The 254,584-nt window shown below is 40.4% G+C and overlaps 7 protein-coding genes across 9 annotated transcripts in view; 3 read left to right on the top strand and 4 right to left on the bottom strand.

Moving 5' to 3' along the window:
* Positions 1-3,077, top strand: part of LBR (lamin B receptor) — an 18,567-nt gene extending 15,490 nt beyond the window's left edge. Inside the window, exon 14 of the mRNA XM_066546216.1 lies at positions 642-3,077. Coding sequence (XP_066402313.1) covers positions 642-802 — 161 coding nt within the window. The 3' untranslated portion in view covers positions 803-3,077. The remainder of the gene's footprint in view (positions 1-641) is intronic.
* A 50,533-nt stretch (positions 3,078-53,610) lies between these two features.
* On the bottom strand, positions 53,611-99,094 carry CNIH3 (cornichon family AMPA receptor auxiliary protein 3). The gene is made up of 6 exons (XM_066546217.1): positions 98,918-99,094; positions 77,436-77,504; positions 74,731-74,778; positions 59,035-59,147; positions 56,469-56,612; positions 53,611-54,785 (listed from the first exon to the last, which is right to left on the bottom strand). The coding sequence occupies exons 1-6, from the start codon at positions 98,996-98,998 to the stop codon at positions 54,758-54,760; spliced, it is 483 nt and encodes a 160-aa protein (XP_066402314.1). The 5' UTR covers positions 98,999-99,094; the 3' UTR covers positions 53,611-54,757.
* Positions 99,095-133,779: 34,685 nt separating this feature from the next.
* Positions 133,780-165,615, top strand: WDR26 (WD repeat domain 26). The gene is made up of 14 exons (XM_066546218.1): positions 133,780-134,196; positions 135,704-135,803; positions 135,920-135,976; positions 142,440-142,576; positions 143,157-143,254; positions 144,079-144,235; positions 148,776-148,914; positions 152,382-152,522; positions 153,800-153,919; positions 154,753-154,898; positions 155,387-155,465; positions 156,034-156,163; positions 159,124-159,309; positions 160,717-165,615. Exons 1-14 carry the CDS (start codon positions 133,838-133,840, stop codon positions 160,740-160,742), a joined length of 1,875 nt encoding a protein of 624 aa, XP_066402315.1. The 5' UTR covers positions 133,780-133,837; the 3' UTR covers positions 160,743-165,615.
* Positions 165,616-168,666: 3,051 nt separating this feature from the next.
* CNIH4 (cornichon family member 4) lies at positions 168,667-175,249 on the bottom strand. The gene is made up of 5 exons (XM_066546219.1): positions 175,144-175,249; positions 173,514-173,582; positions 172,643-172,755; positions 170,336-170,476; positions 168,667-169,749 (listed from the first exon to the last, which is right to left on the bottom strand). The coding sequence occupies exons 1-5, from the start codon at positions 175,210-175,212 to the stop codon at positions 169,722-169,724; spliced, it is 420 nt and encodes a 139-aa protein (XP_066402316.1). The 5' UTR covers positions 175,213-175,249; the 3' UTR covers positions 168,667-169,721.
* A 77-nt stretch (positions 175,250-175,326) lies between these two features.
* Positions 175,327-215,250, top strand: NVL (nuclear VCP like). 3 transcript variants are annotated; one of them, XM_066546221.1, is made up of 23 exons: positions 175,327-175,394; positions 177,339-177,412; positions 177,952-178,004; positions 178,096-178,192; positions 179,037-179,091; positions 179,624-179,890; positions 180,671-180,794; positions 181,083-181,159; positions 181,442-181,576; positions 183,034-183,135; positions 185,708-185,825; positions 186,291-186,435; positions 188,692-188,962; positions 191,672-191,890; positions 192,876-192,980; positions 193,750-193,812; positions 194,958-195,077; positions 196,210-196,309; positions 204,158-204,264; positions 207,913-207,989; positions 209,434-209,522; positions 213,161-213,231; positions 214,987-215,250. In XM_066546221.1, the coding sequence occupies exons 1-23, from the start codon at positions 175,338-175,340 to the stop codon at positions 215,029-215,031; spliced, it is 2,571 nt and encodes an 856-aa protein (XP_066402318.1). In that variant the 5' UTR covers positions 175,327-175,337; the 3' UTR covers positions 215,032-215,250. The 3 variants fall into 3 exon arrangements, with proteins under 3 accessions (XP_066402318.1, XP_066402319.1, XP_066402320.1); XM_066546222.1 differs by having other exon boundaries at positions 213,164-213,231; XM_066546223.1 differs by lacking the exon at positions 175,327-175,394 and having other exon boundaries at positions 177,348-177,412; positions 177,957-178,004.
* A 4,924-nt stretch (positions 215,251-220,174) lies between these two features.
* DEGS1 (delta 4-desaturase, sphingolipid 1) lies at positions 220,175-225,764 on the bottom strand. Its single transcript, XM_066546224.1, has 3 exons — positions 225,609-225,764; positions 224,111-224,853; positions 220,175-221,949 (listed from the first exon to the last, which is right to left on the bottom strand). Exons 1-3 carry the CDS (start codon positions 225,688-225,690, stop codon positions 221,803-221,805), a joined length of 972 nt encoding a protein of 323 aa, XP_066402321.1. The 5' UTR covers positions 225,691-225,764; the 3' UTR covers positions 220,175-221,802.
* Positions 225,765-228,786: 3,022 nt separating this feature from the next.
* Positions 228,787-243,548, bottom strand: FBXO28 (F-box protein 28). The gene is made up of 5 exons (XM_066546226.1): positions 243,324-243,548; positions 237,460-237,569; positions 236,346-236,484; positions 233,743-233,938; positions 228,787-231,837 (listed from the first exon to the last, which is right to left on the bottom strand). The coding sequence occupies exons 1-5, from the start codon at positions 243,534-243,536 to the stop codon at positions 231,443-231,445; spliced, it is 1,053 nt and encodes a 350-aa protein (XP_066402323.1). The 5' UTR covers positions 243,537-243,548; the 3' UTR covers positions 228,787-231,442.
* Between the last annotated feature and the right edge of the window lie 11,036 nt (positions 243,549-254,584).

Consider the following 254,584-nt stretch of genomic DNA (forward strand, 5'->3'; position numbering starts at 1 on the left):
CTCTAAATGTCACCATGATATTTTCTGAAAAATCCCTTTGCCAGGATTTCTTCTCCTGGGAAGCTGAGAAGCCTCAGAAAAGAATGAAAACAATAATTATCTGATTACTTGGGAATGTGGCTTGGACATTGTTTACCAACAGGGGCATCCTTGATTGGTTCCATGTGAATTGTTTTAACTTCATGACCAATCCCAGCCAGCTGTGTTGGACTCTCTGAGTCAGTCACCAGCTTTCCTTATCATTCTTTCCTAGGCTTCTGATGAATCCTTTCTCTATAGTTTAGTATAGTTTTAGTATATAATTTCTTATGGTATGGTATAACTATGGTATGGTATAGCTATGGTATGGTATATTATAGTTATACCATATTCTCAGCCTTCTGAGAACATGGAGTTAAATTCTCATCTCACCCTGTCCTGGGAACCCTCACAAACACCGCATCTAAATGTTCAGAATTGCTTTCTGTGGGTTTGTGGCTCTTTTTCTGTCTGCATGTGTTGCGCTGTCCTGTTGATATTCAGTGTTTCAGTGTAAAATGCTTTGGCCTTGCACAAGCGCGTCACCGGCTTTGAACGCGTTATCAGCTACCACCTCCAGATTTTGCCCTGTGTCTATCTAAGTTAACTTTGTCCCTTTGCAGGTTTTAATCACATTCTGCCCTATTTCTACGTGATCTATTTCATCTGCTTGCTGGTGCACCGGGAGGCTCGTGACGAGCACCACTGCAAGCAGAAGTACGGGCTGGCCTGGGAGCGGTACTGCCAGCGCGTCCCCTACCGCATCTTCCCCTACATCTACTAGAGCACTCCAGGGCCTGCTGGGCACGTCACTGCTACTCTTAGATTCCTTGCAGAGAGAGATACCTCCTACCTTTGCACTTGGGCAGTTGGTATTTAGGCTTTTAAAGAAAACAAAACAAACTAAACCCGACCAAACGTTGGAGTGCGTCGAAGGCGTCGCTTACAAGTAGACTTCGAGATGTGAGTGATGTGAACTGACTGTCTGTGACTTCAATTTTTAAAAAAAATTGTGAATTTTCAAAACTCTTTGAGCCCTAATTTTTCAAGCTAAATTTTATCTAGAATTCTGAGTTTACATTTTTTTATTGCATTTAATTAAGCACTGTGATGTAAAGTATATTATTTTCTTAATACAATAAATGCTGAAATTCCATCCAGTTCATTTTTTGGTGTTACTCGTACCATCTAACTTCAGATGTCCAATTTAGTTGCCTGAATTGGAGGAGCAGCAGGGTCTTTTTGGTCAGTGGAGCTGGAAGCAGAGGATGTGAGGGGCCTGCAGCCCCACGACCAGAACTGGCACAGCTCAGCTTACATGGTTGCTCCTCTCCTGGCTTTTCATTGATGGCATTTTTTTGGTCAGAGAGGCTCAGCTGGCCCCTCCTGCCCTGCACCTGCAGGAGGATAAAAAGATGGAACTGGGAGAAGGGGCAGAGCTGTTCCCTTCTCCCTCCCCATGCTTTTGAGGCAGTTCAGGAACGCCCAGGGGCAGCTCTGAGCCCTGCCTGGCAGTGCCCCTGGCTCTGGAGGTGGAGCCTGCTTGTGGCTCACACTCCTGGAGGGAATGAACCTCTTCAAAGCCTTTCTGTGGCTGTGGAAGGGAGTAGTGAACCCTCAGCTTGCCTCTGGCATTGAACATGGGGGAAAAAGTGTGCAGTGTCTGCCTGCTAGGCACAAAAGGATAAAATGACCACAGTTGGCTCCTTCTGATCTTTGTAAATTAAGTCTTAATGTACCATAGTGTTTACCAAGTGTGTATAATAAAAGCCTCCACGTTTTTGCTGTACAGTGTTTGGGTTTGAAAAATGCAACAGCTTTTTTAGAAACAGGAGAAATCAGTAACTAAACCAATTTCCAGTAATTTTAAAAAAGGTAATTGAATAAAGGGTTTTTGTAAATTAATGTAGTTAATTCTTGAAACAATTGAAGTGTTCATTTAAATATTTGTATTGACAGATATGCTATGAAAATATAGGAAATGCTCCTCAATCCAAAGTTGTTTTTTTGGTTTCTTTTTGTTTTTAATTTGGCATTGCTACCTCATATGTAGGTGTTGCCTTTTGTACTGTTGCAGATAGAGAAATAGCTATTTTTTTGCTATTGCTATTTAAAACAACATTTTTTTACATGAGCCTGTGGTTAAACTCAACCACTTTCTAATATATTTTTGTATATATTTGACTTTTTAACTAATGTATGTGTTCTGGTTACTAGCTGTGTTCTTTGTCTAACTGGCTGTAAATTATATGCCCTTGTGGTATTTACTTCATAAGTAGAATAATTTTACTGAAATACTCTTGCTTAATTAATTAGCTTTTATTCTGTTGTCACAAGTAAGAGCTTTTCACACACTTTGTACATGAGGTTTATAGCACAAATTGCCCTAAAAAGCTTACTAGGATATTAAATGAAGTGCAGATACTTCTGCACTTGCTTGCAGGAGTGTTCCTAATAAATTGGAATGTTATTTATCAATTTTTTCAGTTATTTTAAAATGTCGATGTAATTGAAATCTAGCATGTGATTTTTAAAAAAATAAAATAAAATAACCTATTTTGTACACGGGCATTTTTTAAAGATAATTGTACAATTGAAGTGTATATAATGTAGCTTGATTGTTGGTGGTGTAAGGAATTGTTTTAAGACAAGTGCTTTGATTGCTGGCAGAAAATAGCAGTGCCTCTAACAAGACTCGAGGGAATTCACTGGGGTGCAGCAGCAGATGAAACTGGGCTATTGCTGTTGCCAGTCCTTGCTGGGGGAATTGATGGCAAATGGGGAGATCATTGAACAGCCCTGGCGTGCAGCTGGGCTTTAGAATCTGCTTTGATTCCTCAGCCTGTAGGGCAGGAGCTGCTCCTGCTGCTGTTCCCAGTTTCATCTGCTGCCACCCAAGGTTGTGCAAATGTCACTCGGAGCCCTTGTCTTTCAGAATCTGAACCTGACCAATGACAACTTCATTTACATGCTGAATTTTATGTAAATTTGATTTTGAAGTAACTGTTTTTAATACAAACAAGCCCATGAGCTAAAATAAAGGTTTTGCTTAAAACTAAGTAGTGCATTTTTTTTTCCCAATTCATGGGAATACCTGATAAAAATGACATTGCTTTTCCTCATTTAGTACAGGTGTGAGTTTGCTGGAGTTCCTGTTGTACCTGTGTTTGTGGGCTGGGTGTTACAAGCTCAGGTGTGGTGCTTCTCTTAGTCTGCCTGGGCATTTTTTCTTCTTCCCTCTGCTACTCCAAAAACAAACTTAATTTCAGCTGTAAAAATTCAGAATTAACACTCAATTTGCCTGTAGAATATCGCATTTTCCCCCACAGCCTCTATTAGGAGTCAAAAGCAAACCCAATTAGGCTGTATCTACATAAAGTGTTACTGCACAGGAAATAAATGCAAGTTTGACCTACAAGGCTGTAGTTGAAATATGGTACAGGAGCAGGAATGATAGTTTTGCATACAGAAGGATATCTACCCATAGGTAATAAAAATGTTTGCTTAAATTACATTTACCAGAGCTCATGAAAAACTTACCAGAAGCACAGTTCTTGCCTCGTGGGGAGTGAGAGCTGTCTGGGGGAGTGGGTGGAAAACCTTTCCTGTGTGTGGATGGAGAACATATTGCACTGTCTGTACAGAGCTGCTTTCTGCTGGGGCAGTTCCCTTAAATTAGAAGGAAATGCTTTGATAGAGCTTTCACTCTTTTAATATTTAAAAAAGAAATCTTAACCGGTAAACTTTTTAATAAGTATTTTTCAAGCATCTTCTCTACCTTTTTGTAAGTATAAATGTCTGCAATAGCATTACTGAATGTCACCAGAAGCACTTTGTGTCCCACCAACACTTTGTGGGAATGGGGAAAGTTTTTGAAGGAAGAACTGGAAGTTGGCCAAACTGGACTGGTGCTTTTTGGGTGGTTTTTTTGGTGACAGAGAGAGAGGGGGGGTGTGTGTATGTGTGTGTGGTTGTCATATTCCCATCATGTCAAATTCCCATCCATCTTCCTCCTCGAACACGATCCGGTGCTGCAGCCAAGTGGTTCCAGTAATTTCCCTTCTGTACCTCGAGGTTGTTCTCTGAGTAGGGATAGGGAATGCCAGGGCCAGGGATTCCAGAAGATCCTTTTCCTGCCTCCCCCTGTGCTGCATCTCACGCTGCAGACGCTGGGTGGAGCAGGTTCTTTACTCGTTGCTGCACGCTGTGATCCCAGGAGCAGCATCCTCCTTGCTGGGGGAGGAGCATTTCTCCACTGCAACCATCGGTTTTCCTGGACTGGGAGAGGGCAGCAGTTCCCTGTGTCCTTGTGCTCTTCAATTCCCTCCTAAACGCTTGGCTGAAGGAGGGGAACATGCTCATGTAGCCACATTTCTCTTCCCAGAGAAAAGCAAGGCACGATTCTTCCCAAGAATATTTCTGGGATTCACATTCTCTCAACCTCGGAGGAAGGGAAAACCATTCTTATCTCCTTTGCTGTGTTTGTGCCAAAGTTGAATGCAACATGGAGATTGTTTACCCACAGTGGTGGTGTTTTGTGTCCTTGGCCTGTCAGGGCCAGGGGTGTGTGTTGGGACTGGAGTCACACACAGCCACAAGTTCTGTGCAGTTGAGTGCTTGGTAGATTCAGTTGAGATGTAATAAATAGTATAGAATAATATAGTAAAATAAAATAATTAATTAGCCTTCTAATGAGGTAAGGTCAGATGCATCATTCTCTCCCCCTGGTCGGGGGTGACAATATCCACTATGTGCTCCTCATCAACTGGGGGCCAGTGCCCTCCTGGGGGCCTGTGAAATGCCAGTGGAAGTGCCTTGGACTGTGCACTCCACACAGCTTTTCTGTGTGGAGCTTTTCTGCCCTTCCTCTTGGAGCTTCTGAGCTTCCTTATGCTGCCTTCATTCCCTGTTGGAGCTGGGTATCCCCAGGTTTAGTCAGCCTGACTTGGGCCCTTCTTGTTCCTGTGTTTCAAACCGCAGAAACTTTCATGTTAATGAACTGACCAGGCAGAGGATCCACCTAAAGCTTAAAATCAGATGAATTCCTGTGAAAAGAGATCTAATAAATGGTGAATCCTGAGGGACATAAGCAGAAATTAACACCCAGAGGAGGGGAAAAATGTTGAACTCAAAGCCACATTCAAATTCAAACCATTTGCTTTTGGTAACACAGCTTCAAAAAACCCCTCATATTGTAACTGTTAATGGAAAAGCCGTTCTGCTGGCAAGGCAGATGATGTAAAAAACTAAAGCAGAACTATTTCATGCTCTTTTCTATGTGTAATTTTATAATCCTGTCAAGACTCTGAAAGCAAATTGATCCTGCAAACAGAAGGTGAGCACTGGAGCCATACAGCAACTTCTGCATGTGTTTATATCTGCTTATCACAGCCTGCAGGGAATGGAACCTTGCCAGCCTGGGAATTCTCCATTCCCACCAAAATAAACATTTGAGAAGTTTCCTGTGAGCAGCTGAGAGCTTCTGGAAGTGTACAGTAAAAAAAATTAAAAGCCTGTTTGCCAGCACTTGTGGAAGTCTATGGTACAAGTGTAGGGGCTCCTTAGCAACACCTTTTGAGTCTGAAAAGTGGGCAGTTGAATTTGCACAGTAAAAAATCAGAGTTCCTGAGCCATGGCCTGGTGGTTTTGTTCAGCCTGGTGAGAATTTATAACAAATAATCACACCCAGCTGGTTGGTTCTGACACATCCCCCACCCCTTCTTAAATTAAACAAAATCAAAATGAAACAAGGAACAATTTGTTGTGCAGTTCCTACAGAGCATTCCTGAAACTTGCAATTTTCAGGGTTGGCTTGCTTCAAGTTAAGGCGGTAAAAAGAACAATTTTAACGTCTCCTAAGCTTTGGACAAAAATGCTGATCTTCTACCTCTGAACCTCAGGTAAAAACATTGTTAGAATGAGATAAAGACATTGTTATAATCAGGCAAAAACATTGTTATAAAGGTATGTTCCCACACTGACCTGAAGAAATACAGATATTTTTCTTAAACATTAAGACAAAAATTATTATTCTCATTTTTATTTTAATAGCAAACCCACACATTTCCAATGTCACTCCTTACCTCCCTGCTTAACCATGTGTTTTTATGTGCTCAGTTCCTTTGATGTTGGTATTTTACAGAGCACTAGAAAACAAAAATTGCTCAGCATCCTCTTAATTTTTGTCAGCAATTAAAGCTGTAGTTTATTGCAAACCTCATTAACTTAGGAAGAAAGGGCCTGGTTTTATCATTTGAGCCACATTAGCTGTACCTTATGCAGTCCTGCACTTTTGGCTGCAGTTCTCCAATTGATATTTCATGGTCCAGACAATTTACAGCACATTTTTGCCTGTAATGAGCCATTATCTGAGCTGTAAAAATCTGCTAACCAAGCATCCTCAGTCTGAAATTGTCACCTATAAACAACTGTAGTGCAGAGTCCCTGGTTTTCTAGAAGGCTCCAGTAGCTTATACATGTGTAAAGTACATATTCTGCTGCATTCATTAATGTTTCTGATCACACATATCTGTATGCAGAGATGCAATTAGGAAAAAAAAAGAGAAGTAATACAAAAATCCCATCTATTCCAGTATAATAATTATATTGAATTAATTGTATTAAATGTGGTGTTGCTTTATGCCATTTAACAAATGGAACCAGATGAAATGAAATTAAGTATTTCCTTGTGACATTATGAAAACTCCTCATTAATACTGAAATGCTAATTATGCTATAGATAACATCACTTGCTGAATTACAGCAGTGTGGCATTTTCTATACTGAGTTTAAGACTGCATCAGGTCTCTCCATGATACATTTCTGTTTTGAGAAACCACAGAATATTCAATGAGGGATTAATTCCATGAATATGCTTGCCCAAAATTTCTTCCATCAAATTAGTTGTGTGTTGTGCCTGTGTGTGCTGTTACAGAAATACACCATTTTCACAGCTTCTTCTCAGTGAAATAAGTGAGAAAATAAGAAAACACCATTTAAAAAAATCCCACCAACAAAACCAGCTTCTAAGTAGTAATGGATTAAAATAGCAACAGGCAGAGAACCTGTGAAATAGATGCTGAAATCTGAAATCTGCCTGCTTCTCCCAGCCTGCCTCTTCTCATAAAGAATAAATAAAAAAAAAAAAGGTGACAAAAAAAAAGTTCATATTTTACAGAAAATGGACATAAGGATGAGAACAATTGCTGCCAGTACCTGGATGATGAAGATGTGTTGTTCATGTAGACATATACATCCAAATATCTCTTCTGTGGCAAAAGAGCAGCAATGGTTCCTGCTGAAAGATTTTTACTTCCTAAGCAGAATTATTTGGTGTCCATGGAATTGGGGAAATTCAATTAAGCTGGAGTTGTCCAGGAAAAACCAACAGCAAATTTGTTCCTGACTAAGACAAAATTCAGAGTCAACCATAGGGAGAAACTGAGGATGCATCCTGAGAATTATCCCATCCCAGATGAGCAGAGCAGCACCAGGAGAATGGATTTTTGTTGCTGCTTTGAAAGAGGCAGCACCAAGCAAGGCACTGGCAAGTGAAGTAAGGATGAAGGGCATCCCCTTGCTGGCCAGGAGAGGTGAATTTGAATTTCCTGAGACCCTAAACCAGTTTGCCTTGGCTGAGGATGCCCCCAGGGGATCTCCTGTGGCCAGGTCAGAAATTTCTCCTTCCATCTTCGGGCAGGTTCTGGGCAATGTGACTGGAGAGGAACCTTAGCACAACTGGTCAATAATTTACAATAGTTTTAAGCAGCTCAAAGAGAACTCAAGAAGTGAAAGGACCTTCCTGAACATCCCCAAACCCCTGTGTGGTCATTGAGCTGCACTTCTAAAACACCTCTGGGCTTCTTTCCAGGTGTTCTGTGGCATTTGAAATCCCAAAAGGGAGCCAGAGTGGTTTGACTCTGAGCACAAGGCAGCATCCTGGCAGGACCAAAGCTCTGGGTAAAACCAGTCCTGATTGCTGGGAATTCAGGTTTGGCTTGTTAGAGCTCAGCAGGAGCACATTGCAAATTAACAAATTTAATTAAATAAGTGGAGTTCGAAATGGCTTCTTTGCAGTTTCCATCTGCAGTCACACTCCACTAAAAAAAAGTATCAGTGCCATTTTTGCCTGTGCTCTTCTGAATGAGCCTTCACTGGAGCACAGGGCTCCTTTTCATGATCTTGTAACGTGTTTGCACAAGCCACTTATAGCAGGGAGAAATTCTCTTTAATGAAATATGTAAATCTTAGCACTTCCCAGCATCTGACACTTAAAGATAAGGAATGCCTTTCAAGGATTTTGCCCTGTTGCTATAAAAAGATAAAGCAAGGCTGGTACTCAGGTTATGACAGCAAGCTCCTGCAGTGGATTCACAAGGGTTTGGGAGAAATCACAGAGAAATTAATTTTGGGATTCACTTGGAATACAGACACATGCAAGGTGCTTGGAAGAGTCCTGAGTTATTTTCCAGAAGCCTGGAAAAATAAAAAACAACCCAGTGTAAACAAAATCAATTATTGGAGATTTGATCTTTTCCTTCTCTAGGAAATATAATTGCTCTCAAAAAGTCTGATGAAGATTGGTCAGGAGGTCCAAAGTTAAAGTCAACTAATGATGTCATGCAACAACTTCACTTGTCACAACACCCATTTAGGCAGCTTCATGCTGCTTCTGTGCCACATGCAAAGTCACAATTAAAATAGAGCTGCTAAACCACCTCTCTTACTTTCTTTATTATTTTATTATATCTACAACATTCCACCACCAACACTGACCTAACTGGCAAAAAATTCTGGATGTCAAAGTTTGTTTTCTCAACTCTGTTATGATTCTTTTATGGTTTCCCAAATGGCAAGGACTTTTTATCACTGCTTTTAACAGAAAACATTTTCATGTATTCCTTATCAGAATTCCAGCTAAGTAGGAAAAGTGAGATTTTAAACAACCACCTGCACTACCATTTGCATTGTCACTGACAGTAATTTATCCCAGCAGACCATAATAAAGATTTCTGGCTGATACACCATTCTGTGATGAAACATAAGGCACTGTAGAATCAGCTGGCTGCAGAGTGAAACTTTAGTGATTCCAAGTCTCACTTTAAACAATTGTGGTTTTCTGTATGTAGGTAAGAATTGGTCCATGTCAGCCTGTCATATTTATTTACTTTCTTATTTATTTAAGCTCTGCTGAAAATTAGAAGAAACAGAGCTCACAAACCCCAAAAAGCCATTGTTTCTGCTGTTTTGCCTCTAGTGTGGCACAGAGGCAGAAGGTCTGGCAGAGTCTTTCAGGAGCCTTTGGAACTCAAGGTCAGAACTCTGTGGGTCTGTCTGTCTGTCTGTCTGTCTGTCTGTCAGAGAAAGAGCCTTGATGCCTTTGCTGTGTTTCATGTCTCAGAGAGGGGCAGGGGAAGGAGCTGAGTGGACCATTGCAGTGACCCCTTGACACTGATCATTTTTGGGTTTAAGACCCAAAGAAGTGAAGTCATTTATGACCCCAAGTCTAGATGTAAAGGTGAAAGCAAAAGCTGTAATTCTCATTAAAAATCTGATTTAGAATCCAAGTGTTTCTCACAGCTTCTAGCACCAGTATTTTTTTATTTGGACATATTGGACCACATGAATTGTTGAGCACAAAGTTATTAGAATTTAATAATCTACTGCTTGGTGAAGGATGCTCATCAAGCATAAAACAATTTCCATCAAAGTAGAAACCATGGCTGATGTAACCCAATTCTCTACCAATTCTCAATCATGCTATTAACTGGAATATCATTGTGTCTCATCCTTGTAATGACAGATGTGGTTTGTGGAAGATGATTTGACCCTGGATTTGAAAAGAAAGAAAGAGAATTACTTATTGGATTTTCTTCTGAAATGTACAAAATCATTAAGCAGATAGAAGGCTTTAAGAAGCAATCGTGCATATTAATTGAAGGCTTTGGTCTTGGAAAAATTGAATATCTTAGCAGAAACACAGTAATTCTGATGAGTGACATCTAGTATGCTTGATGTACAAAAATATGAAGGGATAGTTTTTCAAACATGCACAAGATTATTAAAACTAAACTTTTGGGGTTTTTTTTGGCCAGAGTTTCTTACAGAGTGTTTATTCAAAGCAGAAAATCATCTTCATACTCATCCTCTGACCCAAAACACCTGTAGTTGCCAAAGTAAATGAAAATAGATATGAAGCTTTCCAGATAATGACTGCAACTCATCAGGACACTTTTCCAGATTTTTTTCCCCCACTGAATTAATAAAACAGGAAAAAGGGAGACAAAAATCTTCAAATATTTCACTGCAATAAACTGACATACATTACAACTTTTCAATGCATTTCACACATGGTTTTATAAAAATATACAGTAACTGGCTGGTATTTTTGGAATATTAGAAGCCAAATGAAGTATGAAGCATTAAATCACTGTTAAGAGCAAGGGGGTAAATAATTTTGCAGTAGTGCCACTGAAATTCGAAATTCATGGAACCCACGGGCCATGGCATTAATTAGCTTTCAGGTCAAACAGGATCAGTTTCCTGGATGCCAAATCCAATTTTGAAACTTCTGTAAAGTTGGCATTCATTGGAAAATCTGAGCAGAGATCCAGGAGCCCCAGAGATGTTTTTGAGCCTCCATGTGTGGCTGAGGGTCTTAAAGAAAATCCTTCAGCTCCATCTGGGCTCCCCCTGGGTTATCTCCCAGCACACTTTGCCATCTTTAAATTGCAAGGATGCCCAGAAGGTGAATCTTGAATGAAAATGAGATTGACTCAACTGCAATTACCAGGTGCCATTTAAATGTTTACTGCTTGCTTAGTCTGTCCAACACCACCCTCAGAGACTTCACAATCTCCTCCTGAGACACTGAAATGTCTGCAATTTTTTTTTTTTGTGGTTATATAAAACAGTTCAGTCACTTTTTAAACTCTTTTGAAGCAAACTGTTAAGTCTGTGTCACAAGTCTGTGGAGCTTTTAACATTGAAGGGCTCCCATCCTTCACTTTGTGAAAAAAACCTGAGTCTTTTTCATTGTATCTTTAAATATATTTCCAATCTGTGTAAAAATATACACATGGCTAAGCTTTTAAGTAAATGCTTTTTGTTAAAGATTCCAAAAAGACCATGAGCAAATACAAGTAAACAGTTAGACACCAGTTACTCAAAGCCACTGCATTCACATTTACTCTGTAGTTTCAACCAGTAAATAGAAGAAAAAACTGGAACAGGACTAGATTTAATCATGCTACCCCTTTGCTGCATCATTTAATTGTCCCTCAGGGCAGATTGATTGTTTTTATAGTTTATATATTATAAACAATAAAATTGCTGCATGCAAAGAAAGTAAAGAAAAAGCAGGACAAGAGCTGCAACACTGAAATACGTCCTTGTTATTCAGTGCTATTTCTGGGATGACAGTTTTGTCTTTTTTCTTCATGGATTTGGCAATAGTTTTGCTCAACCCAGCAATGTAATCACAGAAATCTGCAAGTGTAAAATTGTGGTGGATGAAGAGATTATTAAATTTAAAAAAAAAAAAACCCCTGCATGTATTTGTCAGAGCAAAATGGGAAAGCACAAAAACCTGAAAATCCCATCAAGTCAGAAATGTACTTGACAGTAACATTTTGGTGACTTTCACAGTTTCAGTCCTTTCTCTGCCCTTTACCTTTAAAATAATAACCTATTGTTAAAAATGCACCTACAAATATCACAAATATCACAAATATATGTGACAGACACACAGAGCTCAAAGCAGCAGCATCTGTCTATAACTTAACAGCCTTAATGGTATTGCAATTAAATTATAAATCATTCTTTTTTCACAAAAAATGACTGTTCTGCCAATCACCTATTTGATGGCTTGGGAAATGTACAGCAAACCACACTTTTTCAGAGCAGAGAATGCCTTTACTATGCTTCTTTTACAGAAAACCACTTTTTTTCTGATGCTGCTTTTAATTGAATGCCATGACCTGAGAGAGATGAGACACATCATAAAACGAAGATGTCATATTTGCCTCTGTCAAAAGAGAATTTTAACAGTTTCAGGATTTTCACTTAAAAATGCACTTGTCAGAAAAGGCTTTTTAAAAGCAAATGAAATCCTTCTCCTGGGTTTCCTGCTTGACAAGGGAATTCAAGTTTTAAATTTAGTGCATGTGATATTTCAGTCACACACAGACTTTTTCAGCTTTGCTTCATTGTTGGCTATAAGAGTTTGCTGTTGGAGCCAGACAAAGTCCATTAACATATTTGCTGAAATAATATTTGTTTCCTTCTCATTTTGTTAGTTTTACTAGAAGTAAGTTTTATAACACACTTTATAATAATGTTCTCAATTTTGGACACGGTATTTGAATAAAGCTGAAAAAATAAATGAGAAAAATGGAGTTATTGAACTACTAAATCAAGTCTGTCCCAAGACTTTGAAATGAGTAATTTTAATAAGTAATTGAGTAATTCTAATAAGGACAAACCATTCTCAAAAACTGTAATAGGTGGAAGGGGCCTTAGAAGATTGTATGAGCTGTTCTTCAGGTAGAAGAACATTGACCTATAATTAAAAAAAGATATTATTTTCTCAAAAGTATCCTCTCTAAGTAGGGATGCAGTGTATCTTGAGGAACTCCAGCTATTGCTAATAAGTTTCTCTACTCAAAACACCACTCTTCATAATATAATTTCTCATATTTCATATGTTCATTCTATATTTAGGTGATACCAAATGCCATAAAGGCAAAATAAATTAGAGGGAGGTCTTGGAACTCTGTACAAACACAAACCTTGACACCCTTTTGCCCAACAGAGCACTGACATCTCGAGGGGAGCTGAAATCCAGATGGTTTCCCTGGATATAATTAGGAAAGAATGAACCCCCAAGACACAAGAGACTGCAATCAGCATTTATCACAGCCTGAGAGGGAGGCTGAGCAGGAAGCTGGGGGAGCTGTCTCTGGAGCTCAATGATATAACCTTAAAATGTCATGACATTAAATGCAGATCTGGCAAAAAGCTTTTGATAAAGTGTGAGTCTGAGTTTAAGAAATCAAAGGAATAAACCCAGTGTGTTTGGTTGCCTGAGTTGTTCTCGTGTGACTGTGACCTTTCCCTCACTGCAATTATTAATCACAGTGAGGGCAAAGCACAGAAAACAGGAAAATATCAGTTATCTTCACCTAGATCCACTATCTGCCATCCAGGTACTTGGCACAGAGCTCAGTGGGTAACCTGTCAAATTTGGGGCACAGTTTATGAGCCACTCAGCTTTAGGCTTCCCAGAAGTGCTGAAATCACCCTCTTCTGGAGGAGGGATGCTATTCCCAAAGCCAGAGCACAGCAGCCTCCTGCCAGAGGGTTGGGAGCACAAAAGGAGGGACCAAGGCATGGATGCCTTGGCATCAGGAGCTCTGGTGTCCTTTTTTGCTGCCCCACACTGCACAGAGTTGGGAAAACTCCCTTTTCTGCCATTCTCAAACACCACTGAGCCACTTGCAGGCACAAAGGACCCCACAACCTGAAGACAGAAAGGTTTTGCTCTGTCCCACTTAGCCACATTGTTATTGAGTGTACCCCATGTACAATTCAGAATATGCAAATGTTATTTAGAAGAACCATTTGCAAAGTCTAATTATTCTGAATGCCTAATTTCAGCACTCTTTCCAGAAGCATTTCCCATCATCTTGTGGGCTACAGCTGTCAAATGGCAGAAAAAACCCCAACTGTTGGAGGTAGAAAAGGTTATAGCGTATAATTAGGGCTGCTAATTCTGGCCTGTGCATAGAATCTATAGGAAAAAAACCCCAAACAAATCAAAGCATAGCAAAGTCAGTGCTATTAATCTTTGCATTTGAATTGCTAATTATAGTTTGACAATATTTCCTGTTCACATCATCCTGAGTGAGCTGCAGCACATTCCTGTCTTGCCATCACACATGCAAAACTGCATGGCCAAAGCATCGTTCTGCAAATGGGCAGGATTCAAATAAAGGTTTATCTGCATTCTTTAGTAATAGCTGGGATAGCCTTTTCTCCATATGCATCACTTCAACAGCTTGATTATCAAAAGATAAGCCCAAGAATTGGTAATTCTGAACCAAGTTTCTCACGTCCGTGTTTGAGTTGCCGTGATGAGCATCTCAACAAAAAGATCATCACCAGGAATGAGAGTAAAAAGCTCCTCTTGTATTTTCACTTGAAAACTTCAGCACCAGGCAGAGATTTCCAGCTTACTGCTGTGTTCAAGGAAACCTCTAGAAAGGGTGCAAGATTCTGAGCCAGAAGCTTACATAGTAGAAAGAAAGCCTTGAAATGTGTGGCCATGAGAAATGTGCACATCTCATTCCAGTCCTCTACAGCATGGAGGTAGCAAGCAATGGATACAAGTTCCCGACCTCATCCCAGGCTGGGAAATTCCCCCTGTGGTTGAAATAGTACATTCAGAAACCTTTCATTTGAATTTTGTTTCTGCAAGTTTTGACAAAGGCGATCTGCTGGGGCAGAACAGGATTATCTGGGTCATGACTACAGATCCTGGAATTCTGGAGTGCCAAAAGATACAGCCAGCTTTGGGGAGGCTAATAATTAAATTATTAGGGACCATAATAAAAAAAAAAAGCTCTGAGGTCTGACCAAGTAACACTGAGATCCAGTAAGAAAACAAAATAAAACTTTACAGGCAGTCTTAGCATTCCTCATAGAAAGTAGAAATATTTCTACATCCATTTTGTGTAAGAAAGAAACTGTCAAGGTTCTTTCACTGCCTACATCTAGGCCTAAAAATGTACAACATGACAAATACCTGCAGCTTTCTGAAGATGAAATATTGATTTCACTTTAATAAATAACAGAAATGCAATAGATCTTTGATGGCACAACAGGCTAATTTATTAGATTAACTTTTAATTTGGAAAAGCAACCTCCAGAATCGTCTCATGTGGTAGCTGAAAATAGATTTGAATTGATCAATCTGTGAAATTTCTGCAGCTAATCTGGTTAACAAGTCAACATTAAGTTATGCAGGACTCAGACACTGAACAGCTCACTTGGGAAATGGGGCTCATTCCATTATTCCATTGTTCCAGGAGTGTCTCAAGCAGAATCTCTACATTGCAGCAAATTGTGATTTATACATTTATATATGCATACACACAAGCACAAACAGCCCTCCTTACTCAGTTTTGGCAAGGGCTTGCAGATTTTCCACAAGGTCACTTCCAGGATGTCCTCAGGATGTCACACACTGCTCATTCTCCTTCCATTCACTCCATTCCCTTTCCTAATCCCAGCCACCACAGGGTGGGGGATTGATGCTTATTTAAATGGCAATGCATGCATGGGCAAGCTAGCCAAAACAAAATGTTGATGTGGTGTTTCTAGCATTGTTCAAATTCAAATAAATACATATTACTTTAAAAACACTTTAAAAACTCTGTTTCATAATTCTGCATAAACCTGGAATTTGCTTTTGTTTCTGCAAAGTTACCCTATTAAAACCATAAGCAGCAAATAGCCCAAAACTTTATGGGCAAAGCAAGCTCAGCATCTGATTTTTTACAAAAAACTCTGTAAAAGTACCAAAGATTTATCTTAAAATCATTCAATTTTCAGTCTTCCCTCCACCTGTAAGACCAAAGCAATATTATACCAACAGAAGCCTGAAAACAGATTGCCAGTACTAATTAAAGTGGTATTGAAAGAACATCCCACACAAGATTTTCCTTTTATTTTTTTGAAATCAGTGTCTTGAAACAATTCTGAAATTAACCAGACAAGAGTATCTGCAACTCCCTTCCAGTTCTGTTTTGGAAAAAACCCAAACTCCAACCAACAGGAAAAAAAAATTAAAAAAAAAAATCAAATGTTTTGCATCTTACTAACTCAAATCATGTGTATGACAACCTCATATCTGCAGCCAAAAACCAGGCAGATTTAGCAAAAAATATTGTTAATTATAAACAGAAACGACTTCGGTTTAAAATGCAATAGATCAAGCAAAACAATGATTTCAACCCACAGGTCTCAAATAACATATAAATACTTTAGGCTTTCAGACTTACACAGTAGTGTCAAGTCTTCCCTATACCTACATTGTCAGGAAAAACTACCCTGATACACATTTTTCTGCAAAAAAATCCCCAGCAATCCCAAAAGAATCACTTAAACTTTTCTCCTCTTTTAAGCAAAAAGATTGATAAAAAGGCATCACAGAAAAACTATTAGTTTTTAATCATTGTTTTTCTGAGCTCATGCCTCTAATGCAGGGCATTTCCTTTGTTAAAAAGTGTTAATGTACTTTAATGGCAGAAATTTAAGTACAAATATATTGATGCTGGCAGTAAGCTGTGTCTGTGTTAACTGATAAAGCAGAGATAAGCCAAGATGATGTTAACATGCATTGGATTCTAGTGAGAAGATACTAAAATCTGAAATTGTGAATTGTTATTTGCTAACCCAGTGTGTGCTTTCAAAAGAGCACAGCTAAGAATATAATGACTTATTGATTTCATATGGAGACAGGCTCCAAAATTGGATTGCAAAACTCCATTAACTTCTCCACCTGGGCTGGCCAACTACAAACAATCAGTAATTGCTCCCCTTGCAGTCCTGCATGTACCAATTTCTAAGATTAAAGAAAATGTACACAGTGAATTATACAGTGGTATTTCAAAACCCACCTCCAACTGCAAAGCAACATGTTATGTTTTACTCAGATTTCATTAAAAACTCTTTATAGAGAACTAAAAATTTCAAAGTGTAGGTCACCTTTGAAAAGGTGTACTGAAGATATTCTTGAAGAACACATTCCTTCTACAATGTAGTAAGCTATTACATTATAAAGTTACAATATGCCCTTGAATAAGTTATTTTTGGGTAAATTTGAAGTTTGCAATGATCTAATTTCACAGAATAGGCTGAGTTGGAAGGGACCCACAAGAATCATCCAGTTCCAACTCCTGGCCCTGCACAGGACACCCCAAAAATCACACCATGTGCCTGAGAGCATTGTCCATGCAACTCTCATCCTACAGAGTATCACCCAGTCCAGAAAGGAAGTTTCTACAGTCTTTAAATTTTTATGTACATTTGCTATGAAATGAGCAAAAAAAAAATGCAATGTAAAACCCAAACATTGTAAAACCCAATTATTTGCAATTCCTCTCTCTCCCTGGGATTTCTCCTTGAAGTGTCATAGAAAAGGGGTCCACATGCCATCCTCTCTTGTGGAATGCACAGGGTTACAAATAGGGCACATGCAGTGTCATTTTAGTCTTAACACATGCAGAACCACAAATATATCAGACTAAAATGACACTAAAATAAGACTAAAATTCTGAGATTACATGAGGTGGAGAAGAGCAGGAAATGTAGGTGTAACCAGCTTCACAAAATGAATTTACTGGCCATAATTGCCATGAGCAATGTGCTTTTGCATGGTGGATGAATTCCAAGAGGAGGCCTTTAGACAGTGGTGCTAGGCAGCTGGTTCTGGATTCCTTCACAGAAATAATGGTGGGACCACTGTGGAGTTCTGTACCTGTGCCAGAGGGCTCAGAAAGGATGCAGAATTTAAAGAAGGTTTTTAGTCACGTGTGCTGAAAAACCTAGAAATGAAATGATAAATCAGGACTCTGTAACAGAAAGGATCTGGAATGGCTCTGTCTTATTTCTCATGTACAAAAGAGAAAAGAAAGTGAAGCAGCAGTGTGCCCATCACAGACGATCCCAATAAAAAGTCTTGACAGATTAGACACTTTGCATGTTCATTTTCTGAATTTATCATACAAAGCTCTTTGAGACAGAACTTTTCACAGCACACAATTCAGAGTGCCAAGCACACATTAAAAATGTCTAATGACAGAGTGCCAAGCACACATTAAAAATGTCTAATGCCATTGCTGTCAAGAAACAGCATTTGATTTCAAAGTTATCACTGAATTTTAAATATGAAATGCAACCACATAACATATTCTCATTTATCTCCATCAGTGTTTATATCTTACCAGATATAAATCCACTCAGCTGAAGGAGATGTGAAATAATTTCTTCTACTTTATTATTCACAGACAAATGGAAGACTGTCAAGACACAGAAGGCAGCCTTCTGATAGTTAAAGCTTTTGACTTTGATCCTGTGGATGTGCTCTTCAGTAGCCATTCCTACAACTTACAGCAGAGCATTTAAATACTTACCTGAAGCCTTCTGAAGTCACTTCCTTTTGTAGTGCTGGTTTTGATGCTTGCAATTATTCCCCATGCTGAGATGATAATATTGACTCCCTGCTGAAGGATTCTGCTTGTGCCATTCAACTCATAGAGACAGAGGAGTTGCCATCTGCAGATTTAACACTGCAAGTAGAAAAAGCTGTAAGTTTTATTCTGTACATTAAAAATGTCTAACTCTTAACTGCAACCAACCATCTACTAAGAATTTTTAGGACTTTTTCTGGGTAAGGACCACATTAATATATTCTAAGTGCAATTGCAGTGTTCTTGAGGTTGCGTGGTCATGTGTAAGATGAGATACAATAAGCAACTCAATTTCCAGTAATTACTTAAACACCCTCTAAACTACTTCAGCTCTGAGAAGCAGAGTTGTCAGAGAGGCAAAATCCTATAAAGAGCACACAAATGTGTTTTCTTACATTTTTTCCCACTTGTTATTCTGTGCAATCATTTTAAACTATTTCAAAGCCTGCCTGAAAATTCTTGGTTTATGATATCAACATTTCCAGTATTGCTTCCCTCTTGGGCTCTCCCTTGATGTTTTGTTGTTATAATGTTAACTTTTCAGGACTGATATTGCTTCACTTTCTGCAGCAGCACACAGACTTCTGGGACTTAAATGTAAAATTTCTGAAATTATCTTCTGCAGTTCAAGCACCATCACCACCTGAGATGCATTTCCTAATCTTGTGACACATGCAATGTTTTGGTAGAATAAGTCTGTTCCTACAAGTGCCTCCCAATCTGGTTCCCAAATGGGTTCAGACACTGTTTTCACCCTTTTTCATTTCAGCCTCCATAGTAAAGAACCATGACATGGGTTCCTGTAGAGCTCCCCAAACCAGATGGAGAAGGTTCATACAGCAAAAATTCCATCCTGGCCTCTTGGGGAATTTTGTCAAGGAATTGCAGTTACTCTGCAGTAAGTATCTTTTCCCTTACATAATCTCCTATTCTCTTTTTGCTCATCTTCTCCATATAAAATTAATATTTTGGTCTGGAGCAACCTTGAGGATACTGAACCTTCAGCAAACCATGTGAAAATCAGGTTTTCTTCCTTCTCTGATCAGTTCCTTCACCATGAAATAAAGGTGGATGACATGGGCTGCACATAGGTCTGTTGCTGAAGCTGTATCACAAGACCACTGTGTTTACACAAGGGATTCAAAATAATTTCATTATTTCACTGTGGGTCGAATGAATTTTAAATAAAACCAGTCTAGAAAGTCATAGTAAGCAGGGGTAGCACATACCTAATTCACACACCTTAAAAAAACCACCCCTAGGAGCAAATCACAACTTCAAAATTCAAAATAACTGAGACTGTTACATTGGAGACAGAGGATGTTCTAAACAGGAACAAAGAATGACAATGGCAGTGCAGGAGGCAGAGCAGCTGAATGACTGCTCCCAAAATGTTATACCCAAAAAAAAAAAGTGACACAGGAAAATCCATGCCATTCATCAGCCTCAATGACCAAATTAACTGCACTGAAGTTGTTACAAGAATGTTGATATAATGGAGCAGTAAACAGAGAAGGAGAAAACTTGTAACAACCTTGTATGGCTTTCCTGATCCGATTCTTGTTAGAGGGGTAAAAGAATTGCCTCTAGTAAGGCTGCAGATGGTGTTATTTTTATTTTAGACTAAGTAGAAATATTCAGAGGCCTTAAACTCTATTTAAAAGTACACAACATTCCTATGAATTTGAAAATGGAGGAACTTTGGCTATTTCATGTTTGCCAGCTTTTCAGAAAAACGGTGTCAGAAAAATCTGAACAACAGAAATGACAGAAGATCCTAGTTCTCACATGCAGGGCTTCCTCCAGTGCTATTTCTGACAGCACTTTCTCTGTTATAACAAATTTTAATTTTGCTTTCAATATTATGGGAATTTTTAAAGAGAAAACTTAGGAGAATCCCAATTGATAAAATCATATCTTGTTTGGAAGAAAATAATTTTATATTTCTATTTGTACTGATTACTTCCTTATAAGCAGGTGGGTTTTTTTTCCTAAAGCACTCCTTTGACTCTCTAAGTTTTTATTTTTCCTTGTAGGATCTTGTTCCATTTGTCAAGCTCTTTCTGAAATCTGGAAGCAGCTGCCTTCTATTTCTGAAAAAGGAGCTTTTTCATAGTAATGTGAGTTTTTCTGGTTCAGTTCCCATTAACAGACAGCCTGGTCAGCCAGGTCAGAAGTGACAATAATATCCACTGGTTAAAGATTTTATTCATCAGATGTTCTGACAGCAGCTTTGCAAGCAGGCAGACTGCTATGAAACCCTGCTTAAACAGAAACACAGTTTTCTTGTGTTTATTCATCTGAATTATGTTCCTTCTAGATCAATCCCTCATGGCAGGGAAAAACATGGCCAGCAGAACAGAGCTTAGCACAGATTTCAGAAAGGAGAACAAATGCTGATGGTCCCAAGTAAGTCCTGGGATGGAGCAGAATGTGGCTGATTGTGGCACCACAGGGGCACAGTGACCAATTTTGGGCTGGATATGGCCAATTATGAACTGGAGCAGTCTCTGTAAATAACAGCACTCTGGTTCATCAGCAGTGGAATTATCAAGGCTGGAACCACTCTGCCCACATTTTCCAAGAAGAGCAGTCAGGGAAAAGAGTGCTCTGAGGTACCAAAGGATGTCCTGGTGGTTTTTATCATCAGCTGCCAAGGGGCTCTTGGGGAGCTGCCCTTCACATCAGTCAGGCCAGACAAGATTTACACACCTTGACTAGAAAAGGCAGCAAGGGAGATGGCTGGAACACCAGTGCTGCTTTGCTTTTGACATCCCTGATTTACTTTGTTGTCTAAAGGTTTTAATTTTTTTTTTTTATGTGAAGGATGGTTTTTTAATGCTCATGAAAATTAATATAGATCTTTTTTCCAAGAGGCACAGTCTTATGTTCCACCCTAGCAAGTCCAGTTAGCTGTTAAGTGCTTGGTCTTTCCTGCAATATTTGTTTTCCTTTTAATTTACATAAGATTCCATTAAACTCTCTCTACTCTTTGAAAATAATTTATGTAAATCTCAGACAATTTTTTCTGTATTAATATAACCACTCCTCCAATGGCATAAATAACTGTAGCCATGAGTAATCCAAAAGCTGAGAATTTAGGACAACTGAAACAATACCAGAAATTCCTGTGTTTTACAGATAATTCCTTTAAAATAACACCATTAAAAGATGTCACTTTAAGTAGCAAGAGGGACTAAGATGACAGGGAGCAGCACTGGGTTTATTTCTTTGGCAGTAGCACTGGGTATCCACAGGGAGGTTTTCTCCTTGGGCGATGCTCTGGTCACAAAATCTTCGGCTCAGATTCTGTGGGGGAACACGCACCATAAAAATCTAAGTGGGCTAAGAGCACAGCCTCTTGTTTTTATAACAAAGCCATTACATGGCTTCCAAATCAAAACACTCTTTTTGGGGTTGTGATTTGTGTGTGCACCTTGGTGTAGGAGAGAGAAGAGAGTGAAGAGCCAACATCCAACTCAAATGAATTTGCCTTTCATTACCTGTGTTTGAATATTCATGTTAATTACTTTTAAATGAGAATTGGCATAAGCAAATATTATTTATGGCATGAATTAACTTCAAAGAGCTCACCTCAACATGACATTCAAGAAATATAAAGAATTTGAACGAGTCCAACAAAAAAAAATCTTTAAAATTTCCTTCCTTAAAGCATAGAGATAGTTTATAGAAGGGTTAACATATAAGGCCACATGATTTTAGGACATTAAAACATTTCAAAAGACAAGTCTGATTTTGACTGAACATACTAAAAATATTCTGCAGTCAGATCATTTAAAGTGCCCCAACTAAATTTTGATGAACTTGTCACCTACAAAAAATCTGTTATTAGGGAAAACACTCTGTACCTGCTAAGCATTAATGCATGAATTAATAAAAATGGCTCTGACTAATGCCAAGCAAAGACAAAAATATATATTTTTCAGAAGCTGACGCATCATCTATTACTTTTAATGATACAGTCCGTAAGTGTCAGATTAAAGACTTGCAATTAAAACCTCTGTTTACTCAAATACTTTTCCTATTTCAGTAACTTTGATATCAGGCAGACAGAGTCTGGCAGTTTGTGCCTTTCCCTCTTGTCAGTTCAAGTGGAAGAAGCCCAGCAGCCTTTCGCTGTCCTTTATCCCTAGATACAAGTGAAGGATCTAACCCCCATGCTGTCAGCACAACCCAAACCCACAGAAAGGAATCTCTTCCTAACACAAGGACTAATTAAAAATCAATCAGAATGATCTCAACTATAGGATGCATTTCCACTAAAGTGGAAAGCAATCTCTTGTGAAAAGTTAACAAGGTCTTTTTTATCACCAAACCTACACAATCCAAATGTTACTTATGTGCTGATAAAGGATGGTCCTAAGGAGAATGAATAGCTGAAGTGTGATGGGATATTGTTAACTCATCTCAACATAAAGATTTCATTCCATCCTCTCATTCAGCCTACATTCATCCTGGATTTAGTGCAACCACTGTCATTTTACAATGGAACACTGTATTAATTATTATTTTCATCTTATTTACAGAAAAACTCCCTAGTCATAAAGCAGAATCTGCGTGTTTGGCACCAGACAAACATCAGAATAAAGTTCAGGTTTCCCCACATTAAAATTCAAGGCTCCTACACAGCAAGATGACAGAACCTTAAAAATTTATCAGAGTAAGTCTTCCATGCTGTTATCAACAGGTACTCTGGCATTTGTATGATGGTCTTTTTTGATTTATAAAGGGAAATTAGACAAAAATTGGTGAAGTGTACAGCAGAAGAAGATCAAGCAATCTTTAATTCTTTTCCCAGGAAAAAGCTACATTCAAACTGTCTCGATCTTGTTCATCTTGCTTCCTCTGACTTTGGTTTTCCAGACCAGAAATTATTTTTTCATCCCAGGACTAGCAGAAACAATTCTTTAGGCATGTGGATGTTGCAGGCTGTCCCACCTGCTGTCCCATCAGCTCAACAGCAGCACTTGGGCTGCTGGGAGACAGCTGCAGGTCTACTTGGCCAGCTCCTGCTTTATAGACCTCCTCCCAAACATTCCCTCCACTGCACAGATTCATGGAAAATGAAGCTTAGGCAGAGATGTATTGTAGCCACAGACATCCCTGTGCTGGCCACATCAGTGGACAAGGGAAGGACTCTGAATGTCATCTTAGCACTTCTGTAAGGCCTTTGGCTCAGTCTCCCACAGCATCCCTTTCTTTAAGTTGCAGAGAGATGGATTTGATGGGTGGGCTCAGAGGTGCATGAGGTATTTCTTGGACTGCCACATCCAGAGGGCAGTGACTTGGCTGAGGTGAATGAACTAAGCATTAGCATAAAGTGTGTAGCTAAAGAATGAGAGTCAAATAAAATTTTGTTCAAAAGTTTAAAATTGGCTTATCTATTGTATTTGCAGGGAATACCCCAACAAAGGTGGGAATGATGCCTCTGACTCCATATTCTCAGAAGATTAATTTATCACTTTATAATACTATATTATATTAAAGAATACTAAACTAAACTATACTAAAGAATACAGAAAAGATACTTACAGAATGCTAATAAGATAATAATGAAAACTCGTGACTCTTTCCAGAGTCCCAGCACAGCTTGGCCCCAGTTGGCCAAAGAGTCAAAACAACTCACAGCAGAATCCAATGAAACAATCACCTGTGGGTAAACAATCTCCAAACACATTCCACATGTGAGCACAACACAGGAGAAGCAAATGAGATAAGAATTGTTTTCCTTTTTTTTCTGAGGCTTCTCAGCTTCCCAGGAGAAAAATCCTGGGCAAAGGGATTTTTCAGAGAATGTGAATGCTACCCTTAATCTGTCTCCCAAACATTCCCATCCCAGGAATCATTAATTCTCAATTGACACATATACACACATATTCAGTAACAGCAAATGTTCCCAGATCTTTGTGGAGCAATGTAATGGAACAAGATCATGATTCTTTGTTTTTCGGTTTTTTTTAATAATGTGAAGTGTGGAACTGGAAACATAAAGTACAATTTCAAATATGTGTGAAATTCAAACCAGCTTCAGCCAGAAAGAAGTATCTCTCTCTAAAAAGTAATGAAAAAACATGGAAATGAATGTGTAGGAGAATAATGTTGAATGTTTATCTAAGCAAGAGGTTAAACTTCAGCTACCAAGTTGTTACTGATGTTTTCAAAATAGCCAAGAGAATGTGATAAATTCACCACTAAATATTTCCTTCTGTTTATCACTACATAATTTTCTGGAATGCATTCTATATAATTTGAGCAGTACTAGCTATTTCATGCAGTCTTTATAGCAAGAAAGAGAAAAAAATGGAAGAATCAACTTGCCTTCTACAATTCAGTGCATAGGAAGATAGTAGGAAGATATTACCAGAGACAGTCTTACTTTTTCTAAGGTTAAAAAAACAAGAAGAAATTTAAAAAAATCAAAATAAAAATTTAAGATATTTAGTTCCTTTAGTAATTTAGACATAAGAACAAAAAACTTTTAAGTAATCTTTAGATTCTCTAATTCTTTAAATTCTTGAATATCTGTGTAGGAGTCAGCACAGTATTAAGATGGCATTTTATCACATAGAGGTAGTGAAAAATTATGACTGTAATTGGTTAATTTTAATTTATTTCTCATTTCCTTACATGAAACTGGAAAATAAATAGAAATTGAGTCACTTATAAGGCAGCTGTCTTTCATGTGGCCATTTTGGCACCAGTGTTAATTCCATTTCTCCTAAATTATGGCCTGCAGAAAACCAGCAAAAGAATCAAGAAAAAAAATAGCAATCACTTTCAAAAAGAATTTGTCAAGCATTTCCAAACCTTCATAATCAAAGACTAGAAGTATGAATACAGATGGCCTCAGTGGAGGCAAAAAATCACTGTTTTATTTTGCCTACCAATGCAGTTTTTGTTTAATTTTGAACAAGCTTACAGCTGCTACACCCACAGGGTGGTCACCTTAACACCTTCTGGCAGCAAACTCCAAAAAACCTTTTCTTGAACCTCTGCCAGATCTTGCAAACAGCATCTGAGAACAAAACCAACAACAGGGTAAGCAAATAGAGCTCAGTTATCCAAAGAGAATGTTCACACCTGTGTGAAAGGAGATTAAAATGACAAATTAAAGCAGGATAATTTTGAAATTACGGACTGGAACCTGACTGGAAAGAATACAGTAAAGTGGCAGTGGGTAGATGTACTTTTGTAGAAATCTTTCTTATCTTTCATGGCAGAATCAGAGAAGACTGGATACTGAGCACTAATTAATTATTTTGAATGAACTATTCTGTTGTTTGGCCAAAACAAACAGTAGATACTTTATTGCAGACATTTTGGAACACATCCCTTTGTACTTAAATCAAGGCTGTACCTAAAATTCCTGTGCTACAGTAAGCATTCTCAAGGCAAAGGAGCAAGGCTGGAGCCTTTTTTCCCCCATTATATTCCCAACATTTTTTTCTTTTCTACCCATCTAGTTTTATAAAAGCTTAGTGTCTCCGCTGGTAGAAAATACATTTTCCCCATTCTAACAACAGTAATTGCAGCAATTTCTGAGCTATACCTGGGATTTTCTGACTTTCAAATCAAGGATCTGGTATATAGAAGAAGTTTAGCATTCAGCAGCAATACAGTTGTGTAAATGATGCAATTATTGCTTAATCCATGCAAGTTTAGTGTCATACTAATTCCAAAATTGATGCTAAAGACAAAAGGGACTTCAAAGTTGAGTTGTCTTCAAAGACGAGTAAGATATGATGAAACATCATGGAATGATGTTCTTAACAGGTATTATTTTTAGTGCTTTTTTTAGGATTATCACTACTCTGAGCTTCTAGTGAGATGCCTTAGCTCTCTAATCTGACTGAAAATTAAACTGGCGAGGAGATAAACACACACATAAAGTATTTTAATTAATTTTCAGCTGAATTAGTGAGATGGTTGCCATGAAATCACGAGGACCAATGTGATGGAGAGGGTGTTGTACAGCCTGTTGTGTTCAGGGTATAGAAATGTGTGAGACCATAAACCCCCCCTGTGCTTCAGCTGGTTTTCAGAGGCCAGTGAGTGTCATCACAGTCATATTTTCTGAAAAATTCCTTTGCCAGGATTTCTTCTCCTGGGAAGCTGAGAAGCCTCAGAGAAGAATGAAAACAATAATTATCTGATTGCTTCTCCTGTGTTTTGCTGCTTTGGAACGTGGTTTGGAGATTGTTTATCCAACAGGTGCATGTTTGATTGGTTTCATGTGAATTGTTTTGACTTAATGACCAATCACCATCCAGCTGTGTCGGGACTCTGGAAAGAGTCACGAGTTTTTCATTATTATCTTTTAGCATTCTGTCTGTATCTTCTCTATTCTTCAATATAGTTTTAGTATAGCATAATTACAATATAATATAATATGATATAATATGATTTAATATTATTTAATATGATATAATGTGATATAATATAATATAATATAATGTAATATAATATAATATAATAGCCTTCTAAGAACATGGAGCAGCCAAGTTAGTGCAGCCTGAGCAGTGTCACTGTCATTCATGTGACAGCAATCCTGGCAGGAAAAGAGCCACCTGGAAAAAAGCAAAGGCAGAGAACATGACACTCAGATGGCACAGCTTTGGCACTCAGATGGCACAGCTTTGGCATGTGAAGGTTCAGCAAGGTTTGAAGAGGAGCAGCCATGCAGCAAACCCAAGGGGTGTTTGGGCTGGCTGGGCTGGGAGAGCCTCAGAGGCTGCAGGAAATTCCTGTTGTCCATCACTTTTTTCCTGAAAAATTTTCTTCTTGCCAATACCTCTGCAAAAAGCACTGACAAAGGCTTCCTCAAGAAATCTCTTCACTGGACAAGAGAGGCACTGGAGCATGAGTTTCAGAATGTTTTGGCCTCAGAAGCCAGGCCTGTGCTTGCACAGCCTTTGTTGTTCAGGGTCACACTTTGGTACTTCATCACCACTTTAATAAGGCAAAACAGTTTTTCTTTGGAGGGGTACTGGTTTTGATGTGAAGATACACAGGATTTTAGAAATTACTTCATTTTGTAATGGTGAGGAAAATTTTGCTCCATCAGTTTCTATAGTAGCTGGCTCATAACTCATGAAATTCATGGACATTTATCTGTGTTATTCTTGGGATTGCCAACACAGTGGGATGTTCATTACTTACAGATATTCCTTCACATGAGCACAAGACAAACAATTCAGTGAAAATCTGTAGGATTCAGGTGGATCAAACAGTTTTGCTGCTAAGTGTTCTCTAAGGTTTTTTCTTGTTATATACACTGAATGCACTATTTAAAGTTTTAAAGATTTTTATTTAAATCTATTTGAATTTATGTGTCATACTGGAAAGCTGTCATTCCTCTTGACATTCCCCAGCCAGTCCAGAGTGCTCTCAGATTAAATTTGCAATGTTCTAGGGTCAAAATTCTTTTAGAGACATTACTTCATATCCCCTAATGCAATACATTACTTTAGGAAGCTGTGCATGTGTTCATTTGGAGTTTGTTTGCTTTACTTGGATGGGAGCATGTGATCCTTCAATCAGTTTTGCAGAAATGTGATTTACCTCAGCACAAATTTCCCACACAGAGGGAAATTACCCTGCATAAATCTACAAAACATTGTGTCTATACAGTCACATGTAACAAAAAGAGGTGAAACACTGGAAGGTCATTTCAAAGCCACATGGAATGTTCCTGGTTACAGGTATTAACCAGATTCATTTAACTATTTAAGCCAATAAACTTTATAAGAACTGCTCCTTAAATTAATTGCATCTTACCATAGAATTTTTATTCTTAGATTAAAGTGGGACTTTTTCAGTTGAACCTGTCCTAGAATAATAGGGTAATCCCAAAAGTCTCAGTTCTCAGGACCCATCCTTTGTACATGTTTCATAAACCCAAAACTTTTATAAGCATAAAAATCTGCAGATCTAAATTAAGACATAGATCTTAATGGCTGGAAAATACTGCTTTTTTCCCCCCCTAGCATTCCAACTTTCTGTGTTCTTTTAAGTGCTTAATGTTAATTACAAGTAGTGTCAATGCAAGCTTTGCATGTAAATCTCCTGTGGGTAAGTGGGAAAACAGATGAGTTTCCTGCAAGGACTTAATTATTTGTTGTCTCTTGAGATTCCATTTTCTTAGTATGGCACTTGCAACTGATTCACCAAGCCAGATTTATTCACATTAATGTGTTTGAAGAAATCATATTTTATTTGAGTGTAAGAATTTCAGATTAACAAATAAAGGCTCAGTCACATTTGCATCTTCAGGGAAAGCCATGTATGGTCAAATCTAGGATGGATGAGTTAGTCCTGAGCAAAGTTTTATTTCCCTCTTCAGATTTCTGACAGTCTGGCAGTTCTGATAAAACAGCCCTTCATTTCTTAAAGAATATTGTGTTCTTTTAATTATTAAAAAAATATGAGAATTAATAAGAAACAAGTTGAAGGCTATAAACTGTATGCACTAAGGGCTCAAGAAAACTGATCAACAGATTGACTTCAAGATACTGAAGGACCAAACAGTTTTACCTTTAAAAAATTCACTTTGCTGGGTAATCACTTAGGAGAGGGGGAAGTAACATCTGATTATTTCAATGCAGTTTTTGCTTTATTAATGGCATCTTGAACTTCCTGTGGCTGGAAGTGTCTCCCCACAAGGGAGAGACATACTACAGACATTTTTGAAAGAAGTTCATGAACTCATGTGCTGCTGGCTTTACCCAGCATTGCTGTGGAACAGTTTTCACCAAAAATTAATGTTCACCTCTCAGCTGCAAGGTTTCAATGCTGCAGTGAGTGCCCTCCAGTCAGATTTTGATGCCTCATGAACCCAGGAGATAACAAGAATTTGATGGCTTTGATGTCACGTCCCGCTTTGTTACAGCACCAAATGTGCATGTGCTGATTATGCTTATTTTTAAATTTTGACCTGCACATACCAAGGTATTTACAATGCAGATAGAGACTAAAAAATCATGCAGTTTTCAAGCAGATATGCATTTTATTTCTTCATATAGTTTCTCCATTTAGTTTCTCCATTTTTTTTTTTTGCTGGCAATTAAAAAAATTAAGCATTTTGATTGACCATTGGTTGGATTTCTTATAGTGATTCCTTATAGTATTTGGTCAGTTCAGTCCTTAATAAAGTATTGATTATTTTTTTGACTTTGAATAGTCAGTTTTGGTCCTTGTGCCTGAACAATAGGCAGTTTTTAACCATATTTCTAGTCAAGAAAAATTAATGGTGTCTTCAGTCTTCCCAGTTTTCCTTCCTATTTTAGCTCTGCCATCTTGCTATGCTGTACAAGTTAATGAAATGAGCGAGGCAGAGTCATGCCCTCTGTATTTCCCAATGATGTTACACCTCAGGCTTTAGCAGAATGAGCCTGGGGTGTAGCTGGAAGAAGTCTGTCCCTGTAACAGCTGATTCTTGGCAGAGATATGAGATATCACTGTTAGAGGTATTAATAACTTCTGCATGGCTGCCGCCACTAGAGCTGCTTCTGTATCAGGAAAATGTTTTACCTATATAGAATTATTGGTGTACATGCCCCCTCAAGACATGATTGAAGTATTTTTGGATCTGGCTGGTGTGGGAAAAGAGTTCATTACTTCTCATTTGGAGCTTGACACTTCCACAGATGAGCTAACTCTGCCCTGATCAATTCTGGGGCACAGTTGGTTGTTGGATTGCTTTGAACCATCTGTTCAGTACTAAAGAGAGTGAAGAACATGTAGGTGATGTCAAGGGTGTTGATTGTGGGAGTATGAGCTCCTGTTTGAGTGGCAAGAAGTGGTGAGGAAAGAGCAGCACTTTGGTCTCTCAGGAAGTGAGGGGATCAAGGAGGAGAGGTTTGAAGGGTCAGCACAGCTTTCAGCTGTCTCAGCAGCCAATTCTCAAAGCACTTCCCTGCAGAAACTGCTTCAGACTGTTACAAACCCAGTTTATGAAGTAATACCACAGGAAGGGAATGGGCCGCTTCTCAAAACGGGATTGTTATCAACCCTTCCAAAACAGGCTAAAATTCCATATTAATTCTGCATCAGGATCCAGCAAAACTACAATTCCACATTAATGTTACATCAGGATCCAGCAAATCTAAAATTCCACATTAATGCTACTTCAGGATCCAGCAAAACTAAACTTCCACATTAATGCTACATCAGGATCCAGCAAACCTCTTCAGGACAGGGTGAAATTTAAGGTATGGTCATGCTTGCATATCTTGCACTTTATCTTTAATCCAGGGACCTGCTGCCACTGTGGATATACCCAGAACTAAAGAAGACTTTGTGGGTTTGGAAGATATCCCAGAAGACAAGCCCTCTCTCCTTCCATTTCCTAATTTCAAGTGCCCTAAATTGTGGATCCTAGAGAAATAGGATAAGGAAACTGAGCTCAGGGGATCAGCTAAGTTTGCAGCCTCATAAAATTATATTCAGCTGTTGTTTCCTTAACTCCCACAGGAATGAACAAACCTGGCAAGACTTAGTACACTGAATTTTAAATCCCAGACAAAAGACACTGTAGCCAATGATTAAGCCTCTTGCAATTTGAATGTGAAGCAAGGCAAGACCTTCACCTCTATTTTCTCTACTTCACATGCTTTCTTTTTACATAATATACAACAGCAACTGACACTTCATGCAGATTTATTCTTCTATGAACTGTGTTAACATCACTGAAAATGTAATATGCAACAATATTTCAGTGGACCATTCTGAATTTAAGTTTTTGCCTTCAATAGCTCCTAAGATTTAGAATAGAATGCATTTTTTTTCCCCCTAGAGAGAAGCTATTGGGACATCAGTCCTTTTTTTAGTGGGAAGTGGGAGTATTTACTTTTGTGAGACATGGGTAGGAAGCTGGTAACATGTGAAATGAAGATGATGGAGATGGAAATCCTGGAAAATCCTGAAAAATCAAACCACTTTCTCCTATTGCACATCTGTCTCTTGTCCACCACAAGACCAAATCAGAGGAAGGAGGGAGCAGCTCCTCCTTGACACTTTTAACCAGGTGTCAGCAGAGAGCAGCATTTGCAAGAGGTGGATACAGAACAGGCTGGGGTTTGCACACACTGAGCCAGATCCTACCCCCACTTTTACAGATGCTGATTTGCAGCAATCTATTTTGATCTATTTTTTTAATCTCATATATAGTTGCAGTTCATAATGAAGTTTATAACACTTGACAGGTTTACCAGGTTATCTGTTATCATGGCTGGGTGGGCTTTGATGATGCTGTGATTTTGAAGCATGTTAAGGAAATGGAAAAGGGAGACCTAAACTGGGAAACTGAGACCTAAACTAAGAAAATCTGAAATCTCAGTGATACTTGCAAATCAGGATTGAAAACCTCTATTATTTCTTGGTTTTCAATGCTTTTTTTCCCTCTGTATTAATATTTTGGTGGTTAAAAAATACAATGGTATTTTTACAGTTCATACAGTTCAGGTCTTGCTGAACTGTATTTTTTAGATTACTATTTTTGTCTGGATTTAGGATTTTTAAAAAATCCTCAAAATATCTTTTCATGCTCCTTTATACTTTCCATAGATAGTGTATATAAAATATAAGGATTAAAATGCTCAGAAATTCTTGCTTTTTCTCGTTGACCTCCTTACAAAAATGTGTGGTTTTTTTATCTAAATTGTGCTTATTGCAGTAAGTGCACTTGCCTTTATAGTTTCCCATGATTAATTTTTTCAAAGCAGATAAATGCTTAATTTGCCACTTAGTGCACAATTAACTGTTTTTAATTTGTCAACTACTTTTAATTTGCAACGCTGCAGAAGCAAATACCCAAACACCACCTGATTTCTAATGAGGCATGCTGATCTCAAGGATGCAGCTCACACTGAGGGCATGGTGGCAAGACATTGCTGCAGATTTAATTCAATAATTGGGTTTCTTTTACTGTCAGGATGAAGGATATCCTCCTAGCTGTAGTTCCATTATCCTAAAAGTCTGACTGAGAGTTTACTGTTACAAATATATAGTGTGCAAGTAAAGTTAAACACAAAAGTGTGTTCTTGAATCCTTGCTAAATCCAGGAGCCCAGAAGTCCAAAATCAGACCATTAAAACTTGTGGCCAGATTTCTGCTAATTCTGGAGGAGCAGGTTAGCTCCTGGACTCACAAATTAAAGAAATAAATTTAAAATAAATGAAAGAAAGTGCTGCTGCATGTGCAGTTCTGGGCAATCTCTGGGCCTGGGCAATGCAGCACCTCAGAGAGGTTAGAGGTGATGCAGGAGTGGTCCAAACCCAAAATATTGTAGTAGAGTATGGGAGCCTGTGGAGACTCTCTTCAAGTGTAAAAGTTGTTTTTGCATAATTTCTTTTTTGCCCTTTGGTTGGATGACTCTGGTATCCACAGGAGAACCCTAGATTTGCAGTATTTTTATGTAGGGCATTTTAATTTTTTTTTTTAGGCTGACTTCTGCCTGGAAAGGTGTTATATGAGTACATTTTGATTACATATTTAATACCTGTACAGCAGTGGGAGTGAAAGTCATCCTCCTAGGAATCTTGTAAGGAAAACTTGAAAGGCTGCTGCCTTTTATTGTGAGGCCTTTTCCTGCAGGAACAAGAATACTCAGTAACAAAAGATGGGAATTTAGAAGAAAAGTGGTTTTGCTTAAAAGCCAACTACAGACCTGCTATTGTTGGTGCTTTCTTACAGAACACCTGAATTTTTTTAGATTGGGTTAAAACCATATATAGGGTATTTTAGTGCAAATTCTCTATTTTAAGATTTGAAGTTTCTATGTAATGAATTTTGAACTATTTGATCCCTTGCATCTAAACTTACATGAAAGTTGTAGATATGAACTTCTCAGCTTGTGAAAAATGAGGTTTTGTGGAATGGAACCTCAATTTTTTATCTGTTCTGAGCCATGAGAATGGACTACATCCCATACATCATAAAGTATTTGATCAGTAAGGACCTGAATTCTGCCTTGCATCACAATACTTGCTGCTAATAGTCTGGTCTAATTAATAGGTGACTTGAGAGGAAGCTGAGAGGAGGAATCCAAGCATGGAAATTGAAGATGGAAGTATTTCTGGGGAATGATTAGGCTGTATTAAAGCACAGTTTAGGAAACTGACAGTCTTCATTAGTTTCAGTAGAACTTATTTAGTATTTGTGTATTTTGCTCTCTCACCTCTTTTTGGAAAGCAAAGCTCTTTTTAGCACAGAACTGTGCCATCCACTTCTACAGTCTCCTTCTCCACTCCTTTTTTTAGGTTTTTCTGACAAGTTTCTGTAAGAGCTCCACTCTCAGTGTGAGACTGTGAAGAAAGGGTTTATGGAACAGTTAGCTCCTACTCCCAAAAGCAACCTGTGTCTTTGGAGATAAAGTCTCCATTCATAGACTCAAATACAAGAGAATTGTTAAGTAACACAGTCCTTCTTTCCAGACAGGTTTGCAGGGGTCTTATAATTTGGAATAATTTTTCATATTGGATGGCATGTTATCACATGCCATCCAATATGAAAATAGAATTAATAATGTATAATAATTCAATATTCAAAATATAATTCATAATTCATAATGAGGGCTGATACTGAGGAAGATTCTACTGACCTACTGGGCTAAGTAAGATGACAGCAGACCAGTGGTGCAGTGCTAGGTCTGAGATCAAGAATAAATTAGCTTTTAAAAAAAGCAAAAAAAGCTGTGCAGTTTTGACCCAGGGAAGGGTAAACATGCAAACATCAAGCTTTATTCTAGTGCAAAAAATGTAATTTGTAGGACCACGTTAACATTTGGCCAGTTTATCCTTCCTCCAAGGATTCCAGATCTGAGTTTCTCAGTGTGACAGTCTCATGATGGAGATGAGGACTTGCTTGTCTGTTCTGGGCTGTGTTGTTTCTGCATCTATGAACTGCTGTGGGACAAATTTGTCCCAGATATGTGCAAGGAAGTGACTGTGGTCTCTGCCAGATAATCAGTAAATTTATTGATATCTAGATAGTAATTGCACACTGTTATCTAGGCAGTAGGTAATCACTGCTCTGTTATCAGCTCCTCCCTCACTTTCTCCCATCTTCCTGAAAAGTGGCTGCTGGTCCTGTTCTTTCTGATTAGTCCCTGAATAAAAACATTGAAAGTTCCTGGACAGCTTTGAGGCTGAATGTGTCTGAAAGAGCCACGCTGAGAATGCTGAGGTAGCTGTGACATCTGGCTCAGACTGCTGGCATGCCAGGAAATCTGCTTTTTTTTGGTCAAAGACCTGAAATCACCCTGCAAAAGAACAGGCTGCTAAATGTGCATGTACCAGGAGAAAGAAATTATGGCAAATAATTACCAGGAGAAGAAGGAAGATGAGGAATAGAGTGACCTTTTTTGCTATGTATTTTTTATATGGCCAGTGCTCCCCCTGTCCTTCCTTTTGAGCAATGGAATTCTGGCCTGGAAGAGAAACTTCCTGAATTGTGTATTGATCTTTCCTGCCCCTGTAGGAAGTGCATTTATAGCCTGAGTTTGCTGCTAGAGCAACAAGAAGGTGGCAGAGATGCAGAGACTTGTGAACAAAACTCTAAGCATGCTGCATCAGAACTCACAAGACAGCAGCTCCAACCGTTCCCTGATCAAAATATTTGTCCTTATGGAAGTTTGGCACTACTGTTCTGCTCTCTTTTTCATTTTAACTAAATGGCATTATCATTCCTTTATTCAAGCTTTAGTCAAACTTCAGAGTGTCAGTGTGAAATTCATAGCAATTAATTTCTTTCTCAGTTTGCAGGTACCAGCAGCACAGAAAATGCCCTCAGAATTGGACAACCTTGTCAACCTTGTGGTCAGCTCAGCTGAAAAACCATTTCCTGCTGGCAACTGGAAGGCTGCCTAAACATTATACAGAGATTAGCAACAATTAGCACATAATATGGTAACTCTTAATAAAAAAAAAAAAAATTAAAAATAAGAAAAGGGGGAGGGGGGAAGGCATGTATACTGTGATTTTCAGATAAGCACCACCTAGTGATCTTGAAAACCTATATGAACATTTTCTATTTTATGAGAGCTGAGCTTTTGCCCTAAAAGGCAGAAAATTCCAATTCTTTTAAAATAAACTCTTATGGCTTTTGATGGCCTTGCCTTGTGCAGGATTCATTTTGTCTTCTGAGTTTCATTTAAGATGTACCCACAAATGCTGATGTGCATCAGCTCTGCAGACCTGAAACCCAGTTTCTAGTGATCTGCAGGGCAAGTCTAAGGATATACTTCAAGCAGTATTAACAAAAGGAGAAAGATGAGTTTGATTTTCTTTAAAAGCATGGATTTCACATTCTTTGCTAGACAAACTGCTAATGTTGGACTCCACTAAAATGTTCTGTGTTGCAATTTTTGAAAAAGCCAGAAGAAAGAAGCACATATTGGCAACAAAGCTGCAGTCAGGTCTCTGGACCAGCTGTAGGGATTTTTTGTTTCAGAAAATGAATGTGTTCCATGTAACACACTGAAATTCTTCACAGGAAAGTATTTTGCCAACATATTGGGAAAATGTTGTTGGTCCACAGCTGACTATGGCTTTCTTTATTACTGAAACATGTTTAAAACAGCAAATAAAAGCAGACAGCTTTCATTCCACAGAAGTTCAAGAGGCTCTGAAAGAGCAAAAGTAGGAAAAATATTCAGGAGAAGAGGAAAATTTAGTAAGTTGCTATGCCAGGATTTTATTTTGAGCAGACAGTATTGTAATCCTCCCATGGATGGTTATGGAGCTATTTGCCTCTATCTCTCAGCAACTCCAGGGAAATCAATAGCTGTCAGAAAATGCCCTTTGCCATCTGTCATTACAGGTTATTCATAAACCTGATGCAATGCTGAGGAAGAGACTGGGCAATCAGATGACTAAATGCCTGGTGCCTTGAATAGAAATATTAAATAATAATTAAAACTGTCAGCCATTAATGCATCAATACAAACACGCTCATAGAATTTTTTTTCTCATTTTCATTTCCAGATCTCTGGAAGAATATTGAGCTGACAAAGACATATACCACTGATTGATTATTCATGCCCATCAATGTCCTCATTTCTCTGGGCTGGAAGACTCAAGCTGAAAGCAGCATAATGAATAATTTTTATATTCATAGAGCAAACTGTGTATTAGTAATCCAGTAAAAGGTTGCTGCTGTTGGAATAGATCATCCACAGGGAAAGGGAAGGATCTAAGGGTACCTTGCTTTTATTGCCCACACATTTGCCTCAGCTCTGCTCCCTTTCCCCCATAGTATTCAGTGGAGCTGATGGACAGGAAAGTTCCCCTTAAGAGTATCCAGGAGACACCAGCAACGTTCCTCATGCAAGGTGATGATGAATAAACACCCCCACACGTTCCCTCAGGCAGAAATACTTGTGCATGCACAGGGCAGCACCAACAGCCTCATCCTGCTCCCCTCCCTTCCTCCCATCAGGAGGAAGCTCCATTAATGGAAAATATAAACATGCACGTCCATCATGGCCCCAGCAGCTGGCCCTTGGCTTCTTCCAGCCCCATTTCCCCCCACAGAGAGAAACAGACAACAAACTGGTGCCAGTCAGCCCCAGACCCTGGGCTCTCACTGGAAGCTGGCTTGGACCTCCTGGTGGCTGCAGTAGCCACCTTGCGATGCTGATCTCTGCAGTACATGACCCAGACTCACAGCCACCTCATTGCTATGGTAAAATCAGGGAGCCCCTGATGTCTGGGAGTGATTGGCATCTGACTCTAAGACTTTGGAATGCTGAACTCTCACTTCATTAAAACTGTATTATATTACATTATACTATATATTACATTATACTATACTATATCATACTACAAAGAATACTAAAGAATACTAAAGAAAACTTGTGACTGGCTCCAGACAGCCAGGACACAGCTTTGAGTGATTGGCCAAGGAAACAAAACAATCCTCAGCAGAATCCAATTGACAAATCACTTCAGGTAAACAATCTTCCTAACACATTCCACGTGTGCAAAAACAACAGGAGCAGCAAATGAGAAAAGAATTGTTTTGATCATTCTTTTCTCTGCTTCTCTCTGTTCAGAGGGCATGTGAATACCTCACATTGCCAGGCTCCCAAGCCCTTGGTCCTGCTTGAGAGCTGCTGGTGACCACACCCGGCACGTGCACCCAGGCAGCAGCTGTGGGCCCCCATCCCTTCCACTGGACACAAAGATCCCTGTTGTGACCCATGGTCCCCACCTGAGCTGCTGGCACTGAAACGCACACACACAAACACAGAACACAGTGCCCTCCCTCAGGACAATAGGCAGAGATGGAGTTTAGTGTCTGTAACGTGTCACAACCCTCCCAGGAAATAACCTCTGAGTTATTTGGGTGTCACTGTCACATTTTCTGAAAAATCTCTTTGCCAGGATTTCTTCTCCTGGGAAGCTGAGAGGCCTCAAAGAAAAATGAAAACAAGAATTATCTGATTGCTTCTTCTAGTTTTGCTGCTTTGGAATGTGGTTTGGAGATTGTTTATCCAACGTGTGAATTGTTTTGACTTAATGATCAATCACAGTCCAGCTGTGTCAGGACTCTGGAAGCAGTCACGAGTTTTCATGATTGCTCTTTGTAACCTTTTGTCTGTATCCTTTCTCTATTCTTTAGTATAGTTTTAGCGCAGCATTCTTTAATATAAGTACATAAAATAATAAATTAGCCTTCTAAGAACATGAGTCAGATTCATCAATTCCTCCTTTGTCTTGGGGACCCTGAAAATACCACATCTGGGCTTCCCCCATCTGCCATGGTGCTTCTGTGCTTTGTTGTGCCATAGACATGAGCCTTGGATCACAAACCCCAAGACAACCTGCTTAAAGAACCCCAAAAGTTCATTATGTTCATTATGTTCAATACATTATGATTAATGTATTGAGTAAATTCTTACTAGAATGTTAATGATTTATAGCTGCTTCCTCTATAAGATGTATATAAAGGTCACTTTTTGAGATAGAGTTATTTTCATGTAGAAATCTGACAGGTTCTCCCTGATATTACAGGAGTATTCTTAAAGGATTTCACCATTTGAAATCATATAAAGGACAAGGAAAGGGGGGTTTTAATATCAGGAAGTAATCCCTGAATTAGCAAAACAGACCAGTTCTGCATAAAATCACCCAGCAAGCAAGTGATCAGGGACTTACTTTTCTCATCTCCCAGGAACACAGTTTATTTAATTTCTTTTGCTGACAATTTTTTAGTTAAATCCTGTCTGGGTCGCCTCTTTTCCAGTCTTGATAATTACTGTGGGCATTTCTAATATAAATTACATCCTAAATTGTTGAATGCAATTTCAAACTGTTGGTGTAATTAAGGAGCTTCAGACTCACAAAACATTAATTAATCATGGAGTATCTGGGCAATGTGTGTGTGTGTGTATGTTCATGCTCAAAATAAAGCAGCTAGAAAATCTTTCCTTGGTAGCTGTGGTTTCTAGACAATTCATTACAATGATCACCAGTTCCTGAGTGCAAAAGGCATTGTTATCCTGGCAAGTTTGCCCAGACCAAAAAAAAAAAAAAAAAAAGAAAGAAAGAAAAAAAAAAACCACCAAAGTGCTTTGCAGCATCACATTCCCATTCCCAAGAGCCAGCAGGAGAGCAGCTTTGTGAGGTGGGAATGCTTTGTTCCTCACCCAGTGCACAGCTTCACACACACAGACACACACACACACACGATATCAAACACAGCAGGACCTGCCCTCTTCCCCTCCTTCAGCAGAATAACAACTCTCATCTCCCTGCAATCCTGGGAATAAGGGAATTCTTTGCTCTGGCTGCATCACAGCACCCTGCAAGTACAAATTTCTCCAATGACTAAGGGCTATCTCATCAGCCTCCAGTAACGTACAGCAGAAAAAGCAAAATGTACGAGAAAATTTATGAACTGTAAGGCTGGAGGAAAAAAGAAAAAAAAAAGATTTGGTATGAAAAACTGCCTCCAGGCTAAGTTAAGCAGAAAAGCATGAGGGTCTTTCTGGCAGTAGAAATAGAAAAGTAAATTTTCTAGGCTGGCCTGGACATATTTAACAAAGCCACGATGCTTATTGGAGAAGAGTACAGGAGATGTGGTCAAGCTGAAAGTGATGAAACTGAAGTTATACCTAATTTTGTCATTTACTGTTGTTATTAATTGAAAATGATAGGTTTCTCATCCAAAATATCACCCTTATTTTATTGTGATATTGTTCACAAAGAGGACAATATAATACTGCAAATATGCAATTAATCTTCATTCAAGATGATTAAAGTGGTTCAATAGCATGTTTTTCTTTGAAAAACAAGAAAGTTGAGTGCAAGCTATAACAAATGATTTGTTTTACAAACACTAGTTAGACAGAGACCACATTAATTAAAACAATGCAGAGGCCTGTACTCACATCTCATATATAAATTGGTTTAAGCCAACTGAAATTGATATCTCAGTGCAGTCCAGTGCCAATTAAAATATGAACATGAACATGCAGAGCAGTAGCGGGGGTGTGACAGCCTCTGTGTTAATGAATTCTAAGAGCAAAGGCTATTTTTTACTTGAAGGACCCTTTGTAGTTAAGAGAGAATGTATCATATGAAACCCATAAAATATACCAGACCACGGTGAAACCACTGTATTTCTCACAGACCCTCACAAATTCTTATCAGCCCTTTTCCCATCAAACAGCTTTTGATAACAAAACAGCACCAAGTGCAGAGTAAGGAACTGCAGACCTGGACTGAGGAACAGGACAAGGGGAATTGTTTTTAAACTGAAGGAAGGTAGGTTCAGGTGAGATATTAGGATGAAATTATTTGCTGGGAGGGAGGTGAGGCACTGGCACAGGTTTCCCAGAGAAGCTGTGGATGCCCCATCCCTGGAAGTGCTCAAGGCCAGGTTGGGTGGGGCTCTGAGCAACCTGGTCTAGGAAAAAGTGCTCCTGCCCATGGCAGGGGAGTTGGAAATGGATGATCTTAAAGGTCCATTCCAATACAAACCATCCTGTGATTAATATTAAGAAATATGACAAATGACCATTTTATGTAAAGCTAATTTCAATTAGTTTATGTGTCAGGATATATTTTGCTGGTAAAAGAAAAAAGGGAGTTTTAACAAGCCACATAAGCATCATCAGTTGATAGTTTGCATTTTGTGGTGGGGAAAAAAGATATCAAAACTGCAAGAAGAATAAAACAATTCTAAGTCAGTCTGGGCAAAAAGAACAATAATATGCAAAAGGTAAATTAGTTGGCTCAACACTGCCTCTAGGAAAATAATTCTGCATTTTTAACAAAAGGGAAATCTAGAATGTTAAGGCTTCTCCTCAAGAAGGTAAGAAATGGTAGCACCTAGTAGTCACTGATGCACAGAAGCACAAACCCCTCAAAGAAGTGACCACTTTCACTGCTGAGTCCCCTTAATTCTTTATGTAAAATTCAGGCTATGTGGAAATTAATGAACACAAAAACAAAGGAAGAAAAAAGAATAGTAAAAAAAACAAAACAAAACAAAACAAAAACCACAAAAAACCCAAAAAAAACCCAGAGGCCCAAGTCTGAGCAGTGGCAGAGCTGAGCCTCATTTGGTTCTCTGAATTGTTCTTCTGCCCCAAACTTCCATCTACAGATCCTTCTCAAGCAGGGAAAGAACTTGTGAGGAGCTTGTGCCTGCATGATTTCTGTACAGGCTCTGAGCTGTTAAACCTGAAATCAGAAACACAATCCCCTAAGGCAGGAAATCCTGATAATTTTGGTCCTGTTGCAGGTATTCAGATGCTCTGCACCAGTGGCTGTATGATTGCCTCCATAAATAGCTAATCAGACCCATTACACTTAATAAAAACAAGTCAAAGTTTAAGTCACTGTGGAATACCCAGCCCTTGGCTTCAATGCATGAATGAGTTTGAAAGGAGCAGGCTGTTACAATAAAAATAACAGATTTAGCTACTAGCTGGTTTTTCCTGGGAAGAAAGCATGACAGATCAGTTTGGGCCTAGAATTTTTGATGGATTAAAAGAACAACTTTGGGTCTTATCTTCGATGTCATGTAATGTGGGATTTATAAGCAAATTTAATTAAATAACAGATACAGAATGATCAGACTTCAGTCATGACAGCAACAAGCTCCTGCAGTGCTCATAATTATCATTTATTCTGTGCCATGCACAGGTCTGATTAGAAATTGAAATGAGCAAGCTCCAGCTCAGCACTCGGCACGATTATTTCGCTCCTGTGCTCTGAATAATTGCAATCTTCCCAGTCTCCACACTTGGAATTGTGTTTTCTTGGAACTCAGATGAGCAGTGAGAAACATATAATGGACAGACAGAACAGATTTATTTATGATTTCAAATTCCCTTTGCTACCTGTCTGCCCTTCTCCATTGTCAAGTGGATTTTTGCCCTTCTTCCATCAATTAATTTTGCCTGATTACCTGCCTGCTTTTCTCCCCACCTTTACTCTTTCCTCCTGATTCCAGAGCACAGATGCTGAGTAAATGCCTTTTTCACCAGGTCCTTCCAGTTCAGTGAGACAATATGAAGACCCACCAAATATTTATGAGTTCTACTCAGCTGTTGTGGTAATACATAAGTGAGACAGCAGCTCTTGGAAGCAGCAACTGCTGACCCTTGCCAGGCAACTCTGAATTCCACTTAGGCAGCTTTACATGCCAAGAAATAAGTCACAGTCTGTTGCACACGTTGGTTTGTGTACAGATTTTGCCATTCACACAAGTGTTCTATCTAACAGTGAACTCCCTGTATACAGCCGCATTTAGGTATCCACTTAATACAGATCACAAACTTAATTCCATTTCATATGTGTTATTTCCTAAATAATAAAAAAAACCCCCAGCAAACTCTGATGTTTTGTTAAACATGTTTCCTCTTATTTGATTTACATTATAATAAAGCTGTCAATGTTAGTGCAGCACTTGAAAGGTCTCCTGATCCCTCCTCCTCCTGGAAGCCTCAGTCTGGAATATGAAGCACAGCATCTGATTTAGTATTCACTGTGTGCATGGTAACATTGACCTTGTGCCTCAAGTGGTTTTAATATTTCAGAGACATGAGGATTAAACTCCATGGGAACATAGAATGGAAATAGTGGCAGGGCAAGAAGTGATGAATTAAAAAAGGTAAAAAAAAATAATGTCCTATGTGATCAGACATCTAAATTAAAGTAATTTTACTGTCAAAACAATCAGTTAACTATGCAAGTAATTAGGCAAATGGTGTCATTATTCTTTAAATCTCTCTGAGAATGTTTGATGTGCTTAGTGGATAGCTGATAGTGATAGAATGATAGTGATAGCTCAGGGCAAGGCTGATGGCTTTGTTCAGCTCCTCCACAACCTGCTGCTCAATGCCCAGTGTGCCAAATGTCAGCACTTCTCCTGATGACCTGGATCATCACAGTCCTCAAGCAGGCAGCAAATGCCTCAGCAGTGAGGTGGAATTTTTAAAGAAGTTGGAGGGACGTATTTTGAAGTTCAGAGTTTGCCTTCTTGAATCTCCATCATGAAGCAGGGATGAGACCCAGTGTGTGGTGTGGCAGAGACCAGCCCTGCTCCTGTGTGTCCCATCTCTGGTACAACACCAACACAGGCTGGAAGGCCCTGAGATTCTATGAAGCCTTGTACAGCACATGGTGGGTTCTGGTGTTTCAAGCCATTTTTGATGTTTTAGTGGGTTTTAGCATGTTTTATCAGGTTTATCGGAGCATTTATAGCTTTTGTGTTTGGGGGTTCTTTTGTGCGTGTGTGTTTTTTACCTTTTTTCCCATTTTTCAGTGGTTTTAGCAGTACAGCTTCTTCCTTTTGCCTTTCCCAAGCTTCTTAGAGGCAATAAAAACAGCAGGGAAGTGAAAGTGTCCTCTGGCTACATCAGGCTAATCATCAATTAACTCCTATGTGAAGATGAGCCAGCATATTTTCCCCAAGATACTACCAAAGCAACAGAGAAAAGTAGAGAAAAACATTTTCAAAAGCAGCATATCTTTTAAATTTATAAACAGAAATTAACATTTGTTTCTTATTTTTTACCTCTTGTCTCTAGCAAGTGTTCATAAACTTTTCCCTCTTCAAATGACTGGAAGCAACTTGGAAACAAGAAAGCCAAGTTAGGACCTAGGCAGAATATTCTCAAATTACAAATAACCCAATGAAGAGTTCAATCTCATTGTGAAACTAAAATTGTTTTGTCTGAGAACAGAGATACAAAATTGAGCTGTTTGGGATCCATCACATCTTGGGCTCAGACAGTAAATTTAATGTAGAAAATGAAGAGTAATTCTACTCTTACAACTCTTTCAGAGAACAAGATAAGATAGTGAAAGTTTATAGATATTGCCTTGAAATAATTGCTGCTATGGAGATAGGAAGGGACTTGCAATTCCTACAATAAAAGAAATCCAAACCAAATCAAATTTAACTCAATTATGTTCTTTACCCTAGGATTTTAAAGAGCTCTGGAAATTCATGCTTTAGCACAGCACTGGTGGGAATCACCCAGTCCCACCCTGGGAGCTGCAGTTCAAAATTCAGAGAACAGAACTAGAACATCTCCTTATGGACTTGTCAAGAGTTAAGCCAAACTTTCTGATAGCATAAAAAATAGCCAGTATGTCATGGGTTTTTTGTTTTTAACTGCAATTTTTTTTTAGCTAGAAATATAATGGAATTGCTATACCACTGTGCAAGCCTAACTTGTCTAATAAATTAAATACTCCAAATGAAAATTAATGGATTTTTGATTCACTACAAGAAATTGTTTCTGTAAGTCAGAACTCAACCTGCTGTGCTGCTGAGAGCAAAAAGTGCACTTTGGTAATTGAGATGACTGATCACTTGTCAGGCATCAATATTGGTTGTGTGAGTTTTCGTTCTCAGATCCTCCAGGGAATTGATTTCCCCAACCTGAATTACAGGATTACAGGAGCACTGTTTTACAGAGGGTCTTTGTCTCCCCCTTCACTTGATGAACATGAATAAACCGAGGTAACTCCAAGAGCCAGCCAAGCATTATAACCCTGGGAGCCATCCTGTGCTCAGACTTGGAAAACTTCCTTGCCCTGTGGCACAGCCCATGTGGCTGTGGACTGCTCAGAGCACCAACAAAATGCACTGGTTTTCTTGCAAGCAGGATTTGAGCAGATGAACTTGCTGGGCTATTATGCAAATAAGGACTTACAATTTCTTAAAAACAATGCCATCATTTTCACAGTGCCATTTTTAAGACTTCTGCTGCCAAGGCAGTTTTCATAAGAAGGCATGCAATTTGTTAACCATTCAAAATCCTCTGAAGGGTACACAGCACTTGTGAGCTGTGATAATGTGCTTTCCTCTCTGGTATTCTCCATCTGGAAATTTCCTTATGCATTACAAAGCAGGATGTTTCAACACTCAACCAAATTTGGAGAGAGGGGAAAATCAGTGCTCTTTAAAATGAAGTGATGCCTCCATGGCAATAAGTCACTAGGGTAATCAGAAATAAATTGAGACTCCCCTGTCAAGTATTTGAAATATTAAAATATGCTGCCTCTCTTCATTAGAAAAGGATTTCTTTTATTAGTGAAATGTGCCACACTTGATGCATTCAAATTCTTTTACAAGCTATAGATAAACCTGACAATGTGGTGTCGAGACACTGCATTTTAATCTCCACAGCAGGGATGAAATAGCAGCAGCATAAAAATTTTAGGCCACCTGGCCATCATCACACACTGAGCCTGTGTCAGAGTACAATAGCTCATCTGCTCCTCACATTTGCAGAAATGACACAAAAAATCTACCCCAAAAAAGGTGTGGTGGACCTGTTCAGATGACCACCTACCCATAACATTGATTATTAAAACAAAGCAGCCTCCTCAGATTGGAGGAACAGAACTGGCTGTTTGGGAAGAACAGATGTTTTGCTTTTGTCATACTGTCCTGCTTCCCTCCAAGGTTAATTTTCTTCATCCACTTCTGTGTTCCCTCTGTCCTCTCCCTCTTACAAATCTGCCTCTCCTGGCTTGAGAAATTGGGATGAGCAATATTTCCATTTGGGGGTGTACTTGTCTGCTTCTGCAGAATCAGAGGCCAGAGCAGAGATTGCAAAGTATTTCAGTTTTAAAAGTAGCTGTTTTGGATTCCAAATCCAAGTAAGGAATTGGTCCAGCTGGACCAATCTCAGTTCAATCTGCCCAGCTGGGTATCTGCCCAACTGGCTATCAGAGTTGGAGAGCTCAGGGAAGACTCCTGGATGACAGCTGCAATTTAAATATAAAAAAAAAAGAAAACCACGCACAGTTGCATGTGAAGTAGAACAATGAATAACACAGAGAATTCAAAAATGTTGTTCATATCACCCCAGCTAAAAATATACTCAGCTGTGGCATCACAGAAAGAGAGATGAGGCATAAAAAAATAGGTGTAGAAGCACACAGAATTCTGGTATTGCTCACTAACAAAAGATGTTGTTATTCATCACAGAATTGATAATGAATATTGTAAAGGTGATACACCAGCGTCTTCAATCTTGCCAGTCTCACAGCCAGATTACAAAGACTGACCTGTGAGAGCTTTCTGAACATTCTGGAGAAACTGCAGACTCAAAGTCAGGCTTAGAAGAGGACTTAACACTCCCAGAATCATTTGGTCATCTCTTTCACCCACCACTGATGAAGAAGTTTCCCTGATATATTCACCTCTGCACATAAAATCTTAAGTCATCAGTGACTGAAACTGAAATATTCATATTTGGGTAGAACTGATAAATACCTGCCTGCCCTGAGAGGATTTAAGGAGTCTGTAGCCTCACCACCAACCAGCAGAAACCCACTAAGCAACGTGTATGTTTTTGCTGCACCTCTCCAGTGTCGCTCTATCCCTTTGACACATTGCTGAACCGAACCACTGGAGAAACACAGAACTGGCAGAGTAGCCCATCATTTAACAGGGTAAAGAGAGCTGATCTCAGCCTGGCCAGCAGCTCCCCCTTGGGAACCATTCCAGCAGCCAGAATCAGCAAGGCAGGATGGAGTCCAACCAAAAGCACACGACCCTCAGTCATTGGCAAGGACGTGGCAAAGCAGCTCTGCTCCATTTGGGCTTCGCAGAGCGCCGGGAATCTTTTGTAGATTGGTTGCTCTGTCTTTTTGAAAGGCTTGAAACAGCCATGCTGATGTGCCTTAATTCTGGAGAGAAACTACATCCAGAGTTTCTGCAAGTCATGAAGTCTCAGGGCAAACTCCTTTTAAAAGGACAAGTTATTTTTGTAGCCAACAATGCTGGTGACTGCAAAGGTTGTCTCAACAGTAAACAAATTTCCAGGTCTTTGAGTGCTCAGTAGTTCTGACTCTACCCTCTAGCACAGCAAGGCACAAAAACAGGATGACAAAACAAGAAATGACAAAAGTAACGTCCTCATTTGAGAACACACTCTTTATCTCTGATAAAATCTGCACTCTTATCTGCAGTGTGATAATCACTCTTATCTACATGGAAGTGTGTTTCATGGGTGTCAAAATATGCTGCAGAGAGAAAACAGAGCCCTACAATCCAATGGAAAGAAGCATCATCAATTCATAATTTCTCCCAGTGCTCCTGGATAAGAGATTGTCTCTAGATACTATCAACAGATTTATTTTATATATATATATATATTTAAAGGGATCTCTGTGGTCTGGCAGCTTTTATTGGGATTTCTCTGGAAAATATGCTTGTAATATATGGTACATAGGTTTTCATTTACACCAGAAACACAGGGGCAAGACTTTCTAATCTGGTGATTTATCAGTGCTGGGCCGAGTGCTCATAGATTAAAAAAAAAGTAGATACAGTCACAGCAAATTACTTCTGAACTTCTTTAAAGCTTATAAAACTGCTATTACAATCCAAAGGAAGCGTGACAAGGTTCATCAAAGATTCATTGCTTGTTGTTGTAGACCTCAAATGATGAATGAGAGAGGGTACATTAAAATTCTGCTGCTGCCACTAGCACTTCAGGAAGCTTTTGGAGGATAAATACTGCTTCTACTTAAAGGCAACAGGTTTTGAAAGAATGAGTCATATTTTCCAATACAACTTAATAATCTTGTTTAATAATTAACATAAAGGGGCACTGGCTGCTCTCATCAGGCAAACACATGCTAGAAAATACAACAGATTCCTCCAGAGATATTCAAAGCCAAAGCGTTGCATGCTGCTGGGATTATGGCAGTGCTCTGGGTGACAGGCAGGACTGATCAGCTTTTGTTTTCTCCTGCAGACCTTGCTAACTGCATCTAGGTTTTCAAGGCCAAAAAGTCAGAGAAAGAGCACATTCAGGGAATATCTTTGACATCCCTTGAAAAAAGGCTCTCAAATGACCTGAGGTGGCATGGCTTACAACGACCCCACAGCAGCAACTCTGAACCTGCCAGCAGCACTTGTCAAAAATGTACTCTAAATTAACATGTTAGAAATACAGCTTCCTTTTCTTGTTTAGTATAACCCCATAAGTGATGTTACTGTTTGGACCTGCTTTATGTGGCAGATAAAACACAAAGATAACAGAAGAGCACTTCCTTTTTTCATTATATTAACAGACAAGAATTTATTCAGCTTTTAGATGGCCTGTGTGGGTATGTGCATATCAAGGAGCACATAATTAAATACTGAAGTATTTAAAAGCCTATAAACAGACAATAAAGGGGATACAAAACCCACTTTATATTCCTTTAGAGTTCATCTCATGCAATGTCTCAGACAATATAAACATGTATCAATATGTATTTAAAAAAGCCTGCTTCAGGGCTGAATTTGAGGACCTAGAACCAAAATGTTAGGCAGCAAAATTCAAGGGTGATATAATCTGTAGTGGATGAAACAAGGGGTTAAAACAGGCCAAATGCCCCCCAGAAATCTGCACAACTCCCCACCATGGAAGGTGACACCAGTGCCTGTAAATGGGACATGTTCCCCCAGTGAACACAGTTCTGCTGCTCTGCAGCCTACAAAAATTTATCATCCTTTGCCAGATTGAGGCAACTTCTATGCTGCTGATCTAGGCTAATAACAAATGTGTGCTATTGCACATTTAAACATCAAACTCCTGTAGGAATGAGGCTTTATTCATTTTCCAGGATGAAAGGGTGTCTATCAAAATAGCTAATTTCCATTTGTACCTAGTTACAACCAAACTAGAATAATTTTATTCTCAAATAAATGTCCACAAGCAGATGAAGGAATTGCATAAGTGCCACTGTTTTTTAGTCTGAGCTTGCACTGGGTTTGCTTTAAATGCAGCACTGAAAGATGCATGAAACAGGATCCAATGGGTGATAAAGAAAGAGGATAAATAGGTAAAGCCAAAACGAATTAGAAGGGTGCAAAATACTGAAATGGGGAGCAGTTTTGATCACTATTCTTTACATTTTAGTGCTTTCTGGCAGCATCACATTACAGCACACATGCATTCAGAGGCTGGAGCACACTTCAGTTTGTCAGTAGGCCCCTGAGGCACAGCACCAGCCCAGGTCAAGTACCCATCTTGGTGGCAGTGGAACAAATGCATTTTGACTAATTCCACTGAATTCCATTGTTTCCTCCTACGAGAAAAAGTACTCATTATTTAGGATTATAATACCATCTAGATGTGTAATTCCTGATTTCAGCTCTGCAGTACCAGGCACTACTCAGAGAGAGAAATGCCTCCATCTCCCAAGAGCTCATAAAACACAGAACAAATCCCTGCTTTGCTTGTTCTACAAGACTTGTACTATGCTTTACTTGTACTATTAAGTGCTTGGTACTTGACATTACTGTGCACAGGTGAGAGCCATTCCACAAGACTGGATGACTTCTGTGCTATTTAAAATATTTCCATAAACCTTGGGGTGCTCTGTAAATGTTGTTTTTTTCCAGTCAGCATTTCACACTGATGTTCAGTGGCTGCAAATCTGTTTAAAAAGACTGAAACTGTCAGAACAGTGGGACAGACAAATTTCTTCAGGTCTGTCAGGAGACTGGTGATATTAGGGAAAATTTGTAGGAAAAAAGGAGCAACATCTCTTTGAGATTTAGACTAAAAAAGGTATTTTGGCTTTTAATGCTTTATTCTGTTGCCATAACATAGTATTCAAATATGGAGTTTCATTATTAGGAAAAAAAAAATTAAAAAGCACTTTACATTCCTCAGAGTTTTACTGAGAGTTTGACTTCACTAAAATTCATGGAGCTGGGCCACAGGAGCATATTTTCTCTTACATGGGAAGTTGGCCAGCAATTAGAGGTAATAAAATAACTACTTCAAGTGTGCAAGCACTAAAAAATATTTCTAGACCTGTGGTTTATTAAATTGCATCAGAATATTGTCTGCAGCAAAGAACCTCATTCTTTGGTTGAGGTGTATCACTGCAACACATCATTAGAATTTTGTTACAGCATGTTCACATGTTTTCTGGGAGAAAAGAAGGGGAATATTGTATTTCATGGGAGAATTTTCCCTCCTTGCCACCTGCAACTGCGTTACTGAGCAGAACAAAAATAAATCAGAACAATGTGTTCATGAGCAATGGATGATGGAAAAACTCACCAGAGCAGGAATCTGGACTGAGATCACCAATGTAAAGTTCAGTGGAGCATGGATGGCAGCCTGGTACCTGCTGCTTCCCAAAGAATGAAGAACTCAACTCTTGGTTTCTTTTGACCTTTTCATCTCCTGCTCTATTTGTAGCAACTCAAGCTTTATCTAACATCCAATAACATTTTTGATGAACTAAACTTACTGTCTTTGTTTGGGTTTTCTTCTATTTTTAATTTCCACCAACCTCTTGGTAGAAATTGTGCAGTGTTAAGTGGGGCTCACATGAAACAGAAGGCACGATTTCCATCAACTTCCATGTAGCCAGATTTTTACCAAGCTGGTATAGCTTCCTGTGGTAGCTTAACGTGAGCACTGAAATTTTACCCTTATCCCTCAAAAATGCAGGTTCCCTTTCCATTAACACAATTCAGTTTAATGGATGTGGTATCAAGATCTAAAGAATCCTACCAACAAAAGCCTAGAGAGTTTCCAGTGTGAACCCATTCCCCACGTAGAGGGAATGGGCATTAAATGGAAACAACAAATCATAATTTACCACCATTAAATTCAAGGATTTTGGATCATGCGCTGTGATTTTTCTTTTTTTTGGCAAAAATACCTGTGTGGAGATGGAATGGAGAAAGGGAAAGCAACAGATTGCTAATGCCCTTGCTAACAATGTCGGATTACTCATGACCCCAACAGCATTGCCAGATCATAACAACCTCAGAGCAGTTTCTGCAAGGTGTAGGTTGAAGAACTTTTTCTTTCTCTTCGAGGGGCTTAGTGCAAAAGGAAGAATATGGCTCAAGGAAGCAGATGGAAAAACATTTCTGACAGCTTAAGTACAGTTAATTATTTGTAGGCGAAGCATTCTGCTATCAGCACTGATTTGCTGTACTTGAAACTGAAACAGTCAGAGCAGCAACAATTTTATTCAGCATCACTGCAATTACCTGACTATAAATAGGAGACCTTGCCTTTCATCCCTTCCAGGAACAGGCAGCTAAAGGCCAGCACACTGTGTAGATGCCTCTTTGGTAAGCAGCTCATCCAAGTCTCATCCTCTCCCATTTTTTTCCACCTCTTACCTTTTTCTTTTAAGCAGATTCAACAGTTACTGGAAAAAGAAAAAAAAAAAAGAGTACAACATGTATGGGAAGAGTTCACAAGGTAAGTATCACCTCTTTCACTTCACAGATAGTGGAGCTGAGGAAAATGAATACTCATTTAAGAACATGTTCATTTCACATCTGCTCCTGAAGGAGCAAAGGGTGATGATGTGTTTTCTTGTGTCTTCTGGGATTTATCATCAAATAAATCCCAGAAGATTCTTCTCTCTGTGAGAGAAGAGAACTCTGCTCCTAAATAATAACATTCAGCCTTCTGGGAAAAGAGACAGGAAGAAAGTTGGCTTGCAGAGGAAATCTCCAGCCTCCACTAACCAACAAGGAGGAACTGGAGACAAAAAGCATAACACAGATGATTTCTCCCTCAAAAGTGTGACATGGGGAAGACACTTCCTTGTGACCAAAGATCTCAGTATTCTTTTCTATTCTTCCCTGGCTTTGGTAAAAGCAGAATCACAGAATCTCCTGAGCTGGAAGGGACCCACAAGGATCATCAAGTCCAACTCCTGGCTCTGCAGACTGAATTCAATGAAAGGGAACATAATCAGTTTTTCCATCAGCTTTAAGATTTATATAAAAGAGAAACAAAATGCTATTGAGAGCTGTGTGATTACTTTTTTGAATAAGTATTATTGGAAAGAACGGAGACTGTTAGCTTTCATTGTCCACTCACAGCAAGGACTAATTAGAGTAAGACACTCTCCAGAATACTCTGAACAGCTGTGATTATTCACTCTTAAGAAAGATTAATTTGACTTGAAAGACAACAGAGAAACCCTTTAAAGAAGACATGGAGAATAGAGTTTTCTATGGGAGGACAGGAGACAGCTCACTTTTAACAGAATGGAGGGTGAAAAGGACTTCTTTCTCTATATATTGAAATCTTAAGCAGCATGAGAGAAAGTGTACTTAGGTTAATGTTGGCTCAAAAGCAAGTGGAATAAATTATCTAAGAATAAATTTATTCTGGAAACGCAAAAAAAAAAAAAAAAAAAAAAAAAAAAATTTCAAGTACCAGAGCAGTGAAATCCTGGAAACACACACTCAAAGCAGTAGTAGGACCAAATGAAGTGTTCTGCTTTCCAGTGGAGCTTGGTAAGTGTATTGATGAAGTTGCCTGCAATAGAGGACCTCTTTCAAAGACCAAGCATATCCACTGCAGTCCTTGTGAAGTCCCCTGAGGTTACATTCAGAAGACCCACATAAACAACTGCTTTTTGTGCAAAGTCAAGAATTCCAGCTCAAGGCCAGCTACAAAAACTCACAGAGCTTTTACTCAGCCCTGCAGGCAAATAATTGACCTCCTACCAGTCCAGCTCATCCCTGAACCTCAGGATCTGAAAACTGTGTGTTTTCAGGCAAGAAGCCATCATACTTTCACCCATCCAACCTCACAAAATTCCAAGCCTTTCAATGAAACTGACTTGAAAGCATGTATTTGGAATATAGGGAACCTGAAGTAATTTCTTTTCATCTCCTATGAAATCCTAGGAGATGCATGGAACGATTCAGTCACCTGCTCAGAGCTCAGAGATGAAAGTTTTATGAGGTAGCAAGACATCTACAAGTTATTCACTGTGACTTGTTCCTGTGAATCTGGTTCCTATACTGCTGTAGAACTAGATGATTTAGTCAGGATGCAGAGATGAAATCCAGTTACAGACAACCATCAGTTTGTCATGGGTTGTGCATTAATTATTCCTCTGCAGCAGAGCTCCATCAGTTGGCTCTGTAATGGTGCAGTGAAGTTCCTTAGCACAGGCTCACTCCAAGAGAACATATCTGTATTGCCAGCAGGGTCAGTGTGATTTCAAGAACAGTTCAGCCACCTCTGTGGTGGGTGCAATCCAAACCTGTGAACCATCAGAGTCCTAAATCAGCTTCCCAACATCTGATTTGGCAGCCTTATGCTTCTAAAACTGGGTATACTACATTGTATGAAGATAAAATGCACCCAATAAAAACAAACTACTGTAAATTAAAGAATGTCAGCCCTTGGGACAACTTCATATAAATATTGTTAGAATGATCCCAGTATAATACTTGCACAGGCCAGCTTGCCCCATTCCAAGCAATGCCCAGGCAGGATCTGGGAGCTGGCATGGTCCAGGAGCAGAGTTATCATGCAGCCACTGTGCTTTGCTGGTCAACAGGATTTAATTTTGTTACTGCACAGACCAAACCAGAGTGAGTCCTGGCACTGCAGGCACACAGTAACTCCAGCTCCACAGGGAACATGCCAGACATGGGATGACTCAGCAGCCATGGTGAGACTGCATCTCTCCAGCTGAACTGCTGTGCCCAGCCTAAAAACACCTCAGAGCTGGGTACAGGATCAGTCTGCTGGCCCTCAATAGCCAGACCAAGGGTGGTGATCAGTGAGCTCCTGCTAACAGGACCAGCTGTGAACAAGCCAGGGGACAGACAGGCCTCTCCACACTGTTCTCTGCCAATCTCTGGTAGAAACCCACCTTATGCAAGAGCTAAGCAGTGTCTGTGAAGGCTCTGGTGTTAGTCTCGAGTTTACAGCCTTGCTACTACCCACAGCACCAGTGACTTTGAGGGAATGAGTCTGGGTTCACCTGGATCAGCATTGAAATATATTTAGCAGCAGTTCTGGAGACTTGATGCCTTTGACCTGTCAAACAGATGGACCTAAAATGTAAATAGATTGTATTTATGTAGATACGTATTTGTGTATACATACATATGTATAAAGATATGCAGCCCATATAAATGAATTCAAATGAGAATTCTATGACAAAATTTTAAAAGCTTTAAATTATAAAAAACTGAACATCTTTCAATAGGAACCTCATACAAGACAAAGACACTTTGTGTATTTGTTCCAGCTTAAATTTTACAGCAGAAGTAAAACTGCAAAACAGAAATACAGACCACAATTAGCTGGTCCAGTATTTGCCATCCAGCATTGTGATGAATATAATAGCTATGTTACAATCCTCTTTAAATATATGCAGCTTTTACCTGGTTTGGGTTTTTTTTTTTCAGTCAGAGGAACACTATTCTGGTAAGTGCTTGGCCTCATTAGGTTAAACCCAATGTATTGGTTAATTGGTTTACCCAATTAACATCTCACTGAATGGTGTTGGTGCATCACAAATGAAGTACAGAAATATACTGGATGTTCACCTGCAGGAATAGCATATAGTTAGAATACAGAACACTGAAACTGCAAATTCTTTTGGTATTGTTGTTTTGGTGGGGAAAAAAAATAACCAACAGACCAAAACCACTGAAGCAGTTCCATGAGACTTGACATCCCTGTTTGACCAGTGTCATGAGAATAGCCCTGCAGTTCAGTCACATATCCATCCAAAGTCCACTCACTGCTTGTTTTCAGAATGTTGTACAGCTCTTCTTTCTGTATAAGATCATCTTGTCCTGTGCTTCCTCAGTCCAGAACAGTCCTTAAGAAAAGGAATGTTGCTTCCTGGAAGACAGCAGGGACTACAGGCATTAAAATTTTAATGAATCCACTAAACCAAGCAGCATTATCCCTGGAAAGGTGAATAGTTGTATAATTTGGCCCACATAGTTGCAATTTTTTTTTGTTTGCTTGGGTTTTGAAAATCATTTGCTGCAATACATTGAGAAACAGGAGACAGAATTAACTCAGCCATTCTCCCATGGTATTCTGCTTGATCTCTCTCTCATGTACCGTATTTACTGCTTGGGTTCAAAGTTTTCCTCTTTGCTGTTTTTAATCATGCATCCCTTGGTTCACTCGTCCTTGCACCTCCAGCCTTTGTTGTTTTCAGTCCTTAGTGATGATCTTTCAGTTAAGAGCTCACCAGAGTGTAGATCATGCTGAATGTAAAAGAAAGACACAATATGAAAGTATCCCTTTGAAGCATGCAGAGCACTTTGATTTTTATAACCCTTTGCTGTCTGTTCCTCAGGTCTGGCTGTAATGGCCTGTGCTTTCCTTTGCATTCCTTCTATCTCTCTAAAGCATCTTAATTATGGTGCATTCAAGATGGGTATCAAAAGGCACTCAAGAAATAACAAATTCATTATCCACATCCTACTGCACCACAAGCTGTGTTTGAGCTTTTTAAAGCTCAGTCTGATGTCTGGATTTGAACAGCAAAGAAACAAAACCATTTTGCTTTAGTGTGTTTGATCTTTCAAACTTCAACCAGCAGCAACTCTCGGCAGGACAGGCAAGGTTTTCTATGAAATTGCATTGTTTTGTTTCCTTTGGAAAAAAACCTCTGTGCACTAGAAGAAACATAAAATGCAGCCACCAGCTGGACTGAATCCATACATATTAAATGCAACTCGGAAAAGCAGAGAAAACAGTATATATTGCCACAGCTCCATTTTGCTGCAATTCTAATTCTGCCAATACCCAGGAAAGCATTGGAAAAATGTCTGTAATTTATACTATTTTATCTAGCACCAGGCAGTGGATTTTGGAGGGTGGCCATGTTTTAGATTGAAGGGCTCAGAGGAAGCTGCACAGCAGTGAAGTCTCAGGAGAAATGCTACACCACACGGCTGAGCTGACTTTGATCCCAACACAAAAACGTGGAGTTAAAAAATGCTTTTTTCCCCCAAATCTCAATAGCATTTAAAAGGAATACTGAGAAACAACAACGTGCAGCAGTGACTCCTCAAGATGTGGTGAACAGCAGAACAGGTCAGACACCAATAATCAGAGGAGAAAAAACACACTTTTCTTCCACCAGCACACCTCTTCCTTGCAGAGGGATGACATGCAAGACTGGCTTGAAGAGGCAACTCTATGCAAATACATTGTGGAGGAAGGAGTAGAAGAAACACAGCTAAAGCATCGCCTCCATTTAAAGTGTGCTAGAGCTTGTTGTCCAGTAGTTTTTATGGTGTGATTAAAAGCACTGGGATCCTGGCAAGGCCTTACCTTAAATGATCCTGACCTATTTTTGCACTGGGCGTTTGTGCCTGTGCGCTGAGGACATGTGACAGCTGAAGGGGGCAGGGGGACAATGCCCAATTGGTGGGCATATCTCCCTGAATATACCTTATTTAGGGGTTTGGATCATGCTCAGGCTTTGCCCTGTCATGAAAGGGAGCCTGTAGGAATGACTAGGGGCACGGTGCATCCCATGCTCCCAGCCAAAATCTACCTACCCATTTATTTACCATCTTGAATATTACTATACCAAAGGTATAGTATTTTTCTTATGATCCTCTTGAATCATAAGGAATTATAGCTTTTTTATTTGTTTCATGCCATTAGCACAACATTCACTATTTTACCATCCCAAAAGATCATGCAGAGAAGCAAAATTTATTTCCTTTGGTTGGTGTTGCATCCTGGCTCAGGCCTTAGGTCAACACTAAATATTCTGTACTGAAGTGCCAGCAGTCAGCAGGAGTGCTTCCCTGAATCAACAGCAGAAGCAACCTTTTATGAGACTAAGAAAATTGTCCAATTGATTCCAGTCATTCCTGAATGCAATTCCACAAATGACATGAAAAGCAGCTTAGTGAAATGGCCAGACTTACCAGTAGAGATAATAGAAGAAGGAAAGGAGGTAGAAGGCCAGCTTACACCAGGCCTCTTTCTGGCAGTAACTCAAGGTGTCTGCGTTCATGACTGCAGGTGGGTCATAGGCCAGCTCTGAGCTGTCTGCTGGGCAACGAAAATACCTGAAAGAGCAGGAGAAGACACCTGGAATGACTCTGTAGTAATCTGTATTAAGTATGTGCAGATACACACCTGACTGCCATCTTCCATGATAAAGCAGGAATTCCCCTTTCTTTCCCAAGTCTCTACTTCCAGACACTGTAAAAATGAGGATGCTAGATCATCTCCTTTCTTACAGAACCAAGCAATTAATGAATGTGGATTTACTGTGGTCTATTAATTCTTCAGATCAAAACATTTCCCCTTCCTACAGAGTTATTTCTGGCTTATCCACTCACAACTCACACATTGTGAGTGACAATATATGGTGGTTTGTGATCACAGAGAAGGATTACGGGGCTTTTACTGCACCTACACAACTGATTTCAGACATGATGAAAGGTGACAGTCCCAACCAACTGGTAGCTAAGTTCCTCCAACTCTGAAAAGGAAAAAAGCCAATATGGAGTAATGTAAGAAGTGGCTGACCAATATTTTCTACATGTGGCACTGCTCAAAAATTTATCATCCAAATAATTTTCTTCAAAAAATATTTTTCTCCTTGCACAGGACAAATTTCTAATTATTCTCAGCAATGACTGAGTGAGAAAATCATGACAGAAGAACTTTTTTGGCAAAGGAGCTTTTGTCTCAGGTAGTTTGCAGTAAAAAGCAAAAGCAAAACAAAACAAAAAAAAAAGTCTTCAACAAAGTTAAGGAACTGCTCTAAGATCAGCACAAATCAGAGGAAATATTGTTATTTCTGCTGCTTTGACAAAGTAAGCAGAAGATTGCTGATTGCTTACAGATGGATAGACAGAGAGGAAGATATAAAAACACCAAGCAAGCGACCAGCAGCAAACTTTCAAAGGAGATGTTCTCAAAATAACTTTGCCTTTCTCCCTTCCAGTGTTAGTCACATCCACTTACAACCTCTAATAAGATTGCAAGTTCTATTATGGAGAACCACAGGTGGAATCTTGCTTAATTCTCTTCATTTGGATGAAGACATTACACAGTGTCTTCCCATGGTTCTGTGCAGAACTTTACAGAATGAACCCAAACCTGCCTGTGCTTAAAGCAGAAGTAATTATGGAGTATCTATAGCAAAGCATATGAAGAATCATAGGGGAAAAAAAAGAATTAAAAATTTTCTCCAAAGGTTGATATCATTACTTAGATAATTTTCCCCTTGGAAAGAAAAAAATTGCTTTTAGAAATTTTTTTAATGGGTCTCATTGTCACACTAAGGGTTGTTAACCCTTAGCAAAAGAGCAGCATAAAACATTATCATTTTTATTGCAGCACAACAATAGAGAGAAAAGCATTTCTTTTTAAATAAAGCTCATTTAATTTAGCTTTCTCAGAACTATACTGGCACTCTAATTTCTGAATAATACACTTTATCATGTGACTCTGCATTACCACTGAGCTTTTGCAGAAAAAAAATGTAAAAAGTTCCTGGTTGAGATGATGATTTTGACTTCTTTACAGAATTATTCTTCTGTTACCATATGTACCTTTGTAACACAAAGAGACCCTGACAGACAAAAATCATCTGTGCTTTTACAAACACTGTGAAAATGAGAAACTAAGGAAGTCTCCAGACTGACAACTACAAAGACTGATGTCTCTTGGTTATTTTCAGAAGCAACAGAAGGCTGATCCTCCACTAGAATGCAGAGGGAGATGCAGCAGCAGCAGCTGCACTGCCTGCCTGGAAAACAACAGCAGTCTTGTGTGATCAGGTCTGGAAGCCCCTTGGTCAATATAAACACAATTCAGAGGTCCAGAGTGGGAACACCCCCCACTTCTTCATATGGGCAGTGTGAAGAAACAGCTCTTCATCTGCTCCAATCCCTACTCCACGAGTCTCTAAAAGAGGATTCCCTTGCAGAACAGAAATTCCCTACTGTACAGAAAGAAAAAACTTACTTTACACTGAAAAAAAAAATCCAAAAGCTGCCAAAGAAGATGAGACACAAAAATCTGTCAGCTTTCCCAGTCTGTTTCACAACTACAATGGAAAGGTTTCCTTGCTAGGGCTGAATGAAGAGGTCCAAGCTCTTTCAGATATGAACAGTCTTGCAACTCCCCATCTGTGAAGTTTTTAGAGCCTCACTAAGCTCCACATTCAGATTCCAGCCTATTTCACTTCCATGTTTTCACTTGTGATGAGTGCATCCTGACACCCTTCAGAATATCCATCCAAGTAACTGAAAGCCACATTGTATTATCATATGTTCTCCTTAGCCATTCTAAATCATGAAAAAATTTCCTTTTTCTCTGGAAATGTAAGTTTCAGTGGCTTATAGGCAAGAGCATCTAGGCAAGAGGTGCTCATCCCCACTCCTATCACTGTCCTTCATTGTTCACAAAACCTGCATGTATGCTGAGCTGACAACCAAGGCTAACAAGCAGTCAGCATATAAAAGAAGGGCTTACCTCCAGAAGTGATAAAAAAGCAAAGGAACATTTAACCCCAGTGTGAGCCACTCCTGAGCACATAAAAACATTATGCAGAAAAGGCTGTGGATGGAGTACTCTGGCAGCACCAGCTAAAAGGAAAGGAACAGAAAGAACAGAAGTCAGTAAAACAAACACCTCTTTGATTTTAGCCACCTAGGTAGTTTTTCAGAGAACAAATCAGCTCTGCAAGTCTTGCAAGTCTCCTGTGTGTCTGTCCCTCTGTCCCTAGACATACCTCAGCTGGTAGAGAGCATGGCTTTGAGCAAGGAGCACAGGACCCAGGGCCAGGTTTGTTAAGGCTCTACCCAAGTTTGTACTCCAAGACCTGGGACAAATCACTTAATGCCTCATCTGGTGTTCCAGATCTATGTCTACAAAACATACATTATATTAATGCCTCCCCCACAAAAGCATTTTGAGACTAAATGAATGCCAGTAAAAGAGTTTTCAAAGAATGAAGTTTTATTACTGAAGTATTCAGAAAGGAAACAAAGCTACTCCTGAAGTTTTGCTCCTACATTGGAGGAGTGTCTCTGGAAAAACAAAGTGCTGCTTCTACCATTCTGATATGTTATATACACCATAAAGAGATCAAATCCATTACCAAGTCAGTCTTGCAAGCACAAACCCACTAAGACAGGAAACTCACTTCCTAAGAAAATCCAAGGCTCCCTACATTTGTTGTTTCAGAACCATGACGATTCTTTCTATTAAAAGAGAAAATGAGTGGGCAGCTGGCAGAAGCAGAAATGTATGTGATGTTGATTCAGAGTAGTTATTTCAAAAGGCACTTTGCTTTCTTCACTGCTTTCCCATTTCTTAGCTGTCTTTCTTCTCTTGTTTTCTTCCCATGTCTTTTCTCAGAAATCCCTGATTATTTTCTTCGAGTCACAGAAAAGACTAGTTTCCAGCAGTGCATATTTCTCAAAGCTAGACAAACTCACACACAACTCATCTGCATCCACTGCTTCATCTTGGAGATATATCAACCAAAATGAAATCACAAAAGGCATTTGGGGGCTTTTTTTTGATGACAATTCATTATCATCTGTCAAATAATTAAAGTGAGCCCTATTTTTTTTAAAAACAAGGTAAAATTTACTACACAGTTTTTCCAAATAACTACTCCCATAGAGCTGTGCTGCAAGGAATACCATCATCTTGGCTCTAGGAGTCTTTCCACCTCACATGGAACATACTGTTTAAATGCATTTCACTTCAGCACTTGAAGAACTTAACAGATTTGGGCATCTCCGTGACTGTGCCTTCAACTTATTTTATGTGGATGAGAAATCATAAAACAATTATATACTTCAGATTCCAGATGGTACTTATTTATCACTGCTGGATTTTTTTTTTTCCTTCAGTTTGAGAATGTGATTTACAACATGACTATAACCTTTCCCCAAAGAATGATTCATCTTCATAACAAATTGTAGACAAGAAAGGTCTTCATGATGTACATCTGCCCACTGAACATCACAACACTCAAAAGCATATTACATTCATTTTCTCATATTTGATTGCTGGTTCCAACACAATACACAAACTTAGCTAGACTGCAACCCTGGTGCCTGGCCAGTGGGCTGGCTGGTAATAACAGGGAAGGAAACCCACGGTGAATATTTATGCAGACAGAGCTTGAAAAACAAACCAAAAATCTGCAGTGAAATTAGAAAGGAAACAAAGGAAGCTGAGGATTCTCAGAAGTAGGCTCACTTTCCAGTCACAATTTCTGGTGTAAATTGAATCTGTCTATACTTGTGGTAGAACAGCAAAAGGATCACTGATGTCTCTTCAACCTTTTCTTGGAGTGGTATTTTCCTGTAGACATAAATAAGAAAGGATTGTTGCTAATCACTGTTTCTGGAGAGAATTTGTGCAAAGAAGCAAACAAAGCCCAGCCTGCAAAGCCAGTTACATTCAGCTGATGTACTTCAGAGACCAAATCTAAAAGGAGGTGAGAGACTTGGAAGCATAAAGTATAGAAAGGCACTAACTAACAGCAAGGCTTATGAGGTCAAGTAAATAACTAAAATAAAACACTGCCTCAGTTCTTGGCTGTAAGAATCATCCTGCAATTTGACACTATATCCTCTGAAAACAATGAAAACTGGAAATCAACTTTAGCAAACGTGGGATTCAGCTCCTGGAGAGAAGAAAGCTGGCTGAGAAACAAGCAGCAGTCAATCCTTGTAGTTCCTGCTGAGGTACTCAACTGAAAAGCAACTTCAGGGATACAGATAACTGCAACAGGAACTAAGCCAATGTCTTTAATTCATTCCTGTGAGAGCATAGGAAGCTGTCAGATGGTAAACATGTTAGGATATAAATAGTACACTTCTATTTTGAACCAGGAACATCCTGATTCAGATAACGACCTCTGCTTTCTGACACAGCTCAAGATAAAGCTTGTGATGGTTATGAAACATGGAGGAGAAAGAGAAACTGGCATAGCAGCACAACTCTCAAGGGAGGCAACTTGGTCACTTTGAGTCCCAAGCTCAAATGGCACCACAAATTTACCACCAGAAACTCTGATGGCTGATACTTCACTGTGGAAAACCACAGGAAAACCTGAAAAGGAAGTCAGTTTCTAGACAAAAAAAAATGCTGCTAATCAGAAATGCCACAACATAAGCAAGGGAAAATGAAACCACTCTAACTTTGTTAGTGTTGTTCTGATATAACTGTATAGTTAAGCAAATGTCCACATCAGTAAACCCTTATTCACAATTTATCACTCACATTTAAAATGTAAAACCTTAGGTGGGTATCATGCTCATTACCATTTCACCACAAGAAATTCACTCTCGTACAAAGTAGTACACACACACTGCACATGGAGATTGATCCTTCTCTAATTCCATAGAAAATAAAGCAGGCTTTGCTCTGGACAGACACCTAGGCTTGGCTGAACTAAAGAGCAGGAAAACAAGCACTGAATTTAAGCACCTATCAGCAGCTTCTTTCTGTTTATAGGAATACAAAGACCCCTTTAGAGAAGCTCAGTTCTAAATAACATTCTTCTGTTTCCCATTTCCTAAATCTGTTCTGTTGTTCTTATACCAAAGATAAACTTGTCTGTCTGTATCTTTCCTCCTTGTTCTGTTTATGACAGATGGATACCTCCTTCTCAAATGTAATTTTGATTTTACAGGACACTGTATAATTTTTACATGGACTGACTCTTACAGTTTTGTCTCACCAGTGAACAGGGCCCATAAAATACCTCATAGAAAACAGAACTGGAAAGATATTATGGCAGGAATAATAATATCCCTTCATCAGTGCTATTAAATTCTCACAAATCTCAAAAGGTTTTCCCACTCTTAAGCCACTGAAATGTCAAGATTCTTCTTTCCAGCACTTTGCTTAGACCAATGCTCCTGAGTGCTCCACACTAATAATAATAATAATCCTCACAGAATTGCTGTTCCTTCCCCAAAACACCCAAGAGTCTCCATCAGTCTCCATCTGTGCCTGTCAACCTCCACACTGCAACCACAGATTTTACACTGTACCCAGAAATTGCCAGCCATCACACACTCTACCCTACCAGAGCTTCTGAGAGTCCTCATTACACTGTTGGAGGCTGAAACAACTTCCCTTCTTAATGCCTGCCCTCTCCTCCTACAGATGGCAGGAAAACCCTGCAGAGAAGTGGGGGTTGAATCTCCTTCTGGTGATTACCCCAGTGCAAACATGTTGTTCACCTTAAAATCACACCAGCCCCTTTCCATCCACCTGAAAGCAACAGAAAACTTCAAGCATCGTGCATGTGTGGAATCACAGGGCCAGATGAGGTCTGATCTAAGTGCACTCTGCTTTATTGCAGTGGTTATTGCTACTGCATCTGCCTGCACTAGAGGATGGCTGCAGCTTGTCACTATGGGGCTCATTTGCTGCTTTTTCCACCACATCCCTCAAAAAAGCTGACAGAATCAGTCCTCATCAATAGCAGGGGAAAGAGGGGGTGGAGGTGTACCCAAGGTTTTCAGGACACAGGAGTTATTTCAATAGCACTTTAAAGCGCATCCCTACAGAGCCTGCCAGAGCTAACCTGGGTTACTGGGGAGAGTGTCAGCTGAGTTAAAGACACTGTGAGATCAAAGGGAGATTATTTAATGACTCCAAAATTCCCCCAACTGAACAGCACAGACTGGCAAAATCAGAAGTGTAGTGCAAGAAAGGGAAAAAAAGAAAGCAAAACCATACAGAAAAATAGTAGCAGCATGTGCCTTAGCCCAGACTGTGTGCGTATGTGGAATGTACATACTCTGAAACAAATCATCTGTTTCCTCCTGCTGCTGCACAAACCAAAGAAGAAGGGTCAACTATGTGTAATTTAAATACACAGACCATACATCTTAATAATTCCAACAGTTTTAAACATACTGTCTGCTCTGATCAAACAGACGAAACACTAAATTTTGCTCTTGAAATATAAGAAGTCTTCCCACTTTTCTAATCTACTTTAAATGATTTGGGTTACTTGACTTCCAAAACCTCTTCTGAAAGGCTGCCCTAGAGCCCAGTACAATGCTGTCACAGTAAATATAGTAAGGTTTTCTGTCCAAATATTCAGGTCCAATTTATTTCAATTCTCCTGTTAAAATCCACACTTGCTTGTGTCTCTACAGACTGTTTGCTAGTTCCTAATTCAGTAGCATCAAATTGTTAGAACACAAACATGTAACAAAACCATTTTAAGTAATTCAAAACCATGTTTTACAAACCTCTAGAAGTATTTAGCAGTTTGGCAGGTAGATTTGTGCATGTAGTTCAGAAGAAAATGCTTGGGAAATGGATTCCAGATCATCAAAAGGACAATGTGCAGCTGAACCTACTAAATTAATATATGCAGCTTTACATTTTATCTGGGGGAGAGGAGCAGCACACACATGCAAGACTTAATGGTACCAACAAAATGCAGAGCACAAATTAAAAAAAAAAAAATAGGATAACACATCTGTGTTTTCACCCCTTCACTCACTGCTTGGGATCACAATGAAACAAAGCAGCAAAAAGCCAGTGCTTTGTGAAGGTAATTTAATTATTCTAAAGAGCTATTGGAATTTCTTTAGACATTTCTCTTAAGTGGAATGTGAACATAAGTCACTCCACAGCACAAATACCAGACAATGAAATGAGTAACACAAAGAACCTAATTACTATTCTCACTCCATATCCATCTGAGACACAGTACAAGATCTAATATTAAAAGACAGGATTTCTGGATGCTCTTTCCATCTCAGCTACTAAACACATTTATATTTAGGCCTATCATTTCACTTCTCATTGTCTCTCTCTCTCTCTTCTGCTACATGGGGATAATTATATTCAATTCTATATATTCCACTGGAGCTAGTTTATGACTAGAATATTTAAGCTTTTTCTTAAGACCAGTAATAACTTCAACAGGAGTGAGAGATGAGAATCAGGTCTTCACAGGACACTCATCAGGAATATCCATAAATATTCTGGTATTGCAGAGCCAGTGGAAGGTCACAGCAGACAACAGGTAAAAAGGTTATGAAACGGATTTAAAAAAAGACTGAAAGGTCTGCAGGGCACCAGCACAATCCAAGAAGTGCCCCATCCTTGGCAGGCACGTCATTAGGGCAGATGTGCTGTGATCTTACAAGTGCATCTCCTCTGCAAACTGTTCTTTTCCACTCAGCAGGGATCAGGAGACATCTTTATGACCTTCCTTTTTCTAACGCTAATTCCGAACCAGCAACAGAAGCTGGGTTGGCAACCCCGGAGCGCCAACTCCTCTAATTCCCACAGTGCTGGCAGAAAACAGGGTAATAAACCTCTCCTTGCCCTACCTCACTTTGGTATTTCAGGCACAAGCAGCCAGGACACCCTGCAGCTGGGCTGCTCCAAGAGCTCCTGCCGCCTTTGTCTGCTCCCCCAAAAGTGGGGAGAGCGGCAATTAGCGCAGCAGCTGCTCGTTAGGAGCTACGAAACCAACCCCGGCTCACAGGCAGGGCTGTGAATGCACAAACCTCAGGGATGATCAAAATGAACTTCAGCCATCTGCAGGGCTCAGGAAGGGCCCTCAGGCCTTCTCCTGGGGGTCTGCCCAAGATTGACACTTCCATAAATGCTGAAAACGAAGTGTTTGCTAGAGGGCTGCTTCCACGTCGGTGTGTGAAGAGTGGCAGTCTGAGGAAGCAGATTTGGTGCAGTGCAGGCGTGGCAAAGACATTTCCCTCCCTGGCACTACAACAGCTTTATAGAAAACATCAGCAACGAGATGCAAGGCAGGACATTTAACTCTCAGCAGAAAAAAAACCTGCATCCATAAACAGGTATGGGGTGAAATCATCGTGGTAAAGACATTACCCTCCCTGGCACTACAACAGCTTTATAGAAAACATCAGCAACAAGATGCAAGGCAGGACATTTAACTCTCAGCAGAAAAGAAACCTGCATCCATAAACAGGTATGGGGTGGAATCACTGTGCTCTATATTCAGGAATTATACTGCTTTTTGTAATTGCACAGTAGCTTTATAAGGTGTGATCCCAACTTAAAGCCACCCTGAACATTCTGCCAAACATAACAGTGACCTCTGGTTTAACTTCCTTCGTTTTATTAAAATGCAAATACTTACTTTATTGCATACTGAATTAGAGCAAATATAGGCCATTAGCAAGTCAAATTCTGCCAATATTTCAACACAGCTCTGAGGAACAGATGCATAAATTGCATCACCCCAAGTGGCTGAGAAGTACACTGCTCTCAGGAGCACAGCACAGACAACATTACTCATCTACATTTTTGCTGCATCTTCAGCTTATTCCACTGTTACTTGTGGTGTTCTCCCACTGCGAGGACTTATGTTTACAAGCCCTCCAGAAGAGGACTGGGAGAAGCTGAATTGTAGAGCAAGAGGTCATCAGTTACAGAGTGACACTTTGTTTGGCACTTTGATTATTGACTAAACACTTAGAGATGAGATTAGCAGCAAAATGTAGTAGTTAAACTGAAATAGTTTCATACAGAAATATTTTCATGAGTAATAACACTGTGAATATCTCCCTTTAAAGGATATTCCAGTTTTCATCAGGCATCACTCTGGCAAATCCTACTTACCCCCTGGAACAGAAGATGAATAAGGACCAAACTGTGACTGAGTCAAAAGTTTGAACTCTTCACTCTTGCAACAGTTTTCCTAACTTTTCCCATTACAAGCTCCCCCTGCTATGAGCACCTGGCAGACACAGCAGGATCTATCTTCTCATTATCCCTAGGTAAGCACACAGACATCCTTAGGCAATTATTGCTAAAAATAACAATTGTTATGTTCTAACTTTTCAAAAGTGCTGAATTCAGGAACTTGTAAAATTGACTAAAAATAGTGTTGGCACAATTCACTTAATCAATGAGTGTCAGTAGTGAATGAATTGCCTGCCAGAAGTACTACACTTCCTCTCAGTCCTTTAGTCCTATTTTAAGGGCTTTCTTTCCAGATATGATACAGTATTGAAAGAAAGGACAAGAGGGATTATGTTCAGTATTTTTACTGCAATAATAATACTTTGCTTAGTATATATGAATACAACCTCTTTAAAATAAAACAGCAAGTATGAAGAAGAGATGCACTATCTCTAGTCAAACAACATTTATGGGATAATTTGTGTACAAAGTATAAATACTGCCAGCTCTTTGATCCCAATTCTACTATCAGTTCTGCAAAATAGCTTCTGGGCCAAGTTCCATTCTTTCTGATGAAATTCAAACTATGTGGGTGCCCAAAAGACTAACTGAATAGGGAATATCCCTTTCCACACTTCATAGATAACAAATAAGTAGGCAGAAAAGAGTGAAGAGAGGGAAAGAGGGAAGCTTTTAGATTATCTGTGCTGAATTTTCTGTCAGAGTGCAGCATTGAAAAAGGCAGCTTGGTAACAAAGGTACTGAAGGCCTGGAAATCTATTACAAGATTCAGGGAAAATCATTATGTCCTTCATCCTTCTGGTGCAAACAAAACCTCTACCAAGTGTGAATCACTGTGAATATATTAACTCCCTCCTCATTTAGGCAAGCTGCAGAAAACAATTAAACCAACACAGAGCTAGTGAAAGTGTGTCATACTTCAGCTACAAATATTTTACTTGCTTTTCTTGTATCTCCACTTCTCCTGTCATAATTCTTCTTTCTTTCTTTCCCTTGTACAAACTAAGGACAGCCTCACTGTTTACATGAACAGAAGATTTAGAATTTATCTCCTGCCTCTTTTGACTAGTGAGAGATGCTGTGTGAAAGTTGTCTAAAAAGAACTCCACCGTAAGTCATGATTTTCATAAACTCAAAATTGTGTACTAATGCATTTTTAGCTAACTCCACATTTTACCCTTGAAGTGCAAAAAATACTCTCTCCTAATGTAAAAATATCTTGTCAGAGCCACTCTGAAGGCCAGAATAAAGTTGGCTTTATCATGCAATAGAAGTTTAGCAGCACCTTTCAAGAATGGAGTACTGAAATACAGACCAGTTTCGGGTTTCTCACGCATGTTTAGAATCTAATGCATTTTAAAAAGTTTTGGGGCACTTCAAACAATGGAGAACTTCAATGAATTTAGTTTTATGAAGCATGCTGCAATCACAGTCCAAATCCTAATGGAAAGAATATGCAGAGCATGGCAAGCTGACACCCTACAAAATCTGCAGGTATAATTAATGCCTCTGAAACAGCAATATCCTTTATTCCAGTGGCTACATGCAAACCCTGGAATTTCTTCTGAGGCAGTTTGGAAGCAGTTTGGAATTTTGTGTGTGCATGTATAGCAGGGGGGTGTAGCTCCCACTCAGTGTGATATTGACAGAGATCTAGCTCATCTTATTGCCCCTGTTCATTAGTATTTCTGTAGGGCAAACATCCCAAGCCTGCAAGCATACAACACCAGATAATTTCATTCCCAGAAATCTGAAATGTGACCACAGCAGTTTGGGTCTGACTCCAAACTGGGCTGGATTTGAACAGCTTCTGTAGAGATCCAAGATCTCATGCAATTATTGAACCAACAAAACATCAGACCCCTCAAAAACAGCGAGGAAATTTTTACTTTTGGTCAAAAATAAAAGATTCAAGCTCTGCCTGCAAACAAGAAAACCAAGCAGATCTCCAAAAACAAGATTTCTATCTTGTTTCTATCTATCTATCTTGTTTCTATCTTGTTTCTATCTATTTCTATCTATCATCAGAACAACTGTGCAACCTTTCCTTTCCTGTTGTGTACATGTCTGGTGTAAACAAATGTTCTTCATATTTATTACCATGTGGTTTTTGTAGCATCTGGCACAACCAGGCTTTACTCTTTACCTGAGACCAAAAGCACTGCTGTAACACAAACACCAACACAAACATTATAGAAAAGGAGAGCCAAGTCTTGCTGAAAGTCATCTCTCAACACAACCTTTAAAAGATCAAAGTATCCAACTAAGAGAACAGAATGCAAAATTCAAAAAGTGGCAAAATGTAAGACAACAGAACATCCACCTAAAGACAACAAAAGTAGACTTGTATTACATTTTCTTCCAAAAAGGAGAATGTATACTAAAACTACCCTTTTGACTTAAGACAGTTTTAAAACATGAAGTTTTCATCTGATAATGTTAATTCAGAATATCACTGTAGTCCCAATAACAGATCATATGTTTAAACCTGTAAAGAAAGGATTAATGAACATCCGTTTCAGATTCACATTGCTTATCAGGCCAGTTAATAGCAAGTTCAGATCATGACAAAACTATCTCATGCAATCCAGTCAAAAGCATTCAACTCTGTTCTGAACCACTGAAATTGCAGCGCAAAGATTGAGGAGGAAAAAAGTAAAGGCTTTTGAGATTATAAAAACAATCTTTAAAATACATAGTAATTACTTAAATAGTTTTATACACTGCCTGGGTATAACCTTCTGTGTTGCCCTGAGTCACGGGGAGACATTGAATGACAACCTGGGTATCTGCAGTATTTTTTCTACCCACAGAATTTTATATTCACTCTTCTGAAGATATCCACATTGTCTCTTGATTGGGGATTATGCTCCCAGTCACTCTGTGGGAAGGGTCTCCTGACAGTTTTCCTGCTGCCCAGAAGATTACTCAAAACTCAGCAGTTTCATCACATTGATGAGGTGTGAAAAGAGAGAGCATTAGATACATCAAGAAACATGACATGGACTGAGAAGCCAGCAGCAATGATGAACTCTTTGGTCTCTAATGAGAGTGGACAAAGTTCATGTGCTCCATCATTGTAACAATCGCTGCTAACAGCAAAAATGTCACACGCTGCCATTTTTTGTTCCCTTTTGTGATCTTTGTTTGAGCAGCAGTTTATCAGAACTCTGGAAACATCATCCTCTTTCTCCTGTAAGGCAGAATACCACTGCCATTTCCACAGCCCAAAAATGCCTAATGATTAGACTGAAAATTCTGTTTTCCTCTTAGATAACACAAGCACCTAAGCTTCAAAGACTAGTCCACTACAAGGTAAGAGGAAACCTGGGATATATTAACCCTGCAGACTTATCCCTCTAAGTGTGGCTATGCTGCAACATTTTCTTTTTCTGTTAAGTCCAACTTAATGAGGAATTAAAACATTTATTGAGGTTGTAAAAAAATGTAGAGTGCTACCAAAATAAAACCATTGCTGCTATTCCCAGTTTCACAACAAACTAATTGTCTTGAGTTTCCACTTAGAGATTTCTCAGCCCCAGGGAGAAAGTGTGATTCCTTCTTACAATATGGATGGTTATACACCACTTTCAAAATTCCTTGTGATTATGCATCACATTTGCTAAATTTGCTTATATAAACTCACATTAAGCATTTTAATGAGCCATGCTATAGGCCTACAGAAGGGCTCTGCTAATGACCATCAGCCTGCAGACTGGGTAAAAGAATGCTACACATCCATAAATCCCTAAATGCATGATGAAGCAATCAACACACAGACCCAAACCCACACTCTTAAAATCCATCACATTATCTCAGGCTTGCCAGTGACCATGAGGCAGAACAACATAGAGAGTGATCCTGGCAATAACTAGCAAATTTATCAAGAAGAAAAGAATGTGATCAGTCGTTGAAATGAGCTACTGGGACACCTGACACTCCTCAAAGGAGAGTGGCCACTGGACCTGCTGCAAGCAGGGAATGCTAGGAGCCACAGGAAGGTGAAGGTCTGGAGCCTATCAAGGTCCAAGTAAAAAAAAATATTTTATATGGCAATTACTCCAGTGCATATTGGTCAGTCTCCTCCAGCCAAAATATGGGAGAAAAAAAAAGTCAACTGGATAAGGGTAAAAAAGGAACGATAGAGCTTTTTAACAAGGTTGATTTCACATAATATTTAGAGACCTTTAAAGGAAAAGAAGCTCTGTACTCAAATAATCCTCATCTGCTATTAAGGAAAAGCCTACAAGCTAACTTTCCCTGTTAGCTGATCCAAGGAGCTCAGTAATGTTTCACTGAACATATTGTGGGGTTTTGTCCAAACTTTGGGAGTCTGCTTTCACTGCTGACAAACAGGCATGACACAGACACAGGACCAAGCCTTATCTCCATCCTCAGAATGCTCTGTCCACAGCTGAACCTGTGGTGTTAACCCAAAACCCTTCAAGCTCCTGCTTGCTCTGGAATGTCTCTGGATTACTGTTACTTGCACACATGGGAGTAATTTTAACTTTTTTTACAGAATATGTAAATGTTGAAATGTACTGAAACAAAACTGTACAGACAGTGTGTGTCTGGAATTCTGTACTACACTCACTAGGTTTTACATTTTATTTACACTGTCTCAATGTGAACAGAATGGCAATTATACAATCACTCTTTGAGGTCCTGTGGGTTTTGGTTATTTACCAAAACCTGTAAATACAGTAAAACATAACTATCACAAGTATTAGGACATATAAAATGAAATATAAATTTAAAATAGACATTTATTTTACTTTTGCAAAGTGGTAAAAACCAGAATTGAACCTTGTAAACACCAGAACTACTGAATACAGAATAAATTTCCACCATTACCACAGCAGATCCAGCTCCACTGGATACCACAGTGACAGAGGCACAAGACCAGACCAAGCACTAGCACTGCCCAACCACCTGACTAAAACATTAAAATTTGCTTCAAATATGTTAGGTGAATTGGTTTTTAACTTTGTTTTGTTTAAAACACCCCAGCTCCTGATTCACTATCTACTATACTACTGCTGGTACTGGAGTGCTGAACTGGCTGAGCTGGGTTATTCAAACCCAGTCCCTGCAGGGGTTTTTGTCTGTGTGCTTGTACTCTTCAAGACAGTTCAAGTTCATCTGGAACATCTTTGAGATTAATGTCACCTTGCCTGTGGTTAGAATTCTTGCTGAATTTACTCTCTTCCCATCATCCCTTAAGGATTCATAAAAGCCAAAAAACCCCAAATAAAATCAAGAAAAAGGATTGAGCTCTGGTACAGTATTTTCTTACACTTGCAGTTTTAGGAATTTTAGGCATAACTTAACTAAAATGCCACACTACATCAGAAAAATGAGTAAAAGTCTGATCAACCTCAACTCCCTCCACACTAAGTTCCAGTTCTGATGTTCAGAAATCATTCTTACTTTAGCTTAATGGGCTTTAAAAACAAATATTTGCTGATAATTGGAGGAGAGTTACTTAAATTGTTGAGCAGTGTCTGGCATGAGCAAACTGAAACCTGAAATGTGTTCACTGAGCAAGAAGTTCAATCAACTCTCCTCCTTAGTGAGGATTTATTGAATTAATTCCAAAATTATGATGCATAACCTAATCAAAATTTAATTTAAATTTCCTCCAAGGTAAAGTAATAATATTGCAGTGCTTGATTAATGAATTTGACTGTATTTTGATCTAGGAAATTCCTAATTGTCCTTAGTGTTAACATAAGCATCAATTAGGAATTTAAAAAATAAGGAATCAAGCTGTTAGGTGGATTTCTTGAAATACAACTGCAATTGCAATTAAATAATATCGCTGTCATCAGTAACTGAACATATTTTAACAGCCCCCCCCAAAATATTTGACTGTAAAAGTCATGGTAGACCTCACAGGCACATCTTGGCCCATCACAGGCACTCCTCAGCAGGGCTGATAAGCCCAAGAAGTCTGAGCTGCTCTGTACTGCTCTGCTCCCACCCACCACCACCTTGTGTCCTCTGGACAGCACTGCAGGGAACCATGGAATCACATCCTTAGGGAAACAAAGGCACTTGAGAGGGAAAAAAGCCTCCACAGCATTTGCTCACCCCAGTGTGTCCTGTGCAAATCACCTGGCACTTGTATGGAACCAATGTCTGCATGATGGGATATTCCACAGGAACACAGACCCATCCCAGAAAACCCCACAGCACTGAATAAAATCAGGCACCTGCAGCCTGAGAGGACCTCACATGGTGCTGGGTTCAGAAAAGAAGCCTTCTTCTCATTTACTTCAGGGCAGGAGAGACCTGACTGTGGCTGTAAAATGTTCATATCTTCTTTATGCTGAATCAATCATTCTTCAGTAACCAGAAAATTTAGGTTTATTCAATCCTACAGCACTGTAGAAACAAGGAGCCATGTGTTCCTGCACGTCTACATGCCAGCACCATACAGACCTGCTTCACACAAACCCTGCTTGTTTTAATGATACAGAAACATTTTCCCCCAACCAAACATCAGAAAATGCCTGGTTGCAGAACAGTTGCATCCTCCATTCTATTTTGGAAAATGTAAATAAGTTACATAAGTATATATAATAGCTGGTGAAATATCACACACCTGGTCACAGTTTCTCAATAAACTTCTCCAAGTGTTTTGGATATAAACCCAAAAACACATCGTTAAAAAGGTCTTTGCTCACTGGAATCAGATTTCTATGACATATTTAACAATTTAACAATTCCCAAGGACCCCTTCTAAAACCAGTGAATAATGAAATTGAACATACTTTTATAGCCCACCTCTAACCTCTTTAAAACAGCAAATTTACATCAGCTCTTAAACATTAAGTTCTAATGTCAAAAATAGCAAGATACCACAGTTTTCAATGCCCTATAAAAGAACTTCCTGACTTCAAAACAGGTATGCTGTTGTTTCATAAAAATAGAAACAGACCCTAAAGCCACACAATATTGAAGGATATATTTAGTACTTGCTGGAAGAATCCTAACAGCTATTTTCCTGTATCAATATAGCTGGCACTCAATTCTTTACTGTTTTTCCTCAATTTTCCTCTATGCTACATAAAACACAGCTGCTTTTAGCGGTTGTCAGATTTGAAGGCTACAAATCTCTGTAGTTATTGCACCCTCCTCTTCTTGCATATAATCTCTCAATTAAAACAAATGTCTCCCCAAAGAACTTTGAAGAAGAGGCTGAATTAACAAACCATTTAAGTGAAACAGAAGCAAGCCAATCCCTCATGAATACAGAGTCTGCAATTAGCCAAAACGCTCCATTTTGCCGTTCACAACAAGGCCAATGTGCAATAAAAATTAAACATTGATGCCGGCAAGGCATTCCCATGGGGCTCACATATATTAAACCACTACCACTCAACAGTTGCTTTATGACCAAGAAACTGGGACACAGCTTGAGACTGGCTGGCTGCCTGTTTGATAAAGAGGAAAGCTATTGGTAATAAGTATTTTCCTTTCTTTTTGTGTCCGACGTGGCATAACCAGGCTCAGGAAGTACTCAGATGTGGCTCTGAGCAGCCACATGCTCACAGGGGTGCCAAACAGACAGGACTCAGGTTCTGACTGAGCAGAGGATGGCAGCCCAGAGGTTCTGCATGGAGGCACAGCTATGCCTTTGGGTCAGCTCACAGTGATAATCCCCAGCACTGGCTTTCCCAAAACCTCTGAGGATGATGTTTGTTAAAACCCTATCTGAATTTAGGTCTTAGCTTGATTAGGTTGTGTTCAGCAGTCCCCACTGCAGTGATGACCTTTTTAAGGAAAAATGCAGGATTTAGGTGGCTTTGTTATCAGTCTGCAGAACAAAATGTATAGAACCTTGAAAAAGAATAAAATTGTTTGGAACCATGATTATTTTTACTTCAATGGGACACAGGAAAAACAAAGATTGCTTATGAAAATCCTATTTGAAGCCACAAATAGGTAACCCACAATCTATCAGCTCCTTCAAATGTCTCAGAAGCTGAGGCACTCAGCATCTCACCTGTGTCAAGCTGAAATACATACTGTTACCAACTTTTCTATTCCATCAACCAGAAACCTTGAACATTAGATAGGTAACTAATAAAAATGTTCAGCATGTCAAATACTAAGCCAGTGTTCAAAAAGCAAGGGTATTTTTAAAGCCTGTACTACAACTGTAACAGCAGTTTAATAGGACTATAAAAGAAGCTCCAGCTGTAAAAAGACTTGCTACCTTGGAAAAGCTCGTTCCAAAATAAATGGCCTGATGTTCTGAAGTTCAGTTTTTATCCAGACAACCTCTATTATGTCAACGTTTTACAATTTGTCTTGCTCTGTCCTTACAAGGTCATCCTGACATTCACTTCTCAGCTGAATCCAGCTTTCCATCAACAGAGTATGAGGATCAAAGAGAAAATAAATGCACATTGCCACAGGAGGGCTTTAATTCTCATAAACTTCACAAATCCTTGGCTGGTTCACACTCACCTTTCGCAGGAGGAAGCAAATCCGCTCAATATTCCTCAGCCTCTCCCTCTGTCAAGAGAAAGTGGGGGAAAGGCAGGAGATTAGCTGGTGTCACAAATGAAGACAATATATCACAATTACAAGGGGTCAATGTTTTAATTAATGGCTGCAGTGAAGCAGCACATGTTATTAATCTGGATTGACAGCACTCACTTCTTATCCACTGCTTGCACACACAATGATTTTCCCATTTCTAAGTCCCAGTGAGTTATTTCTCATTTGTTACTGGGTGTAACAATATCAGCTGGGGATTCAAGCATGTGTTAGCCTTCAGCCAGAGGCTGCAACTCATTTTAAGTCATCATTTGTGGCTCTATCCAATTGTGCCAGTTGATACCACAGAGACCTGGTCTTGCATTTTCAGGCACCCAACCTCTGGCTTCAAGATAAATCTGAGTGGGAAAAACAATGAAGTTTGCATGGCAGCGCTTCCTCTATCATTAAGATGGTGCCTGAACATGTGATACTAGAATTTAACACATTTGTTACTGTCATATTTTCTGAAAAATCCCTTCACCCAGGATTTTGCTCCTGGGAAGCTGAGAAGCCTCAGAGAAAAAGGAAAACAATTCTTATCTCATTTGCTTCTCCTGTGTTGTGCTCATGTGGAATGTGTTTGGAGATTGTTTACCCACAGGTGATTGTTTCATTAATTTCTGCTGTGGGTTGTTTTGACTCATTGGCCAATCAGGGCCAAGCTGTATCAGGACTCTGGAAAGAGTCACGAGTTTTCATTATTATCTTTTTAGCCTTCTACAAGTATCCTTTCTGTATACTTTAGTATAGTTTAGTATTCTTTAATATAAAATAGTATCATAAAATAACAAATTAGCCTTCTGAGAACATGGAGTCAGATTCATCATTCCTTCCTTCATTGGGGCACCCTGCAAATACAATACACATTAGTGAAAAATATCTGAAATGGCCTAGAAATGCCACTTGAAACAACAGATGCATTCAAAAATACTGAGAATCACTGTAATTAAGCATTGTGACTCAAAAGATGTTCTAAAAACTCAACTCAGAGAAAGAAGACAAATCAAAGCCAGGCTTTCTTTTCAATGGCTCATAATGAGAAGCTAACCAGCAAAACCAAATTTCACTGCATAGCCCCTTGGCTGGAGTTACTGTGAAAGATTCTACTTAGTGTTAGTTACACTGCAAAAGGCAGAGTGGGCTTGCTGTCCTCAGAAGATTACCTGATATTTTCATTTAGATATGGCAAAATATTCCAAACAATTAATGTTTTTAAACAGGTAATGTACTATAACAATGTGAGAAGCCAACTCTCCCTAAGCCTTTTGCTTTTCAAATGTTTTAAAACTCAAGGTTGTGGCAAATTTGATTCTAATCTCCAAATAAATAGATTTTTTCCTTTTCTGTCCCCAAGTTTAAGCCATTGAGAGCCACAGAGGCAGTGGCAACTTGATAGGCCCCAGAAAAATACTGTGCCTCTTTTTGGAGTCTTGTTAATTTTTTTTTTTTATCGTGGAGACCAATTTCATTACCATTTTAAAATACAATGAGATTATCTCCATAGAGCATCCCAACTTTCTGGAAGTGAACAATTTACTAGAATTTGGTACATATAAATTCAGTGTGTAGTTCTCAGATAGGAAGTAAAAACAGATAAAGTGGATTGAAAATCAGATTACTTCCAGTAAATTCAAAACCAGATGACATCCATTGATGTCCTCTATAGGATTTCTTCATACAGTTTCCTTCTTTTCTTCTCATTCTTTGATTATGTGTTAGTGAACAGTAAAAAAAAATATATATATTCTAGGTTTATAAATTTATATATTTATTTATAAATATTCATGCTTAAAATCATCAGTGGTCTAAGCAGTACATGTCCTCAGCTGAGTTATGGAACAAGGTTAAATGGCAAAGTACTAGCTACTGCATCTGGTTATCAGTTGTAGGCAATTCAACAACCTGATACTCTACTGTAGAGATCAAATTTAGCACCTGCCACAATCATTGTCATTCCCAGCGAGGTGATGGGGAGCCAAGTTCTGCTCTCAGTTCTGGTGGTACAAACTGGCACGTGCAGCTGTAGTCAGCTAAATCACCCTAGATTACAGCTTTAATTAACAGAGGAATTTGGATATGCTTAAATCTAGGCTGCCTTTCTGGTTCATTAGTTACAACTGAGTTTACAATCCAAGGCTCTTAATGCTCTCCTATAGCAGATGCAGCAGAAAATGATATTTACTCCTAAAGCATAGGAGAGTCCAGAGGCCTGCCATGGGACAGAGGGGTCCAGGCACGCAGCTCTTAACAAATTCTTTCAAGTTTTTGGCTCATTGACACAGATAGTATGGGAGAAAGTAGTCATCCCATGCACAAACACAGAGAAAGCAAAGTGTTTCAAAAAGGAAAACTTGTGTCACAGAATGAAAAGGTGAAAAAGAAAGCATTAGCATCATATGACATTCTTCAGCTTTTGAATGTCCAAATTACCTTCCTGCCTCCTTCAGCAAAGAGGAAAGCCATTAACATAAAAATTGCCATCTGGCTTCCTCAGACTGGCCCAATAAATCAATTTTCCAAACCACAGCTGACTTCACAAGAGACTCCCAGTTCATTTCCACACTCATCCTTCACCAAGAGCTCTGTGCTCCCTGTTTCTGGAGCAGCCCCAGCCCCCAGGCTGTACTCACTGCATGGGCTGGGTTGCACTGGTCGATGGGGCTCTTGAAGTCTGTCCGAAGCTCATCGAAGGCAATTATCTGAAAAACAATTTTTTCAAGTCCTGTAATGAATGCTCCTTCAAACTTATTTTCTGAAAAACAATTTTTTCAAGTTCTGTAATGAATGCTCCTTCAAACACTTATTTTCCTTAAGGGACTAATCAGATGCATTGCCTGCCTTCCTCACTTTCCAGGGAAAATACAGGAAAACAGCTTCCCTGACACACTCCCTTTAGAAGTAAGTAGTTAAAACAAAACATGGGATACTCCTACGTATGACACCTAGAACTCATTAATCTGTCACTCTGCAAAATCATATCTATAGCCTTTTCAGTGCTGCTACTTTCCATATTTCTTCCTTCAAATCAGCAAGATTTCTTTTTTCAGATTTCCACATGACACAAAACTGCTTCACAAACGAATACATCTCCATATTTGATGGAAAAAGTCATTAGCTGCCTAAAACACAGAGATGCATCTGATATGATGTCCCATGTTTAGTACATAAACAGCTGATTTTTATCCCTTGTTAAACCTACCTCAGATATTAATTCTGAATTAGTATCAGCTTCACCATTAAGCTGCTATTCATTAACAAGCACACTTCTCAAAAGGCAAAGCACTCTAGAGCAAACATGTCCTTCCTAAATTCTGGTGGGTTTTAGAACTTTACTTCACACCTCATTAATGGAGAGATGTCTTTTGCTCAGGTCCTTTGGTTTCCTCCATTGACAGATGGACTGAGACAATCTAGTAATCACTGGTGCTTTTAAAGTACAGCAGACAATTTGTCTATAAAAACAATAGTGTTTTATAACATTTTCTTGGAAGATCTTGAGTTAGATCTATTGAAGAGCTAGCATTTTCTTGGAAGACTCTTTTCTTGGAAAGAAAATAGCTGTAATAATCCTCAGCACACTTCATTCAAAAATCTCAAAGCACATTCTTAACTTGGTGTTTGCATTCCAGTAATACCTTTTCTGCTGCTTTTGTCTTGCTTCACCCAAGGAAGGAAAGCTCCCTGACAGGCACCACATAAACAGATGTTAAAACACTGATTCCTTTTTAGACACTTTACAGCCTAAAGTGTCTGTTCTTAATAAAAGATGATGGAAGTACAAGGCAGCAGGTCTGGTAATTAGCAGATGAGTGCAACAGCCATTCCTTGATGTGTAGCAGCGTGCCTGCAGGCTGCCTTTTCAGAAAAGAGCCAACTGGGTGTCAGCGCAGACCTGCTGCATAGCCAAAACACATTCATTTAACAGAGATGGAAGGCAGGAGCAGAAAACCTGAAAATGGCCTGTTCTTGAATCACAATAATATGGTGAGAGGCTCGAGAATAAAACCCAGAGCTACAATCCATGAATTTCAGCACCTCTCCACATCCTGCTCTAATGCTGCACTCATCCTACTGAAACACATCTCATTTAAAAATCAAAAGTGTGGCATTTTACAAGAGCACTCCACAGAATTCAATTTATTCAACTATGACAAGTCAAAGTGGCAGAATAAACCACAAAGGGTACTATAAAATGTGATTACAAGTGAAGCATTTCTCCCTACGGATGCAGTATCTTTCCAAGTTAGGAATTAGATCTACAATGGTAAAAGAACAACTGAGAGAAGCTGTGAGGGGCTTGCAGTACATTTGTGAAGAATAAGGCTCATGACACCTCTGTATTTAATATTTCTTGGACAGGTCTTCATATCCTCCAGCTGGAGCAACTGCTAAGAGGGTTACCTGTGAACAGGTGAGTCAGACACACCTAGAACTGGGTGTCTCTGCAACTGGATATCAGCATCAGCACTGACAGAAAGGGGGAAGGATGGAAAAGAGGTTAGCCTCAAATATACTGCACATTTATGTTTACTTACATTTTTCTTTTTTTTTCCTGCTTTTTTTTTTTAACTTCACCAACATTCCCAGCTCTGCAGCCAAACCCCCACTCTTTATTTGCTGGCACATAATTTGTGTTATGCTTGCATTATAAGTAAGTGCACTGAAACACAACTGAGAGATATTTTAGCACATGGTTTTCACAGAACCAGTAAGTGTAAATGCAACAGTCTCACAGACAAACCTTTTGAGATGAGCCTGCAAGTTATGACAACGTTAAGAGACATTCCTGCTACACCTGAAAGAGACTGAGGTCTGCTTTCAAGCACACATGACTGGAGGAATGTTTCTTCAATGAAAGTTTCAGTGTCTCTCTGGAAGGAGGCTGACAAAAATAAATCCTCCTCAATTTATTTTTAAAAAAGTTCCATAATATTTTGATATTTTGTTAAATCTCCAGAAATAGTCTGGTGATGACATGAAAATACCTATTTTAATTTATGAAAAAGCACATTCCTACTTCCTATTTCTCAGTTACAGTGAAAAAATATAAAGCATAGGCAGGGTCAGAATTAGAGAAATATAAAGAAACTCCCAAAGCATTTTGGGGGCATGGTTTTCTTCTGTTTTGTTATTGAGAATGGAGTGTGTTGGGGTTTTTTTCATTGTTTTTAGATCTTACAATGTGGTTTGTCCTAAATCTAAAACCACAACTGAGTAAAAGTGTAGCTTCTTAAGATTAGCAGTTGCTCACAACACACTGAGTAATTGTGCAACAAATTCTATTATATTACTGAAAATACAGCTGGGCTGTGCTGCAGCAGAGTTTGCATAATTAATTAGGAAACATCTTCCTCTTTCAATTATAAGTCTCATTCTGTGGCAGTTTAATGGCCTGGGGCGTTGAGTGGCTGGAGCTGCCATTTTCCCACCCAAACCCCAAATAACCAAGTACTTGTCTCCATGAAGTATTTCACAGTGCTCTCAGGGGAGCTGCAGTGCTCTGACCACAGCCAGAGGAACAACCTCGTGCCTGCTCCCTTTTGAGCTGGATGCAGTTCATCCTGTGTCACAGTCACACTTTCTGAAAAATCCCTTTGCCCAGGATTTTGCTCCTGGGAAGCTGAGAAGCCTCAGAGAAGAAGGAAAACAATAATTATCTGATTTGCTTCTCCTGTGTTTTGCTGCTTTGGAATGTGTTTGGAGATTGTTTACCCACAGGTGATTGTTTCACTGGTTTTCTGTGAATTGTTTTGACTTTTTGGCCAATTGGGGCCAAACTGTGTCAGAGCTCTGGAAAGAGTCACGAGTTTTCATTATTACCTTTTTAGCATTCTGTAAGTATCCTTTCTGTATTCTTTAGTATTCTTTAATATAATATAGTATCATAAAATAATTAATTAGTCCTCTGAGAATATGGAGTCAGATTCATCATTCCTTCCTTCATTGGGGCACCCCGCAAATCCAATAATCCCGATTCCCACACATCCACTGAGCAGAGCTGCTGAGTGCTCCAGGAGAGCACCTGGACATGCTCAGGGGCTGTTTCACCTCAGAACCTGCCACACTCACAGCATCCTGAGCTGATCACCATCACCATGAGTTCATCTCATCTCACCTTGAGACAATAAAATATATCCCAGGCAGGGCACTTCATAAGAAATGACATCGTTTCACCCCTGTAAATGAATGCATTTTATAAAGCATTCATTATCTTTCAGCTATCCAATCTAATTTGATGGAGGGTGGCAATCAAGACTACGAATCATGCACATGCATGGACATCAGCAACCAAATCTCTGCAAAGGCCACACAATAAAAACACTGTTCCAAAGTAAAATGACCAGCCCCTGGACACAAAGCTGAGCAGAATTTGGACACATGTTTCCAAATGGAAACATGAAGACTAGAGACTGGTTCTCACAAAATGGAGAGATTTATTTCTATTAGTAAACATTAATGTTGTACACAGCTTCATAGATAGAGAATAAGGACTATCTGACATTTATTTAGGAAATTGAAGGAAAAAAATCCAAAACACCAAGTTATCTGTTGACTTGCAAAGCCCTATGAGGAAAAGAAAAAGTGCATCATGTTTAGCAATATTTTTTATAATTACTGCAGAAACAGGCCAGGGATTGAATGGACAATGGATATTGCATTACCTTCTGTCTTGGGGAATTTTCCCTGTGAATCCACATTGCAAATCACTGCAGGAAGTTTGTTCTGCCTCTGCCCTAGCCATGCTTTTTCCTGGTGAGAGAAGTGTACTTGTGTGTGTTTTCCACCTAATAAAACTGAAGTTCTATAAAAATACTGCTTGCAGTCTCTGGTGATTCACACCATCTGCAAATCTCAAAATTCCCAGTACAAGCCAGCAAGGAGTTTGCCCCAATTTATGCACATAATGCATCAATGAGATCGTGATGACAATACATGTTTCAATTGCAAGTATATTTATAAAATTTGTTTTAATTGCCTGCACTCTCTCTGCTTATCAGAGAGACCATAACAGTTCTGAATAAGGAAGTATTCACACAAGACCAAACATGAATTTTGCTTTCTTTTTATGCTTATGTACCCACCAAAATGAAAATTTCACTTGATGTTAGAAATTAGCTATGATATCTCATTTTTAGGGAAGATACTTTTTTTTTTTTAATCACTGAGCTCTTACAGAAACGTATTTTAATTGAGAATGTGGTGGTTTAGGGTGGCAGTGAAGCTGGTGTAGGTGTGAATGCAGTGACAGCAAAGAAGTTGGATATTATTGCCTACTGGCATCTCAGGAAAGTTAAGATAAAACAGAACTTGATGACAAGCACACCAACCACAGAACAGAACAGTAACACCTAACATATGCTTCCTTGCCACCACCCTGTCAATGCACCACCATCCCATGTTGAAGGAACTGTCTTTAATGGTTCTTTTAGACAATTTGTCTCCCCTCCACTCTCCCAGGCAGCTTTCACAGCACCCAGGCTGACTGACCCAGGTCAGCACTTGGACAGAAGGGAGGCAGGATTAGGAGCTCCTCAACTTCATGGCTGCCCAGCAATGCATCCAGAGATATTAACTGTGTTGGGAAAATGTGTTTGAATCATGAGGAAATTGGCTGAGGTACTTGGCTGGATTTTGTTGGGCAGAAGCAGCAACTGAAAAAATGTCAGTCAGGTAAGAGTCAGTCAGGGAGGAATGAAAAAGGACCTGGAAGGGAAGGGAAGTCACTGCCTGGATGTGAGGGAGCCCATAAAGAGCTACAGAGAACGGGGACAACAGCAAAGTGACAGAGTGAGAGAATGTTTTTTTGCTACCCAATTCTTATCAGTATATGAAATGAACGTGAACAAGAAATTTATCTGTGAGGTGTTACTCATCCCTCTTTGCTCTCTGGTTGAATTGATCTGCCTAATGTTACCAAGCATGAAAGATATTTCAAAATTGTATGAATGGAGGGGTGACCTGCCCCAAATTCCAGTGAATTTTATGCTTTTTATCATGTTGTATTTCCTGTCTATATCCAAGCATCTCCCATTAAAAAGGGAAAGAAGTCTCCAGTCTTGGTTTTCATCATACCTCTCTATGCTACACAGCAGCTTCCCAGACCAGTGGATCTGACATGCTGGTGTTGATGAGAACATTACCAATAGAGCCAAATCAAGGGCAAAGAAAAAAGTGAGATGGAAAGTATTCCTTTCTTCTCTTCTCTTCTCTTCTCTTCTCTTTCATTTTTTGAGTAATTAATTCACCACATATTAACAAAAGTAAACAATAATAATTAACAATGCTTTGCAGTTATAGATCTGCCTCCAAGGCAATGAAGGTCTTAGCAAAGGAAAATATAATTTCCATTTTTTTATACAAGGGAAAAAAAGAAGCTCAAAGAAATTAAATTATTTACAGAATCAGTGGCAGAAGAACCAAAGCCTCTGGATTGTTGCACCATATAAAGTTTAAGGGAAAGAGAGAACACTGTCAGTACACTGATAACATGAGAAGTGAAACCATGCACTTCTGCCTGATTATTGCGCTGTTGTTCATCTCTAGAGCAGAGCACTGCTTTAAGCAGAGCCTTTTTGGATTAAGGTTGCAAATGGTTTTAAGTCACTCAAGGGTAGAAAATTGTTCTATTTGTCAGATTTCACACTAACAACTGTATGACATTTCCTTGCTCTACTTAACTTGAATTTCACATGCTGCCACCATCAAATAACCCTCCACACAGAAATCCAAAATGTGGCTCTATCCAGTGCTGCACAAACACTTGAGCACCCAGTCTATAGCCCTTTACTGAAGTTCTTTTGTCTGTAAAAGGATGCTACATTAAGGACAACATGATTTAAACTTTTTAGTCTCTAACTGGAAGCTTAAGCAAATTAAAGTAATGAAAATCTTAATATAATTTCTCCAGTATTTAAGCCAGATCCTAAGGCTTTTCTAATAGAAAGTCCAGGATGCAAATTTAAAAATGCATAATCTCCATTCTGTAAACATGACTCCAAATTATTTCCTACCTACCAGTGGAAATACAGAGGTATAATTGTACTGCTGTAAGTAAATACTGATTAAAATCCATAGAGGAAGGCTCTTTTGCTGAGAGCATGTGTGCACGAACATGCCAGCTGCACTGCTATATTTACACCTCTGTTTTTCCCTGCATAGATAAAAACTATGCAAGTGAAAAAGTAGCAAAATAAAAACCACCCCAACTTTATACAGATGGCCAAAAGCAATATTACTGCATCAGCTACACGAAATCAGATTTCCAAGCCTGCAGTGAGGTGCAAGGGAAACCACTAAGAATCAAGAATAACTGTTTGGCAGTCACTCAAAACAGTCCGCACCTATTGGCACAAGCATGAAAAGCTCCATCCACATTGGGGAAAAAATACAGAAATTTATTTTCAGGAATACAACCACACTGTACCAAGCTTTGGGTGCCTTGATTGGAAAGTTACTGTGTCCATGGTACCAGTTATTATTGCAACACTGCAGATCACAGTTTGGAAAAGCAACCTAATTCCTGAATGTAAAGAATTCATGTTATTAATTTTGATAAAACCACTAAAAAACCCTCAGCAACCGCAAAATTCTGTTGTGCACACAATGCTTCCAGAAGGATGATTTGACAAGCATCTATTGACAGATTTCTACAACTCGTATAAAATGGGCTTTTAAAAATAATTTCATCTAACTGCAAGGTGAAACACTTTTTGTTGGCTAACAACAGGACTCTGGTCACAGATTTCACTCACTCACCACAGATACTGAAATATCTTCCCCAGTCATCCTGCAACTGAGATGTCAACCCCCTCCTGCAGCAGAGAGACAAATGTCCCACTGATTCACCACAGACAGAGATGACCTGGGCTTTAATCACAACTTTATACCCACTCGCTGTCTTCCAGTCTACACCAGCTGAAATGCAGCCAGACAAAATTCAGCTGTGCACATATAAAGTGCATTTTGTTAAGAGAAGGAAGACAAGCAGCAAGCTGTGCAGGAGGGATGACGCTAATATAGCTGTACAGAGCCTGCTTCTAAATAGGTTAATAGTTTTGCTCCCTGCAGCTAGAACACATTTCCAAACAGACCTCAAGCAGAGGAGGAATTTTTAAGGTGTGTCCAGACTGCCATCCTTCTTTCCCTCTCAAAGGATTTCATCATTTTGTTGTCATGATTCTTCTTTTTTTTTCCCTTTTTTATTTTTTTTTTTTTTACACCTTACTTTACTGCATTCACTACAGGGAACCAGCTCAGAAAGCAGCAGTGTTCTGTGAATCAAACACACTCCACAACTCACCCCTCAGTGGGACACAAACACTTGCTACCAATAGGAAGAAAAAAACCCCACATTTTCAATTAGCACCTGAACTGGTGAATACACCATCTGAACAGAAGGGAAGCTTTCTTGGATGTAGACATGCAATGCTTCCATTTAATTACATTCACTGTGGTAGAAACCATTCTTCTACCTCAGCTGGCTGAAGACTCCGTGGGTCAGTGGTGAATTAATGTCAGGGTCTGAACCAAAGGCAGCAGGTATGGTTGGCATTCCCAAGCACTTGTATGTGTGCTCTTTTCTTTTTTCCAATAAAATCTTACAGAGCATTTGACAGTGTTTCCCACCAGCCCCAAAGGCACAATATCTATGCATCATTGTAGGCTGGGGGAAATACAGGTGGAATCTCTGCAGCAATAGGGAACAGAGTATAAATCTCCCACACTCCTTGTGCTTTTGACACAAGTATGCTGCCAATATTCTCTTCATGCATATGGTCTCCTCCTCCTACATGCACTGGGGTATTTAATGTGGATTCCTTATAAAACAAACAGGTTTTTTCAATTTAGATAACAAGATCAAAACCTTTTAAACATTTCAGTCTCTAACTGCTTCTGATCTCTTCAGTTCAGCACCAAAACCCCGAGATCAGTTATTCACAGAGCACCAGTGACATCAAACTGACATGTCATTACTGGGAATGCTGTCACTTCTTAGTTAGGTATTAACTTGATGTGATGGTCGGGACTCGAAAAGCAAACAACCTGCTACAACAAGGATTCCCAGTCACAGCCACATACTCAGCAAACTAAGAAAAGGCATCACAGCATCACAGAATGGGTCAGGTTGGAAGGGACCACAGTGTGTCCAACCTCCCTGCTCAAGCAGGGTCATCCCAGAGCACACAGCAGAGGACTGTGTCCACATGGCTCTGGAATATCTCCAGTGAGGGACACTCCACACCTCCTCTGGCCATTCTGTTCCAGTGCTTGGTCACTGCACAGGAAAGTTCTTCTGAACTTCCTGTGCATCAGTTTCTGCCCATTGCCACTTGTCCTATTGACTGGCACCACTGAGGAGAGCCAGGCTCTGTCCTCTTGGCACCCGCACCCTCCCTCAGATACTGACAGACATTTGATGAGGTCCCCAATGTGTTGTCCCTTCTTGATGCTGAACAGGCCCAGCTCCCCCAGCCTTCCCTCAGAAGGGAGATGCTCCAGTGCCTTGATCAAAGCAAAGGTCATCAGAACAAAGTCTTACAGATTCTTGCACCAGCTTTTTCTTCTGTCCTGGAAAGGATGTAAACAAGGACCACATCTGCAGTTAAACTGAACAAGAATATGTATAAATTTAGGCCAAGACTTCATCCCTACTCTTGATCTCTTCAATGGGCCAAGCAGAGATGATGGGAGTTTGGATCCAGGCTTTACAGCTGAGGTGTCAAACTCAGATCTGTGGCTCTGATTCAGGGAATATCTAGTGCAGATGAATTGGTTTGCAGGTCCCCCAAGCAAGCAGGAGGAGATGAAAGCAGTGTTATTTTCTATCCATGTCCAGAAGCGGCTGCAGAACTCTGCTTTCAGCACCAGAGATAGCACTGCTTTGCCCTTGCTTCTCTTTATACTAAACTCCATATCAACTAAAAAAACACAGTAAGAAATTAGCTCCAATGTCTTTCTCACAGCCTCAATATCACAGATGCATCACTACAGATTTGTACATCTGCTACTTGCATAGGCCAAATTCTTCACTATCCATTTTTTTTCCACACCAAACTGGGGACAGGTTAGACATGAGTTGGTGAAACACCTGTACAAGAGGCTGGCCAGGTGCACAAGGGAGCAGGAAAGGTGGCCTGGTTACAGTGGACCAATAGCTGGTTTATTCTGTATGGAAGCAAGATAACTGCCTACCTATGGAGGTGAGGGTTTGTTCTTCTGCCCTTGTTTTTCCTCAAAATTACAAATAATCTCTAATCTATCTCACCTCAAATGCAGTGTGCTCCCATGCAATGTTTCTACTCATCTTTTAGTTCTCATCAGAATTATAGTATATGCAAGGAGAAACACACAGATGCATTACAGCCACAAAGCTCCATCTTCATAAATTATTCTCAAAGTGAACCGAAGCACTTTTTCTATTACTTAACAGCTCAAAGCTGAAAATCCAAAGCTCGGAATAAACAGACTGTTTCTGCAGAATAAATTCAGGGAAAGGGTAGTAAACAGATGGGAAAATGTACCAAAATAGTTACAACTAGAAAAAAATATTTGCCCCAAAGAAGACGGTAAGAGAATGAGATCAAAAGAGAAGATTCTTTTCAGTATCAGTAGATAAAAGTCATGGGTGAGAGACTGGCCAGCTGGCTGGTTCTGTCTCTAAGCAAGTATCCAGTCTTATCACCACAACACAATTTGTTCTTTTCTTGAGCTTCCAAAGACTCCTACACATTGCTACAAGTTATTATTTTGATATTTTAAAGTTCTGTTATGCTGATACATGCTCGGGAGAAGCATTGCCTTCCTTTCCCCCACACACTCCTTAGTTTTCCTCTCATTGCTGCTGGTACTTTTCCCCCCCTCTCCCGTGTTCTCCATTCCTACGAGCAGCAATTTATGCACATTCACAAAAACCCAGGAGTCACATAAAGGAATCTGGGTTCTGTCACTAAAAAATCTGTTCAAGCATGTCACACATTACACCATACCCACACAGAAGACTCATAACATGGGCTGTCCAAAAACATCCACTACCTGAATTAACCACACCTTCTGGCTTCAGGCAGCCTCTTCTGCCCAAATAATTGCCTCCCAAATGAGAATGAGAACACAGAAATCTTCCCTCTTGTTAGTCCCCTTGCTCATACGTGGATTTTCTTCCTCTCATTTCCTCTTTCCTTCACATCTTTCTCCCTGAAGTCTTCCCTCCCCCAGTTCCATTTTCTCCCTTCCCACATCATTTTTATTCCCCGTTACCCACTCAGCAGTGGGGTTCTACTAAAGCTGTCTCAGAAAGAAGCCCGTGGGAGGCAGAAATTCTGCTGGATCTGTGCTTCCTGACTTTCAGGGGCACAGCAGGAGCCCAGCTGGACCAGCAAGAGGCAGGACAATGGAACAGGGGCTCTTCTAAATGCGGGCAGCACCAGGCAGGGATGACAACATTAAAGACCTTCCCAAGTTTTCTTTCTTGGCCAAAAAGAGGCCAGGCAGAACTTGGAGGAAATAACTCCAAGGCCAAGACACACACATAGACACATGTGAAATGGCCCTCAGCCACACAGCTGTGTTTGCAGGGCTAAAGCAAGGGGAAGCAATAAAGCAGCACTGGAGCTGTGGTTGCAGAAAAGAGGCAAGGGGAAGGGACACAACAACGTGTAAAAGTCATCAAAAACTGAAATTAAAAGAACAACACCCAAAAACATCCTCATCTGTTCAGCCATGTTCTCATAAAACTCCTTAGTTTAATTACAAAAGCATGATTAAGGATAAAGATACATTCCAGCATAGCTCCAAACAGGCCTGTCACTTGGATGATCAGCAAATCAATTTTCTAAAGGATCTACTAATAGTGTTTATATAATACTGAGGGATGAACAACTCTGAAGCACATGCAATCAAATTGATTTCAATGGAGCCTTCATTATGTTTGCTTATAAATGCCCATTCTGTGAATATATAAAGAAGTTTCTAGTTAGATGGTAATACAATGTGAACTATTTAGCCCAAACTCATAGCATGATAAAATAATAATGCAACAGAAGATTGACTAAACAATTACACACTTGAAACTGTGACTCACACACAGCGTGAAGATGGTTGGCAGTTAAATGCATTTAAAAAATCAAATGTCATTCTATTAAAAAAATGGTGCTTGTATCAACAATGCCTGGCACTTGCACACTATCTGGTATGAGATAATTTCAAGGGCTATAAGTTACTAATTATTACCATTTTACTGTCAGTTTCCTTAATTCTTTAAGATTTGGTTTCTCCAGCAATGTGCTTAGACTTCTGGACATATTTAAAAAAGCCCAACCTATATTTGACAGCTAGAATATGACATGACCTGCAAAAGCATAGAAATACAAAAGGATCCAAGACCAACTCAGATTTTTCATGACTTGTTACATTGGTGAGGGAGTTGCAAGCTGTGTACAATGGGAGAACCCAGTGATGGCACTACCTCTTCATCTGCCCTATGTTCTGCTTCATGTGCTCACATTATCAAAACTGCAGCCACAAGTTCAGCACTGCTGCAGTATCTTGCTGAGAAAACCTACTTCCATTGTAAATGTTTTGTGATTTTAATGTAACTTTCCACAATGACAATCCTAAAATAAATCCTTGCTTTATAGCAATACCTTTTGAATGGGAAGCTGAGAAAAACGTAAAGACTTTTGTCCTGACTTCACAAAGTGCACTGACGGCTCTCTGAATTTAAACTGATCCTCTGTTCAAAGCCATTCCCTCTTGTTCTGTTCCTTGTAAAAAGTCCCTCTCCAGCTCTCTTGTAGGCCCCATTCCAGTACTGAAAGGTGCTGTAAGGTCTCCCTGGAGCCTTCTCTTCTCCAGGCTGAACAATTCCAATTCTTTCAGCCTTCTCAGGGTGCTCCAAATCTTGTGGAACTACTCTGGACACACTCCAACAGGTCTTCTTATGTTAGGGATTCCAGAGCTGGGCACAGCACTCCAGGTGGGATGTCAGGAGAGCAGAGTGGAGGAGGAGAATCCCCTCCCTTGACCTGCTGGTCACACCTCCTTTGATGCAGCCCAGGACATGTCTGGCTTTCTGGGCTGTGAGCACACATTGCCAGGTCATGCTGAGCTTCTCATCAACCAACATCCCCCAGTCCTGCTCAGGGCTGTTCTCCATCCATTCTCCACCCTGGCTGTGTTTGTGCTTGGGGTTACCCTGATCCAGGTGCAGGATCTGGTCCTTGGCGTTGTTGAATGTCACAAGGCTCACACAGGCCCACCTCTGTTGCCCTGTTCTTCTAAAGTTCTTCTAAGCCTTCTGATGTTTACATTTTTGTAATGGAGTTTCTCACGCACTTTCACGTAAATAATGATTGTTTTGCATTCCCTTCTGGAGGAAGAGAGAACTGATGAACCAGTGTGGTTGGAGAAGCGGCAATTTCATCCTCCAATCCATGGTCTCTTTTAGAATTCTATAAATATGGAGGTCTAGAAATGGCCTTTTTTTGCCTTGGACATCTCAGCATGCAAGTGTCGTTCATTTTCGTGCCTTATTGCAACACACAGCTGTCTCCAGCTGTCAAGGTCCCTCTGGATGGCATCCCTTCCCTCCCACATGTTGACCACACCATGGCCTGGTGTCATTAAACCCACCAAGGGTGACCTTGGTCCCACCCTTATGTCACCAGAGAGGTTTGACAGCGCTGGTTCCAATTCCAACCCCCAAGGAACACCGCTTGTCACTGGTCTCAACAATCGAGCTGCTGACCACAACTCTGAGAGTGCAACTGTCCAGCTGATTCTACTGAGTTATCCATCTGTCCAATCCATGTCTCTCCAGTTTAGAGGCAAGGATGCCACTCAGGACAGTGTCAAATGCTTCGCACAAGTCCAGGCAGATGACATCTGTTGCTCCTCCCTCATCCATGAACACAGTTGTAAAAGGTCACCAAATTTCTCAGTGTGATTTGCCCTTAGTGAGGCTGTGTTGGCTGTCACCAACCATTTCTTTCTTTTCCACGTGCCTTAGCATGGCATCTAGGAGGATTTGCTCCATGATCTTGCATTCAGTTTCCTGGAGCGGGTTCCACAGAAGTTAGCACAAAACTTTTCTCAGGGGAATGCACCATGAGGATGACATAAAAGTCAGAAGCTGCACCTGTGGATCAGGTTGGAAGGGACCACAGTGGTTTTCCTGGTCCAACCTCCTGCTCAAGCAAGGTCATCCCAGAGCACATGGCACTGGATTGTGTCCACATGGTTCTGAAATATCTCCAGTGAGGGACACTCCACAACTTCTCTGGGCAATCTGTCCCAGTGCTCAGTTACCTGCAAGTACAGAATTTCTCCTTCATCTTCAGGTGGAACTTCCCGTGCCTCAGTTTCTGCCCATTGCCTCTTGTCCTATTGACTGGCCCCACTCTAGAAGAGCCTGGTCCAACCTCTGACACTCTCCCTTCAGATATTGACATTGATGAGGTTCCCTCTCAAGGCAGAACAGGCCCAGCTCCCTCAGCCTTTCCTCAGAAGGGAGAAGCTCCAGTCCCTTGATCACCTTTGCAGCCTCCACTGGACCTGCTCCAGCAGCTCCACATCTCTCTTGTACTGAGGAGCCCAGAAGTGGGCGCAGCTCTCCAGATGTGCCTCAACAGGGCTGAGCAGAGGGGCAGGATCATGGGCCTTGACCTGCTGGCAACAGCTTTCCTAATGCATCCCTGGATACCATTTGTCTTCTTGGCCACAAGGACAAACTGCTGGCTCAGGGACAGCTTGCTGTCCAACCAAACCCTCAGGTCCCTCTCCACAGAGCTGCTCTCCAGCAGGTTGACCCCCAGCCTGCACAGGGGCCTGGGGTTATTCCTCCACAGGTGCAGGACCTGGAATTTGCCCTTGCTGAACTTCAGGCAGTTCTTCTCTGCCCATCTCTCCATCCTGCCGAGGTCCTTCTGAAGGCTGCAGAACCCTCTGGGGTATCAGCCACTCCTCCCAGCCTGTGCCACCAGTGAACTTGCTGAGGACGCATTTGCCCCTTCATCCAAGTCATGGATGGATAAGCCAAACAACACTGGGCTCAGTATCAACCCTTAGGGGACACCACTCTCCTGTGCCACGGGTTACAGTGCTCTGAGATCTGGCATTCAGCCAGCTCCAAATCCACCCCACTGTCCACTCCTCCACTCCACACTTCCTGAGTTTGCTTGCGAGGATGTTGTGGGAGACAGTGAGGAAAGCCTTGCTGAAGTCGAGGTGGACAATATCCACAGCTCTCCCCTCATCTATCCAGGCAGTGTTCCATCTCTCCACCCATGGAGAGTTCATAAGTGGTCTGGACAAGACCTTCAGCAGCCTGGGCTAACTTTGAAATTAGGCCTGCCTTGAAGAAGAGATTTGACTGGATGATTTCCTAGATTTCTTCCAATCAAAATTATTCTATGAACCTTTTACCATTTCTTTTAGCAGGAACAAGACATTTCTGAAGTTGTAACTACTATCAAGGAATACAGGAACCATTCAGTTAATAAAATTGTTTCTTGCTCTCTGCACACCATCACGGTCACAAGTTGAATTTTTAACGGGGAACTTCCAACTGTGAAACCCTGGAAGGTGACCTAGTAAATCAAACAGTATTTGACACTCTTCTGCCTTTACCCCATCAGCTGACTCTGCCCTGTGACTTTAAGTGACTCTTTTCAGAGTGGAAGTAACAACAATTCTTACCTGTTTCAGAGAGACACTTTGTTTCCACAGAAATTGGAAGTGTTTTCCAAACTATCATCACCAGAAGAGTAAGCCTCCCAGTATCCCCAGTTTACAACTTAAATGAGACCTAGTTCCATTGCCTGGTAGAGTCACCTCCAGCTGTCAGCAGCCACACCAGTAATAAATGAGGGGCATGTCTGACAAAGAGGAATGGGTCAAAGAGATGTCTGTCATCTGTATGGAAAACATTCTCTGCTGAGCTCCCTCCTCCTTCTGAAAAATACTTTGCTAAAAGGATATTTATGTTGGGGTGAGGGTAATCCACTAAGCCAGAGGTCTGAAGGCTGAATTCAATGTTTTAAATTTGATTTAATGTAGTATGTGGTGGCTGAATAAACAAACACATGTAATGAGCTATAAACTCATGCCTCCAACTCAGTCTAAGAGTTTTACTCATGGTCTAATAAAACATGACAGCTATATTGCCTTGCTTATTAACAAGCATAGCAGTTACTTAAAAGCACTAGAAATACATTCTTTACCAATTTAGATATAAATCCCTTTAGTAAGTAGATTTTACAACTAATCCTAAGACCAAAAACCCCTCGGATATGTGACAGCCAAATAAGATTTAAATAGCTCTCTGCACATATTGTGGGAGGCACGAGACTCCACAGAATAATTTATTTTACACAGATAATGGAGTCACTGTGACTTGTGAGGCATCCAGAATTACAGCCAGTGGCAAACACACACAATTTAAAATCTTTCTCCAAATAAATCTCACCATGACAGTTCAAGCATACACAGAGATCTGCTTAACTCTGTGCCGGAGCCCATAGACTGACTTCTATGATCTTTTTAATTATTATTTAAGCATGGCAAGGTTAATAAACTGAGATATACCTCTTTTCCAATATAAAAGATACAGTTTGCTCCACAGCCTGTGCTGCCTGGCCTAATATCTGTCTGTCAGCATTGATGTGACAAACTTCTGAAAGAAAAGTTGTAAGGGAACTGTCAAGCTATGTTATATCCAGGGCAATCTGGCTGTGCTCTGTCTTTAAAAAGAGTGGAAATATCAGACTCATTCCTTAAACTGTCCTGACTATAAAACCTTGAGGGACAATGTGCTTAGCTGCTTAGGCAAGAAAAGACATTTTCAAGAAATATGTATAACACACAGCAATAGCATTTGTGCTCCCCTTCATCAAGCCTTAATCTGATTTTATTTTTAAGCACATAATTATCCAACTTTCTCAGAGAAATGCATTAATGACTCATTAGAGAACAGTACTGAACTTCAACGTCTGAAAAGAATTCAGGCTTGACCAGAAGTCTGCAAAGAGATTACAGACTTTCTTTTCTAGACAGGCTCTAAAGCATTGCAGAGAGGTTAAATTGAGATGATTGACAGCCTTCACAAGACAGAAGCACAGGTTCAAGTCAGATCACAGACCTCTTTACAGCTTTCAGGTAGGGCAGAGCTCTCCTCCAAACCTAAGCTACAGAAACAATAAGACATAGATACACAGAGAACATTGATAGATCAGCACACAGTTTGTGACCAAAGTGTTTTGCTCAACCGACTTTACTATCAAGCCAAGCTTATGTGCTTTCTATGTATCTTCAAAATTAAGGCTGTAAAATTTATCAAAAATTAAACTAGGAATTTTATGAAGAAGCCTAAGTAAGTCAGAAACCAAATACTCATCAAATTCTACATCCGCAACTCTTTGAGAGTTTTTGAATTTTTTACCTGAGCTATTGAAACCTGAGTGCTAATAAAACACAGTCCACATCACCAGGATGCTACAGTGACAAAAACCAGAAGTGGCAACATTTTACATGTGTATAGCGCCTTCTGTCAGAAAGCAAAGACATTTTAAGAATAGTCTTAAAAAAAGTGACAGGCAGTACTTGCAGTTTAGTTCTCACACTTTGCAAATGAGAAAACAAGGCATAGATAACTCAAGGTATCTGATAAACATAACACATAAAGCCATTAGCAGAAACAACACTGAATACAGATCACAAGGGCTTAATTCCCTGGTGTTTGCAAGAAAAAAAAGGATGCTTTGATTAAAACTACAAGTCAATCTTAGCCTAAATTACTCTGTTCAGTCACAGCCTGCCACTGTTTTTAATTTTACTTGTGAACTTGTAACTGTTCAGTGAAGCCAAAGTTATATTAAGTAGTTTATCAAGATTAATACTATCCAAAAGAAAAATAAGGTGGTGTGGGGGGCATAAACCAAGAAAGCTCCATCCTCTGCTGTTTTATTCTCCTTATGCTTGGCTCAAGTACCTGCCATCACTTTCAACACATGCTGCTCTTGTCGTGCCAAAGGGCTGCTCCTGGATTCATCTGTGTTCTCAACTATATCAAAATACTCCAAAAAGCATCCAGTGTGGCACAACTTCTCACGCTAGCACTGCCAATTTTTTCACTGGCATGATACCCCTGAAACTTTCTGGCAATCCTTAGGTTATGAAGCAGTCACATGCAAAGATTTGCTTGTACAACTTGAAAAAGAGATGGCCCACCACGGAAATTCTTTTAACAGTAATGTTCTTGGTACTTATGAAGAGCTTTGCCATGGACCACTTTGAAAAGTTGTTTTCTTAAAGCTTTCCTTTAAATAACAAATCTCAAAGCAAGTCTTTTCATCTTAAAATATCACCAGAAGGGAAGGACTCAGATTACTCAAAACCAATATGCTTTAAGAGAGCATAGTGCTGCAGGACTCAACACAAGCATATCCCTTTTTAACTGAGGAGAAATAAGGCACAACTTGGTCAACTTCAGTTAACTTCACTTGAGACACAACTCAGTGGATCTACACTAGAAATGAATGTGGTGTGTCAAGTTTTGTTGGGAGTTCAAACAGACTTGATCCAGCTCGGTTCAATGTTGGCAAGAAGCTAAAATCTCAGCTCAATATCATTTAGGAATAGAATAAAACTGGTCAGTAAAAAGTTGTATATAAAGAAGAAAAAGAGCTGAGGACAGCAAAACAAAGTGCCTGTGATAGTTAGTAGGAGGACTAACACTGTTCTTGAGCTTCCAACAAGATCAGATGAGAATATCAAATTATGTTGTTAGTGGAGCAAATTCTGCTGTTAGTTGTATCACACACTTCTATAGGGTGTTTCTAATACTGTGACATTACACCCAGAGGTAATGTGGTCACTGAACAACCTAAATGCTGTAAAAATTCTTGCACCACAGAGTGTCACATTAGTTTAATGCAGTACATGAAGATTTTCAAGCCTATTTCTTCCATTTAATATATATGAGTGAAATTCCAGCAATAATACAGTAAGACAATTCTTGTTCAGAGCTTAAACAAATGTTTCTGATAATATCTAATTTGGTTTTGTTGGGAGGTTCTTTTTTTTATGACAGACTCCTCTGGCTACCTGTACAAGAAAATCACTCAGAGGCAGAAAAAATATTACAATATATTCCAGGTATCTGGATTGTGTGCATTTTGTTCACAATTCCTTTAAAATGCTCTGAGCAGCTTCATTCTATCTGCTTCCAAAGAGTAAGGAGCATGGGAATGTACAGACAGTCTAACTTCTCAGAGGAAAGGCACCAGACAAGCACAGTGTCCAAAAAGAAAAGTCCTCATCTTACTCTCTTGTTTTGGTTGTACAGTTTTTATTATACTTCTTAGATCAATATGAATGAAACTCATAATTCATCTGACTTGCCAGCAGGAAGAAAATGAAGTTTTACTTAATCTGCTGTTAAATAATTCCAGATATATGCCCAAACCTCATTTGGCTTCAGATTAGAACAATATCAAGTCCAAATGCTACAGTTTTTTCTTATCCTTTAAAATAATTTACAAAATATAAATTCTTATTCTCAGAAATCTTCCAAAGTGATAGGACACTCAACTTATTCTTAGCAACAGAATGTCTTAAAAAAATAAACAGAACAACACAATCACTGGAACACTCCTCTGCCATTATTAGAACCTATGTGCAATATATTTACTGTCCCTTACCAGTATATTACAGTGGAAGAAAAATCAGGTCACAGGGAAGGAGTAGGAGTTTTGTTTCTTGGGAAGATTTTCACTACTGAGATGTTTAAGGTGAAAGAAACTCCTATGACTCAATACATAACTTAGAGAAGAAACCAGACTGCACCAGTTCATAGAGAAAGGATAATAAAAATGCTTGTGTTCTCTGTATGTGGATAACATGGACACCTAAAAGTTTATTTTGGCAGGGTGTTAAATCTGTTATTCCATGACTTTCCTTCACAAACCATGTATTTTATTAGAATTTTTCTATTTACTAGATAGTGCCAATTCTTTCTCTCTTACAACACAAGAGCATTTCCAGCCATTTTCCATTTCAATCCCTCAACAATTTATTAACAGATGTAAGAAACATGCAGCATAAACATAAGTGTATCAAGAAAAGGTTTTCTTTCCTAGTTGCCTTTACAGAGCTCTTGTACTCAGGGATTGCTCTTCATGAGTTTATAGAATGAAAGTTTAAAAAATGTTTCAATAAGAGTAAATTTGCAGTAACTGCAGTCATTTATGGGAGAATTATTTGCCAGATTTGCTGTAAGTCCTTTATGAATTCACAGGACATCAACTCCAGACTCAAAAAAAAAGAGGACACAGTGACAGACTTAAAACACATAAAACAACCATTAAAATTGCTGCAGTTTAATTTGTAGCTAGAGATTCAAAGGAGAACACACTTCTAACTCTAAGCCCCTTGAGGAAGCTGTGGAATTCTCACTTTTGGAGACCTAAAGGTTTGCAGAAGAGGAGGAGAGAAAACATGAGTAATAATCTAAATTTTACTACTCCTTTTTTCAGAGTAGTGCAGTAGCTGGCTGCTAGAGATCCTTTCCAGCCCTGCAGTACTTGACATCACAACAGCATTTGGCAATACCATCACAGCTTTGTGGTTTCCTTAATAAAAAAATAATAAAACAAGAACTTGTAACAGTCCCACAAAGAGTATAAAATAATTAAATTTCAAAGCATTCTTGCAACAGAAGGATTTCTTTCAGAGTGCAAATACAACTAAGCTAGCAGCTTTACTTCCATTTCAATAAAAACAAATTCTGCAGCTCCCTTGCTTGTTAGTGAAAGGAGGGTTTTTCTTTTAATCATACTCCATCAGGTAGCTGTAGAAGCATCCATGAGACTCGCTCTATATTCCAATTTACCCTGTTCCATCCTGAATGCTTACAGCACGGAGTCATCGTGTAGCACACACGAAGCGTAATTAATTCTAAAATTTGCAACAGTTCAAAAGAATTGCAAGTTACGCATTAGAATGATTTCACATCTTCTGAGTTACACGTTTACGCCTACCACAGTCACCCAGAACAGTACGGAACGAGCAGCAGCCCTGTGGAGTGCAATTAACGAAGGTGGACCACAACGTGCGTGCGGGTCGTGTATCCGAAGGACGGGAGAGTTTCTCACCCAAGTTTTTAGGAAGTTATGAAGGGAAAACACCGTATCTGCTTCATCAGACACGGGGTGGTTTCCCCGTCACAGCGCTCTGTTCGCAGGCGAGAGAAGCAGATGATGCGACCTGGAGAGGGCCGAACCCCGCCAGCACCGCGGGGCCGGGACAGCGGGGACCCCAGCACCGGGCACCGAGCCGGCACAGACCGCGGGCTGCCAGAGACAGACAGACAGACCCCGGGCTGCCAGAGACAGACAGACAGACCCCGGGCTGCCACAGACTGACAGACAGACAGACCCCGGGCTGCCACAGACTGACAGACAGACAGACCCCGGGCTGCCACAGACTGACAGACAGACCCCGAACTGCCACGGACAGACAGACAGACCCCGGGCTGCCACAGACAGACAGACAGACAGACCCCGGGCTGCCACAGACTGACAGACAGACCCCGGGCTGCCACAGACAGACAGACCCCGGGCTGCCACAGACAGACAGACAGACCCCGAACTGCCACGGACAGACAGACAGACCCCGGGCTGCCACAGACAGACAGACAGACCCCGAGCTGCCACAGACAGACAGACAGACCCCGGGCTGCCACAGACAGACAGACAGACCCCGGGCTGCCACAGACTCCGGGCTGCCACGGACGGACAGACCCCGGGCTGCCACAGACGGACGGACGGACAGACCCCGGGCTGCCACGGACGGACGGACGGACAGACGCCGGGATGCCACAGCCCCGTGGCCGCGGCTCCGTGCGCTCCCAGCAGTGTAATTGACACCGTCCCCCACACGGAGGTCTCAGGCAAGCTCCGTCCGCCCCGGCCCCACCGCGGGACGCTGCGCCCCGGCTGCCCGGGCCAGGGGCTGCTCGCCCCCGCCTCAGCCCGCCCGGCTCCCTCACGGCACCGGGACCCTCCGCGGGCCGGGGCTGGAGCCGCCTCCGGCGCGGGGGCTGCGGGGCTGGGGTACTCACATGCCAGATGGCGAAGAAGATGAGGGCGGCGCACAGCACCAGCGACAGCATGTAGCAGAAGGCGGCGAAGGTGAAGGCCATGGCGGGGAGAGCCCTCCGCGCCCCCCTCCGCCGGGCGGGAGGTGCCGGCGGGCGAGCGGCGACCCCCGGAGCGGCGGCGCGGCCGGCGGAGCGGGCAGCGCCTCACGCAGCCGGGGCCGGGCGGCCGCCGCCCCCCGCAGCCGCGCCCGGGCCCGCCCCGAGCCCCGCAACGCCCCCGGCCCGGCCCGGCCCGGCCCCTCGGCCGCGATGCGCTCCCCCGGAGGCTCCACCCGGGGCGGGTCCCCGGCGGGATGCGCTGGGGGTCCGGGGCTCGGCGGAGCGCGGCTGGCCGGGGGCTCCGCTGCCGCTCGAACGTCTCTGCAGGCAGAGAGAGCCGCGTGTTCCTGACTGAAATCCTGTCACGACAGCGTGAGAGGAAGGAGCGTAGGCTGGGATCAGTTCGGGCCAAATCTTGGGAAGATAATTATGTGCCTAAACTTGAAGTGCTTTGATGGGGGTTTTTGAAGTTTTTTGGGTTTTTTTCCTTTCAGGGACAGCTAAAGAGGGTGAAGCATTCCCCAGGCTCAGACCAGCGGTGATGTCCATCCTCTGAGGCAGAGGGGACAGGAGCCCAGCCCAAGAGCTCATGAACCAAAGCAGAGCAGCTGAGCAAAGCAAGATCAGTCTGCCCTTTCTCATCAGCTGAAAAAGGCATCTACTGTTGGAGTAAATAAATAAAGCCTTTCTTAACTGCCACTGCTTTCAGGTAAATGCAATATCCACATTGCTGAAGTACATAGGTGAAATAACAAAGGAAGAGCAAGCTCCTGCCTTCTCTTATTTTTAATGGATAGATCCATTAGTACCTTGTCTTTAACAGCATCCACAGTGTCTCCAGACACAACTTAGCTGTTTCTGTAGATCTGGTTTTGATTTACCATCAAAAGTTCTTCCACTTCTTTGGAGCACATCAGCTAGCACAATACAGCAGGTTTGCAAGCAAAAAGTTTTCATGAGAAAATATCAGAGAACCATCAGAAATCCCATTTAAAAATATCTTGAAAACCGTGGATGAAAGTTATGTATTTGAAACATCCTTACAAAACCAAACATTTTTTTCATTCATTTTATGGATTAAAGGGATTCAGTAACAACACTGTTTAGAAATTTGCCAGTGGTCACCTATGAAAGTCAGACTTCATGGCACAAGGGAACATAATTCCCTTTCAAAAGCCAAGTCAAGTGGAAGCTTTCTTTGTAAATGTTTCCAATATATTTTTGTTTAAAAGTACAGTATATTATTTGTAACATAATAACCACTTTTATCCTGAGGAAAGAGTGTTGATTTGAATCAAGAGTCAAGGCCAGTAATTAATAAACCAATCAGGAATAAACTGATGGATCTGACCTTTCATAATTGAGCTGCTCCAGACTGTACGTGTGGTCCGATATTTTAATTAAGAAGGACAGGACATGGCAAATAGAAAAGAGATTTATGTTATACAGGGATGCAGTAAACCTATTTATTGTAATTCTCTAACCTTTTAATTTTTTTGTACCTGAAATCCTGTAGAGCATGTAGTTGTGGATGTAAATAGTTTGTTCATAACCATACCTTTTGAAAAGAACAGTGAATGAGGTACAGGAGTCATCTTTGGAAATATTTATTTAATTATTTTGCCATGGTTACATTAGTATCTGGATATATATTACCCATGCTAAGATTCAACAGAGAAAACACCTGATTCTTCTAAGGAAATGAAAATAAAATATTTCTTTCTGGAGCATTTATATGTATACACCTCCACAAATATATATGCATACATATGAAAAATATAAATTTACTATAGCTGTCATAAAAGACTGAAACAGAAACAACCCTTAAATCTTAGTTTAGCACCACACTCCACGGTGAATATTCCCCTGTTTTTCACTCTCATCTTCATTAATATTCCAGCTGTTTATTTGGAGCTCTTCAAGGAGCACACAGGCAAAACACTTGTTTCTGATTTTGCAAGGAGACAGTTCCAGAGCCAAAGACTTCCCAGATCACAGAGGCTTCCCTGATACTGACTTTGAAACACACATTGCCCCTAGCCATATTGCAAGCCATTAATCACTGCTAGTGGCTGTCAAATTACAAAAGATTCTGACATACACAGAAGGCAAGAAATCCATAAAGATGCATTTAGAACATTTTTGTCTTACTGAGTTCTTCTTGCAAAATACCATGAGAATACCTTAAGTATCCTCAGATGTTTAAGCCATGGAGGGTGATGGAAAGACATACCCCTCGCTCAGCACATCTCTGATTTGCACTCAGAGATTTGTCTGAGGAATCACAAAAAATCTTCCTTATCTCCATCTCGTTACAAACTCATTACAGCTCTCTGTGGTATGAGGACCTCGCAGCAGGGAGCTGTTTCTTTGTCATTTATGAATGAGATTACTGCAAATCGTGAAGCAAAAGGTGAAAATAATATGGATGTGCCTGACCATTTTCTCCCTGGTTTAAGCCCCCGTGAGCACAGCAGGAGCACCGGTCTGTCTATTAGCTCCTCATGCACCTCCATGGTCTTGGTCCTAACCTTCAAATAAACTAATGGACTTGATCTGAGCTGCATGAGAAATTACAGTCCAGTACCCAACTGTGCTCCTTTGAAATGATGTACAGCACAGCAGCCAGGGTGGAGGGAGAGGGAGCTGAGGGTCGAGGCTGTGGGAGCTGAGACTGCAGCATTATCTGCTCAGGGGACCTGGAATGGGCAAAACAGATAAACACAGAGCATAAGATACCTATTTTATGCATATAAAATATATTTTTGCCTTGATGGAAAACTGTTGCTTTCAAAAGCTGTTATTTTAACATTTCTTGAGACCCATGTGGATTTCTACTACTGGAAATAAAAGGCTCAGAGGTTCTGCAGCACTCTCAGGAAATGCAGTAATTCCTGCTCTCTGATGTTCAGCAGCTCATTTTAGCAGCCACAGTCTCAGATTTAGCACTTCATCTTTCACTCTTCCGTCCTCAAAATCTCACCAATGCTCCTGCTTCCTCCATGGTATTCCCAAGCCATTTCCAGGGATAGCTGCTCTCTCCCTCTGTGGCTCACACCTGTAACTCTGTGAAAACAGAAAAAATAGTCAGAAAGCTGAATCATGAGATGAATTGCAGACCAAGTAGAGAGTCGGTAAGAAATGGAACGTAAATTCTGTTCAGACTGATTAAAAAAGGGTTTCATCTTTAACAAGAGGCTCTTTCTTTTAAATATAATTGATAGTAGGTACACAAGGCATTTCAAGCTTGACAACAGTTCCTAGCACAAGTTTTTACATGAGCTGGCTTTGTCCCACAGTATCCACAAAGACATCATGACAGTGCATATGTAAACCCTGTGGAGAAAAGGGTTTTACAAAAGATTGTGACGGCTCTTGCTTTCCTTGAGCAGATTCAACTTTGGAATGCTAGTTATCCCTCTTTGGATCTGGTGCTTGTAAACAGAAAGAATTTCTCTTTATTTTGCATTTTTGTTGAAAGATATGATTGCAGTACAGTCTGATCCCAATTTCACACAGAGTCATCACAAGCAGATAGATGGTGGTGCTGCATTTGTACAAGTAGTACTGAGATGCTGATTTTCAAAGCTATCACTCTGCAAACATCACCATAGCTCAAAGCACAAACAGGATCAGGGACTTTTTTACTTAAGGATGGTTTTTTACTTTGTGAGGACCTCTATGAAGGAGCTGTAAAAATTCAGTCACTAGGTAAATAATAAGAGAGAACATCTGGTGAGCAGTAGACAGCCCTCAAAAACAAACAACACCCAATTGTGAAAACAGATTGTGAAAACAGATTTAATAGATTCACAAGTTCAGCATGTCCTTACATTAGCAGGTCTCAGAGCACTTGATTTTATGTGAAATGACCTTTTGTGCTAGATAATGAAAGAATTCGAAGGTACTCAAAGAAATTTCCAGTGGCTAATTTACAGAACAGCATCAGAGATGAGAAGGGACTGCTAATGAGTCCTTTCAACTCCCAAATAATTACCACAACTGGATAAACCTAAAGGACAAGTCTTTATAAGGCTTGCAGTCCCTGAAGTGGGAGGCTAAAATCACTGTAAATCCACCCAACACGTGATACACCCTCAGCCAAAGTAGTTCGTAGTTTTAAGATTTATATATTATTGCTACATTCTTGTTCTTTAAGTGTAACATGTTACTGAATGCCTGTTAAAGCCATTATATTAATTAGAGAACTCTCATTCACAGATTATTTTTTAATAATACATGTGACTCTCTCTTTTGTGAACCTTAAGTAATACTAAATTATTAACAATGCTTATATACAAATTGCTATCATTGGGCTTTACCACTAATATCCCACAGAGATTAATAGAAGCATTTCATACCCCTGTGCATTATTATTTCAGATTATCTGCAGATTCTAGATGAAACTACTCTGTTATTTCATGGTCAGTTCATTTTCCAAAGGTTACCTTTGCAATAATAGAGGCAAGTGACATTTTGTTAATGAAGTCTCATTTTCAGATTTCCAAGAATAAGATAGTTCACAAACCCACTGACAATAATCTCATTTTACTGCCAGCTGTTCCCACCTTTTTTTGTAGGACCTGGATGAATAAATTTTAAGTACATTATCATAAGATCACAGGAAAGTTTATGTCAGAAGGGACTTCAGGCTGCCTCTAGTCCGACCTCCTGTGCAAAGCAGTGACAAAGGCAAGGTCAGGCTTATTGCTCAAGGCTTCATCTGGACCAGTCTGGAAAGCCTCCATGGACAGAGACAGTCCAGCTTCCCTGGACAACCTGTTCCACTGCCTGTCTCAGGTCATCTCCAGCAGAATTGTCAGGTCCCAGCCTGTTTCATTGCCAGGGCTTATTCCCTGCTTAGTGCACAAGTTTACATTTGTCCCTGGTGAAGTTTGTAAGGTTCCTGTTAGGCTACAAACTCCATATTATAGAAATCCACTTTTAAAAGCATGGATTAATTAATATGTGATACAGAAAGGTTCCTAAAGAGCAAAACAAACTTTTCAGAGCATGACACTATAGTTGCTTTGCTTCCACTGTTCCCTTGCCAGCCTGTATCAGAATTACACAGAATCCCACTCATATCCATAAAGGACAGTGGCAAAACTGGGGCTTCAGGTTTGCAGCTCAGATCCCCCAGCTGAAAACAAAGTGATCTCAGTACTGTTGCCATGTTCTGTGCCATGCTCTGATAACCACAGAGGCAGGGCACTCGTGCTGATTCTTCATGTCACCAGTGATCTACTAGCAATTAGAAGAGTGTTTGTCATCAGGGAATCTGTGACTTTTCCCATTACCTGCAGGGTTAGTGGAGCAACTTTGTGAGCATAGATACCATTCCACCTCGTAATTTTTAAAATATTTTTTTCTCCTCTATTGCTCCAGCCTCCTCTGTCCCTCTACTGCACAGTTCTTTCCCATTAGCCTGTTTTCCCCTTATCTTCTTGTTAGCTCATAGTCTCAGCCTGGTCCATCTACTGCCTTTCACTTCCATATTAAATCTCCAAATCCAGATTTAACTCCTGGGAGCTCATCAAGACTGCTTTCTCACCAGTGGTGAAATATCTGACAGGATATTCATCCCCCCAGAAGGACAGGAGCTCTGCCCTTGGTTCCAGGGCAGAGGAGAAAAAGCAAATGGAAAAGGCAATTGCAGGGGAGGTCCTGCTTTGAAGTGAGATGGATTGGGGATAGGATTTGCTTAATTACAACACATCTCAAATGTCTATGTGTGGAATTTTCAGAAGGATTAGAATTAGACAAAACCATAATTATTCATGGCAACAGGAGAAGTCATCTTCATTGTGCAAAAGTTACCTCCTTCCAGATGTGAAATTCTTCCAACACATGGAAGGCAGGAACCTTCCATAAATTAGTAATGAAATTTTCAGCATTGGCAAAATAGCATCTGTGTGTTTTTCCCAAGGAGATTTTTCTGAACTGGTCAAGACCTTTGGTCTGGAGGGGAAGCCAAACATAAAAATGGGAGCCCATGAAGGGAATAGAAAGTAAGATCTTAACATAGAATATCTGAAACAGTCTTAATTGCCTTTTACATTACCTATTTTGCTTCAAATCAATACAAGGAAAGCATACAGAAGTAATTCTTGCTAACATAGCTTAATCATGCCAAGAAGGAATTTAATTTGTGTCTGTGCTGGGGAGAGAGTGGGTTACAACTTCATCAATTCTGAATAACTGATTTCCATCAAAGAAATGAAAAGGGAATGACAAATTTTCTGAATAAGCTTTCTTATAAGAAATCCTTCATTAGTCACTGAAGACCCTGCAGACCTCTAATAAGACAATTTGCATAAGATATGCATTTGTCCAAACACTGAAATAACATTCTGGGCCAGATTCCTCTGATTTTGACAATGTTTCATTTTTTCCCACCCTGTAAAACTCTGCTAACCTCCAAGACGTGCTGGTGCTTCCACCCACTGCAGGCTGTATCAGATCACACCCCATGGCTCCCTCACTGTGCACAGAGATGCCAGAACAAAGTCAAATATGCAATGCCCTTCAAAAGTTCTCCTTCTCAGAGGATGATTAAATTATCTCCAATTAAACCAAATGCTCTTTGTCTTTCTGTACTGAGACTGATACTGAATGCTCATCCCTGCTGTCCCAAAAATAACAATCTGTTCCAGAAAACCTAGACCTGGTGTCTTTGCTATAATTTAGGAAAAAAATCATTATTTCACCAAACTGACATATGTGTTCTCAGTGAATTAATGGTCTTAGTCATTTTTAACTTGCAGGCATAAATGAATAGCTACAATATGGTCTGCATAAGTAACAGTGTTGACTAATGAATATATAAACATTCAGTTATGGCTTTATTAATTCAGAAAAGTTGTTTTTAATGCAGTTTTATGAGAGGTGAGCTCATCTATGGTACAAAAGGAAGTGGAGGCCATGCAGGTGTACAGCAGCATGTGCTGCAGTAACAGTAGGAATTATCTGGTTGCCATCAGCTCAGGACCCCTGTAGCCCTGTCTCCTTGTCCTCTAACTCATTAAATTAGTATCAGGTTTGACTGATCTCTATTTGAAAATAATAAATAAATCAGTTGCCAAAAAACCATGAGTTGTATTATTAATGCAACTCTTTATCAAACACTGAATTTAAACTCTCTCCAAACTGATCCCCTAAGCTTTTGTAACTTTGGAACATATTCCTCATGTTAAACCAGAGAAAATAGAAAAGCCATAAATAGGGATATTTTTAACTGTAGGAGTAAAACTAATGATTATAGCACTCTGTATCACTTAGAATTTCTAGTCACTTCAGCTAAAATCCCTTATAAAAACTATTTTAGCATTTGACAACAAGTACTGAAGAATTCATATTGTAAATTGGAAAAATACCAGAAGAAAAGGTTGGAGGTGGCAATGGAGGAGTTGGGAACATGTTTAGCAAGAAATCTCATGAGAACACTGTGCTGAAAGATCATTTTTATTCTAAATATAAATCTTTAATACATTTAATACATCCTGGCTTTAACATCCTCATATATTTTTATTGCCAGTCTGAAGAAGAGCAAGCAAGACAAGGTGATTCTCTGCAATTTACCTATCTCTTACAAAGAAAAGATGGTTTGAAATCCTGGTGAAAGGTTCCAGTGCATTTTGTATTGCAAGCATTTCAGTTTCTGTTCTGCCTTCTGCTGGTGCCAAGCAATAGGACAAGAGGCAGAAACTGGAACACAGAAAGGCTCCCCCTGAAAATTAGGAAGAACTTCCTTACTGTAAAAGTAACAGAGCACTGGAACAGGTCACCCAGGGAGGTTGTGGAGTCTCCTTCCATGGAAATATTCAAAAACCAACTGGACACAATCCACCTGCTCTAGGATGACCCCAGGGAGGTTGGAGCAGATGATCCACTGTGGTCCTTTCCAACCTGACCCACTGTGTGATTCTTTTTCTTTCTGTAACCTTGAAATGTCTAGATAAACTTCCCTAAATCACAAGATAAGTTTGGGTCTAGATCTTTAATATATTCTGTATGCCCTCTGAAATACTCAATTTAACTCTAGCAATAGTTAGGAGAAAAAGAATTTGTGATATTTTTATTCTGTGTCATTCAAAGTCACCTTTATCCCAATCCTGTATGTTTTGTACCTACATTAAACAGTTAGTACAAGCTTGCTTTTGTTAAACCAATTGTCACTTTAATGTGACAAAAGTGGCTGAGCAGTGACAGGTTCCAGCCCTAGTCATCTGTGCTCTCCAAATGGAAGGATCTGTGTTGTTTCCTAAAGCCCTCGCCTGTCACTCAGAGCTCTGAGGATGCTGTTCACTGGAAGATCAATGAAACACAGGCCTCAGAGATTACTAGAGAAATGGAAGAGCTAAATGGGATCTTAACTAGTCATTACCTGGGAAGAGAACTATGACTCACATCAACTTCAGAAAGTTAAACAGCCTTTTGGAAAATATCATGACTCACAGGCACTGTTCACAAAGGCACCCATACACACAGAGTCTTCTTCTCTGTTCAAGGCATTTAGTTCTTCTATAGAGAAACTCAGCTCTCATCTCCTCGAGCCTACAACAGCCTTATATCAATGTAATTACCTTGACATCAGCCAGCTCTCTGATTCAGAGAAGTAGATGCTCCATGTGTGTTTCTTGCTGACTGGGCTACATAAGTTGTTGACCTATAAACTTCTGTGAAACAACACATAACAGAAATTAATCTTTTTTTTCTTCTCTTACAAAGAGATTTTGTAAGAGTTTGCTTTGGATTGCAAGTAAAGCAACTTTCAAAATCAAATTAACTCCAGGTAGGTTTTCTTTGAGGACATAGTGTTCTAAAAGAAAAATCTTTTTCAACAATTATTCCAATGAGGGGTTATTTTGGCTTCTGAAGCATTCATTTTAGTGACAATAATTCTGTGTCCATTAAAGCAATTAACATAAGCAAAGCTATTGAGTTAAGCCAAGCTAGCCAAGCTGGGGATCTCAGGCTTGAAATGGGAGCAAACACGACATTTTAGCAGCACAGGTCTTTCCAATCCATCAGTTACTGCTGTAATTTACATGCATGCTGCCTTCTGAGAGGTACTTTGAACTCTCAGGGAACTGAAAATCAGAAAGCACTTTTGCTAATTTGAACTGCAAAAGGGTTTTCCACTGAGATGCTCTCAGTATGACCCACGTGCACTCAATGGAGATCACCCTGTAGGAAAAGGTAACTCACTGGACAATCTTCTGAGTTTCTCCAGATATTTGTTCTGGCCCGGGTGGAGAAGCTAATTTGTGATAATTAGGGTGTAAATTTCCAAGCACTGCAGCTTAGCTGCCCTAGTTCCCACTAAGGCCACTTTGTCTGGCTGGGAGAAAGCAATCTGGCTTTGAAAGTACTGTAAACTATTTTTCCTTTAACACTGACGTGCTCCCAGCAAGAATGGTGTGAATTAGTGAAATGGAAATTCACACCCAATATGAGTTTCTATAAACTTCCTTCTGTTAAAATGCCCAGAAATAGGGCAGGTGGCTGGAGCAGACTGACAGGGTAATAGATGCCCAGAAAGAAAAAAAAATTATATCATAGAAGTAGCACAAGTCACTAGGAAAATGAATTAAGATGAGCTGTGTCCACAAATGGAGTTACAGAACTCCTCTCACCTTGAAGAGGAGGAAGTATTGCATCCCAAGGAAGGAAGGAAGGCAGAATTACTGCAAATGACCTGAAGCAGCTGAGCAAAGAGTTTGATGTGCTGCTCACTAAGTGCTCAGCTGAGGAGCCAAGAGAGCTGAGCATGGCAAGGTGTGCCCGACACAGGCTGGGAGAAGCTGTCCTCTGATGGTTGTTTATCAGACTGGCTGAAATGAGCAAATTCAATTGTTATCAGAAAAGTGTCTGCCTTGGAAAATTCAGAAGCATGAGATTCCCCTGCTAATCATCTTGGTGCAAGCGAAGAGGAACAAAAAACTTGATTATCCTTCTGCTCCAACAAATGGTAACTCCACACTAAAATCCAGAGACTGCACAGGAGACTCTCTATGCCTCTGTCCGTTCCAGAATTATCCTGCATGGATTATTTCATCCTGTAGGGTTGCCAGGCCTGAACTGAGCCCAAACACATTAGACTGTTTGCTGTTCTTTGATTGTATTTATCAGTATTCTTTGTTGTCAGGTGTAGGACTTTATTTTAAATCAATAAGAATATGCTCTTAACTACAAAAGCACACGGAAACTGCATGAAATCTTCCATTGTTCCCCACTACACAGCCAGGGTCCTCTTTAAAAAGATAACTTTGAGTTTAGAAATCTCAGTTGTAGGAACACTAATTTAACAGTGCTGCAAGGCAAAGATACATTCAGCTTATTTGAATTCCTAGGCAAGGTGTGAAACCAAACAGGGGGGAGTCTCCAGATAAACCAAGAGCAATTCCCTGACTGTATTTCAGTCCAAAGCTGTACAGATCATAGTTGTATAAACACATTTTATGTATTTTATATCTCTTTTGTTAACTTCAATGTCTTCTGTCTCTGAACATCATACATGCCTTCCAAACCCTGCAAATCTGAGGTATCTGAATTTACTGTCATATTATGTTGTGAAAGTGGATTGCCATACAATTCTATATCTGAATATTTCTCAAATTCACAAGTGCAGCAGATATTCTCCCTTCTGTCCATACAACTTCTTCAATGAGATTCTGCTTCAATATGCAAGCTTTATGGCATCTCTATATACTGTGAAAATGTGCTTCTCCACAAAAAGTAATATTTTACTATCTTTGACAGCAATAAAAATGTTTCTTACATACTATAGGACATAGTAAGGCAGTCTGAGATATGCATGAAACATCCCTCCAGGAAAGTGAGTTTATTTAAGGAGACTGACACACATTTCCAGTCTGGTTTATATTTCAGAAGTTGCTGTAATCTCAGACTGACTGCATATTTGAAAAATCCCGAAAGACAGATGAGGTTCCAGAAGACTGGTAAAGATAAAAACTATCTTAAGAAGAAGGAATAGCCATGGAACAGTCAACATTTTGGCATGTTTAATTGCTTATTCTATTATTTTTCTCTTGATTTAAATTAAACAAGTATCCAGAAGAGAGCAATAAAAAAATAGCAAGGACCAATGATTAATCAAACAGAAATTGTATGAAACTAAACAAAATTCTTTCTATAACAAAGTAATAGGTCTTGGGAAAAAGAATGAGCAATTAAAGCCATATATACTAGCCCTGAAATGTTTCACAGTGCTGTCTGATTGTTCCCACTCTTACTATTGTGTATTTAATTATTCCTACCTAAATGAAGTAGCTCTCATTTTAATTTGTTGGGTTGTGTATATTTTCACACTGATTTCTTGAACTCTCATGATGATTCTCAATTTCCACCCTACCCTTTCACAGGCAGTTAAGGGATCCTCTGCAGCTGATGGCTGGATGCTATTTAATAATCCTCTGTACCATGTTATCCAAATATTAATGGAAGTCTTGACTAGTGCTAGACCTGAGGTAGGATCCTGCAAATCCCATGTGCAGAGTCCTTTCATTTTGATGATGAATCATGGTTAGTAAAACCAGCTGCATTTTCCCAGTGATGCAGCAGTACTCAGAAAAAATAGCTGCATGTTTTATCACAAATGCAACAAACAGAATGATATCAATCCAGAATGAAAACAGAAAACACTGTACTGGGATGCATAAGCCAAAAAGTAACACTGACCATATGAAGAAGTGACATTTTGGGACATTACACTTTTTAAAGCTGCATGCACATATTTGAGATAATTCAGGAGATATTAGAGCTATTGGCCTTGGAGATAAGCCAGAAAGAACTGAGCTCATTCCACCAAAAGAAAGCTCTGCAGACACACATGAAAACATAAAGTGGTAGTAAGTGTGGAAATACAACATTCTCTATCCACCACAGACAGGGTAAAATGTAATGGTCTGAAACTACAAAAAGTGATTTAAATTAGGAGGTAAAAATTACAAAGAAATGAAAGTGAGAATACATCACTAAACTTGCATGTTCCCTACATGACATTAATGGTAATGTAAAAATGCCAACCAAGCCATGGTTCCATGCTTCCATAAGCCACCTTCAGAACTGTCACGCACACGGATCCAGGGATGTTGCAGACATCTTTTCACTAAAAATCCTTTCTTTAGGATTTTTCCTTCTGAGAAGCTGAGAGGCCTCAGAGACAGAATGTAAACAATGGTTATCTGCTGCTGTGGAATGCAACAGCTCCACCTGTGATTGGCCATCTTGGATGTTTATAATTCATGGCCAATCAAGGACCGAGCTATCTCGGACAGAGTCTGAGAGAGCTGCCTTTGTTACCATTTTTTTCTTTTCTATTCTTAGCTACCTTCTGAGGAAACCTTTTCCTTTCTTTTTCTTTTTAGTATAGTTATAATGTAATATATATATATCATAAAATAATAAATCAAGCCTTCTGATCATGGAGTCAACATTCTTGTCTCTTCCCTCACCTGAAAACCCCTGTGACCACGGCCACACAGGGATATCTTCTGCTTCATCAGGTTGTTGAAAGGCCCATCCAGCTTGACCTTGGATGCTTCCAGAGATGTTCCAGCTGACAAGGTTTAAGAACCATGGAGATACAAAAAAACCAGCAATCCTACAGATGATTAAGGAACTGTCCAAATCTATTATTTATAATCTTACACAGTTTTTGGCAGGTGACTGCAAAATATGCGTTTGAAATCATTATTTTAACCTGCTATTGTGAGAAGCCAACAGTTCAGGGATGTAAATTTTCTCCAAAAGAAATCAATGGTAATGTAGAGTCTACCTACACAAGATATTTATGCAATCCCCATTATGGCAGTATTATTAGTACTCTTCCCAATATTTAATGTACTTCTCTTCACAATAATGCTGTAAGGTCAGCAAATCTGTGAGACCACACAGTCCAAAATACAAGATTTGTGAACCCAAAGAAAAAATGCTCGGGAAACCAATCATGAAGAGTAATTCCAGTTGTATTTTGGAGGAAATCACACTTCTAGCTCCTGCTTTTAACATTTCAGATCTGCCCAAATCACTGAATTCCAAAAAAACGGGGTGGACTGTACATGCACAGAGCAGTGGAGCATGTGCCATCAGTTCAGCACAGAGCAGGACAGGTGCTGTTAGACACTTACCAAGCTGTTAATATGCACATTATTTGCTCTCACCTGAGTCTTGGTCATCTGACAAGATGATTTTTTTCCTGCTGACTGAAACAATAGCAACTGCCTGTAAGAACATGCTGTTCTGGAAAGCTTAGCAAGTCTGTTGTTTGCCTGTTTTACCCAATGAGTGATTACATTTAAAGTAGATAAATAAGCCTGGAAATGCTATTTATTTAGGCATGCAGCTACCCAGCTGAACTTATAATTCAAACAACCAAATTACTTTATGAATCTGACACTAAAATGACTTACCAGAAGCTACAGGATGAGCAGTCATATCTCAAACCCAGGTTCTCTTTCTAGTTGCATGACTTTCTCTCTCTTTATGGTCCGATTTTTCAAAGAAGGATTTTAAATTTAGGAGAATAGAAATCCAAGACTGGGCATGCAGGGCAGGAAAAAAAAATTGTGTGGTGACCATCTCAGCAAGACTTGAGTGCATTACAGAAATACACTACCAGTAGCTCACAATTAATAAATTTCTAAAAGTGTCTGTCAAACTGCAATGTTACTTTTCTTTGTAAGTTACCAAATGAGGATCCAACCCTGAAGCATTTCCAAAGTATAAATAATACTTGTGTGTTAAATCACAAATAATAGGGTTTACTTCTTTGAGTGTACCCAAAGCTGTCTCATGAGCGTGAACCACTCAGTTTAGGAAGGCTTTTGAATCAGATCCATGCTCACAGATTACTTTTAAATCAATACTCAAAGAGCCATTAGAGAATATATTTTGCATTTCATTTTTATTTTGCAGAGGATTTTTTCTTCAGTTCTTCAGACAGTTGAGTTCCAGCTTCTCCAAAAGAACAGAGGCAGCTACATTGGTTATTCTAGGCTTGAAAATATTTTGCATGGCCATTGAGAAGTCCTTTAGATAGTTCAACACTGATTTCAGCACAAAATCTTTTCACAATGCAAATACCAGGATAGTTTGGAGCTGAAAAGCACAGCCTCCAGGTAATCCAATTCTGCAAATACAAACAGCTCCCTGAATGAAGTATTAGAGAGAGTATCTTCCTGGCCATGAACTCTGGAGCCTACAGCCCCAAGTAGGGAAGGAAATGGGATGACAACAGGCAGGAGAAAATCTGCTACTGGCCCAAATGTATACTTGCATGGAAATTCAGCCCCAACTTCCAGCACTGCAACTCTTGAGAAGCAAGACGGTATCTTAGAAAATATTGGTACTAGAATGAAATTACAGATGTTAAATTGAAAGTATGCTTAATAACTGTTAAACTGAAAGTATGCCTAATAACAAATTTTATGAGCATGGAACTAGATGTTGCAATTTTAACAGAATTATGCAGATTTGGTGCCCCCTGCTGTCTTTTACTACCAGAGTGACCCATGAAAAATATGAGTAAGTGATTAAACACACTGAACTGCACAAAACACCGCCAAAGGGCAAATTAAGGATGCTGTTCAAAAAGGCACATTTGAACAAGAGTGTGAGTTCACAGACTGCTCTGGTGAAGCAGCCAGGAGCTGAGAAGAGCAGAGCTCTCTGTTGGGAATGACAACAAAAATGAAAAACATTGAGTGCACCATGGCCAAGAGGAGCCACACAGAGAGCTGAGCTTCAGCCTTGGCACACCTCCATTGCTTCAAACCAGAACCACAGAGCAGACTCAGTTTCTTGTGGGGATAAAGCCAGACTAAATCCCTGTGGTCTCTCTTTTCTTGCTCAACACCAGCTCTGCTATATTCCTGCCTCTCAACCCCAAACAGGAGAGTTTAAACAGACCCAAAATATTTCCATATGATGGGAGCACCTCAACATCTCAGAAAATATGAGTACCAGTGGTGCCCCCAGGTGCACACTGGGTGCATCCACACAAGTTTGTGTTATTAACTAAAGTGGAAGAAACACTTGCTCAACCCTGCCTCAACCCTGGCTCTGCTATATTCCTGCCTCTCACCCCCAAACAGGAGAGTTTAAACAGACCCTAAATAATTCCATATGATGGGAGCACCTCGACATCTCAGAAAATATGAGTACCAGTGGTGCCCCCAGGTACACACTGGGTGCATCCACACAAGTTTGTGTGATCAACTAAAGTGGAAGAGACACTCTAGGAGCTCACCCAGCACAGCAGACACCCACAGGAACAAGCCCAGAGCTAACCTGAAGCACAGCCTCTCCAACACACTCAGCACAGCTGCTGCTCTCTCCAGAGCAAACCTTCTTGGCTGGCCACACTGCATGCTAAAGGGACTTCAAATGTCACTCACCTGCTGAATCCCACTGCCTCAGAGGTGGTGGTCTCACCTCTCCATCCCCCAGATCCTTGTTGCCAGTCCACCCATTTCATAAGCCCCAGCAACCTTCTGGCTTCTTGCTTATCTTTCTGACTTAAACAAGTAATCTCTCCCTCTTTGCCCGCCCTCCAGGCTGGTTTTCAGATGGATCAGTTTATTGTATGAGCATGTGGGTGCCTGGTCTCATGTAAGAGGGGGAGGAATTTCCCTTTGGCAGCAGTACAGTCTCAGATGGGCTTAACCTAATCATGAAACTTCTGTCCTAAATCAAATAAGGCCATGAGGTGCCAATGGGTGCAATTACTTGTCCAAACTAACAGAGCACATTTCCAGTACAGCTGGGCTGAATCCTGCTTACAATCAATGGCCAAGATATTATATCACTAACTTTTGAAAATTTCTCTGTTGGTCTCTAGCCCGTTCTTTGCACTCCTGCAGGAATACTACATTGTAAGTGATGATGAAGCAAAGCACAGTGCTCCATCTGAACTTCTGCAAAGCAGCAGGCAGGACTTTTCCAGGAAGAATATCTATTTAAGTGATTTCCTACTGCAAATCAACAGGCTATCAAGTGATGGCTTTGTCTGCTTAAGCTCAAAGACATTTCTTTAAAGGGGCCTTTGCTCAGTAGTCGCAAGTAATCAATCAGTCAGTTACTTCCTCCCTTGGCTATCTGTGCTTGAAGATGAAAAAAAACCCAAAAAACAAAAACCCCACCCCCCAAAAAAACCCCCCAAATCTAAACAAAAAACTCCACAGAAAGGGACAGTCCTGTCTTGCCAAAACAGGGATGTTCAGTGGCTTGAGACTGGTGCTTGTGTTCCTGAAATCAAGGGTGCTAAAACAGCATTGTGCTGTACTTCAAGCAGATGTGCAGCAGAGGATGCTTCATCATTTCATATTCTCCTCAGGTTGGAAGGCTTTTAGGACTGACATTGAATCTGTGAGTCACTAACTGCTCTGGAAAGGCTTACTGGTGAATAAGATGAAATTTCTGTCATTTATGGTGTCTGAGAAGGTTTTTCAACTTCAAGAGAAAAGAATTTATTCAGTTTCCCTGACAGTTAGTTATACACACAAGTTTTAAATGGCCATTTTCAACTCTTGAACTCCTGTGACTTAGTGAGATGTTATGATCTGTATTGCATCTGCTGTAGCAGTATTTAAACAAACATCCTTAATAAAATCTTGATCGCTCCCACCATCTAGAAATCCTATTTTGTACTTCACACATTTTATTTTCATACCTCAGAATTCAAAACACCAGAAGGCAGGAGTTTGGTCTGGTAACTATTAAATTAGTTGCACCCTGATACAAAACCAACTTGCTTACCACACCCTTTATACTTGTCAGTTTATTCAGTGAATTGGCTGCAAGGACTGTCTAAAAATTCACTTCTATCTCCTCTAAATGTTGTTTAAGTCAGCAGTCTGTCCTCTATTCACCTCTTTTCAGTGTGAAACACAGGCACACACAGCCATGTCAGGGGTTGTGCAAGAAGAAGATTATGAGGGTGGATCCACTTGTTTTGATCTCCTGGCAGAGCACTGTGGCTCACCCTGCTACCACCAGGCTGTGGGGCTGCTCCTGAGCCACCTTCTTGCCCCTTTTCCACTCCTAAGCTCTCTTCTTTCTCCCCTGTTCTTGTTTCCTCCCTGAAATTAATAAATTAACGTGCATGTCTAGCAGGCACCACTTGCAAAGAGCCAGACCTTGATGTTCTTGAGGGTGAGGAGCCAAATTTTTGCTATGGAAATGAACTTGAGTGCTGGAAGAGCTGCGTTGACACAGAAGGGAGGCGTGCAGAGGGATGAGTGTGGAGGTTTAAGTCACATCTTATTATCACAAGACCTCAGGGCACTGGCTAATCAGCAGGGGTGTAGCTTTATTGGGAAAAGTGGCTTTTATGATATTCATGTCTGTATCTGAAACATTCCATTTCAGTGAGACACCAGAGGCACTTCATGAGCCACTGGAGTGCTGCATCCCAGCCATAAATAACAATTACTGGGAGACTCTCTTCCAGGGCATGCCAAGCCCCAGTGTGTGGGAAGGGATAAAGCACATCACTTCTCGTGTCTTTCAAGTATGCTCTTCCCAACTTCCCAACAGAAACTAAGGTGAATATCAACATACATGGCAGACTTCTTTCTTCTCTCAGCGTACTCTTTTTCCTGTAATCCAAGTATTGGGACATATTTCTTCCACCTACTACATTTTTTTTTACCTAAAAATGCAGATTTGTGCACTGTGAGTTGTAGTTTTCTCCTCATAGGATCAGAAAGCACTTTTGGGATAAAGAACCCAGAACAGGGATGCAAAAAACTCCAGACTCAGTTCACAGTGTAAACAGAAGACTTTGCACTTACTCCACTTGTTGGACATCCTGTCTAGAATAGGATGGCAAATTGCCCTAGGCTTTGTTTATGCTGGCTAGCAAAATATGCCATAAACAAAGCAGAAGACAAACTGGTATTTAACATTATTTGTCCAGTCTTTGAGGAATAAAAGCAAACTTTTTAACACTAAAACCCAACACAATCAACCAGCCAAACTAGTGGAAGGATTGAAATGAGCTACATATAATTCAAAAAACCAAACCAAAGGTAGGCATCAATGACCCAGAGCCAGAATTCAAGAAGTCAAGTCATTTGAGTATAGAATAAACAGTGGAGGGACACTAAGCAAAACCAAATTTCTGCATATCCATATTTCAGGATTAGGTTAAAGAGCAAAAGGTCTGTTCACCATCTCCTTCTGGAGACTAAACCAGGATATATAGTATATCAGTAAGAACCAGGGTATATTCTTCTGTTAGAAGAACATTTTATCACATACATTTGTTCTTATCAGAGGCTGAAAGACAAAAGCACTCTTCATCCTGCACTTAACAACAACAGGTGACAATCTGTTAGCAGCAGAGTAAACACTGCACTTTATCAAGCATTACTTCATTTTCACTCTTCTGTTTCCATCTCTTTGTGTCCTTGTAAAGACTGGGCAGGTGTGAAACAAGGACTACTAAATGTTACAGAATTCCAAGTAATACATCCAAACCCTGCTTTGTTTCATGATAAACACGTTTAGCTCCAACATGTGCAGTTGTTTTCAGGTATTTTTATCCTGAATTGAGCATTTAAGGATGTTATGACAATTTGATATTTCATGTGAGCCTATTAAATATGAAACACTGATGATCATAAAAATAAAAAAATAGTGTGAAATAGATAATATTGATGTTCTTGCAAAGTGATGCTGCAGCACAGCCATTCAGCTTGTGTTTCTCTGTGTGTGTGTGTGTGTGTGTTCTCTCCTCACCCTGATATGGCTGGACTTGCCAGAATGTCTCATTTTTCCCCTTCTGGCTGCAGTTTCCCTGCATGAAAACTGGATAGGGTAGAGATGAATAAAGGGTGGGAATACAGATGTCACCCCAGTTCTGGATGAAGACAAGGCACACAGGGAGCTGAAGAGCACTGCTGAGGCATGCAGTACAACCACAGATAATGCAGCCAAGACAGGGCCTTAGGCAGCAACTGGCTTTGCAGCTCTGTCTAATCTCCAGGCTTATAAGGGGATGCCTTCTGACATTGCCCCTTTTGCTGTGTAACTCTTCTTACCTGTAAGAAAAAGCTTCAGCAGCTCCCTGAGACATTCCCAAACAATAGCTACAGTAATCTGTTTATAATGGGCTCCTGCTGCTTGGTCCACTGCCCTGATATTCTGAATTTTAACGGCATTCCTTTATTTTAAACATGCCACCAAGAGTAAATATTTAATGGGCAGTGATCCCTAAACAATAGAGTTTAATTTCTCATTTACCAGGAATATGGGAGTAAATCTGTATTCAGTGCCCTGTAATAAAACACAGCTCATAAAGTAATATTATGCTTTGGAATATAAATATGAGGCATTATACACAGCATGTAACTTAATCATTCTTGACTCTGGCATAAATGGTTGGAGGTGAATGCCACCTAGATTAATACTAATTACACCTTGCACCTTTATGAACAGACTGAAGCACTTATCAGCCATGCACACAAGCAATTTGTTCTAAGCCACACAATGAGTCAGTGGCAAACAAAGGAGAGGAAACAAGGTTCCTTTATCTGCCAGACTTCTCCTGAGCCAGCTCCTCGTCAACAAGAATTAAAAGCCATTTCATCCTTCATAGCTACTTTTTGTCAGTGTTTCAGCAGAGTTATAAACTCAGCCTCACAATGTATTAAAAAGCTTTGTATAAGTAAATTCATAAATATATTTATATGTTTGTGTATGTTTGTGTGTATTTTTAAATATGACAAAACATAAACCTAATGGATTAAAGCCTCACAACTCCTAAAGTAGCTTAAATTTAGTATCTGAACACATTACTAAAGAAAAGAGTACTACTCTAAAAGCACACATTTATTGTATAAACCTCAGTATTTTGTGCAGCCTTTAGGACTGCTGTACTACATTTTTATACTTCTTTAAATAACCACTGGGTGTCACAGTTATCAACAGAAAATGCTTGGGGGACTTCTCCAGGTTCATTTCAATAGGGATTCAGATCATCAGAAGTCAAACCAATTCCTATACCTGTAATGTTAATACCCACTCCTATTCCAAGAGGAGAAAATGGCTTCCTCAATTAAAAAAAAAAAAATCAGAGTTAATACAAACTGTGTTCTTTAAAAAAAAATGTAGCAAAATGGAGATTTCTCTTTCAAATTTAGCCTACAGGTAAGACTTTGTCATACTGCAAATTTGTGAAGTTCACTGCTGGAGTGGAATGAGGCAATTCTAGATTTCATGGACTTGAGGAAAAATTTCCATAGGCTTTCTCTTTCAAAAAATAAGTGACATGAGAAACAATTATGTCTTCTCCACTTCATAAGAATCCCATTCACTCTAAATATTTTGGCATTATAAATAGCATAGCCTTATGCTTCAGGTCCCAGCTCTCAGAATCTCACAACTAGCAGGAGAACGTGAGTTTTCTTAATTTAAAAGTAAGTGTATGACCTTCACCACAGAAAAGAAATTGTGACCCCAGCTACTATTCAGATTTGCAAATAACAGCTTTAAATCATGCAAACTGCTCTGTGTCTTTGTTCAGCTGTCAGCCCCAAAGGAACAAAGGGCTGCTCACCTCCCCAAATCCCCATGAGATGAGGGTTTCACCCACCCACGTGTGTGTCTCACACCTGCAGAACTGGAGAGCTGCTCCGTGCACCCAAAGCACGGGCAGCACCAAGTGAACTTGCAATTCCAGAGACTGTGTCACCATATAGGTGATGCAAATGAGCCATGAGGAAAGGCTGGCATGGCTGGGACACTTGGGGCAAGGCAGAGTGGACAGCCAAAGGACTGGGGCTCCTAAGTGCTTAGGAATGGCTGCAGGATACTTGGGAAGCCTCTGTCTTACCTGTGTTAAGGGATACTGGTCTGGAGCAGATGCTGAGAGCACTCAGGGATTCATGTTTGGGATAATTCTGGACAGCAGAGTTTTGGGGATCTTTGCCAGGACCTGTAAGATGTAAAGAAAGGAGGAGGAAGGTATTTCATGGATATCTCCTGTATCTTGGAGTATGACATTTGAGGGCTGAATTAAGGAGCATGGGTCAGTTACCAGCTGCCACATTTCTCATTCCCTACTTTTTCTTACCCATCTTCAAAAATGGAGACAACTAAAAATGGAAGCAGAGAACTGACATAATCCCTGAAAATCAGGCTCCACAGAAGCACCTACGGTTCCTGGCCACAGTTCAGGTGAGAGATGCAGGCTGAGACATGGGCAGGTGAGACAGAAATGCCAAACAGGCACTGTCATGAGAGATGTGCAACACATGGCAGGCACCAGCCTCTCTCCCTCTTTCTCTCTCTCTAGCAAATCACCCTGCCCTGCCCAGCATTTTCTAACTCCTCCATTTCAGCCATTTGCTGCCTGAGCAGCTAAAATGACTGTCTCAGCCAGAAACGTGATTTTTATTTTCTTTTTTTCCCCCTTTTAATCTATATTCATCCAAGTCCAGCTGCACAGAAAAAGGCACATGCAGGAGAATGCAAGCATTATCTAATACATAAAAGATGGATGCAGAGAGGAAGAGAATTAAGCTGTTCTTCATGCCCAGCATGGCATGATAAGAAGTAATGGGTGTGAACTGCAGGTGGGAGTTTTAGACTAGACATTAGAAATAGCTTCTTTTACCAGTAGGCATAATAAGGACTTGAATAGATTGCTTGAGGAGGCTGCAAAAGATTTCAAAAACAGGTTAGACAAACATTTATCAGGAATCATATTGGTAGGATTCGTGTTTGCAGACTGGAGCAAGGAATGGATTGCTTAAAGTTCTGTTCTCCTGTGGTTTTTTGATCCAAAGATGCCTAATGACCTATTTTTTTACTAAAGATTGGTCTTAAACAAATCTCACAATCTTAAAAACCTGCCAGCAAAATAATAAGAAGGACTTCTTAAAAAATAAACATTATTCCAATGCCTTCTCTTAGTCAAAAAGCCCTCCCACTTTGCAACACATTCAACTACAAAGCTGAATAGAGTCAGTAAAATACTGAAAGCATTAGCAGCACTGCTAACACTGAGGCAATAATACAGCAAGTGATCTGAAATCCCCATTTCTTTTGACCAACTTCTTGCCACTTGCACCTTTCTGTCCTTCTTGGCACCTCAACACAATACATAATTTTCTAAATTACTTGAGCTTTTCTGCACACTTTCATTAACATAGCAGGTGCAGTTATTTAGACCATTAATGTCCTAGCAGTAGTGGAAGCTGGGAGTGACCCCACTGCAAATTAACAGTTCAGACACAAGAGGTGAATGGTGCTTTAAAATACAGCTGGAAATTTTCCACTGTACCCAAACAGGACTCGGTCCAAGGTCCTTGTCCCAAAGCTGCCCTCTTAACACAAGTCACTTGAGTTGGAGGAGAAAAGCATTACAGATTAATTCTGGTTTGTGGAGAAAAGAGGCTCTTTTCTTCCAGCTGAAGTTAAAAGCTGCCAGCAAACATCAGCGACCTATTTGGAAATTTTGGACTGACTCCTCATGTGATTTGACCATGGACTTTTTCTCCACTTTCTATTGTATTATTTCTATGAAGTCAGTCACCAAAAGCTTCTCTGAGTCAAATTCATTCTTTCTGCTCTTTCTCTTCACACTGCTGTGCCACTATTTGTCTTTCCCATTCCCATCACTTCTCAGCAATAATTTCCCTTCCAATAGTTTGAAAGAGTGATGCCAACATTAAGAATGAATGTACAGGAGGAGGGAGGGAAATCCCCCCTATTCAACCTGTTCTGTCCATGTTACCTTTCCATTTTGTCTCCTCTTTCTAAACTGTAAGCTTGCAGGGGCACGGACTGACTTAAATTCAAACTAAATATCTACAAAAGTCTAAATATCCACTAAATATCTAAATATCTACATTGCCTGGGTCTGCTGGGATTACTGGTGCATGGACATTAAAACATTGCATTTATGTACTGTAAATAATGCAATGTAACGTAATGTCAGACTGTGGCTACTATTGCATACCTCAGGAAACAGAGAGAATAATCGAGGCATTCTTCTTGAAATATTACAAACATTTATGAAAAAAAGGAGATGCCAAAAAAGGACAGTGTGATAAAACATATTGAGAATGTGCTGGTCACATGTCAAACCACACTGAGCATTCCTGAATACAGAACAGGCCACGGAGCAGGGTCCCACAGCGTGTGTTTGGTAATTGCATCACCTGTGCTACATATTCTCAATAACTTTGGTTAAACTACCTGAATTATTACTCATGTAAGCCTATAGTTAAAAGCAGGATATGGCTGCACAGCTCAGCACAGCACTCCTACCAAGTAACTCCAAAACAAGATGCTGCAGAGGTGTATCACCAGGGTGCTCCACCCCGGTAATGAGCACAGCAGCAGCTGGGAAGGAGGGCTGAGGTGGAGACCTGCACCTTCCATAGCCCCAGCCCAGTGTCCCTCTGGGAATGGGAATGAGGAACAGGACAATTGTTAGATCCATCTCACTTCAAAGACTCTAAGAAACAGCCTTCTGCTGTCTACATAGCACAAATGGATATCAAGATAAGATCTGCTTCTCTTTTAACTGAGAGACCTCTCTAAGATTCCAGTCCTTCTTGCTCACAACCACCCAAATTGCTCTTCTTCTGCAGAGCTAAAATGATGGCAATGTGATCAGAAGTCACAGCAAATTGAGTGTTACATTATTATTGATTAATTACATCATTAAACACATTCTAGTTTGTTTCAGTGGACCCTATGTGGCCTCACACAGGTAAGAATCACAAAAAATGTGCACTGAAGCCAATAGAGCTTACACACAGGTGTAAGCCAGTGTTAAAACAATGTAAATCTCATCTAGGTATACAAACAACAGCCTCAATATGTCATCTACCTGAATTCATTAAAATAGCAGTCTATACCAAATATTACTTGGGCTAATCACCACGAGTCATACCCAGTGAACCTCATTTTAATATTCCTTCTTCTTGTTCCTGATTTTGATGTTCCTTGTTCTTCCTCACAGAAGACTTCTGCAGTGTAAAGAGAGCAGGATTAGGCCAAACAATTCCATGAGCTCATTAGCTGCACACCACAAACACAAATCAGACACGTGTAAGAATAAAGAGCCAGTTTGGCGGGATACCATGGTGCCAAGTCAGGTCAGTCAGGTTATAATAAATTTTAATTAGCACTCTTCCAAGTTTCAGTGTTATTTATTTGCATGCCAGTGTCACTCAGAACAATCCTCTTTCCTCCCTATGAAAACCTTGGAGGAAAACTGAAAGAAAAATTTTCAGCCTGATCTGGACAAAGAGAAATCCAATGTAATGACAAATGAAAATGATAGGTGAACTTGAAAACTCTTAACAAAAACAACTTTAGAAATGAGAAGACTGATATCAGTCTGATATCCACTGATAAAGAAACAAAAAGCATAAATCAGCACAGATTGAACACCACAGAAGACATGATTTCTACTATTCTATTTTTGATTATGTTTATCCAAGCAGCAAAAATTTCCTATCTCAGAGGTTTTATATTGCCTTGCCCCTGAAAATATGGTCCCTTTTGAAACATTGCTAGTGTTATTCCCTAAGGAATACAAAGGTCCAATGTAAAATTCAGCAGGTTGAGCATTCTAGACAGATTCATTAAAAAGAAATTACTATTTTAATTATTTTTTGAAAATGCTTGATAGTGCAATAACTATGCAATATTATTCATCAAGGCTTGTTTCAAAAGCCAAGTCATAGAAGCAGTTGTTGACAATATGAATCTGCCTCAATTTACTGCCTTCTAGTCAAAAAAATCCAGATTATCCATAGGGTTTATCCATAGGGTACTGAATATGCATAGGGTTTGTTCCATATATTAAATTATTTACAAATTAAATTAATGTTTACATGTGTTTGTGTTACATAGGTAAAATGAAAAAAGCCATTAAAGGTGTTGAAAGACCTAGCCAAAATTGCTGTTCCTATGACAAACTTTTGATCATATGTGAAGTAGCATCGTCTTATTATCCACTTAATATTTGCAATGTATTTCACTATCAATATTTTTTAATATTAATAAAACACAAATATTTAATACATTATAAAAGTAAGATGTAGAGTAACATATTAGTTCTATGTAGAAGACAGATTAAGGGTGTTTTAGCATCAAATAACTCATACGATTTCAGAGAAGTCATAATGTGTTTATACAAGATATTTTAGGATATCTGCATAGTAAAACTTTTCTAACAATGAAGTAGATGATCCTAAGTCTCTTCTCAGTGTTGAAATAATGCTATCAAAATATTGTTGAAGAAGGCATGCGAGTATGTGTTATGGGGTAATTGACCTTATAAAATATAAAAATTAATATGAAAAATGGGCTTAGTGAACAAAAGTGCTTGTTTTAGAGTTTTGTTGAAAACGCTTTATTTTCAAGATGGATTACTTGTATTTCTTTATTTTTACAAAGAATGAGAGATGGTAGGGAGAGAAACTGCTGGCAGTTCTGTAAACACAAAATGCTTACTGCACTTAATCAGGAAAGGTTTTTAATCTTTCACCTTGCTTTTTGTTCATCTGATTATTACTTCCATAATAATTTTAATAGTGTGCATATTTTTAAAGTAACAAAACGAATTAAGCATCAGTGACTACCCTTTACTATCTAATGAACTGCACATAGGCTCTAGTTAGGCCCAAGGGTCACAAGAAACATCCCCTGAAGAATCAGGAGGATGGGGAGCCCTGGGAGCAGCTTCAAGAGAGCCCTGGGAGCAGTTTCAAGATAAGATGTGGTAGGTCTAGACCCTCAGAGATCCCCAAGGGTCATCCTGGATCCTTCCTGCCAACGTCCCTGGAGACCTTCTGCTCCTTCAGGTGACCTGCCAATACTGGCCTGAACATCCCTGGCTGGTTTCCTCCCACAGCTGGGTCTTAGGAGCCATTATGACCTTGAGGACAGATGATGACAGATCACCAAGAAGGGATGTGGTGGTACAGCTCCCAAATCCTTGAGGCACAGGCTGGCCTCCCAGTAACACAGGAGTAAGTGCTCCACTGCCACAGCTCACTGAGGCTGTCAGAGCCACACTGGCATCTCACAGCCAATGTGACACTGTTTGAATTTCCAAATTGACAACCACAGTGGTAGAATGTAGGCCAGAATTCACCTCTTTCAAGTCTACTCACCTACAAGTGAGTGATGTGCTCTTACCTCGCTGGGCTAGGCTCCTGCAAGACACCAGAAAGCCACACATCCCATCCCATGATAAGGATCTGGGATGAATCACCTTTGTGGCTGCCTCCACCTCTCCAGAGGAAGCCCAGGAAAATAGCTAGGCCGACTTCTTAACTTAGAGATGTACAAAGTCAGGTTAGATTAATGCCATGAACTATGCTTTTCAAAAAAAAAAGTTACATCAAGGTTTTCCTGCTAACACTGTTGTTACAATAACAGCAAAGCAGATTTATCAAGCTACCTACTTTGCACTTGTGTCAATGCTCCTGGCAAAATGAAATTAGTTCTGTTCAGCTGTGTCTTTGGCACTGCACATCCCTGGCAGAGGCCTCCTTACAACACATGGGTATTCTTTTAGCTTCAGGGAGAGGAATCTTTGTCTTTCAGGACAGAAAGCTTGAGCTCATTTCAGGATGCATTTGTGAGGCTTTGAAAGGCCATGGTGTGCAGTATCATTAGTTACTCTGAGGTGACAGATTTGTTATAATCTATAAAACTAGGTTCTAACTGTGAAAACGCAGTAAACAGTGCTGCCCACAGAAGTATGTCTATGCATGCACTGAAATATTTAAAAGACCCAGCCTTTGATGCTAATTTTACAAAACTCCCCTTTGCTCCTTCCAGCTGGAACTCCTTCCCACCATGCCTCCCAGCACTGGCAGTATCCAGCAGGACACACTCCTCTCTCAGACAGGGCGCTCTGAGGAAGTGCTATTAAATCAGAGTTACTGACAAAAAAGGTGTTGGTATTTATAGAAAATGAGGAACTACCTCAGAAATTCTACAGATGGAATTGTGCCTATTGTATCAACATGTCCTGCTGGATAAAAATAGGAATGACAATATCTAGGGTGTCCTGCCCATTAGTCCAACTGGTGATGAGTAATGCAGCCAAATGCACGTCAGTAAATCCTACCTACCACACCATGCTTCACAAACCCTCTTGGCACTCTTCTTTAACAGAGAAGCCACAAAAGCATAAAGGTTCAATCTGCATGTATTTGAAATTATTATATCATTTATGAGGCAAAGATTCAAGTAAGGTATATTAGTTGCTCCAAATATGTCTCAGTAAAAAACTATCTCTTGTATCCTCTTCAGAAAACTCCCAAGTGTTACAGAAAATTTGGTGAAAATTACACTTTCAATTGGAGAAATCAGGTTGGTTTAGTACAAAAGACCCAAATACATTAGTCAAAGACAAAAAACCTGAACTCTCTGATACTCAGAGCTTTTGGAAAAGGATCTGAAGAAACTCTTCTGGAAATCAAAATGTAATGTTTAGAAGTAATTGGATCACATGGATTTAACATCTTACTGTCTGATGTTAGCCTCAGACAGAACTTGAGTCTTGCATGAGCATCCTCCTGAAAGCCTGAGTGATCAGCCTTCAGTACCATGAAATGCTCCTGCATCTCAGGCCAGTCTAGTTCTGGAACAACACCCTCTTTCAAGCATGCAGAAAAAGTGATTTTGTGCTGGACTAGTGCTGGTGCCTTGGGTTCTTTATCAGAGTAGGTATTTGAAACTTCCTGAGGCCTTAAGTCTGAGAGTAAGAACCAGAGCTGATGTACCAGAAAGTATTAGATGAAGTGGTGAAGACTTTTTACTACATAAATGTATGGAGCCACACAAAGGAATCTTTTCTCTAATTTTCTGGCTCTTTATTTCTGATGTAAATACTATGCACCAACAAGGGAGGAGGAGCTTGTACAGGAAGTTGTATTTTAAGTAAAGGTACAGTAACAAGAAAAAGTAATTATTTCCCTTAAAATAAGGGGCACTTAGTGCAATGACATTCTTGTGACACTAGCCTTTAATCCCTTGCCCAAAGTAAGGAGCGTCTGGTTTACTTGCTTTTTTAAACATGGACTTGGAACACCATCTATTTCTGATTAAGAAGGGGAAAAAATTAGTAAGTAATCCCAGGGCTCCAAGGAGCTATTCACAAGCCCAATGTTAAGATGTAATCTTCTGGTGAATACGTAATAGTTTCCCCTCTGCCCATTCCAGAGTGGATATGAGATACCACAGTCTACATGCCTGGTCTTGAATGTTTAGTTCCAGGTGTGAGAGCTCATTGCAGCTGCCTAGAGAAAGGCCAAGTGTACATGTCATTCTGGGAGAGACAGGTCCTAATTCCAAGGATAGGCAGTAGAAGGTGGTGTGCCACCCCACTCAGGGTTAGGCTCTAGGAGCTATGTGGGAGCTGGCAGACACAATTAACAAGCCTGAAGTAACAACTGCCTTGAGAGCCAGCACAAAATAAAAGGCAGGGGAGCAGCCCTCAAGTAGGAAAAGTAAAATAACTGCAAGAACAGCAGGACAAATCTAATCTCACATAAAAACACCAATAACCCATCTGAGACCTGGACATGAAATCGACACGCTGATATTAAGGAACACAGACCACAAGAAACAAGAAGCTTGGAATCCTCCATGGAATAAACTGAGTGATTGGCTTTTCTGTGGAATATCTGCCAACTCCTGCTGCACACAGTGGTCAGAAGGGCATTTCATAAGTGTTAGAGTGAGCATTTACACCTACCAAGATGTGGAGAAAATAAAAAGAAAAATCCAAGCACGCTGTTATTCTGTCCAGTGCAATCCAGTGCAGCAGTGACATGGTGGCCTGCTGTCTTTGCAAATCCTGGCCACACCTGACTCCTAAATATATCTGAAAATGCCTGATACATCACAGATTTTTCAAGGTGATATCTAGAATAGTCCCAGACAGATAAATCCTACGTGCAAAGCAAGTCTGACATGTCAGACTCACAGCATATGCAATATTGTCTTGCTCAGAGAAGTTGCACAGTAAGTACCAACCTGGCAGCACACCCTTTGCACATGCATGTTTAATCTGTCCTTACAGAGAAGTCTGAGCTCTCCCAATACATCCTGCACATCCAGAAAACACCTGTGGCAATGGAAATGCAGGGGAAACCATGCCAGGTATGCTCTTCCTACGAGAAATTGCACTGACCATGTAATGATAGGACACACCCTGTATTAAACAGGATGTTCTGTACCACATGGGATCCCTGGCTCTTTCTGACATTTATTTTTGTGACCACAGCACACTGTGCTTACCCAGGAGAGTGCAGAGGTCAACATCAGTGTATGCACATGAATCTGGTGGACAGAAGACACTGTGTGATTACCTAATATTTAATCAGGTTGCAACAATAGCACTACTGCCCTTATCCTCACTATGCAAGCTCAGCTACAAAGCAACAGGATGGCTGTACTGAAGCTTTGGGATATAATATCAGTAACCCCTGAGACATGACAATTATCCAGTCACCAATACTGCTCCCCACCAACTCAAGGAATAGTCTTGTAGAAAGTATATTTATAATCACAGCAAAATTAAAGTTGGGCTAGATATTTTGAAGGTCACTGGTTCAACCTCCTGCTCTCTCCACAGCTATCTTCAAAGATAATCTAGGTTGCTCAAAGTCTTTTCCTGTCTAGTTTTGTTTCCAAGGATGGAAAATCCACAGCCACTCAGGGAAAATGTTCTGCTGCTTGACCACTCTCACCTTGAACTTTCGTTTTCTTGCACACAATTGGAATATCTCTGGGTGGAGCTTCTCACTTTTATCTCTCATCCTGTTGGTGACTATCTCAGAGAAAAGCCTTGTGCCATCTTCCCTATAATTCTCTTTGGGAAGGTGCACATTGTAATTAGATCCTGCTGTGGCCAAACCCACTTCCTCACACAGCACGTGCTTCAGCCCCTCACAGCCTCAGCAGCCTCTGCTGAACTGGCTCTTCCCAAACTGGACAGTGTGAATCCAGTGTGCCCTCACCAGTGCTGCACACAGAGCTCATACCTGCTGGCTATGTGGAGAATGCAGCCCTGCAGGTGTTGAAATCCCATGAGAAACTTCTTTTGTCCACCAGGATGGCCAGGCCCTTTTCTGCTGGGCTACTTCCCAGCCAGCTGGTTCTCAGCCTGTAGCATCCTGTAGCTGTCCTACATTCAGGACTTTGCCCGTCTCTGTTGACCAACTGGAGGTTCTCACTGGCCTGCTCCTGCAGCTTGGCAAGCCTGCTCTGACTGATCTCCCCAGCTTGGCAAGGGGAGCAGCTGGAAACTTGCTGAGGGTGCACTCTGTACCACCCCCTGCGTGGTGACCTTGTCAAACAAGGCTTGCTCCAGTACTGATCCCTCCAAACCTCCACAACCTTCAAGCCTGGGGGTACAGCCAGTTTCTTCTGCCCACCTCACCCACATCTCCCCAGTTATAAGGTTACTGAGGAAATCCACCAAAAGCCCTCTTAAAAAAACAAGCTTGAATGACATCCTCTGCTTTCCCCGTGCTCACTAAGCCCAAAGTCAGTGACACTGGGTCAGACGCAACTGAACTTAAATGTGTAACTATAGCCTTTGTTCGGTCACCTGCGGTCTTTAAATGCCATGGACTTTCCAATGTCACAGGGTGTGAGCACAAAATAAAACTGGAGAGCTCCCTCAACACTCCAATGAGTGTGATGGGGTCCAGGGGACTCGTATATGCCCACTTTGACAGACTGAACTTTCTGTGGGGAGCTTCCCTCCTCTGCCCAGACCCTGCTACCAGCCACAGAAGCTTGGGAGATGGGAAAGGGCTTTTTCCCAGCAAAGTCCAAGATGAAAGAGGTCTCTTTTTTCCTTGACCTTTATGGCCAGTTTAATCACCCAGTCCTGCAGCAGGCCCACATATTTGCTTGTTTTCCTTTGCTGCCAAATCACCTGTAGAAGCTCTTTCTGTTCCCCTTCACGTCCTTCAGCTGCAACTCCAGCCAGATTTTGGCTTTCCATGTTCCACTCCTCCACCAAAATACTGACCATTCTCCTCTGCCTGAAGTGATGAAGAATCTCACATCAGTGTAATTTGCTTACTACCTGCTGAAGGATTTCTAAAAATGCTGTTTAAGGAAAGTGCTTATCTTTTATCCTTATCTCATTTTTTGGAAGTGGCAAGCATATCCAGGTGCCTGTTTGAGCATTTATTTAGCTGGTAGTGTGGAAAATGTGATTGTTCTAAATTGTTCTTTCTTCCTTTGTTGCTAGTTGGTTTGTTTCCAGTAACCTCAAATTTGATGCAGAAGAAAAGGGAAAGTATACACACCTGATAGGGAATCAAACAATTAATTACCTTCAGCATTCAGCTTTGACTGCTAATCCATCTCTCGAGGATTTTCTCTAATATTTTGTAGTGTTACAGCTCTGCTGAAGCAGCCTCACATGGTTATTATCAAATAACCCAGGCCCTTAATGAGAGTTCCTTCCTATTATTCAGATCTGGACTATGTGCTCCATCCTCCTCTAAAAAAATGGTGGGGGAAAAAAAGTAAAAGAAAAAAAAATTACCTAAATTAGCCAAAGTTTATTAGTTCTTTAGTTCTAGCCAGCTCATAAACAATAAATTCAAGGGTTGTTTTTTCTGACTTTCCAGATCTAGAAAACAGAACTGTTCCTTGCTTCTCAAGCATCTGTTTTTAGTCTAGAATGTCCCAAGACAGGTTTCTTACACTTAAGAGTAACACTAGTTCAAAATATTCTACATTGGTAATTTCATTTGTTGTTTTTGGCAGGGAGTGATTGCTCTCCTCGGTTTTCTAAACTATCACAATAAATAAGAAGCATTTCTGCAACATTTTTTCTATTAAAGATATGGAACTATACAATAGGAAGTTGTCTGAATTACAATATAGTCAAAATTTTACATATTCTGCACAGTTGTGTATTGTAACTCTGCTGCAGTAACATGGCTGGTACTACAACTGTATTTAAGGTTGCCAAAATTTCTCTTCAAAATTCCTCTTCTGGGTGCTTATAAGTTTGTCATTTTTTATAGTTGAATTGGTGCATTAATTCTCTACTTTTGGGAACGTTTAAAGATTCCTGAATAGGATGAACTCATACTTCTGTTATTGTAATAGAGTCATCTGTCACAAGTGAGACATGTTTTGTATTTACCAGTTGATTCCCTAATTGCTCAAAAAGCTGCACACTTATTTGGATTATTAAATTTGTCCTCTCTCATCTGGCTGCAGAACAGAATCAGATCCAAATCAGGGCTTAGCTGATGAAAAACTGACAAAGCATGGTGCCATTACCCCTCTCACAATTCTTTTTCCTGTGACTGTGCCAGCCCCAGACTTGTCTTCCAAGATCACCTCCTGGTGACTGGAGAAAGTCTAGGAGAAGTAAAAACCACCTCTTTGACTAGGAAAGGCATAGGTGACAAAGGACAACAGGAGTAGACAGTGGGAAGGGGTTTTTGCCCTCCCTTTCCCCTGGACACTGAGGCACAGGGCAGGAAAGAATGATGAGCAACTTTGCCTTCCTGAAAACCAGGTCTTGATCTTTAAAGTTCACTTTTAGGTGCCTTCACAGGGTGTGTGCTGCTCTCTGCAACTGTTCCTGACATCTTTACCCAAGTGTTTGAATTATGGATGCAGTGGTGGCATCTGGGGAAGACCAAGAAAGAACTCAAGAATGCTGAAAACACAGAACAATGGAAATAAGAGTATACACAGCAGTGAAGTGACTAAAACACAAGCCTCGTGTTCTCCAGCAATGGTTGGTGAGCTAAAAACACAAAATCAACATTCCCCACTCTGGAAGACTGATGTAGAATTTAACCCTACAGCCACACCTGGGCAGAGGTCAGGGACAAAGCCCTTTCCAACCTCTCCCTCTGATGTAAGAGTGTTTTAGCTGTTATCAGCCAAATATCTTCTGCAGCCTCTAAACAGGGCCAAGGTGTCCACTGCAGCTGGCCAGGCCTCCATGAGGTCTCATCTGCTTCTCTGGTTTCACTCCTGTCATGCATTTTGTCCCTCCATGGAGCTCTCCACTGGTCTTGGGCCTCTGGTTTCCCCCAGCTGGACTTTTTCAAAGTTCCACTCAAAACAAAGCACTGTTGCTTAAACGTACTAGTTTAACCTAAGTCAGTACTCCTAAAACCTCAGCTTCCGAAGGGAAAGATATTTAGATATTAACTTGAGCTTTCAATAAGGAAAAAAGAGTTTTGTTATTTCCCTTTGGGTTTTTGGAGAAAAGTTCGAGCATACCAAAGATAAAAATTCTAGGCTCTAAACCAAATAACATAAAACGTATTATTTCAAGATGCTATTTTTAAAGACCAAGATTTCACTCATCTCATGACTTTTGACCAGAGGCTTGGCTCAGGATTTGAGTTTGCCTTCCACCACACAGGAGGGTTAGCAGAGAGAGACCACAGGGCAGAGACGGAGACCCTTAAAATTCCCACTGTCTTCTGACAGCCTGTCCTGACAAATGTGCCCCAACTCTCAACATTCCTGTAAGATCTAGAGCAAAACTGCTGTAGATTCCCCCCCTTTTTCCATGTCAACCATGCAATGACTACAAGAGACAAGACCGCCAGCAGGCCTGAAACCTTCCAGTAACCAACCTGTGCAACACCAGGATGCGACTTCATGAAGCATTTTCCTTTTTTACAAACACCCAAAGGCAGGATCATAGGATCAGGGTTGGAAGGGACCTTAAAGACCATCCTGTTGGGCTGGGACACCTTTCACTAGACCAGCTTGCCCAAAGCCCCGTCCAACCTGCCTTTGAACACCACCAGGGCTGGGGCATCTGGACCTCCCTGGCCAACCCATCCCAGCGTCTCACCACTCTCACATAAAAGCATTTCTTCCACACACCCAACCTAATTTCCCCCTCTTTCAGTTTGCACCCATTTCACCCTGACCAAATTGCATCAGGAAACCACCTGAGGCCGGAAATTACCCGGTCACCTCCAGGTGTCACAGGGACGGCCGGTCCCACCGGGACACGTCGGGGCAGCTCACCGCACCTCATGCGGGACCACCCTCGCCCCTCACGCAGCCAGGCGCGGGCACACACCGGGCACATGCCCGGGACCCCCGGCAGCCCCTCGGGCACGACGCCTGCGGCCCCCACAGGCGCCGCGGGACCCCGCGCGGGCGGGCGGGCGGGCGGTGCCGTTGGGGCGTCCCCGTCCCCGTCCCCGCCGGGGGCCGCCCCGCCGCCGCCCCCCGGCAGCCGTGGGGCCGTGCCCACCGCGGCCCCGGGCGGCGGAAGTGTGTGTAGGGGGCAGTGCAGGAATTTCCTGTGACGTCCCGGCCCGGACTCCATTAGGTGCAGCTGGGCTGAGAGGAGACAAACCCAGCGGGCAGCGAGCGGAGCGGGCCGGGCGCCTGGGGCTGCCGGGCGGGGGCTCAGGGCAGCGGCGGCCGCCATCGCCAGAGGGAGCCCCGAGCGGGCGGCGGCGCTGCCTCCGGGACCCCCGGCGGGCGCAGGGCCCCGCTCCGCCTCCCCTCGCCCCCGCCGCCTCCCCCTCCTCGCCCCCCCGGCTTCCCACCACGGCCGCTCTCGGCGAGGAAACTCTGGCCTCCGCTTCCTCCTCCTCCGACTCGGACACCGGCGGAGCCTCCCCGCCCCCGCGGAAGAAAGCCCGGGCCTCCCCGGCGGCGGCGGAGGGAGCAGGAGAGCCCGGGGCTTCCGCGGGCAGAGCAGGCCTCACCTCGTCCCAGTCCCCCTCGGTGCCCGCCGGGCTCGCCCCCGCCGCCGCCCCGCTCAGAGGCAACAGCAGCAGCGGCGGCATCGCCAGCAGCGCCATGCAGGCCAACGGGGCGGGAGGGGGCCAGCAGCAGCAGCAGCCGCCGCCGCAGGGCCCGGAGCTGGGCTGCCTGGGTGCCCAGAACGGCGAGGCCTCGGCGGGCACGGCCGCCGGTGACCAGCTGGCCCACGCCAACGGGCTGCTGCCCTCGGCCAACAGCGGCGGCCCCGGCGGCGGCAGCCCCGGCGGGCTCGGCGTCAACAACGGGGTGCCCGCCGCCGGGGGGCCCGGCCCGGCCGCCGCCGAACTGGGGGGCGGCGGCGGCGGCAGCGCCCTGAAGAAGAAGAAGCGGCTCTCGCAGTCCGACGAGGACGTGATCCGGCTGATCGGGCAGCACCTCCACGGGCTGGGGCTCAAGTAAGTGGCCGCGGTGGGCGAGGGGCAGCGCGGCCGGGGCGGGGGATGGGCTCCTTCCTTCCTTGGTTTCCTGCGGCGCCCTGACCGGAGGGTCCCCCCGGGGCCGGGGCAGCCTCGCCGCCCTCCGCTCCGTCCGCGGGGAGGGTCCGGCGCGGGGTCCCCGTGGAGGATGGGCAGCCCGGAGCGGGGAGGAGGGGAGAGGAAGGGACCCCCGGCTCGGGGTGGGGGAGGTTTGGTGGCCAAAACTGCCCCGTCTCAGCCCGGAGGTCTCGGGTGAGAGGAGGGCAGTGCCCGGCGGTGGGGCAGGCCCGCTCCCGGAAAAATGGAGCCGGAGCTGTGTTTTCCAAGCCCGTGCCGGTGTCTAGCGAAGGGACAGGACAGGAGCTTCCCCTGCCAGGGATGGCAATATGGAAGTCGAGTTGCACACCGATAAGGGTAGATCAATACAAATGTGTTAGTGGGGGAGAAGTTATCTGGTAAACGTAATGGAGCCCGCAGCTGGGCGTGGGGGGGCGGCTTTTCGCAGATGAGCTCCAAGATTTGGCTTGTCAGCTCGGAGGAAGCGACACAAAGTAAACTGCCACTTTAGCAGCCCGATTGGTTTCACTCTGGAAACCTTTGGCCCTCTAAATGGTGAAGGCCTCTCTACATTTGTGCTGGACACGCGTTTTTGCTAATAATCTTACTTGTAAACAAGAAATGAGAATGTCGGCCCTTCCTTAAAACCAGAGTAGAGAAAATAATTTCCCAGTGGAATAGGGGAAGTCTTAAGTGTTTAATCATAGTGCTTTGTGAGTGAAGCTAAAGCTAGCCAGTATGTCATCATTTTGGAAGGAGGGTAGAGAAGTCCTGCGAAGCGCTTATGTAGCCACAAAAGAAGTCTTCAAAACGCTGCAGAATGGGTCAGCTATAAAGAACATATTCCATAAAATAAATTGCCTCTGACACAAGAGGCAAGTTTACAGCAGCAGACAACTCGTGACTATTCATAGATGACACCACAGTAAATAAGCTATTTTTAGTATAAAAGGGGGAGGGCTACAGGTTCCTGAGTTTGTTTATTTTTTTTTAAGGAGCCACTCTTTTAAGAAGTGATGAAGAAGAAAAAATTAGGCCTGTGGCAGATGTTGTAGCTCTCCTTGTTCCTTTAGGTGGGAGGTAGGGAGGGGGCAGGGGATGGCAGCCAGTAGCTCACAGCTTTCTAGAGTGTATCTTCCTTCATGAAGTTTATCTTCTGTGCAGGGCTGGCTGTTTGTGGTGGCTGGTAAGTCACATACTTTATGGTACTTCAGCAAAGCTTTCAAGCTCCTTGACAACTTGCTTTAGGTAGAGGTAGCTTTTTACGTGTCTCAGGCAACTGAGATCACCTTCTTGAACGAGCATCTGAATCTGGTCATCGTTTTCTTGTTTAATTAAAGTTACTTTATGGTAAACTGTTATCATAGCAGGCGGTGTATTTGTGAGGGTGAAACTGGTCGGGTTTTTTTACACTGTATCTCTCCTGCAGCCAGACTGTTGATCTCCTCATGCAAGAGTCAGGATGTCGTTTAGAACATCCTTCAGCTACCAAATTCCGCAATCATGTCATGGAAGGAGAATGGGATAAGGTAACGTAGGGCTTATAGGACTGTATTAACCACTGTTGAAATTTATAGTATCTATGAGACAATTCAAAATTCATCCTCCTTATATATTTTTTTTTCTCTTATGCCGATTTCTGCAGGCTGAGAACGACCTGAATGAACTTAAGGCCTTAGTGCATTCTCCGCATGCAATTGTGGTAAGAGGCACACTTGAACTCTTTCAGAGCTGTGTAGTTGGACTAATTGTAGTGGTGTAATCTTTCACTATGGAGTTGGTTGTCCATAGTTCTTGTTTTCTCTTTTTTGTTTACCTTAAGCTGCTTGCATGCTATCTCAAACGTCATACTAATCTGAACCTTTTTTTATTCTGTTGTAGAATGTGAGATAGGCAGCCCAAAAGTATTGAGGCTAAGATTGGGTGTACTGAATGTTAAAACTCTATTAAATGTACCTAACTGATAAAATATAAATCCTGTCACAGTCCTAAAATAGGTCAGTTTCTGTAGAAACTGCCTATGTTGAATACTAATTTCAACCTTGAAATACTTCTCACAATCTCTGTGTTTATAGGAGTTAGGTTTTCTTGAGGGAAGAGAAGTTTAGAAATAAAATGCACTAATACTAATGTGGAGTTGGCATTATAATAGGACATTACAAGAATATAGAGGCTGCTATAGACCATGAACAATACTGTTGCTTTTCCAGATGGCTTTTAAAGAGCAAATGCATTTGTATTGCTGTTTGGGATTTTATTTAGAGCTTTTTCTCTTTGGGTGGCTTTTAAAAAAAAAAAAAGATGAACCTAGAAATAGAAGGTTGGTGGATCCTGTGACTTGACACTACAATGTGTTGTTATGATTTCAGTTGCTCTGAGTAAAGTGTTCCTTGTTTTGATTTTTGGATCTCAAGATATAAATCATCACTTAGCTCTTCAAAGAGCTTGTTCTCTTGTTGTAAAACGTTTATTTTAATGAGATGAAGCTACAACAGCTATGGTCACTTAGGAAGCAAACTGTATCAAGGCTTTTTGAAGTGTCTGTGACTGTAAACAATGAGGAATCAGCTGATGGCTGCTTAGTTCCACTTCTAGCTGATTCATTTGTTGTCAAGACAATTTCCTGTCTGGTGGGGGAGGGAGAGAAAGAGAGAACAGGAAATGAAGTAGGAAAAACAGATGTTTAACAAAACATCAGAGGGTACTTGACAGAAGTTTACATTTGGTTCTATTAGTTTGGTTAAAGCGTAGCACCTCTTAATTAGACTGACCAGTAGTTCACTTTCTCTTTTGTCAAAGACCTGAAGGAGTTGAGAATATTGCATGCAGCTTTCAACAGTTTGTGCAGCCTGAAAGTATGGAACTGCTATATTGGAATATCAATGGTCATTTGAAACAAATTTTCTCACATTTTTGACTTCTGAAGTTATAAAGTTTGTCTGTAGTATTAAAATGTTTTGCGTGTTAGTGAGTCAAGAGATTTAATTGAGTTTTCAACATTGTAGTCTTTGGAGACCTCAGGTTGAGAAAAAAGAATGTTTTCCTTCTGTTGTTCTGAAGGGCTCCAAGACCATTCTCTAATACTGATATCTTAACTGGTTCCATAAAGCTTGGTGCAGTAAAAACACTTGGTTTAAACTGAACTTTACCTGAACCAATATTAACTGTTTTCTTTTTCAAGTTGATCTCCTTTATATTAGCTTGATATAATTTAAAACAGGTAGCAGTTTTGAATATCTTACATGTGTAGGACAGCATTATTTGCAAGGATAAGTTGAGCTTGTGTGCATGGAGTCTCCTCCTCCCTCCCTGTCCAGCTTTTGTGCACGTGGTAGAGGTTCTGGGTGGGAAGTTAGAGAAAGGTCATGACAGGTAAGGAGGGATGCTTTATGCTCTGTAGGTATTCCCCACTGCAGAAAAGTCAGAGCTAATGAAGGTGATAAATATCTTGATCAGGAAAAGTCCAAACAAGGTGCTGCTGCAGGTAGCTCTTTAAAAATAGAAAATTGGATTTTGAGTTTCCTGACTTGTGACTCACACTATGTGACTAGATGTTTTAAAAATGTGTACATACAAGAAGAATGGGTGCCTAAAAATTTAGATGACACAGGGAGTATTTAACTAAGTAGGGTGTGTGTTCTGTGGTTTGTTTTTGGTTTGTGGTTTGGGTGGGTTTGTTCTGTTTTTTGTTGGTTTTTTTTTTTTTCTTAGAGTTAATATGACCTGGACAAAATAACCAGGATACATAGTTGCTCTTGAAATGTCTGGTCAGTGAAGGGAGATGCATATGTATTCAAAAAATCCTACTTGTGTTCAATTTCCTGATTTCTGCAAAGTGCTTTCAGTTCTGTGGGTGAAGACACTGAATATGAAGGGGCTGATGTCAATTTTTAAAGCTTTGATGCAGTGTGTTGATATGGGGGGAAGGAGGGTGTGGCAGCACACAGGACAGTTTGCTATTTCTATTTGTGTTAACACAGCTGAGTGCTGTACAGTATGGGATTAGTCATGTTTGCTTTTCCTGCATATCAGATACAGCTGTCTTAGAAAATCTGTAGGAAAGCTTTATAATTGAATCAAGCATGATGTTTTTCCTTCAGCAACAGTTAGAAAACACCAACTTCAAGCCAGCCTGAGGTTTTGCTTACTTTGGGGCTACTCAAGCATGTGATGGCATCTGTCTTGGGTACTTAATTCCACCTAGGAAGAAACTTTGGGATTATTCCTCTACAGTCATCTAGAAAATACCTTCACATTGTTCTCTTTACTTATTCCAGAGGTATACAGCCTGCAGCAGGCAATACAATCTAAAAAGTGAGTTAAATATTATCATTTGAGTAAAGTGCTCCACCTGCCTGTGTGGTGTCCCTCTTGCTACCAGCATTAAGGGCAGTTCCCTAGTGGAGTTAATTACTCCCTGTGTGGTAGGACTTGGTGTGGTTGAAGCCTCATTAAATTCCTTGCTGAATTCTGTAGAGCACAATGCTTTCTGCCCTTTACATATCAGGGCATTTAAGTTTTGGATTGTTTTTAAGTGCTTTCATCAGTGTTTTACAAAACTGTCACAGTAAAAGACTACAGGATGAAGAAAACTGAGGTCTTAGTTCTGCAGGCTGTAAGTAGAGATGGCTACTGTGTTGAGTTTGTTTTGAAACATCTGCTGATAATTTCACCATGTATTTTAGTTACTTATTTAATTTCAAAGAGCAGTTGTTTCAGCAATGTTTACTTATTTTGGACTCCTAGTACGTTAATAAAACTCTTGTGGAGTTATCAATAAGATACACAGGTTGAAAATAACACCAAAATCTAGACATAAAATTAGTTTATTTTGCATTTTGTTCATTAAACTTCTGAAGATTCACTGCTGCTTACAGTTACTGATCAGAATGGCCCAATTTCTTGCCTGTGGCTGGCAGTATGCTTGTCCTGTTCCTTTCACAGCTTTGTTTGCTGAGGTTTTCACCTTTGGGTGTGCAGTGATGGTGAGTTAAGGTACCTGCCAGACTTTCTAGAATTTAGGATTCTGGAAGAAGCTTTCCTACTAACAATTAGGACAAGGAAGGAGTGCAGTACTAAGCATTCATGTTAGTAATCCAAGGCTGTAATTTGAAGAAAGAAAAATGCTAATAGTGCATACATTGAAACAAACAAACAAAATCCTGTAAATCTCTTAACTCTTAGTTTTGCCCCAGGGTTATCCGAGTTCAATTTGCACTTCAATAATAGCTTGTAGAAACAACAAAGTAATGCACTTTATCCTCATCCTTTCTGTAGAGGTGAGAGACAGGATGAGGTACAATAACTGAACAAAGCCAGGCAGACTGCAGTGCTGACACTTGGATTGGACTTTTCCAGGGCTCCATCAGGGTGAGGAATCTTGGCTATAAGCTAAGCAATGATGGTGTCTGAATTTTGAATTGTTCAGCAGCCATGAGTGTGATGATGTTGAATTTCCTTTGCTGAGAACACTGAGATGATAACAAATCCCTGGCGCTTGTGTTACTTTGGTATGGTTTTCATTATGGTTATTTTGATTTCCCTTCTTTGTAAGGCACCTAAAAAACAAATGGAGAAAGAATAAGCTACTTAATCAGCAGAGTTTGTGCTTTTGCCATACTTTAAACAGTTCTCATTCCTTCTAAAAGAGGTTGTTTGGGCTCTAAAAGAGATGGTGTACCCAAAATGGTATTGGATTTTGTAGAAGGTGGTGTTGGAAGAAATTAGAAGTACTATTAGGAGAGTGTAAAGGAGTTGAGAGAAATTTATTTGCCAGCAAAGTCAGTAATTGCACAAAAATAAGAAGTAGGAGACAGTGAGTGTCCCAATGTTAAAAATGACCTGCAATGTAATATTACTGGAGTGTGACTCTTGCTTCAAGGAAATTCATGCCATTGTTTGAGTATGCTGTAGGGCAAGTTTTGGAGCAGTTATCAAAATAGCTTAGTAATTCAATTTAATTTCCCCATCAAGACTTTAGTCCCTGCCCTCTGCTGTCGATAAGTTACTATTTCAAGTTGCTTATCTCTTACTCTAATTCTCCATTATGGGAACACTAGATTGCTGCATGAAATGTATAATACTTTGTTTTTCTGGGGGCCTTTATATTCCTAATATGCCTAAGTCACACATGGCACTGATGGCCTCTTTTTTTTTTAAGCCATACTTTCTAGCCTAGAACTGAGATTACACCTCTTTGGCAGCAGCATTCTGAGTGGTATTCCTGTAATGCTTCATGGAATTGCTGAGACTGATGTTGTAAAACCCATATTATAGGGTTTTTCTGCTGTTTTTACTTTTTCCTCTGACAAAATGAAATTAATGTTCCAAGTCCTGAAAGTAAGGAGGGAGAAAAGGTAGGTTATCACATTTAATGGAAATATAAATTAAATATTATGTGCAGTGGATGGAGAAGGAAGATAGGGAGGGATTACAGTTTTTATTACAAATAAATATCAGCCTGTTTTTGATCTGGTGGTGGTCATCAGTGTGAGGTGACCAAAAGCAGTGAAATATGGTGTGTGTCTGCTACCTGGGCATTTCCATGTATCCTGGAGAGCATGTGCACAGCTGGTGGAGGAAGTTCTTATCCCTCCTGCTGCTGGTGTATACGCAAACAGCGTGGGGTCTGCTGGCCTGCTGCATGGAGCCAAGCACTGGGCTTGTAAATAATTGGGATATCTTTCATTTGGTTTTTCACATGTCAGAACATCGAAAAAAGTTGTCTCACCTGGAAGAACTGTACAGTAATGGTGTAATAATTCCAAATTCAAATAAACTAAAGAGCTGGATTGGGAGTGCAATACAGGTTTGCCTGTCAGATACAGGACAGCAGAGCACTACAGACAATTTGAACATAAATCATCTTTACTGTGTCATGTTTTATGCTTCACAAAGCTGTGTGGTAAGTTAATAGCACTGTATGTGGAAACTTCATTCTTTTGAAGAACTGAGTGTCTCTGGAAATGAAAGTGCTTTATGTTTTAACTTTGAATTTAACATCTAGGGAGCCTTAAACTTTCATGTGAGCTTTAATAGGACAGGAACATCTTAAACTTCCCCATTATCCCTCTACTTAAGGAGGCTGGCAGTGTGTTTGAAACGAAGTAAACATTGACCAAATATGAGCATGAAAATAGTGAGGTGCCTGAGGTCTGATGAAAGCAAAGGAAACTGGTGATGGAACTGGTGGTGTATTCATTAGGAAAGCAAATTTGGTTTGTTGCACTTTATCTCCAGCCTGTATGTCTTACCAGTTTGTCTAAGCATGAATATTTTCCTCATTTTCCTCTTCAACCTGGTGAGTTTTGTGGACTAAACCTGTCATTTCTGGTAGCAGCAAAGAATGTGTGCAAACACAGGATACTTGATTTCATCCAGAAACAACCAAACTGTGTTTGTACTAAATTACTATTAAAAATCTTAATGCAGTAACTTAATGCCTAATTTTTTTTTTTTTACCCACAGATATTTGTTAGAATAGCAGGCTTGATTTTTTTTTTAAGAAAACAACCAAAAACTGTGAAAGGAACACTATGAAATGACAGCACTTAATTCAGAGTGTTGGAAGTGACTCCTAAATATAGGAAATGGGTTTTTCTGTAATCCTGAAAACAGCACCCAAGGAAAACAAGTAAACATGGAACTACAAAACACCCCCAAAACCTCAGGCAGTTTCAGTTTGTTACTGTTATATGTTATGGAGCTATGCAAACAATTTGTGTCAACACCTATGTAAGCAGTGTGAGAATTTGATGAGTTGCCCTGTTGTGTTCTGTGCTGTCATGCAGTCTTGAATATGTGAGTAGCTGATTTGGGGCCCTTTTGTTGATAGAATGTTTCACTGGAAAACCTGAGTAATGCAGGGTTTGAAAGATGATGACTAAAGAGAGAGCAGGTGAAAATGGGAACAATTGCAGGGGAGATCTGAGGAATGAGATAGGAACTACTTGAAGCCCCATCAGGCAGGGAAGAAATTAATGGATAGCTTAATTGCTGCAATGTTGTTGACAAGCCAACAAAAGAAGTTGAGTAATGAAACATTACTTAGAGCTGTCTTTCTGAAGGGCATAGTAGAATGGTTTCTACTGTTCTGTTTAGGCTCAAACGTTTTCTGAAACTTCAGTCAACCTTTTTCCCCTGACTGCTGCTTTCTGTCATGTCAGAGGATGAAGTTTTTGCTGCTGCAGCAGAAGTACCTGGAATACCTGGAGGATGGCAAGGTCCTGGAGGCACTTCAGGTTCTACGCTGTGAACTGACGCCTCTGAAATATAACACAGAACGCATTCATGTCCTCAGTGGGTAAGTGTTTGCACTTTGAGAGCTCTTGCAGAGATGTTTTTGAAGGAATTCTGTAGCTTTTGATAGCTGATGTTGTGAAGACTCAAGCTGTATTAAAGCTACTATCCTGGTGGATAATAAGCTGTACTGAGATGTGATAAAATGCTGAGTAAAGAATGCTGTTCAGTAGGCAGTATTTTGTTTCAGATGCTTGAAAACAACCTGATGATGAATAACTTTTATTGCTACTAGAACCCAAATTAATACATATGTATGGTTTTCTGATCTTGAGAATTATTAGCCAGTTACCTTAAAATTTAACTGAGTATAATCTGGTTTGTTCTTAGATGAAAATAAGACGATTCTACCATCCTAAAATTGCTTGTGCTTTGTTTTCTTTTTGTATGGGCAGTTTGCAGACATTTGTTCAGAAGACGTGTGTTTGTGTGAAATAGTTCCCTGCCTTTTTCCCTGTTGGTCTCAAGCTTAACTTACCTGTTCCCAGTTTGTTAAAAATGTTATGATCTGTATCATGCTTAAAAGTGAAAAGAATGATTCCAAAAAGTCTTGGTCTGTTGGTGTATGTGCCCTTTTGAAACAGGTACCTGATGTGTAGCCATGCAGAAGACTTGCGTGCAAAAGCAGAGTGGGAAGGGAAAGGAACAGCTTCCAGATCTAAACTTTTGGACAAACTCCAGAGTAAGATGTTCTAGTGTTTAGAATTTCTTCTCATCTCTGTTAAGTCCAGTATAACTTACACATCCCAGGGAGCTGACTGTGTTTTTTGGTTGGTTGGATTTTTGTATTTCTTGGTTCATGGGGATACCTTTAGGTGCCTTTACCCTTTGGTCTTCTGTACTTTAGCTTTTGCTGTCTCTGATAAACTGTTTGTAATAAGAACTGTTACTTCTTAGCTCTGCTGCATGCAGTAGTGATATACCTTGGTGATTAAATGTGTGGTTTAGGTAGGGGTGTGTGTGTGTGTGTGTGTCATAAATGCCAGCCACAGTGAGTGGAGGAAACTAAGTGTGGCCTATAACCTGTAGTGATACTGGTGCTGGTTGATAGTGGTCTCATACTTTGCTCTGAATTATGGGTTTCTCCTCTCTCTTGTGGCTGTTGTAATACTCTGGACCAAAGGTATAAAACCCATGGTATTCTTTATTTTCATAGTGCTGATAGAGAATTCCCTAAAGGAACCCAGCTGATGGTGTTGTTATGCAACATTGTAGATTTTGTAAAATACTGAGTTTTGAGTTTGCTTGTGTAAATGGTGCTTGTTGGCCAGGAGAATGCACTCTAGAACAACAAATACCTTGCATACAGCTCTGCTTCCCACAAATTCATGCTTCTAATTCCAGGTGTATAGCTGTACATTGAAATTCAACAAGCTGCGTGCTATTATTTACTAAGATCTCTTCCAAAACCACTCCAATCAAAGTATGCCCTTACTTGTAACTTGCATTTGAGGAGTCTCTTTTTTTTCTTCATTTGTTTATTTTTTCTTCCTAACTCCTCTGAAGCCTACCTGCCCCCATCAGTGATGCTTCCTCCGAGGCGTTTACAGAACCTGCTGCGCCAGGCTGTGGAACTCCAACGGGACCGGTGCCTATATCACAACACCAAACTCGACAGCAACCTCGACTCTGTCTCGCTGCTAATAGATCACGTTTGTAGTAGGTAAGGAACCTTCCTGACTCCTGACATGGGCACTCTTTTCTTGGCCTTTTAAAATAAGCTGATGGTCAGAAACGTGAGGGCTGCTCTGAGCCGGTTTAACAGGATTTTACTGGGGAAAAAGCAGTTCTCGCTAAATGAGCAGTGGAGGTGGGGAGTAAAGGAGATGTGTAGAGGAGATTTTGGTAGCTGGATGTGGGGTAATGGGATCAGACTGAAGGTTAAAAATTTTAATCAGATTGGTGTAAAAAGAAGATGCTGCTATGCTAATCCATAGCCACTTGTTTCCAGTCTATTTGTTCATCAACACAGGATTGCTGTGTTTTTCCACTGGAGATTCAGTGGTGTGTTGCTTACCCAGACTCTGTAGAAAGCCTGCTGAAGCATGGTTCTATGAACTCAACTGTCAGCTGTAACTTTGAGTGGACACAGATGCTTTTAGACACAAAGGTTAAGACAGAGGAGAAATGTACAGTAGGTTTTTCTGAGTTACATAATATATAACATGAATAATAAAAAGAACTATTTTCTCAGATATGTAAGGTAGTAAGAATTGACTGTCTCTTATACCTTTGTATTGGCTCTTTAGACTGTCTGGATAACTTTTTTTTGGTGACAAAATGGAGGCTGCTTCTGAACCTTCAAAATGTAATACTCCTAATAGACATGAAACAGGAAGATGTTTGTTTTTAACAAATGGCTGACTTGAGCAGTTTTTCCTCATCCAGCAAAACTTGGCTAAGGACCTAAAACTCAGTGTAGCTTTTATGGAAAACTGCTGTGCTGTGCATGGTGGATTAAGGGAATAAGGGCTGTATGGGGTATCCTTATATATTTGTCCATGTAACAGGCTAACACTTGGGCTTTCAGGGGAATTGTTTTCAGTTAAGGTTAGCTCCTCTGAGGAAGTTAATTAAGAACTGATAAACTTGATTATAGAAGTTTTCTGAACTCAGCTGCTTTGACTTGCATTCTTGGGTTACTTGGAGTCAATTTTTAAAGATGTAGGCTTCCACAGTACTTTGCTGTGGCCATCTTAAGGTTTGAAAATTACTGTCTTTGGCACTTTATATATTCAAGTAGTCTTTTAGCTTACAATTTTGCTGATTGCATTGTTTCAGCAGTTGTAGATGTCTGTGCAGACATTTGAATGTTGCCCTTTTTAAGACCTATTGGAAATGATCATGTACTGATGTTGTGGCTTCCCTCCTTCAGAACTGAGTCTTCAAATCAGACTGCCTAGAAGAGATTTAACCTTTACACAAGTCCATGAGTAGTATTGGCAGTTGTGCAACAGATTTGATACTACTTATCAAATCCCAAGGAGCATTCCAGAGCACTGTGAAGAGCTTGATTTACTGAAGCCAGGCTACAGAGAGCCAGATAGAAAAGGCAATATATGCAACAAACCTGAGTTTGAATTTCCCCCACCTGAATCTATTTGCTAACATAGAAGTTTGGGTTTTTGTTTTGTTGGTTCCTTTTTTTGGCTAAAGTAGTACTTCCTAAATTTGCATATTTGCTGTGTATATACATAGATACTCGTGGCTACTGTAATAACAGGAACCTCAGCCAAAAAGGTACCCAAAAATCCACTTCAAGGAAAGGCTTCCCTTCTGTCCTCACCCTATTGTAGCTACCTGTTGCAGGGGTCTGGCTCCAGTTCATGGTGTGCTGTATGTGCTTGGGCATAGTGAGGTGAGTTAGACACCAGAAGCCAAATTTTGATGAAGGTGACACAAGTAACAGTAGTCTAAGAACTTAGACAGTTCAAGTCCTGTGTTACTTAATTGATGGAACACTGATAAGTTTCCCTTTTTTTAGTTGGAACTAATCCCTTTTAGACTTATTGACTTATGGCAATATTTTGGTTAAGCATGCTTGAATTGCACTGACAAGCAAAATTATTTTTAACTATAAAACTCACTTGATAAGAGTGAGGCACTACTGGAAGTGAAGGTGAAGGATTTCATGTGATTGTGCCAGAGATTTTGATAGCGGGGAATTGATGCTCTTGGGGATGATGATTTTTGGTTTTGACAACCTTCAGCCTAGTTGGGTGTGTTGGGGTTTTTTGTTCATTTGCCTTTTTTGTTTTCTTTGTTGAGGAATAAATCTTTCATTGTATGTACAGGAAATAAAAAGATAGCTATTTAGTGTTTCATTCTATAGTTTTGAACTTTTGTAAATACAGCAACAGTAAACTTTATTAGATGCTCTATCTCAGTAAGTGAATGACATAATTCAGGTGTTTTGTGCTGAACAGAACAATTTGTAATGAAACACTTCAAAAAAGATCAAGAAAAGTCTTTGGGCTTCAGTAATATCTAATTACCAAAACCAGAAGCTGGTAAGACAACTGGTTCTGGTTTCTTGTTTCAAGACTGCTGCTATTTCCTTCCACAGCCAGGTTATTTAATGTGACTTTGCCATCTGTGAAGTCAAACTTGCTGAGTTCTGTTTCACTAGTTAGGTGAAGAGGACTTTTTGTGGGAGGACTCTGATCCAACTGGGTTGTGAGCAGCATAATTCAGTATTGGGCTGTGTCTGCAGCAGCCCTAATAGCTGTGTCACCCCTTCTAGGAACTGAGGGTATCTTACTATGAAAATGGTGTGCTCCAGCATTATCCTGCTTGCTTTTCATGCCTACAAAACCTTGGCTGCTTTTCTTAAGCTTTAAGATGGAAGAGCTGTTGTTCCACAGAGTATTATTTTGAAATGAAATGTGCTGAAAAGACTTTCCTGGGACACAGCAACCCCTTGTACTTTGTGTGAATTATGGATGCAGCCTCACCTCCTAGGGCAAGTTGCTGTTTAGAGCAAAACCATTAATTTCTAACAATATGGCTAAATAATAATGAAACACTGCTCCTGTAGGTGCACATTTCTGTGTGAGGGCTTGCCTGCTTCCCTCTAGACTTGAAGGGAAACAAGCTCTTCTTTCATGGGTGGGGCTTTTTTTACCTTGGGTTCAGTGTTCTTCCAGGGCCAACCAGGCAGTTCCTGGTCAGCTGAAAGCAGGAGCAGAGCACGCTTGTGTTTCTCTGTAAACAAATAAGTATAGACATACCCAAGGAAGCCAAATACAAATATATATATGTACATTTTATCCTTCTCTACCATAAGAGTGGAAATGAGACTGTATGGATGTTCAATGCTCCTTGATAGCCCTGAAGCACAGACTAGGAAGCCTCTTCTAATAAAAGAAAATGCACTGAGCGGGGTACAGACACTGTGTGAAGCAGAACTTTTTCCAGCTTCAGGGAAGAGGTAGTTTGTTAGGTGTCTGTCAGCCTGGCTGCTACCAAACTGTATTTGCAAACATTAATGTGAAGGAAGTAAGTTTTCTGCTTAAATTAATTGGGGGGATTATTTAGCTTTTGGTGGGTGAATTGTGATGTGTTTTTGTTGTTTTTTGATTGGTATTTTTGAGCCAGTTTATCTGCAGTGATAAATACAACTGTACATTCAAGGGCACCATTATTCCCTTAGTGTCACTGTGTCTCATCAGAGTTGTGTTGCTCTCTTGCACTGGGTGCTGTAAAAACTCAGCCTAAGACTAAACCACTTCAGCATCTCTGCAGTTGAAGAAAATGTGTCTGTGGTTAGAGATTATCTTTTAGTGCATCTGAACAATGAACTTGTACCTCTTGCAGTATTATTTCAAAATAAAGACATCTGCTGTAAAAACCTACATTTATTTTATCTTAGCTCTGAAATTCTTATTTGAGAGCTTGTAGGCAAGATTTAAATCAAATAAAACTTGTCTCCAGTTCTCACCTAACTTAATAATTTGACTGTTTAGCTTTTTTTTGGTGTGTAACTAGAATATTAAATATTGGCTCTAGAGGAATGTTTGAATCTTCTCCAGTAGTTTATAATGTAATATTTTGTTTGATAAACTCAGCATTTTATGAAATAGTTTAGATTTTGTGGGGGAGAACTGCTCAAGCTGAAAGCTCAATGGTATCTTGCTAGTTATGCTTAGATATTGTATGTGGTACTCTGCAAAGGTGAAAAATGACAAAACAAAGGCAAAGAAACATCTAGTTTATTGCAAGGTCACATTCAGGAAAAGAAAGTTCTATGTAAAAATCATTTCTTAGCAAGATGTAGCTAAGTGAGTGAGATACCTACAAAAACTGCACGAGTAAAAGCATTGCACCTATGGTTCAAAGAGACCTATGCTATAGTATTTTCTATACAGTAGAAAATGATACTGTAATAAACTGTTACACTCCTGATGAGGTCAGTTTAATTCCAAGTTACATGAAAGAATAACAGATCATGTAGGTGAAATAAGAACAGTTCTATGTTTTTATGGTTAATTATGATGACTTAATGGTGTGAGCTTGTTGCCAGGTGAGACACTTCATTCTGTACTTACTTGAAGCAGCTGTTAATAGAGGGGGTTTCTAAGTTGTCTGGCCTTGCACTTAAATAAGGTTTTTGTTTGACTGGTTTTTTTAATAGCTTGACTTTAATAAGAAAGCAGTAAGATTTTTTTTTTTTAATGTGTGACTGCATCCCTTTGTTTTCCCAGGAAACAGTTCCCCTGCTATACCCAGCAGATCCTCACAGAGCACTGTAACGAAGTGTGGTTCTGTAAATTCTCCAACGACGGCACGAAATTAGCAACAGGATCTAAGGACACAACTGTTATTATATGGCAGGTTGATCCAGTAAGTGTGAAAATGGGAATGAACTTGTCTTGCCCTTTCCTTTCAGCTTTCTCCTGCTAGGATGGTGTGATTTTTGTAGGACAGGCTGACATGTACTGTAGCCCTGTTACATCCCATTCCCTGGGATGTAAGTCTTGTAAATCTCATAGCAGTAGGATATTTCATACATCCTTCCTACACATATCTATTGGTACAAATATAAATAAATAAAGAAGCTGATTGGTGAATCTAAACCTGTTTTGACTTGTAGACGTGATTATGAAAATATGTCCATATATTTCATAATAATTGAAGACTGGGAATAAACTTGAACATACACACACAGCCTTTGAAGTTGCTAATGTTTGTGAAACTCTTATCAGAAATAAGATCCTTATGTTTTTTTAACCACACTGCTGCAGGCTGGTATGTGAGGTGGAAAATGAAAGGTTTCTGCAGTTCCATACTGGTATTCAGTGGGGTTTGAATCTGAGTTTCTTTTCTTTCACTTCAGGTTAAGAAGCCATATAATCTGAGTCCTTTTTCCTGTTAAAATGATGGGAGGACTTGAAAACCCTGTTCCATGTGCATAAATGTTAAGTAGCCCCAGAACTAAAGCAGGCACCATGGGTCTTTCAGGCATAAGACTGCTGTGGTTTGTGTTTTACTGGGGCCAGTGTGCTGTGGGCCAAGAGCTGCATAGCAGCAAAGCTGACTTCTGTTATTTAGTTTGGAAAGTATCTGGGTTTTGTTTGTTGGTTTTGTTTGTTTTGGTTTGGTTTTTTCTTAGAGTAATTTGGGTGAATTAAGGATCAAACATTTTTTGCTGTGAACTTGTCAATTGACTGTAGATTCACATCTTCCTTCTATATCGATGGGTTTTAATACCAAACATCTTGATTAGTACATCTTAAAGTAAATTGTGAGTTAATAGCTGCTTAGTAAAACCACATCAATGTTTTGTGAGTCTTTAAGCTAAGCCTTTTGACCAAGAGTTGCCAAAGAATAAAAATCTCTAAAAAATAGTTAGTGGGAAAGTGGTTTTGTAGAGTTTTATTGGTTTGTCTCCTTTTTTGGGTGCTTTAAAAAAATTGCAATGCTTTCAAGCAGGTGGATACTTAAATAGCATTAGGCCACATCAAGTGATTCATGTTTGCCAGAACATGCTTCTCACATTTCCTGTAGCAGTTGACAAGGTCTTTTGACCCATAAATTTAAAGTGATTTTCAAGGCTTTAGGTATACAGAATTATTCTAATCTGTTTGCATAAACTACATGGAAACAAACATCCAGCAATGTCTGGGCAAGTGGTGGGAGAGCCCTGTTTTAAATGAACAGCATTTGATTTTTCCACACACACTTAACATGTGTGAGAATCCTTCATTTCTCCCTTTCTTTCTTCATTGCCCCTCTTGAAGTGTAAGGACACTGCTCCAATGTATTTTCTTACTTTCATACCTTGAATTTCTTACTCTTTTCTAAGACCCAGCCATGTCTAGACTGTGTTAACCTATGCTTCTGTTGTCATTTCCATGTGCTAATTTCAAAGTTCTGAGGAAGGCTCAGCAGCATTAAATAGTGTCTTGAGTTGACTGGGTTTGTGTGGGCTGCATTGTTTGACTGTCAGGAAGTGTGGCAGAACCTCTGTGGAGCACAAAAGGATGAGCACACTGTGCATCACCTTGTCTCACATGCATCTTTGTTAAGAGTTCTCCTTTAACAGGCTCCTTAAAAAAATCCCTTCTGCATTTTCTGAAAACTGTTGACAGGTTTTTGGTGTTTCAGCCAAGGAGCTCAGCTACTGCAGACTTGAGTTGATGCCTGAACAGTTGCTTGTCATACACAACGAAATTTTGGAAAGCTGCGTGTAAGGGATAGAAGTGCTCAGATTTCTTTTGGTGGTGGGTGGGAGGCAGGTTGACTACATTTGGAGATGTTTGCCTGAAATACCACTGCCTGCTGTTTTAGAGCATGGTATGGCAGCTTTATGGTATTTGGGGAGAAGTATGAGAGCAGTATGGAAGATAGTAACAGCCCCAGAGTGCTATCATTAGAAGAGAAATATCTTATGTATCTTGTTCCTCATGAGTTTCAAATATGCTGAAGTGACAGGCTACTTTAATCCTGTTGTAAAAAAAAGTGTCTGTTCTAGACAAGCTCCAGGATGTGAGATGATGTCAGACATGACTCAATTTCCTTGAAAATCACTTTAACTACAGACACAGCAGTGTCTAATGCAGTCCAGGAATAATGATTAGAATGGGAAAGGGGTCTTGAGGAGGTCCATTCATTTGCCCCTCTTTCTCTGCACTCTTATTTTTAGCTCACTTTCTTTTGAGGAATTTACTTTTTCTAGCCAGCAGAACCTCCAGTGTTGCAGGCTGGCTGAGAGTCACCAAATCCCTCAGAGCTGATCCCAGGAAATGATCCTGTGTGTCACTCTTCCCCTGGTCTTTCTCTTCAGAATCAAGAAGTGCTCTGTTGATTAATACTGAAAAAAAGAGAGAAGGGACAATTAGAGAAATCAAGCTAGAATTTCAAATTAGTTACGCTTTTTGGAAAAAAAAAAAAAGTGGAGATATAAGCATCTGCCATGCTTGGAAAAAACAGGGGAGGGTGGGTAGAGGGAGGACAATTTGATTGCCCTTTCCAAGAGGCTTCAGATAATTATTGTCAGTGTTTTAACAAGCTCTGTTCTGCTTGTGTATATGCTGTTCCCAAGAATCAGTGCTAATACTGTACTGAAGCATGTTTCTGTATTTGGGAAGCCAATGTGTGGGTTGTTTCACAGTATCTAGCTGTACTATTTATTTTTACAAGCTTCTTGAAAAGTCAAGTTCCTCTGACGAGGCAGCAGTAAAACAGTTGTAATATAGAGATGATACAAGAGGCTGCATGTGCCAAGTATGCTTCATTCACTAAATCTGGCAGAAAACAGCTTGCTGTAGGCAATGCTTCTGAAATAAGAGCACCTCTCAAGGAAGATTTTAAAAATATCTTTCTGTAAGTCTCCTTCCTTGAGCAGCACACACAAGATACATGCAAGTTTATAAAAATATTGGCACTTCAAGGTTTTCCCCTGTCAGCAGCTGTGAAGATTTTGGTTCTCTGTTTAACCAGAACAGGTTTCCAACATGTCTTTACTTTTCAGAAAGTAACTTAATTCTGTAAAATACAGATGATAGTACTTTCATATTCCAGTAGATGTAGAAAAACTTGACTCTACAGAAATCTTCTGTACTAAGGCAAGTGTAATGTAATGTAAAACTTTGTACTCAGTGGTATTTCTTGAGTTTTATGGTCAGAATCACAGAACACTGGAACAAAAATACCTCTGAGTGTTCTTATTTTGAAGGTTGAAGTTAAGAGCTTTCATTTTCTGGCCCTGTAAACTGTCAAAGCTCTCATGCTGTAGATGGATGCTGTGGAAGTGTGCAATGTGGTGGGAGTTGATTTGCAGTGTCTCAAGAACACCTCTCTTGTTCCAGGACACTCACCAGCTAAAACTCCTTAAGACGTTAGAAGGTCACGCGTACGGCGTCTCCTACATTGCCTGGAGTCCGGATGACAACTACCTTGTTGCCTGTGGCCCAGATGATTGTTCTGAGCTTTGGCTCTGGAATGTACAAGTAAGTGGTGGCTGAGAGTGAAAAAGAAAACTTTGTGCTGCTTTTGTTTCGATCTCTAAATCCCTTCCTGAAAGAAGGAATCGCTGCGGCCTTGTGCCACAGGTGGGAGTGTAAAGAAGAGCTGCTGATCTCGCTGCCCTCCTCTCAATTTGAAAAAATAATTATGGCAGCTTGCAAATGCTCTTTGCACTTTGGACAGAACTGAAATTGGAGTTCAAGTCTTAAGTGTCTGGGATTGTGCAGCAATTCTTGTGTGGGTGGTTACTATCATTTCTGAGAAGGGATGGCATAAATGCATAGGATGTCAGAGCTCCTGAAGAGAAGGACAGCAAATGAATCAAGAGAAGCAGAGGGCAGAAGTATCACTGAAGGGAAGAAGTAAGCAGTTGCTCGTTGATGATTTTAGCAAGTAAGAAAAGTAAAAGATGCAAACTTCTGCTTTATGTAACCCTCCCAGTGATGTCAGTGAAAGAGGCTTCAATTCATGATTTCAGAACTTCATTTTTCCATCAGGCACTTGGGCATTTTGCCATTCCCTCCATGAATTTGAAAATCACTTTCTGCTGTTGAATTTTATGGGCACTTGAGTTGATATAAAAGCTTCCCTTGCCTCAGCTGAGAGCTGTATAGACTTCCTTGTGCTGCCTTGGACTCTGAACTAATGTAGTTTCCTAAAACAAAAACGTTGCCTTTCTTCACCCTTGGAACACTTTTCTTCTGTTTAATTGACTAAATTGGCTCAGTGAGGAGTGCTGCTGACAGTGCCACTCATTGGTGTTCTGTCTTGTGAAACAGTGGCTTTATAGGCATGAAAGATAAATTTTGGCATGGAGATCTTCAGCTCAAGGAGGAAAACATTCTAACTACTGTGATATTCCTAACTTCTTACTAAAATATATTTTGTCACCTCTTTTCTTCTAGTCTCTCCCTGCCTCCTTTCTTTGAGTGTTTTGGGTTTTTTTCATTTGATAGTGCTTGTCACTCTCTTCGCTTGTTCCTATGATTTCTTTTCATTCCACTCAAAATCTTTTAGCTGTCTGACACACCAACTATTCCATCTCTCTTGATCTGAGAGACAAAAGAAATTGTCCTGAATCAAGTCCAAATTCACTGGATATGCTAAAGTAGTTCTGCCTTTCCATTGCATTATTCATAAGTATGTCTTTCTTTTTAATAAATATATGCACCTCCAAACTATTGTTGACAGATAAAATTACCAGTGCCTTTTTGGGAAAGGGTTCTGGTGTAAGGCCCTGCTGCCTTTGTTTATTTTCCAGACTGGGGAGCTGAGGACAAAGATGAGCCAGTCTCATGAAGACAGTTTAACAAGTGTGGCCTGGAATCCTGATGGGAAGCGTTTTGTAACGGGAGGGCAGCGTGGACAGTTCTATCAGTGTGTAAGTGCTCTGCAGCTGTCCCTGTGAAAGCAGAGCAAGGAATTGAAAAGCTTGGTCAATGCTTTTATGGGTTTTGTGTTTGTGTACACTAAAGGTTCTGATCCTTTGCAATTCAAAGAAGCAATACATTAATGCAGATATTTCAGCAGCACTTCTGTATGGAGCAGTTTGAAGGGTTTGAGCGTCTTTGACCTGCCTCAAGGAGGATTTGTGGTCTGGAATTTTTTTTCTTAGCTGCTTCAGAAAAAAAACATTAATAAAAAGCAGTACCTTTGCCCACAAGTGTTTTTATTCCACAGAATTTTGACTACATCTTTCTTAGTTTTTGCATGCAGTCTTTGCTTAGTGAAAATAGATGTGAAACCCTGATTACTTGACTAGAGCTGGTTTGGGGTGGTGGTCCACAGTTTCACCACATTCTTGATTATTTTTTTCAACTCGTTCCCAGAATAATAATAATAATAATAATAATAATAATAATAATAATAATAATAATAATAATAATAATAATAATAATAATAATAATAATAATAATAATAATAATAATGTGGTATGCAGACCTCACTGTGAAGGTCAGCTCAGTGATGGGGTGCAGGTGGCATGAGCAAGTGACAGAAGGGATTCTCTGCTCTCAGGGGTGGATTTCTACAAAAGCCCTTGGTTAAGACAACCAACTCCTAATTCTTTAGGTCCTACCTTGTAAAGGGTAAGATTCCTTTCTGTATCAATTGTCTGACTAGAAAGGGAAAGACATTTTTATTTGTGTCACAGCTCCTCAAAAACCTGAGACTAATGGTTGAATGTTTGTTGGTTTTTTTTTCCCTTCTGCTCAGGATTTAGATGGTAATCTCCTTGACTCCTGGGAAGGGGTGAGAGTACAATGCCTTTGGTGCTTGAGTGATGGGAAAACTGTTCTAGCGTCGGACACACACCAGCGAATTCGGGGCTACAACTTCGAGGATCTCACAGACAGGAACATGTAACTGCCTCTCTCTTTGGTTCTGAATTCCTGCTTCCTAGTGGCAGTTGTGGGGGACAGGATGGGAAACAGGTTGTTAAATGTTCTCAATATTAAAAGATGGGACAAGAATTAGTGAGCAAGTATCAGCGAGCAGCAATTGATCAAATATTGGTAATAACTTCCTGAGCACTGGAGTAAGTTTCTGGTGGATGTTTTGGCATTTCTTTCTGTCATTGGGAGTACTTGTAGTCCTCTCAATTCCTGACATATTTTGGTAGATTCTGCCTTGAATTTAGGAGTTGAGGTCTGGAGTCCCGTTTGGTCTCGGTGTTTGGCTTCACTATAAACAAGTATTGCAGACCTGGCTTATGCTGGTTTCTAGAGTCATAGCTTATTTCAGTTTTGGAACTGTTTTTCCCTGATCATACTGCAGAGACAGGACATGCCTGTTGTTTTGGTGTTCATCATTGTCTGCTTATTTTGACTCTCATGTGTTATCATTTCAGAGTACAAGAGGATCACCCTATTATGTCGTTTACTATTTCAAAAAATGGCCGTTTAGCTTTGTTAAATGTAGCAACTCAGGTGAGTTGGGGATGTTGAAAGGAAATGGAAATAAATCTTCTTGCAACTGCTACCTGTTTTTAAATACTTTGATGTGAGTTGGAATGTTTGATATTAACTAGTTGTATATTGTGTAATATGAAGGCTTTAATATTCATAAATACAGCATGGAATTATTATCTGACAAGAAGGCAATCCTGTTCTTGAGACCTGATTTTTTTTGACTGATTTATAGCCAAGAGTTTCATATTGGGAAATATGTACTATTAAATGTTATTATCTGGCTGTTGCTTTGAGAAGCCAGATACAGCAAGAACTGTGGCACTTTACATGTCTGGGGCACAGATTTTATTTATCTATTTCTGCTTTTGAAACCTTGGGTAAAAATAAAGCTTTCAGAGTGGCAAGGACCTACAGTGAAAGTTGAGTTGAGTAATTGGATACATCTTTACTCTTTTCATCTACCAACAGTACTGAAGTGGGCTCTAAAGTAGTGCACTTCCAGGTGTAATTTTTTGTCATTGTTCAGAAGAATGCCATTAATAATACTTAATGATAAAATAACATTCTTTAAATTTCTTATTTCCAGGGAGTTCACTTATGGGACTTACAAGACAGAGTTTTAGTGAGAAAGTATCAAGGTGTTACACAAGGATTTTACACAATTCACTCGTGTTTTGGAGGTCATAATGAAGATTTCATTGCGAGTGGCAGTGAAGGTAACACCATTCTCTTTGGGCAGAAAACTGGAACACTGTATCCTTCCTATACCTTCATCTTATAGATGACAGTTGCTAACAACAACATTATAAAAGCAAACCAAGTGGCTCATGAAATAAATTTGAGGCTTGCTAGGATTGTGGCATACTTCAAGAAGTAATTGTGGGCTGGCAGACAGAATCTTCTGAGAGGATGGCAGAGGTAGAACACATAATTGACTCTTTTGTGTTCCTCCTCTACAGCAAAAGCATCTGCACAGTTTTAATTAGAAGTGGGTGGGGTGTTCTTGAGGATTTTTTTTTTTTGTGGTGTGATATTTAGACTTCTGGTTTGAGTAAAATGTACTTCTGGGGAATAACAGCTTCATTTGCCTGTTGAAGATACAGGTGTGGTGAGGTTATTTTAATTTCCATAGAATCATTTTAATTACAGACAGAGTAGTCTCAAATTAGGCAGTTGTTGACGTAATCTGGTAGAGTTTCTTGGTGATTAAAGGCTTTGAAGTATGTTTTTATACAGCTGTCTGTGGCAAGAGTAGAAATTGTTAAAAGCTTATGTGTTGAATTGGTTTGGTTTTGTCACTGGTGCAGTGCCATCACCTGCCATGGAGGTCACTTTGAATTCAAGCTTATGCAGGGCCAAAAATTACACTTGTAATATGTAAACAAATTACTGTGACTACTGTGTAACTCACAGTTCTTAGGAAACAAGATTGGCCAAGGCATTTCCTACTCTCTTTTTGGAAAATACGAAATATATCTAAAATAAAATCAAGTTTCACTCTCTGACTATATCCAGTGGAATATGTCTGAAGGACAGCACCTCCAGTCCTCCAATCCAGTGTGAATCTTTTCCCATGGCTGGACAAGCTTCTTTGTTTGAGACCCTAGTGCCTGGAAGTTCAGGATTTAGCCATAACTGTGCAGGTATAGATACTACAGTGTACCAGTCATTTTTGTCCCCCAGTTTGACTTTTGTTGTTTAAAAACCACTGAAACTGGTTGTAAGGAACTGATGGGTTCTTAGATTTGAACTGTCTGAAGCTGTCACCTTTGTGTAAATGTGGCTATTGAGACTCTTTTTAAAAGAGAAGTGAACAATAACAACAGGTCACATTCTCATAGCTGGCTTTAAAAAGTAATTGATCACATTGTCATAACTTCCTAAAACATCTTGTCACGTTAGGTAGGGGTTTTCCTGGCAATTGCATCCAAAGGAAGAAAATAGAGGTCTGTCTCAGAGGGGAATTGACTGCTGCCTTGAAGTAGCTATCTTGTTTTTTCCAGACCAAAGTACTGGTTTGTCTTTAGGCTTTGGTTACCTGGCAGAGCAGAGGCTTGTGTGTCTATGTGTGAATTGTGTTGTTTGGTGAGTGGCATGGATGTGCAGTCCCCTTGAAATCTTAGGTGGAATGGAAGCACAGCCAGGACATGTGCATCCGCACAAGGACATGTGAAGGTGGTACCTCAATGAGCTGGTTCAGCACAGGACAAGGGAACTACCATATAGGAAAAAGCCTTGAGGCTTTCCTAGCAGAAAGGTCAGAGAGCAAGTTTGTTTTATAAGGGGCTGGGAGGAGGAATAGAGGGAAGATTGGTTTGTTTGCTGAGCCTTCAGTGGCATCTATGTGAAAGCCTCTCAGATAGATCAAAATAATTTCATTTGGTTGCTAGACCCCAGTACTAAGCTTTTGTGTAATACTAGCAATACACACTTGTCTAGTTTATGTAACTCTGTTTGGAATATTCCACAGACAGTCCTAGACAGGTAAACCCACAGACTTGTTACAGGCTGCTGGTCTGCAGCTGGGAAACCCCCCCTCCTTCTCCCCACCCCCCATTTATTCTTAAATATGGTTGGTTATAAAGAATGACTCTTCTCTAAACAGTGCAGTAGAGGGTCTAACCAGTTCCATATTCTATTTCTACCAAGTTGCTAGAAGTAATGAAAAGCTTCCTATCACAAAATAGGATGTGCAGGGTTTATTTGCATCTACTTCAATATGTACAAATTGATATCTTTAAATACCACGCAGTAATTGGTTGTCAGAGATAGTAATAGCTCACAGTTTGAGCCATTAAGCTTTAGCACTCCCTCGTTTGCTGTTTGCACTGTCTCTGGAGTGTTACAGGTTTTTAGTATTAAGATGTTTTTCATAAACTATAGAGCTGTGATCTTATCTGGTACTCATCAACAGGAGGTGGTTATAAATATTCTTAGTACTCATGACTTTATAATGCATTTACTAATTTGCAAATACAATTATTTGAGGGGGAGAAAAAAAAATCTGCAAGTCTTCCTTTTGAATAAGATTTTAATTACAGGTATGGAGTTGTAGAGTAGTTTAGTTTCTCTTTTTACCCTTGTATTGACTTACTTGCATTACAGTCGAACATTTTCCTTCAAACACCAAGTGTAGTAGACTGGCAGGTGTTAATGGAAGAGTTTTGCCTGTGTGTGCTGGTGTTTGCAGGGGTTTCAGGATGAGGGAAGAGATGAGGATCTGACTTTGTTTCAGAAGGCTGATTTATCATTTTATGATATATTAAAGCTATACTAAAAGAATAGAAGAAAGGATTTCATCAGAAGGTTTGAAAGGAATGATAATAAAATCTTGTGACTGACTGGAGTCTGAGACAGCTGGACTGTGATTGGCCATTAATTAGAAACAGCCACTTGAGACCAATCACAATCTGTTGCCTTCCACAGCAGCAGATAATCATTGTTTACATTTTGTTTCTGAGGCCTCTCAGCTTCTCAGGAGAAAAAGTCTTAAGGAAAGGATTTTTTATAAAACATGTCTGTGACACCTGCGTTCTTTTGATCACAAAAGCAAAATTTTGTTAGTGCCGTTCCACACCGGAGGCTGGAGTTTTAATGAGAGCAGGTGTGAGAGAGAGTGCTGCTGGGTGTGTGCAGAGCAGTGCTGCTCAGGCTGCTGTCCCTGTGTTTGGCTCAGATCACAAGGTGTACATCTGGCACAAGCGCAGCGAGCTGCCCATCGCCGAGCTGACGGGGCACACGCGCACGGTGAACTGCGTCAGCTGGAACCCCCAGCTCCCGGCCATGATGGCCAGCGCCTCCGACGACGGCACCGTCAGGATATGGGGACCAGCGCCTTTCGTAGACAACCAGGATATTGAAGGTAAAAGAAAACCAGAAGAAAAAAGGCCTTGCTGAAAAATCAGTCACTGCTTTGTTTGTTTTTTTCCTAGTGTGTGACCGGTGGTTTTTATCGGAGTTACTCATTTTGTGTACGGCCGGTATTTCCAACATTGTTCTGACATGGCCCTGTAGAAAACTGTGGTGTCACTAAGAGCCTAGGATTATATTAATTTATTTATCCATAAAAACCTGGCTTTCAATGCTTAGGTTTAGTAATATACAATGTTATTAAAATTTAAACAGTGCATTCTAACCACACTGCAAATTGAGTAATGGTACTGGAATGGTTACAAAAGGAATTTGCAACAGAATTTAGACAGACTGTAAAGTTTTACCCTAGAGAACCTGTAGAAAATTGTATCTTTACTAACCATCAGTAACCACATGTGTCCAGGGGAAAGAGAGAGAATGCTCATTTTTTTTGCTGCCAAAATGCACCCAGGTGTTCCCAGCCCTTCTTGCCTCCCCCAGATTGTTAAGGAGGTGACTGCTGGGCAGTTGTTGTGCACTTCATATGCTTCTGTCATTACATATTCAACCTTGCAGTAAGAATTTCCAGGAGACATTAAAATGATATATAGTATATCCTACTGCCACAGAAACCTCATGGATGTGACACCAAGGGGAACCTGGGCAAAGTAATCAAAGAGAAATCCATTAAGTGCTGGTAGATAAGTAAACACCTCTAGTTCAGAATGTCCCTTAGGTAAAAATGGCTGAAAGTTGGAAGGTTGTTAGGAGGAAGAATTACCTCTTCTCCCTGCTCCAGTGCTTTGATACATGTGCTTCTAGTCTTGGACTAGGTGGACCAGCCTGGCTAATCTGTAAGACCTGGAATGCCCCCATAAGGAGTCAGAGCCTGTCCTCCAGCTGGTTTTACTCATGGCTTTGTTGTTTGGTTTTCTCCAGTGAGCTGCTTGCTCACTCTTTCTTAGTTCCTCCAGAAAATGAACCAGTAAGTGCCATCAAAACCAAACCAACCACAAATGGATTTCTCACAGCAGTGCTTTCACAAGAGGTGTAGGTGCACAGAATAATACCTAACCACTTAGGAATCCTAAATGGGTGACAAGACAGCTCTGTCCTTAGCACACTCCCCATGAACTTGTGTGTACATGTGTGTTATATCTTTTTGGAACAGATGCTTTTTGAGTACCCACACCTAACATGCTAAAATAATTTCTAAATTGTTGTGAATAATTTTATCTAAAATAAGTAATTTTAAGCATGGAATTTAGCTACAGTATAAGATCCATTAACTAGTGCATGTTGAGTTAAAATTTATGTAAATAGACTGTATTAATTACCTTGTGATAGAAATATGAACTGTTGCTAAGATCTTCAAGCTGTGATTTCTTTCTCTCTCTGTGTTTTTGTTTTTGCTCAGAGGAATGCAGTAGCATGGATAGTTGATGGCGAATTTGGAGCAGACGACTTCAGTTTAACTTAATTAGTCGTATTTTAAATGGCTTGGGATTTGGTGCAAACAAACATGATTGATAGCTGGACAGACATGCTCGTCATGAAAAAAGAACCATTTCTGAAGCCCAGTTGGGGCCAAACATTTACCACCTTTGCTTCATAGTAACCAGTCGAGATGAAGCACGTCTTTAGAACTTTGTTGGACACCGTGTTGAAATTACCCCCCCATCGGTTGTGAAGAACTGTGCTACATTCAGGCTAACCATTGAACTCAGTATATATATTTTTCCCTCCTGCCTTTTTGTCTGGCAGGCTACTGTTCTTGTTGCTCTTCTGTGTAATGAAGTTTAAATGCTTGTTTGGAACACTTTATTTAACAGTTTAGAAGGCTTGATAGAAAGAGTGCTTTAGTCTGAAGAGTATACATTGGATAGGAAAGTATTTCCTTCTCTTGTTTCTCAAGTCTCTCTCCGCCTTACTTAGCTTGAGATCTTTGCAGCTTGGTTCATGGATTCTAGCCTTGCCCGTTGCGCAGTATATCTATCAATTGAGAGGATAAACCAATGAACTATGTCAAAAGCACTCTCAGTATCACATTTGACAAAAAGTTTTGTACTTTTCACATAGCTCGTTGCCCTGCAAAGGGGTTAACAGCACAATTTTTTAAAAATAAATTATTTATAGGATTAAAATGACTTCATTTGTATACATTTGGAATTAAAACAATGCAAGAAGTGTCGTGAAACACGGTATCACTGATGCTTTTCTGGAGTGACCTGAGACCCAATCAGAAGCAGTGGCTGGAAGGAGATTTATGTAGGCAGTAAAGCTTGTTTCAGATGGAGGAATTCACTGTCCATCTTAACAGTTAAGCTGTATTAGCTAGGAGAAAAAAGCATTCAGACTGCACCACCAGTCTAAGAGCTGAAACAAGAAGAGGTCTTTTGGTTTTTTAAATTACAGAAATATATGCAACAATGCTGGTGTAAAAGGTAGACTACACTTTGAGGGAAGAATGTGTTGAAAGAGTCCTTTCTTCACAAAGTCAACACTTTGTATAAGTAATTTACGTACAAATCATAATTAAACACTTGTATTAATGATGGAAATTTTTTCTTTATTTGATAAACAGGGGTGGACAGATTTTGTTGTTGAGAATATACTTTTAAGTTTGCAGATTTAAATGCCTCTCCCAGATCTTGTTGCAAGCTGGTGCTGTGAACATCTTTACACATCTAGGAGTAGTTCCACTAATGTCCCATATTAAGAGAAAGCAAACATTTATAGTTTAAATATTTATTCTTTTTGACATAAACAGATGGCCTGGCATCTCTGTGCTTCTGCACTACACACAAATCCATTATGGGATGGCACTGGATTCCCTTTTGCCACCTTGGGTGGAAAGGTAGTGTTGGTACTGCTGCAAAGTAAAGAAGGAGCAGGGAAGGGTGTGCCACCAGAGTCCTGTGAGCAGAAGTGTGGACTTCATCCTTTCATGAGATAATGATTTAGTGTCCTTATTAGTCACGTGTGGAAGAAGGGTGGGGGAAGGTTTGCTGGGATTCCTGGGAAGAGAGGTGTAGCCACTCTGAATGGGAGTGTGGTATTTCCCAGAAAAACAAAGGTTAGCAGGCTAGACTTTTTTTTTTCTTTTAGATTCCAGCCATCCAGTGGTGTGTTTGTCTTGCCTTGTGTGCAAACTTAAGCATGAGTTAAGATTCTGATACTGTGGTTGAAACCAGCCCCAAATCTGACATATGAGTCTTCTAATACCTCCAAAACCAGGTAGGAACTTAATGTTCAGCCTTAAAACTAAGGTGAATGCTTTGATAGCAATTACTGTTTCACAGCACTGAAAATACATGTATAAACTTAAGATTATACATCAGTTCCTTCTTCCTTTAATCAGCTCTGGAGGAAGCTCTTTATTTCCCTTCCTAGTTCAGAAAGTGTAAGATGAGTCAGGCCTGTGGCCTTAATATTGCAGGAAAACAGACAAGTTCCCATGGTCAAATTTGAGTAAGCTAAACCTTGGGGTTTAAGGAAAAATTAATTGCCTAAATTGTAAACAGTAAATTGTAAAATGTTTTACATGTTCAAAACATGGTACAATTCATAAGCAATGCCAGCATGTGTATCTTTGGAAGTTACTCTAGTATTGTCTTACTCTGGAACTTAGGTTTTCAAAGCAAACATTGTATAGAGAGAGTAAGGAGAAGAATGGTTTTGATGTCTCTTAATGTCTCATGCAGTGGTCTGTCACTACATACTCATGGAAATAAAGTGGGAACTTAAGGCAGGTGGTGAAGGCTGGATCAAATGTCAAGTGTAGATTTAAAGTTTTGTGTGCACTTCAGGCATTTCCAGTGTGGTGGCCATAAGTGACCAGGGTGAGACTCCTTCCCTGCTACAGCTGGGGGAAGGTGTGGGCTGATGCCTGCTTTCCACAGCAGTGCAGTTAGGAATTCAAATGTAGGACCTCTGCAAAAACACTGCCCCTCTCTTCTGGCCTTGGATAGTCCCTCTGAGGTATTTAGAAGCTGAGTTAGGGAGCAGCACGTGTGGGACCTCTCTCCCTTGGTGTCCTGGTGCAGCCATGGCATGAAAAGCTCCAAGCAGGTGGCACTGCTTCCAGAGTGTCTCAGTGCCAGCCTGCTGGCATCTCAGGACAGAAAGGGGAGATTCATCTTCATTCTGCCACACTACTCAGTCCCACAGCAGCTGCCATTAGAGATGTAGCAATGAGTACCATCCCAACCTGGAGATGAAAGACCAACCTAAATTATTTCCAACACTATGTGGATTGAAAAGTACCAATACTTTTTGTGCACAGACAATAAAATGAGACTGGGGTGGGGTGGGGGGGGGGAACCCAAATTAGTTTGCTCATTTGCAACACATTGATTTCCATGTGCTTAAAAATGTTCATAGGCTGGAGTGTAAAGCTGGAACAAGTACACACCCACAATAAATTACTGTATTTCCAGTCAGCAGGCCCATGGTTTTAGAGAAGAAAATACTGTAAGTGTGTACTCATTTTGTAACTTTCTCTGGTCACCTGTTGGCTTCAAATATTCACAGTAGCCCCAGGTTATTTTCAAGGCAGATCTCAAAAAGAAATGCTGAAGCATTTTATTATCTGAATGTTCTTTAGCTGTTCAGGTAAGTAATTTTCAAGGCACAATGGAACACAAAAGGGAAAATGGTAGCTCTGTTCATGTTTTGGAGGGGAGGGAAGTGGGGGAAATGACACCTTTGTTTTTAAATTCCCTCTGTCTTTTCTGAAGTTCTCCAACTTTAAAGTTAACTTCTCTTTATGATTGGAGCAAAGATGCAAGCTAGAAATCTGCCCAGATCTTGCCAGTTACTTCTCAACTTGGCTTCAACCAGGTAATGTTTAATAAAACTGTCTGCTGTTGGGAGTTGGTGTCTAGTTGTGTATTTTTACACTGCTAAGTGATACTCCCACCCAAAATCAGTTCTGGAAGTTTCCTTAGCAGGAAGCCAGGACTTGTACAATTAGCTGTAGCTCGAGGGGATATGTTGTAGATCCAAATGGGGAGGGAGGTAGAGAAAAAAGAATGGACATAAAAAGCAGGATTTACTGACCAACAAATAAACTACTGTAACTCAAGGGGGAGGAGGAAAAAATGCACTTTCAATAGTTTGTCCATATTTTTAGCTACAAAATACACTTGTATCTAATTTCTTTTTGAGACAACTATTAAGAGGAACACCCATCCCATAAATGGCTAATCCTCCTTTTGCCCTCCTCCTGTCTTTTCCACATTGGCTTGAGTCCATTTTCAGCTGCCATACTTGATTTTTGAAAACTGCTACTTTTAACAATGTCTAGAAAGCAAAATCATTAACTATGACACTTTTTTTAAACAGGGTGGACTTAATTGAAGTGTGCAGTGTTGAACTACTGCTGCAATAGCTGCCTCTAGTTGAAATAAACTGTAGCCAAGTTTTCTGTCTATTCATCCAGATAATCTGGATTCAGTCAAACATCTGTGAGAGTGTTCCTCCCATCTGGTGTGAGTGTGTGTGTGCATGTGTTCCACAAACAGACAGAGAACCAAATGTTCTAGGTACTTGTCATGTTTTATTGCATACTTTAAGTCGTGTGAATGTGAAGTGTCCTTTCACCAGAAGGTTTTGGTTAATATCAGTATATTTTTATAAATTTGAAATTCATTGTGCCCCATCTTTTTTTCATAAACATTTTTCATTCTTAGGGTATATGTGCTAGATTTGAAACTTAACATTTTTAGGCACAGATGGAAAAAGTTATTGGCTCCTTGAAAACACATGGGACAAAATGGATCCTCAAAGCATGTATGTACTTACAAACCAAGCTGTAGAGATCAAGAAAAGAACTTTATTGTTGATCTCAAGATTTCTAAATTGTCAAGATTTATATGGAGTTGTGGTGGAACTAGTTAACACTTAGAGCTTTTGGTATGTAATGACTATTTGCTATGGACTGATATTAAATGTTTCAAAGGATTGCGTTCTTAAACTTTCTGGATTTTTGTTACTCTCAGATATTATTAAGTAGTTAAAAATTTCTTTGCTATATTACATTAAAAACATAAGAACTTTGGGTCTCGTATTTATTTTCACTTGTTTTACTAATTATTTACAGAACACCGTTTTAACTTTTTTATTTTATAAATGTGTAGTATTTTAAACATATCTTTAAAAATTGTTCAATTGGAACTACATTAACTTCTGATTTGTTTTTATTAGGATTTTTAAAAAAAAAAATACACTTTTTCCATGTCGGTGCACAGCACTTAACAGAAATGTTTGTATTCCCTTTCTTTCAATTCAATAAACAATAAATAACTGGAATGAATAGTTCTTAGTTTCCCTAACTTCACTTACATGACTGACTTGGATGTTAATTTCTTGATCAATAATTGTAGATTTCTTCCATATTATTTCACTTCCACGCTAGGAAAATTAATTTGTGGCAGTGTAGCTGCAGCTGAGTCACTCAGTGCTGTGTCCAGGCTCTGCTGTCTGCCTCTAATCCACCTCACCCTCGTGTTTGTGCTGTACTTTAGCACTTGACCTGCCCCTGTCCCAGGCTGTGCTTATCTCACTGAGGCTCTGTGAAACCCATCATTCCTTAACACTGCAGCCTGCTTCAATATCACACTCTGGTTGCTGTAGGTGATCTCTGAGTTTTATGGGGTTTTTTTGATACTTCATAGTAAGAAGGTGCTCCTAAAGTACTTGGATCTCCTGCCTTTGTGTTCCCTCCAACTTCTCCTCCCTGTGCCTTAAACCAGAACATCATCTTTGTCCTGCATTTTTATTCAGCTCTCGCTTATGTTGTGTTAAAAAGTTGTGCCTGAATTTCCACTCCCTGTAGCTTTTCCAAACTCAAACCTTTTGCTGATTTGCATTCAATTTTGGAATTCTTTTTACTTATTGATGAGAAGTCTTCACTCCCTCTAGTAGCACCTTTGTGTTAACTTTGTTCTCTCCCTTACAGTTTAGGCAGCACACAGATAATTATGGCTTAATTATGGCTTAATTATGCCTCGTTCCTCTGCATGTCCTCCTTCGTGCCACTTGCCTTGGCTGCTGGCATTTGCAGGAGGGTTCTTGGGTTGCAGACCCACTTCAGCCATAAATTATTCACACAGCAGATGAAGGGAGTTACTAACAAACCCAGCCAAAAAAGCTGTGCTTCATCTGCTGTCCTGTCTGCCTTTAACAGGTCAGAAGAGTGCAAGAGAAACAGGTATATGAATTCTATGGGCCTGGGACTTTCCAGCATTTGTAACATTGAAGTCCTGTGGGTTTGGGATTTGATATTTTTGGGGGGTTATTTTAAAATCTGCTTTCTGCTTTGTTTTTTTAATGTGGTTTTTTTTTTGGTTTTTTGTTTGCTTTTTTAAAACAATTCAGATTATTTCAAAGAAATTCCACAATGAACCTGAGAGTAGATGTGCATTTCTTAATCAGCTTAAATCCAAATTCTGCCTGAGAAGAGCCCTTCCTTACACCTTGTCCCTGCTCCATGTGCTCTGTGTGTGCCTCACATGTGCCAGGGCTGTCACCTCATCCCAGAAGGATGGCAGTGCCAGTTGTTTCCTCACTTTTAAAGAACTGTACTGTTCTCAAGGGTTTGTATGGCTCTGTTCCTGCCAGAACTAAGTGCTGAAGGTACTGGTAACTGTTCATAATACACAGCCCAGATTGTCCCACTGCTGCCTCCAGTGTCCATCACACCCTACACTTAAAGGCATAAATGGTCTTTGGGCACTTGTCCAGCAAAATCCTAGAGAGCTTCTTGTGAGAAGAAGGAATTAGAACAAAGGTCTGGCATTTCTGAACTGATAAAGATTTGCCTTTTTGGGCTTATCAGGGTTTCTGGTTGATTGTTAACCTGCATGTAGAATTGTTCTTAGGACTACTACTCAGACCACTGATTTACCATGTTCCATAATACAGAACCATTTTAGAAAATCAAACCAGTCATTTATTAGATTGAGGGGGCAAATGTGTTCTTTAAAAAACAGGTTCAATAACCAACAGTCTGTAGCTAATGATTAATTAGGGGGAAACATGCAATTCTACACATTTTACCTAACCCCCCAAATGCAGAATTCTTCACTGTGTTCTGTAATCTCTCTGATGCAAGATGATCATCTTTGAAGCTGGCTGGGCTGTAGATTGTGGCTGAGGAAAAAGGGCTCAGTAACATCACTTAAAAGTTGGAATCCCTGCAGGACTCATTTATTTTCACTGAGCTAATGGTGCCTCACAAAGTTATACCTGAATACCTCAAGTCCAAAGGGAAAGAGTGTGAGTGAATAGGAAGGAATCTGTATTTGACCTCACACCAATTTATAGTGATTGTCAGATGAATTTTTTTTTTAAAAATCAATCTCAAGTTTCTTATTGTCTTGAATTCTGTATGCTAAGCTTGGGTTTAAATTGCCCTGTTCTCTGTTGAAAAAGAGGGAGTTTTGTTTTTTTTTCTTACCACCATAAAAATTTCTGTGCTCTGTGGGTCTCCCAGGAGTGACATAATTGCAGTATCCCTATTTTCAGCTAATTAATGTTTTTAGCTATTACAAATACATTTTTTCTGAAGATCTCTTTTGAAGCAGGCACTGGCCCTGTACAGTAAGAAGGCTTCAACATTACCAGTGTAATTATTCAGCAGAATTGTAGTCTCTGAAACCTGCTGCTGAGGTTTTTACAAGTCTTACAATCAGTTGTTGGATATAAATGAACAGAGAACTTATTCATCATGTTTTTAGAATAAGATACCAAGCTCCTAGTTTGAGTAATGGACTTACAATTAAATGAGGGTAATGCTTATGTTTCTCAGTGTGAAACAAGTTTAGTGAACTGCATCTATTGTCAGCAGCACAGCAAGGACCTGACTTAGGCCCTTTCTTCCAACACCCAAAAGTATGTGCAGTAGGTTTCTTTCACACACAAATGAAGTAATTCAATTGCATACCATAATCTGCTAAAAAGTTACTGACTTTTCTACTCTTCTGAAGTTTTATTTGCTCTCCTTTCTCCAGACCTACCTCCTGTCAGAGTTTTGGCTTTACAGGGCAATACTTTTTGTAGTTTGGTGTTGTGCTGTCAGGCAGTCAGTGTCATCCAGCTGGGGTAGCTGTTTCCTTAGTTGTTTTTTTAATGAGCACAATTTTCATCATTCATCTTTAACACAGCTTAACTTGGACTCCATCTATCAAAACTTTAAAGCCAAACTTCTCCTAGAACAAACACTGACCACAAGGTTATCTACAGCAATAAAGCATCAGTAGTGCCTTTTCATGGCTAGCCCTGAAAACAGTTGTTGAATTCAGCTGTACACTGAAACCCCAAGTACTTAAAAAAGCTCATAAATTTTCAGATGGAATTACAGAAGTGTATTTTTTTAAGTGTTTTAATTGTTGTGTTTGTTCCAAGAGTCCTGTTTGCAAGCACATATATAAAACTTAAAGACAGTTATTGGACAGGGAGGGCACAAACTCAGGTTTATCCACTTGTCACTGATGCAAGAGCTGCACAAAGAGAACTTGCTGGTATCACTGAAGCAGAGTCAATCAGAACTGGAGTGAGTGGGGTTATGGGTTACAGACCATTTCCCTGAGCTAGACTGACTCTTGTTTCACCCCACTGGCTGTGCAAACAGCAGGTTCAGGGAGTAGCAACTGCAGATAGTCTCTTGCTCTGTAACCAACTCCACCCCAGTGCAGTATGATCTTTACTTTATCTGGATGTCCATGATGCACTTCAATGACAAAATAGGAGTTGAAGGGAAAAAGCAAGTACTAATCATGTTTATCTATGTTCTTACACACAAGTGTCATATCCACCAAAGGGATCTTAATCCATCCAAATGCAAGACTTCATATAGATTGCTGCAGCAGAGTGAGGAAAGGGAGGAAAATATCACTTTTATTCCATTGATTTTTGTCTGGAAAGAATACCAACACAAAGATGCAAGCTGTGCTCCTGTTCCACTTTGAAATCTGTTCCAAGTGCTCCTTCAAATTAGGCTCTGATAGGACAGCTTGGCAGCCAAAGTCTCATCCTGACTCCTCTCAGCAAGAATCAGATATCACTGCTGCATTTGAATGTGCTCTGGAACAACCATCATTAGCTAACGCTGCTGAAACGAGTTTCCCTTATCACCATTCAATTCCTATGAGGTCACTTCTGTAAGCAAGGATTTCATCTTACAGAAGCAGCAGCTCCAGAAGTTTGGCTTGTAAAGGAACAAAAACAACTGCTACACAGATCCAATGCCTTTTGAAAATATTTTATGTTAAAAATACAGAAAAATATTTCTTGTTCAAAGAGGAAAAATATACTGCATGACGACACTGATCTAGGTGTGTTCGGGAGGTGTCTGTGGCTCCACAACCAGTCACTGGAGTGATGACCCAATTTGGCAGCTAAGGGTTCTCTTTCAACTTCTCAATCATTTATCAAAGCCAGAATCATACTGTGACAAAACAGAAAACATGATACCAGTGGATTACTGAAGCTTGTGCAAGCAGGAGCAGCTCTCAGTGTCACGGGAGAGCTGCACTGAGAGAACCTGAAACAGAAAGTCAAGGCAGCCCTGCTGTGTGCTGTGCTTATGAAGACAAGGCTGCAGAAGCAACACTGCAGCACAGGAGCAGCAGCTCTGCCACCCTGGAGTAAGCAGCCTTATCACACAACACATCTATTTGTAACTCAGCCAGATCAACTTCATTTTTTAAAAACAGAACTTGCAAAATAAACTTGTGCTCAGTATTTCCTTTCTAAACAGGCCACTTACTGTAGGTGCTGAAAGCATGAAACTCTTTATGTTGTACTTGTGGATTTGATTTTAAGGAATAGCCTGAGTTTCCAAACAGTGTTTGATCAGAATGAATAAAGGCATATAGTGAGCCCAGAGATAGCTGTCAAAATGTATTACCAAGGCTTAGCAGGATGCAAAAAGCTAAGACATGAATACCAGCAATTACACCAGTGGAATAGAGGGGATAAAAATAGCTGGCAGACAATCCCTTTGTTGCTTGGGAGCAATTTTTGAAACTAACCTGTAAAGGTACATGAAGAAACAGAGCAGATGAAAGCCCAGCTTAATCATGGCTTCTTTCATGTGTGATTTCAGTTGTCCTCGGTTATGGATCTCTGTGGGATCAAATACTCCCATGTTTCCACTTGGCACCATAATGTACCTGAAAGTTAAAGAATAAAAAAAGAACAAAACAAAAGCCAAACAAACAAACAAAAAATTTAGGAAAAAAAATGAGCACACAGCAAAACCCAAAAAACGTTAGGGAGTGTCAGGGCAAGAGGCAGGGGAAAGCTTGCCAAGAAAGGACTTTCATCTGAAAAGCTGTTTCACAATTCAAGGTAAGGGAGTTCTGGATATTGCAGCTATCTCTGCCAGTACAACCCACAAATAATAAGAGAACAAGAAGTACTAAAAACATCAGCCCAGCTTCCTAGGTATAAGTGAGAGAGATTCCAGGTAACAGCCAATTCCAGCTCATTTTAATTGCTGTTCACAGTTAGTTGCTGTCATGGGGAAAACACCCACCCACACTGGAAAGATGCATTAGATGAAAGGGACTGGAAAATAATCTAATTTAACTAAGAATCAGTAATTTCTTTAGCAAAGAACCTCACAGAGAAAATGCCAAACTCCAGTGGTCACAGTGAGATGGCATAAGCCAAGGCCCTGTGCTGTTACTGGTGCCTTTGTCACAGCCATCCTGGGACACCCCAGCACAGACAGAGGCTGACAGGGTGAGCTGGGCAGAACTGAACATGTCAAGTTCTGCTGTCTGAGCCCACATGAGAACAAAAGCTGCGTGAAGCCAAGTGGAATGAAAGCCAAGGAAGCATGAAAGCAGCAAACCAAATGTTTGTGTCCTGTGACAAGTGAGCCAGCAGCATGTTCTCTTGTCACTAGAATTTCTCGAGGGAGCACATGAAGTTCTCACTCCAGCTGAGCTCAGGCTACAACTTCACTTCACTCAGATGTCATACAGGCTCTACCTTCCCGGAATCAGATTCTTTCCATGCAGGAATTTAACTCTCTAACCAATTTTAGAAGGGAAAGCAAGTGCCTACTTTAATAGAAGTACACAGTATGAAGCAGCAAGGTGGTAACCAGCACAAGAAATTTTGACAGCTTCAAAGAAAATGCATTCTGTCTGTGGCATCTCAGCCTTGCCTAAATGAAACATCAAACCCTAAACCTGCCAGCAGATCCCAAACCAAATATTGGTCACTACAGGTCACAGCTGTACACAGAGAGGGGCAAACAAAAACAGGCCAAACCATGCCCTGGGTGTGTATTTAGGCAACATTTATTTATTAAGCATAAAGTTACAGTCTCATGTTTCTCCAGCTTAGAAACATTTGGAGGCTTTGCTGGCAGTTCTGTAGGAAACAAGGGTGATATTTATCAATATTTAAATAGCACAGCTATTTTGCCCAACCAGGTTATCAGTACAGAGATCCTCAACTTTGTTTTAATGAGAGCTGTGAAACTTTTTGTTTAATTCTACCAGCAACTCAACCCATCCCTGCAAACAGTTAGCCCTGGCAGGTTCAGGCAAACAAGAGTTACAGCCAGCTTTCCATACCTGCACATTTAACATGGGGCTCTTCCCTCAGTAGAATGACTGGAGATAATTTGTGACAAATCCACATCCAGTTTCCATCAGCTAAACCCCTGTGAAGGGTCAGTTCTCCACACACCAAATGATGTCAGAGAAAAAGAACACGGTTTGAAGTGACAGTCCCAGTGCTGCCACATGGAAACCCCCGTGGTAACTAAACCATTTCCAAGGGTGGCATGTACATTTCCTGTGTACAAAGAGCAGGAACACTGACAGCTGTGCTAGGGTGAAAAGGCTGCAAATCTTCCCAAATGGAAGCTTCCTTCCATTCCAAACCTTCCAAATGCAAACCTGCAGGATGGGGGCCAAAACCAGTGCAGGTGAGGGGATGGCACAAGTCAGTGAATGAAGGAGGGTGCAGGGGACAACACCACACCCCATGGTTTTACAACATATCAGGAATGGCATGAAAACATTATTAACTCAGTTTTCAGTACTATTTCATAATCCCAATTAATGTGCTATCATTGCCTGTCAATTTGGGAATGACCCACAAATGGGGATTTCTGGGCACTAAAGAGAATGCAAGCAAAGGCCACAAGTTTCATGACCTTTACTCTGTTGGGTTTCTTGTCACAAGAAATGATGTCAGTTTGATCAGTGAAGACTGTTAGCAACTGAAACATCTCAGCATGCCACATTATTCATCTTTGTACTACACTTAAAGCTAAACTAGTAACCAAGGAACCCCAGAAACCCTTGAGCACTTACCTGTATATATTCCACGTGGCCACTGGCAGGTTGAGGAGAAAGATGAACCAGTGCAATGAAATAAGCATTAATACAGTGACAACAGCATGGCCAATCACCTCAGGCACCACCCACTGCAAAAAAAGGGGAAAGAGGAAAGAGTTACATGCACAACTCTAAATTCCTTGATGAAAAAGACATCTATTTGGGATTACAGTCTGATTATAACCATGTAAATCTGAAAAGCTGGCAGCAGAGGCATGTGGTTGCATCACAGTGTGGACAAATGAATACCTTCAGGCAGGTTCCACACCAGTAAGCAGAAATCAAGCCCTGAGATGTTGTAACAGAGATGCTTTTTCCAAGCATCACCAACATTTCTGGAGAGCAGCACAGTCTGAACACAACTATGCTACACAAGCATTCAAGAAAGAGAACTGAGAAAGCGGAAAGAGCTCGTTTGAAATCACTGCAGAGAGGAGTGGGTTTAGGGATTCAGATAATTAAAACCTGCACAAACAGCCCCAGGCTTGGAACAGATAAGAAAGGGGATCAATATAAAAACTGGCATCATTAAACTGGGTCAGCCCCTGGCAATTCCACATTCTTGGATTCACAGGATCCTGTGCCATTCCCTCTCATATTGAGGAAAAAAAATACCTTTAAATCAAAGTGAACACACAGATGGGTAGGGCACAGTGATTTAATGATTTAATGCTAAGAGTTTTAAGCAGATTCATTTAAAATAGTACTTTGGTGATGGAATTTACTGAAAGAGACACACGCAAAATACTGCCAATCAAGGTACCCATCACACCCCAGTTATTTACAATGCTCGGGTGAAGGATGTGGTTTTCTCAAACCACAGCAAATGCAAAGAAGAGTAATTTACTTTATTGAGCTTGGAGCAGCATGATCTAGCATTGATGTAGTCACATTCCAGATCTGATAGCGTGATTATCTGAGGTTCAGGATAAGGAAACACATTATGGTAATTCAGAATACACAAAGCTTTACTTTTGTCCAATAAACTGGGGACAACCCTCTGCTCTCAGCATCCACTGCCTTGCTCTGTCAAAGGCATATTTCAATTAGTCACAACTCACTCCTATTTTAGACAGAAGGTTTGGCTCTATTTTATCATCAGGCCAAGTGATTTTATTATGTATTCCCAGGGGCAACTATTGCACAAGTGCTAATGTTCAGTTCAGCCCGTAAAACAGATCAGGCAGGCAAACTTGCAGTATCGAAGTGTCGATACAATTGTACAATCTAACAGTATTTTTAGTATCAAAATTGTTACTACAACCCTTGTAAAATTGTATAATCAAACAGTACTTTTAGTATCAAAATTGTTACTACAACCCTTGTAAAATTGTATAATCCAACAATATAATATAAACAATATAATATAATCAAATGATCCTGCAGTTCTGTGACACTGGCAAATGTTGTTTGATACTTTTAGTATCAAAATTGTTACTACAACCCTTGAAACCAAAACTTAATGGGCAGGAGAAGCTGCTAATGCACTTTTAAACACTCCTCACACAACTGTGCAGTTTTAAGCAGTGAATCTACTTTTTTTCCCTAACATTTACAACAATATTGAATTAATTAATACTTTGCTAGGAAATAAGAGGGTAACATTCATTACTGAATGAACTTTCAGACTGAAACACGAATATTTCAGACAGAAAAGTCCCCTTAAAAAAGGCTTAGGATGCACATGTGCACCTCACCACGCTGTCTCATGTAGAGCTCATGGTTCTTTTCTCCAAGGAAATGAACACTAAGACATCTTTTTCCTAAAAAACGGGTAAAGTCTGTTCATTTTTCAACAACTTATCCTTCTAGGAGGAATATTTTTTTTTAAATTGGTATTGTTAGAAGAACTGGGCAGTCCCTGAAAAATCCCATCAGCACTGGAAGAACGCGCAAGAAAAAAAAAAAAAAAAAGAAAGAAAGAAAGAAAAAAGAAAGCCAATTCTCTTTTATTGAGAAAAGCAAGGAAAAAAAGGTGAATATGTGCAAGATTGCGGACCAGCCCCTAACAAAAGAACATTGAAACGCAGCTCGGAGCACACAGAGCCAGCACAGCGCCGGCCGCGCTTCCAGGCCCGCGCAGCTCCCTCAGCACCGCTCCCTTCCTCAGCGCTCCCGGTCCCCTCAGCCTTGCCTGTGTCCCCTCAGCAGCCGCGGCCGTGTCCCCTCAGCCCCTCCCGTGTCCCCTCAGCCCCTCCCGTGTCCCCTCAGCCTCGGCCGTGTCCCCTCAGCAGCCCCGCCCGTGTCCTCTCAGCCGCTCCCGTGTCCCCTCAGCCGCTCCCGTGTCCCCTCAGCAGCCCCTCCCGTGCCCTCTCAGCAGCCGCGGCCCCGCGGAAGGAGCACGGCCCGGCTCTGAGCCCACTCCAGCCCGCTCCAGCCCCGCCCCGCCGCCCTCAGCCCCCCGCCGCCTCAGCGGGCCCGGCCCGGCCCGGTGACCCTTGCTGCCCACACCGCGCCCGCCGCAAGGAGCAGGATACGAAGTAAACGGAGAGGAAGATGAGGGCGCAGCAGTCGATCAGCGAGAAGATGAAGACCACCGACTCCATCCCGCCGCCGCCGCGCCCGCCGCACTCGGGCCCTCCCGGCCGCCGTAGGCGCCGCCTCGCCCGGGCGGGCCCTCGCAGTGAGGCACGCTGGGAAATGGAGTTCCCTCTCCGGCGGAGTGGCCGCCATGCGGTACCGGCCCGGCCGCGTCTCCGATCCCCGGCTGAAGCAGCGCATCAAGCAGGTACCGCCTGCCCTCCGGGGCATCCCCGGTACCCCCGGCATCCCCGGCATCCCCGGTACTCCCGGTACCGGCAGCCGGCTCGTGTATTCTCCTTTGGCTGAGGGGCCATGAGCATCCGGCCCGCTCAGTGCTAGGAGAGTGCCCGAGCCCGGCCCTGCCTCTGAGGGCTTTAGAAAGGCCTTAAAAAGGCTTCAGAAAGGTCCATTGGTTTATTTTATTGATTTTAATTTTCTGTAAAGTCTTTTTTTTTTCCTTGTCATTTTTCTGCCCTCTTTAGTAGTTCTGGTCTTGAGGCTGACTGCTGCTGCTTCACATGTGAAATGGATAGGGCAAAAGAAATATAGTCAAAGTATTCATATATATATATATATATATATAGGTATATAGTTATATATGTGTATATATGCCTATGTATATATATGTAGATATATAGGTGTGTATGTATATATTTACACATATAATATATATGTAATATATATTATATTTATTATTATATTTATTTTATTTTTTTATTTGTACATTTACATGCACATACCTATATACCACATGTATAAATAAATATATATATATATAAATATAGATATATACATGTGGTATATAGGTATTTGTATGTAAATATATATGTGTTTATATGTATATATTTGGACCTTAGGAAGAATTTCACTGAAAGGGTGATTAGACATTGGAATGGGCTGCCCAGGAGGTGGTGGAGTCACCATCTCTGGCGGTGTTTGAGGAAGGACTGGATGTGGCACTCAGTGCCATGGTCTGGTGATCAGTCATGGTTTGGACCTGATGATCTCAGAGATCTTTTCCAACCTAAACGATCCTGCAATTCTGTGACACTGGCAAATGCTGTTTGTGTTTGGAAACATGTTCAGGGATTTTATTGAATAGCTGAGAAAAGGGCAGAATGGGATTACTTCCCAAATACATGGTGTGAACAACAGGGAAAACTGTGGTTCCTTCAAGTGCTGTGTCACATCTTATGATAGTTTGTAATGACTTTGCACCTTGAACTCCAGGTTTCTGAGCCTCTATAAATGTACTCCACTTCTAATTCCTTAAAATGAGGCAGTGACTGCTTGGTTTAGTTCACAAGATCACATTGACTGTGTCTTGACTATTCCAAAGTGGAAAAGCCAGCTGGGTTTATGGTAGCCTTGATGTTTCCTGCAGGGCAGGAGCTGCCCATGGGTTATCTGAAGTGCAGCATCATTTTAAAAGCTAAATACGTATTCAATTTGTTTGTTTTTTATGGAGTTATTAATTTAAATGAGGCTTTGAAATCCTCCTTGCTGTGATACTTGTGATACCAGATCTTTTAGGATGATTCTATATTTTCTTCCACTTTTTCAAGAAGGATTTATCTTTGTGGTATCAGAAGTTCTTGCTGCTGGTTTGGAGAGTGAGGGAAGAAAGCAAGTGGAGTACAGTTGTACATGAAATTTAGTACATTTTCTCACACTTTCATAATTGGGCTTTGAAAATGGGTTGGATTAGCTGCTGTCACAGCAATGAAAAGGCTTGAGAGAGAGAATTGACTTTATCAACACAGTTCTCTATAGCATGCTCTGAAATGTCTTGTAAGGATTAAAGTTGTTCTTATGAGAGTATCCCTCCTGATTCATATAGATGGATGCATTTTCTAAATAAGCTTTCTTGCTAAATAAAAGTAACAGAATTGACCCAGCAGAAGCCCCCAAATGTAGGATGCTGCCTTTCCCCAGGAAGCAGAGCTGCCCAGGAATCTGTGCTTTAATAAACATTTCCCAGTTCATTGGGAGATACTGTCTGGTGTGTTGCAAGGCAGTGAAAAGCTGATTCTGATTCTCATTTCAACTTTTAAGGAGGGCAGAATTTAAAATAGGCATATTTGGTCCAGCTGTTCTGGTGAAGTGATTGACAAAGATTTTATTCCCTGCTTCAAATTCTTCATTTCAGTATCTTGCAAGTAGTAAATGTGGGCAGTATGTTGACATTGGAGTTCTAGCATCTGATTTGCAGAAAACCTACAGGTGAGCCAACATTTGTCTTCTTACATCCTGTGTTCAAAATGTAGAATATATTAGTTTGTTCTATTGCATTCATTATTAAAGTTATAATTTATGTTACCTTCCTTAGTAGTTGTTGAGGCTGATTGAAGCAGTAAGATTGCTTTGCTTCCCTCTGCTGATACATTTAATGACTCATATTTTGTTAATTCATTGGCATTCTAAGATCTAGCTGTGGTTTGGGTTTTTAATGGGTTGATTTTTGTTTTGTTTTAAATAAAAAGCTGCAGATTCGTTGCAGCATGTCGGGGTTTACCCCAGTGAGTTTAAAATGTGCAACACCTCAGTGCAGACATGGGGAGGGACAGAGGATCCAGTAAGACACTAATTAATACCTTGCTCAGTTACTCAGCAGGACAATCACCTTTTTGCCCAGTTAGTTTTTAATAAAAACCTGTGTGGAAGCTTGGGATTCTACTTTCCATGTACTTTTTCCACTGGGAATGACACTATGTTGAAGGAATAACCAGTTGGTGTAACCTGTTTATTTTGGTTTTTTTCAGTGTAGATTATGGTCGAAGAAAAAGAAATGCCTTTAGAATACAAGTTGCAAAGGGTAGGTCTGTTAATACAGTGTCCAAAATGCCCAATTCTTTGATTGTGCTTTGGCTGTTAATTCTTAACATGGTTGAACTGTTTTCTTGCAGTGTTTGAAATAATCAGCAATGAAAAGGAGCGTGAAGATTTGGCAGTTTTAGAATCTGAGCATGTGGCAAAAAGAGCAAGACAGCAAGAGAAAAATGAGTAAGAAGAGTTTTTACTACTAGATTAATAATGCCATTGCTGTTACCAGTTCTTTAAAGCTTTCTGGGTTTGGTTTATTGCATTTTGGTTGCTTCAAGGGTGCAGGTGGATCCCATAGGCTTGTGCTCTTTAGAAGTTACCTGTAGTTACTGGAAATTTTTTTTTCGTGCTGAAGACAAGCAGATATTAGAGCCAATCATGATTTCTCTGTTGTGAGGAGCATACAGTCCTGAATTAGTGGACAACCTGATGGCTTCCTTGATAGTTTTCCACATAATGCCCTGTTCCTCACGTGTTTCAGTTCCTTGGTTTTGTTCTTAGTCGTTTTTGGGTGTGGGAGATACTGGCCACATCTGAGAGATGAGACTACCAGACAGGCTGTTCAGAGTAAATCACCAGTGGGGGATGAAGATTTCCTGACTCCTAACCATGTCCATAATCCCATGGAGTGTTGTGTTTTCCCTAACCTGGGATAGATATGAAGGATCTCATGGGAAAGTAGGACACTGTTGTCAGAAGGATTGGTCTGGTTCAGCAGTGATTTGCTGCTATTTCCCTTGGTGAACTGAATCATAGTGAACTACATCACTTTTATGTAGGTCTGTCTTTAAGACAGGTTGGCAAGTTGATCCAACTCATACACACTTGGAAAGGATGCATTTTTTGACTTTTCATACTAGAAGATTGAGAGCATGGGAGTCAGGAATTTTTCTCCAGCATTAGGCTACATACCATGATTATGGGGAGCCACATTGTGGAAATCACTTCTGTTTGATTTTACAGATGTCTCACTTGCAGTTCTGCTCTGATAAATTAATAGTTTTTGTCTTCCTTCCCTGTTAAGCACTACTGGAAGTGGCACAGATGACTCTGACTATGATGATTATCCAGAAGATCTAGTAAGTTGTATTTTATTATGATTGTTTTTATTTCCATAATAAATGATTCTGTGTTGTGAAATTGAAGAATTTGGAAGGGGGGATAGAGATAAGGTCTAGTCAGAGTTAGCAATTCCAGCTGAGAATCTCTGGAGCTGGAAGGAGGTTGTTTCCTGAATGAAAAAGAGGAACTTGTGGTGGGGGATCACCTTTGGGAAGGCACACTGAGAGCCTGAAGGACTTGGCTGTCAAATGGGTGAAGTGATTGAAGGAATTGTGATCTTCAGCTCCTGCCAAAAGAGGAGCCTGCCCATTAACAGGAGTCATTCCAGGGTAAATTGCACAGGCTGCTGCCCCTTCAGCCAGCACATGCAGGTTTCTATGCAGTCATTTGGTTTGCAGAGGAGTGGGTTGGAAGATGCATTGCCTATTTTCTCCAGCAGAGATAATGCTGAATTATGTTTATCAAATTGTTTTCATTGACCTCTAAATATAAATAATCCAAGTTAAAACCAGTCCTGTGTATTTTCTTTACAAATGTGTAAATCTGCAGTCTACAAATCACATGAACAGTTCCCTGCTGAGCTTGTACAAGAAAGGAAATCCTGATTCTGTTCCATCCACTCCAAAAAATGAGCCAGTGGAGACCTCTCCTCGTGTGAGAACAGCACCTCAAACAAGCACCCTCACACCAGAATCCAGAGGTGACAGACCAATCTCTGATGGTGGCTGGTTCATTGATAAAACTCCTGATGGGAAAGACTTCTTCATTGACCTTTCTGAGGATGGAGAAGGAGAGGAAAAGAAACTGATTTCTGAGGTACTTTGTGTTTCACAAACCCAAGGTGTTCTAAGCAGATGCATGAATAGAATTGGCACATTTCAAGCATGTTTGTACAGAAGGTAGAAAGTCACCAAGTAATGAATTTCTTCCAGATTTTTTTTGAGGCAAATGTAGTTCTCAGTATCGAGGAGGCCCAGATTAGTGCCCATACTGAGAGAAAGATGAGTGGGATGTGGCTGTTATTTATTGCATTTGCACCAGCCTACCTGGCCTGTGGCTTGCTTAGCCAGTGGTGAAGTCTTAGTGACCCTGGAGAAAAGAGGAAAGTTCTTTTTATTTCTTTTACCCTGTAATAGTCCTTCTCTCAGATGCACTTAGCTTGTGTTAGCACTGAATAATGTTTTCTTACACCCCCTTTTGACTTACTAGAAATAAAACTCGTTTCCAGTGGAGTAAATACATTTGTATAGTTGTATTCATGCCCAAATTGGGTTCCTTCATGGCATGCAAATAACTGCTGTCTGATTTTGGTTAGTAGTTTTTAGGGGGTTTGTTTGGTTTGGGTTTGGTTTTTTTGCTCATTACTATGTTCTCTTAACAAAAAAAGTGACTATTGTAATCAACCCATTTAAAAATAAGGCACATTCTAAGTACAAAAAAGAGTTTCTGCAAAAAGGTGTAAGCTCCTGGCTTGCTTGTCTTTACTTACATAATTTGTGTAAGTTAAGCATCTTAGACACCCATTTTGTTAAGTTTTTGCAGAAGTTCACTGACTTGGAAGGTTTTTGTGTATATAATTCTGGTTTTATGTCCTAGAAATCAACAGACTTTTCTGTCTTGGAGAGTGAAAGAAAGAAGACAAAGGGCAGGAGAGCAAAAAGGAAAAAAGGAGAATTTCCAGACGTAGATGGAGAAATTGAATCCATGTTACTTAAGAAAGGTGAGAAGTTATTTTTGGTGTGTTACTCCAAACAAAGAAATAATATTAGACCATGGAATCTGTTACCAGAAAAATGCTTTCTGATGTGCAGATAAGTGACCCCAGGCAGTTTTTAAAAGAAATTTAGCCCTAATGTTGTACTAAAATAATATTGCAGTCCTATGTCTACTACTAAAAAATAATATTACTCTGTGTGCTCAGCTTTTTGTTTAGGCTGAGTATGTTTTGTTCAGGATTAGCAAATACATTTATAGCATGGCTAAATTAGTGTCTTCTCCTCCTTAACAGTGAGAAATAAGGGGTCAGAGCTTTACCACCCTTCAGTGAAGTTTGAGGATGTAGGAGGCAATGATGAAACATTAAAGGTTAGTTACAATGTTATTGGTGGGCTACAGGATGCACTGAACAAAATGTGTCATGAAAAATGGCAGAGGAGAAATATTGCAGAGTTCATGTGCATGGCACTGAGTAAAGCTGCTTAAACCAGCAGCAAGGGGGGGGTTGTTGGTTTTTCTCTAATTAATCTTTCTTTAAGCAGTCATTTAATTCAGATTGTTAAACAGAACTTGTTTTATTTTCCCCTGTCTATAGGAACAGCAAATACTATTTTCTGCAATTTAAATGTAGATTTCTCTTGTTGTTACCAGGAAATCTGCAAGATGCTCCTTCACATCCGTCATCCTGAGGTCTACACCCACTTAGGGGTGGTTCCACCTCGGGGCTTCCTTTTGCATGGCCCCCCTGGGTGTGGGAAGACACTGCTGGCACAGGCAATTGCTGGGGTGAGATGGCTTCACATCTACAGCTTCTTCCTTTTCTGAGTTGCTTTTAGAGGGAGAGAGAATAATATTCTTTCAGGAGAGACTGGAGCTTTTTATTTTAGCTGTCCTGTGATAGTCTGAAATATGTTCATCTTTACTTCCTTTGTTTGAATTCCATCTGAATCTTTACTTGATAGAAGCTCATACATAAAGAGTCATGGTGACAAGGTTTTATCTGTGATTTAACTGTTTTGAGGCATTCCCAGAACAGAGCAACACAGGCACAGGTGTTTTGAGAAGGGTAAAAATGAAAGATAATTTTGGTTAAATTTACCTTACTGTTTCAAATCTAGACTCAACATTACTGATCACATTGATGACATTGATTCTGTTGGTTGTTAAACAGCTGATTTCTGAATTCCAAAACTGGATCTTGCCTTGCCTGTGTCATACTGATGTTTTCAGAGCCCATGACACTACTGGTGTTAATGGTTTGGGGTGATGGTGAACCTGCTCTGCTACTGATCCTGTTTTGGATATAAATCTAAGGACTTGTAAGGCTCTCAGTGATAACCATGGGCATTTCCTTTTCTTTAATACAGTTGCTCCTTAAATGTTACTGATGATAACCTTAAATTTAGATTCATGTAAATTACTGACTTCTGTAGTGCAGATAAAGATATTTATTCCTGAGATGTGATTACACCCTTCTGACATTGTTTCAGATGTTTTAATTAAGAATATTTAGATCTTTTCTTTCTAATGCCTTATTCTAAAATGGAACCCTTTGAATCATTTGATGATATTTAATTCTTCTAAGTAAGTATTTGTATGCTGGAAGGGTACTACACTTGAGGAAAGAAGCATGTCCCAAGTGAAAAACTTAGAGATTAAATAAATTTAATGACTGCTTCTTAAATATTTTTTTTCTTAAATAAGAGATTTTCAGTAGTGCTCTTTTAAGCAAATTATCTTTAAGCACTGTAGGGTCTCTGGTAGCCTTGAGTTGCATAAATTAGGGTTCATTTTCTTTTATATATTAGGGATAGTTTTCTTTTATATATAATTCCAAGAGCTTGAAATAGGCTGCAACAACCTGTGGCACTACTGTGCTACAGTCTATTAAAATTGCAGTTGTATTTATTTATTTTTAATAGCAGAAAACTTTGAGCGTGAGCTTTGCAAGTGTCTTACTGTACAATCCTGCACAGATATTTCTGGAACAGGACTCTGGGAACCAAACCTGGTGGGGAATACCTTCCACACTGCTAAGCAATGCTTTGGGGTTTTTTTTAAGTTGGAGAATGCTCCTTCTATTTTTTAAAAATTCCTAAATCTTTAGTCATGAGTACGTAATTTGTAGGTTTAAAAGATGTCCTATTGAAAAATGTTTGTCCTCAAGGGCACCCAGCATTTCTAAACCTCTGGATTTATCATAAATGCACCCAGCATTTCTAAACCTCTGGATTTTCTTCCAGGAGCTGGAGCTCCCAATGGTGAAGGTGGCAGCAACAGAGATTGTGTCTGGAGTGTCAGGGGAATCTGAGCAGAAACTGAGGGAGCTGTTTGAGCAGGCTGTGGTAAGGCACACACTGGAAATAGCTCTGTGAATTGTTTATCTTTTTCTTTGTGAAGATTCATACTTTGTTGCTGTGCTTTGAATTTGAGTAAATGTGAGTGAATCTTTATCCTGCTGCACACATGACTGGTGTCCCCTCCTGTGACCAGAATTCCATTGTACTGCCACGATGTCACAGAGCACAAAGCTTTCTGTTCTGAAGCCTTGACAAAAGATGGTTCATCATAGCAATGTAAAGAGAGCAGCATAAATTATTTGAATATTTGGATCTGCTTGGCTTGATAGATTTAAAAAAAAAATAAGAGCAGTTCACTGTGCTTTTTTTGTGACAAGGGGTTTTTGCTGGATTTGTTTGGCATGGAATTTGAGTGGATGTGAGAGATTTTAGGCTTTGGCAGTCCAGGTAGAAAGCAGGAAGTTTGGAACAAACATGATAAGAGCAGGAGAAAAGTTAAAGTTGAAGTCTTGCTTTTGGATGTAGTAGGAAGCAAAGAGAATGAGACAGGTTGAGTTAATTTTAATATAAAGAAATGCAGATGTTTCTGGTTTTTAGTATGGGGCTGATGTTTTATTTCATGAGGTCAGTCTTCTGTTCCTGACCTCTGAGAATGTTCTGGTTTTCTGACTTTATTTCATTTTTCTCTTCCCCCTTGAAACTGTTTGTAGGTGTTTAAAGTATTCCCCTAAACAGGGCAGAAAGGTTGTTTGCAAAGCTGTTTGCTATGTTTCCTGATGCAACTACATTTTAATTTTTAGAGAGCCTTGTTGAGAAATTGTTTAGAATAATATTACATAGCTTATGGCAAGGAGTTTTTAGAAATTATGTATGTTTTGTAGGTGTAGTGATCAAGGGGAGGTTGCTCTAAATTACTGTTACAGAAATAACATCTATTGCATAAAATGTGTCTAAAATAAAATCTCTTGCTTTTCTGATAGTCTCCCTTAAGTTTTCCCACTTAGTTTTCACAGCAGTTTTCGTGCAGGGGAAAATATAAAAAATAATAATAATAATTATAAAAATAAAACCAATAAAAATAATAAAAACAAAATAAATACTAATAAAAACAATAGTAAAGATTCCTCATTATTTGGGTGGTGTGGAATCTGCATGGCCCTTCCCGCTCAGTCCCAGCGGGAACGGGAATAACCAGGAGATGGCGCAGCCGGTGCTGGGAACACCCAGCGCCGAGGGGGAACCACGCGGGTTTTGTACCTGGGGCTTTTTGGGAACAAAATTCCGGTTTCCTTAAGTATCTGTGAAAAACGCCAATCGCTTGTTTTTAAAATGTTAAAAGTTTAATAGTAATAAAATGGTTATAAAAGTAGTAATATGATTCGAGTAATAAAAATTTGGACAATTTGGATTTAGGACAATATGAGACAATAAAAACAAAGAGTTATGGACAGTCTGGGTACCTCTTTCTGGGCAAAATAAGCCTGAAAAAGGACCCACGTTAACAGAGGATTAACCCTTAAAAGCAGCAGCCTGTTGCACATTCATACACCTCATACAGGATGCATAAATTCCATTCAAACACAGGATTCTGTCTGGTCAGTGTCAACTTCTTCCTCTGAATCCTGACTGAGTTTCAGTCAGGGTTTTTGCTGGGCTGAGCGAGGCAGGAAGAAGTTGATTTCTCCTGATAATGGGGCAATAAATATTTTACTGCTTTTGGTCTTTTTTCTCTGAAAGATTTAGGTGTCCTGTGGCTGCTATCTCAGTGGGAGTACCTCATTCCTTTCTTTTAAAAAATATCCCACATACATAGTTTCTATTTAAACATTATGTTGTAACCTAAAACTATATTTAACAGACTACTTAAAAAAATTAATACAGCATAACTTTCTAGCATAACACATTTAATATTCATTTTAATATTTGGCAAAAGCCAATCATAAAATACACATTTTTCACAGTATCCCTTTGCACTACTAGTGCTTTTTGGGAATATTAATGATCTTACATCAGCTAAGCACTGTTATATTAGTTACACTAATTATTAATCTGTATTATTGTTGGCTTTTGATAAAGTTAATGGAATTTTAGAACTTGTGGGAGTTTCTCACTGCTCATTTTTACTCTTTGAATGTGGTCAGGCTCTGTAGTAGTCTTGAAGTTCCATGACCACCTACTGCTCCTTTTGTTTCATTCTGTGTGTCAATAATGCTACTCTTGAAATTCCACAGCTCTAATGTCACTAACAAAACAAACAACAAACCCAGCCAGACCTTTCTTGTGTGATTTTCGTTTATGGACTTCAGCAGGCAGTCACAATGGAATATTTAGGGAAAACATAATGCAACACAGAGGTATATTTAAATTTTAGACAGTGTTTAAAGACTGTCTAAAATTTAAGGTCTCATGCCTTAATTATTCCATAGCTTCAGATCAGTGAAGTTTCATAGTCTGGAGGCTCTCCAGATTGTCAGCAAGAGCAACAGAATTATTCCAGGACTTGATTGTACAGCAGATTTCCACTAAGAGTCACAGATCAGAAAACCTGAAACATTTCTTTCTTGTGATACACTGTGTCAGTGTGATTTTGTAATTATGGATTTTCCTTGTTCCTTAGTCCAGTGCTCCTTGTGTCCTGTTCATTGATGAGATCGATGCCATCACCCCTAAGAGAGAGGTCGCCTCCAAGGACATGGAGAGGAGGATTGTAGCTCAGTTCCTGACTTGTATGGATGGTGAGTTTCAGGAAGAGCTGTGCTAAAACCAGATTTAGAATTATCAGGCTCACTGTCTGCTTCCCTTCAGGAGTGACTTGTGCTTCCTTGAGAGGAGATAGTGGCAATAATTTTTCTTGTTTTGACACAGTTTGCCTGGGGAGTGGTTGGAAGATCATAATAAATTTGAAGGGGTGTTACTGCAATATTTTCACAGTGGTCTGTATAGCATTATATAAGCCTCTCTGTTGTATAAACAGAAATAATGGGGGAACCTGTTAAATTTATTAATAATTAATGAATCTGTTAGTTTTTAAATTTTTGCTTGATTGTGCAAAATACAAGTTTTAGGTAGTAGAGGCAGAGATGAGCAGCAGTTCAGTCTGACTGATTAGTTTATCTCTGCTGACTACTATCATGTGCTGCAGAACTAGAGTCCCACAGGTATTGAGTATGTGTACTGACTTAATTCCTTCTTTCCCTTAGACCTGAATAATGTGGCTGCCACTACCCAGGTCCTTGTTATTGGAGCAACAAACAGACCTGACTCCCTGGACCCTGCACTGAGGAGAGCTGGGAGGTTTGACAGAGAAATTTGTTTAGGGATCCCAGATGAAGGGGCAAGAGAGAAGTATGTGTTGTGAAGTTAAACTTTCTTTTTAATACATTGATAAATAAGAAAATGAGGTGTAGGTTAACATACAATTTAAGGAAAAGTACTTTATTGTGTTTAGTTCTGTTTGTACCTGTACACACCTGTGGGTCAGCACACACTGAAAAATTGCAGAAGACATTAAATGAGCTCCTATTTGTCTTGCTAGCTGTGCCTACATTTGGAGTAATTTCCTTTCTTGTGTGCAGATCTGCTTTTAACATTATGTTAATGGCTTTCCTAGTGCCTTAACAGTACAGATGATGGAATCAAATGTATCTTTTCTGGTGTTCAGGAAGTTAACATTCTGTCTTTGGTGCTCCCTATGTAACTCTTAAATTAGGAACATAAATTAAGAAAAAAAAGCCTGTTTGTACCTGAAGCAACAGGCCTGGATTCTTCCATTCCATTCCTCATGGAAATACACCAGTCTGGCATTAAGCTGAGCTGCAGTCATCCTGTGTTGTGTTTACTCCAAAGATCTATGACTATCAGACCAAGTTACAAGAAATAAATCTGGTTTTGCATTTTTAGTTAAAAAGGAACTGCTACTCATTTCCTCAACAGCAAAAAACATGGGAAGGGAAGTTAGAAAAACTTAGAGGTTATCTTGTTATGGAAAGGAAAGAAAGGTTAAAGGACAAGTTTCTTATTCTCAAATAATAATATTTCTAAGTTGAAGAGGCAAACACTTCTGCTTGCAGTGTTGCCCACTTTGCATTGTCAGCACTCAGGCCATTATTCCTCCTCGGGTCTTTTATTTTTTTTCTCCTCCCTCCCTTCTTCCTCCAGATTTGCTGCCCTGTAGTAATTGTGTTCCTCTTGGCTGTGGGCAAGACATGCAGATGGCTAGAGGTAGAACTAATGGATGACCTGAGGAGAGTTGTGATTCTCTGATAGTTCTTAGGAACATGTTAAAATGATGATATTCCCAGAAATAGCACAGTGTTGAAGGACAGGAATTGGGGATGACAGAGCCAGGGTGGTGTGTAAAGATTGTTCACAGATTCAAGTGGAGTCACAGGCATTCATATTATTGTTTGTTTGTATTTGTGTTCCTGGAGGTGTAGCCTTACAGGGAATAATGATGATTTTCTTTTTTAAATTCTTCCCTCCTCCTCCTGCTTTCTGTTGTGTTTTGTGTTAAGCGTGGTGGCATTGACTTCTTTCTTTATTGTAAAATGGAATATTTGCACAGACCTTACAAGTCCTCACAGTGTGCTGATTTACAGGGTGAGTCTTGCTGAGGGCAAGATTTGAGCTGCTGAGTTGTGGTTCTGCAGCCTGAAGGGGTGGAGTGAGATGAGAAGGTGTACCTGGAGATCTTGCTTTACCTGGTGTTTTCTTGTGCAAATTCAGAATGAGCCATTTGTAGTCCTGAACTGTTTACACTTCATCTCAATCTGTTAACTACAGCTCTTGTCAGACAGGTTGAAAAAGTCTTGAGAAACAGGCTATAATCCCTAATAAAGATTGAAAGGAGATGATGGAACTTGCTAGTGGGGAGGGAAACAGATGGAATATATTTTAATTTTTAGAGTTTTGAAGAGTTTAACCCTTGGTTTTTTTAATAACTTTTCTATAGTTACATTATTTGATCTAGAAATAATTTGAACTAGTTTTTATTGGAACTAGAAGTATGTTACTGATCTGGACTTCTTTGGTTTGTGCTGCCTTTTAAAAATATTTTCCCAATGAAGTGATGCTTTGCTGTTGTATTCTGCTTTCAGTGGTCAGGTAAAGATAATGAAGATTAAACCAGAGCTCCTCACGCAGTCTGATTTCATTTGCTTCTTGCAGAACAGCTTGTTGTAGATGTTTCTTCAATAAATAAATTTCTAAAAAGTGGCATGGAACAGCCAGTGCAGCCTTAGTTGTTAGGAGTACGAGGTTAAATGTGCATCTCCATGGTACACTGAAACCTAGCCTGTCAGTTGTTAATATTAGAGTTGAAAAATGACCTGTAATACTTAATTGACCAAAACTCATCAGCAATGTCTGGTTGAGGCTGTTGGTTTTTGTTTAAGAAGTGACAGGAAGTTTATAGCACATTTCTGTGGGTTTCAGTGTTGGTTACTTCCTACTTGAGCAAAACCTTCCCATTGTGCTTCTTCAGTTCACGTGGACTGAAAGACACATTAAATGCTGTTTGTTTTCATGTGAAGAAAGAAAAAAAAGTAACAGCTTCTTCTCCATCTTTATGTTTTCTTTTTTTTCCCCCTCTTACTTGATCAGAATTCTTCAGACTCTGTGTCGCAAGCTGAAGCTCCCGGAGTCGTTTTCGTTCGGCCACTTGGCGCGGCTGACTCCGGGCTACGTGGGGGCTGATCTGATGGCCCTGTGCAGGGAGGCAGCCATGGGCACGGTCAGCAGGGTCCTCTTAACATCTGAGGAGCATGAGAAAAAACACACACACTCTGGGGGGAGCACTGCTGAAGGAAGCCCAGGGATGGGAGCAGACATGCTGGAGGAAGAGGCCACCAACCAACCAGAGCTTCCACCTAAGGTATGTGTTCCTTGAGGGGTGTGTTTTTAACATCTGAGGAGATGAGCCATTTTAGAGTTATGAAAGTCATTACTTACAAATTCTCAAACATCCACAACCAACCTAATATTATATTTAGATTTAGGAATGGCAGCTTCTAAGGCAGGAGCATAACTGTGGTATTTTCAGGGTCCCCAGGATGAAGGAGGAATTGATGAATCTGACTCCATGTTCTTAAAAGGCTAATTTATTATTTTATGATACTGTATTATATTAAAGAATGCTATACTAAAACTATAAAGGACACTTGCAGAAGGCTTAACAAGAATGATCATGAAAACTCCTGACTCCTTCCAGAGTCCTGACACAGCTGGATGTGATTGGTCATGAAGTTAAAACAATTCACATGTTGGATAAACAATCTCCAAACACATTCCAAAGCAGCAAAACACAGGAGAAGCAAATCAGATAATTATTTCCTTTTTTCTCTGAAGCTTCTCAGCTTCCCAGGAGAAGAATCCTGGGCAAAGAGGATTTTTCAGAAGATATGACAGTGACACATAACTCCTAATGACCCATATAATGGGCCTGGAAAAGTAGATCCCCTAAAGTAGTCCCCTAAAAAGTAGGTCCCCTAAAAATTATGTTCCTGTTTCATACAAGGTGTGGATTTACCCTGGGATTTTTTGTTTTGTTTGTGCTGTGCTGTTTTGTCTTCTAACAGAGCAGAGTTTCAAAGAGTGGCTGTCTCTCTCTTCAGAAGTGTATTGACTGTAACAGAATTTTAAAAGTATCAGACTTGAACTGAATATTTTGCAGCAGCTGTTTGCTGTGCCCTCAGTGAAATGTCTGTGATTATGCCTGGGGCTGCTCTTCCCTGACCTGGCAGAGTCACAGTAAGCCAAGTCTAGAAGTATCTATGCAGACTTTATTTGCCTTCCAGCTATGTGATTACTTGGGGTAAATCACATGTGCTGTCTGGTACCTGTAGCAGGTTTGAGGAAGAGAGGAGCTGTCAAAGTGCAGCACAGCTGGATCTCTGTTGCAGAAAATAATATTTCAAGTGCCAGAATTATTCTCTGGCCTAAGTAACGTGAAGGTTATATAGAAATCCTTGGTCCTACTTCTCAACATTTGGAGTCTGCATATGCCTTCATTATATGCAGGCCTCCTAAAAATTTGTCTGGAGATAAGTGGGCTGAAATGCACATTGTGCTCAGGTTCTGTTTTTAGGAGGGCTGTCAGAGAGCAGTGGTGCTGTGATGACAAGAATCAATATAAAAAGCTGTAGTAAGCCTTTGTATTAGTGTAACATAAGCATGGTGCTTCTACCTCCCAGAGCTTCCTGGGGCCTGCTGTAGCCAGAGGAAAGTGGGGAGGGGCAGGTAGCTGCAGCTTTTATCAACATCCCCGTGATCAAAGGGGTCATTGAGAATGAGGAAGTTTAATCCTAACAAAGCCATGTTTTGATAGCTGGCAGGAGGTTGACATAGTCTAATACAGGGTATTGTCATTAAAACCCTTGTGTTATGTTTATAATGGAAAAATAAACATACAAAACCTTTAAAAATCGTTCACACAATTCAAGTAAACAAACCCAGTGGTCTTGGCTGTTTCAGAGGTTCTCTCAATGGCTCTGTTAAGAGGAGGAGGGAGGACTTAAAAGGAATATCAGGCATTCTAAGCACTTGTATTTCTTTGTGGTCAGTTGTAGAGCTATCCTAGCTGAAATTGATAGGAAGTGATGCTTTTTCTTCCTACTCCTGTAGGAAAAACGTTGAAACTTAACAGAGTTTTTACATTTATTTTTTTCTCCCTCTATTTTATAATGAAAATCCTGAAACAGTTCTATTTGTAGCACAATACCAATTTGCTTTGATACAGCCTTAGAATGAGGATGCATTTATATTATGAAGATCTAAAGTTCTTTGATGGAATATTTTCTCAATTCCCAATATGGAACTGATTGGAGAAATTGGAATGTACCTCCCTTGGTCACTGTGGTCTGCAGCATGGGGCAGTGCAGAAAAGCATTACCCTGCATCTCTGTCCTGTTTGCCCAAACTTTAGCAGGGTCTGATTGCAGAACCAGGTCTGACCAGGCTGAAGAAATGCTGTTAAAATTCAATGGTGTTAAATCCTGTTCTACAAGTGTCTTAAGAGTTTTAACAGTTTATACAGAACTGAATATTCTGCAAATTGTTGGAATTGTGCTGTCCAGCAGTTTTTCACTTTCTCTTGAAAGCAGTTTCTTGTTAAAAGCAGAATGAATACATATAAATAATACATCTTTTGGAAATTTCAGCATGGAAATACCTTTCTCCTAGTCAGTGTGGGAGAAGCAGTAGAAAGGCAAAAAAACATGTATTTTACCTTCTAGCAACTGGAAGGCAAAATACATGTGCTAGCTCATTTTCTGTAGCAACCAAATCAAGATTTTAAGCTCAGCTCAGTCCCTTCAGACCTGTTAAATATACACAGAGCTTCCCTGAAACATTTTTATCATTTATAGTAATTTACATATTTTATGTGCATTGTATATAATAATGTGATTGATAGTTGAAGTGTGGCTTTGAAAAAGCCCTAAAATGGTTCTGGAAGTCTAACCCAGTTGCATAATCTTTTTGTCTTCCTTCCCATGTATGTTAAGGATGAAGAAGCCCTTCAAATGGTTCTGGAAGTCTAACCCAGTTGCATAATCTTTTTCTCTCCCTTTCCATGTACGTTAAGGATGAATTGCAGAGACTTTTGGATTTGCTGAAGGAGCAAGCCCCCTTGCCTGAGGAGCAGCTGCAGAAGCTGTGCATTGAGATGAAGGATTTTATTGTTGCCCTGTCATCAGTGCAGCCCTCTGCCAAGAGAGAAGGCTTTGTCACAGTCCCTGATGTGACATGGGCAGACATTGGAGCCCTGGAGGATGTTCGGGAGGAGCTGACTATGGCAATATTGGTATGTCCCAACCTTCCTTCCAAAGAGCTTCTGCACTCCTCCCTACAGGAAATAAACCTGTTTATTTTCAATATTTCTTTAAGATTTAGGGATATTTTGTAATTATTGTATTTGTGGGGTGCCCTGTGGCAGGAAGGAATGATGAATCTGACTCCATGTTCTCAGAAGGCTAATTTATTATTTTATGATACCATATTATATTAAAGAATACTAAACTAAACTATACTAAAGAATACAGAAAGGATACTTACAGAAAACTAAAAGGGTAATAAGGAAAACTTGTGACTCTTTCCAGAGCCTCGACACAGCTTGACCCTGATTGGCCAATGAGTCAAAATAATTCACATGCAACCAATGAAACCATCTCCAAACACATTCCACATGTAAGCACAACACAGGAGAAGCAAATGAGATAAGGATTGTTTTCCTTTTTCTCTGAGGCTTCTCAGCTTCCCAGGAGAAGAATCCTGGGCAAAAGATTTTTCAGAAAATCTGACTGTGACACAGTATCTTTATTTAAAACAGTCAAGCTTGTATAATTTACTTCAGAATTTGTTTCAAATCTGCCGTTTGTATTTAATATTTTGCTTTTTGTATTCTTGCTTTCAGTGTGTTTGTATTGCTCAATCTTTAAGTATTTTAGAAGTTGTGTACCAATAACCTTGGTTATGCAACTACCACACAAAGAATTGGGGACAACTTATCTGGAAGCTTAGCAATCTTGCTGCCAGAGGGAAACTTAACATTAAGACCTTTAGGTAACTTTGGTGAATAAAATCTTTGCCTCTGAATAAGGATATTTCTCCAATTTAGGGGTAATTAGCAGTGCAAGATACTAAGGTGCTGGTTGAATATTTATTCTTTTAGTCTATAAAAAATGGGAATAAAGAACTTGCTATGAATGATTTTTCATCCAGCTGTAACTAAAATGACAAGTTTCATGTTTTCTTTATGCCAGAAGTAAGGATGATAATTTCTTTTTTAGGCACCTGTGAGAAACCCAGAGCAGTTCAAAGCTCTGGGCCTGACTGCTCCAGCTGGTGTCCTGCTTGCAGGGCCTCCAGGGTGTGGCAAAACACTGTTAGCTAAGGTAATGCATTCTCTAAACATCATTAAAAGCACTGGAGAATCCTCTTGAAATGGATGTTTTTGTAGGATGAGTCTGGATCATAGTGCAAGAAGTTGGCCTTTTGCACCACATTTCATCAGAAATCTAAATTTAGGCCTTTGTGCTGAAGTTACTTGATTTTTCTTGCATAAAGTTACAACTTTGCTTGAATGGAGTGGGAATTTCTGCAAAACTTGAAGGAATGAAGTTGATTAAGGAAGAAGTAGCAAAGATGAGGAGAAGCTCTATTGGATAACCACTCTATGGAATATTTTACTGTAGCTAAATTATGTGTTTGGGAGTACTCTGCAACTCTTACTGAAAATACTTCTGGTTTGCTTCTTGAGCATTTCAGTTCTTACCACATCTCCATGTAAATGCAGATAATCATGCAAATTTCAGATTGTTTCTCATTTTGTCTTCAGGTGCTCTCATGCAGTTGAATATCTCTTTAACTCCCATAATGATTGGACATTCTTCAGCTGGTGTGGGGGGTGGGGTGTGAATCTGGAGCTGCCTCCTCAGAGAGAGAACACATTGCTAAATTCCCTGCTCCCCTCCCACTCTCAATGGCATATAATTATACTTTGTACTGTTTTCTATATTTTGCAAACAGTTGGTGACTGTGTGTTCCTCCCCTTATATTTATTTATTACTCCATGGACAGAACCCAAGCAGACATGATAAATGTGTGTTTTATATCTATATTTATATCTTTATCTATATCTATCTGGCTTTACCTTTTCTGCAGGCTGTGGCAAATGAGTCTGGACTGAACTTCATATCTGTGAAAGGTCCTGAGCTGCTAAATATGGTATGTGCTAATCATGGGGCTTTTGTTATTTATGGAATTCTTGTCCAAAATGTGGGGCAAGCAAAATTCCTGATAATTACACAACTGGTACTGGTGCAGCTGAAATTGCCTTATTGAACCTCTCCTTAAAGTTTTTAGCAGTGAAAGTTGTTCATGTGAAAAGATAAAAGTCACATGTGCAGGTTAAATATTTATCTTAGTTTAAATTACGTGGCAGGTAACCCTTCTTGACTTGAAGTAGGGTTTCTAAATGACCAACTACATGCATCACTGCTTTTCTATAGCATGGAGATTTTAAATGTCAACAGATAAAAGTGCTGTAGTTCAAATTTTCAAAGCACTGGACTTCAGAAGTGCTGTGATGTAACTTCATTCCTTTTCAAAGTCAAGAGAATGTGTTGAACTGAGCAAGGTGGCTGCAGCTCCATTATCAGTCATTTGGAAGCTGAAACCCACATACTGGATTTGATTGATCTCTTCCAAATGTTTTTATATGTCTGCTTCAAGTACTGATACAGGTAGGAAATAAAACAGTTAATGAGGAGCCCACCTTCCTTGTGGAATAGAGAGAAAATGGCTGGCTGTGATTCAGAGACTGTGTTAACATATAAATTGAATCAAAACATGTTTTTTTGGAAAAAGTTAATTGTTTGCATTTACAGCTTCATAGCTCCTGTTCCTACAATTCAGCATTCAAAGGGAAATTCTGGCTGACTTTTCAGTTCCCTACCACCAAGCCCCTGTCTTCAGGCAACAGCTCTATGAACTTCAGATGTTCTTTGTGTTCACATTGCTCTCTGGGTTTGTTCATGAACAGCTGAACAACAGGGTCCTTAATTTAGACTTATTTGTTAATTCTCATCACCAGAATGATGGCAAGTTACAGTTCTTGCCCAGAAAAAAGGAATTCTGTTAAACTCTGAATGTTCTGCAAATTGTCAAAAGTCAGCTAGTGACAGTTCCCATGTAAATCATGATCAGTGAGGAAACAGAGACAAGGACTGTTGTCAGAAAAAAACAGATTACTAGATTGCATTTCTCCCTTGCAAAGTACCTTAAATAGCATTTGAAACTCTTGATTTTTTTTCCCAAGCAAAATCTTTGTGTCTTAGACTGTTTCAAAGTTGTTTCTCTTGCTGTTTCAGTACGTGGGTGAAAGTGAGCGTGCCGTACGCCAGGTGTTCCAGCGGGCCCGGAATTCTGCCCCCTGTGTGATTTTCTTTGATGAAGTTGATGCTTTGTGCCCTCGGAGGTCTGACCGTGAGGTGAGTCTGCCTTGAGATATCTCCACAAATAAATACTCTCAGTTACAACTTTTGGGACATGGCAGGCAACAGAAGTACCCAAAAGTATTTCTCAAGTATTACCTCAGTATTTCCCAAGAAAGGCAATCCACTAGGCTTTTATTTGAGGGAAATAATGTTGGTCAAGGTTTATAAAGCTTAACACTTTTTTTTTTGTATGCATATATGAAAAAAAAAATCCAGAGAAATTCAGGTTAAGCTGTAGCCACATTTCTCTCCACAGAGAAAAGCAAGGCATGATTCTTCCTAAGAATATTTCTGGGTCTCACATTCTCTGAACCTCAGAGAAAGGAAAAACAATTCTTATCTCATTTGCTGTGCCTGTGTTTGTGCCAGAGGAGAATGCAGTATGGAGATTGTTTACCCACAGTGATGGTGTTTTGTTTCCTTGGCCTGTCAGGGCCAGGGGTGTGTGTGTGTGTGGGGACTGTGGGGTGACAGCCACAAGTTCTGTGCAGTTGTGTGCAGAGTGGAGTGCTTGGCAGATTCAGTTTAAATGTAATGTAATATAATGTAATATAGTAGAGAATAATATAGTATAATAAAGTAATTAGTTAGCCTTCTGATAAGATGGAGTCAGATGCATCATTTCTCTCCCCCTCGTCAAGGGCAAAAATATCATTGATATTAAGCTTGGTTATAGGATGTCACTACTATGGAATTACTGTTTACCTCTCAGTACCTCACCTGCTTAAAATGTTGTTTCAGAGGTTTCAATATTTAAGAACTCTTTTCCCTCAAAAAACTGAATATTGAGAAATTTTTGTCTTCTCATTGAGGTAGATATCAGAACAACTAGTACAAATATTTATATGTACTCCTTCAAGTGAGTCCTTTAGTTTTGATGGGAAAGAAAAGGTTTGCCATGTGTTAAAATACATGGGAAGTGTATAGCTAGCATGAATTTGGGATGGAGATGTACTGAGAGTATGAGAGAAGGAATCCACAACGCAGCTCCATTGAAAGTGTGAAAAAGAAATTTTTTTCTTTGAGTATAATATTTCAGTGCAGGGAGCTAGTAGATCTTTTGTTTCTTGAAATTTTCCCATTCCCACTGTTTCTTTGATTTGTTGACCAATTTCTCCTCCCAAAGTCAGGAGCCAGTGTGCGGGTGGTGAACCAGCTCCTCACCGAGATGGACGGGCTGCAGAATCGACAGCAGGTTTTCATTATGGCTGCCACAAACAGGCCAGGTGAGGAGCCAGAGGTCAGAAACAAGAAATCAGGCATCCTTGGTTCTCTTGTAACAAAGTCACGTGTTCCTAAATATTTGAATTCTGCAACTAAGCCAGTTCTGTACTTAAAATTACAGTGTCTGCTCAAATCCAAAGCTTTTCTGATCAGTTAATCATGTTCATGTGGTATTGTGAGATATAGCAATCTCTTTAAAATGTGTCTCACTTAGCACCTGGTATCATTGCTGTTAAAAAGCTTTGAAATACCTTTGACTGCTGTGCTTTATCTCCTTGCAATGTAGAAGCAGAAAAGAGACCTGAAATGTTTTGGGTTTTTTTTTTTTTCTCTTTTACTGCTTAAATTGATTTTCTATCCAAAGGAGCTTTATAGTTTTCTGCTCTATATCTTTTTTTTTTTTTTTTCCTTAAGACATCTGTCTCATGTTAAGTCATTTTTCCATTTGCTTATCTTTTGCTTCCTGGGCTCTGTGTTCCACACTAGACTGTTTGGAGCAGTTACTCTTCTGTTGCTTCATGTCCAGCTTGGATATTAACAGCTGACTTTGCTCCCTCTCTGGGCTCTTTGGTTTTTGGCAGCTCTTACAATTCCAGCAGCATCTTCTCAGTTAATAATCTAAACACTGATGTCTGCTTTACAAACATCATGTTTTACATTTTACAAGCAAATTTCTATCTCTGTTTTTGGGTTTGTTTTGTATTGTGGAGAAGTCTTGTGTTTTATACATAGCAAGAAACCTGTCTTTCCTGAATTTGAATTCCATGTAGAAGCTGTGGGTTGTAGATAAAGGAATTTGTTGTCAGTTTAGAAAAAAACAGGCACAAGGTGTTGCACTTCCTTGGTTATGATTATTTTCCTGAATATTGCAAGTGAAATGAAATACAGGGTTACAAATCTATCTTGGTAAAACCATACTGGTGTGGGTACCACACTTCTGGAAAGAACCTCTGCACCTAGAGCAGGTATTCTGCTTACAGTGAGACACAGTTATTTCTTACCTGCATGTATTAAGTAAGGACAAGATGTAGTTTTGCTGAGAAATGGCTTAACAGGAAAAATAGTAGCTATTTTGGATATAATTTGGAAGGTGGGAAAGTTAAAATACTTGATATTGGTTTTGTTCTGTAAATTAAGGAAAATTTGCTCTGAAATCATCTAGAATAGGCTACTATTAGGTGAGGTTTTTTTCCAATGTTCAAAAGCCTCAAAGATTTGGAGGAAGATTTGCCTATGTCTCGAATTCTTTGCACCATGACAGACTTTCAAGCCTTCCATGTGGTGAAGTGTGAGCAGTAGGGGCTTAAATCTCTACTGCTTGTACAAATTCTTTGACTTAAAGTGTCAGGTTTTCCTGGCATGAGCTTGCTGGTCCTGAGCTATCTAATGCAATGCAGAATAGAAAATAAGGTTATGCTGTGTATAGATGCAGCTGGATGTACCAGGAGTGTTGGTGGGAGTGTCACCAAGTTGCCTCAGCAAAGAGCTCTCTCCCTAAATTAGCTGTGCTATTGCACGCATTTGTATCAAGCAGCCCTATTTGGAAATGTGTCACAAGGGTTTCATATCTAATTACTGACTTGTCATTAGCTCTGACTGCTAATGGCAGCTTGGGCTGGGAATTCCAGCCCTGTGGAAGTGAGGACACATCCAGCTGTACTTCCTGCAGTGCGTCCTCAGCTGGCTGGGCAGGGGGCCAGTCCTTTCTTGGGCTGCTCTGAGCCAAGGATTCCTCTGTGCAAGCACTCCACCAGGGCCAGCCTAGGGTAAATATTGCTCAGATGGTAATTTCAAAATATAAATATTTATGTGTGGCAGGTTTGTCCTAATTCCTTGGGTTAGATATGCACTGATTCTGTGCTTGCTTACAGGTCTGATTTTCATGCATATATGAAATAGACACCTGTCAGTTGTTAATTCCTCTCTCTATAAGCCTTATACAAAGTTCATTTTTACTCTTATGTGGTTAGGAAGTACCTCTGGAATGGCTTTAGGATATTTTTTTCCCCCTTCAGTTTTAAAAAGTCATTATCACCTTTTTCAGCTGCAGTGGCACATCTACTGTTTGACCATACAGGAATAGTTAAAATTACAAAACTTTACCAAATAATGAGGTTTGGGCTCATATTTGAGGGCAGCTGGGAAATGTGTAAGGCATGAATTCAGCAGTCTATTATTAGCCAGTGACATTGGTGAAAAAAAGGGGATTTGAGGTAAAAATGCCAAACTTAAAGAAAACGCAAAAGCAGGCTTATCAAATACAATTAATTTCTATTTATTGAATTTGTAGATTAATTTATATCCTTCAATTTGGTTATTTTATCTTGATAAAGATACAAGGATTTGTTTTGCCAACATTAATAAAAGGGGTTTTTTTTCAGCTGGAAGATGCCATTTGGATAGGATGGATGTCTTACTTCAGAAGGACTGTGCATATGTATATATATATGTATATGTGTGCATATATACATATATATATACACATACATATATATATATACACATACATATATATATATATATATATATATACACACACACACATATATACATACATATATATACACACACACATATTTTGGGAAGGTTTAGACCATAAATTTTTCCTGTGATATTTGCATTTGTCAATATGAGGAAACAGAGTTTCATCAGGACAATTTCTACTGAAGTTGTGGTTATGTTGGGGAAGCTGATGTTTCTCTCCTGTAGTTTATTCACTGTTCATGGGCCCTAGGAGGAGGCAGTGCTCACCAAATGTGAGGTTTTGCTGGTTTGGTCTGTGTAGTTAAAAGGAGCACGCTGCAGGTAGAGAGCAGTGAAATCTGTGCTAGTAAAGCACTCTTAACCACCTTAAGAATGCAAAGCTCAAGCAGAGATCTGTAAGACAGCCATAGCTTAGACTGGCTGGTATATTGAAGTAATTCCCCCAAACAATTGAAGTTGTGGTGCCTGAAAAGGTTTTTAAATCTTTGTAAGAGAGATTTTTCTGTCCTAGTTGTGGTGAGCAGAGGTGCTGCTGGGGAGGGGAGTTGTGTAATGTAAAGCTAAATTATATTATGTGTCCCAGCAGAACTTCTGCAGTTTTCCACTCAGCCAGTGCTGGGAAGTGTGAGAGCTCGTGGTTTTTAATCCATGCTGGTATAATTTATTGGGAGAGAAAATGGCTTTTCAAGATGCTTCTTTTTTTAGAGTGATGGCATAGCTTTGAGAGTTGGGTGCTGGTACTGTTCATGAGTGTTGTGTTTGCTGAAATCGTTGTGCAATAGGAAGACTCATAAGTTATTATTACTGCTGTTGTTGTTATTGTTGTTATTGCTGTTGTTATTATTGTTATTATTGTTTAGGAGTAGTTAGGATAGCAGTGGCTCAACCACTTTTGGCATCAAGGTTTATTCCTGGCACAGTTGTTGCAGTGAGGTGTTGGCACCTGGGACAAAGTATTACTGTGAAATGGTGGTGGTTTTTACCCCATGGCTGAAAACTGCCAAATTCTCTTTTATATAGCCTTTAAACACTTGGAAGGCTTTAACTCCCATTTTGGCAAAAGGGGAGGCACAATAGATTGGTTCCTTTGTTTATCATCTACAATCTGCAAGTGGTAATTCTTATTCTGGCAGTGCTGAAAAAACCATTTGATATGCCCTAAAAACCAGGATATTTGAATGTTTTTGCACTTACTCAATGACTTTGAATGTCCTCTGCAGATGTTTCTTGACTCCTAAATTAGCAGGGATGCAATATTCCCAAGTCAATCTCTTTCCACCTAAATGCAGAATCAATGTCAGACTTTGTCTGAAGAGGATTAAACTTTTAAAGCATTTGGTATTATTAGAGAGGGGTGAAAAAATAGAGGCAGAAATGTCTTGTCTTGTTAGCACCTTTATGGGTCACAATAATGAAATTGTTTTCCAGCCTACATCCTTTCCCAAATTCAAGACTAAATACTGCACAACAGCCAAACAGTACTGTTGAATAAAATCTATAATTTCCCACAACTTTCTAGCTACCAGTTTGAATTTCAGGATGGGATACTGCTGCTTTCTGCTCTTCTCTTACTTCCCCAGGCTTTGAACATTATAAACTCCTTAGAGAAATGCTGACCAAGGCATCAGCAGCATTTCCCCTGGCATCTGGGAAACTGTTTCTCATGTAAGGAAACAGACAAGACAGTGATTTTAAACTGGACATAAATTGTGATGATGTCTTGCTTTTATTCATGGCCTCTTTCTCTAGCTTTCTTCAATTAATTATTGCAAAATTCCTCTTCTGCTCTTACCTTTGAGCACAATCCTGGTTTCAGTGAGTTCTATTTTTGTTGGCAAGTTTATTTTCATTTTTTTAGAGTTATTCACCTGAATCACATGTTTTGAAACACAATTAAAAAAATAATCACCCGTCTTTAACAATAGTTACAGTTTGGATTTGGGCATTGTTTATGTTTTTACCTGTTTATACACGTTGCTGAATTAAAGGCAAGATAAGATCTAAGAAAAGCACTTAATACATGAGGCATGGAACAATTTCTTTCGTAATAGTTCTAATTCACACAAATTCTATTTCTGCATTTCAGCAGCCTTTGAGTGTTGTGTACCTTTCACAGTAACTTCAGTTGCTGAGTGCAGCATTCACCTGGAGTGTCAAAAAACCTTTCAGGGCTTCTGAGCCTTCATTTCAGAACATCACAAATGGGAGGGCCTAGGTCTTGTGTACTTCAAATATATTTTTAAAAGCTGGAGTGAGAGCATGGGAGAAGTTTGATGGACTCACACAACAGCTGTCATTGCTTGTATGCACTGACCTTCTGTAAATGTGCTTGGCTTCTCTACAGCTGAGATAAGACCTGAGTAATCAACTAGAAATGAATGTGGGACTGAGATTCTACTATAGAGCAATGGAATGTCCCTGTATAAGAATTCATGCACAGATACTTTCAATGGCACATAATGATTCTGTGAAAATTTGCAGTAGTTTGAAGAGCAGTGTAGCAAACTGAAGAGTGACTTCATTCTCTGTTTGAACCCTTAAAAACAGAGTAAGGCATGGATGTACTGTAAATATCTTTTTATGCAATTTTGTCGGATTATTTGGAAAATTATACTGCTGTCTTCTAATGACAGTCAACACCATTGACCACCTCAGAAAGGCAGGAAATTATTAACATTTCTCCCAGTAGAAATATATTCTGTCTGTGAGACAACTGCTTGGAAAAGGGGTGCTGTGTTTCATCACATTTCCATGCTTCACTTTCCTTCCAACTGGAGGGATAATAAAAGGCTTTGAAAGAGGTATCTGCAATAACTGCCTTAATTTCATTAAAATGGTAAATGTATCTAAAATGAGTTGACTCTCTTCTGTTTAGGTAAGTTTTAAGAAAATAGATATGGAGGGAGTGCTATGATTTACCAGGGTGGAATGCTTTGAAATTCCTTAAAGGGGTACCTTATTCAGTTCTTTTAAATGGATATGAAGTGCATCTAATGAGTGAGTTTGTCCAATGAGTAAATATTAATTTTCTGGGTTATGTGATGAGTTTTCAAGAACTTCAGGCCCAGATCTGAACCAGAAGAATGAAATGAGATTCATAAGGAGATGAGGAGTGTAGCTCTGTGTTTCAGACTTTGGTGTGGTCTTGTTGCTGTAAACCACCATTACTGCAGCTTATCTAGCTCTGTCAGTTGTGGTAACTTTTTGAATGCAGGCAGTGTGATAATTTCCATACAAAAAGGTGAATGCAACTGCTTCATGTTGTTGGACAAATAGCAAGTACCACGTTGTCAGTGTGCAAAATGGAAACTATTTTCCATAGCAAGCTTAATATTTTTAAATATTATTTAATACTTTATTTTTGGAACATTAGAATGGGGAAGTCAGCAAGTGCCTGGTGTTGTAATGCAGGCCCTATTGAGAGTATTTGTTTTGGTGGTTTGTAACAGATCCTTTGAGTGAATTTTGTCATCTCTTATTAATAACATGATAAGGAACTCAGAAACAGGAAAGTGCACTTGTGTCAAAAGCAATACAAAGTGTCATCTGGAACAATGCACAGACGTATAAGTAACATGTTTTTGTCTGTGCCTGCCACGACAAGGATTCTATTTAACTCTTGTTTCATCTAGTCTGGATTAAATTAATACAAGTAATTCCTTTTTTTTTCTCCCCCTCACCATTCTCATCACATTAGCATCTGCATTAGCTGATTTTTCTTCCATAGATGTTTCTGCCCATGACTGCTGGATCCTAGGGGGGGGAAGAAGCTTTTGTCCAAGAAAAAGATAACAGAGTTGTCCTTTAAGCATAATTGAGAGAACAACTTGAACAAAGCCATGCCCATCTTTAAAAAGTGGGTCAAGACCATATTGTGGTAGGATCAGGTAGTTCAAGTGTGGACAGAGTTAAGCAAACCTTTTTCATTTGCAAAAAAGTGATAGTTTAACTTCCCTGCTACTATTTTAGGGCTTGGGTGGTGTCTGTTACTGTACAGTAAAGATTAGCAGCTTCACTTTTTCCAGTCCTTCCCCTTTAATGTACAGGAATGCAGTAATTTGTCTGTGAGCTCTGTTTTGTCAGGAGGGCAGAGCCAATGCAGGCTGTTGGCAGCTTCATTGGGAAGCCTTGATAATTTCCAGCTTCAGACTTAGATGGAATCATCAACTGTCACTTTAGGGAGAGGCTCTTGCAGTAGCTACCTCACACATTCCTATCATTTATATACTTTCAAATAGGCTGTTGTAGTAAAAATAGAGATTTCTTTATATCTTCTGTGAGTGCTTCTGTGACTTTGCTGCTCACATTACTGTGGCATGTAGGATATCAGCGATCACAAATCATTTAGGTTGGAAAAAATCTCAAAAATCATGGAGTCCACCTGTTAACCCAGCACTGCCAAATCTGCCATTAAACTGTGTCCCCAAGTGCCACATCTACAGGTCTTTTCAGTACCTCCAGGGATGGTGACTCCATAGAATTCCTTAGTGAAACAGATTAATACCATTATTGGGGTTTGGTAGATGGGGAAATAGGGCATCAAGAAGCATTGAGAAACAACATGCAGGCAGTTTGTGCTGAAATACAGATAGGAATTGAGGCCTTTTCCAGGTTATATGCCCTGTCTGTATCTCTTGTTATACAAATAGTCAGTATTTACATCCTGACTGACTTTGTGTACATTTGGTATCACAGCCTGTGGTGCTAAAAGGCACATTTTAGTGTAACACATTTCTGTTACACTTAAGCTTTGAATGGTTTTCTAGAAACATTTGTGATAATTTTTGTTTTCTTATTTCTCCACACATCATAAATTTGGAGTCTGTAGCTCTCCCTGGGAAACTAATTCTGTACTTTGCAGCTATTTTTGGTATTTTCCTGGGTTTCCTGTTTTACCATTCAGATAACCATTATGTAGTAGAAATACAAATGACCAATAAAATTAAGTTGGCATATGGATGGTTGTGATTGGCCCTGTGTGCTTGTTATGCTTGGCTTATCATTGTCCCTTTGGGTAAGAGTTCCTTCCAGTAGAAGAAACTGCTAATAATTAATGTGGAATTCCTCAGCAAAAATGTTCTAATTCTGTATTGCCAAATATAGAGTTGTCCTCTTATCCAAAGAGATGAAACTGGTATTTATGAGCCATCATTGATCAGCTGTGGCTTAATTTTACTGGCTGTTAGGGACTTGTTGACAAAAATGAAACTTTTTCATAAGGCTCAGAGCTTCAAATGCACGTGCATGACACAAATGCTTCTTTGAGTCTTGGTACAAATATGCATGTATTCCTTCTCATGTGCAGATATTCCTAAGGGTGCAACTCATTTCTGGATTAATTCTTTTCTATTTTTCCTCTCCCTAAGATATCATTGACCCAGCTATCCTGCGTCCTGGTAGGCTGGATAAAACACTCTATGTGGGTTTGCCACCACCTGAAGATCGACTTGCTATTTTAAAAACCATCACCAAAGTGAGTATTTGGAAATATATCCTTCATCTTGAAGCTTGGTGGAATGCTGTAAGACAAATTAAATGTTACAAAGAATTGCAGGATCCTGTCTCATGAAACACTTTCAGCTATTCCATGAGGTCATAAAAAGAATCCCTCAGCCCATCTGCTGTTAAATTTGCTCTGGGACTGCAAGGGGCTGATGAATCTTGAGTAAAGCAAACCTGTTAAACATAGAAGTTGCTGCCTTGATAGTCACAGCTTGAAGAGATTTAATTAGAAGATTCCTATCTGAGTGAGTAATGGGCCTAGAAGTGTTTTGTAAGCTTTTTTTGGGGGGTTCCAGACATCCAGCAAAATGATTCACAGGCTCCATCTGTATTTGCTCAACAGTAGTTGTGACACCTAATTTGCTTTAGGATGAAAAGAAGCTTGTGATGATTGAGGTTGTGTGTTACAGTAAATGTGAAAATGTACAATCTGTGCCTTCATGGGTCCTCCCTGTGGTGGACAGCACAATCTGCTACTTCAGACACTTGGATTATAGAATTCTGGGAGAGTTTCCCCAAGTAGGGCACAGCAGGAATCAGGGCCTTCAAAAAGAACATAAAAAGCATATGAATTACTTGGATGTTTCCTACTTTTTTCCAGTAGATCAGCATTGATTTTTATGACCAGGTGTTCTGTCAGATCTTGAATTAAGCTGCAAAGGAGACAAAGTCTTTGCTATAGAGGAGAGATAGCATTATGAGAAGTCTGGCAAAAATTGTTTAGTTTATTTTTTATTTTATGTTTAGTTTTTTTTTTTTTTAATTTTTTAGTGTATTTTTAATAAGGGATAATCCAGACTTGTGTAACCTTAAAGTTGTGGTGTATAGGCAATAGTTGATTCAGAATTCAGAAAGTGAGAACTTGTTCCAGCCTGTTCTTTCATGCCAAAATGGATATTCACCAGGTGACCTCTCATTACAAATTCAGGATGTTAGACTTTCCTTCTTTGCTTCATGGAGGAAAATAGATTGAGTATTCCCCCACTTGCTGTTTGCAGTAGACAAGTTTGTTGTTTTTAAGTTTTACAGAAATACTTCAGTTCATACTTTTTACAACCCTGTTCTTAATGTTCTTCATGAGATGTTGAGAGTGTAACATCTCTGAATACTGTAAGGAATCACAATTTTTATTTTACCAGATTTATTTTTAAAGGTAATTAGGGGTGTAGGGGAATAGTGTAGCAGAGCTTGGTGCTTTGCTCCCTTCCCTGGAGCAAAGGTGGCATTAAACAGAGCTGATTTCTCTCACTCTCACAGCCACACCAAGATACAGGAACCCACCTGGCAAGGACAAGGAACTGTAATGAGTCCTCATTCATCTTCTGGCTTCCTCTTGTGTCAGTGACCAGCTGGTTGTTGGGGAGAACTGTTTGCAGTTTCCCATCAGGAATCAAACTCAGAATTGCAATTACTGCCATAAATCCTGGGCGAGGTCACTGAAAAGTGTCTTTGCTCCCTTCTCCTGGGAATCTTTGTGCCTACAGTCCTGTCTTCCTGTTGGGATAACACCAAAAGGAGTGGCAGTGGGATGTGGTAAGCCTGTTATTATCCCACTGCCAGAATATTTTTGTCTTCTGCTGACATCAGCTTTGATGTGAACTTACCTGCTTAGGGGCCTTCTTGACAGCAGGAATACATTGCACAGTGTTTATCAGCTTGGTTTCTGTGGATCCTCTCACTGGTTAGCATGTTGTTTATCTTGCTTTTTGGAATTCAAGATGCTTTCATGCATGCTTAACTCACACTAGTCTGGCTATTTTGATTACAAATCCTTGTGGTGAATGAGGAGTTAACTCCTACACATCTTTAAAAATTTATCTGAAAGAAGAACATGAAGCAGGAAGAGGGGACAATGTTTTAAATGAATTAAAATGCTTTATTTTTTTGTCAGATTTCATCCACGCATTTTAGGTGAGGAAGTGTGAAAAATTTGAGAATATACTTGCTCAAGGCCAGAGAAAACAAAATGTTTGGTGCAGATGTGAGTGGCTTCTGAATGATGCCATGCATTCCCAGAAATCTCCTAGGAATACATGCACAGCATGTGGAAATGGAATCCTTGCTGAATGAAAACGTGGATGCTTAGAAAGGCAGCACGAGGGGTAGAAAAGGGACTTGGGGGGAGAAACAGGTTGTCAGGAAGCCAGCCCAAATGTGGGTTGTGAAAGACTTTTATTTCAGTTAACTTGTACACATCAGTCATTGCCAATTATGCACATTATGCAAGAGAAGCCTGCCTTCACATGTTTCAGGCACTGCTGCACTTAAGCATTGCTGGAAGCTGCATCAGGCCTCCTCTGCTGCACAGAGCTGGGCACCAGAGCAGGGAGAGCAAAAAATGCCCAGTGCATTTGCTCCACAAAGCAACAGGTTAAACATTTCTTTTTAGCAGAGAAGGCATCTCTCTGGCTTGCAATTTCCCATAAGAATTACTAAAGTATCCCATGTGAAGTTGTATGAAGCTTCCTTGTTTCCAGGTTAAAGTCTCTCCTTCCAGGATGTTTTCAAATCAGGCTGCTCCTTTATCTTTTTCTTGTGGTGTTATTTTGGATTTTTTCCCCTTTGTAACTGTTAAAGATTCATTCAAGATAGTTTCCTTACTCTGCCTAGTCCTTGACTGTTCCACTGTCTGTTAAGTATTCAAGTATTTTAACTTGCCAGGTACTACACATTTTATTTTTTTCTCTTGAAAGTGTTGTAGGTATGCAGTATATTAATTCCTCTGAAGGAGTCAGAAAATATTTATGTGAATTTGTGCATTTCTGTCAAATGAATATCTGGCAGGAATGTATAATTTTATCCTAAAAGTGTTCTTTCCTGTCAAAACTCAGATATTGTTTGATCAAAGAGACATCTTGAATCTCTGTACTATCGTGATGATACTTCACTGTTGTCTAAGGATGACAGGAGGATCTCCAAGCTTACAGTGTTTGGAAATTTTGCTGGCTAGTTTCAAAAACCATTTGTGTCATTTAAGACTTCTGCTGTTGGAGGTGCAAAAATAATAAGAAAAGAAACCACTTCTGGAATCTTTCTGGAGGAACCAGTAATAATATGGAAAAGTAGTGTCCAAAAATCTACAGTATGTTTTTGGACAAACTGCTATGAAACTTAAATGGAAAACTTCTAAGTTTGAAAATCTATATCCAGAATATAAAAGATAGACAATTAATTTAGTCTTAAATGTGATAAGACTAAACTGACATGCCTATTGCTTAGCTGTTTGATTTCAACACACCAGAGTAAAACCAGAGGAAGTTCAGCTAAACAAGCTGCTGAAGCAACCAACTATTATTAAAAATAAGCCCACATATGGAATAATGTTGTTGTTACAATGCCCTGGGGCAGGCTGGCCATCATTTCCTTAGAGAAAATCTAATCTGTGGGTGGAAAGTTAAAATTTACCATTGCTTAACATTTCCTAATTAAATGGTTTTAAGGCTGATTATCCTTCTTGCCAGTTTGAGGTTAAAAATATTTATATTTGTGGATATTGCAGGAATCTTGTCAGATATTTATATGATTCCTGATTAAAGAAACTTCATCACTTCAGGGATGGTAGATGTAAAAGAAAAAAAGTTTTCTTACCTTCTCTTTTTCCTTACCTCAACTCCTTTAGGATGGCACCAGGCCTCCCCTGGGCAGTGATGTGAGCCTGGAGGAAATTGCTTACAGTGAGCACTGTGATGGTTACACGTGAGTATCTTCTACTCTTGACTTCCATACTTCATGTGCAGTGCCAGCAGTCCTTGGTGCATGATCAGCTGTGTTTTGTTGGTATTATTAAGAGGATTTTTTAATTTTATAAACCTTTTCCCTTGTGTTTTTTTTCCCAAGAAGTTGGTAGGAATATATGGATGCTAAAGTCTTCTTCATCTGGAATAGTCTTCACATTGCAAATACAGAACAGTGGAGGCCTTTTGGTTTTCTTTGGTTTTATTTTAGAATTCTTGCATCATCTGAGGAACAAAGAGCCCTCTTTAAGTTGTGGGCCCATACACAATGGTGATGAAAGCAAATTGGTTAAGCAGCCATAACCAGCTTGTTCTGTCACAGAGTTGAGAGCACTCTGTTTGACAAAGGAATGAGGGCCCACTTCAGCTTTGGGAATAGCAAGGTGTGGCTTTAGGGAAAGCTTGATTACCATACCTGTCAGAATAGTTTGCAGTTATGGTCCATAAAACTTACAAAGCTTTAAGCTATTCAATAATTTAGTAATACTCAATGTTTTTATGGAGTTCACAAAAGATAAAGTTTATGACAGACTGCTTGCCACAATATTATTGGGAAAAATGAATAATTTTTCTTTCTGCAGCTTTCATTCACTGGTTTATGTTTCAGAGGTTTTTTATTCAGTGTGTGGGGGTTTTGGTTTGTTTTTTTGTTGTGGGTTTTTTGTTTGAGATTTTGTTGTTGGTTGGGGGTTTTTTGATGCTTGTGTTTATCTGCATTTTGAGTTTGGGGGTTTTGTGTGTGAGTGAATGTGTTTGGGTTTTTGTTGTGTGTTTTAATGTCTTTGGTTTTGGTTTATATGGGGTTTTTGTTTTATCTGGTTGGGTTTAATTTTTGATTTTTAAATACTTTATGCCAGGTACCTCCAAATGAAGCACGGGGAGTTAATTTTGAAATTTTTTTTGATTCGATGACTTTCACCAGCTGAAAGACATGTGAAAACTTCCAGCTGTTCCAGGAAACTGGAAAGAAATACCTAAACTGATCTGACCATGCTTTGTGGATATTATTAAGAGCATGTTTACTTTGAGAGCTTTGAGCAACTCTTTTTGTAATGGTGAGGGCTCTCATTTGAATCTCTCATAAGATTTATTAAAAAAAGAAGTTATATTCCTAAGAAGTGGCACAGTATTAATCAACCCTTTGGCATTTTCAGGGATGCTGAATGGGGGTTTAGCCTCTTCCCTTGTTTCTCATAAATTTGATCTTAATTTGTGGCTAAAATCTGAAGGGCATCAGTCCATAATGAAGGTTGCAGACTGCCTAATCATCAGGCCTCTTTCCAGTGTTCTTAAGATGAAACTTTGTGACAGCACAACCAAATTTTAATGTCATTTTCAGTGTGTTTCTATATGCCATCAGCAAAACAGCAGTTTATCCCCAAATAACCTGTTGTTTGTATCCCTAGAGGGGCAGACCTTTCAGCTCTGGTGCGTGAGGCTTCCATTTGTGCCTTGAGACAGGAAATGGCCCTGCAGAATACTCAAAGCAAGAAGGGTAAGAGAGCTTTAAAAAGAAAATCTTAACTGAACAGTGACAAGGTAAATGGAATATCAAGTATTTAGAGTAGTTGAAGACAAGCATAAGGCTGTGAAGGCTGTACATCATTGATTGATTGACTTCTGAGCAAAACAAAAATTGAGTCACATAAGGGGAGGCAGGGGAAGGTACAGGAAAAATGGGTTATGCCAGAAGTCAGCATAATTATTTTTTTTAAAGAATTCAAGGTTGCAGCCTTAAAGAAAAGTTTCTGTTAAATGGTTATGTAACCTGATTATTTTCTAGACTAAATAAATACAACTTTGCCAGTTTTCCCTGTCACTATCAGAGACTGTATCAGTGATGTATTTGGAGGAGGGTTGTAAACTGCACATTCCCTGATTTCCTGCCTTTGGCACCCAGCTGTGTTGTGTAACTGAACATGTACATCCAGCACTGATGGACTTGGGGAAATCTATGCCACTTTTGATCTTTGGTGCTTAGCTCATCAGTGCCTCTTGCCAGGACTTTAACAGGAAGTTATAAATTGATTCAAGTACAATCTCTGCCCTTTCTTTATCTGTCTGCACTGCTGGTTTAAGTTGTATTTTTGTGGGGATTTTTGAATTATAGATTGAAACTTTTATATAAAATGCCTGTCTGTTTAGATTTCTTCCCAGTGATTTTGTTTGTAATTTTATCTTTAAGCCAAAATGCAAAGCTAAGATAGAATTGTGGCTTTTCAGATTATGTCCTTGGAAAATATTGTAGGCTTTCATTATGCTACTGATTTCTAAGAGCAACACTGGTATTTTAATGGCTTTGAATGATTAATTTTGATCTAGCACCTATCCAATCTTGTCTGGATTTTAGCAACAGTAGAGTACCAGAGCACAGTGTCTGTGTTCCCTGTTCTGAGGCAACAAGCATGTTCAGCTAGAGGAGGAAAAAACCCTGAGCTATAAAAACCTTCCCTGTTGTATCACTTGGTTACCCATTTTGCTTGCTATAGCTGGCTAAAACTCTTGATTTGAGGTAGAAATATTTGAGTTTATCCTGGTCATTTTTATAATTGCTCAGAATACAGCAGGCTTTATTCAAAGCTGTTCATCCCTTGAATTCAGCCTTCACGGTTAGGATTGCAGCCTAAGCACTGACTGTGTGAATGTGTAGGCAGCCAGCAAGTCCATAATACATGTACAGCTTGATTTGCATGTTTATAGCAGCTGCTGCTTGCTTGGACTGCCCTTGGGTTTCCAAGATGTCAGCCCTGATTGGTATGAAAACATGTGAGGTGCTTTCTGAGTTGAGACCCTGTTCATTTTTATCTTCAAGATAAAGAGTGGGGATTTTGTTCCTTCAGTGTTGAGCAGGACAAGCTCAGCTGCCTCCCCTCCCACGCTCTGCTTGGCTGCTGAGTGTCCTCCCCAGTCAGTCCTTTGGAATCAGGGCTGCTCCTTTCTCTTCTGGAGAAACTGTTGCAACTTCTTGTCATACCTGATGTTTTCCCTCTGGAATAAAATCAGGGGTGTGGTTTTTTTTAACACTTGGCAGTGGTTTGCTTGAAGGTACTTTTAGGAAGTGAAATGTAAAGATATCCTTTTGGTGATATTTCTTAGGAGAATTCAGAAATTCTACTGCCAATCTGAACAGGCCTAGGCAAGCTGATCATGTTAGTCACTATGGTCTGAGAACTGCCAGATACAGAAGTTTGTAGGGGAAATTCCTAACAACTGGGCAGATTTCCACTTTTATGTAGTACCCCTGAATTTTCTCATCGCTGGGCCAGCACTGAATGCTCAGAAAGCTTCACTGTCATTTGCAAACTTGGAGTTTCACTTCTGCCTCCCTTCTCCAAACCCCTGAAGATGGTTTCAGCAGCACTGCCAGAGTGGGACCCAGCCTGCTGCAGCAGTTCTGCAGTTTCTGTCAGGCTCCTCAGAAACACCATGTGCTCCTGGTGACTTCTTCTCATTGATATTTTAACACCCCTACCTTTTAGCTTAATCTTGTGTGTTTATTTCAAACAGATCTAGTTACACAGAATGTACAGGATAGAGAAATAATAGAGAGAGAGCTTTACTCCTATTTCAGCTGCAGTGACAAATACAGACCTTCTAAGCTATGACCCTTTTTGTATATTTTTGTAAGAGATAGCCAGTGGTCCCACATCACCTGCAGTCTGTAGGGCTGATCCTAAGCAGAGAATCTATGAGGGTTTTTGTTAGAGCAGTTAAGAGCAAGTGTGGTTTAACAAGTGAAAAGAAAGTTTTGCATCTTTGCAATTGAATTTGAAAAGCAAGATATGGTCCTTGTTTGATAGGAACCATGTATCCCTCACTCACCTATGTAAACTGGAAAACTCCAATTTCAGATTTAGAGTTTTAAGTATATTGTCTTATTTTTTAAAGATTGTACTTGTTGATATACTTCATTATTTTAATTTAACAATATAAATGGTTTGGTCATCAGAAATCAAGGCAAAGTGTCTGAAAGCAAGTAGCCAAGGTCTAGATTACTCACAGCTACATTTTGGACAAGCTTTTATCACATAATAAGCATGAAACAGTCTAACTTAACTTGCAGTGAGAGGTCAGCTACCTAGCAGGAGATTTTTCTCTCTCTCACCCTGTAGCCCTTGTCGCAGTTTGATTAAAAATTACATGCCTAAAAACAAAAGTGAAAGCAAAATTAACATTCTCCTATCTTTTTTGTTTTATGAAGTTTTAATGACTCAGTCTAAAAGTAATCTGTCTTCTGGGAAAGTCCCAATTTGAACATTTTTCTTACTGTAAATAGCATTTCCTTCAGGTAATAATAACTGTAGGCTATTTGCTCTTCTCCTGAATACCCTAGACAAGGTATATTTCATTTCTGATTTAGTATCTTCCATTTGCTTTTTAGTCTTTTACTGTATCAGCAGAAGATTTTTGTTCAACTAGGACTCAAAATATATTAGTGTCTAGAGTTTTTTCATGTTGGCACATCCCATTTCATGTGGCAGGGGTGGAAAGAAAAGCAATAATCATCCTAACGAAAGAGATTAAAAGAATGCACCAAACAAGACTACAATTTATATTTCTGACATATCTGGTACCTGTGCACAGTGTTAGCTGGTAATTATTTATGTAGTGGCATCTTAAGATTTTTAAATCCAGATTAAACAAGATACTTCCTTGTGAGAGCAGAGGAATCTATGACTTATTTGATGGATGCTTATGTTTTAACATACTAAGAAAACCTGTTCAAAAGGTTATTATTAGGAATAATTACTGTGGAGAGCTGCATTAAAGCCAAAAAGGCAATTTGCATAAACTTAAACACAGGGAGTTGTAGCAGTGAAAGCTTTCATCACTTCTGTGTAATGCCAGATAAAGCACTGATATAAAGCCAATTACTTAGAAATTGAGTAGAATTGGAATGATAGCAAAATGTTTTCTAGATACTTCTTAAATAACAGGGAAGTTTAATATTGAATTTATGTTTAAAAAAAAGCCCAGAAGTGGAAGCAGCAGAATTTGAGGGATTCACTTCCACAAAGGTTACAGGAATTCAGTTACTTAAGTTTCATGAATGCTGCCTTGAAATACATGCAACAGTCACTTGATTGTCACTTGCCTGCAATTTCAGTCACTTATTATGCTTTGTTCTTTAAGCAGAAATCAAGATTTCTTGTAAACACTTTGAAGAAGCTTTCAGGAAAGTGAAGTCTTCAGTGTCCAAACAGGTAAGGTAAAATTCCAGTATATAAAGCTCATTACTGCCTTGGGAAGGACACTCTTCTGATGCTGGAGGCTGCTGGGAATGGTTAAGATGGATTTCAAACTGACACTGCCTGCTTCTGCATTAAACAACCCTGATGTCTGTGTTAAAGCCAGAAATTAAAGCCTCCCTTTTCAGCTGCAGATGGTGCACTGTATGTAGATGGCTTACCAAGATAGCAAGGTTGTTTTTTACTGTGGTGCCTTGGACTTCACTGACATTCCCAGACTGCTGAGCTTTCAGTGTAAAGTCAAGGCCTTTAGTGTGCACCACATCCTGCCACAACTTTTCCTCCCCTGTAATGATGACACACAAAGATGCTCAGCCTTTTCTGTTGATGTGCAAGAGATGTAAATTTGAGATGGGACACAAAACACACTTTATGATCTCAGTTATTTCTTATAGCTCTTTTCATTATTTGCATTTGTCAAGGAAGTTTGTTGTAAACCTTTCCTCATGCCCTTTTCCTTTTAATTACTGATAGGAAAGCTACTCAGTCATCTTAATTACTGTAATTTTGAAGTTAATATATAGGAGTTGCTATTATTGCAGAGCTTGTGTCTAGGTCTCCATGTCTTGCCAAGAGTGTGCTGTATTGCAGCCAGAATACAATAATGTATTCACATGTAGCACTAGCCAGAGAGAAGTTAGTAAACTATTTCCATTTCCTTTCATTTTTATTGTGTTTTGGTGGTCAGTCACCTTTCATAAAATTGAAAGTAATCTGTGGCTCCAAGAACCTTTAAAGATGATGTTGGCTGTTGTTTTCCCTTTGCTAATCACTAAACAAACAGCCACAAAAATTTAAAACATCTCCTCTGACATGGCAATGACAGTTAAGTATTAGAACATATTCCTTCCTTCTGGTTAACAAAAAATGTTATTCTGCATCTCAAAGGCAGCTAAATATCACATATCTGAGAGTCCTATATTTCAGTTATATTCATCTGAAGATTTGTCAGTTAGATATTTTGAAATATCTTTTGCAGTACTTATCTCCCATTTCCAGCTGCTACTTCCTATCTGCTGGACAAATTCAGTCTGACAAAAACTACAGACTTTGCTATGACACTGGAAAATTTAAAAAAAAGGCAAAAAAGCTGCATCTTACTGATCTAGTGCATCTACCTTTTCTATCTCATACACATCTGTTTTTGGTTTAATTGGTTGACTCAAGATAAACAAAAAAAAATTCTTTAGGCTGTGGGCAGACATCACCTTCTGAAGCCAGAGATTGCAGTGGAAGTATTCTGCTCCTCAAAGCTCTCATTCTGAGTGAGCAGTGGAAAGGGTTAAGGATTAAGTTAGGTTAGGGTTAAGTTAGGTTAGACTAGCAAAGGATGACCCTGTCTGTTCATGGTGCAGAACTAGATGGGGGAGGAAAGTGTCAGTGCAGCAGCTCCTGTGGTGAAGAGGGCAGTGCCTCCTCAGTGAAGCTGCCATCCAACCCAGCATGGCAACAGGAACTGTAAGAACCTGCCTGAGGCCTCTGGGAATTACACACCAGTGCTGACTCTCCCTGGACAGCCTCATTTATGAGCCAGGCTATGGGAGGTTTGCCTTCTTTAGGTTTTTGTTTGTAAATGTTTTAAAATGCAGCTAGTGACTCATAGAGCTGGTTTGTTTCACTTGCTTAAATAATACACAAAGTCACTTTTAAATACTGTGTAATTTTTTACCACTGTCTGAGGTATTTTTCCTCTTCTCTTGCCACTGGCAGGATCAAATAATGTATGAAGAGCTGCAGAAGTCACTGTGCAGGTGATACATTTGGACAATTCCCAAAAGAGACTCACTACACTGGTGAGGAGTTCTGCAGTGCCTGTTTTCAAGAGGCAAGTTGGAAAGAAGCTCTACTAAATCTATCTCTCAACTTTTTATACCTGAAAAAATGATCATCACAACCTACTGCTCCAAAGCATCCTTAATTTAACTGTCTCCAGAATAAAAGATACAATGAATGCTTTTAGTGTTAAAAAGCTAACACCATTCTGATCTATTTGGTGCCCTGAATCAGAGATCCCTGAGGCACAGGCCAACCCTTCCAGGTGTTTACACTCTACAAACAGCTCTTTTCAACCACCAGAGAAAACTGCTGTTTTCCAGAACAAGGACAGTGAAAGTAGGCTGGGAAAGTGCTGCACTGGATGTTATCATACCATTAATCATGCATTTTCCAAGGACAGGTTCTCTGAGCTGCTAACAGCTTCCTTCTACCTTACCAAAATAAACTGCCCACAGATGGCAAGCTGGGTTATCTAGGAGAGAGTAAAGTTTGGAAATTGGAGAAGTGCTATGATACTATGATTCAACCTAAGAAACATTTGAGTTAAGAGGTACTTAACAAGCTAGTGCCTAATTATTTTCCTTAAACAGATAAATTTTCAAAATTGGGAAGCATCCAAGTTAAGACAAAACACTGAAAAGTGACAGATTATGAAACCTACAAGCCTTCAGGGAAAAACCCCAGTGAAATAGTTTTTGTAAGCAACATTTAATCTCCTGCTTGAATTCATTTAAACAAATACCCTGAACAACCAGATCTAACTACAAGACTGACCTTGATGGAGAATAGTACCTTACATCTTAAATTCTTCTCAGAATTGCCAGCTAACAAGAAATCTTGCTGCACCTTTTTACCCAAAGGTACATGTTTGAAGGCTATCAGATGTAACTTACCATCACAGACTTGCATTTTAAAAATATTGATGATCATGGCAGCTTGTTCTTACCACTGGGATTTTTGCATGGGATGACATTCCCTCCCTCTCCCAGAGAAGTTGGTGCCTGAGTGACTCAAATTCTGACTCATCAGACTAACAAATTAAGTCCCTGGATATAAAGTAGGTGCTGATGGTGTGCCTGTTTTTAATTGTAAATCAGACTTGAATCTTCAGCTATGATTCCCAGAAATCCAAGATGAAACATCATCATTTTCAGTCAATACCAGGTTGGGAGGAAACCTTAATGATCAATGATCATCTGGTTCAAACTTTCTTGGCAAAAAGCAGTCTAGACATGATGGCCCAGCACCCTGTCCAGCTGAACCTTACAGGTGTCTGCCATTGGGGAATCCACCACTGCCCTGGGGAGATTTTTCACAATAACAGTCAACTAGTGGAATAGTTTTTCCTCATTTCCAATTGGAAGCATCCCTTACCCCTCATCTTTTCCATGTCACCCCTGTAAAAAGGCAATCTCCATCTTTGTGATCACCCCTGGAAGATGGTGCTAAGTTCTCTCCATAAGCTTCATTTTCTCAAGGCTGCACAAACACAGTTCTCTTAGTCTTAGCTCATAATACTACAAGAGTATAATAATGATACACTCAATTCCCTTGAGTGGCTGAGTGGACCAATGACAAGAATAAGTGATTTCTCCTTTATGGATATACAGAGAAGATTCCTGCCACCATACTGGATAGCTGCAGATGATGACCCTAAACAGGAGTGGAGTCCTCAAGTCCTGGCATATCCACCTGAGAATTTTCCTTTCCTTTTATGATGATATTCCTGTGTATGTATGGAGCAAGAAAGCAAAGTAGGGCTTGCAAGGCAAGAGAAGGGAGGAAATGCTATCAAGGTGTAGGGGGATAGAATAGAAGAAAATAAAGATAGTGTAGAAAGTAATCTCAGCCCTAAGGAGTTGCAGCTGGGCCAATTATCAAAGATTGGGAGCAGGCCTGACATTACCAGGCCCTGGCTGTAAGCAGTGAGAAGAAGATGCTATAAAAGAGTGGCTGGGTGAGAAGGGCACTGGAGTCAGTTGGCTGCTTTGTGAGAAGAAAGAGGCAGTGCTCTGAGGAGCTGCCCATGAGAAATACCAAGAAGGTATGGAACTCTTGGGATAAGGAGACAACAGTATGGAACCCCTGCAATAAGATGACAACATCAAGGAGCAGTAATAGCACTACAGTCTTGTCAAAAGTGCCAGCACAAAACAGGTTTATTACTCAGTATCTCATGATCAGGTGATAGAGGAAGTAGGATGCAGGAGAGTTTGAATGCACAAGAAAATCTGAAGTTAAGGTGAAAGGAGAAAAAGCCAAGTCAGTCAAGTGTCCATATCCTGTCTGCTCACCTCACCTGGGCTCCATGTGCAGCAAGGAGCAGGCAGGGCTAGGCAGCTGAATTCCATGTGCCTGCTCACACACCAGTGTTGCATCCACACTGCTCCTTGTGGGAAATTCTGCTTAGGCTATAGTATGGATCACTAAAAAAACATTATCCTTTGTACACAGAAAATGGGAACTGCTTTAAGGAAGGAGCCTTTTCACCCAATAGAGACAAATATTTTGTTCTGCATAGGCAGCTACTGCCCCTCCTAGCAGACAGGCCTCTAGGTTTTGCCTCCAGTCATCTTGTTTCTGTTGTGACAAGATCAAGAAATTGTTCATCATGCCATTCTCTTCTCCCTTTTCCTGAGGCTAGCAACATATCAAAACCACAAGAATGAGCCTGTCCCATAGCACAGTAGGTGCTAACATAAGCATGGATGGGGGCAGAGGCAGTGCAGAGCACTGTCAAAAAGAGAAAAGAAAAATGCTGTCTTCATTCTTGGCTCAGTAGAAAACTTTTTCCCCACCTCTATTCTGCCTAAAGTCTTGTGTCCCACTGCAGGCTTGATTGTGAAATAGAAGATTTGCTAGAGAAAAGGTAGTTGCAGGTTGCTGTGCCAAAGGCAGATCCACATGATTCAGACACACCTATTTATCAGATTGCTTTCCCAGGACCTTGCAGAAGCAATGCTGGCAGACCCAGAAGTGCCTCCTGTGCCTTGCAAGGAGCAAGCTAAAGAGCAGAACTTGCTTTGCTCTAAGTCTTTTGAGACTTCCAAATTAAAGAGCACAGTTTCCAAAAGCTGTGCCAAGCTACTTACACAAGGTTGCTGCTTCAAAGTCACTTTCCTCCTCTTTAGTCCAACAGGAGTAGGGCAGGCTGCAGTCTGTAGCACTGATGTTATCACCTGCTGAACCTCATCATTAAATAAGGAATGAACATCTTTGAGCTCTGCTGTGGCATGCCACTGCATCTGACAGGAGGAATAAATGTCAGGGAGGCAGAGGTGAGCCACTGACCTCAGCTCTGACCAGTGGCCACTTGCCATGACCAGATTCATTTGTCAACAGCTGGAGACCTTTGCTCACTCAGTGAGCTCACCAGAGGAGTTCTGAACACACAGCTGGAATTCTCACCTGTTCCAACTGACCTGTGTTGCAGGGAGGAAGCCCTGCCCTGGTCTGAAGCATGGAGCTCTGCAGGCAGACAGAGATGCACCCATTTAGCACGTTCATGTTGGGAACAGACAGGTTCCACAGCAAATGGGGAGTGCCAGAGGCAAGGGTTGTTCTGAAAGAGGAGCAGACACACTCCTGTCTTGTGGGAAAACCAGTGCCTAGTACAATCAGACTCCAGGATGCATTACTGACTCCACTTAAGCAGCTCCAGATAATTAGGGGCAGGGAGCATTAAAAACCATGCAAGGACATTTATTCTGAACACTGCAGGTTATTCTAAAAGCCCTGAAGATTCAGAGCTCTGCACAATTTAACTGCAACTAAAATACTTGGGTGACAGTTAAAATTCCTGACTGATTGCACATAAAGGAGATGTTTTCCAAACTGACAACCTGAATGGAACAAACCCTAATAAACATGTAGAAACACCAAAGTTAACTCATTCCATCTGAATAGATTTAGAAAAAAAACCACTGGGTTAACTGTCAGGGTTCTTGATGCTCTTTAGGTTTAATTTGTTCTTCACCAGTTAGTCTAAGTTCCCTCCAACTTTCAGATAAAATGTTTCAAAAACTACACTAACAGCTTTCTGCCAGATGTGTTTTAATTGTATTAATGAAAATTATTTAAGTACTTAAACCAATAACTCGATGGTTCATATTTGGTTTTTTTAAATGTTAGTGTTTCATATTCCTATGTCATGTCTTTGGAGTAAACACCATGACATAGAACTTAAATTCATTGTTCATTTAGAGTACATCAAACCAGTCAAGTAGGGCCAGCTGGTCCTAATTGCTTTTACCAGTGGTTCAGAAATGCTTCTGCTTTTTAGGGAGGAAACAATGCTGGTTACCTTTCAAATGTTCTGCTTTGGCAGTTCTTACCACTGAGGTTGGCTGCTAAGACTTTTTATGTATTACACAGGAATGCTGTGCCTGAGAAGGGTAGCTCCCAATGCTTGCAAGAATCAGACCATTGTTCCGATCCAAACTTCAATCTCACTAGCTCAGATTAACCTAATACACTAAATTGTTCTCCAAAAGGTAGCCAGCAGCAGAAAGATAATGGCAAGCACAGTACCTCCCCCTCAGAATTCTAGAACATTCAGTACCTCCTGAAGTGAAAATAATGTATTTATATTTTGAGTTGGAACAGAAAATCATAGTCTGAACACATTAAAACAAAAACTGCAATTTTAAGCAAGAAAGATGGCAACTTCAGCCCTTTTAAAAAGCAGGAATTCCATTAAATAGATAACTAAGATAACTAACTATAAAATCTTTACTCTGAACTCTGCTTACCTTAAATATTCATGTAGGATAATTTTAATGAATTTCTTAACTTTAGCTCTTAGCCATAAAACTTTAAAACTTTGTAGACACTTGCCATCCTTCATCCAGCTATGAGTAAATCATCAACACCAAAGATAATTTAAAACAAACAGTGACATTAAATGGCTTGAAAAGAAACTGGTTTGCAACTTCTTAAGCCTTTACAAGTGTTTCAACCCAAGTCAGTTTTCCTCTGCATAGGGAGGAAAGGCAATTATTCTTTACAGCTCATCTATATCACCATTCCATAGAAAGGTCTCAAATCTGCTTTAGGAATACCAAATTTCTCTAAAGCTTAAAATCCTTCAGCATAAGAAGACCAATTAAAAATTCACCCAGTATTACTTTAACCTTTTCTTTTTAATTACATGTAAAAATACTGGACAAATTCTATTTTGACATTACACTCCACCCTGAGCAACACACTGGCTACCTCACAGGTTGTGGGCATAATGAAGTCACTCTGTGGGTGGCTGGCAGACTTTCATACCACTTCTATTGTTTAGCCACAGATAGATAAGGGCCCACACTTAAACAAAACACACATTAAAACAGCACCACAGTCGAGACCGAGTTAAGAGGTGCCAGTACAATCTTTTCAGGCACTCACCTTCTCAAAAACAAACAATCACCCAAAAAACCACCCCAAAATCCAGGAGCTGAAGGCATCTAAAATTGAGTTAGAGCAGCTACTACTTCCACCTTCCTCAGATTCCATCTTTCAGATCCATGAAGAACATACACAGAGCCACCATTTGAGATTTAAGGGTGATTTGTAGCCAGGTTTGACTGCTTAAAGCCAAGAAGGCAAATCTACTGTGCTGAGGTATGGAAAGGTTCTTCACTGTCCAGCATGTCTATCTGTTCCCAATGAAAGATTTCCTAGGCAGGAAGTTTGATAACACCACCTCTGACCACATTTTAATATATAAGAAAGACAAGTATTTATGGAGGGTACTGTAGGTTTAGGGGGAAAAAACCAAACAAGATTATTTAACAACCTTTCTGTGTACACAAATGACTAAATGTGCTAATAGGCAGTATTGTCAGTGGCTGTAGCTAGACTTGTTTGCCAAAATAGTATCTGTTTTCATCCATTCACTTTTCCATAAAAGCCAAATTTCCAAGTGTAAATATTTATATTTGAAGCCATAGTAACATGGTAATAATTTTTCTTCAAAGAAAACCCCCAAGCTCTCTAAACAAGCCTTTTTCCAACATGAAACCCCACATCAGGTACATTAAGTTACCTAAATGCCACCTGCTCACTCTACATACCAACAGAAGCAGCTCAGGCAGTGGGTGGGACCCTTGGAGTTAGCAATACTCTTGAATTCCCCACCTTTTTTTTTAACAAAGAAGTCACAGAAGCCATCTCAAAGATACCAGTTTCATTCTGATAGATTGCTCCTTTAAGGTACTCTCACCAGAAAAGGTGGAACTTTAAAGCATTGCTTTAAATGACATATTTAAAACAAAGGCAGACTGAACAATTCTGTGCAAATTTAGTTCTTCCAACCATCAGTTTGGAAACATTTTCAACAGAACGTTTAAGTTAACAAATCATGTTAGTTTAGAATTAACAGGTAGGTACAGCATTTTAAAACTAGTCATCTAAATAGCATGTTGAGGGCAGTACAATACATTGAGAACTTTTAAACTGTTATGAGTCAGACAGACATTTTATATAGATTTAACACCTACCAAAGTAAATTCTGTAACAAAGAGATTTTGCATTAATGCATATAACACTGATCCTTAGGCAAACAGGGACACATTAAACCAACAAATCTGAGGACTGTGAGGAATGTTATAGCTGGTTGGAGTCTGCTACAAAATCCTTAAGGATGCATTGCTATGTTGCTGTACATCTTAATTCAGGACACAGGTGAACAGCTTTAGCAGGAAACCTTTATACCAGCCACTTTAAAGCAAGCAGACATTTCAAAGTTTTTTGGTTGCCAGAAGTTTAATCTTGCTTCACTTCACCCTTTAATTGCCTTTTCATGCGTGAATATGGGCTGATTGTGTCATCCATCACGAAGTCATACAGTACTTTTATCCAAGAGTTATATTGGGGCAGGTGGTCATAGTATTCAGCTGCTATTTTCTTCACCTGAAGGAGAGATATGAGGTTTATTTACTGGTTATGTTAACATCAGTTGTGACAACTTTACAACCCTCAGTGTGTAACCTGGTAATGTGTAACAGCACAGGAAGTTTCATTCCAGAAGTCAGATCCTACAGGAAAGGCCACTCGTGCCACAATGCAAACATTCCTTGAAGGAAAAAGCAATTCCCTAGTTATTAAGTAAATCTGCTGTGAAGTTTTTGGAGCTGCCAGAACAAACTCAGCTAACTTTCCAAAGTTCCTCCTTCACCATGCTTCCTACAGGGTGATGGAGCTCACAAAGCAAGTGGTTTGGTTGCTGTTCAAAGTGTGTGTGACTCAGTTCAGTGCTGACTCACAGATATACAACTAACAGTAAAAGGATGTTTTATATTCTAGGAAGAGCTGTTTAGCACAGCTATTTTTACTTGTAGTTTCAAATCTCGGTACTCAGAAGAAAAAAGGCATTTTATTTCTGAGGAATATTTTGTTTCTGAAGACAGACTTCAAAGAATGAATAGAAACAACTTCCAAAGACTGTTCTCAGTTCCATGTGTTAACTAGACCACTGCTTAAACTGAGAGCAGCAGGTTCAGTTAGGTGCCCATACTGCTATTTAAGGCCAGCCACTTAAAGCCTTAAAAACACGACCAGAACAAAAAGGATTCCTCACAAAATTCCACAGCTTTAGTCCAAAGGATAACATCAATCTGTATAAGCAGCAAACAAACCCGAGGTATTTACATGGCTGGTTTGAAGGCAAAGCTTGTTTTGACCCATCACACCTATAAAATGGTGCACCTAGGCAATCTACTTTTACTCAACAGTAATAACTCTCAGCTCACCAGCTGAGAGGAATCAAGTGTTCAGTACTCAGGGATCTTTAGCACATAGCACAGCAGTCCTATCCAATCAAATTAACTGCACTATTCCAAAAGAAGGCTTTGTTTTTTTATCAGAGCTGTGGATTATGAGTCCTGCAGCAGAACTGGGTGTCTACCCCTAGAATTAAATACTTGGAAAAATTCATAGCCTACTTATAAGCTAAAGTACCTACCCAAGAAGTGAAATGCTGGTTCACAGCACAGACCCAAATATCAAACGTGAGTTAAAGCAACTTTCACTGCATTTGAAAGATTAAAATCTATTAATAAAAGCAATCATCTGGGCTTAAAAAAAAATTACAGAAGACCACACAAAGCCTCAGCAAACCAATTGCATGATTTACCTGCCCTGCTAAAAGTGCTGGTGTAGTTATTTCAGCTGCAGTTCCACCACTGACAACAGAAATACCAATCAAGTTTGGACTTCAGCAGAGGGATGATCTTACAAGGTCTCACTATTGCCAAATGCAATAACAAAGCTGTAAGACCAACACCACAGCTGCTGTCAAATTGCAAAATTGGTATCTGATGAAAAACTGAAGATTCAGGTGTAACCCTGAAGCCCAGGTTCCCATGCTTCAGCTGGGAAACACAGACATAGTGAGAAAGAAGCTCCTGCCTGTAAGAAGCAAAGGTTCAAGTAGGAGAAACTTCACCTCTGCTACTCATGCAGGCATGACAGGTCTAAGTCCTGGCTTGGAACTCTTAATTCTGCCTGTCCTACACTGCCAACATACAGCTGACACTTATTTAGGGTTCAAAGGCTCTTGCCAGAGGAAACTGAAGTGCTGCAGACTAGAGAAGTTATTAAACATTTGTCAACAGTACAACAAACATTAACAGTACCTCAAACCCTCTCTATTCCTCCACCAGAGGATGTCCCCGATAGAAGAGACTGGAGGATAAGCACACATTACAGTACTGCCCTTAACATTTCAATGCCAGAGATAACAAATCTCCAGAGTTAACCTCTTAACTAGTTTCTTGCATACTTCCAAACAAGAATTCAGAAGACAGGCTGTAATTACAGAAAGCTAAAGTTAGTGCAAAGCATAAGATATGCGTTCCCTCCCCTCTCCTTTTATGGAAGGGGACTGAGCAGGAGCAAACTGGAAGCTTGTTCAGGCTATCACTAAAATGCTTAATAGTTACCACCTTTATCACTTAACTTATATTGTGGAAGGTTTTTTTTGTTTTTCATCTCCCAGCTTCCATTCTTCTTATTTTCATGTTAAAGTAGGCCTCAATTTAAGAAAAAGTAACAACCTTAGAAGTTAACTTACCAGTGGAAGGCTCTTGCCAGGAATATTGGGGAAGTCATGATGTTCATTGTGATAGCCAACATTAAAAGTGAGCAAATTAAGTGGCCCATAGTAGGAATAGGTCTCATGTCCTTTTAAAAACATGTAATGTTCAGCTATGAAGTGTCCCGAAATTGGGTGCAACCCAAGACCAAGTACTGAACCAGCAAGCATGTAAAAAATGGATTTGACTCCCCATAAATAATATATTACCACATCAAAGGCAAGCTGAGCCAATAAATTGATTATTTCAAGTCGACTAATGGGTTTAGGATTGATGCAGAGAGGTCTAATGGCATAGAAAAAAGGCTGAAGAACAATCCATATGAACTTCCTAAAACGGGTGCAGAAAAACCAGCCCTCGAAGTTGGTAGGAATGTCCACATCGATGCCGTCACCGCCGAGGTAACGATGGTGATCCATGTGGTACCTCTTGAAGGAGATGGAGTAGGGGAGGCCAAGAGGGAGGTTGGCAAATATTCCAAACCATCGATTCCACATGGCTTTGCAGTTGCCAAAGGCACTGTTGTGGGAGATCTCGTGGATAGCCAGAGTCATGGAGTGACTAATACAGCTTCCAAAAACGTACGCCCAGAAGACCACCCATTTCCAATCCAAGTCTTTAACCAGGTAGAATGCAGTCAGCTGCGCCAGAACCATCAGCACAACCACCCAGATCAGGTTGTAGTCTGGCTTCATCAATGCTTTGATCTCTGGATGTTTAGCTAGATGAGAAAAAATTAAACAAAGAAAGTTATTTCAAAGCTCTCCTCACAGCCAACTGTCCCAATTAGATGGCAGTTTTTTCCTCCCTTTGTCCCAATTAGGAATTGTCTGCAAAGGTAATGAAAACGCGTGACCTTTCCACTTGTGATACTTACTGCTATAGTGAATCATTTGCAATCAAGTCATTTTAGCACTTTTGCGTTGCTCAGCAACTACACACGTACATGGCAAGCACCAGTACCACATCAGCCTCCTCAGGAAGGAAACGCCTCTGAGCCGACAACCCCCCCGGTAATTCAGAAGGGCTCAAGAAGGCTCAACCCCGATTTCAGCGCCGCGCTCGCCGCCGCTATCCGCCAGCCCCGGCCGAGACGCGGCTGCCGCGGTGACCTCTGCGCACAGCGGCCCCGGCACCGCCGTCCCGCTGGCAGGGCGCGGTCCGGGGCCGCCGGGGAACCGGGGCTCCTATTCCGCCGCCCGGGATGGCAGCCCGGGCCGCCGCCGCCCCGCGCCTCGGGCTCGGCCCCCACAGGCGGCCGCCCCCCCCGCTCCTTTCCCCGCTCCTTCCCTTCCCCTCCCCCGCCAGCGCCGCCAAGGCGGCGGCTCCCGCTTCCACGTACGCGGCCCCGGCCCGGCTCCGGCCGCCCCGCCGGGACGCTCCGGGGGCACGCGGCGCCCCCCGACGAGGGCGGCCATCTTGTGGGGTGCCCGTGCGCGTCCCCCCCGCTCCGCCACGCAGCCGGCGTCTCCTCACCCAGGATCTCCTTGCGGCGGTCGGCGTGCGGCTGGTCCGTGTAGACCCACTCGAAATCCTCCCTGGCCACAGTGTTCCCCATGGCGGCAGCACAAAACCCCCACACCGGCTGCCCACCCGCTACACCGAGCCCCCGCTACCGCACTTTATAGCGCGGCGGAGGCGGCCCGGGGCCACGCCCCCCCGCCCCGCCCTACACCGCCCATTGGCCGCCGCCGGCTGCTGGGCGCGCTCCCGCCGCCGCTGCGCCCCCTGGCGGTAGGGCGGGGCGGGCCCTGAGGGGCTTGGGGAGCGGGACAGGAGGAGCCCTTAGAGCGGAGAGGAACAGCCCCAGAGAGGGACAGGAGAAGCCCTAAGAGCGGGCAGGGGCAGCCCTCAGAGCGGAGAGAAATAGCCCTCAGAGAGGGACAGGAGCAGCCCTCAGAGCGGGGGACAGGAACAGCCCTCAAGAGGGACGGGAGGAGCCCTCAGAGCGGGCAGGGTCAGCCCTCAGAGCGGGACAGGAGAAGCCCTCAGAGAGGACAGGAGGAGCCCTCAGAGCTGGGAAGGAGCAGCGATCGCCGTCCTAAACCCGCGTTCCCGTGATCTGCTGTCCTGGTCTGACCCCGTGCTTCCAGGCCCCTGCCTAAAGGTACCGAACTACAAGTCCAAACGCCTGTAGCAAAGTCTCCATTTCCTTCCCTTTTTGTGGTAAGATATTTGAAGAAATTCTTTGACGAACTCCTCTGTAAGAACTTGCCTCCATTTAATCTGTCACTGCATGTATTTGTCATGAAACAGTGACTGTGGGCAGTCAGTGAGAAAGATTGCCCTGTGTAGAAGTTGAACTACTACTTGCTTGGAATTTCAGTTGTCCGCTCATAATAATCTACATCAGTAGATCAAAAAATCCACTCAAATTAATCTAAATCAGCAGTAGCAATAAAACCAATGGAGGCTATTATCACAAAGTAAATTATGCCTTATCTATTCAGGTAGTATTAGTATCTCAAGGTTATGATTCATCACTTTAAATTTATTAGTAATAACGAGTACAAAAGGCTCATGCCTACAAGCTGCTGGAAGTCCCACATGCAACAGGGCTATTGGAGGGGAAATTCAATCCCTACCTGGAAATGTCTGCAACTCTGTGAAGCAGTGGGCAAAGCACAGGATCTATAAAACATAGCACTTTTGTGAATAGTTTGGTTTGCATGCATTTCAATTAGAGCACATTGGGGTGGGATTTAGAAGTGAAAAATGCAGCAAGGAGGTGAGACACGGGAAAGGTTTTGCTCAGCCTTTCCCTCCTCAGTCACAAAATCTGAACTGTGCAGACTGGTGCAGCATAAGAGGCAAAGCAGATGTCTAGATTGCATCGAGGCTCTGTGATCTTCCCAGGTTTACTTTTTGGTCAGTGACCATTTCACAATAAACCAGGAAGCTTTGGGGTTGCCAGTGCAGCAGCTGGCTGCAGAATCGCTGGGGTCACAAGTGTTTTACTCAGCCGCACTCCAAGCACCACATGGAGCGTTTCTGACAGCGCTCCCTTCTGGCTGGAAGGGATAATATTCAAATATTAGCACTGCTGATCATTGTGCTAAAGAGCTCCTCATCCATGGGAAGGATCCTGCCAAAAGGAGTGTGGCAGCAGCAGGTGACAGGAGCGCTGGAGGAGTGACAGCACATGAGGAATTCGGTACACAGAGGCAGGTTTACAGCACCACAAACATACACAGGTTTGTAAATGGTCGTGAATTAAACAGAGGACCCCAGGTTTATAAACTAAACATTCCAGAGCAGTTAAACAAGGCTTAAACAACTAAAAAAAATATATTAAATAGGAAAGCTTTGGACAATTTAATTGCCCAAGTGTACTGGAGAGCAAAGTGTTTTCCCTATTTAATCACTGCATTTGATCGTTTTGTGTAACGTAGCCAGATTTATTAGGTCTTCAGCAAGCCAACAGTGTTTGTATCTGATGTTTTCCATTCCAGAGACAGTGAGATCCAGTACCTACTGTGTCTTCAGCTGGCACAAAGCTTGAACAAAAATCCTGGAATGTTCACTTACATGTGAACCAAAGCCAGGACTGCATCCTTAGAATGGGCAAGGTGAGATCCAGGCAGGAGAACTGCAGGAGTGGAGAGCACATGGACAAGCAAGCTGGCCCAGGTATAGTGCAAAGTAGCACAGAAATGCAGCTTGAGTTGAACAGAATAGTTCACAACTAGCAGACATGTTGCTGTAAAATAGTCCAAACTGAATTTACTAATTTATGAAGTAACAATCACTGAAATTTGCTAATTACCCTCTTAAATGCATCAGGAACACCAAGGAATCAGAGAATCCTCTCCTGTGCTGAGACACATTCTACTCTATCCTATGTCATCCTATTTTCAAGAGGCTCTTAATGTTGAAAATTCCTCTGGCAGCCCTAGTGCTCCCCACAATTCACTGTTAGAAGGTGTGAGTAAGAGCAACCAAGTTTCTGTTCAATTCTGTCTCACCTTTTGCATTAACAAGTTACACACAGGCACCCTTTGTAGCATTAATGAATATTAACATGCCATGCTGAGTATCAGAAACTGACCAAGTTCCATTTGTTTCCATCTGTTTTTAATCTGTGAAGTTTGCAGGTACTCTTCCTTCCTTCGGCACTTCCATTAGCCCAAGGTTGGGAGGGTCCTTACATACTGTAGTTACACAGAAGCTGTTCAGTTTGGGAAGCAAGACCTTGTCACAAACAGCTTTTCCCTCAAAAAAAGTTCCACCGTGGTATCTTTTGATCTTATTTTCACCATGTTCACTAGGTACACAAATTCATATTAAAAATCCCCAACCTTAATATGAAACAAAAAGCAAGTGCTATTTTTCTAAGCAAGTGCTAAGTTTCTAAGCAAGTGCTATTTTTAGAAAAGCAGCAAAGCTGGCCTCGGTAGTTTTAAGTTATTTTAAGAAATCAGATATAAGACACTTAAAATTGCTTTCCCTGACAGCTCTGACCTTTCTTTCAGCCCTTGACACAAGTACTAAAATTGAACAGTGGATGGAAATAAATCAATTTCTCATGTAATTTTGCAAACTGCATCTCAGTCTCCTGTTTCAAGGCTCTCCCTTGAACAGATGATACAATCACTAATCACTACCAACACTGCTTCGAGGCTGATACACCAACTCACATAAACGTGCACATACATTGAGAGTGACAAGAGATATAGTTTTACTTCAGGTGATTCATCAGCTTGCTCATATATTGCAAAATTCATCCTTTTTATTTAACAAGGGACAATAAGGTGTCAGAAATTAATGTTCCAGCTGTTTTGTCTGAACAATTACTTCATTCTGTTTTTATTTCCCATATTTTTCTGGTGTACATTCCAACCAAGAACCATCTGATGTTTCCTTCTCTGGGATGTGAAATAAAAACCACTGGTGTATCTTTATTGTGGAATTTCTTGTAACCATCCCCTCTATCCCTTCAGTTTCATGGGCCTCATTCCATTTCACTGGAATGAAAAATGTCAGCACATGGAGGAGCAGGATGCACCTGCAATCCTGGAGCACATGATACTTCCTTAAGCTGAAGGGTCCAAGCTGGCACAATTCCCAGTGAACACTTCCCATAACAACTGGCTGTTGTTTTCCAGCTCAGTTTAGGAACAGCCAGAGATTCCCCAACACATCCAGAAATGCTACTCTGGACTAAACCTGAAACGATTTGTACACTGGGATGGTGGGGAGGGGGAAATTGTCTGCATATTCTAGAAATTAATAGAGAAACTGAAGTGAAAAATATTCAAAATGTATGAATAAACCCCTTCATTAAATGAAAGTCACAAATTTATATTTGTTTGGAAGCATTTAACCACAAGTAGCTGGTAATTAGTCCATTACAGGAATTTTTTATCACAAATAACCATTCAATGAATTTGTATCACACAGTAATTCTAGCTATCATGCTGACCCTTTGACTCCAAATTGTATTTTAAAAGTTAAGGTATATGCCAGTATTTTTAAGCTGAATAGCAGGTATCCATCTCCAAGACAGAGTTACCTGTAAAAAACATTCTGAGCTGTATAAACCAGTAAAAGCAAATGCTCCTTCAACAGTTTAAGTCTGCTCTCAGACAGCCTTCTATAATTTCCTTGATTATTAAGAAAAATGCCCTTTTTTTTTTTGGAAAGGACTTAAACTACTCGAGAAGTTTATTTGAAAGCTGAATGTCTGTCAAATATTAGACATTTGTAATGTTACTTCTGGTATGAGCTACTGTGTTTTAGAAGTAAAAATTGTAGCTGAAGTTTCAGGAAAAACGTCAGTTTGCCACAATTATATAATACCTGACCAGACAACTTCTGATTTGTTTGGTGCTTTAAATACAGCCACTAGCTTATGCTGACAGCCATACAAAATGAACTTGCACTTTAACCCACAGCAGGAATATCAAGATTGTGAACAGCTACAAAATGCAGCATTTGCATTTTCAGTGCCATACCAAGTTGAATTCAGAACCACCTAAAGACAAAGCAGCAGCTGGTTGAAAAAAGAAAACAAAAGTCAAATTATAAAGCTACATAGTTTAGTACATTAAAACAAAACCAAAGACAATGGTATTTGTATAAGATTCCAAAAATATACAGATGGCAGGGGGGGAATAATCACTGTACACAACTCTGAGGTGGTTAAAGTGACCAGAGAGACTGAACAGTGCAAGACATGCTTTTCCAGTTACAAGCTCAAAACAGAAGTGCAAAAGAAATTAAAGCTCTGTCTGAAGTGATTTACCTTTTAGGATAAGGAAAGCTTAGAATATTGTCATCAGTGTTACAGAGAAATTTCCACCCCAACCCCAACACAGACACACAGAATAGCTGAAGTTTTACCATAATACAGCATTTCACTCCAGTGATGTCCCCAGAGCGTGGTGACTCCGGGGACAGTTCGCAGGTGCTCGGTGTTGGCCCACGAGCCAAGGGATGCCCAGGCAGCCTCTCCACTCTCCAGCTTTGGCTAACAGCAGATCCCTGCCCTCCAGGCGGGGCGAGGGGCAGCCACACAGCCCGGGCACAAACGCTCTGTGCTGAAAGCAGAGACTGACTTATGGCTGAGGAACAAAGGAATTGCTTGACAGGTCTCTGTGCTCTCTCCCAGAGTTTGGAACAGTTTCAGGCAAGTGCTTTTGGCAGGCTGACTAAGCTGTACATGCATCTATCCATGCAAATGTAGAATATGGCTCCCAAGACCTAGAACCAGGGTGTGTGCATGTGAAGACTGGATAGAAGGCCCTTCCGTGGAAGTTTACAAAAATATATAGCCAATACTGTAGCTTAAGAAGTCAGTTTTACTCGTTACAGAGAACCCCAAAAAGTATTAACTACTTTTCAGACATTCCAGACAAGGTCACTTGTAACAAAAAAGGTCAAGTTCTCAAAAACAAGGTTTTAAAAGCGGATCTTTCCTTCAAGTGAACAGGACATCTGTTTTTACTCTTAACCATTTAGTCAGTTAAGACAATTTATTTAAGATTTCATGTGAACATATGCATAAACACAAATAAGTTTACTTTAAAACACATCTGCACGGAAAAAAAGGTTAACCCTTCAAAACATAACAGAGCAGGTCTGGTTAGTATGTAGCTATTGCAAATCTTAAAGACTCTGTGCATTAGGCCCACCCATATAGAAAGCAGGGGAAAAGTCAATGAAAGAAAATCACTGTTCAAGTCTAAGTGGTGTTTTGAAGAGCCAGCAGCCTAAGTGACACCATGAAGCTGGTCACAGTATCCAAACAAGCAGGCCTGCTCGGGCTACTAGAGCAGTGTATCCTCCTGAAGGCGCCGTCTCCTCCCCAGTTATTTTCTGTTCCGAAGGCGTTTAGATTTCCTAGGACAGTCTGTGGAATCCACCGCCTTCCTCCTTTTCCTGGGAGATTGTTCGTTTGAGCCGGAACCTGAAGAATTCCCTACTGTGCTCTCCATCACCTCCCGCAGCTTGCGCTCCAGCTCGGCCAAGCGGGCGTTCTGTTCCCCAATGATTTGGGTCTGCTCAAGCAGTTTCTGGTCTTGATCCTGGAGCTGCTTCTGCTGCTCCTGCACTTTGAGGCGCAGCTCCGAGATCTCCCGCTTCAGCGCCGTCAGGCCCGTGCCGTTGGCTTTCACCTGCTGCTGCAGCTTGGTGACTTCCTGCCTGGAAGGGCTCTGCTTGGAGAACAGCTGCATTGTTGTCAGCGCTGCAGAAGGCCCTGGAACTTCAGAGACAACTGTGATTAATACTCTGCGACTTACAGGTAGAAATGGCACCCCAGTGTTAATATTTTGCTTATCCCTACTCCCCACACGTGAATCTGAGCACCCACTGCGAGTTATCTGAACAGGCAAACAGATTTACAGTCACGTAAGTATCTAACAAAAACATGTGGTAATCTCAGAGCACAACCAGTTTCATTTAAAATACTTACAGCTTTTCAGTAGTCAGGAAAAAAATTCATAATTCATTTCCTGTACATAAGCCCCCCTCCTTTTTCTGCATCAAAAACTGTGTACAACTATTGTGTTGTCATCTAGACTTAGTGTCACAGATGTTAAGACAAAATCCCACCAAAAAAATTACTTAATATGGAATAGTTAAGACTGAATAAATATCTTTCATTAGAACAGCAAAATTCTGCTGTCTTAGCTGCAGCTAAAGTTCTAAAAAATTGTAATTTGGAACTTAACAAGGTATTTTGGTATAACTTACATTTTAGAAGAAAGGAATTTATTTTCCATGCTTCTTTAGAATCACTCCTCCTAAGCACTAAAACCATACTGGAATCTGAGCTTGGAACTGTTGATTCTAATAAAGTTCCTGCAAATCAAGGAGACTAACAGCTACTGTATAATTTCTTTCACTTTTTCTGCCATAAAAGGTATCTATCACTTTTTCTGTCATTATACTCTTCTAGCAACGCTGTGCAATTAACGTGCAACTTTAAGTGTTCTACAGACAGAAGAGTCTGGAACAGTCATCCTCCTTTTCCTCCTTTTTTTCCATCAGGATGGCAGCACAGCTACCATTATGGGACACTAAGGGGTTGCTATTGGAGAGGTGCTGCCCTTCCCTCAACAAGAGAGAGGCATTTTATGCACCACAAAGCCTTGGCCTTGAAAAGCTGATTGGTATCAACTGTGGGTTTGGGCAATACTTCCTCAGCTGAGGGGCTCAGTATATACTAACACATATAATTAGAAAAAAGTTAAACCCATATATAATTTTAAAAATTAAAGTACAACTAGCAGGACTATAATCTTAAAATTAAAATTTATATAAAATTTATAAAAATTGAAGTACAACTAGCAGGATATACTAAAGGTGGCATATACACTTATGGCTAAAAGGATGGACAGGACATACAAGAAACAAAAGCATCTGCAGTTAGGCCTATTGTTTTTACTTAAGATGTATTTTTCCTCCCTAATTTTTACTAAGTTATCCTTCTAGAAAGTTAAATTTCACACTTCCTAAAATGGGAACACATCCTGTATAAGGAAAATTCTACAATTTTACCAATCTTTTGCCTTTTACCATTAGGATAAATTCAGCCAAGAGGCAACTACCTTGGAGTTTAGTTCACAAAAGTTCTGGAAAGTCTGACAGAATATTCGAAGGACCAGTTTAATGGCTTATTTATAGACTGTTATTTTAATTGCCTTTTCACTATTACCTGTAACTATTTTGCTTGTTAGTGCATAAAACAGTACCCCCAGCAAAGTAAAAAAAGCCCATTCCAGCCCTCTATGTACTACTACAGCTTAGGCAAATTCATTTGCAGCTTGTCCTAAAAATAAAAGGCAGCGAGTTGTCATCTCATGTGCCAAATTTCAACCAAATGCAGCGATAAAGTCTCATTCATTGGTGGCACAAAAGCATTTGTTTAATGAATACACACTATGCATAATTCTAACATACATTCAAGTGACTGTTCTTTTAGTAGTACAAAGGCTCCTTAACTTTCAAAGCAAATGAATTTCAGTTAGCATTCTTAAGAAACAAGTATCATCAATATTTATGTAATAAAGCTCCCATTTAAGGGAGGGAGCTTAGAAAACATACAGTGCTGTGATTGTTTTAAAGAACAACTAAATAAAACTTAACTATACGTTGGAATTAATACCTGGGGCAGTTCCTATTAGACGTCCCGATACATCTGACCCAGGCATCTTTCTTTTCAGTATTGGAACAATCTTCTCATCAAAATATTCCATAGCCATGGAGGAAATGTCCCTTAGTTCTTGAAGAACTTCATGAGCTCTCTGAGGAGCTCTTGTAGAGTTTACATATCTTAGCACTCGATAAATTTCATCTATTACCTAAAACATTTAAGAAGAATTAGGATTTTCTGATAAAGGCAAGATTATTTCAGTTTGTTCTAGGAATTCTGGCATATTTAGGGGTTTTTTTAACCACATAACAGCTGCACACCACTGTGTGTTTTAGTTGCAGATGAGCTTTTTGAAGTGTTGCTCATGATATATCAGAGAAGCTATTCATTTAATCTATCACAACATCTCTCTTCAAAGTCATGAAATAATGCTCATTAGGTGAAATTTGAAGTACAGGCATAGTTGGCTTGCAAGTTATATAATCTATATTCAGCAAAGCATGATCATTTCCTTCAGGAGAACCTGAAGCAAGAAGCCCTAAAGCAGAGCAGTCACTACCCCTGCCAGTCATGAAACAGAATTGGAGTAGCAAGAATTAGCATTATGTCAGCCTGAAGAGCTGTAAATATTTACTTGAGTCCACTTCCATACACACAAAACATTGCAAAGTCAGATTAAGTCCAAACTATATTCATTTACAAAACATCAATTCACTATTGACAGAGAGCAAAACTCTCGACAGCTTGGAAAGCAAAGCCCTTTAGTTAGGAGAGATACAGAGGGATGAAGGGAGTCTTACTAATTTATGAATTAAAATCTGAGGCAGGTCAAGATAGGAGTGCTGGTCTCTTAGCCAAAGCTGTACAGGTATTTTACACAGGATTAAGAATGTTTGAAGAACACACATAATAAGGACCTCGTAATACAGTTGCACCTTCTGTTCTGATAAAGGAAGCTTAGCTAAAAAGTCCCAAAAGCTACACAAGACCTAAGTTTCCCATCAAGCAACAAATAAATGACTGCTCTAATTTCATCCACTTCACATCCTGTTAGCAACAACATCCTCAATAGAAAACCTTGCAGCAGTGCTCTGCTATCACAGAATGCTGAACCTCAAACCAGGATTTGCATATTTTAACACAAATTCACTTCCTGGCACTTTTATGGTGACATTTCCTGAGGGCAGCAAAGCAGGTGGGAGGGAAACCTCAGACTGTAAGTGAACACTAAGCCTTGAATCTGATTGACCAAAATATTAACTAATGGGTGAACTGGTAACTGTGCTGAGAGTGCAGCAGTGCTAGCAAACTCACACACTAAGTAAATAATTAAAAAAAAAAAAAACCCTACAACTTTTTAGCAATTGTATCAAAATAAAATCAAGGTGCTTACAAGTTGGTGCCCACAAGGAAAAGCAAGCTCACCTGCCCAACTCCTGCACACCCCTGGTCTAGGATGAGTACTGCCTTTCCCTCTACTCTTCACAACATTTTTTTAAAGTATCCCATTTACCACATAAGTATCAGGGACTTAAGTTCATTTGACTTCATTATATTAAATTTTTAAAAATACATGATATATAGCAGTATAATGTAAAGTCATACAAGAATATAATTTAAAATGAATACCAAGTCATCAAGAGTAACAGAAATAGTTACTTCTTCAAGATAAGAATACATTCCATGCCCACAGTTTATCCTACCACTGTATGCATAAATGCCTGCATGCTTCCCCAGAATCCAGGAGAGAACTTTTCCATTCATCTCACTGCAATTCAGTTCTCTGCTCACCAAAAAGTAACATCAACATATCCCAACCTTACATGGAAGATCAATGAATAGAGCATTAGGATAATGTTCACTGATCTCATTTAATCCCTCAGCTGTACCAGTCTTCCTCTAAGCCTGATTTTGTCAATTCCCCTGTGCACTGGTGATTTCACAGCTTATAAAACATCGGTATCTCAAATGTACATCTTGCCTGCATAATTTATATTTAATGCTGGGCTGGTATTCTACAACACCAGAACTGTTCAGTAATGTTCCCATTTAACACACTTTACATTTAAAATTAATTCCACCTACTGTACAAAAATATACCATCCACTGTAATACTGAACAGTGTTTTGACATACTAAATACCTTAATTCAATTAACCTGAAGTACTCAAACCCTTAAGAAGGTGCATAAAATCATGATTGACTGAGTACCTAGTGTTATGTGTAATCTAAATTACTACATCTTCAGATGGCCTGATCACATGTTTTTTTCTAAAAGGTTGTAGAAGATGAGTATACCACAAGTCAAACATCAGAATCAAGAGAGACTCTAAGGGCAAATAGAAATCTAATTTAAAATAATTAACATTTAAATACAGCCAGGTTTATTCATTTCAGACTGCCTGGTAAGACAGAGTATTGGCTTGTAGGTTTATTTGCAAGTGTGTATATATATATCTATATCTATATATATCTATATATATCTATATATATATATATATATATACACACACACACACACACAATATAAATTTTCCCCAGCTGTGCCAGGTTAAGTGACACAATCCTATTTTTTAAACACAGATGCATATTCCCATAATATAGTCTGCATTTTACCTTTCCAGGTATGAAGCAACAGAGATTGGAATCCACATACTTCATGAAAGTCATATTTAGGAGAGAGAGTCTCGTTTCCACAGCAGCGAGGATGTCTGCATGGCGAGCTAATGAATGGTTTCTCCTTTCTGACTCCCGTCTGGAAAACAGACCACAAGGTGACACTGATTTAACAAGGAGTTAAAAAATCCAACTGTAACATTTGTCAAGTTAATTTCACCCTTAAAACCCTGTAACCAATAACATTTGTCTTCACAGAAATAATAGATACTATAGAGACCCAGCTAGTAACAGCGCACTACATTTTCTTAGACAAAATTTGTTCTCTAAGTAATTATTATACCTTATGTATAGTAAATTTTGTATGTAATTGAGGACTATTTAAGAACAAGGCTGCAATACTGACCAGCAGCAGACACCGAGTCAGAGGGAATGTATTTATCCCACTCACTCATATGGTCAGTACTTCAATGCAATTAAATAATAAATGTAATATATTGCTAGTGAAGTTTACATAGTAAAGAACTACTGTGAAGTTTAGGTTGAGCTAGAAACCCTTTTCGATAAAGGATGCCTATGCTAAGTAGCATTTAGTTTCTTCCCTCTGGCTGGGAAATCTGATAGGACACAGCAGCAGCTGCTCTTATTCAGTGGAAAGAGGAAGAAAGACGTGGCTTTAGTGAGAAACTAGTTCCCAGTAATGCTCACATGTCAAATCCCTCTTCTTTGCTCCCATTTAATCCTTGCCAGTTGAAAACCTTGCCTTTTTTTAAGCAGAGTATTTGATAAATCATCAGTGAAGGCGGTTGTTCTTGAAAAGGAATGGCATTTAATCATTCCCAGGAATCCTCGTTTGATTTGCCAGAAGTGTTGAGTAATACAGAACCCAGACTTCTCTGTTTGAAATACCAGACACACTTCTCACACCACTATTATGTAATTAAATCTTAGGTTCAAGATTTTGCTTTTAGAAAAAATAAATTAAATAAAGGCAAATGTGACTCAAATTTTCAAGATATATAAGAGAATTAGCCAGAAAGGAATTCCTTTTCAATAATCTGCTTAAATGAATCGAACACAATTAAATTTAATTCCAGTTTTAACTGGTACATACCTTGGAAGTTGAGCTTTAACTTGCTTTTGACACAAGTTGTGGTATCTCTCCACTTTCAGAAATCCCTGATTTAACATTCTCTGGCAAACCAAGTCCATGCGCTTACAAACCTGTATTTAAGTAAAAAGAAATCTTAAGCCTCAATTAAGGCCACAACTCACTTTTACTATTATCTTACCCCTACTTGCCAGGTAGCAAAAGATTCTCTTACTGTTTTTTGCTCCATTTCAACAAGCAAAAACTGCAGTTGAGATTAAGGCATTTCCATCTCCACCAAAGATCAGAATACTCCAAAAAGGAGCAGCTATGTTTACACAGCTCACAAATAAATCTGTTGATTTTGCCTAACAAGAGACAGTGGGCTGAATGCCACCTATTAGAAGCAAACACAATTTCCTCTGATTTTAATGGAAGCTGCAAATGCCCATGCCTGGCTTTCAGCATGGTCTCCACAGTGATTCTGGTAGATGAAATTAATATTTTGTAGTCTCAAAACCAGAAACCTTTAAACACAAGAAATCACGGTGGTCTTCTTCCAGTGTTTAAGGCTTTTTAACTCAACCACAATTACAGTTAAGAACACATGGAAAACATTGCACATGGAACAAGATTCTCCTTTTTGTACAAGAAAGTCTTCTCTGTTTAAAGAATTCCTTTATTTGCTGTTGGACACCAGTAGTCTCAGGGGTTTTTTGCCGCACAGATTTAGGAAGAAGGGACATGAAGAGCTGCAGAAGATACAATAAACTGCTAAAGCTAAACCTTCACAAAGTTACCACTTACAGAACAAAGCCAACTCATACAAAAGTTTAAAGCAATTGCTATTCAATTCTGAAGATACAAGAGCTTAGTGACCCAACTGTTCTTTGAAATAGTTTTGATTTTGTTGGGATTTTTTAGGTACTTAGGTCCACAGCTCCCACTGTGACCCCACTTGCCAATAAATACACTTTCGTTTTTTTTTTAATAAACACTCTTTTCCCCCATACATAGACTTTAAAGTTATGAAATGATGAGTGTAAGTTTATACCTTGAGGAAGAAGATTCTCACCTCTCCCAGTAAAACCTGCAATTACTTTGTGTAATGCCTTCTGTATAAAAAGAAAGAAGTTCTGCCAAGTTCTGTGAGAAGTGACTTTCAGACAGCTCTGTATAGACAGCCCATTAAGCAGTGGCTGTGATCTGTCTGTGCTCCTCGGTATTACATCCTTCTGCTTAATAAAGGATCAGCCAGGCAAACGGCAGAGGGAGAGCCTCAGCACACTCTGCCCCACACTCAATGATCCAGTTAAACCATCTCCTGTGTATAAGGAAAAATGCTGGCCCTTCCTACAGGAAGGAGGAAATCCTTCCTTCTTCCCTGAGCTCGCAGCTCCAGGGGCGCACGGGTTTAAATGGTTTTTGGGTCAAGGCTTTGCAGCTTTCCCGCAGCTCCAACGGCACCGAATCCCTGCAGCAGGGACCGGGACCTGCACAGGGCTGCGGCAGCTCTGCGGTCACTGTATTAGGTCAACTGATGTCCTGGATGTTCCTGCCTTCCTCAAGGAAGCATCTCCGGCCGCGCTCGGAGGCGGCAGAGCGGGCTTCAACCCCGCGCACAGTGACATCTGCCGGCAGAGGGGCCCCCAGGAGCTGCAGCCCGCCGCACCGGGCTTGGAGCCTCGCTCCTCTGCTTGCCCTGCACAGCAGGAAGGATTATTTGCTCCAATTTCTCGACATTACCCATATTTAGGCAATAATCAGTCTAGAACCCAAACTCCGGGATCACCAGAAATCAAAAGTGTTTGTTTGCAACTTATGTTAGCAATCATCTGGCAATTCTCAGCTAGTTCACCAGGTAAACCACAGAGCACCTGGATTTAAAGGAACAATATACCTCTTCTATGCACAGTCATATGCAGAGTAGCTTCATTACACTTCTAGGCGTCCACAGCAGTCCAAGACAGTTGGATATTACATATTCAACAGATCATAAATTGAATTTCCTTATCCTTGTATTTACAATTTTGGTGAATATTTTCTTATTTTAGTCACAGAGCTGAAAGAGGCTGTGTTTCCTCAAAGGACAAGTCCAACCAGACCCTGTGTTCAAGTTTCAGGGTTAGAAAGGTATTCCAAATCCATCTAAAAAGCAGAAGGAGAGGTTGCTTCTTCATGCGCTGACTTTTATGTGAAAGCAGCTTCCTATGATCCTATAAACTAATTTTCCACTTCATTTGTAAACACACTGACACAATCTAACTTCCTTAAAAAGCATGTTTAATTTCTTCCAAGATTCACTACCAGGTAACCAACTCCAAAACAAATATAAAATATCCTGGAGTATTTAGATTCAATATATGTTATTTTTCTTATTACACTGACACCGTGGTCTGTAAAATGCCTTTTTTAGGGTAAAGTAAGTGGAAAAATGCTCATAACTTCATCAAGAAACCTTAAAATAGAAATGCCTGTAAATATAGACTGGGAATATTAAAGCCATCCTGTCCAAAGGCTATCAGTCCTTACTTGTGCTGTGCAGGAAACAAGCACAAGTTTGCTACAGAATCTATGTAGTCCTGATGTGTGTCAGATTCCAAGATAACCTTCTCAGACTATTCATGGAAGGAGGTTGTGGACTGTGTGATTTTAACATGCTTGTTGTAGTAATAGCCTGAATGGAAGTGCCTTTCCAAGCTCAGACATGTGACTGAAAAAGAAACTGGAATCTAAGAATTTCATTATTATCCCACTGAGGTAAAAATTTCAAAGCTTCTGCAAGTCACTAAAAATATCCCTGTAAAAGGAGCCTTCAAAAGCTGGAAGATAGTGAGCTTGCCTGTCAGCATGCACAGTGGGCTTGTCCAAAGTATTACAGCTTCAGAGACTGGCATCCTTGGGGTTCTCTGTGTTTCTCTCACGGGAATCATCAGAGGAAGCAGATGAAGCAAATACTCAAAAGGGCTGAAAGCAAAATGCTGCTGCTTTTCCTCTCATTCACTTTGTCTGAACAAAAATTCGAGGACTCAAGATTTCCCTCATTTCAGACATGACTGCTCTCTGAATACCTATTGTTTAGTCTCTGCTCCTTGGATCTACTTCACTGCTTAAGCTGTAGGTGCTTCATTTCTGCTTTCTCACACAGTGACCCCAGGAACAGCAGCATTATGCTCAGGAAAGCAAGTGCTTTGTGCACAATGAGGGGCCCACGGCCTTGCCTTGCCTGATGGCAATCATCACAAGCAGGAAATGTTCTTTACCTCATCCTTTGAGGACAGAAAAAGACTTCTGGATCTTACGCCTGAGATTATGCTCCTCATTATGCTCTACATAAACAATGCACATTCCTATCTCCATTTCAATCTGAAAACATTCTGGTGCTCTCTGTCCTCCCACCCAGCCAACTCCTCAGTCTGCTGTTTTGTATACACTGTAGATCCAAACCTAGTTCAATCCAGAGATTTTTTTTTTTTATGGATCACTGAGCTAAGGTGATCCAAAATAAAAAGCACATTAAGACATCCATTCCTTCCATGCTGGGATCCAGAAAATGCATCAAAATTATTGGTTTTAGGGAATCCATGTTTTTTGTCTAAACATGTATGATCAAACTTTGTTTAGGTCAACTGATGTCCTGGATGTTCCTGCCTTCCTCAAGATGCTTCATCCCATGGAATCTCACATTCTAAGGAGTAATGAGGCCGCTTTTGGGTATGTTTCTAATATGCATGAGACCTGAGCAATTTCATATCTGTCATTCAATTAATGTGCTCCTGCAACGTATCTTTAGCACAATACTACTTATAACATACACTCATTCATCTTTGATAAGCAGCTCAAGTCAGTCCTCACAGAAAACAAAAATTTACTGTTTGTGCAAGGCAGCTCGTAGAGCAGGAACACACAGGTCTTTCCAAAGGCTACTCACCACCTTGAAAAATCCCAAAGTAATGAAATTTCTGAATTTATGCCTGGGCACTACTATTTTTAAAGGCTTCCTTAATTCTCTGACAAAAGCACCTGGAGCTATGAAGAACATCCAGTGTCTGCCAAAAGAACACATTCAGCTCTGACCAGCCACCTGAAAGACCCAGCTGATCAAGCTTATGGGCTCACACCAGAAAGGCTTTGATTCTTTACATTACTGCTGGTTAACAAAAGGCTACTTTCTTCTCAGGAGAATGCTCATAATGCCTTCTGATGTGCTTAAGGGAACAGTTAGGAATTTGATGGAGATTAATTTTCTTGGCTGTCACTGACTCAAAAACTCAAAGTAGGGAAAGACCAACTGAATAGTTCCCTTCATTTTACACCAGTATTGTTCTACATGTGTTTCAAAGTTGGTATTTATCAAGTCTGGTTTTGCATATTTCTAAAAGTTCTGAAAGGGCCAGTCCTCTTCTAGAAAAAGGAACTTGGAGGTGCTATACAAGGGAGCATAAACGTGTGACATTTTACTCCCTAAGTGCCAGTGAGTGTTAAACAGCTGGTTTAGTCCTGACATCCTTACCTTTCCTGCTCTCACCTTCACTGCCAACAGAGCATTACAAACACTGAGAGCTGGAGAAAGAAAAAGCCTTCTGTGGAGTTGTGAGAGCTCCCACAGGCACTACCATTCATAAGATGCAAGGGAAAGCTGCAGCCACAGGCTGTGCCTGCAATTCTGAGCCTGAAACGTGGCATATCCAAACACCATGTGATTTACTTCCCTTCCCCCTGGTCAAACTGCAGGTGCCACCTGGGATCTTGGGGATGTCCTGTGCAGGGCCAGGAGCTGGACTTTTGGGATCCTCGTGGCTCACTTCTAACTCAGCCTATTCTGTGTTTCTCAAGTACCACATCTTTTTTACAGATCCACTACCTACTCTCACAGAAGAAGCTGAAGCCTTGAGGGGCTGACAGCACACTCTAGAAATATTTAGGAACTGGTGTGCTTGGAACAATATAAATGAGAACAGATTTTCTGCTTGAAGAGCTTTCAGTTTACAGTTACAGTCAGGATGCAACACTTCAGGTTGCTGATCCAGGACACAGGCAGTCCAATTTCCTGCAGAAATACACTTGTAATGTTATCCAGTTTAGACTAATCGAGTTCTTAAAATAGGAATGGTACAGTGCATGCACATTTACTGAGAGTTACATAAGCTGTGCATTAATTCCCTCACTATTATTCCATTTACAACCTCATAAGAGATTCAGTAAGACAACAGCTTATCATAATACGACATGGTTTACATCAGGCTCCTTATGCAGGCAGTTAAATATTGATATACATTGATCTCCTCACTGACAGCTGTGGGGGTTTTTGGCATTATCAAGTTCAGAGGTGCAGATACTATATGCTATTAATTACACATCCACTAAGACTAGAAGAAGCAGGCAGGGGTTTTTTGGTTTGTTTTTTTGTTGTTTTTTTTTTTTTTTTTTTAACATCTTCTTTTTTGACCCACATTTCTAGATAGGGGAGGATTCTTGGAGCAGCAGGCTCACCACCTCCTACACTTGTAGGCTTAAGCCCTATAAGCAAAAATAAACACACATATGAGACACAATAGACTACCCACCCCAACCAGTCACTGGGAGAAACGAGCCGCCAGCAGCTCGGTGCTTTCTCACAGAGCGTGAAAGGAATGAAAGAACTAAGAGACGGTATAAAGAGCTTTAGGAATGCGCGTATGGCAGCGCACACGGAGAGCGGAGAAGGGATAAAGCCCCATCCCACCCACCCCACCTCATTCAGCCCGTTCCCCGGCGAGCGCAGCAGCCCGGCGGGGGGCACCGGGGCCGCCGCCACCGCCGCCCTGCCCCGGGCCAGGCGGGCTGAGCCCGGTCCCGGCCGCAGCCCCGCGGCCCCCGCCCCGCCGCCTCCCCTCCGCGGCCCCTACCAAGCGCAGCTGGCTCGTCTCATCGTAGGACAGGAAGCTGAGGATGCTCTCGATAGCCACGATGGGCAGCCCCATGAGCGTGTTGCTCTGAGGCGGCGGCTCCATGGGCGCCAGCGGTTCGGCGGCCTCCGGCAGCGGGGCCGGGGAGAGCCGCGCCGAGCCCGGGGCGCCGCCTTCGCCCTCCGACACGAGCCGCTCCTCCGGCGCCGCCATCTTGCAGCCCGTCCTTCCTCCGCGGGGGGACGGCGCCGCCTCTCTGTGACGCCTCTTCCGCAGCCGTCACGGCGGGCCCGCCCCGGCATTCCCGCAGGGAGTGAGGGAGATGGAACCCCCAGCGCTGCTGCGGTGCCCGAGGGCTCGGGTGGCTGCCCCTGCCCGGGGAGCCGTTCGCCGGCGGGCGGGTGCCAGAGGCATGGTGTCCGACTCTTGTCCGTGGTGCAGGAGACAGGACGAGGAGCAAGGGCCGTAGGCTGAAACTTGAGAAGTTCGCCAGCCAGAGGGAGAATTTTTTAAGCTCAGGGTGGCAGAGCATCTGCCCAGGGAGGTCGTGGAGTCTCTCCCTGGCGACATCCAGACCCCGCCTGGACACGTTCCTGTGTCGCCTGCTCCAGGTGACCCTGCCTTGGCAGGCGGTTGGACTGGTGATCTCCAAAGGTCCCTTCCAACCCTAATGATTCCCATGTAGGATTCCCACTCTCTCCGTTAGGAATTTCCCTTATACACAACCTGAACTACTCCCGAGGCGGCTTTAGAGCATCCCCTCGTGTTCTACGGCTGGAGGCCGGAGAGAAGGGATGAACGCCTCCCTCTCCATGCCCCTCTGAGCAAATTCCGTGGGAAGGACCTCCCAAACCTCCTTGGGTAGGGCCTCCAAACATCCGTGGGAAGGACCTCCCAAACCTCCGTGGGTGCTGCTGCGTCCCAGTCCGGCAGCGCTCCGTCCGCACAGGCACAGGTAGTGACCTACCGGGAGAATGTGCTTGGATTACAGTGAGGCAGCTACACGGTGGAAAATATCTTCGTAGCTCCTCAGCGAGACAAAACTACATCCTCATTACAAAGTAATCCAACCTGCTGAGTTTTGCCTATGGATGGGCGAGCACCCTTTCAGTGGTTGGTGTTCAAGCTGCCCCTGCTCTGGTGGCACAGGCAGCCACAGCAGCCAGGGGGCTGCTGCTGTCAGCCTTTGGGATCAGAGCCAGCTGGCAAAACCCTCGGCAGCCCGAAAACCACTGCCTGGAACCAGCCATAACTGAGCAGCAGAACACCCAAAATAAAGGAAACTCTGCTCCTTTATTTGCCCTTTATCCTGTATGTTAAGGAGGTTTCTGGATCAGATTGCTGGGACAACAAAGGGATGGGACCAAGAGCTGTTTCTAGAACATTCCATGGTGCTTCTGAGAAGAGACACTCCTCAATTTCATAAGCATTTTAGCCTGACAGGAGTTGGCACAGCTTTGAAAAGTATGGTGCCAGTCTCCTCAGTGCCTTCAGCTGCTGCTGCTGCTTCATTTCTCAAGCAGCTTTGGGTGTCTGTGCTTGACTGGGGAACTGAAGACTCACTTGCCAGAGGAAATCACTAAATAAATCCCAAGAGTGCTGGTAGCAAAATGTGAGGGGAAAAGACATCAAATGTTTGGGTAGAATGAGACCACTTCTTTCAGTACCTGCACCAAGGTAGTGTAGCTTAAAATATTACAGGACTAAAGAATTAGCTGCCTGCAGCACCTCTGTACATTTTTTTTCATGCTTCCTCTCTTTGAAGTTTTATCCTAACCCATTTCTTTCACTCCCCCCTCTCCTCAGAAACTCATCTGCAACCTCTTTCTTAAAAAAAAAAAACAAACCAAAACCAACAAACAAACAAAACCCCCCAAACCAAAAAGAGGCATCTGGAAAAGAATTAACTTGGGAGCAGGGCAAAGGCAAGGGTAAGGCTTTATGTGTGTCATCCTAACGGCACTCCAAAAATGTGTGCTGAAATTAATATTTCCTTTTTAGGAGCAGAACACTGTGTGCCTTGTATGGATCTGGAAGTGTTTTGCTCCCTCCCCTCAACTCATCAATGCTGCTATCTTGCAGCAGGGGTTTTATTCTTGTGCATGGTTTTCAGACCTGATCTCCTTTCACATGCACCGTCAGCAGTTTAAAACTCACTCGGGAGAATTCTTTATGAACTTGTGACTTGGCACGTGAAGTTTGGGCTGGCAGTGTGTTGATGCTTTAAAAGGAAGTGGGATTTTTCATCCTACCTAAGCATATAAGATTTCACTTTGTTTCAAGAGAGTGTTTCTTTTGTTTTGGCTATATAATTTAGACAATTTCAGTTTTTTAGATACAGCTCTATGTTTAATAAATATAAGCTGTATGTTTTTCATATCACCAAACAAAATAAATACAATGAACAATATATATTTTTTGCTAAGTATATACATAGCTTAACAGTTAATAAGTCTGTTTTAGTAAGTTGGGTAATTCTGCTCCCTTCCAGGTTCTGACTCATGTCCTTCTCCAGTGTATCTGGTGTCATTTTTCTGAGCATGCATCACTTTGCATTAATTTGGAAAAACACAGTTCTCATGCACTTTCACAAAACCCCCATTACAGACTCTCCAGTGGGTGAACGTTGCAGTTATTTTGGGATACTGTGAAGCCAGAAAACTTGCTAATATTTTCTGCAAGGGATAAAATAAAGTTATGTAGAATCTGTTTGCATATTACGTGTCATGTATAGTCTTGAAATAGCCTTAAATCTTAAAATCTAGAAATAGCCATCGTTTTTATTTAACCATGTTAGAATTATGAGCATAGTTGGATTGATTTTTTTTTAACTTCTCAGTGACTCACAAGAAGGTGTTAGGGGAAATGAATTTTTTCACTCCTTTCATGCAAAAATCCACATAATATTTTGATTTATGTTTGGGGGAATGAAATTTGGATTTCCCCATACTCTGGACTACATATTGTGCTCCCAATTGATTGGAGTGTGGTGTGTTCAGGCTGTGAAATTTTACTGAAATTGTGTGGAATATTTTGGTTGGGCTTTGTATGGAAGCAAGCAACACCAAGAACTGTGATGAAGAGGAAGGAGCCTGGCTCAAACACGAGTCAAGTTGTATCTATGAGATCTGAGAAAGGAGGAGAAATTAAAGAAAGGGTGGAAAGAGAGAGAGTGAGAAGCAGGAGCTAACAAGCAGACATCTGGGAAGATGGGAGTGGTGGAAAAAATTTAGCAGCGGGGGTTGGAGGTGAAGGAAAGTGTGTAAGTAGGTCAGAACTGTCATGTTGATTAGGAATATTGGAGCAAAGAGGAGTAACGTGCTCAGAAACTGATGGTAAGAGCAGAAGTTGGGTGGGAGGAGAACAGATTTGTTTTATTAAGTCAGTGTAATCAATAGAAAAATAGAAAAGCCTTTCCCACACGATGTGTTTCCTTCACGATGTGTTTCCTTCTTGGGGGCAGCAGCAGTTTGCTCACTTCATGGATATTAGCAATTTTTTTTAAAGAGATGGTAAATTTGAAAGAAGTCTGGTCTATTCACACAGCTGTGCTTTCATTCAGGCTGTTGGACACTAAGGCAGAGTAAAGTCTTTCTTGCTTAAAGGTCTTTTTGTGAAAGGCATTAAAAATGGAAAAAAAGTAATATTTAAATTTCCCTTGAGGGTGCTGTTAATAAACACAGCAGTGTAAATTTGAACACATTAATCTTTCACAGCTGAAACTTTTAATCCTCTAATAGGTAAATGAGTAAATATTGTGGTATGGAGTCAGCTTCAGATATGAATGTAATCCCAGTTTAATTAAATCAATATAAATATTTAACTGGATCCTTTGCAGTTTAATCAGTTTTGGACCCCGTAGTGCTACACATTGCATAAAAATCTGGTTGAGAAACTGACTCTAAAATCTACATCTACCCCTTTATTTACTTGTAATACTGTATATTAGGTATCTAAAAGTAATAATATGTTGATGTTGAGAGGCAGAAGAATATGATGCTCCATGGGAGATGAGAGGTAGAAGCAAAAGGAAAACAAGTAGAAGACAGGAAGACAGAAAATAGATTCTCTCTAGATTTTTCTGAACTGAAAGTGTAGGGACCAGACCAATCTTGAGTGGTTTATGTAGGCCAGGCATGTTGCACAGTCAAGCTTTCATCAAATATGTTTTTCTGTTTCAAATGTCAAGAAAAAATTTAAAATGTTTTCATATCCACAGGGAAAATGGCATTTGTAGACACATACTGTATTAATTCTATACTGCTACTAATTAATTCCAAATCAGGTAAACCGATGTACTTGGGGAATAAAGAAGACAAGGGTTCAGACAAACACCCCTTCTATTTCCTTGCAGTCAAAATACCTCCCCCAGGGAGGCTACAGAATCAGCTCCTGATGGTTACACACCTCCCTCACACAGCTGTACTCAGAACTAACTTTGGTCAACAAGCTTAGATAAAAAAATGAGAGGCTTTCATTAGATAACATGACTTTTGCTAATTCTCTGTATTATTCTCTTGTGGGGTGTTTGCCATCCCTAGGGCACAGAATTCATTATCACCACGAGGAAGGGCTCAGTTTTGATCTAAGTTCCAAGGAATTCCTTTAATTTCAGTATACTAGCACATATTTACACTATGATAAAGATAATTCAGAGAAGACATCAGTAATGTCTCTGTGTCTCAGAGATATCAGTTCAGTTTGGTGAAATGCCATAGACACAACAAACTGCACAAGTACTTTTGATGTCCCCAGGTCTGCCAGGGTTATCTCAAGCAGAGTTTGATATTCTGAGGCACAGGACTATAGCTCTGTGTCAGAAGGTGCAAAGAAAATACATAAATTAACCATGAGAAGAGGTTTACAAAGGCATGGTCTGCTCAGTCCTGCAGTCACTTTACAAAAAAAGATATTGTTGAGGGCCTGATCTTGAAATAATTTTATATTTTCTGAAATCCTTCTGGTTTAATTCTCTCTTGACTCCAGAGGGGCTGCTAGCATGAGCTAAGTCTGGCTTCTTGGCAGCTGAGCAATAGGGATGAGGCAACAGTAAAATGGCAGTGTTCATTTAACCCTCCACATCCTCCAAACATCCAGCTGGGATGAAGCTCCAGACTCACTGTGTGGCTAATCAGCATCTTAAAGTTTCTGGGAAGGAATGGCATTTTGATCACAGAATTTCTGTTTCACCAGCTGAATATATTTGTGCTTAATGAGCACGTATTTCAGCTCCTTCCCTGTTTTTCCTCCCTGGCCAGCTCCCTTATGGGGCTGGGTGAGTGGCTGCAGGCAGATAAAGCTTTCCCAAATCACTGTAATTGTCCTAAACAGATGTTTTGTTACACAGGATCTTCTGTCAGGATCTGTGCTCAGATCAATTGACAGGGATCCAGAGTGAGTGTAGTGAATATAATTTGATTATTGAGAAGAATGGCAGCTGTGTGTGATGCATACAAAACCCTAATTTGTTGAAGGATGCTGGGGTCTAATGGAAGAGGAAGTTTCTTTCTCCTCTTTTGAAGACACAGTGCAGACTTGCTTTAGCTGTTCAATTACCTGTGAGGGAAAAATCCCCACACAGAATTTAAATTACATAGAAAAGACTTTTGAGTGAGGAAATTAGAATTTTCTTCCAGCAAGTAACTTGAGAAGTTGGAAGAGCTTTAGTTAAATAATTCCTTATTGATCTGGAATAAATTGAAGACATCTCTTTAAAGTGAGTGATGCCTGTGATATTAATGACACTTTCTATTTTTAGAGAATCATCCTTTGAAACTGTATTTAAATGATCTGCTTAAGGCCTGAATAGGTTGCATCAAAATTGATGCAAATTTCTGAAGTATTTTCTGAGTGCTGCTGGCTCTGTACAATTATTAGTTTACTGAGTAACATGATAATGTACTTTGTGCAGTGGGTGCATGTGGGACTGTCACAACTTAGATAATGGGGTTAGTTTACAGAGAGGATACAAGTTAAGCAAGAAATAATTTTTAACTAACTTTAAAGTTATAGAGTCTGAACTTTGGTTGTCTAATGCACTTGCTTATATGCATGACCAGCTCCTACATACAGTGACCAATGATGTTTATATTTACTTTGTGTAGTAGTAAGTGCTATCTCAAAGCAAGGCACCATCTCTCATGGCTCTGAGTGAGGTAAATGTAACTCAGCTGTTCCTCATGTTGGGAAAATCTAGATTTTGTTTCAGCTGTGGTGTAGGGATGTGACAGAATACAGTTATTTGTTTAGATTTTAAATGGATTTAATCTGAGTGTGAATAAGGAAGCATATGTCCCAACCAAAATGGACTTGGTGTGGGCACAAAGCACACACCATCCAAGGAGGGCCCTGATGATGATGATGATGTTGATATTCTGCATTAAGCATGCCCTGATGTGATAAACTCCCTCAAGAGGCTCATTTCAGCTTCCAGACACAAGTTTAGAGAGGTGGCTTATCTCCAAGGGGAAGGTGTGTCTGCTGTACAGCTCCTCAATGTCCAAGAAAACTACTCTTAGAGAACAGGCTGACAGAAGTGGTGGCAAGCCAGTGTGTCTTAATTTAAAGTTTACACTTGTTAAATGCTTCTTGATGTGCTGCTTTGAATGTAGCATGGACCAAAAGCTTTTTCTTTGGAAGCAGCCACTGGAATAACATGGGATGTCCTAGCTGATGATGTTAGCAAATTTCTGAAAAGATTTCATAAATGTTACCTGCAGACTTTGGAACTTGGTCAAGCACTGGAACAGGCTGCCCAGAAAAGTGATGGAATCATTGCCCCAGAAGTGTTCAAAAATACATAGTTATGGCACTATAGTAGTGAAGGACCTGGCAATGTTGGGTTAATGGTTGGACTTAATGAGTTTAGAGGTCTTTCCCAACCTTAATGATTCTATGGCTCTATGAGCTAGAGAACTTTATTTTCCAGCTGGGAGATGGTAATTTCTCTGTGTTTTCCCCCAAACTGTTTCTGCTCTAAGGTCTGTTATCTGATGTTTTGAAAACAAATTCAATGGTGGCAATGCAGCATTAAATAGTGGAAAGGAATCTAACAACAACAAGAGGGCAGCTGGTGGATTAGCAGAACTGTATGTAGGTGCTGAAAGTGTTAAACCATCTGTTTTCTCTTCTTTAGCTGCATTTTCTCTTTGTGAGGAAGTTTGACAACACGGACTAATCGAGGTCTTTGTGTTGAATCACTGCCTCGAAAAGCCTTATCTTGAGCTGAAGAGGAGCTGTCTAAATTAGGTGCCAGAATTTCAACATTGCTGGAAAGAATCCAAACTTATGAAGCTGCTGTGCCACAGCCCGATGAGTTTAGGTGAGCAATTCTCTTGGCACGTCCCTTTTTTTTTTTTTTTTCTTTTCCTTTTCTCCGCAGCAATCTTAATTCCAAAGCTTTTCCTTCCTTCTGGGCTCTTAAATCATATCCTTGGGGAATTAAGAGCTCACAAGTCTGACTTGGTGGAGTTTTAACAGTAGGTGGCAGTGGACAGCAAATCTAACCCAGCTGCCCTCCTGTACCTCTTCTGTTGCTGCTGCTCTCTTGATTTATGTCAAACACCCTCCGAAATTACTGCCTTAGAAGCAGTCTAAGAAACACATTCAGCTTTTTGCTGAAGAATTGAAGGGTTTATTAAAAACAACCAAAAGGTAGAGCTTTTCCCCCCCCCTTTAAAATCTTATGAGTTCTTGCAAAAGGAATGTTACCTGATAATCCTCCAAATTTTTGTCAGGACTGTAAAAGGGGACTTGTCTGGTGTGGAAGTAGTTCTGGGCAGTCTGGTAGAGCAGAGGATGTGAAGTTACTATTAAAATTGCTTGGATACAGCACTGAAGGAATTATGTGGAGTTTTGGAGTTCTAAGTAGTGTGCTGAGAGCATGAAATACAGCAATGTTTTTCCAGCCCTGTCCTACAGATCCCATTGTATGGGAAGATTAATGACAAGAAAAGATGATGTTGTTTATTTTTACTGATTATCATTACCAATAGTGTCTGTAATGTTTCTGCTACTGCAGGTTTCTGTGGTTCAGATCAAGCTGATCTCCTGTGGAAAGAATAACAATTCAGCTACATTTCTGTTTATTGGTTTTGTGGGGTTTTTTTCCTTTTCTTGGGTACTTTTCAAGCCATTGCAGGAGTATGAGCTTCTCTTGAAGTGATGCCTTGTGAAGACCTAGAACAAAGGCTAGGTGGAGTTAAAGAATAAAGTAGAGATTTATTAAAAGGCCTCAATGGATCCACCTTGGGCAGCACAAGAGCCCAGCCAGGGCTACACCCAAGATGAATCCAAATGGTCACAAAATGGAGAACCAGTCACAAGGTCTCTCACTTTTACAAGTTCTGGTCTATTGAAATCGGGTGACCCCAACGTCTGGAAATGATTGTCATCTGACTGCAAGGCTTTGGAATGCTGAATTCTCACTTTATTAAACTATATTATATTACATTATACTATACTATAACTATACTACAAACAATACTAAAGAATACTAAAGAAAACTTGTGACTGTGTCCCAACAGTCAGGACACAACTTTGAGTGATTGGCCAAGGAAACAAAACAATCCTCAGCAGAATCCAACTGACAAATCACTTCAGGTAAACAATCTTCCTATCACATTCCACATGTGCAAAACAACAGGAGCAGCAAGCAGGGATAAAATTTGTTTTCCCTCAGTGCTTCTCCAGGAAAAAACCTGAGAGAGAATGATGTCTCTGTTCAGAAGGCATGTAAATTCCACACTGGAATATTGGAGTTAATTGTCTAATTACAGCTCCAGCCAATGAAGTCCCATCCTTCTTGTTTTTCTCTCTTCATTCCACTCTTGTTTATGCTCTTGGGCCTGACATTTGGATTTGTTGTCCTTGGTCCCCAGCTGGAGAAGGAATTGTTTTGACTACCTACTTGTGAAGAGAGCTTACTATTCCCTAATATGAAGCTCAGATCTACACACTAAAGCAGTACAGAATCTGAAAAATATGAAAGCTAAAACCTGAGGCATCAGAGCTGTTGCTGTGATCACCTCTAGGGAACTGCATGTGGGCTTACTCAAATGCAGCATGCTCTGCTTAGGCCACCAAAAGTAGTGGGAGCCAGGGAAGAGGTGCAGAGCTTCAGCTGTCCATGCCATTGGCTCCAGATCCTGTGGATCTCCTCTTCCTTTTTCTGACAGCTCTGTGTATGCAGGGTTGGGAACTGCTGCCCCTTGCCAATGCTGCTGTGCATGACTCAGTTATCTCCAACTGTCGACACTCTGGAGGTTGAACCTGTGCTCAGAAACCCTCCCATATTTCTGCCCTCTCTAGGGGAACCATCAACTCTCTGCTGATAAACCAAAAAGTCTGTCCTGGAATGAATAACCTGTTGTGAGAAATTCATGCCATGCTTCTCTAGTGAGATCATGTCTGAGTAGCTGTGAGAGGCAGGAATGAGAGGTGCTCTAGGGAGGGTGGGCAGTGCTGCTGAGATAGGCATGGGTACAAGGGTTTTACCTGCAAACCTGGCCAGCACTGTCCCCTCTGCTGGAGAGAGAAGCTGGGATCTTCAGTGCCAGGCCAGATGGCACTGAGAGCCCTCATTGCAGTGTATGAGTCACAGAGCCTGCACAGAACTGGAAATAAAGATCTGTGCACCCCTTGGAGCTTCATTTCCTTAGCAGGGATGGGGTTCTGCGTGGATGATGTCAAAGTTAGAGCTTGAGCCAAAAGAGACTTCTGTGGATTGGCCTGCAAAAGGCTTGTGCTAGCAAAATGTGGCTACCTCGCACATACACTCATCTGAAACACCTTTTCTACTTGATTTTTACCTAACCATTTCCAGGTTTATTTTACAGGCTTAAAATTGTTATTTTAATATTCTAATTATTGGAGTTATTTGTGTCTGTATTTAGGGAGTACATTAAAAGATCACACTCCTGATTTTATCCCTTACCAACTACATGCTTCTAAAAATTCAGCAGGAATTTGCAGAATCGTTGGCTGGAGTGTGTCCAAAGAGGGACGACAAAGCTGGTGAAGGGTCTGGAGCACCAAGGCTTCTGAGGTGGGACTGGGGGGTGTTTAGCCTGGAGAAAAGGATGATCAGAGAGACCTCAATGTGCTCTACTAAAAGGAGGTTGTAGCCAGCTGGGAGTCGGTCTTTTCTCCCAAGTAATAAGAGATAGGGCAAGAGGACACGGCCTCAAGGTGCACCAGGAGAGGTTTAGATTGGGTATTAGGAGAAATGTCTTTATTGAAATGTCTTTAACTCAAAGGGTGCCCAGGGAAGTGAGGGAGTCACCCTCCCTAGCAGTGTTCAGGGGACATGGAGATGTGGCGCTTAGGGACGTGGTTTAGTGGCAGACGTGGCACTGTTGGGTTAATGATTGACCTTGATGATCTTCCAAACTCAGTGATTCCATTACTCCGCGATTCAAAGAATTTCAGTTCTCCAGTGCCACTTGCTTTTACCTGTAACATTTTTATCCTGTAATATAAATCTAAAGTCTGAGTTTTTAAAAATCCAGCAAATGAAACTTTGGCTTTATAAGTGGCTTTGTAAACCTTCTGCGCGTAGGTTGACCCATGCATGCGGGCACTGGAGAAGCGAATCGGAACGGGCGCAAATGGGGAAAGAGCTGGGATTCACAGATGCCTCTCAGCCGGAGGGATACCCGCGGGGTTCGGGATAAGGGAAGCTCTATCCCCCAGCAGTGCGGCTCTTTGCTCGGTCCGTCCGAGGCAGCAGCCCCGGGGACGGGCGCGTTTTCCGCCGGGACAACGGCGGAGCCGCTGCCCGGGACGCGGCCGTGACGTCACGGCGTTGCCAGGAGACACCGCGCTGTGTTCGTGAGACGCCCAATGGGCGCCCGAGGAGGTGACGTCATGCCGGGGGCGGCGCCTCCTCATTGGCCGGCCGTGGCGCGGGGGCGAGGAGCGCGGGGAGTGGGGGGGATGCGGGAGCGGCCCCGGGATCGGGGCAAACACGGCGCGGCTCGGCCGGGATTTTATCCCTCCTGCAGCAATATTGTATTAAACAGTGCTTGCTTACCGCCTAGGAGTTCCTGGGGGAGCTCTCAAAGCTCCTTTAATGCTCTCAAAGTTTCTTTACTGCTTTAGAAAAATAGATGTTTTTATACAAATTAAGTTCGTGTTTTGCTCTTCCTTCATCTGGGAACTTCTAATCCCCTCCGCTTTTATCTTGCCTAATTACTACGAAGATTTTAATACGAGTAGGTAAAACAGATGGGGCTGGTTTTCCTGGCGAAAGAGCCCTGTAA

Source organism: Molothrus aeneus, chromosome 3 (genome assembly GCF_037042795.1).
Source record: "Molothrus aeneus isolate 106 chromosome 3, BPBGC_Maene_1.0, whole genome shotgun sequence".
NCBI lineage: Eukaryota > Metazoa > Chordata > Aves > Passeriformes > Icteridae > Molothrus > Molothrus aeneus.

Excerpts from the sequence above, each read along its gene's own strand:
- CNIH3 (XM_066546217.1), bottom strand. The coding sequence starts at position 98,998 with ATGGCCTTCACCTTCGCCGCCTTCTGCTACATGCTGTCGCTGGTGCTG. Across the intron at positions 56,613-59,034 it reads CTTTTTTATCACTTCTGGAG|GTATTTTCGTTGCCCAGCAG; the intron begins GTAAGCCCTTCT and ends CTGCTCTTTCAG. Across the intron at positions 54,786-56,468 it reads TTCTTCTATTATCTCTACTG|CATGATCTACACTCTGGTGA; the intron begins GTAAGTCTGGCC and ends TTTTACATTCAG.
- FBXO28 (XM_066546226.1), bottom strand. The coding sequence starts at position 243,536 with ATGGCGGCGCCGGAGGAGCGGCTCGTGTCGGAGGGCGAAGGCGGCGCC. Across the intron at positions 233,939-236,345 it reads GTTGCTTCATACCTGGAAAG|GTAATAGATGAAATTTATCG; the intron begins GTAAAATGCAGA and ends TAAATGTTTTAG. Across the intron at positions 231,838-233,742 it reads TCTAATAGGAACTGCCCCAG|TTCCAGGGCCTTCTGCAGCG; the intron begins GTATTAATTCCA and ends TTGTCTCTGAAG.
- DEGS1 (XM_066546224.1), bottom strand. The coding sequence starts at position 225,690 with ATGGGGAACACTGTGGCCAGGGAGGATTTCGAGTGGGTCTACACGGAC. Across the intron at positions 224,854-225,608 it reads CCGCCGCAAGGAGATCCTGG|CTAAACATCCAGAGATCAAA; the intron begins GTGAGGAGACGC and ends TTTCTCATCTAG. Across the intron at positions 221,950-224,110 it reads CTGGCAAGAGCCTTCCACTG|GTGAAGAAAATAGCAGCTGA; the intron begins GTAAGTTAACTT and ends TCTCTCCTTCAG.
- NVL (XM_066546221.1), top strand. The coding sequence starts at position 175,338 with ATGCGGTACCGGCCCGGCCGCGTCTCCGATCCCCGGCTGAAGCAGCGC. Across the intron at positions 178,005-178,095 it reads TAGAATACAAGTTGCAAAGG|TGTTTGAAATAATCAGCAAT; the intron begins GTAGGTCTGTTA and ends GTTTTCTTGCAG. Across the intron at positions 204,265-207,912 it reads TTTTAAAAACCATCACCAAA|GATGGCACCAGGCCTCCCCT; the intron begins GTGAGTATTTGG and ends CAACTCCTTTAG.
- CNIH4 (XM_066546219.1), bottom strand. The coding sequence starts at position 175,212 with ATGGAGTCGGTGGTCTTCATCTTCTCGCTGATCGACTGCTGCGCCCTC. Across the intron at positions 170,477-172,642 it reads GCCACGTGGAATATATACAG|GTACATTATGGTGCCAAGTG; the intron begins GTAAGTGCTCAA and ends TTTAACTTTCAG. Across the intron at positions 169,750-170,335 it reads TTCTTCATGTACCTTTACAG|TATGATTCTGGCTTTGATAA; the intron begins GTTAGTTTCAAA and ends GTTTTGTCACAG.
- WDR26 (XM_066546218.1), top strand. The coding sequence starts at position 133,838 with ATGCAGGCCAACGGGGCGGGAGGGGGCCAGCAGCAGCAGCAGCCGCCG. Across the intron at positions 135,804-135,919 it reads TGGAAGGAGAATGGGATAAG|GCTGAGAACGACCTGAATGA; the intron begins GTAACGTAGGGC and ends CGATTTCTGCAG. Across the intron at positions 155,466-156,033 it reads TGTTAAATGTAGCAACTCAG|GGAGTTCACTTATGGGACTT; the intron begins GTGAGTTGGGGA and ends TCTTATTTCCAG.